Source organism: Agelaius phoeniceus, chromosome 1 (assembly GCF_051311805.1).
Source record: "Agelaius phoeniceus isolate bAgePho1 chromosome 1, bAgePho1.hap1, whole genome shotgun sequence".
NCBI classification, from domain to species: domain Eukaryota; kingdom Metazoa; phylum Chordata; class Aves; order Passeriformes; family Icteridae; genus Agelaius; species Agelaius phoeniceus.
The window spans coordinates 119876701-120098146 of NC_135265.1; the positions used below are offsets into that span (position 1 = coordinate 119876701).

At 37.4% G+C, this 221446-nt stretch overlaps 1 protein-coding gene and 1 long non-coding RNA gene across 4 annotated transcripts; one reads left to right on the forward strand and one right to left on the reverse strand.

The window, feature by feature from the left end:
* The first annotated feature begins 24905 nt into the window (after positions 1-24905).
* Positions 24906-197701, forward strand: PREX2 (phosphatidylinositol-3,4,5-trisphosphate dependent Rac exchange factor 2). 2 transcript variants are annotated; one of them, XM_077186296.1, is made up of 41 exons: positions 24906-25064; positions 25150-25353; positions 69435-69506; positions 69584-69706; positions 71468-71572; positions 74277-74378; positions 76064-76225; positions 83390-83523; positions 85550-85653; positions 93371-93520; positions 96130-96274; positions 97823-97923; positions 101663-101766; positions 103084-103133; positions 103680-103755; positions 104525-104597; positions 105740-105882; positions 106034-106126; positions 107409-107557; positions 112128-112213; positions 114421-114557; positions 117394-117511; positions 118346-118530; positions 119415-119576; positions 123350-123572; positions 123922-124129; positions 129023-129202; positions 131893-131987; positions 133714-133796; positions 134132-134222; positions 135447-135575; positions 140563-140604; positions 143197-143414; positions 146046-146148; positions 147684-147827; positions 151816-151930; positions 164914-164980; positions 166967-167157; positions 178910-179012; positions 189462-189529; positions 192362-197701. In XM_077186296.1, the coding sequence occupies exons 2-41, from the start codon at positions 25213-25215 to the stop codon at positions 192405-192407; spliced, it is 4821 nt and encodes a 1606-aa protein (XP_077042411.1). In that variant the 5' UTR covers positions 24906-25064; positions 25150-25212; the 3' UTR covers positions 192408-197701. The 2 variants fall into 2 exon arrangements, with proteins under 2 accessions (XP_077042411.1, XP_054500972.2); XM_054644997.2 differs by lacking the exon at positions 24906-25064 and having other exon boundaries at positions 25072-25353.
* On the reverse strand, positions 171049-175398 carry LOC143695260 (uncharacterized). Of its 2 annotated transcripts, none has more exons than XR_013184365.1 (2): positions 175182-175398; positions 171049-171742 (listed from the first exon to the last, which is right to left on the reverse strand). It is a non-coding gene; the product is annotated as an uncharacterized LOC143695260 (long non-coding RNA). The 2 variants fall into 2 exon arrangements; XR_013184364.1 differs by lacking the exon at positions 175182-175398 and adding an exon at positions 173541-175175.
* Positions 197702-221446: the final 23745 nt, after the last annotated feature.

Sequence of the window (221446 nt, forward strand, 5' to 3'; positions counted from 1 at the left end):
GAATTAGGTTTGGATAAATAACATGCAGCTTGGCTGGGCAAATCTGGGGATGAAGGCTGCTTCACAACTAAGCTGTAGCAGCAGGCAGGGAGGCATTGGGCTCTCTTGGGCCAAGAGACAATGGAGGTGTTGGCCTGGGACTGGGAGGCCTGGTTCCAGTTCTGGACTCCAAAGAAATAGAGAGAGACATGGATGTACTGGAGAGAGAACAGTGAAGGGCCCCAAAGAGGAGGAAGGGACTGCAGCATCTCTCCTGTGAGGATGGGCCAGTAGAGCTGGGACTGTTCAGCTTGGAGAAGAGAAGGCTCAGGGGAAAACTGTTCAAATATTAAAATACCTAAAGGGAAGGTGCAATGAGGACAGAACCCAGAAGTCAGCAGTGCCCAGTGCCACAGACAGAGGCAATGGGCACAAACAGAAACACAAGGAACACTTTCTGAACGCCAGGAAACAATTTTTCACTGTGATGGGGACCAAGGGCTGGCAAGGCTGCCCAGGGAGGTTGTGGGTCTTCATCCTTGGACATGTTCAAAAGCTTCCTGGACATGGTCCTGGGCACTATGTGATGCTGCTTGAGCAGGGAGGTTGGACATTATGCCCTCCAGGGGTCCTTCCAAACTCAACCATCCTGTGATTCTGTGAACCTGTCAGCAGATGACTTAGATGTTTACCTGGCTTTCAAAAGCCATCAGTATGATATAATAATTTAACAATTCTGCTAAATTACCCTCCAGTTAACATTGCAGAGCAAAAAACTGCCTATTACATGAAACAGGATCAGCAATGCAGAGAGCCTCAGTGAATCTGTTCATCTCATTTCTCTTTTACGTTTCGTTTTTCTTTTCACATTAAATAACTCAGTGACTGTGTTTTCCATATTTTGGTTGTCACTTTGCAAATTGCTTGGAGCTCTCATCTGTACAAAGCACTCAAGATTTTTGTCACAGCCTGCTTTTCCCAAAACTCCTGGGAACACGGCATGCTATTTGGATTAGCGTTCCAGCACTTTTGTGAAATATCCCCTTTGAATACCTTTCACTTCCCAGATTATCTTTTATAGGTACTGATTTATTGGCACTCATGAAGTTATTTTTGCCCTGCCATATTTTCACCTCGGTGGGACTTAGAGTTTCAAAAGGATGAAAAAGCCATATTATTGATACAGTGCTTGGTTGGCACTCCCCCCTTCCCATCCTTGGCTACCTGAAATTCAAGTCCCTACTTCAAAAACCAAATTGCTAGAATTTCAGCAAAGTAGGATTACATTTTTTTAATGTAGGCAAACAAAATTCAACCAATTCTGACTACACAGCTGAAGTATTTTTTTAAAATATGTTCCCTTCTTTCTCTTGTCTCTCATTTCCAGATCTCAAGCTGACATGATACTTAGCCTGGAAACAAAATCTAAGGGCAAAGTACTGGTACTTGGCAAAACTATAAATAATTAAACTCAACATTTTAGGTGAAAAGTGGTAAACTTGATAATAAGTACTGTTAGTGCCATCTACCATAGGAACAAAGCAATGCACCACTAAAGAAAATTTAATAAGGCCAATCTTGTTTTCTGCTACTGCCATGGAAATCACTGGAATCCACAAGTCTCTAAGGCTCTTTATGGATCCTTTCTTCTCCTGAATCCTGCTTTTGCTCTGATTTTACTACTGCAAGAGAGATCAAACAAAACCACCAGTATTCTTGAGCCTGGGTCCTCTTGTTTTAATAGAATAGTAGAGAACAGGCACAAACCAGAATATCACATCAATGCACGAATAAGAGTCTCAAAGGGAAAGAGAAGAACACTTGCCTTTCTAAAGCTGACCTACTCAATTTGATTGGTTGACCAGAGAAGGAAAACTTTCCTGTGCTCATTCAGTAGCATTCCCAGTTGGCTCTAAAAGGTGCCCAGATAAAAGAACTGAGCACTCAAAGAGACTTCTATTGAATTTAAAATTCCCTGAAGTGCATTCCTCTTCTATCCATTCTAATATCTATAGCTATTTACTTCTAGCTGCTTCAGAAAGTGAGCTACAGTGTCTGATGCTGATAAAAGGTATAAAAAAGTTCTTGTAAATTAGAAATATTAAAGTCTGGCAACTTGTTCCATAAGGATTTTCATTGCATAGACATGCAAAATTTGTCATCCTATCCATCTGTTTCCCAACATGTATTTAAAAATGGGTGATACCACAAAAGCTAAATCCTGAATGAAGCAAGGGGAAAGCACTGCATATTCTGGTTCCTGGGAGTCAGAAGAAATGAGCACAGGCTCAGCTGGGTAGCAGAAGGGCTGTGGTGGAGACTTTTCCATGCTGTTGGCATGGAGAAATCTCTATCCTTGATCTGCCCCTACACGCCAGCAATGAATTCAGATTGTGAACTGAATCTTCAGTTTCACTACAGGATTGAATTCAGAACTGTGTTTTTCCTCATTATGACTGGAGGTGGTCATGCATTGTAACAGCTCATCTCCAATACTTTTATTTCCTGTCAAAGTTATGGTCCAAGACACTTTGATTTGAGTGATAACAGAGTTGACAACATGGATTAAAATCCTAGATTATCAGGATTGGATTTTCCTGTAAAATGTCCATCTGCTTTTTGTGAAAGAATTCTGAAATGCACACTTTTTTGGATACAGAGGAAATAAAGTATAATTTACCCCATTGTGAAGTCTTAATTTAAAATAGGATGGAAACAACGGATGTATTATGTTCCTTGATCAGTGGCAGAGCTTGTTTCATCACGCTGTAGTAAACCATGCTAATTGAAGGCTTCTGATCTTTTTCCTCCCAAAATTAGTTGAAATCAATTAATTGGGGAAGGAGGTGGAAGGGAATGTGGGTTTTTGGACTGGGTTGAATGAGGTTATTGACACAGACTTTTAGCTATACACTGTAGAGACCAAAGCACCCTTCCTGTGGCTTGCCTTTGAATCAGTCCAGTTTTGCCATTAAAAAAATGCAGCAGACCATCCCACATTCAGAGATAAATTACATACCCAGCTTTGAAGACTAAAAAAATCCAGGAATTTGTGAATTTTGGGAGCAGACTAAGTTGCAGAGAAACTCATAATTTCACACAGAACAAACAACAGTGTTGATGCTCAAAGGATTTTTTGAGAATACTTGCAGATCCCTCTTGCTCAATGTGCCAGCTGTATTGAAGTGTCTCTCTTTTCTGCAGCTTGCATAAAATGTTCCTTCTGGTAGTCAAAATCTGGGTGTTTTACCAGTCTTGACCTGAAAATATGTGTATCATAAATTTGCATGAGTTCTAAACTATTTACATTACTTGTAAATGCCTATTAAAAGTGCTGTAGACTTTGGCTTCATTTAAAAACACTTGGCTTGATTCTAAAGCAGCTTAAGGCTTTCATTAATTAAAGTGTTTTTCAATTATATTTGATATAAAAAGAAAATTTTGTAGCTAAAACTATCAAATTCCAATCTATAAGTTATTTTCATATGAAAACCATAAATAGATTTTTTAAGACATGAGGAGCTGTAATTTGAACACAAAGTGTTGTTAATATATTTATTCCCTGCTTAGACATCAGTTCTGTAAATGCTTATGTATATTTCTGGGTGTGAATTCCTGTGGACCCACTTCTTTGACCAAAGTCAGGCATGTGCAGAGGCTTTTCAGGGTTTGGGAAACAATCTCCTGGGTGTCTGTATATTCTGATTCCTTTTTCTGGGTTTCTTCTCTGATGAATCCACGAGAGGGCAGTACACAGCAAGAGTAATGCAGATGCATTTTACTGCAGCTTTCTGTATAACAGCACCCAAATTGTCAGATTAACGAGGCTGGTCTCCAGCATCATTCACTTTTGGTATTTAAAAATATAATTTGTAATTAGTTCGGAAAAAAAATTATTGTATTTATTGTAATTTTAGGTGAAATTTGTGTTCTGATGTTGAAATCTGTTTTTATATTTGTTTCCTATTTTCACATCTACAAGTTCTCTATAATTATTGAAATTTGAAGCATACTGGATTTAGAAAGTAATCATGATACTAAAGGTCCTGTGGCCATAATGACATAAACCTCAAATAAATACAATGAATTAAAACCTGTGAAAAATAGTGAAAATAAATTATCAAAACAAACCTAACAGCTGCTTCAAGACTTAAGATAGAATCAGGCAACTACTGATAAATGCCTACAATACAAGCAGTTTTGTACTTGGGTAACAGCATTTTTGACATGGATTGTCTCATGCGATTAAAAAAAACACGAATACAAAGATCATTGCAGTAACTGGAACAACTGAACTATTTAAATCTGATGATAATTTCTCATTTAGTCCTAAAGGCTTGATGTGCTATATTTCTGATTGCAGCAGTTCATTAATTAGTGATTAAATTACCTGTGCTTGTGACAATAGTACACTGGCTGTGCAATGAGGTGGTGATGAAAAGGATGCACCTGATGTAGGATAAAAATTCAGCATATCTTTCTGATTGAATTATTTTAATTCTGTGCATTAATTGAAGTTTTTCTCTCCTAACAAAAGTTGATGTTCTGAATATTACTTAGCTAGTGAACTAATGAAACTAAGGATTTAAGCCAAAGTGGCAAGTGGTCTTTTAAGCATTTCACAGATGAGGTAGGTATTTTTGTGTGATCCTGTCACTTTTCTTTCCCATGGTAGAAGATGTCACACCTCATTTGTCACATGTTAGTCTTGAAGTCTACCTTCAGTTAGAACAAGCATGGAAGCATCTCTATAGATGCCTGCCAGAGGTTCCTAACCTTAGCCTTTGTAAGAGCACCAGTGTGTGCATGACCACGAGCTGCCCTGTGCAGTGGCCAGTTTAACCTGTGTGCTGGACTCCTGCCTGGGAGTGCCACAGCAGGCAGGACAGCTGCATGGCTTGACCCATGTAGAGCAAGCTGCAATGTGCCCCCATTGTTTATATGTGCTCTGCAGAGAGGTGAGCAGTGTTTATTTTCTATGTCTACTTCGGGTGCACCACAATTTGAACATTAGTACAAAAAGCAGAGACTTGTAGAGGCTGGATATCAAATTCACGCTCTCCAGGAATCAGGTACAGGGAGTTCTGAGTGCAGGGCTTTAGCCTTATTTTCAGAGTTTGATTATGCTGTTTGAAGGCATAATTGATCCTTGAATTTGAGCTCTGCTCAGTCCTGAGAGCAGCAGTAATAAAGATTCCACATGTCACTGCTTGCAGACAAATAACTCTGTTTCTTTCACTTCCTGCAGGGATGTGGGTTTGTGTCCCATTGAGCTTGCTTGCATCCTCTTCCACTCTAGAAATCAGCCAAGTGCATGTAAATAACTACCAAATAAATAAATAAATAACCACCAAATAAATAAACACCAAAGCACACAGACAGGTATAGACACACCTACTTGCACTCACTCATATTCCCTTGCTCTGCTTTGTTTTGCACACAGAAGGGAAGAAGGATGGGTGTTCAGACAGGGGGCTGTGAGCATGTGAAATGTGCTGCATGCAAGGCTCTGCTTCTTCGTGGCTGGGATGAACAGAGGTCAATGCAAGGAGAACTGGGTGGTAGAAATAAGGAGCATGTTCTCCTTGAGAAAGGAGTGAATGAAGAGATTAAAAATTTGCAAAAAGTCACAGGAACTGTAAGCATTTAGTGCAACTGAGCAAGTATGTTGGGGGGAAATTGGTTGTGTGCTAAATTCGATTAACTTAATGCTAATTTCTGCATGAGGTATTTAATGGCACACAGTTATGGGAAAGAAGGGATGGTGGCAGTAGAATTTTTGGTAGTTGTATGTGAGTTTCATAAGGAGACCTGTGCTCTCTCTGCAACAGGACAGCAGTTGTGAGAGGGGAAGCTTTCAGGATGGGTGTGTAAATCTTCTGGGGAGAAATGTAAACACCTTTGAGTGTCCCTCTGTGAAAAATACAGCATTAGCTCTAGGGGAAAGAGGCTGAAGGATGCGTGTGGTGATCCTGACCAGCAGACCATATAAAATCATTATATAACATTATGCTGATATATTATATATATATCATGATATCATGATATCATTATATCACAGAGGCCAGCCTGAGCTGGGCTGCACATGCAGCTTTGCCTTCTGGCTGGTGTTGTGCTGCCTGTGTCCCTTGGCTCCAGGACAGACACAGCCCACTCTCTGTGAAAAAAGAGTTTGCGGGCAACTCCCACCACGTAGCAGAGATTACACCACCTGTGTGGCCTTGCCTTTATCTAAAAGCACAGTGAGAAGTTCTCATGTGAACATCCTTTCTGTTTGAAATGATGAATGGAGTTGTTTTCTTGCAATAAAATCCTATAATAGCCCAAGTTACCAAAATTCTGTGGATGTTGTCTGCAGGATGCATTACATGTGCATCAGGGAATAATTCAATGCTGAACATTCAGAGTTGCCAGCAGCAAACAGGAAGTAAAATTGCCTTTATTTTTCTCTCATTATAGTGTTATCTCTAATAAATAGAATTTTAGATGATACTTTACAGAGTCCAAGTGCTTTCTTACTGGGATCATAACAGACCAGCAACTCTTTGCTCAAAACAAGGTGTGAGACTGATGGTACATTACCTGGGTTTCCTGAATTATATCCTTGACCTTCCCAAAATGAGTGCCAGAATTTATTGAGAAAGGCATGATTGGACTCTGACAACTCTTTGCAACTCTTATTACAGAATGATATTGCTTCACAATGCTAGGTTCATTTTTTCCCTTTTTTTTCCCCAAATAGGTGATAAATCTGAAGGCATTAATGTTCCAGCTTGTAGACATCATGAGCAGGGGAGGAAGTGTTTAGCTCCAGCTTGCCCTTTTAGTCGTGAGAGGACTGCATAGGGCTTGAGGTCACCATAAAACCATATAAATTCTGTGAACTACTCCTGTAATTTATCATTTGAAATGATCCCCTTTAGTAAGAACAAAAGTCTCTGAAATCTTTGACACAATTAATTGAAACTGTGAAAAAATAAATGACCATATTAAAAAAAAAAAGAAAAGAAGTTTTCCTTTGATTTTTGGACCAAAAAGATAACAGTAGTTTGTAGCTGAGAATTTGACTTCTATAACTTCTTTGAAGGTTTCTATATTGGTAATTCTTGGTAATTTAATATTTTCCTGATGTTCCAAGACTACACTTTTAATTCATTTTAATCTGTGTATGAATAATTGAGCAGTAGCTTTTATATAGTGTCAGTCCAGTAGAACTACTGAATGTTCCCAAGCCATTTACATGAAAGATGAACAGTTCTGCCAACAGAAGATGATTAATCAAAAGAAACTGTAAATTATGTATGACACTTACTTCTTTTCCTTTTTCCTCAATAACTGTTCAAGTGATATTAAGTAAGTGGAATTAAATAAGGATAAATAAGTTAATATAAGGAGTCCTAATGAAAATCAGATAAAAATAGAAGCCATAGGATATTGTATTGTTTGAGACATGCACTTTAATCTGCAGACTGTTGATAGAAATCGTTCTCCTAATCATTATTGGCAATATAAGTAGAATGGATGGACCACATTCCAAAAAAAACGAAAACTTTTCTAAGTAATTCCTATTTGAAGTGAGCAAAGAAATTGGTATCTGGGGGTGAATGTGTTGAGGTGACAGATTTATTTTTATCATGGTTTCTGTATGTGGAAGAGATATATTGAGCGAGAGAAAAGACCAGAAAAATAACCAGAAGAAGCCAGGACCAATCCTGTGTTTGTACAGTTGGGAGCAAGAACAGGAAAGGAGTAAGACCAAAGCCCCATAATGCCATACTCTTAATAACTGTTGACTACCAAGACTATAATGAAGCAATGATTGAAGAGAAAGATAATATATTTGATTAGACTCACTGAAATGACTGGAAAAAGTGAAAAATCTCTACAGCAGTTATGAGGGAAAGGATGGTTTTGCTTTCTGAGTAGAGCCTTTTCAACTATAGAGATACGTGTGAGTGCCTTTCTGGGCATCAGGATTTTTTCTGTTGCTGTATCTGAAAGTGAATAGTGTTTTAAAGCTGCATCACAAATCAATCTCTGCCTGTTCTATTGTGATTTGTGATGTAAATTTGAACTCCTTTCAGTTGAGCTAAGAGATGTTGTACCCAAAGTAGCACTGAAGCCATCCAGCTATGTAAGGAGCTCGTGTGACACAGTATTATATGCTTACAGGTGCATGTAATGGCTATAAAGTTGCTGAGTCTCACAGTGCTGCTAGGTGCCCAGTCTGGAGTTTTATGACATGGGGGACAAGGTCTAACTATTTTGTTGGTGTAATGGATAAATGATAGGTATGGGATGAATAAATCCTTGCCTCTTAATCTTTGAATCATAGAATGGCTTGTGGATGATCAAAGACCTTTGGGATTGTGTAGTTCCAACTCCCTATCCTTCCAATGCCACATCCAGCCTGTCCTCAACCCCTTCCAGGAATGGGCATCCATGGCTTCTCTGGACAACCTGTTCCTGTGCCTCACCACCCTCAGAGTGAACAATTTCTTTCTAATAAGTAATCTAAACCTGCCCTCTTTTAGCTTAAGACCATTCCCCCTTGCCACTACGTGCCCTTGTGAAAAGTTCCTCTTCAGATCTCTTGTAGGCTTCCTTTAGGTACAGATGTGAAGGTAAAAGAGTCCTTGATGTGGCTATCAAAGAACTTTTTATATACATTGTGTTCCCTGCATTCTCCTTTTACTGTTAATGGCTAGCAATCCAGCACATGGGAAAAAACACTACTTGGCCAGATTTAAATCTTCATTGTTTCTTAATTTTCCAGGGGATAATTTCAGAATACTGAGGAAATGGCTCAAAGGGGAAAAAAACCAACTTGGGATCCAACACCCAGTAGAATGCCAGCCTTTTCCAAGAAATGTTGATTTTTATTATTCTTGTAAACAATCTTAGGAGAGAGTAGATTAAATTAAAAGTGTACAACAATGAACTGCTCTTTGTGTTCTTTCTCTTTTCTTGATGCCTTTGAAATAGTTAAAGGTACATGTTTAAAAGGATGATTAAAACTTATTAAATATAGTGAGTACCTACAATTAAAACCTAGTTTTTTAATAGGTTATTTGGCTTTCTCTGTTTTTAGTGGTTGGTTTCCCTTGGAGTCTTCTCTTTCTTTTTCCTGATGTGTTACTCTACCAAAAGATTACTGTTAGAAATCATACATTTATAAGACTTATAATACTAGTTTTTCTTATTTAAAATTTTAATCAGGAAATCCTAAACCTGACTAATGAAATGCTTATAAGATGGGTAATCAAAAGTACTGGGGAATGATACAATTTTCTCCTTTATTAATGATGGAAAACTGAATACTTGCCAGCCCTCTACCCCCAATTTTTTTTAGACTTTTCACATGAGAAATATTATCTTGACTTTTTCCTAGGACTACCCTCCAGTTTTGTTGCTGAGCATGTCATTAGATGGCAAGGAATGTCCCTTTGCCCAGACTGTGTCCTCTCCCAGCATCTTGCCCACTCCCAGCCTGCTTGCTCGTGGTCAGAGAGAGGAACGGAGAAAGCCTTGACCCTGTGCAAGCACTGCTCAGCAATAGCTGAAATGTTGGTTTGTTAATTAGCTCCACTGCCAGCCTGATCCTGCACAGCCTGTAGAATCTGAAAGCAGCCACTGCAGCTCCCGTGCATTTTCACACTTAATAAGGGCTCTATGGCCTAGTTATTTTAAAAGAAAACAAATTAGAGGAAAGGATGTGAACTCGGATTTAATTTTGCATTTATATTGAAAACATGACTGCTATATGTAAGGAAGAGTGTGGACTTAAAAGCTTTAATTCAGTATCACAGATAAAAATCCATATTCTCTGGTGAATATGCAAATGACATTTGTGCAGTTTTAATTTCTTATCTGCATGTCTGTCCTTATTTGCTTTTCAACTCTTGCTGTTATTAATTTGCATCTGTACACAACTCAGAGTTTGCTTTTTTTGGTGAGGAAATAATTTTTAAAAAAGCTTATTGTTATTTAGTTATTTAAAATGTTTTAGTCATTATTTTGGAAATATAACCAAAACAAACACATTTTTAAAATAGATGGTTCATTTCCCAGACTAGACAGCACTGGAAGACCTATAAATACACTGCATGTGTCTGTTCCTCTACTGGGAAATCAAATGACATTAAAATACATTTTGAAGAGCTGTGATGATTGATATCTAAAATGTGGGTTAATTTCCTACACGTGTAAATGAGTCTGGAAGCTATGAAAAATGTGATCAAACACCATCTGATACATAACTAATGACCAGAGAGGGGCACCATCACCACTTCACTTGTTTTAATACTTTAGACGCTCTTAAATGTTATTCTGTCCTAATTACAGTTGCTACAACAATATTACAAGATTGGCAGTGGATTGACTACATTTAAGACATATTTTCCAGTGGCATATCAATGATCTCTTGTTCCTCCAGTTGTGTCCTACAAAATGACTCAATTTGTTCTGTGATTTACTCAAATGTTCCTCATGAACATTTTTGATAGTTCTCATGTATTTTTAGGTTTGTGAACCATGGTGGTGATCATTACAATTTCTGCTTCAAAGATACTTTTTTATCACTCTCTAGTACCATTAGAAGCACTTAGCTTCTGCCTTTTTTTCCATTTTTTTTTTTTTTTTGTATACAAGGGAGTCATATTCAAATCTTTCAATAAGCCTAAAAGTAATTGCAGTATCAGAAGTGCTGTTTGCTAGTTAGCTGACAGGGCAAACAAATGAAAGAAAAATATGTTTAGCACCAGAACTGTACCCAGTTAGAGAGATAATTCTTCTGCTACTCATCATTGCTACTCATCATACCCAGTTAGAGAGATAATTCTTCTGCTACTCATCATAGGAAAATCACTGTGAGAGTGACTGAACACTGGCACAGGTTGTGTTGTGGAATCACCATCTTTGGAGATATTCAAAAGCCATCTGGGTGTGGTCTTGGGCAACCAGCTTTAGGAGGCCCTGTGTGAGTGGGCATGTTGGATCAGATGACCTCCGGAGTTCTCTTCCCACCTCAGCTATTTTGTGGTTCAATGAAATACAATATATTTGCCTCCACACACTACCCAAATCCAAACCAAACAAAAAGCTCCATCAAATTTAAAATGAGCATATTCAGAATAACTCTGTGAAAATACAGACCACACTTTTATAATGCTACTGTATAGACCAATCTATTTAGTTTTAAATTACCCAATACAATTTAATGTTGGAGTTGAATTTAACTTCTCCCCTAGAAATATCCTCAGGATATGTAAATGTGAGCTACATAGGCAAATATCATGGCCAAATCTCTAGAAGCCTAAGATGTCTGCAAAAATTTATTTTACTAATGCCTAAAATCTCCCTAATTATTAGTTTTAATAAATAATTTTAAGTTATTCTCACTCAGGTTATATGTTTTGTCCCAAAGGCGATGACTGTAAACACTTAGATGAATGTTTAAATTTTAACTCTGGTGATGCTAATTATGCACTTGAGGATAAATTTAATACTTAATGTATTTAGGAAGTACTTACACATATGGTGATGGGTGGATGAATGACATGTGAAGGGTCAGGCATGGCTGGTCAGTGCCATGGCAATGGGACTGTGCAAAGGCCAGGCTGGGCCATCAATTCGTGGTTGGGCCTGGCTCTGAGGAGCCCATGGCCAGGCAGAGCAGGGCTGGGGGAAGCTGGAGACCTGTCCTCCTCTTGCACAACTGGAACAGGGTCAGGGGAGCCCCGGGGGATGACGTGGGGTCCTGGCCCTATGGGCAGCATGGAGTGAGCCCTGGGAGTCACAGCACGGCTGCTAAGGCTCGTAAGAGACCTGAGGACATATATGTCTCTGTACTCTTGACATGCCATGTCAACATGTTTTAGTACTCTTAACCAGAGGTTTCTGACTGTGAGTTTTTAAAGATTGAAATGGCAAAGTGGGTTTGGTCACCATTATGAGTTGGTGCAATGGCAATCCCATAGAATCACAGAACGGCTGAGGTGGGAAGGGACTTCTAGATGGCCTTGGGTCCAGAGTGTCCTCCTGGACAGGAAAACCTGGAGCCAGCTGTCCAGGACCCTGCCCAGGCATCTGATCTCTGGCAGAAGATTCTAGAAAGAAAATGGGATGGATTTTTGTCTAGCCTCACATATCCTGAGCTCACTGAAGGAACCAACTGGGGTGCTTTCATGCAGTTAGACAGCACTTTGTGTTTCAGACATTTCCTTGTTTCAGTCATTCCCATGTAGTCTGTGATTGATTTCTATCAGATTACTGATTCCCTGCTGTATACATAATGGATTTTTTTTTTTTTTGGCTGTGAAATAAGTTAGATCTTACATATATTTTTGTTCTTTAGAGCCTCAACACAGCTGTTCTTCTGCACATGCAATTCCAGGGGAAAACACCAGACACTGCACTTTATTCTGAAGGCTGATGATTTCTCTCATGGTAAAGTTGCTTCATAAAATTCTCTTTTTCTGGTTGCTTTAGATTGGGGAATTGTTCAGTTAGGTGACACAGCAGATGTCCTGTTTTTAGTTTTTCAGGGACTGTGCCAATACCTGAGCAGAACCTGTAGGTTTTGGCTTGCATAAGTGCAGCTGTTTTCATGGCTAAATTCTGGGTTAAAATCAGAGCAGGTATATTTAGCATTTGGTAGTTTGCAGATGTCTTATTGTTTCTGCTTTCTTTTGTGGGAGGTTGAGAAAATGGGGAGGATCACAACAGTGAAGGAGCTATAATCTGTAGGAATAGCCATGCCACTGCTCTATGGAGCTAAATCCAGGACAGGCCACACCAGCTAATAGTGCAGCACTGGGGTGAAACAAGACAGAGATAAGAAAGCTACCTTTACCCCCTTGAACAACAATCTGAGACTAAATTCCAGATGTAAGGATTCAACATGCAAACACTTCTGACTAGAGAGACTGGGATACTTGGGTAGTGTTTGATACTGGGGGCACTGCTGATAGATTCGTGGTGGATTAATCACTGTTGGGATGCTGGTGCAGTTTGGGTGCAGATGAAGGGAAGTTTTGAGGATCTGTAAGAAACAGTGTGGTGAGACTCCTATGTCTCTGGGGGCAGCTGCAGTGTGTATGCATGAGGGGAGAAATGTCAAGGGCAGGCTTGTGCAGTGGTAGGCTATGGCTGTGCAGAGTCAAAGGGCTATTATGAGCAGACTCCAGCGGGAGAATTAATTGCCATAAACGTTTAATTACTGATTTGGGTATTGAGAAAGAAGACAAGTATTGAAAGACTTGGGCAAAACACCTTTATTTCACTTTTCTGAGGCTTAAGCTCGCTGCAGATACTATTTCTTCCATCTCCCCAGTCTTCACTCCTGTCATTGTCACTGAGGATTACTCCCAGTCCCTTTTGTGAGGTGGTGGGTGGCAGAGGTAGTTTGGATCAGTGTGTAGCAGTTTCCTTCTGCTGCTTCTTCTTCTTTTGCTGCCTCTTACATTTTTCCATTGCTCTGTGCTGGTCTTATCCATGGGACTATGGCATATTGTTGGCTCATGTTAATGTTGTCCTTCAGAACCCCAGGTCCTTCTCTGCAAAACTGCTTTCTATCTTGTTGGCTGCCAGTGCTTGCTGATGCTTCCATGGTGCAGAACTTCACATTCTCTCTTGTGGGAACTTCATGTGTTCTTTTTTTGTTGAGCTGCCTCTGAATAGCAGCACAATGATCTTACATATCCACTACTCCTCCTGGTTTTATATCTTATGAAAATCTGCTGAGGATGCAGTCTATCCCATAGTCCAGATTATTAATGAAGTGGATGAACAGTATTAGATCCAGTACCAGCTCCCATATATATCCCTATAAACTCACCTCCATCCCAGACTGTGCCAGTGATCAGAACCCCGTGAGCCTGGCAGTCCGAAGAACCACAGAACAAGACAGATATGGGAAGGGACCTCTGGAGGTCATGTGTGCCACCCCCCCTTCCTCAAGGGGGCTCAAGTAGGGCCACCAAGAGCCAGCTGCCAGGACCACGTTCAGATGACTCTTGAGTATCTCTAAGGATGGATATCTCTCTAGGTGAGGTGTGCTGGTGCTAGGTCAAGCTCAAAGTGAAAAAGTGTTTCCTGATGTTCAGAAGCAGCCTCCTCTGTTTCAGTTCGTGCCCATTGCCTCTGGTCCTGGCACTGGGTGCCACTGAAAATAGCCAGTTCTCCCTGCTTTAGAATAGAATTGTCTAGGTTGAAAGAGATCTTTAAGGTCATGAAGTCCAACCATCAACCCAGCATTACCGCTGAAACCCCTGCACCACTAAACCATCACCCAGATTCAGACAGCTCTTGGACATTTCCAGAAATGGTGGATCCACCACATCCGTGGGCAACCTATTCCAATGCTTAACCACCTGAACAATGGAAAAAAAAAGTTCTTTTATCTCATCTGAATCTCTGCTGTCCCAGTTTAAGGCTGTTTCCTCTGGTCCTCTCACCGCAGGCACAGTAGAAGGGACCAGCCCCTATGTCACCAAAACCTCAGGGAGCTGTCAGGAGTGATGAACCTGAACCTCCTCTTCTCGAGACTGTACAAACCCAGCTGCCTCAGATGTTCCTCATAAGACACATTCTCTAGTCCTTTCACAAGCCCTGCTGCCCTTTGCTGGACATGCTGCAGCACCTTTACTGCCTCCCTTCTAGTGAATGTGTACATGGATGAGATCCAACCCTTTCCCTATCCAGAGCCTCCTCTTCCCCAGGCTACAGAGCCCCAGTCTAGGCTATGCTGACCCAGAAATATATAGTAATGATACCAGATCAAGTTCCTGTATTATGAAATGTGTCAAGTTTTATCAAAGAATGACACAACAAAAAGGATATTTTCTACCAAAAGGAATGCATGCCTTGGGATTTGGAGCTGTGCTTCGGAAGTGGCTCAATTTCTTCATTCTGGCAATATGATCACCCAAGGCTTAGTACTCTAAATCTTACTGCAATAATTCCTTTCATTTGCTTGATAAACCTCAGTTCACTAGTCCTTGCTGGAAGTCCAAATCCTGCATCTGGCATTATTTATGGATTTTATTCCATCAATTTCATTTATTTAACCAAGCTTTTATTTATGGAATGACGTACCAGGGCTGTAACATCACAGTCTCACAGGGAAGCCAAACTGCACTAGCAAGTGGTGTGCAAATCTATGATAACTCACTGGGACAGCAGGTCTTACAGCTGTGTTATGTATTACCTCCTTTGTAATGTAAAAATAAAATATTTTTTATTGCAGTAATTTGAAAAAATTGAAAAAATAATCACTGAGGCAACATGATTACTGTAACAGAATAAATTCTATTGTCTGGGAAGGGAAAGCCTATCAGAGATTAAAAATTACACAGATTAGCATAGGTGTTACTGTTTAGTCTCCTCTGGTGAAATTCCTGCCAGTGTAGGATTGCTGCCCTTTACTGATAATTCTGGTTTACAACAGCAGCAAATTTTGTCTCTTTACACAAGGAGGTACTTTGTGGAAACACTGCCAGGTATTTTTGACATTATGTGAGCAAGGAAGCGTGAGTTATGAAGGCCCATGAAAACATAAAAGCTGCCAGAAAAAAGAAAAAAAAAAAAAGAAAAAAAAGCCTCTATTGATTTAGGGGTTAGTGGTAGTCAAGCGTGTAAATGGAGCTAAGAAGTGGTAGGTACCAGAGGTGCATGTAATGAAATGGATTAATGGGGCTTGCACAACAAATTAGTGGCAAACTCCAGGTTCAGTTATTGGGTTACTGTTTTCTGGCCATGTGTCTTCATCATTTGTAGTGAAACATTTTTTAAATTGTGATTTCATATGGTTGACAGAACATGTTTGTGTGCTTTTTAGCTGCACAAACATTTCTGCAGTTCCTTTCAGTGGTCATGGAGCACCTGTGCAGGAAACTCTCTAGAGTCCAAACAATGTTATAGTAGCTAAATGGGAATTCTTACTGTGGAAAATAAAAATGCTGCTTCCACAGGAAATTCCTAATCACCTATTCCCATAGCTGCCATAATGCACTTATTGCTACATGGCCTTTATAGATGGCCATAAATGGTTGCTGATCCACACCTAACTTGTACTCAAATTACTGATTTTTCAGCACTCATAAATCAGTGTGCTGTCACTGGCAGACACATTTATATCCTGCATCTAGCAAGCTTTTGTCTCAGAGCAGCATTGTAGTGCTGATGAACATAAACTGTTCTATTAGGCATAGAGTGATGCTTAACTTAGGTAATAATGAAGAGGAGACTAATATTGAGACACTTCTTGGCTTCTTCTCAGGCTTCATTGCTTCTTGGCAGAACAAAATTGTTTGAAAATCAGCATAGTTGGCAAATTGTGCATTCCATTCATTAGGAGAATTTACTCAGTGATAGACACCATACCAGGCTGAGTCTAAGAACGACAATGCAGCAGGTTGAGGGAAGTAATTCTTCCCCTGTGTCCAGCACTTCAGAGACTGCTGCTGGAGCACAATACCCACTTTTGGGCTCCTAAGTACCAGACAGACATTGAAATATTGGAATGAGTCCAGCAGGGAGCCAGTAGGAAGCTTATACGGTATGAGAAGTGGCTGAGAGAATCAGATAGGTTTGTTCAACCTGTAGAAGAACAGGCAGAGGTGGTGCTGCTCTCTGTGACTCTAAATTATGGCAAGATTAAGCCAGAATCTTCTCAGAGTTATACAGTGGAAGGATGATGGGCAACAGACACATAAAAAGATGGAAAATGTTGATGGTACATAGTGAAAAAAACTCCATAGGAGTGGTAAAACACTAGAACAGGTTTCCCAGAGTAGTAGATACTATAAACTCAGCTGTGTAGCTTTCTCTCATTATACTTGCTTTGAGCAGGATGTTTAATCTAGGAGTGCTAGAGGTCCTTGTCATCTATATGATTGTTTTGATATGTGTTACTGTAATAATTCTTCACTTCCTTACAGACTCCACTATAGGAATCAGGAAAAATTATTTTATAACTACAGATAAACCCATGCCAATTGAACAAATCCTGTCTGATTGACTTGTCTGGATTCAGAATTATTATCTGGTCCCACAGTGCAGGGAAAGGAGACATAACCTCCAAATCTGCAATCTACCTAGGCAAAGTATTTTTGAAACACTTGCATCAGTAGCTGTATATGCAAAATAAAGGAACTTTCTCATAGTCTCAAAGGGCTGCAGTCAGCTTGCCCCAAAATTGGGGAATAATGTTGTCTTGAACAGTTTCTACCTGAAATGCAAGGATTGTTGCTTTGACTGTCTTTCTTCCATTATAAACAGCAATCAGCTAGTAACAAAAATACCAGAGTGTTATTTTTTAATTCCAACCTTAGCACTTAACATCAGAGGCCTTTTGCCTTATAGGAAAGGTAAGATACTAAACATGTACCAGATCCCAGTTGTGTTGCTTAATGCCTGAATGGTAGTCACTTGGATCATACCAGAAAGATGAGGCTACTTTTTAAATTGATATATCAAAGTGGTTGTGTTATGGAAACAAAATCCTGGAAGTTAGAGAAGCTGAATGAATAAGTTTGTTTTTTTAAAAAAACCCTTCCACATCCTTGTTCAATCAGTGTTGCCTGAAAGAAATTCGTACTGCTAGAGTTGACATTTCATAGTTCACTGGGGACAAACTATGTGAATATATTAATAAATGTTATCATGATAGGTAGAAGTGAAAGAGAAGGTTAACAAGAGACTCAGAGCAAATTATCATGGTTTATTAATATTATTCTACAAACACTTAGTATTAATGTGTAATTATTGACAAACTAAGTTTGTATTTATGAAGGAATCTGTGTGGTTTTGTTTAGTTCATAGATTTTTTTAGCAATGACTTTTAATTTTCTTTTTAATATTTTCTTTTTAATATTTTCTTTCATTTTTTTACTTTTCTAGGGAAGAAAAGTACATTAAAACATGCAGTGAAATGTCTTTTTCTCATACAGAGCTAAAATAGATGGGTGATAGTTCAAGTAGGGTTACGCTTTTAGTCCATATTTCATCTGAGTCTTTAATGGTCAGTGAGGCTAATGGAGTTATGGTGATTTATGTCAGCTGATGATCTAACCCTGAATCGTGTTGTTTTGTGGTTGAAGCACATGGCTTGGCCTGCAAAGCCTTGTCTTGTTCCTTGTTTGGACAAATGAACAAAGAACATGCAAACATACCTCATAGTTTGTCTGTGAACGATCTTACTATAAAATAATAAGTTGCCACTGTGATAAACCTACCATTCCGATTTTTTTTTGGTTACATTCTGCTTTTAAAAATAGAAGGTTTTGGTTTTTCATATAAAAACCTAGCAAATGAATACTGGAACACTCTGCTATATTTGGCCTTCTTCTCTGGGAATGTCCACTCTTACTCTGCTTTTCTGCTGATAAGCTCTAAATTTTTAAAGCCTTCATTTTGGCAGAGGCTTCATCTTGTGACAGCAGCAATCCTACCTAGGGAAGAAAAAACCAGATTTCTCTGTAGTAGTTATCATTCTTTCAGCTCTTTAATAATGAAAATGCATCAACCATAATAAAATCCAAATTAAGTTTTCAGCTTAAAGTTGTCTTTTCTTGATTAATAGGTTCTTGCTAGAGCCCTTACTTTGGAATAGTTTCAAAATATTTCTTCCTCTGGTCTTGTACTCTGAAGGGTTGGAGATGCGAAATATCTGCTTTGGGTATCATCAGCATTAAATCTCTGGAGTGTAATAGCAGTTTGTTCTGTACTTTCAACTTTAACCAATGAACTCTATCTCAGCTGTTTTTTATTATCTGTGGAAGTTGCTGCATGGCAAAAGGAACTTGGAGAAAAGAGGAGCTTAGCTGTCACGTACCCTATAGCACATCATAACTTGAACACTCTGTATTTACTCTTGGTTTGCCAGAGAGAGAGATGTGGTGCAAGGACTGGTTACTTAAAAGAAAATTGAAATCTTGAGGCCAATAAAATGCTTTTTGTTTTGTGCTGGTATCACCAGTGTGACTTGTTTTCTGCCTATGTGCATGTCTGGACATCTGCTTTATGTTACCTCCCCTTGCCTGCTCCCCACCCTCTCTCTCAAACACATATTTGGGAGCATAAAAATAATTTCTGACAACATATGAATTGAGGTGAGCTGGTTTTTTGGGCTTGAACCCTAAGTTTGATATTTGAGGATCCTGTATCACTTAATCCAGCAATTACAGCAAAATACAATTTTAAAACCAATTAGAAGCCTTGTTTAGTTTAAGATTAATGTAAGATTTTCAGCAAATACTGACAGTATCTTACACTGCACATGCAGTGACTAGAGAGATTACTGATCAATTTTACACTTCAAAAAAAGAAGAAAAAAACCCTACATCATTGTCCAAGAGTAAGAATATTAAAATACTAGAGAAAAAAACCCAAACAAACACCTTTTTGAAAATCAGAACAAAGATTTTTGTTAAATAAAATATTTAATGTATTAACCTCTGAATAACAATAGTAAGTCTTTTCACTCTGAGGAACAAAAGTTCCTTACTAAGATGTGATAAAAATACCTCCTGTATCAAAGGTATTTCAAGCTGAAAAGAGCCTTCAAGTGGGTCTGGACATAATGTACTTGCTAAAATATAATGGATGCCTGTGAAAGTGAGATACAGATCTGTCTTATAGCTTGTACCAGCTGATGAATCTAATGTTCTTTCCACATTCTAAGTCCTTCAAAATAGTTGCACACGTTTCTGTAACAGTTCAACAACGAGTGCTGGAATTTTATTGATGATTTACTGCCCTGTGATTAAATATAAGCAAACAAATGTGCTAAGCTCTTTAGAGAACTTTCTGTACATCATCTAACATTATTCCTGATAGCTAGTTTCTTCTTATTATAAGATTGTTTTTATTTTTAACCTAAAGTAAACCAAATGGAAATTCATTACACTTTTCTTTGTACCATACTTTGTTTATTTGTCTCTTAGCTGAAAGCCAAAGAAGTGTTACTGATTTATTTTTCTGTCATTGTTTCCACATAAATCCCTGTTGCTCAATCTCTTTGGTTGCTCTGCAGAGATCCCACATGCAGATCAAAAAAAGGTGTTTTAATTGATCAGCTGTGGCTTCTTTCCCATGTAGAATCCATAGTGATATAAAGATGGCTAGCAGCATAAAAGACCTTGTATTTCTTACCAAGATAGGTCTTTTGACATTATTTGTATAAACAATATTCTTCTTATTTCAGCTTGCATGTTTTATAATGAATTTTATTTCAACTTCCTGCCAGCTTTAAAAAGGTTGCTAAAAAGCTAATGTGAAGAAGCTGTAATCAGATGTCCTCAAATTGAGATGAAGTAATTGTGTGCAGCTGTTCTTTCTGTTCTTCTGCTTGGCCATTACACAAGGTGAGGTTTTAGTTTAAATAGCTTTCATCAGGGTACCTAAGTTTGAGCTTAATTTGAACCTTGTGGAGACTGTTTTTATTTAGTAATGGTGGCTTTAGGTAAGGGCAATTTCTTCCTGAACTAATTAGAGTTTCTTGAGGAAATCTTGCCATGCACTTGTACATAGTCTTTTAATACCAATTTAAAGTCAAAAGATATTTGAGCTGTTCTGTTCCTGTCTTGGGATTCTGTGTGCATGCTGGCTCATGCTAGATGACCTTCTGAAGAAAAGCCATCTGCAGTGATCACTTGTCATTCTAGGACTTGGGTGGCTTTTACTGCAGGATTTCTTAACCCCACAGGGAAAATCAAACATATTCAATTGAGGGATTAAGCAAAATCACCCTTAAGCAAATAACCCTTTTTAGTAAGAGCTATAATCTCTATATATAATTTTAGCTTTTTTTTTGATAAATCAGGTTTTGATCATGCAGCAGTTGTTTCCATGCTAAGTAAAGCTCAATGTTAAGATTTTGATTGCTATAGATGTTTGCTGTGTCCCTTGTGCTGGTGGGAATAAAATTATTAAAAGCCTTGTGGATAGGGACACACTATCATAAGAAGCTCCTGGAAAAGCTTTGTGGTGAAGTCCTGGGCAATCATACTTAGGAGAGCAATGTTGTAGCAGCTTGGGGTAAAAGAGTCTGGTTTTGGGAAGGAGAGCAGCTTGTATTCAGAATACTTGCAGAAAGCTTTTGATTATATGGGCTCACTTGTTATGTTGATGATTACTTTACAGTGAAGATTATAACTTACTATGCTTGGGACTATTTAAATGTGGTTAAAGTACCTCCATCTTTCTTCCAAAATGCCATAAAGGAAGATTATAGAACTGATTATTTTGGTTCATTCTGTACATATAATAACTTCTCTTTAAAACCTGTGGTTGACAAGTTGGTTTGGTCTAAATTCTGTGGTGAATGAACAGACAGTGATGTGTCAAAAGTGAACTTTGCAGTTTATTTACTCTCCAACACTTACTTCATAACAGCTAGTCCTGTACATATTAACCTTTTAATGGCACAGTATGGCACTGGACCCACCTGTAAAGAAACTGTTTTTATCCTGGTGAACTTTTTTAGTCTTTGTTATCACATTTTTTGTATGGGCCTCTTAGGAATTCTTAAGGAGTTTTTTGTTTGTCTCTTTTTTTTTTTTAATATAAAAATTTGTTTCAGCTCTCTCTGAAAAGAAGACAATTTTAAGTTCCCAGCTGGATTGAGGAATCCTTTACAGTGCTGTAATACAAGATAATGCATCCTGCAGAACACTTGACTTCATTCTTGTGTGATACTGGAGCTGTCTTGCATTGATATCCATCACTCAGTGGCAATGCAGAAACAAATCCATGGGGTTTTCCCATAGAGGCCATTAAGTGTCATGGCAGATCATTGGAGTTTGATTACTTCAATCTGTCATGCATAAGATATTTAATATAGAATCCTGATCCAGATCATCAGATAGGACCACAAAGATGACTAAGGAAATGGAGGATCTCACATACATGGAGAAGCTGAGAGAGATGGGACTATTCAGCTTGGAAGGGAGAAGGTTCAGGGGCAATCTTATCCTAGTTTCTAAATGCTTGATGGGAGGGAATAATGAAGAGGGACTCGGATTTTTCTCAGTAGTGTCAGCTGCTGAAAAGCAATGGGTACATGTTAAAAACCATGAAATTCTGATTGAACACAAGACTTTTTTTTTTTTTTTTTACTGTAGAATACTGGTGAAACACTAGCACATGTTTCCCATAGAGACTGTGGAGTTATTCAAAACCTGGCTGGACAACCTGTCCTGTTGCCCTGGGCACTCTGCTGCAGAGGAGGTCACATCCATCCTCAGCTATGTGTATGGCCATATGTGTTGCCATATTTTTTCAACAGAACTCCAAGTAGAAATCCAACTTGAGCCTCAAATACCCTTGGACTAAAATAGTTCTTCTTGCATTCCAGAGTTATAACATTCCATGGGAACAGTATGATTTTTTCAGTTTCTCCAAATCAGTATCTTTCCACACAGAGAGCAAGGATTGCTGTCTCCACATGCTAGCACAATCAAGAGCCTGTTTTACATAGCACCTGTCTAAAATACAGAAACAAGTTATCTACTAGTCAAGTTTCCTGGTACATCACAGTATAACATCAGCGGTTTAGTTGCTTAAAATGTCTTGTTCAGGCTAAATTTTTTAATCCTTTGTGTCTATATTCTACCTTTCTTCTGTTTTATCCTTTCTTTACTCAGTTTTGGTGTAGTGAAAACTACAATTGGAGCAATTTACCTTTTTCATGAAACTAGGGGAAAAGTGTAATTTACCCAGTGTTTTTATTACTTCAAGCAGGTTGTCAGGAAAATTGGCTGAGCCTGTAAGCACGTATGTTTTCCAGAGATTGTGTCTGGTACTTAGAGTGACTTTTCCTATCATTGTACATCTGCTGTGGGTTTTGCTGGGCTCAGTGGCTTTAGATGAGTCATAAAAGTTTCTTGTGTGTTGTCCCTAATGCTTTTGCTGGCCCAGATAGCTGGAGCTGCTTGCTTCAATGAAGGAGCATTGTGTGAGGGCAGCAGGAGTGTAAACTAGGACAAGAATCACTTTGGCTCCAAGGTCTCCTGGCAGTGAGATACAAACATGTAAAAGGAAAGGATTCTTTATTTTTACTTCTATAGATGATGGGAAAGGAAGACTAAGCTGCTGCTCCTGCCTCTTTTAGCTGCCACCTTGGTCTGTGCGTGTGCATGGGGATTGTGACAACCAATGGCACACGGCTGAAGCCAAGAGCACAGGCTCTGAAACCAAAAAATGTAGAAATGTCATCTCTGCTCTCCTAAAAAAAAAAAAGAGGGTGGTTTTTGATGGGAAATTTAGCAAGTTCGAGGTGTTAGGCTATGGCTGAGGGTAGGGTGCCCCTGAAGAAGGGCACCTACATGTATTTATGAGTGCAAAACAATAGCATGTTCTGCTCCAGTGGCTTTGGATCTTTTTTACTGGTTATCATTTGAGAAGTTCATCATGGGGTTCCATGGGTGATTAGAAGAAGCCTTCTTGATGCTAATGCAAGCAATTGTGAAACACCTAATCTCCTCCATAGGTTCAGGGCAGATGCCACAGAACCTCAGGACTTTGGGACAATGTCTCACTGATGAAGCCCAGCAAGAGGGTGAAAAAGTTTTGAGCTAATCATCAGACAGGCTGCCTATTTTAAACAGGTTTTCTAAAGAAAGAGGCTTCAGTAAGCTGTGTTTAGTTTTTCAACCCATCAGTCCATTTAAACCAAATTTAGCAGGGCCATGAGGTACTAAAAAACGTGAAGTTTTGATTTTCATGAAAAGCAGGATCTGTTTTTGAACCGGACTAGCCCCATATTGAGGAAGGAGCTATGTTGAGGTCAGCAGGCAAGTTCCAGGCTTATCTGAACAAGCATAAATGACTGAGCAGGATACATATGGAAGAATTTGCCTGAGCAACTGCTGCTCCTTGCCTTGGCTTTATGCACAGGAGCTGTTTGTGTTTGGGAAGGGGAGGATGCAAGGAAGTAGGTCACATTCAAAGAAATAGGCTTTTTTTTTTTGTTTTGTTTTGTTTTCCTCTGCTCTTTGGGAAATGTCTTGTGGGAAGTGTATCCTCTGTTTCACAAGAAATGTCTGAGGCAGACAGCCTGATGATGGCTAGTTATCAGAACACAAATGTCTTTGCTTATTCTCTCCTACTAAAGAACTCCTCTCACTGCAGCTGTAGAAGACTTTTACTCTCAGGTTTTCATTTTATTCTGTCCCTTTAGGATGTTGCAGGTTTAGAAAGATAGTTGATATGCAATATGTAAGTTTGAAGACCTGTATTTTCTTTCCAGTCACAAACTGACGAGCTAGCCAGAGAAAACGTCAGCTTTCATCAGTGGTCTTAAAATTCTCATGGTAGTGTCCTGACATACTTCAGTCTTCAAGAAATCAGTTCCCCTCGCCTAAGGTAGATGTATACTTTTTGCTGTTTGAAATACCTACTGACTTATTTTTTATCCTTTTAATGTATCATGCAAATCTGATAGATAGAAAAACTGTATAACCTGGAGAGTTTATAGCACTTTGTTTCAGTAAACAAACAAACCAGCCAACCTAAACCCCCTCACTATATTCAAAGAACTTCTCTGTACCTGCTCAGCACACGCTTAGCTCTGTAGGTTCGGGAGAATATCACAGCTCGTATTTATAATACACGCTGTAATATACATCTCGTGGGAAGGTGTGGAAGGGGAAGTTGAAATGGCTCTTTGCTGATGATAAAATCAAAACAAAAACAACTGCCGATTCCCTCGCCAGCCAGCTCGCTGGGACATTTTTATAATTCTTTTACTCTGCTGTTGGAGGACTCCAATTAGCCTCAAACTGGAGATCGCAGCTTGTGTGTGAAACAGGCAGCTGGCACGCAATCCTCCCTGAAGTTGTTTCCTTTCCTTTTTCCTGAGATTTAGCGAAGGGGGGGAAGGGGTTGGAGTCACATGGATACAAAGCTTTTGATTAATGTCCAAGTCTCTGCTGCTGCGGAGGCTTTCCAACCTCTCAGCTAGCAGGGCGAGCTGGGAACCAGTGACCGCTCGTTTCCTCCGGGCTGTGTCCCCTTCCTGACGGGAAAGGAGCGCGCTCGGGGGTGGCTCGTCGCCTGCGGACCTCGGGCGGCGGCGGAGCGGGGTGAGCGGGGGCTGCGCGGCTGGGGAGCGGCCGGAGCCGGCCCCGCGGTGTAACTTGGCGGGGTCTTTGTTGTCCTTGTCCGCAGCGCAGCGCCGGGGCGCTCGGGGGAAGGCGCCGGGCTGGGAGCACCGATCCTCCTCGCCGCACCATGACAGAAGAAAGCAAGGGGGAAGGCAAGGGGGAGAGCGGGAAGGACTTGGAGAAGCAGCTTCGCTTACGCGTGTGCGTCCTCAACGAGCTGCTGAAGACGGAGCGGGACTACGTGGGCACGCTGGAGTTCCTGGTGTCGGTGAGCGGCGGCGCCGGGGCCCGCGGGCGCTGCGCGGGGCAGGGGAGCGCCCCAGCCGGGACTGCCGGCCGGGAAAGGGCTGTACCCCAGCTTTTGCCTAAAGGGGACGGAGAGTAACAGGTTTTGAGATAGCCGAAGAGGGGTCGCGCGTTCCTCCCTCCTCGCCCCCCCGTCCCCCGGCCGCGCTTTGGCACTGATGCTCTCGCGTCTCCGCGAGTGGAAGCGGATGGGGGCGATGGGTTTGGGCTCCCCCAAACCTAACGGGCTTCTGGGGCTTGTGTTCATTTTAGGATGCCGTAGGGTATTCCACTACTTGCGACAGTCTTGGAAACCCAGCGGTGCAGGGGGGAGGGAGCAGGACAGAGGGGGTGCTGGTGTGCAGCAGCTGCTTGGCATTAAAGCCACATGTGGCATTCACTCCCGTCTTGTGATAGGGGGTCAGCTGGGAAGGTAGTGCGTTCTGCTGAGCTCTGTTGTGACAGTTTGAGCTTCCTTCTACATTTGATGGGATTGTTGGTGGCTGGTAATACCCTAGGCAGAAAGGCAGGAGTTCTCACTCAAAAAGCCAAAGGGACAAATTATTGCAGAACAGATGTGGCCAGTGTTTCATTCGTGCCTGATCTTGGTAGCATCACTTTAGGGCTCTGATGTGATAAATATGTTCAAATCAGCTGCTTCAGATTGCAAAAGTATTCACAGTAGCCCCATCATACATATCTCCTCCTGTCCCATTGAAGAGGGGAAATCCTTCCAACTGCAAACTTCCTGCCTTGCTGCCTTGAGAATTGTGGACTTTCTGCTTATTACCATGAAAGAGGAAATTCTTAAGTTGGCTGTGACAGGGAGAATAAAAGCACAGACATTGGAGTGAAATAAGATCTACAGAGTAGCTTATTTTCTCCATATGTTTATCCTCAGCAGCACCATGAAAAATGGTAAACGGTCCAATGTGTTGGGGTGGTTTGTTTTTTTTTTTAAGTTTAGGATGTATGTTTGAAAAAGAGCTTGTGCGATTATTTTACTTGCTTCCATTTAGTGGTCAGGTTTTACCTGCTTTAAAAAAAACTATTCTAGGGCAATGTTCTTCCATATTTTACCTTAACCCACAAATTTGGTGTATGCCATAGTCTTGAATTTCAGCAAATTTGAAGAGTTTGTAATATCTTTAATATTGAATTCTAAGGTTTTAGACATAAGATATTTTAGTTCAAGCAGTAAGTGCTCGAATTCTCCCAAGGATCAGAATCTGTGTTTCAAGTTCTATCCAGATACTGAATTCAGTAATTAGTCTTTTTGCAGTTTGGATCAAGATGATCTAAATAAATCATGTAGAGAAAGGGAGAAGGGTTGGTGTTAAATACTTGGTTCTACATCAGCTTTTCAGATTCATTAACAGTTGTGGACACGGTTCAAGTGACTGTTCAGAGATGTAAATCCTTCACAGAGAAATGTCACATGTTCTAATTGTACCACAGTTTTGTTTGAGGAAGCAACCTCTGAGCTTTTCTTTGGTCTACCTGCTAGGACTGCTGTTGAGATCCGCTGTGGTGGTGGAATTGTGAGGGCCACTGGACTAGGGCCAGTATGGAGACCATGACATTGATTTTATGTAAGCCATCAAAACCATCACTGAGTGAGTGGTTTATGTTCCAGCCAAAGTTAACAGTTGGACTTCCAGGTTATCTCAGTGTCGTCAGTGGAGCTCATTGAGGTGGAAACCACCTTTCCTTTATGACTGAGGTGCTAAAGCCAGTTATAGTTTCTCTGAGAGTTTGCTCTGAGTATCTGCAGTTTTCACTGTAGTTAATAGGAAATAGGGTATTCACTTAGATAAATGAAAAACACCCTGTGCATGGCTGGAGAATGAAGAGGTTATAAGGAGGAAGTGACTTGCTGGTCTGTGTCGACATGGGAAATGCTTTGCTGGTTTCCCTACGCTGGAAACATACCTACTATATGCTAGATTTATTTAGATTCTTTTGTTTATGTTGTAATGAAGGACTATTGCTCAGAACAGATTTCTGGTTGGTTATTTAAAGTCTTTTTTTCCCTCCTACTCGGTGATTGCTCATCCTCCGCTTATCAGTGTAGTGAGAAGTAGCTTGGCTTGTATGTTCTTTCAAAATTCTGTAACACTGTAAGGTGCAAAGCAGAAGATTTGATATACATGTAACTTTATTAGATAGAAGTAGCTGAGTAGTCATTCCCATGTGAATTCATTCACCTCTTCTTTTTTTGGCTTTATGCTGTGTAAATACATTATATTGTTTTACATCTGCACTCATCACAAAACAAATCTCACTGAAAAGGTCTGGTTGTATTAATATTATTCTTTTGTGTCTCCTGAATCTTCCAGTAATAAACTGTAGTAGTGTTGAGATTTCAGTGATACAGAGCAATAAGAATTTTGGGCCAATTGCAGTGGGATCTGTAAACATATGTGAGCTGGATAAACTTAAGTCACCCAGTAGTTGTAGCAATGTTGGAAGGAGGAGGCATGCACAGGAAATTATGAATAAATATACTTATGCTTATACTTTTCCTTCAGATGTTTCATTGTAACATTTAGAGTATCGTTGCAATATCAGAGTTTTTGTCCCTTCTAGCATTTCTTAAAAGTAACAAGTGATGGAAGAATTTACTTAAGACACTAAAAGACCTTTTAAAACTATATCTGTAGACAGAGGTTTTTATTTTTATTAAGCTACAATATTAAGTTTCTGTTATGAACAATTGATACTTTATTGGCTAAATTAGCAACTGGACTTTTTATGCTTCTGGATGTTCTTGCTGGTGATTATGCCACTTTCCTGTGGCAAAATCTTTGCTTTCCAATGAAAGAGAAGGTTTACTTGCAAGAATAGAGGAAAATCTTTCTTTCTTATCAAAATGCACTTTGTGGAAGGACAAAAAGTAACACTTGGTGGATATTTGCACTGTCTAAAATAATTACACGTCATCCAACTGTGTGACTGAATAATTAATAATTACCTTGAGTACTTATGGTAAAGATGCTTTAAAAAAAAGTTTTGACATTATCAATATGTACCTTATCTCCTTCATTTTTTATAGCAAATGTCTGTATTTACTGTGATCTGTGTAAACATAAGGAAAATTTCCTATGTTGTCCTTTAAGCACAATTAGTGTGGAGAAAAGGAGACTGAGGGAAAGCTTTATCACTCTTTACAAGTACCTGAAAGGAAGCTGTAGTGAGGTAAGAATCAGTCTTTTTTCCCCAGCTGACAAGTGCCAGGACAAGAGGAAATGGCCCCAGGCGATGCTAGGGGAGGTGTGGATTGGGTATTAGGAAAAACTGATTCACTGGATGGGTGTTCAGGCATTGGAATAGGCTGCCCAGGGAAGTGGTGGAATCGCCATCCCTGGAGATGCTCAAGAAACATTCAGATGTGGCACCTGGGGACATGGTTTAGTGGAGAACATGGCAGTGGCTGGGTTACTGGTTGAACCTGGTGATCTTGGAGTTCTTTACCAACATTAACGATTCTATTCTATGACTAGCTAACTGGGGCAAAACTGCATAAACTTTTCTGAGATTCCTTGGTCTGTGATTTTATGCTGGGGAACATATGATTTTTAATGAAAGTTTTAAAAAAATAGTTGGGTTTTTTTTGTCATTTGCAGAATGTTTTCATGAGGGGTTTCATTTACTGTGTAATCAGGGTACACACTTAAATCCTCAACAAAGCAGTAGTAAAGAGACCACTAAAACTGTGGGCAGAAGTTGATGAGACATTAAAAAATATTTAATAGTAAAGAGTTGCTAAAAAGTGGCTAGTTGAATTTGTCACCTTATTACCTGATATAAGGCTTAGTTTTTATGTTTGTGATTTACACTAATTGACTGGCCACTAAAGTAAACCAGGTTATACAGAATTTTAGGATGCATGTACATATATGCATATACACATTTAAAATGTACATGTGTATTTTTTGGAAAGAAACTTTATTTTGAAATAGAAATTGGAAATGTAATTGATCTGCTACACTTGGTACTTCAGGGGATATCCATGGAAGTAGAGTTTAATTTCCTATGGCAGCAATTGTTTCTCTGGCACAATTTTGTGTTCTGACAAATTTGACGTTGATGGGAATAGAAGCAGATGTTGGCACTCCTGAAAGCCTTCCCCACGGCCTCAGCTGGGGTGGCTAGTTAGGTCTTGAAGCAGCTGGGGCAAAAAAACAAAGCTAGTTTATTATGTGGAGTACAGTATGGTTTACAGAATCCCTCAGTGAATATATATGTTTCTGCCAGTTAACTCCCAAGTATCAGTTTGATTTTATTACAACCTACTGTACTATCTTCTGCTTGCACTAAAGTGAAAAAATGGTTAGTTTTCTTTAAATGTGCCCTGTTAAGGGAAGCTGAATCCTTGCTTTTCAATTGATATAAAGAGATATTGTTTATAAGGTTTGTTGTGCAGCCTTTTCAGTGTCTGTGTGACTCCTCGGCTTCTGTGTTCCCCTGCTGAACATTCCCTGTCTCTTGGCTCAATAAATATTTCTCTGACTTTTGAGCAGACTAATTATTTGGAGAAGTCATTACAGTAATTGAGACTTCAGGTAACCTTTATAGTTAAATTCAGTGTTACTAACCCTGGCTGGCAATAGAGGATTTATGTCCTGGATGAAAGATACTCAAATAGTTATGCTATATAATAAAGTTAGGTGTTGGGCTTTCCACAAAAAAGAACAACTTAGAAATGATATTTTATGGCTGTGGTTTGATACAAAAACAGTGTGTCTGTGTGTGTTGTTTTTGTGTGCATGTGTGTATATATCACAGAATACCTTAAATTGGAAGGGTCCCATAAGGATATTCTGGTCCCACTCACTGAATATGTTATATGTATATCTCAATTACAGTGATGATTAGTGGCTTCATAGTGCTTTTCATAATTGCATTTATATTTTATAAAAGGGATTTAAATGAATGGAAGGGAAGGGTTTTAGCTGGCTGCATTTTTTGATAAGGTTATGTGATTTCCTTTCTCTTCAGGAAAAGAAAAACAACATTCTATGGCTACTTCATCATAAAAAGTCAAAAGGAAGTGCAAACACAATTACCATAGAAAGTCAATATCTTTTCCATTCACTTCCAATTTCTGTTTTTAACTTGCTGAAGTGTTAACAAAAAATGTGAGTGTGGCATTCTATTTTTATTTGACTTTGCTTGTCTGTATCCATGGCACCACCTGTGGTCCCTATCAGAGTAAGGGTAACTGCTTAAAAGCTGTTTATTTCTTTGTAACACCTGCCCCAAGGTTGAACACTCTGCTGTATGGAGTGGATTAGCAAGAAAGATTTTTTTTTTTCATATAAGTGTCTTTACTAGGTGAGCGCAGAATTCATGCAATGTAGGACAATGGCAAAAAGCAGAGTTTTTTTCTGAAGAATTTTTGAGTATGTATCTTATCTTGTTTGGAATTGGAGGGATTTATGCTAGACAATGACAAATGTTTCATACTTTTCAATGTATTTCCTCTTGCTGCTCTCAGATGCACTTAGATTATATTGTGAAAAACTCTTCTTTGGGAAGAAAGGTGGTTTGTTGAGCTGTTCAGTGAAAAGTTTAGAATACTGAAAGGAGAAATCATTGTTCCATAGCATTTAAGAAACTTATCTGTTCTTAAGACTTATTGTAGATTAAGACTTAATCTTTTGAAGCCTATAATATGCTTAGAAATGTTGTACAACTTCATGATTTATCTGTATTTATAAATAATATTTGCAGTGTTCCAGTTATTTCTTTGCTCTGCCTTACAGCTCAGTCCTAACTCTCCTGGCACATGTATTTCACAAATTTGTAGTGTGAGTTGCTAATTTAGAAGAGGCTACTTGAGGGGGACCATCCATCAAAACATCCAGGTTTAAGTTCTTCCATGCAGTTGAATAGTATGCTGTTTGCAGTGATTTCTCGTAGGGGGATAGAATATAAGGAAATAAAGGTAGTATGGAAAGTAATCTTATCCCCTTAAGAGTTGCAGCTGGGTTAATTACTAAAGATTAGGAGCAGGCCTGATTTGCCACAGCTGTAGCCAATCAGGAGAGTGTTATAAAAGAGTGGATTGGGTGGTTGAGGGATCTGGAGTCAGTTGGCTGCTATGAGGCTGAGGAGGTGTCAGTGCCTAGAGGAGCTGCCTATGAGAAACATCAAGGAGGTAGGAAACTCTTGCACTAAGGAGATGACAATGTGAAACCTTTGCAATATAATGACAGCAATTTCAAATATTTATAGAGATATATTTTTAAACCCCCTTTTGTAGTAATTTCTGTCACCATTTTATGAACACCAAGCTTAAAAACCAGGCATCCCTAGGTTGGTTTGTATTTATTTGGTAAGATTAGCATGAGAGCAATTTTGTCAATTAGACAAAGTTAAAGTCATTGTAACTTTTCAATTTCTCACATGTATTACAACATGTGAGAAATTGAAAAGTTCTTTATGTGGGAAACTGAAAGGAGCTGTCCTTTGGCCAAAATAAATCCAAGCTGGCTGTAGTTGACCTCAGATACTGGTTGGAATGATTTGCTAATCTGCAGAAGGCTATAACTGTGTATCTCTAAGTAAAGTATATGTCCCTGTTTGGAAAGGAATTGGATTTCCCATGAATGAAATACAGGCTTGAGCAAGGTAGTGAATTTTATTTAAGACCTTACCTTTTTATACAAGTGTCTTGAAGAACTTCTTGTACTCACATACTCATGCATAATCTTTTTCAGAAATTTTATCTAACTGTTTTTACTTTAGGGCACAACTATGTGTATATTGATTCAGTTTTTTTGTTTGGGATTGAGCAGGGTTGTCTCTGTCTTTGGTGAATATGTGGGTTGGTGTGGGATTGGCTACTCAGGAGGAAGGAAAGAATGAAGATAGCAAAGTGGAGTCACCACTCCTGGAGGTGTTCAAGAGGTGTCTGAATCTGGTGCTGGGTGAGCACCAGATTTAGTGATAGTGTTTTAGTGGCAGAGTCCTGTTCCTGGGATGGAATGACCCTGTTCACCTGTACAGGCTGGGGGCTAGAAAGCAGCTTTACAGAGGTTACTCTGGGAGTACTTCTGAGCAAGAACTGGAATATGAATCAGCATTGTACCCTTTCAGGGCAGAAAAGAATCAGCATCCTGGGACTGTTCTAGCGAGGGTGTTGGTGAAGAGGTGACTCTTTACCCTCTGCTCTACATCTGTAAGGCTTCTGAGAGTGAAATTTTTGGCTCCCTAATTGAGGAAATAGTTTTACCTACTGACACAAGTCTGGTGCTGACCAGCAAGGTGATGAGGGGCCAGGACCATATTGCTGCAAAGAGCCTGAGGGAGCAAGGGGTCTTTGGCCTTGAGAAGGTTAGGTGGAATTTTTATTGTTGTCCACAACTCCCTGATGGGTAGATGTGGGCAAGATGCAGCCACATTCCTTTCAGAAATGCACACTGGAAGAAGGGGAGGCCATGGAAGATAGGAACTCCAACCTGGTGTGAAGGGAAAAAATATTGCTTACAATAAAACTGGTCAAAAAATGGTATAAGTTGCTCAGAGGCTTTTTTAAAGTTTTGCTTAAAGGTCATCTAGGCAAGATTGGACTACCTGTTCTAGTTGACACTGCTCTGTTCAAGCAATTGGGCTAGATGACCTCCTTTCCAACCTCCATGAGTCATCACTTTGCAATTTATTGCTATGACAGAAAAAAGGCTGACTGCCTTGAAGTTTCAGCCAGTTTCAGGAGAACAGAATTTTCAGGGTTGCATCTCTACTTTATTTCCTTTATACTCTGAAACTGCAGTGCAGATTGCCAGGCTGTACTGTTCAGCAAGCAATTATTCAAAATTTAAGAGAAAACTCAGGTACATAGTTTTGGGTTTCTAAAAATAATTTCAACTGTATAATTTTTGCTCAGGAAACAGATCTGGCACTTTTGTACTATTTTTCTATTCAGAGATGTCTTAGTGCATTGCTTTCATTAATAAATCAAACCTGTGTAGCTCTACAAATGGGAAACTTAGATCTTGATTTTTGGCTCCCTGTGGAAGTTTGTGCCAGAACCAGAAATGTAATCTGATGTCTTGATTCCCAGTTCACCACTCTGACAGCGAAGCAACTCTTTCCCTTCATATATAATTGATGCTAAAAGAATGGTTGTCTACTTAAAATGTCTGAGAAGCTGCAAGGACAACTGTTCAAAGCCAGCTCCATTTTGTGCAAGCTTGATTGCTCCTGGGATTGTCTCATAGGCTGCTCACAAATGAGTTTATCCCATTGTAGGGACAGAACTGAGAAATTAGGGGTTGGTTGACACTTATTTTAGACCCCATGAGACCTCCAGATTGTCCATTGTGCTTTTGGCAGTCTGGCTGCCGAGTCATCTGGCATGAGCTTTCAAGTTCAAAGCTGAAGAACATGAAGGGAATGTGTAGGAGAAACAGATAGAACTGAAGTGAGTACTGGAAAAAACAGTAATACATTGCAATAAGGTGACTTTCTTTATTTCAGTGTAATTTGTATGATGCAGGCCCCTTAACAAATTGATAATACCTTGATGAGTGAAGCAGAATAAATAATCTAATCCTTGACCTTCCTAGGGAAGTTTTATATGAATTCTCACTTCAAAATGACATTTCTCTGTGGCTGTTGATACTTGTGCCTGAGTTTTAAATATATTATATGTTTTTAAAATTTATTATATGGCATTTTACTTTCTATACATATTTTTGCCTATTATAATAACTAGAACAAGTGACCAGTATCAATTAATATGATGGTGAATTTACATTAAAACCGTATTTCATAATTTGATCTCTGAAGTAAATTTTTAATTTTCTAATGCTGTTTAAAAGGAGTCATTCCTAGAGTGAGGGATGAATGTGTTCCTACGTGTTGACTTAACAATCCCAGTCTCTTTATGTCTAAATCAAATATATTGTGACAGAGTGATTGATGTCTGGGATGCTATGAATTTGTGCAACAAGGCTGGAAAACCTCTTCATTTTATTTCTTAGTATGTGCTAAGTTACTCCATATCCTTATATTCTTTGGGTAAGGTATCTGTATTCCTAGAAGAAATAGCATACAATTGAATGCTTTGTGACCATATCCTCTGACTGTGTAGTGTGAGTGTGGTCTTTGCTCTAAGAGTCACAGAGGCATTTGAGACTTAAACAGATGTGGCAGCACCTGAAGCTCTGCAGGGTACAAGCACCACTTTCCTTAAAAAGATACCACAGCCTGACCGTGTAGAGGGGAAAAAAGTGGCACACACCTGTAGAGTTAGTGTTGTGTCACTTATAAAATGTTTGTGGCTGAATAGTTGGTATTTATCATTTTGTTGTCTGGGAGGGAGAGCTATTTTGCAGAAGCCATAGGAAGCAGGAAGGCAATAAATAAGTCCCGATTCAAAGAACGCCTTTGTAAAAATGGCCAGCCTACATTTATAATGAGAGCTGCTTCCTTCCTTCTAGTGTCTGTTGGTTTTTGTTCATAAAAGGTATGGTAAAATACTACTTAAAAATGAACTTGCAGAATATGATAATGACCTAAAATGAGATGGGCTGGAAGGAACCAGTGAATTGTTGTGACAGATTTAAGAAAAGGTCTAGCCCACTGCCCTGATTCTGGCCAGGACAGGGTTAATTTTTGCAGCAGACAGGAGGGGGCATGGCTAGGACATGGAGATTATTCTGTGCCATCTCAAATCATCAGTGAGAGAGGGGAAAAGGGAATCTCTTGGGGATCAAGGGGTCCATTCTGGTCAGGGTAGCCTGGTGGAGGTGATGGTCAGGTACTGCTGTTTCCGTCCGAATTGTTCACTTCTTTCTTGTGCCCTCTGCCAGTAGTGATGTTGCTGTTACTGTTAATTTTCTTATCTCGTTGCTGTTTCCAGTACATTGTTCTTATCTCAACCTGTGTTCTTTACCTTTTGTGCCTCAAATTTTCTTCTCCAGCCCCACCACAAGGGGAGGGGGGATCGGGGGCTGAGTGAATCAGTGATGTGTGGAGCACTAAACTGAGGAATACCATTACAAAACTACACCACACAGTAGGTTTTTTTGGTATTTTTTTGGTAATAGTAAGTAGTAGGATTACTTATGGAGTCTGTGCTTCATGACTGGGGGCTGTCCACTCTGAAGAGTGTAGATGTAGTACCTTGTTGCAAACTAAGTCATTTCTGAGTTTGATTACTTTATTTTTCTATTTGTGTATTTTTTTGGCATCTGTAACTTCCGAATGTGCATCCCATAAAAGAATTCCTTTTGTGCATTTTTAGTATCCTGTCTCAAAAATGTGCTAAGTACTTACATCACTATTTTTCTCATTGGAAATCTATTTATTCTTTTTATGAAACCCCTTTCATACTTTCCATCATCTTTCAAATTCCTTTGTGATGAATTCTCCTGGTGTCAGTATCCTTGATCTTCTGCCTAATTTCGTTCCAAGTGTTTGCAGTTTTCAGAGGGCAAAAACTAACATCCCCAAATGTGTGTGATAGATGTTTGAGGTACTGAATTATGACTTTTCTTGTCATAATTCAGTACCTCATACTTGTCATTATAACATCTTTCTTGACTGAAAGATGTTAGGATTCTGTTCATCCTTCTGCAATGTGTAGTTAGCACCTTACTTAGGCCCTTTTTTTACCTCTTTACTTACCATTAAATTTCAAAAGTGGTATTTTTAGAGATTGGGTAAGGTTCTTGACCTATGACTTGCAGCTGCCATTTGCTTTTTCTTACAATTCTGTTTTGCTGTGTGAATGGGAAAAGATCTAGAAAGAGGTCTCAGTGAAGGATTAAGTAGCGAACCAGGAATAAATAGGAACAGTAAGAGTTATGAGATTACATTACATTTCTGTGCTCTGGAAATTGGAAGGAGGAAATATAAAGGAAAAATACACTAGTAAGGTTGAGAAGGAAGAGAAAGGGTTACTGAAATTAGTTCTAAAAATGAAAACTTGCACAAAAATCCCCTTTGAAACATGGCAAGTTTGTGATGTGATTTCCTCATACTGTAGTATGTGTGTGAATAAGGCAGGCATCACTGGCTTTTGCAGTGTCAAATTAGATGCTACTCATGGTCCCAGAAGTTAACTATGTTATTGGATGTTTGCTGTGAGTCGGGAGCTGCACAAAGCATCTTCAAATACAGTCAGCTTGAGGTGTGAAAATACCATTATCTTTGAATTTGGTTATTGTGTGCTAATTTGCTTTTATGATAAAATATGAAATTTCAATAATTATCAAGAGATAATTGAAAGTTTTTTTATTGGCAAGAGCAGTATGTGAGCTGTCCTTAGTTAATCTCTTTTATCAGTAAAAGGGACCTCCAGGTTTTTGGAAGGGTGTGACTGATTGAACATTTCAAAAGTGCTAAGTTGTAGATTACTTCCATAATCTTGGAAATACTTTTGGCAGAGCTGAGATCTTTCTGTGGCTTAGAGTTACAGTGGAGACATATTAAGTAGAAGGATTGTATCTGTTGTTTTCTCTAAGTGGAAAGGTTCATTTTCTATTAAGATGTTGGTCCTGTAGTTCAGTTACGCAGAATAACGCATAAACACCATTAATAATAATACTGAAAATAATGAATAGAAATTACTAAATTAATTGGTTGTAGACCACATTTAAATATCTTGTAATATACCTGTAAGGATTCTTTATGTGGGCAGGGGCAGAAGAGTGAAGAGCTGATAGCAATAACTTTTCATTTACTTAAGGGTTCATTTATCTCTTTGACACTGCATGAGATCCTGTTTATTAAGAATAATGCCTGGAAGTTGGCAGTTATATTCTGTATGAGTGTGTTAATTTCTTCCCATATGCTACAAGGTTGTCCTCACAGGAAATAAAGGGACTTTTTCCCATGTTTAGTTGTACTGAACTGTTACAATCATCAGACTGGACAGAAACAATGGGAAGGAAAGTTTCCTGTTTTCTGCAGATATTCAAGTGGTCTTCGACCCTTACCAAGGAAGATCTTCATTCTCACTGGGGCTGCACAGAGAACTGATTGTCATTACTGTATGAAGATGCTGTCATCTCTCTTGAAACACAGTGCTTCCCTCTTAAATGTTTTAAGGCAATTTATGATCCGTTCTATCCATCTCAATTGCATCTCAGTATTTGCGCTTAGAAATAGCAAATTGACAGCAGGGGATGCTTCAAGTTGCCTCTTTATAAACACTCAGATATATTATGCTGTGTTTAGAATAGTTTTAGATAGGTGATGAAATAAAGCTTGGGACTGACTGATACCCTCAAAAGACAAGCAGAGCAGAATATAAATTTAACAGACTTGGAAGCTTTTCGCAATAGTAAGGATTTGAACTGCAAAAGGGAAACATGCTTTGTTTTTAGTCTGCTGTGCCAGGACAAAATTGGGGAAGGCTGGTAAATCAGCATCTTGGCAAATACACTGATGATATTTTCATGTCAAGGTAAATTATGCTGATACTGCTACAATATAAGCTGTGGTTTTACATAGGTAGGGAAAGACACAGACTCTGACTGGCCCTCCAAAAATACTGTGAAAATCTTTTTAGGCCTTTTCAGCCTTTAAGTTCCAAAGAGATTGCATGTCTTTAAATTTCACATATTTGTGTTATAGAACATTCCCACGAGTTGTGGGAGATGACCATCAGCTATGATTAAAGATTATTTTAAATGGAATACATGAAGATAAATTTGAAGAGGAGCTGTACTACTGGTAGAATTACTTCATAATTTCATTCAGAAGACCAACTTCTTTCAAGTTAAAAAAAAATTTTTTAGAAAGTAAAATTGGGCTTTATTGTTAGAGTAGTTTATCATCTGTTATACTATAAATTTTTAAGTAACTAAGTTGACTAGTTAAAACTCCATCTCATTAAGTTTGAATTTAGTAATGCACTTTTCAACACATACAATCCAGTAAAACATAGATTTTCCAAATTAATTTGCAGGGTACTTCTTCACTGAGAAATATTTTTGATTCCTTCACACACTTTGAGTCTGAGTCAAAATTTTCTGGTGAATTGGTTAACAAAGATTCTCTTGTTTCTCTGTCAAATTTATTTGGTGTACAAATGCCACTTTAAAATGGTTATCAATGCTGTATTGCATAAAATACTCAGTTGTCCTGATATTTAAACAGTTTTTATGTAGATTACTATATAGTATTTGTGAGCAAGTGATGCTGGAAGTTGCTGTATCATGAAGGATAAAAAAATGAAGGACCAACTGAAGTTTATTTGGGCATCCTCTGAGAAATGTGTACTGGAAATACACTGGATCAATGAGTTTTCATCGCTATTACAGCAGCATCCAGCACAGACAGTAACAATTTTTGCACTTGTAGATTTTGCTAATAAAAAAAATCTTGGCGTTTGGACCAAATGAGATATTCTTATTACAGTAAAAAAAAAAAAAAAAATTAAAATATGACCACCATGACAGCTATTATACATTTGCATATTGCATATCTTTGTAATGAAAAATTCCCCGTATTTACTTGCCAAGTGCAATTTGGCTTTTGACTGCAAGAACTGTTAGATGTAAAACAGGGCTTTGGCAAAATGTTATTTTGTGTCTAAAATGTTTGTTCTTTGTATGCTGTTGTCTTTCTTAATGTACCATGGCAGTAAAGGCTGTAATGGCTATTCCAGTCCTTTTCCTGTTGTTTCCCAGCCACCAAACAACTCGGGGATAATACAATGCTTTGACTTTCTTATTTTTGACTTTTTCTTATTTATTTCTAAAACTTTTCATTTCACTTCTAATTAAAAAATTGAAATTAAGAAAACCTTTTCATTAATTTTTAATAAGAGTAAATCTTTCTCATATTCTGACTAGTGGTAACAAATAAAGCATTTACTACAGTTATGCCACAGACTTTGAAAAGGAATTTACCAGTATATCAGAGCAATTCTTGTTGCTGACCCTTTACTCTTCCATTTCTGCAAATTTATTTACTTGGTTTTGTCTTGCAGGAGATGATGAATGGTTATTGGTAGATATTGGACTTGAGATAGGTGCAACATTCAATGTCAATAGGGCAGCTGTAGCCTTACTGTGCACTATAGATGGGAAACAAATATTAGCATATTAAATATCCTTATTGCAGTATCAAGTTTTGTACAGTGAAAGATTTGAGGTATTTTTTTTTTTTCTGGTTAATGAAAAATGTACATGAACTGCAGATTTTCCACATGCAACCATATTCCACTTCTCAGGTTTTAAGAGAAAAATGAAGCATTTTAAAATAATATATTTGGCCTTTTGAAAGCTTCTGCTGCTACAATAAACCCCAGTATTTTGAGGGACTACTGTTTTCACATATTTTAGGAAAAGTGGCTACATGAGGTGCTATCAAATACCGCCTTTCTATGTAAAGACTTGTCTCATCACTTTATAAATTAGTTTCTACTTCAGCAGATTGTAATATGCAGATATATCTAGCCCTGTGTTCCTAGTGTATGTTTAATTCTTATTTACATGCATGCACCAAATATTACATGGATTTAAAGCCATGATGAGTCATGAACAGACCTAAGATCTGAATACGGTTAACATAAGTTATGAGACTGTCTTAGCCTGGGCACAAAATCAGGCTAAGACCTGAGGAACCAGACTGCTGGTTACATTTCAGATTCTCCTCAGATCTCCAGTGCTTCTGGTGCAAAGTGAGAACTGTTCAGTAAAAACTGCCAGCACCCTGCTACCCTCCCATCCCCATTCACATGGGGCCAGGACTTAGGCAAGGCACTTTGTTGCTTGCACTTTGACTTCATACCTTTTTTACTGCTCTTTTATTAACTAGTACTCAGGACTTTGCCACCTGGCCTTGGGGAATTAGAAACTGCTGCTCCTGCCCAACAGAGGCTTTGATTTTTTTAATTAACAAGTCTTTGTCTGGCTTTTCCCTTAATGAGAGAGAATGTCTTCAGTGATAAGTACTTTGATAAATGAAGAATGAAAATACATTTAGATTGTTCCAAATTTTCTGAAAGCAAACTTTTACACAACAGACTTCTAAATTTGTATGCTCATACTTATGTATGTCCATTTAGATGGAAATTTTGGGGAAACAAACTTTCCTTAGATTATAGGGCAAGGAAGGGAATGGGCTGCTGATGATATTCTAATACCAATTTTCTTTTCAGGTTTGTTTTAGAGGCAAGTAAAGCTATGCTAAATGTGAATAAAAATACAATTATGGCTGTGCAATATATATGTATAAGAAAGTGGTTGGGGGAGTTGATCCTAACCTGAGGCATTTACTAGAGATGCCTCTGTCAGGAGTTATCTAGCTAGTAAATGGATGAAGGCAAACTTGGGCAGGAGGCTTTGTGTCTTTCCTTTTTTTGCTCAGTTACTGAATTAAGTAAAATATCCTTTCTAAAAACTGAATAATAGATTTGTCCCTTGTTTCTTTATTGGTGTTATCACAGAATGGTTAGGATTGGGAGGAATACTAAAAATCATTTATCTCCAATCCCTCTGCCATGGGCAAGGAGCCTTCCACTAAATGAGGTTGCTCAAAGCCTCATTTAGCCTGCCTTCAACAGGTGGAGTCCACAACCTCCCTGGGCAGCCTGTTCCTGTGTGAAGTTTGTTAGATCTTCTCAAACCCAGTCTCCTACAGTGAGTAGCGCTTCACTCTCCCAGTTCCTGCTTCCACCTTTTGCAGCTTGGGTGATGTGGCCGGGATAGTTGCTGGTGAAGACAGAGCTAATATGGCATTGGGTGCCTCAGCCTTGTCCATGTCCTGATAACCAGGTTACCAGTGGTGTCCTTCCTGAGAGGACCCCACATTTTCCCTAGTCTTCTGTTGCTGATGTACCTAAGGAAGCTTATTTTGTTACTCTTGATGTCCTTGGCCAGATTTACTTCTGCCACTACTTTAACTTTCCTAACCATCTCCCTGGCTGTTTGCAGAATTTCTCTGTATCCTTCTTGGGCTACCTTTCCCTGCTTCCACCCTTTTAAAGCTACCTGTTTGTGTTTAAATTTGTCCAAGGGCTACTTGTTCATCCATGCAGGCTGCCTGATTTCTGATTTCTTGTTACTTCAGAAGATTTCCATTGGATTTATCTATTAATTTTCTGCTTTAGATTTCCATTGAAAATGATTCCTTATGCTGTGAAGAATTCCTTTATTCATATAATTTTTTTTTACTTTCAGTCTTTTCTGCCTGCTTCTCTAGTATGAATAAAAGAAGAAAGCTTTTGTCACCTCTCTTTGGTAACCAAAAAATGAATTCATTAAGTGACCATGAATAAAATACTTGTTTCCAGAAGCGTACTTAATGTTTGTGTTTGTAAAGGCTTTTACTGGAGCTACTGTATATGCTCAAAAAAGCAAAAAGAAGTTAACATTATCCTGGAACTCTAGTGTCATAATGGAAGTGCTTTGCTTAGTTCAAATAAATATTTACTTTGAATGTCCAAATTTACATTAGCTAAGAAGACTCTTAATGTGTATTGTAGATTGTGTATCCTGATAATAGCTGGATAACACATAATGGATAAGCATTCTCAAAATGCCAGAGTTATTCTGAGATTTGCTTGTTGTTGATGGTGCATTCAGACTTCCATTGTTTGGAACAACTGGAACTCAATCCATACAGTTCTGTCAGAAGTGCCACTTGCTGTGAGGTGGGTGTTCTGACAACTGGCATCTGGAGTCATTGCTGAATCAAAGATGGGAGGGAGCAGAGACAGACACTGAGGAATGCTGCAAAAACTCCTAGCCCAGCCAATAAAAAAAACTGCAAAATAGGAGACTTGAGTGTCTAGAATTTTATTTTCTTGGCCTAAGCATTTAAAAAGTTCTGGGTAACAAAGTTTGAGTGTGTACTTACGAATGCTGGAGGCTTTCTATGGGTGTCCTGGATTTGGTTAGGGAAATAGCACATAGGGCTAAATTTAATTCTCTTAGTGACATGTCTGAACCTCTAGCTAGTTCTTTCTAACATAGATTGGCCTACCATAGTACAAGAACACATGATGTGAAAGGCTGCTGCACCATTCAGTTCAGCAGGATCAGTGGCATGAAAAAGTAGCCAGCAGCATTGGTGGGGGAAAGTGGAGCAGGCTTTGAGGGCCTAGAGGAGGTAACTGATTTTTGGAACAGGTGAAGGAGAGGTCTGGTTAATTTTAAGATATTGCACAATGTGATAGGAGAAAGCACAGTGCTTCAGGTGTTAACAATATTTAAAATATAAACTGATGCCTTTCAGAGAGATGTATGTGCTCTCTGTTACTGAGGGGTACCTAGATAATGCTTTATTGATTTAATTTATAAAATCCCACTCATTTGATCTCATGGTCTAGCATTTAAAGTTTTTAAGGCTGAAAGTGATTTTTAAAGTTCTGTATTTTAATAACGTCATAATATTGAGAAAACATGATAATGCTGATTTTGTGCAGCACACAGGGTGTTAACATCATTCTGCATGTATTTAAGCACTTAGCACAAATGAAATGCTTATCTTTACTATTTTGTGGCCAAGTCAGTAAAGCACAGTACATTTGCTTTTAACAAACAGACGTGGTGCAAGAACAGAGTTTTCTGTGTGTTTGGTCAGGAAACTGACCCCTTCATATTTCATAGAATTTCATTAAACGTGAGGGAGAGACAAAGTGGAGGATGCAGTGGGGTTGTTTTCCTAATGTCAGAGACCAGGCTTTTACTCTTGTGTGCAAATCCAGTCAGCTCAACCAAGTGAAAAGCTCGGCAGTGCTCAGTGGAGGCTAATTAGGAGCCTCCACCATCACTGCCCACAGAATCTGTTTGCACTCAGTATTCTTGGCACCCTGCACACCACTGCACTGATTTCACTCTTCATCTGCCACCTTGGTGCAGCCGCTGTGCCTGTTCCAGTCCAGAGCCACCGGCTTGAGCAGGATTTTCCAAGCAGTTGCATCTCTGATAGCCTGCACCCTTTCAGTACCAAACCTGAAAGTTGGATTGGGAAAGAATTTGACTCTTTTCCCACACGATGAGTATGTTCATAAATGCAGGATCAGGGGAAAAGGGTATAATAGCATAAATCAACAGAATTATGAGCTGGGAGTGGATGATAGCAGTGGAAATGGCGAGCAAGCCAAGAACAGGCAAAAAAAAAAAAGCCAATGAATTGTAAGCAGAAATCAACAGACAAAAACACTTGAGTCCACTCTGCATAAAAAGCTTGCACTGAAATTCTGGGTTTCTAGATCTTCTTGTTTGTTCCTGGTTATGTGGAAACAGTCATGAAATGCTAGGAAAGTGAAATTCCTTGCTCTGGTAAACTCCAAGGCTTACTTAATCTATTACTATTACCAGCTGGTCTGAAGCAGTAGAGACTTCTGCTTTGAATGTAAAGGCTAATGACTTATGCAGAGGTGAGTATCAATTTACATTTCAGAGTGTATGTTTTTCAGCTTAAACGCAATTACTGGAGTTGTACGTCACTGCTCATGCTAATGCAGGTCTGTTGGATGGATAAGAGCAGGGGAAGATTTGTCCTCACAGTGCCAGGGAGTGGTGTCTGTTGAATTTCTGCTAACTCTGTTGCTCCTCTGGGGTGGTTTCATTGTCATCATATGTACAGGGTTTTTTTCACTGTAGAGCATCTCCCAGTGTTGTAGATAAAGACATAATTTGTGCAACAGTGTTACGAGATCAGGGACAACGTGGCCAGTCCCTGTTCTTTCAGTTAACCAATATACTAATCCTCACTCTGCTTCCTTCCATGGCTGTCTGTGCTTGACCAACTCCTATTTTTTTGCAACAGCCAGGGAATATGATTTACTGATGTGATGTGGAATGGGAGTGATTGCACTAGAAGTCCATTGCTTTTCCAGTGTATTCTCTCTCTCAGCTTTTGGCAAAGCACTTCACACTTCATCTGTAGTTTTGCTGTCTAATGCATCTTTGACTATGGGACAAAGAGATGATGAGGGAAGCTGCTTCTGGAGTCCTACTGGTCTTCTGCTTGCGAAAGGTTCCTTGTATGAAGTAGACATCAGTAACCTTCCTCTTGCTCAAAGTCAGAATCTTCCTTTCCAGTTTGGGAGGGATCTGTTCAGGTCCTCATTTAGCTGTAGGTTACTTGAGATGCACTATAGTACGTTTTGTGTAATAAAATGGGATGATTTTAAAAGTAATTTAGCAAAGAGAAATGTGCATTAATGAAACATGTAAAAGCCCAGGGGTTTAATTATATTTACAGTCTGAATGGAAACACATCTGGATAAATTCTTTGGGTAGACATATACAAAGAGCAGTTCTGGAATGGGAAAACATAGATATTATATAGATAAGTTTCTGAAAACTGAAGTGATAAGCTTGAATTATGTGCTAGGCACCTTAGTATATTAATATTTTAAATGGAAGAAAACCATTAATGTAGTATTCCACAGAATAAGATGGCATTTTTCAGTTCTACTGTTTCAAATATATATTTAAAACTGTTTTGAGAGGTGCTTTATTGAAGTCAATCTAAGCACTATTTGAACATAGACTGTAGAAGAGAAGTAAACAAACACACATCTGAAACAGACATTGTGATTGTTCTTTGAAATTTTTAATAGCATGTATTCCAAGTCTGACTCAGCTCTGAAGTTAATTAAATGAATTACTTAATAGCAGTAATAGTTAATATGTAAAATTTAGTGTGTTATGAACTTTTTTTGTTAAGTAGGACATCTATTACTAATTTTGAAGAAAATGCGAAATTTTATTTACCTAATAGATTTTATATTGTTTTGTATGTCCTGAAAACTCACTGGATGTAGTGCTATAATCAAAAGCATATGGTAGTCCTTATGAGTGAATAGAAGAATAGGGATTTTGCTCCCAGAAGGCTAGAGTAATTGTATGGGATTTTGCTGTTAGAGTAATTGTATGGTAATAAAGTCATGGGTTTGTTTTTTCTTCTTGATCAGTATGTCCTGACACAAACCCAAAGTCAAACCTTTAAGGACAGTGGGCTGCAGAGCCTCTGGGGTCAGCAGTAACTTAGGAAAAGTATGCAGGGAGGTCAGAGATCAGTTTAGGGGCCCATTTATCAAGGGAATGAGCATGGGGGGCTCCCTTGCAATTGGTTCATGAGTTGATTTAGAAACCAGGAGTGAAAGCAGCAGGATGGAAAGCGCAGCTGAGATCTCTCAAGCAGTGCATTGATGGCACTGAATGCCTTTCTGGGTCATGGTCGTTTCACCAGTGAAGAGCTGGTTCCCCAGTCCCCCAGCACAGGGAAGGGCGAAGGCCCCAGCTGGGGGGGAGGAGGAGGAGCGGGGCATGTGGCTCACGCCGCTTCATTCACAAGCACAAGGATGGCAGAGGGCCCAGACTTTTCATAGAAGTCCTGCACAGCAGCTTTCAGTCTAAATTCATGCCACTGATTAGATGCAAAGTTTCTTTTCATTCATAGCGGCCAATTCGTTCCAGCGAGCAGAGAAACATAACATAAAGTATAGAAAACACAGCCAGCGGTTGCCAATTTCTAGGCAGACTAAAACCTTTTTGCTGTAGCTGAAGTATGCTTATCATGTAGATTTCCCTCATCACCACTTGTTTTCAAAGCTAAACACAATGGCAGAGTGGGCTCTAGTAAGCATTTGGTATGCTTTGAAACTTTGCAGCCTAGCTAATTAATGTGATTTCAGTTTGAAATATGGGCTGTGTGGCTGTTGTTTCTGTAAAAAAAAAACTATGCAAGGTTTAGAATAAAGCTTTAATGATCGGCATGACTGTAATCAGCTTTTTGTCAAGGTTTTTTTAATCTTGAAAACTCTCCATACCTGTTTTCACATGTAACATTTTTGTGTCCATCTCTAATTAGAACTGTGAAATTTTTAATTTGTGGGCTGGCTGTTTTCCCCCACTCCAAATTATGTCAATTACTGAAAACTTAATTGGAAGACAACTGTTTCCTGTAAGGAAAGAGTTTTGTGGGTAGTTGAAAATATTACAAAAGGCCTTCCCACTTACTAGCTATTAATGCTCTAAGGATGAAAGTAGTCTGTATGACTTAGAAAATGAACTTGCTTACTAGCTCTTTATGTATGTGAGCAAATAATCCTCACCTGTACTATCATTGTCTTGCTGGGATTGAATAGGTTTTGTAGAGGTAGGAAAGGGACCAGATTTTTTTCTCTACTTCACTTAGATGTGTAAGTAACAGTCTCTCTTGAAATGCTGCTTTTCTCTAGTATTGTGGCTTGTTTTGCATGATCACTGTGATGTATACAGTCAAATGCTGGGTTAATTTAGGTCTCAGTAATTTTGTAAAATGAAATAACCACCCCAAAAGATTCATTTTTGTCTTCTGAGCTTGACATCCCACTGGCTGATAGGTAGAGGGTCCCAAAACTTCTTCCAAACTGCAGTTGGAAACATTCAAGGGGTGACACAGTTATGGGTTCAGTGCATGAGAAAAAATTAAGTATTTCAAGGAATTAAATATGATGATGAATCAGAAGAAAAGATCTTAGTGATCTAAATTCATAGGATGAGCTAAGTACTGTCGTGCCCAATCGTTACTAGGTCTGACCAGAATAAAAGGGTGTTTGTTTATTATTGCTGTCTGAGGACATTCTTCTTCCCCTCTGTTGCACTAAGCTGTCTGCAGTTTCTTATGATGCTTAAAAATGGAAACAAGCCTTCATAATTAAAATATTTGTGTAGCTGTTTTGTTTAGTCCTTGAATATACTCAACTGTACTAAAGCACAATTGAGAGGTGGTATTTAAATTATTTGCAACCAATAGAAAAGATACTTAGGAAAAAGGACCCCAAAAAGTGTATGAAAACAAAGCAGTGCTTACGACAGTGCCCTGAGCAATGATGATTAGGGTATTATTTTTTGTGGTTTTTCAAGTGGTAAGAAGTGTTCTCATTGTTAGTGGAACCTAATTAAAAATAATTATGCTCTGGCATTTTCCTTTCTGATACAATTTGGGCTGTAGTGGTTCTCCATTCTCTCCATTAAAGTTTAGAAGGGTTTTCTTGGAGTTTAGGAGAGACTTGTTTTTAGGTTTGTTGTTTTGTTTTTTTTTTCCCCAGATGTGATGTATTAAAGTTGTCTCAAACATATTTGAAATGCAGTGTGTTGCACCTCGCATGCTATAAATTATGAATTGAACGTCAGAGATTTTTGGAACCATATACATTAATTTACAATAGTACACTATTATTTAGTAAAATAATGGTAAATGATAGTAAAATTACTTGGATTTTTTATTTTCACAAAATCCAATGGCTTTTACAGAATTTAACCTTTTTTTTGCATTTTCAAAAAATTAGGCTGTGTATATCCAGAATTGTTTGGGGATCTTTTTTCCATTGCTTCATGGTGCTTGAAAATGATTTATTTTCTTTGATTCATTGCTATATGATTTAATAATTATAAATGTAAAGTAAAAGACAAATTCTGTTGCAACATTTTTTTTTCCTCTTGATGCTTAAAAATGCTTTACTATAGCAACTTGCAGTACTACATGGATTACCTAGTTTTGTACCTATAGCTTTGGGAACAAAATTTTCTAGTCCCGTATTTTTGCAATTTTTCAACCTCTTAAACTCTTTTTCACTATACCACCCAAGAATTTGAGAGAAAGACTATATTGCTTATTCTTGATGATGACACAATTTCATTAAAGGAGTACTTTAATTCCCCAGACTTAGTTTCATTGCTTTTGAATGAAAAAGCAATGTTTTTTTTGGTTTTTTAAGATGGTCCAGAAATTCTGAGGACTATGTCTTTAAAATTCAATGTGATTTAGAGATAAGACCCATATGTGTCAGGCGTTGCCTACAGACAGACTTTGAGGTGTACGTGTCTTATCCAAAGAAAGCTGTTGTCAGATGTCTCCAGCATAGAATTCCTGTACTCTGCAGGTGATGAGCAATGCTGTCAGGTCCTGAGCATCATGGTCTTCACAAGCACCAAACCTTAGAGGGCTGGGATACAGTTCTTGCTACACTAAATGAAGGAGGTCCAAATTTAAACTTAATGTCTTTGAAATTTGGTCTACAGGCAGATGATTAGCATTTCTAAGTATGTATTTCCTCTCCTAATCTTTCTGAAATTTCTCTTAGTCTTTTTGACTAAAAGCACTCTTAAATATATTGCTCAGCGGGTAAATTATTCCACATAGTTCATTAAACGGAATGGTTTCCTTACTCATAGAACCTGTTTCTAAGAATGCAATACTATTCTACCTCTGAAATATCTGATTTGTATGTGCTTACTAATTAACAATGACCTGTAGGTATTGCAGATGATGGTGACCTTAGGATTTAAGGTATTTACATAATAGATATTGATAAAAATGCTCTTTGAACAAATCTGCTACAAATTCTCTTTGTTCTAAGGTGGTAATAATTTATAATGGTTTTTCTTCTTTAGCTTGCAAGGGAGCATAAAAATGATTTTTTTATAAGGAAAGTAATGGCAACTTACTGATATTATAAGCAAGGAACAGTATCTTCAACTTATGTATCTTATATATCTTCAACTCCTTCATTTGCTACACCAATCCCCCTTCAACAACAACAAAAAAATAAAATATATATATACACACACGCACATATATATATATATATATGTATGTATCTCTTGGCAGCACTATCTTCCTGTGTCAACCTGTTATTATCAGAAGGAAATAGGAACTATTAGTACTTGAGAATATGTTAATAAATGGTATATAAGGTCAAAGATAGGCACTGGCTGTGCTGGTCTTGAGAAAACAAACACACAGCTTCAGACTTGAGAGATCATCTGTAATAAGGGATCATCTGTTGAAGGGATTGGTGTATGCAGGTAAGAAGTCTTCTGTGGAACAGATTGAGAGAATTCTTAAATACTGCCCCTTAATAGGACAAATGAGGATTGTAGTCATCATTTGACATTGCTCTTAGAAATACGGCTCTGTACTGGTTAAGGTGGTCATCAAAAGTAAGAACTTGCTTTCCAAGAAATCTCATTTCATTCATACTGACATTTTAAAAGTGAGATAAAAAAGAAAATACAAGCAGTAATAATCCACTATAGACTTCCCCTGATTTTTATATAAATTGTGTGTCTGAACTGATGCCTGGCTCCTTGGATGTGATCATAGAGCTGCTGTGAATGGTGATCTCAAGCCTAAACTGAATTTTTTCTTATTCCTCTACTGTGTGGAGAAGGTAAATAGTGAATCTTTCTGTTGCAAAGGCAGCTCTTTCCTGTATGTTCTTACCTGGGGTGTTGTTTCTCAGATGAATAGATGTACTCTGTTGTGGGTTTTTAACTGTCTTGAAGAAAACCTTCATATCTCAATTTCATTTGCTTTTGCAATAGGTGATATTTCTCCTGGGGACTTTGAGTGAATTGTTCTTAGAAAGACAGTAAGATTTAGCAGTAGTCTCAAAATGGCTTCTCACAGTTATCATCCCCAAAAAGTTGTATTTCACAGCCTTATTGATCCTTAATTCTTGAGACTGGGAATGCATGGAGAAAAACTGAAGGACATTACATATCTTGTTAGATCATTATGCTTTTTCAGATAGAATTTCTTCACTAAAGGGGTAGCTAAGCATTGAAATGGGTTGCCCAGGTAAATGCTGGAGTCACTATTCCTGGAAGTGTTCAAGAGACAACTGGATGTGGCAGTTAGTGGTGTGGCTAATTGACATGGTGGTGTTTGGTCAAAGGTTGGACTCGATGACCTGGGAGTTCTTTCCCAAACTTTATAAGCCAATGTTGTAACTGGGAGAAAATTATTACCGTGGTTATATTTTTTTTTAGGTTTACAGAGCATCTCTTTCTGCTATATCATGTGCCAAATGTAACCCACTGTGATCTGGTGTCTACAGAAATGTGATCTGTAAATTTAGGAATGGCCTACCATTCTAGCCAGTGCTCCCACTGTTCTGTGGAAGCAGTTAATCAGTACTATAATATCAGTTCATGACTCTGACCTATTTTTTATTGTAAATACTTAGTTGTTACAAAGAAAGAAAGGAAACACTTGATATTTCCAAGTTAATGACATAAAAATTGCCATATCCCAAAACCTTGCTTAATGATATTTTAATTTCTAAAGTAAAAAACTTCATATAAAATTCACTTCAAAACCTTGCAGAAGAGTCTATGAGAAATGTGTGATACTTTACTTATTGTATATTTCATGCAGTTGAAAGGAAAAAAATTACAATTAGTAAGAAGTAGACTAGCAAGTTCTGCAGTTCAGACTTGCTGCAAGTTTTGTAAAAAAAAAATGCATACAACTAACTTAATCCTGATGCACGAATTAATTGATTTCCAAAATGGGTTTTTTCCTGCACAGAATGCAGGAACACTGAAACACACATGTAAAAAGATGGTTTCCAAGTTGCATGCTTCTGAAAAACTTGGACACTAATGGCAATTCAATTCTGCATGGGTTTTAAAACACTTTGCTAAAGTTTCTAGCCCCAGGTAAATTCTTGCATTATGGACATGATGATGATTTTCTTCCATTTACATAAGTGATAATGCTAACAGTTGTCATATGGTTTTTGCTTTTCCATCTTTCCTGCAGGAGGGGAAAACCATGTGTAGTTGATGTTTTTTTCAGGAAGGCTATGTTTTTGGGGTGTTTTTCCCCCTCTTTTTTGCTTGTTTATTTTGTTTTGTTGTTTTGTTTGAATACTCTTTTTGCTTTGTTTTTTTAAGGCTTGACAAAATGAAAGGATGGGTTCTGCACTTGAGGCAGAAGGTAGCCGAGACAGCAATGTGCCCTATTTCCTGCAGGAACATCAGGAAATCTTCTTGTACAACCACTGACTATGCACTAAATTTTTTTGTTTGTTATGTTCTGGCTTTTTTAAAAAAATATGAATTTATAAGATCATTACTTGCAGAGAGCTGTGTGGAGCCTAGGGAGCAGAAATGTCCCGTGTAGCTATTGTGCTGAAATTTAGCAATCTGTTCCAAGGCCCTGTCTGTGTGATTTTTGTGAACCTATACTGAAATTCTGCAGAGAAGATGAATGCATGTGATGCTTCCAGTTTATTTTGCTGCAGATCTGTGTTCTGTGCAATCTGGAATTATTAGGCACCAAGGACTACATACCAGTGTATATTTACATTTATGTGGGTCTGTTACAGGAATATGGGCCTTAATTAGTATTCCAGATGAACATAAGTCCACATAAGTGGATTTGATGATTTTGTGGCTTTAGTCCTCTCAGTTTTGGTTCTTCTTCATGGAAAATTGAGACTTTTAATTGCATCTTTGCAGAACTCACTTTTCTTTGCAAAGAAAGGCAGTTGATTTTAAAAATACAGCTGTGCCTTTTTCACAAATGTGTTGCAGCACCCCTTTTCACTTCTAGCTTCTACAGATACAATATGTAGAAAAAGTTACTGAATGTAGCAAATAAGTTGGAAGCTCATTGTGTTGTTACCATAGGTCTAGATAAGGGATATAATAATTGGTCTCCAGTTATTCCAAAGCTGATGGTTTTTCTACTTGTATTGCCAATAAACCTAAAAAAGCAAACCCCAAACCAAACAAAAACCACTGACCCCCCCTCCTTCTCCCAACAACCAGAAAAAAGGAGGGGCAAGCAGAAACCAGGAAAAGCAACATCTAAGGTTTATCCCTCTGGGGCTTTGCACATGCTTCTAAAAGCATGGCTCGGAAGCCTTAAATGGTTTAAGGATTGTTTTTTGGTTTGTGATTTTTTTTTTTTTCCCATTACTTGGTATTTTACTTTTAAGATGCAACCGGGATGATCTTTAAAGTTTAATCTGGAACTCTACATTGTTTTCAAACTGCAAACGTAATTTACTAATGCTTAAAAGGGGATAAAAATACTAATTCCCTGACACTGAATCACAACATTGGGTGTGCTCTAGTGTCCTTGACATTGTTTCAGCCAGGAGTATTAGCTACCAGCCTTCTGCTTTTGAGGTCTCTGACCTAAAACCTCTTTGAGAGGAGTGTTCTTGTTCTTCTGACATGGAAAAAAGGGGTTGAGTTCCTGCTTGCATCAGCACATCCTTATTGTTCTAGCTGCTTTCTCCAGGTCTTTCCTTTTTTTTAACCCTGTGAGTGAAATTGAGTGAAACATTTGTCAGGGTTTTGTTTTTATCAAGCGTAGAAGAAAGTGTTGGACCTTGAAAGCTTGTACAGTCCAATGTGTTTTGATGGGGGGAAAAGGTAAGACCACGCTAGTTAGATTAATATACTCTATGAGGGTTACTCTATTTCCAGAATACTACATTAAGTTATGTGGAAAAAGCAGTGCTTTGTGCATCCCAAATACCAGCAATTTTATGGGCTTTGGAGACTTGAATCTGCTATCTTTAGCATACAGTCCTATGTATAAGGAAAAAGAGTAGAATATTGATGCTGGATTTTGCCTTGTAGACTTGGCTGACAGTTCACATTTGAAGAATATATTTCAGTAAGAGATTCTGTCCTTTCTAGCAGTGAATGATCAGTATACCAAAATAGGAAAGCAGCTTGATCATGAAGTTCAAACCCAGTAAGAACCCAGTCAGGTCCTTGGAATCATGTAAAGAAACGTTAAAATATGTTCTAAAATTATCATAGCCATCTAAACCAAATTCCAAAAAAGCCTTACTGTTCAGTTTATTTGTGACAGAGCATCAATATTCTAAGAAAATCTAACACTTTACATTCTGTTTACTGTAGTCTGGTGTAGCATCATACAGATAACATACTTTAAATGGCTAACATGACATTTATTGAAAATATGTGGCTGAATTCAATTATTTTCACCTGAGGTTCATCTGATAGCATGAGATCTACAGGAGTAGGACTGAACCATGCAGATGGAATATGTAATTTGCTAGGAAGGCCAAACAAGGGCACAAACCTGTTATATACAATGGTGACAGTGCTAGAAAATCAAAAACCTTGAACAAAATACCCTCCTAATTATGCATCAATTAAATCATAGGCTGACTAATTTTCCCTATAGGGTCTCCTCATTTCAAACAGTGCATTTGTAATCTGTATAATCTGACAATCTAGCCTCCATGTAGGTTAGATTTACCCAGTGAGAAAATACTCCACTTGCATATTTTGGGTTTTGTAATAGAGGGTATTATATTAATGTCCCATCCATAGCCATTTTTTCTGCCTCCTTGTACCACTTACTTTTTTGGAAGGCTTATTCAAACTGATTGATGAAGAATTCTTTGTGTTATATAAGGGAATGTATAAATACATAAGGGAAAGAAAGTGCTTAATGATGATTATTTCTTAGACTTAAATATCTGACTAGGTAGGAAGTCTGCTCTGGGCTTCTGAAGTCTTTGTTGTTACCAAGGTCCTTGTCTTTCTTGGAAGTTCCAGTCACTTTTAAATTGCTAGAAGTTCTGTTGTTATTTTGTACTTAAAGAGTGTTGACTTTATTTAACGTGGTAGTGGATCTGATAACAGTCGATGTATTTGACTCTTTATCAGCTCCTGTGAGTGTGCAGACTGCTGACAGAGCCCTTTGCAGTGGTAATCCTCTATGCATACACACAGTGAAAAGTCAGCTTTAGCAACATCTGATTTGATTTATTCATAAAGTGGTCAATAAACAGAATTTGTTGCAGGATAAACATTGAAAAGACCGTTATCAGTTTGCAGAGTCAATTTTTTGCCAAAAATCAGTGACTAGGCATTAGCACACCAGCAGTTCCTTGCTGAGAGCAGGACTTGCTTCATGGAAGTAAGGCAAAAGCAGACATGTAGGTCCTCCTGCCCATCAGAGCAGGATTGTTGCAGCACTCGCTCCAAACAGACACAAACAGTGAAGCTGAGGATGTTTTCCTGTGGTCAGAAATTAATCCATTGGCGTTCATGGGGATTGAAAAGCACATACATAGTCTAAACATAGGAGCTGGAAGGATTTTGTCTACTTGGCTTGTCTCTAGTGCTCAGGAATCTCAAAAACTAGACACATCAGACCTTTGGGCAGATTTTACAGCACTGGAAATTTTGAGACTGAATAACCTGAAGGAACTGCTGATAAGTTTTCTTCTGGAGATTGCAGGACCTTTCACATGGGCATTGAACCCACTGGTTCAGTACTGCAGGTCAAGCTCATTCAGACTTCATTAATTTATCAGAATTACAAAATTCTACTGCCTAATCTAAAAAAAGTTTTAAATAGCCCATAGCTCTGCAAGCTCACAGACTATGAATTAGCATGATCAGCCTTATGTAATGATTTCCCACTGAATACAGAAGAGATTTTGGACCTTAGGAGGCCAAATCTGGCTGTCCTGTCCTATATTGTATCATCCCATGGAAATACGGAAGCCTGATTTTTTCCTAAAAAGGAGGCTGTGGGACACAAGATGTGAACTTTAAGAGTTAGATCTAAATCATGGAATTCTCACTCTTTCAGACATAAGAGCAAAACTTTGCCTAATTTCCTACATTAACAAGGAAATGAACAGAACAGGGCAAATGCAATAAGCAATCGGGTCTTTGATTTTTCTCCTTTGCTGTGAGGGGAAGGAAAGCACACATTTAGTTCCAATGAATGCCAAACACTTCAGGAAGAAGAAAGATTTGTTTTATTATTTGTTCTCATATAATTCCCTGATATGGTAGTCTGGGGTGACCATGTAAGAATCTGATTGTAAAGGAACAGGAGTCATGTCTATTGGCAACTTTGCTTGTTCCTTAGTTTGAAAAATTTCCAGATCTTTGCATGCTGCTTCAATGAAGAATGTCAAGTAGCTTTGGGATTGCTGCCAGACTGACAACACTGCATTGAGACTTGTGCAAGGTACATTCAGAAACCCTTCTGGTTTCACAGTATGCTGTAATCCAGAATTTTGCAGTGGGTATTTTTCATGTACAGAAGAAATTTGGTAAGAAGAGACACTGTGCAGTTATAATATACTTATCCATTTGCTGAAAGGGAGCATGTTATGAAATCTTTTAAAATTCATGTCTGACTTGGGAAGTGAAAATAAAAATACAGGGATTATTGCGGGGTATTTAGAGAATGACTTAGTCCTGCTGCCTTGAACATAGTTTGTTGCACAGGTAGGTATTTGTATAAAGCTATGCCATTCACTTTTACCCATCTACATACTAAGGCTATGTGACAGACAGGGTGTGTATTTCTAGCTGACTTCTCAGTCTGATCTTTCTGCTGATCCGATCCTTTTCATGCTTTAGCCTATGAAAAAGGCCCATGGCTTTTTCATTTTTGAAATTAAAAAGCCCCTTTCTGTTTGAAAGTACACCAAAACTTGATAATACAACATGACCAGGAAATGGCTTTGGCCATTAGATCCTCCAAATACTCCTTGCACTGGCCTCAAAAAGTGTGTTGATGTACTGAGCTCCTAAGGCATAGCTCAGCCAAGAGCAGCTCTGTTTTCACCTGGGATTTGGCTTCAGTTTGGCCCACCTTTTCTGCACATAGAGACTTTCAAAACAAACAAAAAAATTCTGTCAGGCTTATTTTATTTGAGCATGATCTGATTGCTCTAAATCTTGCCTACTTCTGTGCACTTACTTTTGTCTAGAAGGACACAGTAGTGTTGGGGCCTCCACCCACCTTTGTTCCTTAGGTGAACTCTGATTTTTAAAAATAGACAGGAAATTGTGCTCTTTTCCTTTGGTTTATTTCTTTGAATGACAGTGAAAAAGAAGTGTCCTTGCTGTCTGAAAGGATAGTTGAAAAACAATATCTGGATGTCAGCCATCCTTTTGGAAAATGAGACGAGCTTTGCAGTGCTTCCAGAAGGGATCCTGTGACCTGTGTTCCTCCTTGGAACTTTTTGCATCTGGAAGTTTCCACCCTCAGGTGGGACAGCTCTGTGCTCTAAGGCCTTGTCATAATGTTGTTAACACTGACTGAAGGCATCTCTAGAAGGCTTTTCTGTTGCAATGGTTGTTGTATTTCTGTTTTATATGGATATGTGTCCACTCAGGGATTGAAAGGGTTCTGTGCAATATTTGCATGTTATCAAACTTCTGTTCACTCTTATTAGACCTGGATGCTGAGTTTCATTACACAGAGAGTAAAATGTGATGTGTGCTTAGTGTGCTTTGTAGATAATGACAGAGACTGGAAAAGAGAAAAGGAAATGTTCCCTAATACCAAATTAGGTTTAATCTCATGCTAATATTTGAACTCATGTTGTTCAGCAGATTTGTCAAGTACAACAGGGAGAACAATTTTCTTTCATGACTATTGTGTTTCTAAAGTTGTTACTTTGAAGTGATCATCAAGAGAGGGCTTATAAAATCATGGGTAAGATTTAAGTTTTTCTGTTGTTTTGTGTGATAGATATAACCCCACTATTCCAGACTTAGAACAGATTTTTAAAAACAACACTTAAGTTAGAGGAAATTATCAATTATGTAGTGAGCAGTATCCCATGCTGGTCATCAATGAGTTATTCTTGTCACAGAAATGATAGTGACAATATTAGTGCTGACACTGTATTTTGGATTTGTGCTCTTCTACACATTTGCTGCTGGCAATTCTGGTGAAGTAGAGTATTAATGGAAAGGAAATTCCATAAAAATGATGGTAAAAATAGGATTAAAATATATCATAACATCCGACAAATGGTGGTCTTCTTGTAAACATCAAATCTTCTTGTTTGTTGGACCCACAGTGATTTTCTCTTTAAATGAAACTGTATCAAACTAACATCCTGTTACCTAAATGTTTGCACTGGCTTGGGTCAGTAAATGCCCAGTATGTTTAGGATACTTTTTTGACCTATGTTTTTGTTACCCCCCTCTAGTCAAATGAGCCACAATTTTGCTCTTTCCCTCAGATTTGAGGGAAAGTAGGGAGCTTTTTCTGCCCTATAACACAAAATATATGGGCTGGGTAAGTGTTTGGAGTATAGGCAGTGACATTTCAGTGCTTTTGCCTGATTTGGAGGACATGAGTGGAAGGAACAGGAACATGGTATCCAAACAAAACAAGCCAAATTATAGTCAGCAAACAGGATGATAAACTTCCTGGAAGCTTTTAGTTTATTGCTTAAGTTGATGTAATGATAAGTTCAGTTTGTGCATTTTTTCGAGCTCTTCTTTTTAACAAGAGCAACTAATTCAAGAGTACATATTTCTGCTTCACCATTTAGTTGCTGGAATTTATTTTCTGACAAACATAGCTGTTTGTTTTAGTTGTAGATTTTATTCTTTTAGTTAGTTGCAGTCTGTAGCAAACTTGAGAAGTCAAGATGACAACTTAGTTCCATAATTCAGTCAAAGATATTTTAAGGATGTGGGCTGCTGCTGCTATGTAATTGGCCATACTATTTTAGGACAGAGGGTTAAGGTCAAATCTCTTGTGAATGATGGTTTTGTTTATCTATAGAGATAGCATCCATTCTGTAAATTATTGCACTGCAATCTTCACAGTAGAAGAGGCTAGAAAAATATTTTGAAATGAAACTCTGTTTTTTTCTAAAAAAAAAAGCCTGTGGAAAGTTTCTAACTGTGGATTTGGCAACCTCCCTGTGTTCTTATCCCAGTTTCTTTCACATGCTGCTGGAAAAAATCAAAGTTTAGCAATTAGTAATTTTTAACAGGCAGTTTGGAGAAAATGAGATAAAGCCTGAAAGACCAAGCAAGCTCCTTTTCTTTCGTCTTCCTTCTGACAGAATTAGTTAATGTAGTGTCTGCTTCATTTATATGTGTGAAGTATTAGTTACTTGTCTGGGCTTGTGCTTCATAATTTCAAGTGAACCCATCTTCCTGCAATGTTTTCTTCCTTAATTTTTGATATAGTTGTGCAAACTGAACACCTGGAATAGTGTTAGTAGAGAGAGCACCTTGCCCTGACCTCACTGCTTGCTTGCCTCCCTCTCATTCCTATGTGTATGATCTAAGGGAAGAAGGAAGGTGAAGGTGTTTCTGTCAGGATGATGTAGACACTGAAGACTTTGAAACTTGATCTTGAGGTTGGGTCTCTTCTTAAAGCTACTCCATAGCTGTGGATCTGCTCCTGAAGCTATTTTACCTTCATTCCCAAGCTATCTCTACCAATACATTCAGGTGGTCCCATGGCTTGGATGTGTTGTGCCATCCACAACCTGTGCCACCCATAACCTGTTCCTTAAAAGGGATAAGTCAGGCTTCCTAGTGGAGAAGCAACACCTTGTAGTCCAGAAATGAGACTGTGGTCACAGTAGCTTTTATTATTGCCCAGCAGATGAACCTCTGCATGGCTCACTGTCTGCAAGTGCAATGCCTTTGGCTGGCCCCTGTATGGCAAATTATAGTAGTCTATTATGGAAACAAGGAAAACCTGCAGAGACATCATTTCCTCATCCAGAGGAAGCATGAACTGCAGTATCCAGAACTATTGAAGATGCTGGAAAACAATATTTGATATTTATTTATGGTTTCTTGATTTCCTGGTCCCACTAACACCATTGTTCCCTTGTGTTGTTCTTAGAAATCTGGTATCTGGTGCTTTGAATGGTTTAGACATTCTTTTTTTTTCTTTGGAGAATGGGAAGTGAAAGGATGTTGCTTACAACAACATGAAGCTGCTTACAAATTAATGCATGAAGTAAAAAATGTGAATTAAAAACTGTTCCATTTCCTTATGTAACCTTATGTAGAAAGACATAGTGAGACTTCAGTCTGTGGAATCAACGTGGGTGTTTTGGTAAGCAGCAGTGTGTCCTGGTATGAGTAGTATTCAGTGCTGTCAAACTCTGGTTGAGTATTTACAGATGGCATCTGCCACCACTGTGCTCTGTTTGTGCTTGTCTGCAGTTATGGTGCAAGTGGTCTGGTGAGGAGGGTGGTTTGCAGGATGCTGTGGCTGCTGAATATTCTCCTTTTAATTTAAATAGTGACCCTTCAGACTGTCCCCATGGACTGACTGGGTGTGACAGTCTCCTTGTAGTATTTTCACAGGTTTAATAGCTAAAAAAAAAAATCCCTATTTCTCTCTGCTTCAACCAGAGGATGGTTTAAAGTTTTTGATTACAGCCTAAAAGAATGATGCTCTTATTTCAGGAAAAGTTAATGATAAATTGTGTCATCTTAGGGTCTCAACATTGGAACAAAAAATTCATTAAGAAGGCAAAGCAAATGATATTGCAATCAGGTTTTGTCTTCTGTTTCCCTATAAAATTGAATGAAAAGGGCAGAACAGCCATGCAGTCTGTGTTCCTGAGGAACACATGCTTCACAAACAGGGCAGTGTGTTGTGCAATTATGCTGGGAGCTCATCAAAGCCAAAGACAGGCCATAAACCTACATAAGACAAAAAAAGATTCTGTGCTTGAATAACAAAAGGAGAAAAGAAAGGACCAGTGAGAGAAGTATAGCCTGTGAATGAGTGAGGGGTTATTTCTCCCTAGCATGCATGTAGAATCCTGGTCCATATTTCTTGAAATTAGGAATTTATTTGACAGTAAGACAATCCAGCTAATGTGGATAAATTCAGATGGTGTTCACCATATAGTCTTGATGTTAAGATGCTCCATTTAGTTTTCTAAAATCATGTCCTCAGTGGTCATTGTATCCTTCAAGATGTGGAACCTCTTTGATGGATGTAAATGGTGATTAGCATGTAAATATCCTGTGGTATAATTAATGTGCAGCAGATGTACAGATGTGTAGATATTTGCTTTGTGTATAGCATAAAGGAAAAAGAGAGCTATTTTTTCTTATCATCTACTCTTTTTAATAGTTATCAAACCAGTAAAGAAATAAAAGATGAACTATTCTTTGAATTTGCACAGTTGAAGTATCCCATGAACCAAATACAGTCTAAAAAATAATATTAATTATTGCTTTTTCATGGAAATTGGTTCAAAACCTTATGGGCAGTTGGAAATTCATGAGACCAGCTCAGGGTAGAGAATAGAGACATACAACAACCTTTTGTTTGTATGAAGCTGTATGTAAAATAATTTAAATTTTTATATTATTGTGTTCTTTTTGGAATAGAGTTAAGGCAACTAACACTGGCATCTAATTTTCAGAAACTAGTACTTTTCTCCTTTATTTTATCATTTGTATAATAAATGAAAATTCTGGTTCAAATTGAAAAACATTACATACTTAACATACTGCAGTGTTAATTAAATGATGGTTGCATGAACTGAGGCATCATTGCATATGAGTATGTAAAAATGGACCTGTTTAAATGGCAAGCAATAGGAATTATCCAAGACATATTTCCTAAAGAAGGGAAGCCTTCTGATTGTTACTGATTGGGAAAGAACTTAAATGGGATGTTTCAGCTTTTTTTCTGTGATCAGGAGCAAGCACTTTCTAGAAGTTCTATACTCACTACAGCTTCCCTGCAGGCTTTGTGAAGAACTGAAATTGGGGAAGAAAACTGCTGTTTCATATTCTTCCTTCCTTCGTGTTTTTCTTGGCACGCGTGTGCAAATGCAAATGGCAGCCAGAACTGGCAATGAACAGTGTTTGAGAGTACGTTTTATTTGTACAACTCTGAAAATAAAAATTTTAGCTCTCTCAAGCATTCTAACTCCTAATTAGCATCTAGCCATATTAACATTAAATAACTTCATAATTAAGGACTGTGCATTCCAATATTAGAAAAAAAGTGTTGTGTTGGAAATTAAGCATGTAAAAAGGGGTTGGTGGGCTTCCATTATGATTGCCTGTCAGTATTTTCAAGTTTCCTCAGTTTATATGTAAAAATGTTTTTGTTTTTTAATAAGCTGCATTAATCATAAAGGACCAAATAATTTGTTTTTATTGGTGCTGAGTCAACTTTCCTCCCTTATTCAGATACAACAGGAATCAATACTTAACATATTATATCTCCACTTTCAGAATTTAAATTTATTTCAGGTTTCCTCCTCATAATAAGTAATAAAGATCATGGCTTTCTTAATTCTGGTGGATATTTTTGAGTCAGAAAAGACTCACATTGGTCTTCAAACATGTTAATGGACTTTAGAAGGATATAGGAGATGTACAGAGGATGACTTTCTTGTAATATTTTTGAAATTTCAAACTATTATTTTTAAATTGAACTGGAATATCTAAATAATTCTTTTGGAGGGGTCATTTTTGACAAATGTGTTTCTCGTCTTGTCCTCTCATGTATTTATCACCTTTTACACTTCCTGGAATTACTGATTTGTTTAAAGAAATAAAATTTGTTATGTAGAATTAAGGAGTTGTTTCAAAAATATTCTAGGAATGTTGAGTTCTTCCTAATTGGTCTTCTCCTCTTAAAAAAAATAATTTAGGAATATCCTAATTTTGTGAGTAAAAATTGAATGAAAAAATCAGGATTTTTTTCCCCAAATTGAACAGAGAAAGATATTCTTGCATAAAAGAAGCAGAAACTGCAGTATGAAGTATAAAGGTTTCAAACATACGAATACTTTTCTAATTGTGATTGCAATATGATGGGAACATACTGTTACTTCCAGATGTACACTTGTTCTGAGGTTTCCTAGTTTCTTGTTTTGGTTTGCTAGTAGAGGACACAGCTGAATTCACTGGGATTTCCTAACAAGAACCTCGTGTTCTATAAATTCAGGAAACAGCTGACTTTTGTGAGAAGTAAGCTGTAATGGTAGACGTCATTTCTTTTCCATTTCAACTGGAGTGGTACAAGATCAGTTATGTGATTAGCAGTACATTATTCACTCCATGACATACACCAACAGGACCCATAGGATTATGGGAATTATGGAATTACAGGGAATTCCACATACATGTGAATGTTTTTTAATACAGAGTATCTTTTTCGTCAGAAAAATCTTCAAAATGTAATTAAGAGGAATCTTGGCATGCTGGAAGCGTTTTGTTTATTGATATGGATGCCTGTTGTTTCGTCAGTTTGCTGCAATCCCAACAGACTGTTCAGAAATTCAAAGTGGTCAGGCCAATCTCTTTTTTTGCCTTCCAGAACCTCTCTTGGTGATTGAAATGTAACTTGTTTGTATTTTTAATAGGATAAAGGCTTGGTTAGCAGCAATTCATGTGACATAAAATATTTGCTAAAAATATTAGACAAACTGCATTCTGCTTATTTTGCAGGTGGGGGTACATCACTTCTGCCAGTATATGGCCTTTTACTAAAGCTCTGGTTAAGCTGTATTTTAATTAAGCAAAAATGTAGGTGATCTTCTAGAAGTTTGCTCTATGTGGCATCAGATCACAGGAGCATGTGTGAGCCAGCCAGACCTCAGCCTCTGATTTGGTGAGATTTGGAATGATCACAACTGCAAGTGTGCGAGTGCCTCCATCGTTACTCATCAACCAAACTGCTGTTGACCAGCAAGGGCACAGCTGGTCCTCAGAAGAACAGGCTTCCAAAATGAGGATACTAGATATCCTTATTTTAGTGGCAGGATTCTTGACATCTGGGAAGAAAAGGAATAGATGTCTTCTAAACTGGGCCAGGAAAAGGTTGTACTAAATCTTTTTGAGAATGGCTTCAGTGCAAGGAAGAGGGTGGAGACATTGGATATCCTGCCTGGCTGTGTGGAACTGGACTGTAACTATAAATCTCTTACTTTCATCTGCAATGGAGCTGAAAGGAAGGAAGGGATCAAAAGTGAAAGCTCAGGTGATTTTTGAGGTGGGGAACATGAGTTTAGGGGGCGCTGACTTAAAAGTCTCAAAGTGCATGAAAGAAAGAACAATATGTCCAGTAAAAAGTTGAAAAATATTGTCAGTGACCACAAAATGCAGAAAAGGTGATTGAGGGTTGAAGAAGGATGAGGAAAGGTTTATTTTGCTCTACTCTTAGAAATTTTCTGATATGATAGAGGAAAAAAAAGATGCATGATGGAGAATGGGTTGATTATCCCAAAATGTGTCATCATATTAATAATGTATGAAAATATTATGAAGACACATATTTTTTCAAAGCATTCATTTCTTTATTTGTGTGTGTACTTATGAATTCATGTTTACTTTAAGTCAGGGATGCTATTTCAGACAGACTGCTTCCCCTTAGGATCAGATGAATGGAGAAGTGGATTGTTTGGTAGATTGGGAAAAGAAATTATCGCTAGAATAGAAAACATTGCAGATGTTGTTCATCTATTCCCTCTGTACTTAGAGGCACTGGAATATGATGCCAGCTTTGAAAGTAGCTCTAGGTACAGCAGGGAGAAAGAATGTATCTGACCTTGGCTGATGCTCTCGCTGCTGGTTGTGATTCATCCAGTCCTGCAGGCAAGATGGGAGAAACAGGTGGTGCCTCAGCTGGTGAATCACTGGAGAGAGAAGAAGAGTCTTTTGTTCAGTAGCAGAAGCCAGCCTGAGCAGCTACTGCCACTGCTGCTGGCACAGGTTAATGGGAAGAGGAGGGTAGGAACACAGTGTTTGCCACAGCTGCTACTGCTGCTGGAGTCTTCTCTATTGATTTTTGTGTTTTTCCTCCTTGTGGTGAAATCAAACAAAAGTGCTTCAACAAAACTGGCTTGGTGTTCTTCTGGGACTTGGACTCTGATGTGCATTAATTATAGTGTGCAAAACTGCTGTGCTAAATGCTACCTCGATGCCTGAGAACTGAATTAGCCACAACAGGCTAGTCAGCTATGACAGAAAGCTGTTTTCTTCCCAAGTATCGATCTTCATGTTCTCTCTAGGATCATTTGGAATATTGTGAAAAGACCAAAATATTTTCCACCATCCAGATGCCTACAGTTACTTTAAGAATGTAAAGAGAGACCATAGAAACTACAGGTATTTCATATTTGTATTTCTAAATTTGTGAAGATGAGGTTATTATCATAGGCACAGAAAGGTTTTCCTTATAGTGCGTCCCTTTACAGGATTTTGTCTTTGACACTGTGCAAAATAAAATTGTATTCAATTTTAATGTCCATAACAGCTTTATTCGGAACGCTTTATGATAAGTTGGGCACTTCACTTGAACTGGTTTTCCTAAAGTGAAAATGTGCAGAAAATTACCTTATTAAAAATTCATATGTTTTTTGCAGTTCACCTTGGTTTTGTTTGTGGCAGTGTAGAATTAAGGGTAGAAATGCTGTTAAAAGAATTCTGAGGGGGAAAAATTACTAACTATTTAATTTTTTTTTAGATAAAACCCAATATTTATTTATAGGCTTAATCCCAAGTAGGATTATTACTTTCAGAAAGATAGTTACATATCTTTTCTGATCCAGGAGCTCTGACATAATTTCTGGACTTTTTATCTGTAAAGAAGGCAAAAACTCTTTGTGCCTTGGGAGTCTTCTGCAGGCAGACTTCTTTGTTTTGCCTGATTTCATTCCAGATGTCAGAGAAGTCATTTGTGCTGTTGGCAGCTCCTTGTGCTATCTGTAGCAGTGGTAGGTTTTTGTTTTGTTTTTTTTTTGTTCCAACAAAACACAGAGCAACCATCAAGAAAAAAAACTTACCAAACAACAAACAATGCAACTCTTATTTTGATAAGACCAGAAGTCAGAATCCCCATAACAGGAACCCAGTGTGTGTTCTCTGTAAAAAAATGCTGCCTCACAAAATGGCAGCTGATCAGCAGACAGGCAAAACCATTAGTGTTTACTTTTAATCGTGAACAAATTCTTTTATAATTCTCTGAATTTGGATTTTCAGTGTTTTATGGTTTCATTTTCATGCCCGTTGCTTCCTGTATTGTGTTACTGCAATGCCAGGCAAAGGATAAAAGAATGAGATCAGGGAGTAGTACAGAAAGTATGTAACAGTTTGCAGGTAAGATGAACAATGTGTGTAATTAGCTTCATTGCTATTATTAGCATGGAATCATCTCCAAATTATTCTTTACTTCATTTCTCAAAGGTAGAGGGGAATTACTCTTCTCTACACCACCATGGTACAGAGACCCTGAGTCACAGCCAAAACTAGAGGCATTTTTATGTTCCCAATAGGACCTGAATGGAGTCAGGGAACTTTAGCACTAAACTATTATCTTAGATATTTCCTATGTAGCTGCTCCCCTATTCCAAAGGACTTAGTTGGACCCCCATGTTTTTGTCTGCAAGTTTCAGACTTGTAAAGATTATAAAAGTTCTTACCATTTGACTCTCCATATTTAGAATTTTATCAGTATTTTGGGGCATTTCTTCTCCAAAGCAGATGTGCACTGCTCATGCAGATGCCATTTTATGTTAATGAAGTTTCTGGGAGGATCCTTTAGAAAGTTTAGGCTTGTAATTTTAATGCCAAGCTTTGTGGGGGCAGGAGTCGTGGCACTCTGAGTGACTCAAGAATATTCCTAGAGTGACAGAGTTTTCCATAAACAGTTCTAAAGACTGGCAAACAAAACTGGGTGTTGTTTTCTTAATGTGGGTAACAAACATCCTCCTTTATATTTGCTTTTCATCTGGTCTTTGAAATTTAGACTGCTCTTTATGGTAGCCAGCCAAGCTGCTGCTCTGAAATGGTGCATGGAGATCTCTTAAAAGAGAAATCACCAATAGTCTGGCTGTCAGAGAGTGCCAGGAATTGTTGTTTGCTGTGCTGGAGGGTTGAATCCCTCTACTATAGCAAGGTGGATAGAATGCTGATGGCACAAGGTGGAAATCTAGAGAATTGCAATCTGTTTTATACCATATGTCTCTGCTGTTATTTTAGAAAATTAAGAACTGAAATGAACCTAAGAGAAACTCTGGAATCTGCTTGGAAAGCTTTGAGAAAGTTGAGGATCCCTGTCTATGTGACATTGCCCTGGGATCCTGGAGTGCACAGAGATATTTATTCTCTGTGTTTGTTATAGTGCTATGAAACTTCTACACTAATGTAGATGAATACTGCAGTAAACTCAGCAAGATGTAGTAAATGCAGATGAGTCATGATTTATTGACATGTATGATTGATGTAATTGTATTAGGGTTGAACTGATTTTTCACTTTGGTGATTTTTGTTGGTTTTTTGCTTTTTTGTGAGCATGGAAATCATGTATGACTATTGATTCCTACAGCTGTTTGGTCAGTCCTATTGTTTCCTTACAATTTTTAATTGCTTTGCTGCTTCATTCACCTTCATGTGGTGCTCAGTAATGAGTGTGGACTTGGAGTCTCATACTTGAAGTAATGGTGGAAGTTTTAGAAGGAACTCAGTGCTATTTCAGAGGAGTTCCTGACTTCTTGGCTTGGTTTTTTATTTTTTGGTTTTTTTATGTGTCCATTTCTTTAGTGAATTGTAAATTGGCTGAGATGTCCATTCTACTTTTATGTTTTTAGAGATGCGTTTTTTTCTATGATTAATTAGAGCTTATTGGTATGATTTCAAAAGCTTATATAATTATTTCTTTCCATTACCTGACAGCTCCTAAGTAGTTTCTGTCCATCCTTATATATTTTCTTTTTAAAGTCTGTAATTTCTGTGTCCTCCTTACAGTTGTGTCTGCAGATTACCTGTTTTTCCTCTGTCTACTGATTTTTGCAGAAATGATTATGGTTGTCCTTGGTTGATGCTTAAATAATTGTGGAGATTTTTTTGAGTAGTCAGCCCTCTCTGAGACCTGTGTGTTTATATGAGTTCAGAGACATTAGTCTTTTCATAGTTGCAGTGCTGGATTGAGGTTATTTTACACTGTAAAAAAAAACCCCAACCAATTATTTCTCCATCCTCTTGCCTGATTATGGCTGTCCATTCTCCCTGGGAAAGTACTAGTGCAGAGGTGTTATGTGTGTGGGGTCTGTGGTGTCTCTGTGCTCCAGGAAGGGAATAGATAAGGGGATTTATGTCCTGGAAACCTGGGTTTCATCAATGCTTTGCATTATTCACTCCACAACAGGTGAAGTCTGCCAGGGATCGGCCTTGGAGCTGGACACATCCATCCCTACCTGTGCTCCCCTGAATTCTCTTAACACTACTCTTCTAGGAAATGTGAAATTATTCAAATTATTTTACAATATGTGCAGTTTGTTGAACTTCATGTAAGTGCTTGAAAAATTCAAATTGTCACATGCATTGATTTTTTGAGACAGAGCATAATGATTTTTTTTCAGGAAGCAAATCTGCATTGATAGGGAGAACAATGGAGTACTGAGCAATCTGTTCTAGTGGAAGGTGTCCCTGCCCATGGCAGGGGAATTGGGACTAGATGGTTTTTAAGGTCCCTTCCAACCTACAGGCCATTCTATGGTTCCATGATACTGTGAATAGCTGGCAATCTTAGGGAAAAATCTGGCCTCACGCCAGACACACTACCCCTGCGGAATGAGTACAGCAAAATATTACAGGGGCTTCCAAGAAGTTACAGGAAGGGACTGAAATTGTCCCAGGCCTCCCTACCTTAATTAGTGATTTGTGTCTGGGCTCTGCAAAAGTTTGGATTTTCCTGGATTTATTTTCTGATAACCTCTGCAGATGTGATGTCTGGGACAGTGCTGCTTGGACAACTGTTTATTGCAGCTGATATATTCTCTTCTTGACCTCCTGACTCCCATCTAGTGTCTTGAATCACTTGGGAATAACTCATGCCTCAGCTCTCAGTTCCTTCTTAGTTTCATTATCAGCCAGCTCCATGCTCACCTTCCTTCAGAGTTACAGGAAATTAAGATCTTCTTAGATAACATAAGTGCAGATGAGCAGTATGTTTGGTCTATGGGGAAATAATGTGAACAGAGAGATATTACAGATAATAAAAATAGATGTGAGTTTCAGAGGTAGTTCTTATAATTATTTTTTCCTCTTTGATTCTAAAGCATATTTAATGGTGTTGCATGGTTTAGTGAAAACTTCCAAAATTTAACTAAGAGTCATGCAGGCTTTCGCTCTTAGTGGGATTGGTTGTACAGATAATATATGCAGCAAATTTGCCATAACCCCTGGGGATATTCTTAGCAAGGAATGATGTAAAAGCTGTCGTCCACCATCAGTTAACTGCTGCAAATGAGTTAATGGCATTTTTGTAGCACCAGTAAAACATTAAAAAGGAAGCACAAATAGTCAGGAAAAAGACGGGTTTAATGAACTAGAAAATCTACATCGTTGTAGAGAGTGATAGGAAACATACAGTGTGCTGGCAGTATTCCAAACTTAATTCAGTTTATGTCCTGGATAACTAGATTTGACTCTTCAGTAATAAAAATGTGTAATGCCAGTTACATAGTCTTCTTCAGTGGAGAAAGGATCATTGCTTGGGAATGAAAATGTTTAAGTCCCAGCAGAGGGCAAGAAGGGCTGCTGTGACTGCTATCTTTCCACACAGGGGTTATTTATTGCCTCTTTTATGGAATTTGCACCACGCCAGAATTTAGATGAGCTCATGTACAGTGTACAATGCACAGTGACTTGGAGCTAAATGGTTATGAAAGACATGACATTTGTGCACTCATGGTGCCAGGTTTTAATGACTGAAGAATATGCATGTCTGTGTGAAGAATTATCAATGTAAGATTTTAGTCTACAGTTTGTAGATACTTTTTAGGACATACCAATATCCTTTGCAATGAAATGAATTAATGAAAATTAATTCTGCTCTTTGTACTTGAGATATTTATTTCTTTAGGAATTGCTTACTGTACACATCTTTTTCTGTCCCGTTCTTGAACGTAAAATGAAAGAAAACTTAAAATTTTGGTATTTCATTGGTGGCAATACTAACTTCTGGTTTGATCACTGGGGATTAGGTTCTTGGGGAGGCAAGACAGAAGAGTTTTCATTATGCAAAACCAGGTGCAGCTGACTGTTGTTTAAGCCAATTTACTTTACAATAAGTTTCATTATTAATGTATCTGAAATCTGACTTTTGGTTGCTATGGTAAAAGTTACATGACATAATAGTGTCTCCTGATTAGTTTAATTTGGAAATTAGCATCTTCTTTTGGCTTGTCTTGTGCTCAATTTGTAAAGTAATAGAGTGAGATTTTGAAAAGTAGTATATTTTTCTCTTGCTTGATTGTAATATGAGTGCAGAATGGAAGTGGTACTTCAGAGAATGTTCAGTTTCTCAGCTTCATTAATATTTTACTCTTTTTAACACTGTGTAGATAGGTCTTCTATTACATTAGAATAACAGGACTACTAAATGATTTATAAATAAAGAGCTTACTTTAAATTCTGAATAATATTCTGATCTGGCTCTATATCCAGTTTGGGAAACAAATTAAAGCATAACATGCCAGAAGTTGTTCAAGTCTTCCTGAAATAACTTTTTCCTTATTTGTCTTGTTTTTTGCAGGCTTTTCTTCACCGAATGATCCAATGTGCTGCAGCCAAAGTGGATAAAAATGTTACAGAAGAAACAGTTAAGGTTAGTCTCCTAATTGCATTTTTTTTCTTCTGTTTTGTATCTGATGTTTCACTTATGTATGTTTTATTCTTTTGCAGATGTTGTTTTCAAATATTGAAGATATTCTTGCAGTTCACAAAAACTTCCTGTCCCTTGTGGAGGACTGTTTACAGCCAGAACCTAATGCACAGCATGAAATTGGAACCTGCTTTCTGAATTATGTATGCTATCTTTTATTTCAGCCTTTTTTTCACATCTTTTTTTTTTTTTTATTTTTTGCCTTTATTAATTACCATCAGGATAAGGGTACATAGTCATGAAGCCTAACTATGGCTTGATTGCATAATGAAGTTCATCTCTTGGTTACTGTCATGTCCAAGGAAAAAAAAAAGAGATGGGAGGCAGGGAAGAAAGAACATATTAAATGACACTTGTGGGGTTGCATCATTTTTATATTCACCAGATCAGCTCAGGCTGACAAACTGAGCCTTGCAACTTGGGCAAAGCTATTCCTGTGTGTTAGGTGGAGGTACAAGGTTGCATGCAGCAAGAGTAGTACTATCTTTTTATTCTCCCTTAGTGCTCTGCAAAAATGTGAATATTTAGTAAAGAATTGTATATACTGGATCAAATACCTCCATGGTTCTGGATTGTTATTTTATTTCCAGCAACTGCAGTACCTTTACAAACAAGTGTGTTTGTATGTCCTGTAGTAATTGGTTTCTAGGAGTATTATTTTTCCTGTTGGAGCAAAACAAGGATGTTACTCTTACAGAGCTTTGCAAAATGAAGACAAATTTGTTTGCTTTCAGTTGTAGACCTAACAAAAAGTCCAGGTTTCATTGTTATCTCTGGTTAGAGTCCCATTTGTTTAAGTCTTTAATTTTTCATTGTGGCAGGCGAAATCTATTCATGGTTAGTGGAAACAATTTGCAGAAGTTGAGTAACATCAGTTTTTAACTTTGCAGAAAAATTGATCATATTTGAAAACAAGTGTTAGCAGCAAATTGGGTAATAATGTCAACAAATTAGCCATCCATTTTGCGTTTTCTTCATGTATGTTTTTATCTTGTGTGTTTGTGGGAGTGCAGCACAGGCTGGAATCTATCCAGCTGAGGCTCAGCTCTATGGAAAGGGACATCAATGTCCTGGTGGACCACCATCTCAATATGATTGAAGGGTGTGCTGCTGTGACAAAAAAAAATAAAGTCAAGAGGATGCTGGGTTGCAACAGTAAGAGCATCACCAGCAGAGATAAAGAGATCATTATCACTGTCTGCTCAGTGCTTGTTAGACCACAGCTGGAGTTCTGTGTTCAGCTGGAATTCTGTGGTCCCTGCTGTACAAAAGAGATGTGGACAGTCTGGACAGGTTTAAGAGAAGAGCCACAAGGATGATCATGGGAAGTGTTCCATGTGGCTGCCTGCAGGAGCTGACTTGAGAAAAGGCTTAAGTGAGACTTTATCACTATGTTCCAGTATTTAAAAGGTGGCTACAAAGATGGAGACTCCCATTTTACAGAATCACATGGATAATAGGAGGGGTAATGGGTACCAGTTTCTTCTGGTGAAATTCCAATTATACACCAAAGAAAAATTTTTCACAGTGAGAACAATCAGCCATTGGAATAATCTCCCTAGGGAAGTGGTGGATTTGTCAACATTGGACACATTTAAGATTCCACTGGACAGGATTCTGGGCCATCTTGTCTAGACCACGCTCTTGCCAAGAAAGGTTGGACCAGATGATCCCCGAGGTCCCTTTCGACCTTGTTTTCTATGAATCTGTGTTTGAAATTCCCAAGTGGTACTTCCAGACTGTTCATAATTTGAGGCTAGACCTCAAATAATAAATGTATGAAGAAGAGCTGACTTGCTAGAATGAAGGCCATATTAGCTTTGCAGAGGGTTCACTCCATGTTTTATTAATTAAAAAAAGCCAAAATGACAAGTGAAAAACAATGTCTCTTTTTGTTTCTGCAGAAAGAGAAATTCCGTATCTATGATGAGTACTGTAGCAACCACGAGAAGGCACAGAAAGTTCTTCTTGACCTGAACAAAATAAGAACAGTGCGAACGTTTCTTTTGGTAAATAAACTTTGAGTTGGTGTTTCTAACTTTGTATTTTTTAGATTTTTTTTCCATGTCCACCATGTAACAAGTACAAGCACACCTGCAAGTGGTTAGCAGACAATTTTAGGTGGGGGTGGTGTTTCCAGAAGAAGAGGGTGGTTAAATCATATTTTCACTGCTGTGCTTGGATCTGTGGAAAATACAGAATTAGGCAGTGTACCTTGAACATACTGGCCAGGATACAAGGGTGTGACTCTCTAGAAAGGACAAAGAATAGGATAAAATAGATGAGGAGGGATAGGGAGAGGAATTGTAGAAAGGTCAGCAGAACTTCTGGAGAGGAGGTCCACATTTTGCTACTATAGCCAGTGCTGTTGCAGACAGAAAAAGCTTTTGTTATGGATCATAGAGTAGCCATTGTAATCTTAGATGCTGACTTAATCCAAGGTGAAGGAAACAGCTCCACAAGTAGTCTTTTGCTTTATAAGACAAGTAAGGAGGGGTTTGGAAATGTTAAGTCTGATATCCTCATGGTTTTTGAATAGCAAAACAAATTTTCATGTAAATACTGAGTTTGCTAATAGTTGACTTTAGTTGTTAAAAGCAGGAAACAGTGTGGAATGATTTTTGTGTTTCCTCCATAGTTTCCTGTGGTAAAAAATTCAGCTTTGAAATGAGTGGTCTACTATATTGGAACTTAAATACCTGAGCAAGTGTCCATGGATATGCTATCAAATTTTGGACTGATCAGATTTGATCATTGTGTTTTGGGACTGGAGAACAAATGACTCTTTCAGCAAAGCATCACAGATGTGTTTGAGAAAGGAAGATTCTGCCAACACTGACAGTATCACAAGTCTTCAGTTAATTTTATTAATTACTTCTAGCATGCAGTAGAGTTTCATTACTGCTGTTGACGGTGTTCTTGGTGAAGTCCTATTGCATCACACTGATGCTTTGAAAGATACCAGAGCTGACTCCCCAGCTGCACTTACTTTCAGCCAAATTAATGAGCAGTGTGGGAATTTCCTTATTGTGGGAGATACTGTGTGACATGAGGCACCAACTGCCTTTTTGCTAAGAATCTCTTACACAGAAATGGTGATTCACAGTTAAAAACTGCTTCAAAGTTGTCCTATGTTTCCTCAGTGGTTGACACAATATCTTTCACTTTGTCCCAAACTGGGGAGCTTCATATGTGTGATTCTTGTATTGGGAGCAGCATGGCCAGACTAAAGAAGAAAGGGTGAATGCTGACTAGAGAGGCAAAAAGCAAAATACTGGAGAAAGATTACAAAGAGCTTGTTTAGTGACAGAGGAAGCCAAGTGTGCCATTGTGGCAGTTCATGGTGTGTCAGTTTTAGGTGCCCTGGGGCACATGCAGAGGTCTTTCTCATCTGGTTTGGGTTCCTTGTAGATTTAGGGCATGACTTGAAAGCACAGCAAAACCTTCTGGGCACACCAAAGGGTTCAGGTCATTAGAGTTGTGGTTATCTATAAATTACTGGGAGCTGAAACCAGAACTTTTGAGGCTTTGAATATAGAGGCAGTTGTTATAACAACTATAGTCTGCATTGCCATTATCTTTATCAGTATTATCTTTATCTTTTATCAGTAAAGCTTTTGTGTTTGGAAGTGAAATCCTTTAGGCTAAAGCATCCTTTAGGATAAGCCAGAAGTGGTTAAGCATGAGTAGAAAGCAGAGACTTAAGAGTGGGTGTGGAGATTGCCTGGCAGCATTGGTTGTGGGAGAGGTGTGTTGGGTGGCCAGCCAGTTGTGCAGCCTCTGTTCCATCAACAATGTGTCTGCATCCAGATCTGTGGCCTGTGTCAACATCTCATCTGGCTGCCTTAAACTGCCTTTCTTTAGTGTCCTCAGTTTAGGCAACTTGTTCTTTGAAGCTGAGATTATCTCATGCATTGCATCACAATTCCTTCTGATCTCTCCATAAAATAATTTCATCATTACTTTAGGTCTTTATGTACTTAGACTTTAATTCCAGCAATTCCAAATATTTGCAGTGATGTGCTTTGTGTGTTTTCTTATTCCCAAAAGCCCTTATTCTTTTCTCTCTCAGCTACTTTTATTGGGTACTTCCACCCAATGTTTAATTTACTCTCTGCTTCCATAATCAAATGTCTCGTTGAAACTTTTTCATAACCTTTTGCCCATGACTTCAGGATATTTTATTCATTTCACATCAAATTTAAATATAGAAGCATGAAAATAGAACATGTTTTTTTTTGAGGTGTGTAACAAAAAATTAAATGTTAATAGGATGGCCATATTCAAACATTCAAACCGTCTTTGATACTACTTAATGCTGCAAACACTTTTTAGAAACAGCATGAGCTGTAGTGGTCAACCTGAAATATTTTTATTTTTGTTTGTTGAAGTCTGAAAGCATATTTTGAGCATTTTATTTACTGATTTTTCGTTTCAAACTGTAAGAAAAAGTCCTCTTCATCAGACTGGATGAAGAAGGTACTAATGTGAGAGGCCTGAATTCTGCCTTTTTGACTTCCTTGTCATGTGTGATAGCCTGTGCATATGTTCAAGCCTGTACTTTTGACAGTCTTGCAAACCTCCCTCCTTATATATATATTTACAGTTTGTGTATATTTTAGCCAAACATTGCTGTATACCTATGCTCTTGTCTTTATTTCTGATCATTTTCTTGGGATTTTTCAATAATTTGTGAACCTGTTCCCTCTCCAGAACTGCATGCTCCTTGGAGGACGCAAGAACACAGATGTACCCCTGGAGGGATATCTAGTGACACCAATACAGAGAATATGCAAGTATCCCCTTCTTTTGAAGGTACTCACAAGATTTTTATTGAGGACTTTATACTTCCTGTATAAAACTGGTTGCTAAGCATGTTTCTGAATCCCAGGAACAATCTTCCTAGGCAGTGAATTATCTCTTTATTAAGATATTGGACCCAGCCTTGCTCCCATTAAAGCTGGTGGCAAGTCTTCTGACATCAGTATTAAAAGAACTGAGGAGCTTGGCTGGATTGAGATGATTAGCTCTGTTCTGCTTGTAGTTGTAAGGTTGCCTCCCCATTGTTGGGCAGAAGTGAGCCATTTGGGAGAGTTTAATGAGACTAATTTCAGCTGGGTTCAATCATGCCCTTGCTTAAAATGCTTGGGATAGCAGAGTTTGCGGGTGGTCTACTTGGATGATGCTAATTTACCATCAGCAAACTGAAAATGAAAAAATATTAATGGATTTTTTCACAAGAAAAACTGTGGAGTAAGGTGCTGTAAATGGTTTTATGTACAATTATATGTTTATTGCTATCATATTGTGACAGCTTAAATAAATGAAAAATGATAATGTGGTGATAAACATTAGATATTCAAACATCTGGACTTGTAATTTACTCTCTTAGGAAATAAAATACAAGAAAGTAAGTAAGTATTTTAAGCAAGTCATTGCTTAACAAATTAAGATTTTGTATTGCTTATTGTTCCAAACTCTGAGAGGAAAACCAGAGCAAATTCTACTCTAAAAGCTACCTGAAAAATGACTGTTGGACAGTATTTTTCACAATGCATGTGTGAGTGTTGATCTGCAAAGTTGCCAGTTATGAGGCATGACATAAAAAAACCAAGTAAGAAACAGGCAAGAATAAAAAAGTTTTTTAAACAGATTAAAAATATAATCATTACAATGAGGTGTGAGTCATCTGAGATAGCTGTGGCTTTACAGTTCCCTTGGTCTATTCTGAAATTATTTTTCTATTCTGTTTTTGAAAGGCATACAGATAAAACAGGGAAAAATGACTAATGAATTACTCTAGAGCAATGAAATGAATATATTAAGAAAATTTAAATACAGGGTGTGGTGGCAGCAGGGTTAGGGCTTTGCTGAAGGCTGTTCTCAGTCAGCCCAGCTGTAAATGGGGAGTTGGTAGCTTGAGATGGGAAATCTCAAACAAATGCTGGTGGCTCCACTTTTGTTTGTCAGCATTGCTGCCAGTACATCTGAAATCAGTGAGTCACCTAAGCTATTGTTCACTGCTTTGCTGCATTGCATGAGGTTAAACAATAGTGTGCAGCTAAAGGAATGTGTTTTCAGCCCTGAGTTGCAGGAAAGGCCGGTGTTAATTTTGACATTAGAGGACTACTGGTTTTTTTAAGCAGAATTGTTATCCTTGCTCTTGAACAGTTGTATCCTGCAGAGTGTAAAAAACAAACAAACCCAAACCCCAAAGCTCAACATGAAGAAACATTGTTGGAGGAGAAAGTAGCTGAAATGAAATCTTCCTAAATGATGATGATTATTTATTGTTAATAATTAGTTACTCTTGAGTTTTAGTGTCTTACTAGGACCATTTTAGAAGGGTTACTGCTTTTCTGCTTAGTAAAAGAGAAGACTGGCTATTTTCTTTCTGAATGCTGGTTTGGTTTAAGTCTCCTGTAATGGACCTTTAGAGATCAAAGACTGGTTTCTTTTTTTTCCTTTTATTTTTTCCCCCTTTTTCTGTGTCTAAATAGGAATTACTGAAGCGAACTCCAAGGAAGCACAGTGACTATGCAGCCCTAATGGAAGCTCTCCAGGCCATGAAAGCTGTCTGTTCCAACATAAATGAGGCCAAGAGACAAATGGAAAAATTAGAATTTTTGGAAGAATGGCAGTCTCACGTTGAAGGATGGGAGGTACTGTCATTACTGTCATAAGATTTGTTGCTTTCTATGTTGAGGGGGGAGTGTCAGTTTCCCCCAATGATGTGTTGCACTGTTTTTGTGATCCTGAGGTTCTGTCAAGTCCCCAGTTCTGTGAAGTCACAGCTTTTGAGATCTACTCTGTAAATTAAGTTTTCCATTTCCATGACTAAGCAATGCTGTATGAAATAGTAGACTTCGAGGGAGGATAGTTATTTAGCATTTGTATTAACATATATCTGTGCACACAGACACATTTATAAATCCTAATTTAAATGCTGATTTTATTTTACTGCTGTCTGTGCTGGCCTAGCAGCACTTTGTCTGGTTGAAAAATATTGTTTATTATTGGTTAAGCATTGAGCCTGTAAGTTTTTGACAGCTTGTTGGTAGTCTCTTGATATTGGGTGAGCTAAACTAATTTAAACACATTCAATGGAATCTGTGTGAGATTTGTAGGGCTTTTTAATGATTTGCAAATGGAAGAACTTCAGTGCTCCAACCAAGTTTTGTGAAGTAACCATAGATCTGGCTCTGAGTTAGAATTTTAAGTAGTAACCAGAAGAGCCACGCTTTCCCCAAGAAAACAAAAATATTAAGTAGTTGTAGCACCAAAATCTTCCTTTTGAACGATTCTGAGCACTATAATTAGTTCATATGGAAAGGCAGGTAAGATAAGAGTGTATCTTTAAGTTCCCTTGGTTGTTTTGTATTGACGTGTCTGAGCTGATTGCACGGGGGTGGAAGGCAAACACAAATGAAGTTTCAATGAAAGAAATATAAAGCAAACAAATAAAGTGTAACCATATTCAAAACTGACTTAAAAAACCAAAAATACACAGGCTTTTTAAGAGGCGGATTTTAACATGGAAGCAATCCTTTGCTTTTTGAATACTTTGCTTAAATATGCTACTTCTCTTCCTGAGAAGGCTGCTTAAGAACTGGAGAAAGAGGTTTTATCCCTTTAAGCTTTGTGGAAGGCTTGCAGACTGGGAGATGTAGCAAGAAAAATGTGTTTGTTGCATGTTAGCCTGGTACTGAAAGACCTCAGTCTATATAGTGGGAAATTTCCTTTGTAGGGTGCTGAGGAAAGGAAGGGTTAGGGATGTGGATGGGACACAGATGTGACACTGAAGCAAAGAAAGCCTCAAGACAAAGCAGTCTGAATTTTTACTGAGAGAGTTCCCCACAAAGTCTGACAAATAACAATTAGAACATTGACTAGAATAGACAACTTTTAAGTAGATATTTGTAGTAGTAGGTAAAAAAGCAGAAATAAGAAATAGTTTGTGCATGGCTTTATTCCCTCCCTACACCTCCTGGTTTTACTGTACCTGCTGTTTCTTGAACTTTGGTGTGCCTAAGGATGTGCTCTGGTTCTGCAGTACTGGATTTAGCTTTTCCCTGTCATCCAGAAGGGCTCAGCAGAACAAGCCACCGTCTGAAAGGAGCATAGATCTGGACAAAGACCCCCCCCTAAATACTACCCATGACACCACATAATTATTTCCTGTATGCTCCATGTGAAATCTCCTGATCAGTGGACTTCTGCAAACCTTTGGTTTGTGGTTAATTGAGTAGTGTAGGAAGATTTGGTTCATTCTAAATGTGGATTAAGTGACTAATTTTACTTTAATAAAAATTCTTCATGTTTCTTTAGTGCGTTGTGTGATTTGAAATGTTTCACTTCAGATGCTTTTTTCCTTGTGTAGAGGCATTTTCAAGAACTGCTTTTCCATTTCTGGCAAATCATGCTGGAGCTCAGTGCACTGTAATGTTGTGGTACAGGATGGTCATTATGAAATACCACTAAAATTCACTGTGCATCATGAGAAGGAGTTTTAGCAAGTAGAAAAGTGATATAATTGCTGGTCCATATTCAGACATGACTTTCTGCACTTATTTGTAACCTTTTATCTGAAATAAAAGAAAATAATTCAAAGCAAATGCTATTGTATTGTTTGTAGGATTTTAAAAAAGAGGGGACTAATATAAAGTAAAATTCTAAATGTTCCAATAGAGATGAGGTCTAGTTAACATCACTTAACAGCTCCTCCTTTAGATTAGGTGAAAATGTGTTTATTTTTACAATTAGCTTGACAGTAACTTGTGAAGCAGTAAGTTGTGAAGGTTAGCGTATCTCAGCATTTAAATATTTATGTGATAACTTCTTTAGGTCATGATAGGAGCAATTGCAAGTTAAGTGCTCAATACTTTATGGCAAAGAAATTTGCTAAATAATCCTTATTGTCTATCACCACTTTATTCCTTCTATTATTTTTAACTTTTCAATTAAATTTTCTACTGCACTACTGTGATTAAAATTCTTCTACTTGCTTCCATTGTCTGAGTCATAGATATTTTTCAAATCCTTCTTAATCAACACACTCAAGTATAAAGTTACAGTATTATTAACTCAATGCATTATTAGTCATATAAGTTGGTTAAGAACTTACTGTTCTCAAACCTCTATCCCTGAACAGGGAATGCCCTTTCCTGCATTAAGTTTCTTCTGAATTCTAGGTAAAACATATGGTAGGAAATATGGTTCCTTCTGGAAATGTGTTAATGAGCAAAGGTAATGATAAAGGAGGAATGGTAGCAGTATGGACATAAGCATTTGAAACAGACTTATTCTCCCTTTGCTCAGAATGTAGTCTCTACTCTGTAACAAAGTAATTTCCTACCAGCCTTGGTGGGTTTTCTTGGTTTTTTGTTTTATTTTTTCCATCTCCACTCTTCCTAGATTTCATTTTAGGGTTTCATGTGTGCTTGAACTCTGAAAGAGTGCCAGTGTCCTAAAATAGGATGTTTGCAGTAGGGTTATGTGGTGTTTATTGTATTTTAGCTGATTGGGTTTGATATCATATGGCAACCACAGGATGCACAATCTGGCAAAATTGCCTTGATCTTAAGATGTGCATCTTCTTCAGACATAGTGTAAGGTTAGTCCTTGAAATGGTAAGAATTCCAGAACATGTATATGAGCTAACAGTATTTGAAAGATTCCCAACAACAACTACAAAAAAAAAAAAAAAAAAGTTCCTGAATGCAATGTTTGAGAGTGGATTTAATTAAATAAACATCTGGTTTTCTGCAATGCTGAAAATAAAGAGGCAAACTTGTTGGAGATTTCCTTCCAGAAGGAAATGCTTAGCACATTGCTTGGCCCCAACTAGAAGGAAAGGGAAAAAAATAAAGACTATTTTTAGAATCTGATCAAAGCATGACTTGAATTCCTATACTTAAGTGTCATAAAATGAAGCTTGTGTTTATTATGATAAAAATACGGATTCATGGAAAAAATGGAACATCTGTTTCAAGAAAGAGGATTTTGAATATAATGACTTTCTCACTTAATTTCCTAAGTGGTTTAATTTATTGGCCTGAATTCAGAACTTGTGTAGGTGGCTGTCTCAGTTGGAGAATGGCTCAGCAGCTCAAGGAGTCTGTCAGTAAAATTTGCGTGGATGTTTCAGTAAGAGAAGAAAAAATTGTTGCATTTGTTGTAAGCTGGAAGCTGAACAACCCAATATGAGTCATAGGCCACTTAGCGACAGTAGCATGGGGTATTCTGTTCCTTTCCATTCCAAATATTACTTGTTGATGTGATTCCATGTCATCAAGTAATATCTTACCTGAGATACAGTCTCTCTTCTTCCAGTGCTTTTATTTTTTGATATGGTCATGGTAGCCCACATTTCAGACCTCTCACCTGAGCTGTTTCCTTAGTTCAAATCATAGGTGTCTGACTGACAGCCAAAGGTTATCAGAAAGGTTATCAGAAGTCAGTTATACCTAAATAGCCAGCAGGCTCCAAGATTTGATGGGCTTTTAATTGCCATACCAGCTATTCTCAAAGGGCACAGAGTTTTTGGTTGGAGTGCTCCCCACAGAAGAGGGTTGCTGTACAGTCTTTAGTGACTCAATAGGACAGATTGAGGCAAAATTAGTCTAGATTCACAGTATAAGCCTGCTTTGCAGGTTGTTTTTTTCCCCCCCCCCGAATTGTTTATGTGATTTGTTGGAAGATGATTAAAATAGGTTTGTTTCTATAATACATGGCATTTTCAAATTGGCAGATTACAAAAACACTGGTTTCACTGAAAATAGCCCATGATTTCTAGTTGCAGGTACTTTAAATATACAGAAGCATGAATAGCATAGTAGTAGTGATTTTACATTTAGGCTGAGCAGCTCTGTCGTCTCCTCTTACAAGCACTGAGTTTAAATGTCCGTGAAAACTTTGAAATAGCAATTGCTTTCAAGTTCAAGTTGCTTATATTGGAAATTCCTATGGTAGTTTCAGTGTGAATGCTTAATGAAAACACATTTGTATCAGAAGGTTTTGTTGTTCCAGAATATTGTTGGTAGTGTAATTCAGTTTTAGCTGTGCAGCAGAAAGTCTCACCTGCTTCTGGGGTGAGGGTTGACCCCTCATTTGTTACTGCAGCCTTGAGAGGGACAGCTTGGAGCTGGATAAGTGAATTGTCCTACTGGGCTGGATATCAGCTGTAGCTTGGTGTTCCTGGTAGGGTTAGGGAGTAGCTCTGTCCTTCATGAAAGCTTGTTATGGTTGTCAGCCCTTTGAATTGCATGGTAGATATGGCAGTGCTTGTGTGTGCTCTCTGCTTCCTCCTTCCTCAGGCATGTTTTTTATCTTTAAGGGATGTGGTGGAGAGCCATGCTTACCCCAGATGTAGAAACAGCAGTGCTTCAGATAATATACCCTTTCATTTTTCTCCATTTCAGCTTCATGCCCACCTAAAGTCTGGAAACAGGCAAGTCCTAAGTATTACATAGGCAGGGAAGTGACAGGGAATTTTTCTGCACTTGCAGTGTTATGGAGGACAACAAGATGTGACTTCTGATCCTGTTTTCTTATTCCCTTGCACTTCAGCAAACAAAATAGCCCTAATAAAATTCATTGACCTGCGATCACACTAGCATAGGTTTTGATCTTGTCAGAAGGTATCTGAGAAGTGACATTGACACTGTTCGGTCTTTGGATGAAATGTCTCATAGGGAAAAAAGTATCTCTAGAACCTTGTTTTCCTCACCTAGCAGTATTTTCTCAAAGGGAACAAAATTAGGAGGATAATAAAGGGTAATAATGTGGGACAGATGACCCTCACTGCCATACTGTCATGTTAAACTTGAATAATGAATGAGGTGATTGTAAATAAGTCAGATAGCCTGAATTATATATACTTAAAATATGTATTAAATGTGTTATTTTATGAAAAGATGCTGGCACAGTAGCAGATCTTGTTAGGACTGTTGGGAAAAGGCTGTGTTTTTTCTATACCGAAAATGAAATTCTTCAATAAGAAAAGACAAAATTTTTTTATAAAATTCTTTCTATGAAAAGAATTCCATCCTTTTTTAGAAAGCTGAAACCTCTTGTACAATTCTGAAGCCTTAAGCTGATATTTTTTGGCTTCCTTACAAAAAACTACTATTTTTCTGCCCAGTTGAAGTTTTGTGTAAAAAACAAGCCGAGACCCTTTAGAAAGTATCCAACCTTTTAAAATGCAAATTGTTAGTAAGTACTATTCCAGCAAATTTGAAACACAGAATAAGATATTGTTTACTCTTTAATACACAAAAGCAATGAAATGGAATGGAAAAAAGTGACCTGTTTTTCTGTAATTATAGTCAACAAGCATTACACACAGCCCTAATTTATGCCTAATTTATATCACTGAGTGTGCTTTTAAAATGTTTCAGTGTTTGATTTTGAATAAAACGGTAAAATTAGCATGCTGTTACTGATGCTGTCTTAGGAAGGGAAATGTGCTGTAGTGGCTATAGGTGACATTCATCTTTGAGTGGCTTGTTTGATCACTTGTTCCTGGATGGAAGCAGTGGTGGTTAGTTAGTACAGACCCTGAAGTGGCTGTGCTTAGAGACCTGGATTGTGTTCCAGTGTGATGGTTGTGCAATCTCACTTATCTCTGTAAACAGACTGCATTCTCCTTAGGACAGACTGAGCTATTGCTCAATATTCACAGCTGTGACATACAAAGGATGGGCAGAAGGATGAAGAACTGTGAGAGCAGAATGTGTGTTTGCTTCTTGGCTCTTAATTGAATCCATTTTTCTTTGGACTACTGTGGTTAGATCAAGAAGAGGAACTAACTGCAGCTATCACATGCCTAAACCATTCAGAACATGTGTAGATGACAGGAGAGTCCTGGCTTTTTGCAGGTTTTCCAAGCTGGATTTGACTCCCTCCAAGTCAGGAAACTTCAAACCCTGGTTGCATGCTTGATGCAGCCAGCACAATAGACAATAAAATTAACAATAGGCTTGCATGTCTGGATGGACATGCACTTGGACAGCAGCTCTGCCCCACAGGAGCATGATTTTTTCAGGCTAGCAAAATGCACCTCAGAATTCAAGGTAGGCTTCCTTGAGAGGTAAATTTCTCTTTACAAGACATAGAAAGGCCATGAATTTTTCATATAATGTTTTTTTTTTGAAAATATTTTCCTTCATTAAAGTTCCTTCTCTTTTATTAAATTTTATGAAAATGCCTGACAGCCTTTTCACATGAATGATCTATCTTGAAGCAAAAATGAGACATGGGAAGTTTAATCCCAAACATCTAAACCTTACCAAAATTCTGATGTCTTTGGAGTAGGTTAGGAGGAAGTATACTAGACAGTCCTAGCTGCACATGCCACTCTTAGCTTTGCCCAAGTTTTTATATCTTGCTGTTTTTTAATTTTTGTTTCTGCGCTTAGCCTAATCTAGTGTAGAACTATCTACCCTTAGTGATGCTCAAGTCCCAGGTTGCTTCAGTTTCCAATTTCATCTTGGCATAGATTATTGTAAAGCTCCATTTTCAGACATTTCTGAATCAAGTTACTGAGGATAGGAGTTATTGGATAAAGTTGGCCTGATTTTCAGGAGAGGTCTTTGCACAAAAGTAGTATAATTTGGAAACTTTTTGTGATTAAACTGTGTCTATTCACAAAGCTAGTATTAAGCATCATTATAGATGATTGCATAATTACAATGCAATAAATTACCATGACTTGTTCTTTCCAGATAATTGTTATACTTGTGAGTTTGTATAAGAAACTTTTCCGTCGTTGATGCAAAGTACTTCAGTTGTTACTAAAAGAATCATCTCTTTCCACTCAATTTTAGGGGTCCAACATCACAGACACGTGTACAGAAATGCTGCGAAGTGGACTACTACTGAAAATTTCAGCAGGAAATATCCAAGAGAGGATATTCTTTCTTTTTGATAATCTTCTGGTCTACTGCAAAAAAAAGCACAGGTAAATGATTACTTTCAAAAGTAATGTGTTTTTCTCACAGTAGAGCTAATCATGAGTATGGTGTTCCATAAGAACCACAGCGTAAAAGTTAACATTTTTAGAAGAACTTATCAACCAAAGAGAACTATATAATTCAAGCAATTGGAAAAAAAAATTATATTGATGCAGGATCCTAGTGCTGAAGTGTGGGGAAAAAGAATCTGTTTTGTCAGCCTTCCACAGCAGGTTATATGTGATGGCCTCACTCTCTTCTAGGAAGTGTAAACAGTCTGAATTTTTAGTTCAAACAAATTAATATTGTAGCTTGTGCAATAAAATAAGTCTCTACATATTCAAGAGTTTCATGCCTTGTATTTGTAATCAGGGAAAACAACCAGAAAGCTGCTGCTTGCTGCATTCCAAAGAGCAATTCCTTAGTTCAGCAAACAAACTTCTGTAGATAATGTTGTGAGAAATAAGGGTTCTCCTGTGTACAAATATCCCTCTTGATGCTCAAATTTGTCTCTTTAATCCAGAAGTTGTTTTAGAGTAGCCACTAAATACATATCCCTGGGTAGACATTTGATAGATTCCTGGATACATGTTCTTTTAAAATTTTCTGATATTTGTTATTGTCCAGCAATTACAAATAAATTGCTGGTTACATAGTATCTTTTCAGTTGTCCTCCACTGAGTTGCATATTTTTGTAGCCATTTCTCACTAAAATGCAGTTTTGGATGAAAGTATCAAACTGTATGAAAGGTTGTCTGTTGTTTCTTTAGTTTTGAACAGTCATGTCCTTGGCTGGTACCATGATGGCATCTCTGCAGACATAGGAGTAACACAATTTAGGATATAATTTCAAAGTTTAAGATGGGAAATTAATGGATTATCTCCAGCAAGAGATTTTAAATACTGATTGGCAAGTATGTAAAGAGAGAAATTGTATTTTGGTAATTTTACAAAAATTGCCTTTCATTTATGGTTTGAGATATTTTATGTAATTTTTAACCATCCTTTTTTGGCAGAGTTGTTGGTGTAAACATGGAATACTCTATTTGAGTTTCTAGTTTTAAAACTCAGTAGAGCTATTGGATTTACTCACTTTGGAAAGAAAAACATGTAATACTGAAACATTATGCTTTATGCTGGTTTTGTATTTTTGCTTTCTTTGTATTTTTAATGTGTTACTCAATTTTTGAATAACAAATTTATGGTGTAGTAGAGTTACTGATAAAACAGTAATAAAGTAATGATTGAGAGGCAGGTTGTTTTCTGACAATTAGTACCTCTTTGGAGAGGATGAAGGTCAAAATTCAGGAGATCCTTAATTCTTAGAAACTGACCTTTGTTTGATATACAGTATTAATTATCATTGTAGGCAAAAATGGATAGATAATAATCCCTGGCTTATCTGAGGTGTGAAAAGCTGTCTAGAACTGGGGCTTTCCAAAGGCATTGGCTTCACTGGGAACAGTTGCAGCAATGCAAAGTGCTTTGGAACATATCGCAGTGAAACTGCCTCAAACTTCAGCACTCCTTAATTACAATTCTCTGTTAACCCTTACATTAGGAAGGAAAGATGTTGCCTTCTTTCTTCCCTACATAAATCCCACTTATGATGCTAACATACATAGGTCAATATTGCTACCCAAATATGTTCTCATTTAATTTTTTTCAGTCACATTACCCCCTTGCTGAATTTCTAGACTAACAGGGAGACCACATCAGCTTAGGAGGAAAGGCTCTCCTTTTTTTGTCTTGGATGGCAGACAACAGCATATAGGTACCAAAGTATTGGAGCAGAGACTTTCCCAATGAGCTCTCATTCAGGCAGGAATTTGCAGCCGACTCTTACCAGCTGTAGCATCTTTGCATTTCCATCAGCAGTGTCCCATTCAGCAGTGGATTCCACAGTCCAATTGCACAGATATTGAGGTGTTGTGATCCTTACAATGGTCTCCAAATGCTGCATGTACAGGTAGCAGTGTAGAAGCATGGAAGAAGGGAATGGATGATGTTCTCTTCTGCTCTCTCTTTTTTCAGGAGATTGAAGAACAGCAAAGCATCTACAGATGGCCACCGTTACCTTTTCCGGGGCAGAATAAACACGGAAGTGATGGAAGTGGAGAACGTAGATGATGGAACAGGTGAGTAAATTTGTGTGGCTCATTTCCAGAGCTGTCTTTTGAGGTGATGAAATCAAATGCAGCTCCATAATTTCTTTGAGAACGGAGGATGCTCTTTATGTTTAGAAGGAAAGAGGAAGATGCTGCTTTAAAAGCACTATTTATTAATATCAAAATTCTGCTTCTGTGACACATCATTGCTTTCATCCATTGTTAGCTGGGCAGCCATAGATGAGTATTTTATGCTTACATGAACAGAGTAATAAAATAAGGTGACATTTATTGCTCAACTGAAATTACATATTTAACCTCACTTTATAGCATTACAGCACTCTTAAAGAACTTATCTTAGGTACATGGTATGTATATAACAGCAAGTGGAAAACCTACCTCTACTGGGATGAAACACTATAAATGATTAAATTGTGACATAAGGAAGGTTTTTTAAAAATGTCTTTAGGGATATAAGCCATAAGATTACTTGAAATTTTCATGACATACATCAGTAGACTGAAAACCAAAAGTATTCTTAGACACATCAATTTTTGTTTTATAAACTTGAGTTTAACCTTTGAGCTTAACAATAATTACTTTTTTTTGCAATTAAAGTATTTTGGGCTTTTCTAATGTCGAGCTAAAAAAAAAACTGGTATGTGAAACTTGTAGTGGAATAGCAAATATGTAAGTCTGGAGGGAATTTCTGTGAGTTATATATTGCTTTTCCTGATATTTTAAAATAGTGTTAGGTTTGTCCTCTACTATGGATTCCAAGTATTTCTCAATGTAATTTTGTTCTAAAACTGAGCATTAATAACAATGAATTTACTTCTAAGTAAATTTAATAGGAATTGAATATTTCTTTAATTTTTTTTTTCTGTTTTGATTCCTTGTGTTCAAAATAGTTTGCTCACTTCTTGTTTTACAGAGTAGGCAGTAGAAGTGACTTGGAGAAAAAATGGACTATTGTTCTTATTGCAACAAAATAGTTTATTGGAAGACTGTTGTCTCTTTCCTCCATCTCGTATTTTAAATTCTTTCAACCTTTTCTCATGTGGTGTGTTTTTATTTTATTATTTCTTATTTTATAATTTTATTTTTGTCCTTTGGATTTAGTGTTTTGATCAGTTTGCTTCTGTCTTTTGTCATTCACATTAAATTTTATAAAGAAATTACATTAATAAATGCTTGGAATTTATGACTGCAGTGTCTAGAGCTGAAATTTTACCAGTGCTAGAATAATTACTGTAGTGCTGCAGCGTGGGATGTCTGCTACTAATCTCAGGATTGTTTGGCTTTTCTGAGAGCATTATTTTTCATTGTTCAAGAAGAGCAGAGCATTTTGTGCAGTATTGGTGCCTATCCCGTTATATTTTATAGCGTATTAATGTCTGAGAGTAGAACTGAAAACTTCAGTACAGAAAATAAAGCAATTATATCTTACCATTTGTACAATTTGTTAAGTATTCAGAATTCACATCTTGTTCCCCAAAGCTGTTGCAATGCTTTTTGACTTGGTTCCATGGACAATGTTACCACTGAACCATTTAAGCTATTCATGAAAATGGTGAAAAATGCTGAACATAAGGTAGAGCACTGTGGTGTCACACTTGATTCATTGTCTTTGCTTACCAGACATTTTTTGTAAGAACTACTTGACATCTGTTTTGGGTTATGTCCTTCACCAGGCACACTGATTTAGTTAGTGATTTCAAGCTATCTATAGGTACGCTGGAGTGAATTTCTTCATGCCTCTTTGAGCTGAATATATTTTATTCAATATTTTTTCCAGCCTGTATCACTGCGCAACGTTTAGCTTTATTTGTATAAAATCTCAGGTTTTGTTTATGCAAAAAAGAGAGTTGATTATTTCAGTCTTTCCTGTCATGTACTGTTTGACTTCCTTTCATTTATTTTCTTTCATCTTCCTAAATGTGCTTTAGAAATAAAAGGCAGTTTCCCTGTTTGCATAATGTCACTTTCTAAGACAGCATCTCTTTGCTTCTAAGTGTTAACATTACTGTGTCCAGAGGATTATGCCCACCATCTTCTTCCTGATGAATATTCCAAGAATTCTGTAACTATTCATCTTTAACTGACTCCTCCCCACATATTGTCATGCATTTTGTGTTGGCTTTAGGAAATGTTTCTTTGATCCTCCATCTGTCCTACCTTTCTTCATTTACTTGTTCCAGCCATTCAGTCCTTTGTCTTTTTTGCACTGTTCATTTTTCTTCCTGCCTGTTTGTTTTCTTCCTCAATGAATCTTCAATTATAATGAGGCTAAGCACAATTAGTCTTCCTCTATGCAGACACCAGTAATCTGATTTCCTTCAGCCCCAGGAAATTTGGCTACTGTCCCCATTTCCTATAACCTTGTACCCAGTCCTGGAGGGTTCATGCTTCCTTCCCCTTGCTCTCTTGAGCCATATCAGTTCTTTTCACTTTTATATACATATTATTTCCAGAATCCATACTTCTTTCCACACTTCTGTGACATCATTAATAGTTTGATTAGTCTGATTTCTAACTTAAAAGAGTTGGTGGATGCCCAGTCCCTGGAAACATTTGAAGTCAGGTTGAATGGAGCTCTGAGCAACCTGATCTAGCTGAAAGCGTCCCTGCTCAGTGCAGGTTATTTCCAAGGGCCTTTTCAGCCCAAACCATGCTATGATTCTTTTTACCTGCATTTTTTCCTTAGCACCACATTTTCTCTTTTTCCATTTCAGTTTATTCAATATCCTCAAGTTTATTATTCCTTTTAGTTTCTGCTATTTCATCCCTACTTTCTGTGGTTCTCTTTGAAATGTAGACATTTCTGTGTTAATTCCCTGGCCTGTGATATCTTTCTGCCTTTTCCTTGTCACCCTACTTTTTTTTTTTATTTAACTTGACCTCTTCTTTCCCTTCCTTTTGAGACTTCTGTGTTCCCTCTCCTCACACAGATATTTTTTCTTTCACTAAGATCATGATGTCCTTCTTTAACCTTTGTCTGTCCTGCTTTCTTTGCTGTTCTCATTTGTTCCACCCAGATGTCTTGTTTCTCATCCCTTGTAGTCATCCATGTTTGAGCTGTAGCCCAGTACTATTCTGCTGTTTTCTTTTTGTCTCATTGTCTTCCCAAGAGGAGTGATATGGTTGTCCTAGTGTCACTCACAATAGCTTTGCATAAGCTTTTTTGGTATTGTATTATTTTATTCTCTTTCATCATCTATTACCTATCAATTTCTGTAATTCCTGATTTAGAGTGGAAGCTCTGGATGCAGAGTGCTTATATTTTCATATCTGTGCAGGACTCTTTGTCATGCACTCCAGATGAATCTCTTTAAAGACATCAAAGACTATTGAGTCTGGATGATACTTCCACAGTTCCTTACTGCAGATTTTGGGATCCCCTGCTCACTTTATATAAGCTCCCATGGAGCTCCAGGGAATAGGGCAACTGAGAGTGTTTGCTTCCAGCATTGATAGATGTAGGAATGTAATCTTCGTTGTTTGTGAGTAGAAGCATAGAAATAGCAAAACAGATTCCCAGTGTGGTTTATTATTATGCTAATGACGTGCCTACAGAAATTAACAAAGCTTTTTCTGAAAAGCAATTTTTCTTTGATGAAATTAGGCCTTGGCTGAGCAGTACAGTTGGTGTCAGCTTTCTTTTTTTGTTTCGGCACCATGGAGCACTCTGTTTTTTCTTGATTGCACTGATTAAAGTGGAATGCATATTACTTATCAGGGCCAACTATTTATGATCTTAAAATAATGTGTCTACACAATCACTTGCAAGTATTAGAAAGGTGGTTTTATAGTAATCATATTCTTTTTTCTGTATCAGTTTCTAAAATTCACTTTTGAGAGAAAAATACATTTCTAAAGTATTCATCAGCCATTAAATGAATGGTACTTAGTTTATGAAGAAAAGCGCTTGAAACTTAGGAAGTAGCAGATTTGTGTTTGCTTCTAGTATAGCAGTTCTGTCCTCTCTAGTTTTGAGCTGAGGCATGATATAGAAAAAAGGTGACATGATAAAAGTAGTTAGAAACTGCATCAAAAAGTACACATGGAGGGTGTCAGTTGATATTCTGCAGAAATTATTTCCTTGGTATTTCTGAGCATTGATGCTCCTAAGAACCTCTAAGAAATGTAAAAGTACTTCAGTACAGAGACTTTGGTTTCTTTTTTTTAAGGGAAGAGGAAAATCCTTTTGTATATGGCTGCAACAAATTGCTTCTTATTCATCACTCAAAGATATGAGTCTTGAATTTTGAACAATATATTGCAGTTCAAATTACAAGCTGTAATGTATTACCAAGTCACATTAAAAGATGATGTCATCTTTCATCACTTTTCCTCGGGAAGTTGTAGGTTTAATGATTTGTTGATCCTGCTCATTCAGACTTTGCATGGTGCAAACAGCAGTCTCGTGCTCTTCTTCCTTCTGTAACCATTATGTCAGGTTTTGAAATTCTTTGTTTAGCCTGGCTGCCAGCTGTGATTGCATTGATGTGAAGAGTGTGCAGATGTGCAGAGCAGCTGGGCAGGCAGGACATGCAGACCTCCTGGCTGGCCAGCTGCTCTTGACCAGATTTTGCCCAATAGCCAGGTCAAAGAAGGTAGGAGTTTGTATGGGATGACAGTGTAATGCTGAACTGCTCTTGACTAGGGACATGGGTGTATTGGGGAGAACAAATTGCTCATGGGAGCCTTGGAGGATTGCTTGCTGTCATAGGGAGTGTGAAGAGCAAGGGGGAAAGCAGACGTGTTGCAGTTGGAGACAGAGGCTGAAGTCCAAGTGGGCATCACTGCAGTGTGTTGCTATAGCAAAGCTGGACAACAGCTACATGTTTTTGTCTACCTGAGCTCAGTGCCCTTTGTATACATTAGGCAGCTTGTTAGCTTGGTGATTGGGCCTTTCCCAGAATTCTGTGAGTTTCTGGTGGAATGAGGTGAGTGTGGTCAAACAGCTGGGGTGCTCCTTGCCCTGCAGTTACAAATCCTCAGAGGCCAAGGAAGCTGCATATTTAAAAAGTAATTTCTACATTGAGAGATTCAAGTGTCTGGACAAACCATTTTCTTTTCTGAATTAAGCTACTAATTGATGCCAAATTTTAGTCCAATGTGGGGCAATCTGAATCCATTTGTAAGTCTGAGCCCTTGTTTTTGATTTTTTTTTGGCCACAATTTTAACTGCTATGGTTCAGTGAACCAGTAATCATTTCCCTACACATGTCTTGTGCTGATAACGTACAGTAACAAAAACCACAGGGAAATTATGACCCTGTATTTTTATATGTATTCACCTCTAACTTAATAAATAAACAAAGGAACCTTAACTTCCTCCAGTAGTGCTTCTGCCTCTGATCCCCAAAGGTCTGCAGTCTGTCAGTTGAGAGTTTCTGTCTGAAACTTATTTCTTGTCCTTGACTTTTGGGTCTGATTTTCTAAGACCGCATAAACAGTATGATAGGTAATTTTCAAGAAACAATGTTTTTAAAGGAACAAAGGATACTATGCGTAGGCTATGCAAATAAAAATATGATAAATAACTGAGTGGCATAAACATGATGTTGGAAAAATAACTTCATTTCTTCCCCTGTCATAGACTTTCTTGCACTTTTTTACGTGCTTTGAGTACCAGAAAGTTTTGTTGGTTTAGAAATTAGCCATCAGTCTCATGATTTTCTAGTAGTTCCTGACATTTCCCAGCCCAGTACACAAAGCTTGGCTGCTTTCCATCTAATTAAAATGCAAAGTTATTGAAAGGATACTAGCATGTCTGCTAAGATTTATGATAAATCTTAGCAAGCATTTCAGCAGGGTTTCAGTTTCAGAAAATCTCATCTCATCATAAAAAATAGGGCTGAAAAAGTATTTACTAAATGTTGTATTGTGTCTGTGTAAGTTGGACTGTTCTGTTCCCCTTTATCATGTGGCGGTTCTGCCCTGGTTCTCCCCTCCCTCCTTTGTGCTGCCAGTTTTATCCCAACTCCTCCCCAGTTGCCTTGGAGATCAATGTACCCTTTCTCAAATCCCTCCCCAGTGCCCTGTCCGTCACTCGGTGCTCCCAGCCTTCTCTCTAGAACTCTCTAGAAACTTCCAGCTAGAGCGTCGAGTGATTGGCTCAGGGGCCAGGGCCCCACCCTCAAGTTATCCCCATTGGGGTTTTCCCTAAGTCAATCTTTTGTATCCCACTCCCCTCTGAAACCCTATTCGTCCAAGGACTGACTCCTCCCCTGTGTCCCTCCCTCCTTATAAGCTGTTGCAATCCCTCCCTTGTTCTCTTTGGTTGTTGGTTTCCCCTGGGTCCCACTAAACCTGGGTTCACCGCAGCTGGAGAGCGCTCTCTTATTTCTGCTGACTCCATAAGCCAAGCCACGTTGTACCACAAGGTAGCACTGCTGTCATAGCACAGAGCGTTTGCCTCAGGTGCTGTCCTGAACCACGGAAATCGGGATAGTGCCCCCGTACTGCTAGCGGTGCTGGATAGCTAGCTGGGACATCCGAGAAGGACAATAGATCCTTCTCCAGCTGGACCGCTTCAGTTCCTAGTGCCTGGGGAGGAGTTGGGATAACTGGCAGCACAAAGGAGGGAGCGGAGAACCAGGGCAGAACCATTGCATGATAGTGGGAACAGAACAGTCCAACTTATACAGACACAACACAACAACTAAATGAAAAGCTGTGTAGTTATTGCACTAGTTCAGGGTTGGCCTTAGGACTTTTTTGCCACTTAATGAAGGTTTTTGGTGAGAAAATATTGACCTTTGATTTTTCTTAGTGTTTTGTATTGTAGTTGCTAGCTCTAGTTTTTTAGTCTGTGTTTTATGAAAAAAAGATTATTTCTTATCATAAGGCATTTATCCCTGACAATTTTTTCCCCAGGAAATTCATGTAATCCTAGTGAAGGATAGTTAGGGGATTAGTTTTGGAATTTCTGAATGAGATTTATGGACTAGCATGGTAAAATAAATTGCTATAGAGGTAAATATAGAGTAATAAATAGTAAATAATTTGATTTCTATAGCATAGACATTTTTACATATTACATGTCAGGAGTTCTAGTTATCTAAGATCATCAGCGACCCTTACCTTTGTAATTGCCCATCAAACATGAGGCTGTTAGAAACATACTTCAGGAATTATGCATTTTGTTTTTAGATCGGAGCATCTTTATTATATTTCAGTTTGTTTAAACTAGTAAGGGTAGATACTTGCTTATTCAGGTAACCAGTAAAGGTACTCCAAATGTCTGTGCTTTGATTACTTGTGAAATTGAAATTGTATCCCCCCCCCCTTCCTCCCCCCACCCCGTATATTAGTCCTTTTTTACGCTTAATAGTAAATCAAGTCAGTAATCATAGCAACTCAGTAATTTAAGGGGGAAAAGAACAAAGCTGCTTGTTTAAGGAATTATTTATTTCAGTTAACACAAAAGTACTCCAAAGTACTGCTATCTTTTCTTTTAATAGGACTCTGCCTATTTTAGTGTTGACTTAATACCTTTTTCCATATGCTAGGCAAATCTCTGTTACACTTTACAAAGGACACTATTTACAAAAATTAAAACTACAGATTATTAAGTTATAACATAGTTCACAGTAGCACAGATGATGTTAGATTAATTTTTATTCTTCTGTATTTTCTGGGCCTTTATGTGTGCTGATAAGTTTTTAGTAATTGTGGCAACTATTGCTATTGCTTTTTTATGAGTTGATGCTCTTTAAACAATTTTATCTATTCCCAGCTGACTACCACAGCAGTGGCCACACTGTTATTAATGGCTGGAAGATCCACAACACTGCAAAGAATAAATGGTTTGTATGCATGGCAAAAACCCCTGAAGAGAAGCAAGAATGGCTGGAAGCTATTTTGAAAGAGCGAGAGAGAAGAAAAGGTAGGTCAATAAACTTCCTTGTGTTGCTCTGCCAGAAAGCCATACTGTATTTTTATGTTGAGGTATAAAGCAAAACCAGCTGGTAGGCAAACTTGCCCTGTCAGGTTCAGCTGAAGATTTATGAATACCAGTCTGGGAAAAATGAATCAAAGTTGTAGTGGGAAGGGCATAATGTCTTGAATCATATATGCTGGTAGTAAATGCTGTTGGAGAAATGGGGAGATGATTTAATCTGTGATTTTACAGTTTATCCTCAACCAGTATAAATTGTCATAAATTCATTGAGACCAGTGTATTATCATGATTTGTGGTATCTGAGGGTCTATCCTAAATGCCTCATAGGATTTGTATGCACTGATTTCCTTTGTGACTGGCCATTGGAATCACTGAAATGAGCAGGCTTTTCGCGGTGGATCTTAATGTAGATGATCCAAACTGAAATTGTACACAACACATTCACAGCTCCATCTTGGATGTATTGCCTCCTACCTGAGAAAGTAATCACCATTTCCAATCACCTTTGGAAAACTACTATCTTTCTGAGTAACTGAATTAAGGCAGAAGAATACTTAGATGAAATATAATCCTGATCTCAAGTAACTTCACATGTTTAAGATGAACCCAGCACCGAGTAGAAGCAGGGAAAGATGATGCATAGTAATTTTCTGGAGCTAATTTCATTTGAAAGCCCAAATATCCTAATTAGTAATGCTATTTGGAGCCTTGATGTTGAAAGAAAATATGACCTTGAATTTAGATCTGTGATTCTTCTCCTGATTTTTGTAGATTTTCCATCGCCTGTTGCAGTAACTGTTGGTTTGTGCCTCTGTTGTAGATGGACACTAACAATATTTTCTTTGATCTTTTAATATTGAATACTGGATGTTCTAGAATCTGTTGTAGGATCGGAGTTTCAAGTAGGGTGTCTCAGCACTGGCTAATCAGTAGTATCAGCAGGAATTTGTAGCAGAAAAGCTAAAAAGATGCTTTAGATGTCTAAACTGTCAACACTTTTATAATATGAAAAATGTTTAAAAAATGAAAAAGCAGTGTGGTAGACATAGTTCCAAATGTGAAAACCCCAGGTTTGTCTGCTTCTGTGTAGGACCTTGTATGGAACTGACTAAAACATTTTCAGTAAATCTTACTTCTCTGTTAAGTTTCATGTCTCCCTTAGGCTCATGATGCTTTAGGCAAGAAATACAAAGAGTAAGTAGTAGTATTTTATGTTGATGAATTCTTACTTTTTCACACTAATCAACTGAGCAGCTGGTAATAGAAATGAGTTGGAGCTAAACTTTGGCAAGCTGGAGGTTTGAGGCAGCCATCCCAAAGCCAATTACATGTCTCAGGGTTTTGGCATTCTATGATTTGTGGAAGCTTTCAGGTCCTGATGCTCTCAGTGGGTTTGCCACCAAGGAGAAAACCATGAAACCAGGAAGAGATGAGGCTCACATAGATTCAGACAGCAGCACAGAATTGTTAAAAACCAAATGAGTTGGAAGACTCAGAGATTCAATGGACTGAGAGAAACAAAATCTCTACTTTTACTTGGAATCCATGTAGCAGAAGCTGAACAAAAAGGAGCTGAAAGTATGCTTTGAATTAAGTGATTTAGCAGAGTTTTCATCTTCTGTAATAAAATTATAAACTAAGACCACTTTGTAGACTGTATTTGCTTGCTAGAGGAAATCACAATGTATTGGAAACTTCTTGCAGAAATTTTCTGTCAATATGATGGCTTTCCTGTAAACCCCTGAGGCATTCAGCAAGTTAGAAATTTATTTCAAAGGTGGTCATCTTTAAGATTGATGATGCTGTGATGACCTTACTTGAAACATCAATACAAATAACAGCATCAACATCCTATAAGCTCCAGAAGTAGTATATTAGTTAAGTTTTCTTTTCCCTGGGGTACTCCAAGTTTTATTTGTTTGTGTGACATCACTGCTATCTGGCTCATGGATGATGAGAGACAATCCTTATTCTGTTCCCAGTACCACGGTTAGCTTCTCATGACAGACACATTTCTTCAGGCTGTATTTTCAGAACTTAAGAAGTACCAGACCCTTACTCAGATGGAATATCATAGGATGACTTGGGTTGAAGAGGGCCATAAAGATCTAGTTCCAACTCCCCTGCCAAGCCTGAAAGCTTTTGTGGAAAAGGGGTGAATTATCTATGTGAAACTAGCATATGCATACCTGATAACTTGTTACTACTATTAACTGGAAATTTGAAAAATAATCCTTTCAGTGAAGTTCTTTTTATTATCACGTGGTAAGTGCAAAACCAAGGCTCCTTATTTTACACTTGTGAAGACATGACTACTCCCTTGCAAATGTTCATATACTGGTGTCTGTTACTACTACAAAATAAATGGTGATGTAGATAGACTAACAAATTAACTTCTCTGTGAGAAAAATATATTTTGGTTAGGCTTTATGAAGATCAGATGTTCATGGTTTAACTTAATCATGAGAAAATAATGAAAACCAGCTCTTCAATTTTTTTCGATGTAAAGTATCAGTATTGCTTTTCCATTTCAGGGAATATACTGAGATACGATGGCAATATGGCTTCATAATATGTTAATGCATTTTTGGCAGGTTTAAAATTGGGCATGGAACAGGACACTTGGGTGATGATCTCTGAGCAAGGAGAAAGATTGTACAAAATGATGTGCAAACAAGGGAATCTCATCAAAGACAGGAAGAGGAAATTAACCACTTTCCCCAAATGCTTTCTTGGAAGGTAGTATATGCATTTGTTAGCATGAATTTTTGCTGTCTGAACCCACATTTTAAAACTTCTTTGGGATTCTGTAGCAACTGCACTTCATTTGTAATGTCTGTTTGGCCTATTTGCCTCACAGAATTTAGCCAAAATGTAAAATGGTCTGCCTGAAATTTATGAATGTGTTCTCATTTTGCAAAGTAGTTCTGTTAAAGAGACAGGGCTCCAGAGGGCATAATGAAAATATGGAAATGCATCAAGTGAATTAGTTTCTCTCAAAAAATAATTCCCAACTTTTAAAATTCATTTTCTCTGGAATTACTAGTTCGGAGTTTAAAATTTTATTCATTCCACCTAAGTAATCTTTGTCTCAAAACAGCTTCTGTCCTCTTGCTTGAAGGTCAGGAACAGAGTTAGCAAATAAGGTTTACATGTTTAAATTATCAGGAGGATGTTTCTAATGCCTTATTATGCCTATGGCTTGAGAAGACTGAAAAATAAATAGATGGCCTTAAAATGTGTCTATGAAAAAAAAATCATTTGGGAGACAGAAGAGTTATCACTTATTTTATTTGGCTATAAGATAAGTACTTACAACCATAAGTTAAGTGTGAAAAGCATTTTTATAAAATAGCGTGTTTTGCACAAAAAAGTTGTTGAGAAGATACCACTAGGTTCAAAATGGGTAATAAAACTTGGGAGATTCTTACGTGCTGTCAGAAGTGACACAGTTGAAGAGGAATTAAATCAAGATTAAGATTCATGATTCTACCAAACTTCTACTATAAATTATGGTAGTATCATGTTTCCTCAGTGAAGTTGTTGGATGCAGGTGAAGAACACACTCATGCTGAGTAGCCACTTAAATCCACCATCAAATGGCTTCTTTTCAGTGCTGTCTTTGGAGTGAACTGTTCTGAAGAATGCTTCTGCTGGTCCCAGGGTCACCAGTTAAAACCCATGAATGTGAAGGTTGCACTACCTCATTGCACTTTTCTTTTGATTTGTAACATGCCCATCTTATGTGCTGTAGATCCAACGTTTCTGAACTGCATCAGCTTTGCTTTGGTAGAAGCCAGGCATTTTCTGCACATAAATACATGCTTGGTATATATGCTCTGGATGTCAAGATGTTTGAGACACCTTGGAAGTAACAAGCCTACTGTTCTGTCATCCTGTGGTTTTGTTCTGCCACCATGGCATGCCTGCCCTGGACAGGTGCAGTAGGAATGCCTGGGATTGCCCTATATTGGTCTGTCTTAACCAACGCAGCTATGCCAGTTGAGGATATCCCAGAAAACATGAAAAATCTTTACTATGTGCCAGGTTAACTTCATGCATGGAAAACATCAGAGCAGAAAAGACATCTCATGGGAAACTGTTTGTGGTTATGTCAAAATGAAAGCTGTAAAGAGCGAGTTTTTTTAAAGGTGGTACGACGTTTTGAGGATCATTGGGCTAAAGAATCATTTACAAGAATAGTAAGAAACACTAGTAATGGGAGGAACACGCAGAAGATCTGGTGGAATGAGATGTAAAGTTTGTTTTCTTTATCTGTTTTTTCAGTGAATTTGTGTCCTGGCTGTTGGAAATTGGAGAGATAGACAAGTCTGAAGAAGGTGTTCATCTTGGCCAAGCTTTACTAGAGAACGGCATTATTCACCACGGTAAATGGAGTTAGTTTTAACTTACTTGTTTTCAAGATAATTGTTGTAACTAGAATGGACTTAATGTTTGTTTGACTAAAAGATGGTCTTGTTAACACAAGACAGCTTGTGGAATCTGCATTATATCCTTCCAGGGGCCTCATGGGGCCATTGTCCATGTCCATAGCAGATTTACTGGGAAAGGCTCCACTGATTTAATCAGATTTTCTCTCTGCTGTTGGGATCATAGCATCAGGGAAAAAGGACCTAGAGAAACATTGCTGTTCTTTTGTAAGCAAAAAGAAATTCTGGGGAAACACAGAATAGTACACTACTTGTAAGGATTCTAACCTTTATTAAGGCCAGGCATTTTAGGGAAGGTGTTCAACTAAGAACTTTACATGACAGTGAGTCACAGCTGGCTGTTTTGATAAGTGTGCCTACTCATCTGTTAGATGTTACAAGTGGAGCTGATGAATATGTAACCCAACAGTTTAATCTTTTGCATTTTAAGGCCTTCTCTTCACTACATTGTATAGTTACTAAAATTGATATTTTGATGCTGAAATCTGCAGTCAACTCTCTGAATTTAGTTTATTGTGGAGAAAAGTATCACTCAGAGGGTTCATTTTTTTTTAGCAAGTAAGAAGGTTTGATTTCTGCAAGTAGTTTGCATTGGCAACATTTTTCTCCTACTAGAACGTGTCCTTATCTCTGTTGTTATTACAAGGTAGAGTTTAACAGGACCATGAAGCCATGTTTTACAGAATCTGATATCATAGGTACGATCACTCAAAACAAAGCTGTCAAGTTAGTTACCATGCCATCATAGATCCAGGGTGTAAATTTAGATGGAATCTTTGATAATAAACATTTTAATACTTCTGTACTCCAGCCAGCAACTAATTTAATACTTAATTTAAGTTCTTTGCCATGATTTTAGTGTCCTTGACTGGAAAGAAACTGGGAGAAACATAGTGCCACTGAGTTGTGTGTGTTTTAAACATATGCAAAGTAGGAGGAAAAATATTGAGGTTATTAATCAGTAGTCACGTAGTCGTCATTTCTTTAATGTCAGTCTACATTATTTTCTTCCACAATCATTCAAATGTCAGATGCTATTATGTTTACTACACACACTGAACTGTTTTCAATGGAATGATTCTGTTGCCAGAGATTCTTCTCCTGATCTTGTAATTTATATCCTAAATACACCCATAGATTTTCTCAATGCAAAGTTAAATGAATATTGTGTAACTTCAGAGATAAAAGGGTAATTATATTAGAGCATAGAAATGTGAGCCAGACATGCTACTTTGAATAGTGAATCCAGCTGTAGTTCACTGAAAATAGCATTCCTAAAATAAAGTTGAATGAACCATCTGTTTTCGCAGAGGGAGCAAGGGAGGAAGAACGTTTGGCTGTTATTTACATTGCAAATATTGTAGAGGCCTTTGTTGAGAACTTGCATATTCAGTAGGCTGGCCATTATTGTCACTGTGCTGGAGTTCATTCTAGCAGTGACAGACTCATGTTGTGATGGACATTATTGTACTTCCTGATGCGTGAACTCTAGCAAGCAGAAAAGTTACAGTTTTTCCTTTTTTTCCCCCCTCCACTTTTATATAAGGGGAAAAATCTGTTTGTATGCTGCTATTTTAAATCTACCTTGTGGAATTCTCTGATATCTGAAATGACTGATACCATTCAATGGAGTGAGGTACTTTGTCCTCTTGCTGCAGCTGATTAGAGATGGAAACCTTGTCTCAATGGATTAAGGAGCTTTGTAGTTAAAAAATAAACTGAATATCAGATAGTTTTAAAATGAATAGGTATTTACGTGGCTGTGCAGTTCCTTGGACTGATGTAATGATCTGATTTTAAATTACCTTGGCAAAAAAATCAAAAGACCAGTTTAAATCTTGGTCAGTTCCCTTTTCGTAGCGTATGCCATGTAAATACCTATCCCAGCATAAATGTGGGTACAGTGTTGGAAAAGACACACAAAGCAACTTGGCCTTCCTTATTTTAGTGGTAATTAAGCATTTTGTGAGCTTAAGTTTTTGAAACCCAGCAAGTCCCAGCTCTGTGGAGCTTCTCCCTTAGTTTCTGGCACGCTGGGGTAAGTTGGGACTGCAGAGACAAAGTGGTACATGTGTTCCTCAGAGGGCATAGCCTCCTCTGTCTGTCATGGACATGCAAGAAAGGAAAGGTGCTTTGTCATCCTGGTTTCCTCCCAGCACATCCCTGTAAGACTGAGGAATAATTTGGCTTTAGGCAAAACTGGTGTTTTTTTATTTTCAGAACTTGCTGATTAGAAAACACTCGTTTTATTTGTTAATCTATTGGAATGCATTATTTTTCTTCAACAGTAGGAATATTTTTCAATTATAGAGCTAGAAGACTTTTTTTTTTTTAGTTAAATGGTCACAATCCATTAAAATTCACATAGATACTTGCATTAGGTGTTACATGTGAAAATTTTGTAGTCTGTATCTCATGTATTTAGAGGCAATGATATGTGAAAGAGCTTAGGAATTATTTTGAATAACCATCAGTTCAAGGCAATTGGAATAGTGTCCTGGGCTTTACTATTAGTTGATATATCAAATGCAGGTAGAGATGTTATTTTGCTCTTGCACATGACACTTAATATATGAAGTTCAGTTTTTATGTCTGTGTATCAGATGATGTGTGGAAATACTGAGCTTGAAGGGGCATGAAAAATGACACAGACGAAAGGCACCTCACTATACAAACTTTATGATGCCTAACTAAATTTTTGGAAAAGGATTATGTATGATGGCTTAGTCACTTGTTATAGGAAGGCATGCACAGAATTACCTAACTCTCTCAGGTGTATTACTCTGATAAATGAAGACATTACAGCACCCTCCTTTATCAGTTAATCACATGTAAATTGACTTTCAAAATTTAAGCTTACAACTGCAAGTGAAGCTGTAATTAATAAAGCAGTTATCTTAGGATGGTGCTAATGCCTAAGCCTGTCCTCAACCATCAAATGGATCAGCTGTTTTTCAGAAAGGTTTGCAGCTGTTCAGTTTCCAGGAGAACTTTGTATCCTATGATATGACTTGCTTTCACAAAACACTTTAAGTTGTGAGGTTTGTTGCCAGAATCTTGTGAAACTCTGGAATTCCACCTGTTAACATCCTTTTTCCCAGGTCGATGGGGAAATAGATTATCAGCATCTTCATAATAATTGCCAGTCTCTTGCACTTACAACGTTTAGGTGGCTGTATGTAGGAGATGTTCCTCTCTCCTGTGTTCCCACTGCATGACTGGTCAAATGTGTTGTTTGTATATTTACTGAATCATCTGAGATTGGCCTCATCAAAAATGAGGACAGAAAATAATGTGGAAGAATAATATGAATAGTTGCAAAATAAGTCTTATTTGGCTATTTGCTAGATAAGCTCTGCAAAAGCACTGAAGACTAAAAGGATTTGAGGGCCTCATTTTTCATGCTGTCCCCTGACTGTCCTCCTTATTCTTTGCCCTGTGACTTGAAACTGTTTGTTTTCTTCTGTACTACTTAAATGTTGTAAGAAATATTGTCACCAGTGGCTTAAAGGAGCTTAGGGCAGATGATCTAACCGGGCTTCCTGGCCTCCCTGTTTGAAATGTACCTATTGATGTGTTTAGGGCTCCTATTGGAAGAAATGATACTGAGCTTCTTCTCTCTCCTTGGTTTCTTCAGAAAGTCATCTAACAATGCCTTTTTTTCCTTTTAATTTAGTTACAGATAAGCACCAATTCAAACCTGAACACATGCTGTACAGATTCCGATATGATGATGGAACATACTATCCCAGAAATGAGATGCAGGATGTCATCTCCAAGGTACAGAATAAAAGTTGCTATTATTAGAAAGAACACATCAGAAACTGAGATTCTGCTTGAAAAGTAATGTAAGATTTGCTGGGATAAACAACATCCCCTCACAGTTACCACTCTATATTTATGTGAATCAAATTCAGTTTTCTATTTGTAAGCTTTTGGTTAATTTTTGCACATTTTAAATACAAAATTACAGTTTACTATTGTGTAGTTATAGTTGCTATTCAGTGGTTTCATATGCAGGATGCATTGCTTGTGTTTTTGGGTAATCCTGAGGCTGAGGTTCAGTCTACTGTATTTTTCAGTCCCTTCTCATAGATATGAAGATATATGTAGGAAACTGCTTGCAGATTTCTCTAAAATCTGAGTGTCCTTTGTTAGCATCCTTAACTAGGCAGTAAATCCATAGTCGCATAGCTATTTATACATAATATGTTATTGATAACAATGAAAAGATTGATCAAAGTTTCCTTTAAACTCATTAATATTCAAATTTGTCATGATTTGGAGTCCGTAGAAAATGTCTGCATTTGGGTATTACACTGCAGTGTAATTTAATTTTTGCTGCAGTATAATTTAATTTTTGCTCCACTTGTTAATACAAAGTGCATCTAGAGGAATCTACAATACTGAACTCCCAGGCAGAGCAAAGTAGGGTGGAATCTAATTTGACACAACTCTTAGTCATTATACTTGCATATTGTAAACATAATTGCTTTTTGATAGTTTCCGAAGTAATACTAATGTGGATTAGTATTAAAAAAAAATTATTTTTTCTGATGGTAGTTTCTTAAACTAATACAGATGTATAATTTATTTGCTTTTAATAGAAAACATTTCTAATTTTTAAATATTTTTGCATTTTTAAAATTGATTAGCTATAATTCTAATTTGTAAGCAAAGTATTGATGCATATAATGAAATGCAGTGGTTTTTACTTTAATTACACAGTTGTGTGTAGAATAGCAACCACTGTTTGGGACAACCTTAATGCATGGATGTGTTGATTTATTTTTTTGTGTGCTTTTCTTTCTTTCAAACCTTCAAAATTTTTTAATCCTACCTTAAAGCTAATCTGTTTTGCACGTGTCTCAGTAAGCTTAGGTTAGATAGGAAATGTTTTCATTCTCATAACTTATTCATCAATATTGTTATCGGCGAAACATTGTTTTGGCAGATGAAAATACATAGAAATTTGAACAAATCTTTTTACTATGTAAATGAAATCCACTGACAGCATTCAGGCTTCCTTACTATGTCCCTGCCTCTTGTCTGTGGTGTGAGTGTATGGTTGACTCACCACCTCTTTCTCTTTAACAGGGTGTACGACTGTACTGTCGCCTTCACAGTCTCTTTACCCCAGTAATTAGGTGAGTCCAGTTGGGAAATCCTGAGGGAGTCATTTGGAAGAAGTACATCATCTGAAGATACTGTGTTTGAATGTAACCCATCCTCTCAAGATTGGTCTTTTGAGAGTAATCAGATAAGATTGAAATGCTGTCAAGACAAAAAGCATAACTGAACCACTAAATGGCTGCCAAATCTGCTCAATATAACTTTTTTAATGGACTTCTAGAGCCTCCTAGGTCCTGATGGATATGCTTATATGCTTACTGTATACATTAGTGCACTCTGTTACTAATACACCATTACCTCATTAGAATAGTCCCAGAACAACTCACCTGCCTTCATACTCCAGTGACAATATCACCCAAATAATTTGTGATCAGCCTCCTTCTTTTTGTCTACAAGGAAGGCTTCATTTGCTAGTTTTTTTCCTCCAGAGAAAACTTCTCAACCATCATGAAGTGCTCAGTTCATGCTTTCACTAACTTGCTTATAAATGACAAGTATTTTTCTCTTTCTTCTGAGCTTTTGTTTGATTTTGAAAAATTGTTTTGTGTTATTTTGAACAGGGATAAAGACTATCACTTGAGAACCTACAAATCTGTGGTTATGGCTAACAAATTCATAGATTGGTTGATTGCCCAGGCAAGTAGACACCTTTGGATTTATTTATGTCTTCGTTTAAATTCTGACTTGAAAACTAGTGATATATCAAGAACAGCATAGAAACACTTTATGTAGCGTAATCCTCTTAAACCAGTAAAGTAACAGAAATCATCTGTCATCAGCTATGCTTTTCATCCCTCTTGTACTTATCTTCCTGATCTGAAATTGAATTGAAATGTTTTGATGACACTTAGCTTTGTGATTCAGCATGGAACACTGACCATGGCTTGAAATGAAATGAAATGAAATGAGAAACTCTAAATTACTAACTAGATGAGCAAAAGTCAGTATCAATTTGTTGCCTCAATTCTTTTTCATTTTAAATGAATGAGAGAAAAACAATATGATATCCTGTTCACTCTGCCAACATAGTTCCATAAAATAAAAGTTTAAAACTTTGATGCTTATAGGTTCTATTAAGTTCAATTTTTATGGAAAATGCAGCCTTACTGAAGTCTTTTCCTACTCATTTGTAATTATAGAGTGTTATAGCATATAAAGGTCCCTTCCAACCCAAACTGCTCTCTGATTCTATGATAAACATGTTTATCATAGAATCAGATTCTATGATAAAACACTGGTTTTTATATGTGTGTGTGTGTATATATATATTCTAGAAATGTATACATAAAGGTGGTGGTGGCAAATCTTATATACAGTAATTGCCATCCCTATGGGATGATGCCATTGTGCACAGTTTCCATTTTGCTAATATTTTAAAATACATTTTAAACATGTGTTTTGACAGGGGGATTGCCGGACCCGGGAGGAAGCTATGATATTTGGTGTAGCTCTTTGTGATAATGGGTTTATGCACCATGGTAAGTAAATACATTCTGTACCAGTTATGCTTACTTTCTGTTTAATGTTATCTGCACAGTTGGAAGGAAATGCAGGGGCTGATAAAGATATTATAGAACAGATGGAAAGTTCTTCTATTGTATCACTAAAGAGGTTGATGCTACAGTCTTCAAGGAAAAAAAAAGCTATTGTATACTCTGAAAATTATATCCAATTTTATAGCATGTGCTGGGGAATTAATCCGCTAAAGGATTTAGTGGGGGCAGTTTTATTAGTCACTTTGCAAGAGATGTCTTAAGAAAGTAATGTGTTTTGGCACTGATGAAACAATAAAAAAATCATGTAGGAAAGAAATGTGAGATCTTGGGGGGAATTAATAAGGTATGAAGGAGCATGACTTCAAAAAAGTGGGAGAAAGCAGATTGGAGAAAAATGAGAAAATCATGAGGATAGTAAAGAACAAAGAAGGGAGAGGAGACCAGAGATATGTGCAGCACCAAAATTAAGGTGAACAAAGACCCATTTAATACCATCAGAGGGAAGATTTCAGGGGAAGGATTGAAGTAGTAGGTCATTTACTGAAATGAAAAGAGGAAGAAATACTTTTTATCAGTTTTGTTAGACAAGGGGTTGAGAACATACTCTCCTGTATTGCTCATTCTTTTTCCTTTGACTTTTGAACACACAAATTGCATCCACTGGCTGTTCTGCTTGCTTCCACATCTTCAGCAAACCTATTTCTAATTCTAAACCCAGCATGCTTCACTGTCTGGAGAATGCCAGAACTTGGTGGTGAGCATCTTCAGCAGCTGTCCAGCAGAACTTTTCAAAATTATGTTTTAAAATCCCTTTTAGGAAGAAACCTTGTGCTTAGTATTTTTACTAAAACTATTTCAGGCTAATACATCTTCCTCAGATTGGTGGAATCCAGATGTTGTTGTAAAAAAAAATTAGCTTAGTGATTCCTATCTCTGTGTAATGAATCCAAGTAACAATTGTTGTCTATGTTAAAAAAATGTCCCTGGATTCACACACACAAACAATAGTTTGCTAGCATTCAGTATGTGTATGCATGTTGAGTATTTAATGGTTCATGAAAGGCCTGATATTCAAAAGTTGAAAAGAAAATAAAGATTAATATGTCTGGGTTTCTGTCACACAGTGTTAGAGAAAAGTGAATTTAAAGATGAACCATTGCTGTTCCGTTTTTATGCGGATGAAGAAATGGAAGGATCAAATATGAAGCACAGACTCATGAAACATGATCTGAAAGTAGTGGAAAATGTCATAGCCAAGTCATTACTGGTGAGTGAAACACCATCCCTCTGTGCTTTGATGAATAAAAAAATTGGTTATAATGACAATATATTAGGACAGTTTATTGTTATTTAATGAAGACATACTTCAGTTTTTATTAATGCCCTTCTGAACAATATTTAAAAAAATTGTTTTACAGATTAAATCTAATGAAGGAACCTATGGTTTTGGTTTAGAAGATAAAAATAAGGTGCCAATTATTAAAGTGGTGGAGAAAGGATCAAATGCTGAGGTATGGAATATTATAAATTATCTTCCCTGTTTTATTTACTTGATCACAGATGTATGTTTTGTACATCATGTGTGAAAGGGTATAGTGGTAGAAGGTGACAGTGAACACATACCAAGAAAGCTGTGCCTGTGAGTTTTTTCCCTTTTTCCTTTTTTTTCTTTTGTTTTCATTTACTTGTTTTTGTTTGTTTTCTTTTTAGCTTTTTATTTTTATTTAAAATATTGTTTTGACCATATTTTGACACTTATTTTCTGCTCAGCTAAATTGTCATATTGATTGATGTTTTAAAAGTTGTAATTTTATATTTATGCATTTTATAATATTTCAGTGATGACATTAATCATAATTGAAATCAACATTTTTGGTAGAATATGAAATGGGTATAGAGCTAGTCTGTGAATTGCAGTTGACATATTTCATAGTAAAGGATGTATCAAGCTTTAGATAAAATCTGGGATTTGAGACCTTGAATGAATAAATTACAGCCTTCCTGTTTGGTAGCATTGCTTTAGATCTCTTTGGGTTAATTAAGATTCTGCTCAGCAGCATGAGAGTCTCTGTATATGTAAAGATAAAGTATGATGCTCTTTCATAAGAGAAAAACTTGGACTTAGATTTCAAGGCCTTCTAAATCTCGTGGTGGAGTATAAATTTAAATTATAAATAGACACAGCAAATGAATAATATAATTCAGCCACAGAGCTAAATGATCTGATTTCTATCAGTCAGGTTCTGCCATATTCTCAGATGGCACTTGGGCTTTGCCCATACCCTGAGCCATTTTTTGTACTCCTGTAGTTGTACTGTAATGGTGCTTTTCTTGTTGGACCAAAGTTTAAAAACTCTTTGTTTTGGAACTTAGCAAATGTTCACTTACTTAAATATTAATTGGGTCTTTCTTTATGAAAAGAAGCTTTAGTTCCTTTGGAAAATGGTGGATGAAAAATTAAGTACTGTCATAAAATAAATGGTGCAATCAAAGGTGTTGTGTTAATTACCAAAAAAATTAACTGATATTGTAATACTGTCACAAAATCTTGATTAATACTAGGTCTTGTATTTAGCTCTCTTCAGAATGAGTGCTTACCCTTCACATGAATTTAACCAGTTTTAGAAACATTTTGTGGTGTAAGTCCCTTGTGCATGGTATGTGAAGGAGTCATAAAGAATGTAAAGAAAATGTGAATTCCATTTTTTCTATTGGAGTTGCATGCCAGCAAAAGAAAACCTCGCGTTAGTGGTTATAAGAGCAAACACGTACACAGCTGTTGTTATTTTCTAGATGGCAGGCTTGGAAGTTGGGAAGAAAATCTTTGCTATTAACGGTGACCTGATTTTCCTGCGACCCTTCAGTGAAGTGGATTGCTTCCTGAAAGCCTGTTTAAACAGCAGAAAGCCCCTGAGGGTTCTTGTGAGCACCAAACCTCGAGAGTAAGTTATCATTCCTTTGGGAAATTTTACAAACAACAATTGAAGGGAATTTTCAGACCAGTGGAACTTCAGTGAGCACTACTGTAAGGGGTTTTTAGATGCTGTATCTGATCTGACTTTGCAAAGTCAAGCAATTTGATTTGCCTTGAGTTTGTTTTATCCTATTTGTGAGTCAGCAAAAGAATCACGTGAGTACTTTAGATCTTCAGCTCTGCCACTTTAAGTACATGCAGGTACTGCAAGTTTAAATGAAATTTCATTGACTGTATTGTCAGTTTTGATCACTTATCTCTGGCTGTGTGTATTAAACAAATTTCTGTGTCTGGGGATTAGTTGCTGGTTTGTCATTGTCAGACTCTGTGGTCCCATGGGCCCCTTCAGCTGGTGTGTTGGTTGTGTAAACAGCAGGAGGAAATAAACAGCTCCTCATCTTTATCAAACACATACATTTCTGTACAGTCTTGCCCATTCCTACCTAAACACAAGTTTTGTTATGTAAAAGAAATACAAAGTGAGTCCTAATAGGTAGGTTCAGTAAATATGTAAATGAGCATAAGTCTATTCATAAAGTTAATGCAGTTTTTGCTAGGTTATACATAACAAAGAAGAAGAAGACTAAGAAAAACTTGTCAGAAGTAATTTTTTATTCAAAATCCACAGAATAAAGAGGTGCCATTCTCTGTTACCATACAGCATACAGAGTGTCTTGCTCAGGAATGGGCTCTGATTGAGTGGCAGAAGATCTATTTCTCCTCTTGATAAGCAAAGGTGTCTTGAGAAGTAAAATGGCACCCAGAACAGGAAAAACAGCTAAGAAAAATAAATAAGGTATAAAGATGCTTATCTGGACTGATACTACAACACCTGTTCCCACCCCCAAACAAACAAAAATAACAATTAAAAAATGCCCAGACCACAGGACTGTAGAAAACATAAAAGCATCTTGGCCTTTCTTTAATGCAAATCTTGGTTTAATTCCCCCCTCAACTTGTGGGTGAATTTCAAGGTTGAGAGAGATGGTCTAGTGAATTTAGAGTTCACAGAAGTCAAATTTGTTTCTCATGTTCCCTGCTTTTTGTCAGCAGCTGCTGCTAGCACAAGTGAGTTCACAGAAGACAATTCTCTCCTGAATTCTTAGCCTAAACTGCCAGTGATGTTCTTTCATAGTTATTTGCATGTTCTCAAAGCAGTTTCAGAATGCAATCAAATAGATGGTATCAATAGGGAATATATGAGTACATTAAACGATACTTACAAAATATTTCAAGCGAAAAATTATTAATCTCTATATATTATATTTAAAAAAAATATAGACTTCAATTTAAGTTTGGATCCCACCTCTGATGATAATCATCTCCAAATGCCTAATACTATGTATACTAGGGGAAAAAAAAGTGCAAGAAATAATGCAATTCTCTTATTCAAAACTGCCTGTAAATCAAGTTTGCTGCAGTCCAAATGTATTTTAAAATCACTTTTCAGCATCAATTTGAATTTGTTTGCTTTTGCAATGGGAAATGGAGCTTGGGGCAAAGATCCCTGCAATAATAACAGAGCTGGCTCAAGATGGAAAGGCTGCAAAGTTAAATCAGTGCACTGTTATGCATGACCTAACTAGGTCTGATAAGCGCTAATGCAGCTGTGTTGCTTTTTGTAGACCCTGAGCTGAAATCACGAGGCTATGCTATCTTACTTTGGGTGAGCTCAGGGCTCAATTTGAAGGAGTAGATGTGAATTTTGATTATCAGAATCATGTTTTTGTTGTTTAGTTTGTTGGTAAGTTTATTACTGTTGTTCTTAGACCAAGCAGGAGCGCAGCACAATGTGCTTACAAGTCATACAAACAGCAGTGGATGATTCTTACTTTACAAATCTCAAGTAGCTACTTTCTGTATCTGCTCAGAAAAACTGCAATGAAACATTATTTCAAGAAAACTCAGCAAGGAGAGGCACAGTCTGCTGGGAGTGCCTGATGCTTCTTTGTGAGCCTGGGGACTACAAAGAGTTATTTTGCAGAAAGTGTGCTGTGTTTGAGGAGCTGTGTTGCAGGTGGAGCTACAGGAAGAAGTGAACAAGCTATGCGGTGTTTGAGTGAACGAGCAAGAGATAGGCTGGTTATTTTCAGCAATGCTACAGTCTCAGATTCCCAGGAGTCTTGAACCTCCATTGTGGTGAAGAAGCAGATGGGCTCAGAGCCCTGCAGGGTAATTAGCCAAAGGACTGTTAGCTGAGGCCTGATAAAGATGGAGGCTGGAGGCACATCACAGCATGTACCACAAGAAGGTTCCTTTTTCTCTGAATTTGGCAAGTAGGACTGGTACCTCTTACAACAGGTATGGGGCTCTGGACCTAGAAGGCCAAACAACTGATGAGGTATGCATAGATCCTTCTGGGATGGTGAGGCCTCCTGAAACAGCACCACCTGCAGCCTGCATCAAGACCTCTTCTGTTAAGAGGAAAAGAAGGATAGTTGTCATAGGAGACTCCCTTCCAAGGCGAGTGGAGGTTCTGATGTGCAGACCTGACCCAACTCACAGGGAAGTCTGGTGTCTCCCAGGGCGTAGGATAAAGGATATTAGTGGAAAATTCTCCAGTCTGCTAAGGCCATCTGATTACTCTTTGCTAATGATTGTTCAAACTGGCAGCAATGAAATAAAACAGGGAAGTCTGAAGGCAATCAAAAAAGACTGCAGTGCCCTGGGATGATTGGTAGAGGGATCAGGAGCATGGTAGTTGATTTTGTTGATTCTTCCAGTAACCAGGAATAATATCATAAGATTAGGCAGATCCATTAGGTCAATACATGCCTCCTAAGCTGGTGTCAGCAGAAAAATTTTGAGTTTGTTGACCACAGGATGATCTGCTCAACACCTTGTCTACTAATACCTGATGGGATTCATTATTTCAGAGTGAAAATGTCTTTGCAGTTGTTGGGGTCCAGTGCTGGTCACTTTTTAAACATCACCTCCTAAGGGCACAGGAGCAGGCAACTCCCAAACTGAGAAGTCAAGCAGGTGAGGTAGAAGGCCAGCTTGGTTGAACAGGAATATTCTGTGGAAATAAAGATAAAAAGGAAAGTTTATGCCCAGTGGAAGCAAGGCGAAGTGATATGGAAAGAATGCAGAGATGCTGCTCACTGCTGCTGGGAGAAAATTCATGTGGCCAAAGGTCAACTGGAGTTGAAGCTGGCCAGAAATATGGGGGACGATAAGGAGTTTTTCAAGTAAATCAATGGCAATAGGTAATGTAAAAATAACATTGACCTGTTACAGGATGGTCACCTCACAGATGGGGACAGGGACAGCACAGAGGTGTTTAATTTATTCTTCATCTCCATCTTTGACATGGGTAGTGGTCCTAAGGGGATCTCAGTGCCCTGAGCTGGAGGTCCATGACTGTGAGAATGATCAGCTCTCAGCCAACCCTGAAATAGTGTGAGATCTGATGCTTCAGTTGGAACTGTACAAATCTATAGGGCCTGATGAGGTTTATCCAAGAATCCTCCAAGGGCTAGCTGATGTTATTGTAAAGCCTCTCTTGATAATTTTTGAGCTGTCTTGGGAATCTGAAGAGATGCCAGCTGACTGGAAGCTGGCAAACATCCCAATTTTCAAGAAGGGCAAGAAAGAGGACCTGAGAAACTACAGGCCTGTCAGTCTCACTTCTGTGCCTGGCAAAGTTATGGAGAAGATTATTCTGGGAGGTATTGGAAAACAGCTGAGAGACAACACAGGCATTGGTCACAGCCAGCATGGCTTCATGAGAGGAAAGCCCTGCTTATCAATCAAAATTTCCTTTTATGACAGGATACCTCACTGCAGTCTGCAACTTCAGAAAAGGAGGGGTGGACACTGATCTTTTCTCTCTGGGGACCAGGGACAGGGCCCGAGGGAAAGGCCTGTAATTCTGTCATGGGAGTTTAGGTTGGATATTACAAAAATGTTCTTCACCCAGAGGGTGGTTGGGCACTGGAAGAGACTCCCCAGAGAAGTGGTCACAGCATCAGGCTGACAGAGTTGAAGAAGAGCTTGAACAGTGCTCTTGGGCACATGACGTGACTCTTGGGGTGTCTGTGCAAGGCCAGGAGCTGGACTTCAATGATCCTTGTGGGTCCCTTCCAACTCAGCACAGTCTGTGATTCTGTTAAAATGTAATATGGATTTGAGTTCTGCCATCTTCTGCAGCTTCTCTGATCAGACCTGCTGTGATCTCTGGTCCCCAGGCTCTTTCCTCTTGGCTGGGAGAGACTGCCTGCCTTCCCAGGGCTTTCAATGTTGCTGTGCTATGGCAAGTTACCTGAAGATCAGTCTGTTTGGGAGGAATTTTAAAGCTATGGTGATGTTTTGATTATAATCAGCATATTCAATTTCCCTGAGAAATAGATTGTGCTGTCTCAGCTTGCTCTTATTTCTGATGTTGGTGGTGCACGGTATTTGGAATATGAATGTTGCAAAATCTAAAAACTGATCTGAATAAAAGTGTGGAATTTTACACCCTTGTAACCTACATGCTGCTGAATAACAAAATGCTACCTTTTGCTACATCCACATTAAATCTTTGTTTGTATCAGGACAGTGAAGATTCCTGACTCTGCAGATGGACTTGGATTCCAAATCCGGGGTTTTGGCCCTTCTGTTGTCCATGCTGTTGGGAGAGGTAAGCCATAAGAGCTGTCAATGGTACTGCTCAACATATGTTTCATATCTAAATGACTTGGTTGAGATGAGTCAAAATTAGGTCCAGTAATCCATCTTAGATTTTTTTTTTCCCCAAAGTAACAAACAATATTAAATAAACTCAAATGTAATTATTCTGTGTACTTATACTCTGTAAGCTTGGATACATCTCCCAACTCTTTTTTAAAAATGTAGTTACACCAGTGTAGGAAAGTTAAGTTAAAGCTGTGCATTCTTTGCAGATTAAGGAGTAGCTGAAGGATGCAATACAACTGCATGTTGGGAACATGTGTGTTAATTTGTTAGGTGGCTGTGTGGTTCTGCAATGTTCTGAAAACATTTTACTAAGAAACGTGCTTTTTACAAATCTTTTCAAGAGTGTTAGTGGCTTTGTCTTGGTAATTGCAGATGGTTCACATAAATACTATTTTGGGATGTGATTTTCAGACACTTGCTATCCTAACTCAATGTTTTTGAGTAGTGCATTTGTGCTAAAAGAAGTTGAGGCATTATTTCTTGCTGTCTCATGTTACTTATGATAGAGCAAACTGTGTTTTCGGTTATTTCAGTTGCGTCTCCTTCCCCTCCTGCTTTTGTAACTGAGGTATGAAAAGTGAACTGATCTGCAAAACAGTGAGATTTGAACAGTTTGATGACATTTTTTCCTAGGTTGCTGTGCCAGAAATTAGGTTTTCAAAAGAAAGACTAATAAACTACAGACTTAGTAGCTGATGTGTTAATTATTTCTGCACCTGGATCTCAGTTCAACTGCCTATCATTATTCATTAGGCACATACTTTATTTTGATTAGCCCCAACAATATGCAAGTGCTTGTTTGTGTGATTTGCTAAACCTGGAAGATTTTAGGCATGTGTTTAAATAGTTTGCTGAATTGGGACCTTGGTGTTTTCTGAAGAGAGTTGTTTTTTTGGTGTTTTTTTTTTTTTTGAGAGAGATATTAAATAAGATCTATTTATATGTTTATTTTTATGTCTTTTTGGAGGGGAGAGATTGCAATAGATGGTAATAGTGTAATTTCCAATGACATTCTTTTATATTAGATTTTAAACACAGCTTTAATCTAATAGTGATAATTCTGAAAATGAGGGAAGCTCATGTATATTCTGCAAGTTATTTCCTTGTCAGATATGCTCAACTGGCAAGTCATGAAGTCATGACAAGCTTTCTATTTGTCAGCCCTGCAGATTCAGTCTAGCCTTTTCTTTCACAGCCCCTAGCTTCTGCAACCCAGTCTGGCAGTCTCTAGGCAGTCGATTTTTACTTCCTTGGCACCTCTGTGGCAGTATCAAGAGACATTTGGAGGCAAATGTTCAGGTAGCTGGAACTAAGGTCATACTCCAGCAGGCTGTCTTTCAGGAGTGAGTTTGAATTGCACTGAAAAGACCTGGAGACAGCTGCTCTTTTTGTAGTGCCTATTCAATCACTAGAGTTTCCCAATGTGGTTATTCAATTGTGAAAATAAGTTACTGAACCAAATATTTTATGTAGCTTAGAGAGAATGTTTTGTTTTGGTGTCATGTTGTGTGTGTCCCCCTGTCCCACTCTCTTGATAATTTAATTTGAGATATTCTACTTAATTGTCTTTGAGATTTTTTTCTAAAGCTCGAAGGCCCCCTGCTATAATTGTGTTGGTAGGGAAGATGGAAAAAGAACAATATATTTGGAAATGTCTTTGGAATTTAGATATTTCACTTAATGATTAACATGATACTCTAGCATGCTCTTATGCTTTATGTATTGCCAGAAAACTTCTGTTTTGTATGTAAAATTGAAAGACCTGAATTAAACAAGAAGCTCGTAAGCTTGGGTCATATAAAAGTAGGCTAAGTTTTAATTAGTGACTTTCAAGCTAGAGCCATTTTATCCTTTTAAAGTCCTTTTTTTTGAGGTGAATTTTCCACATTTTCATATTGCTAGTCAATGTTTGTTGTTTTATGAAGCAGCCTTTTGGTAATTGTCTGGTCTCTTTTATGGAAACATCTGCTGGCAAACTCCATTTTCTTGGCATCCAGCTGGTCTACACAAGTACTCTGTGGTCAAGGGAAGTATGTAAGGATCAGTCAGACCAGGTTCTGATTTTTAAAAAAAGAGGTTTTTTGGACTGTAAGCTTGAAAGGAGATGTTTAGAAAAATAAGTTTGCTAACTATGTGGGTTTTTATTAATAGGAACAGTGGCAGCTGCAGCAGGTCTCCACCCTGGCCAGTGCATAATCAAAGTGAATGGAATTAATGTCAGCAAAGAGACTCATGCAAGTGTTATTGCTCATGTCACAGCCTGCAGGAAGTACAGGCGGCCAATGCAGGTATGTCTCATTTGGTGCCCTTGCACTTTTTCTTCTAGATTTCTATTTTTGGTCAAAGTAAACAGTGTGGTGTTAATCTCTATGCACATATCTGCTGTGCTTGAGTGGGGTGAGAGGAAGGAAGGGGTGAATAAAACTGAAGGAAAGCCAATTGAATATAAAAGCTGAAGATTGCTCAATGGTGATGTTCAAAATCTGCTTAGTTTCTGCACTGAAATAAATATCATAGATAATTTTTATATGGTGTTTTTAAAGGGCTGTTTCAAGCATTTCTGCAGTCCTATGCAGGAAGAATTTTGAGGTATATTCTCATCTTGATGGAGAAGGAATCACAGAGCTTTCTGCCTGCTCAGCAGCAGGAGAATGAAATACAAAAAATGGATCATTTTCCAGAATTTTGTTACACTTCAGTACACCGAGAGCAGAGTGCATATATTCCATCCATAAAAGAATTCCCATTGCATTCCAGTCTTGAATATAAGTATATATTCAAGGACTCAAAATTTCCTTTTTTTAAATGCATGCAAATTTTGTTATCTTTGTCATGTTAGTTAAGGAGAAAATCTCAGGCTTCCAAGACACAAATTTACGAAGAAAACCAAACCAAGCTGGATTCTATTATGTAGTTTTCCAATTCTCTGCAAGTTTTTCATAAACTGTGAACCAACATTATTAATTGTTTTCACAAACTCTTCAAGTACGTGTTTACTGAGGAGAAAAATCCAATTAAAATTAAGAGTTGAATCCTTCTCCCACACCTACTGCAGAGTTATAAGAATTATATAGTTAGAACTGGGTCATATAAATACAGTGTTTATGAAAATATTCTTGGGATGTTTGTGTTTAAATGATAATACAGAATTGAAATTGTTACATGGCATATAGAGATCAAGCTCACCTATTCTTTAAAGGAAGATGCACTCTACTAAAGAAAAATGTCCTGTTCACTAGTAGCAAAACTGGCTAGAAGAAAAGATAAATTAAATTCATTATAGCAGTTTTGTTCTCTCTGTGTATAACTGTAGACTTCCTATGGATATTAGTGACATCCAAAGATAGTTGATTGATGTTGGCTGGTGTGAATGCCTGGATGTTAAAAAATTACTTTGGGTTTTTTAATCGACTTGTATAATAACTTGAATTTTTTTTCCTATACATAGGGGTTTTTTAGTTTTAAAAAGTAGCTGATCATAATTCAGCAAATTACAGATAACTGAAGTTCCTTAGACAGGCAAGAAGAACTTCATTTAGGATGCAGTATTACCAAAAAACTATGGGAGAATTGTCTAGACTGAAGTAAATGGTAGGATTCCCAGTGGTGAAAAGACAGCTAAAATTTAATTTCCTATTCAGAAATTTGGTGGGGTGTTTTTATTATTTTTGGAAAATGACTATGGATTTTTCCTATTTTTTAAGTACAGTGCACACAGCCTATCATTTAATTACTCAGAATATTGCAGTCCTCTCCTGTGGTTCCCAATTGCATAATTGAAAGGGAATATTTTTCTGGTTCTCACATCTTTTACTTCTCAGGGTAAAACGTCTTCCTAATTGCCTGGAGCATGAAGCTTCATTACAGATTCCTTCAGTCAATAGCTGCATAATTTCTGTTGGACAGTGTTTATCTTCTGTCTTGTCTGAATAAAGAAAATTGAGACCAGATTTTACTTCTTGCAATTTCTTTGCCATGATGTGGCAGATTTATGCTTAGTTTGTTCTCCTGTAATGATTTTGAAGAACATTGCTCCAAATCATATTGCATTAGATTGGTTGTTACCTTTTGGAATAGGGACTTCCAGGTTGAGTAGTGAGTATTTCCTTTTAGAGATTGGCACAGCAGTCTCAGTGCTACCAAGCACTGAGTAAGAATCCATAACTAAGCACCAAGCTTTGAGGTGAACCTGAGAAATGTGGATTTCATAAGCATTCCTGCTGATCAGCTTCTGCACAGGTGTCTTCCAACAATCAACACAGAGCTCTGAAAGTTAAGCTTTCTTATTCAAATATTTCATGCCGTTGAGTGGAAAGCAAGGCATAGATGAATCTAGGAAATCTAGACACCATACCAGTAGAGTAAAGATAGAAGCTGGTTGTTAGATTTTAGCAAAGGATAGCTGGATGTATTTGGCACTTTGCATGAACATTTTAACATTCAGCCTAAATGTTTGCTGTCCTTGCTTAATTTCGAATTCTTCCATGAACTTCTTTTTGAATTCAGATTTGTCACAATCATGGCATTTATTCTGCTGTAGCTGTTGCAGAAGGAGTGATTAACTTAACTGTTAAGCTTGTTTTGAAGTATAAAGGACAAAGAGTAATCTGGGGATGCTATGCTTGATAGGATCTTTCACAAGGGTATGGTGGATATGTGGCTGAGTTACAGACTGGGTAGAAGATGTAAGATATACACGTGACTTCTTCAAGGGTGCTATGACACATACAAGCCACCAATGCTGTGCTCATATGTCACTAAGCCACAGAAGATGGTGGACTTTTGGAGCCTGTGGTTCTTTTCTTTTGCAGGGCTGCAGGGGGTGCTAATCTGTGGGAAAAATAAAAAACATTTATTACTACACTAGTAAAATATTCTTAGTCAAGGCAAATCTGCAATTTGATTTGAAATATGTTAAATTATTTTTGGTGGAGACATAAAAATTGTGGATGTCATGCTGTCACACACTTCATACTGTCTCATGACAATATATGCCGTAGTAAAAAATAACTTGCCAAAATTCTCTGGATTTTTTTTAACTTATGCCTTAAAAATAGTGAAATAATTGCTATCAGTTGCACTTGCAAAGCTTTTTCTACCTGTCTATTTTTTGTTGTTTTCTAGCAAGATTCTATACAGTGGGTTTACAACAGCATTGAAAGTGCACAGGAAGATCTTCAGAAAGCAAACACCAAACCCTCTGGAGATGATGGAGGCGATGCCTTTGACTGTAAAGTGGAAGGTATGTGATGCTTGTTTGATCTTGTTGCTGCAGAGAATGATGTTATAATACAAGGAAAATGTAGGCAGTGGGTTTGTTTGCAGAGAGGAAATTTTGAGCAGATCATAAGATGTGATTTACATAAGAATTTGTTTTCTTATATATTCTAAGCATATAAATTTTACGTGCTATTCTTTGAAAACCAGCATCTTTCCCATTTAGAGAAAATACTTCCATGAATACTTTGCGGAAAATCTGTTTAATTTCATTTGTAAGAAACATAAACCTAGGCATTACCTGATTTATTTTCACCTCCAGTAATCATTTATGGCAAACTAGATACAGTAGTCATTACTGCATGGGAAATAAAAACAGAACTATCCTTCAAATTATTTTCAGGCAATTAATGTTTAGATGAAACTGCATTCATCTGCAACTTGTAATTAAAGAGACAGTTAATACTTGAACTGTGCATTCATAAATGCAGTTATTGTGGTTTCATTTCTGAATGTTGACAGTTTTCATAGTGATTTTCTTCTACTTTATTTAGAAATACTCAGTTTTCCCTTTTTTTGGGTCTTAATGTGTCTGGATTATAAATGAAATGGAATTAACCATCTTAAATAACTGTTTGTAAAGAAAGAGTACTGCCTGTTTTGCAATCCAGTATTTTAACATCTACAAATCTACTGGTGTTCTGATTTTCAACCTGATTTTTCGACCAGGTTCTTTAATGAATGTGTTTAAAAAGAATGATCAGAACATACCTCTTACTAGAATGTTTGCCTGTGTCCTTTATAGTTCATTCAATGGCCAGGACTTGTCAACTGATTTGTGTTACTTTATTTATTCTAGAGGTAATTGACAAATTTAACACTATGGCAATAATTGATGGGAAGAAAGATCATGTGAGTCTGACTGTTGACAATGTTCATCTGGAGTATGGAGTGGTTTATGAGTATGACAGCACAGCTGGAATAAAGTGCCATGTCTTGGAAAAAATGATTGAACCAAAGGGATTTTTCAGTTTGACTGCAAAGGTATGAAGCATTTTTTGTACGTTAATGTTTATTGTCTTTAATACCAGTGGAGAAACTTGTGGATTTTTTTTTACTCTTATGGTTATATGTCTTTCATTTGATACCTTATGATTGGTCACCCTTGTCTCTCTGATGTTTTGGAGGACGATTGTGTGCTCAGGAGGCAAAAAGAGTTATGTTGTCATTATAAATTGAGCCTTTAAATAAAAAAAAAGTTAAAAGATCTTCAAAGTCTTCCATTTCTCCTGCCCCTCTCCCTTATTTCTTATTTATCAAATAAAAGCTGAAAGAAAGTCCAAGATCTACTGAAATATCTATAAAGGCTATATACTACCCTCATCTCTTAACATGCCTTTTAATTAGTTTTCTCTCACCCTTATAGCAAGGCTTCATTCTTTGCTGGCAGTACAGCTTATCCTGTACCTTATTTCCTAGCCTTTTCATGCAGAATATACAAGAGGATAGCACTCAGTTTTCTTTTATGCTTTTTCAATGTGTTAGTGTTCTGCCAAATTGAAGGTTTTCTAGAAGTAATGAATGAATTAATTCAGCAGCTCTGCGTAATGTGTGCTGATCAAGTAAATGCAGCAGATAATGTATTTCAGAGGAGCCATAGTGGTTACATTAGTAGGAAATTAGTAGTAAATCCATTATCAGACAATGTCATGAGAAGCCAAGCAAAAATACTTATGGGTATAACTTCGCAGGGAATAGATTTAAGAAAACCTCTTTGCATCCCATCCCAAGCTTTGTTTATTGTTGTTGTGCACCATTTTCTGTAATGTTATCAGGCTTTTCAGCTTTAGTTAAAAGGAATGATTAGTAAGGGGAAATTTTAGTCAACTTAATTTCATAACATACTTTTCTTGTTTTTATTATCTTAGATTCTTGAAGCACTGGCAAAAAGTGATGAACATTTTGTGCAGAATTGCAACAGCCTCAATTCCTTAAATGACGTTATCCCCACGGAACTTCAAAGTAAATTCAGTGTCATTTGCAGTGAGAAAATTGAGCATATCTACAGAAGAATCTCTAGCTATAAAAAGGTATGCCCTGCATGTCCTAAGCTTGATTATATTTGTCTTTTAAGGAAGAAACAGGGGAATGTGGTACAGTTTGAATAACTCTTCAGAGTGTCAATGGCAGTGACAAAAATGTGGCTGGAAGTTTGCTATTTTGAAGCACGAATGCCTTAATTGAGTAATTGTATCAATTGTTTTCAAGCCATTCTCTTTCTTATCCCTTTTTTAGACTTTGTGTAGTTTGTATTCTTTCTTATTTGCTGTGTTCAGTTGCAGAGACAATCAACTGCATATTTCCGTAAAAGGGCCGTCATTCTTGTAAATGCCTTAAACCAATACTCTAGTGAATTTGCAGATGTTAACCAAAAATGTAGCAATAACAAGAGATTTTTTTTTCTTTCTAGTGCAACTCAAATACCAGATTTTAACCCATTTATTCAACTTTTAGACCCTAGCATATCTGTTAAAAGTAGCATCTCTGTAATTTATTAGCTTCACTTGGTTTAATAAAACATAATAGCATGGAAAAATGGAGAAGGTGCTGAGTTTTATATGCTTGAGATCTTAATTAATGATATGTAAATAAATAAATAGCCCAGACTATGACCTCTCGTTGCTGTCTGTGCATTTCTCTATAGTTGTTTAACCAAGCAGGGCGTAAATGAATCAACCATTTAACATTTTGTTAATGCAACTCATTTTCTCATCCAGACCCCTAGTTCCTCTCTCATGGAACCTAATTGTTGGGAGGTGAATTACTTTGTAGTAGGCTCAAAATGGCTGCAATAAAGTGGGTCTGCCCTGTCTTACCTCATTTGGGGATCTGAGTTGTGACGTTTAGAAACTGGTCTGTTCTGAGAGTTTATACATAAAAATTTGAAAAGAGGGGAAAAAAAGCAAAGGAAAGTGAATACAGGAGCTTCACACATTTGCAGAAGCTGCATTTAAAAGACTAGATAATGATTTTTCCATTTTCAAAGGAAAGTAGGGAAAACTGTTAGGAATACCTGTAGCTCAGTAGTCAGTAAGACGAAAGCCAAAAAGCAGCTTGTCAGGCTTCTCAAGGTGCTCTCTAAAAAGAAATGGAATAAACTGAGTTGTGTCAATGGAAACATCGCAAGAATCCTGATACTGTTAGCAAAAATCTGACTTCTCCATTGTTTGCCTGAATTACAAACCTCCATGTTTCCAATTTGGTTAAAATCCAAATTACCATTAAAAAAAAAATTGTTTTCATATTAACAGTTACAGTTCAGGTAACATGCAGGTGATTTATATGTTTTCTGTAGCTGAAAAATTTGACTGTGATATATAGCCTCTACAGAGGAGGCCAAGACAGTAAATCAAATTTTGTTGTGCTTCCTGGATGTGAAACAAACAGCCTCAGGGAAGTTTTCATAGTTCTTACACTGTCTGGAAACAGGTATTCCTGATACAGACTGCGCTTTAGATCTCATCTGCTCAAAAATCAGAAGTTTCACAATTATAGCTTTTATTAACAATTAGTAATGCAGTGGATTTCAGGAATAGATGTGTCATTTTCTTGGCAAGGTAAAGGTAACCATAGTTACAGGAGACTTTCGGAGTGCCTGAGCCCAGCTTGGCTCCTGGTTTTACTGTGAAAGTTCGAATTCTATAAATAAAAATCTTGTGGATTTCTGCAGTTCCTACTATTATTATCAGAACATTTTGCTCCTAATAGACCTCGATTCCAGTGCCATGAGTCCCAGATGTTTCTCAACACATATATGAGAAGAATCTTGGTCCTGACTTATGACCTGATTAAATCATAGCCAGTATTTGGTCTCTCTGGAGCAGGATGTGTGGGAGATTGAGATGTGAAATATGTACTGCTTGCAGAAATATTTTCATCATTGAATGTCCTTAGTAGCCTTCTTAACAACTTGTGCATTCTTCAGCCTTTGAACAACTCCATAATTGGATTTCTTGTAACCCTCCAGATCTTGTTGTGATCTAAAGATTTAAATGTAATTATCCCAACAAGTGTTCATCAGACTGAAGTAATATGACACCAAAATAAACAGAAATTTAAGTCCCAGTACAGAAGCATCTTACTTTGCAGAAGGAATATGTCTTAATTCAACTGAAGCGTTAGTGAAAAGTTGACTGATTTGAATTTTTAATGACATTCATCAGTGAAAAACTTTGCAAGTTAACTTTGAAAATGTTCTTATGCATGAGCTGTGGTTCATAGCTAAAGTAGGTCTGTGTAATATTTTGACTGGAGAGATACTGTGATTAAAACACTGATTACATCTTTCCAGAAAAAAAATCTTCCCTGACAACAAACTGCACTGAAAATGACACATATTGACAGAAATCCTACTTGTGACTGACAAATAAATCTCTTTTCCAATTGAAGAGCTTGATCAGATTACTTGATTCTGATGTAGATGTAGTTGCTGAGTGTCCAGTTCTGTCCTCACTATTTTGGGTTGACATCTTCTCATCTTAAAAACCAAATAACTCTAAGCCTATTCAAGACATTGCACAAAATTTAAGATGTTAGAGTCAAGGAGAGGAGGCTAAGCACTGTATTAGAATTAGACCAAAAACTAGACAAAAATTAGACCAGAATTAGACAAAAAAAACATTCCTCGTTGCTGAGCTGATATATAGGAGGGAGAAGAGGTGTTGGGCTAGGAAAGTCTGCAAAATGTGGTTTTTACAGTTTTTATGTACTAGTGTTTGTCAGCTTCCTAATGTCATTCAGAATAGAAGAATGGTTGAGGTTGGAAGGTACCTCTGCAGGTCTTGTCCAGCCAACCCTGCTTAAGCAGGGCCACCTAGAGATGATTGCCCAGGACCATCTTTGAGGACAGAGATCTGACCTCTCTTTCCTGAACCTCTCTGAGGAACTGTGCCGGTGCTCAATCACCCTCACAGTGCAAAAGTGTTTCCTGACAGTCAGAGGAAACTCCTGTGTTTAAGTTTGGGCCCATTGCCTCTAGTCCTGGCACTGGGCACCACTGGAAAGAGCCTGGCTTTGTCCCCTTTGCCCCATTCCTTCAGGTATTCATAGACATTGATGTGTTTCTCCCTGAGCTTTCTCTTCTCCAGCCTGGAGGGTCCCAGCTCTCTCAGCCTTTCCTCACAGGAGATGCTCCAGTCCCTGAATCAGCTCAAAGGGCTCAGCTCCACTGGGCTCTCTCCAGTGTGCCCATGTCTATTTCTGTGAAGCCCAGGCTTGGACCCAGGACTCGAGGGGAGGCCTCACTGGTGCTGAGGAGAAGAACAGGGTCAGCTCCCTCCAACCCCTGGCAATGCTTCTCCTAATGCAGGAGGATAAGATATATCTTATTAAAGAGGACTTCCTCCTTCCCAAATAGGAATTCCAGAATTCATACTTTCGGATTTTGTCCTTATTATAGCTTCAGACAAATATTTCATGGATTTTTGGGAAATAATGGCTTGAAAATGTTGGCAGGTGTTTATAAATGTCATGAGCAGTACAGCAGTTTCAGACTTGCTCCCCAGAAATTAATTTTTTATTATTTTCCATGGGCAATAAATTCTATCTCTCTGTTACAGAGGTATTTATACATCTTAAAACATAATTTGCTTCAAAAAAACAACCCCTTAAAAATGTAAAATAAAAAATATTTTTCTTTCCCTTTTACAGAAAGGTGGAAATTACAGAGTCAAGACACCTTAAGTCAAGGATGGCTGAAATATTTTAAGCTTTTATTTTCTAGTGAGGTACACAAGAATTGTTAGCTAAGTGCGGACACAAGAAGAGCTGATAACCAAAATTTGGTTTTCTTTCTTACTTCTAGTTTTCAAGAGTATTAAAAAACAGAGCTTGGCCTACCTTCAAACAAGCTAAGTCAAAGATTTCACCACTTCACAGCAGTGATTTCTGTCCAACCAATTGCCATATCAATGTGATGGAAGTGTCTTACCCTAAGACCTCAACTTCCCTTGGTAGTGCCTTTGGTGTACAGCTGGACAGCAGAAAACATTCTTCCCATGAAAAGGAAAATAAAAACACCGATCAAGGTAAGTTAATTGAGCTTGAAAGAGCTACTTCCAGTGCTTCTGATATAGAGTCTTAAAAGGTAATCAGTTCAAGTTTATAGCCCAAATATTAAAATTGAGGACAAGTCTTTCTGAAATCACCCTTCTTTTGATTTTTAGTTTTATTTTACAGCATAATAACGGGTAGTCATAATTTCACAATAATTTTTTTCCTAAATAGCTTGACTTTGAAATGCAAAAAAAATGCAAAATTAAATAAGTACATGAATTTTAAACAGAAAAATATTTCAGTGTCTGTTAGGTATTTTACTAACTTCAAAATGTACGTTGAAGAAAAGATAGTGATGAAATCCCTTTGAATTATTCCCAGGTAAACTGAATCCCATGATTTATGTCCAACATACCATTACCACTATGGCTGCCCCTTCAGGACAGTCTCTTGGCCAGCAAGAGGGCCATGGTCTGAGGTACCTCTTAAAAGAAGAAGACTTAGAAACCCAAGATGTCTATCAAAAATTGCTGTTCAAATTACAAGCTGCACTGAAAGAGGTGGAAACATGTGTCTGCCAAATAGATGAGTAAGTAAATGTTACCATCTGGACTTGTCTTTAACTTTTCCATGGAAGATAATGATAAATCTGGGCAATGCTTTTGTGTAGCATAGGAGTCAATGCTGACTTCAGAGAGATTCGAAGTAAAGTAAAAAATTTAAATGCAGGTAATGTTGTATTTTGATCTTTTTCGCAGCATGCCTTTTTTCCCCACAGTTTGTAGGTTTTTTCCAGTTGGTAGATTTTCTTTAGAATGTGGCAAAGTTAATTAATTTGAATTAGGTGAGGAAAATATGAGGCACACAATGTCACCTACAATTTCACTAAGAATGGAAACAAAGGGCAGAGGTATAAAAATGGCCTTTATTGAACTCTTCAGGTATTGCTGAATAGTCCCACAGATGAATTTTTGGGTGAGACGTTACTCACCTGCAGGGAGAGCATTAATTTGTTAGAAATTTTTCAAAACCAAATTGACATTAAGGAAGAGCTATGGATTTAGGGAGAACCACCCTGGAGTGATTAGGACATTTGGCTTGAATGTGGAAGACTCAAAGTCTCATCACAGTTAGTCCTAATTCAGGACAAGGATTTATAACTTGCTTTTTCTTTAGTAAAGTGAGTGAGTTCACTTCTGGGCTATTTTCTTGGGATAAGAATGAAGAAGGATAAGAATTATTTAAGTTTTGATAGCATACATCCATACATTGATGCATACATCCATATGTAATGCAAATGTCAGAAATTAATTTTGAAAACAAAAATGGCAAAATTTTTTGAGTTTAAAAGACAATCTGTCAGGATCTCCAGTTTAGATAAGTGGTGTGTCATTGTTTCTCATGTTATCTTGAAGACTGTTGTGTGATTTGTCCTTTCATGTGTACTTAGGTAGGATTTCTTTTTTTTTTTCCTGTTCTCATAGTAGTTGTAATAGTTATGTAAGTAATTGTAATTATTATGAGTCATTGTAATGTATCACATACTGCAGTGGAAATGAAAGCAAGACTTGACTCAGTATTTTTAAGAAAATGTTGTTTCCTGTGCCTTTACATAGTTCTGCTACTTATCACGCTGAAGATGAAGTAAATTAATTAAATTAATGATAATTTCAGTGCTTGGGTGCACTTAGAAATGACTATTGTAAAGCCTGTGTTGTCTCTCTTCCTCATGGAAGTCAGAATATTATATATGGAATTTTAGTCAATACTTCCAGAAGTTCAGTTGCCAGTATGCCACACCTTTCCTTTCTACTCCCTTGAGCTTGTGATGCAAAAGTACAGGAAATTCTGAGCCTTTCTTTTGTATAAATGTATATATAAATACACAAACTCACAGAAAAATTGTGCACAAACACAAGGGTTCACTTTTTTCATTCCTAAATTTTCTGTACACTGACCTTGTAGCTGATCTTGTATAAGCTACACAGATGTATTTAGCAAATTTTACCTTTGGCTGATTGGAAGACTGAGACTTTGACTTTTCATACTTTATTCCTCATGGACATTGAGTGGACTGCCAGTGAGTAATTACTGTAGAGGAAAGCAGTTCTAAAGAGGAAACAGGATAGCCAAGAGACCTACTTAAAAGTGCTGAACAGGGAAGAGTGAGCACTTCAGAGGTACAAGGTATATTAGAACATAGTTACAGATGCTAATTAACTCTTGAGATTTAGGACTTTTAGAAACAAAAGATAGAGTGAGACAAAAGATAATCCAACAGGCATCTTTAATTAGAAATTTTCATACTTAAACAGCTGGGAGGAAATGCTTGGTTTTGTGCTTTTTATAAAGAGAGTAGGATTTATTTTTTCTGTTGTGGGATAGTAACAATAAAATTGATGCCTTTTTTATTGAATTGATTATTATCCTAAACAACCCTCATTATTTTAATATTCTCGGAGTGGATAATATGAACATGGTATCTATCACAATTTTTAATTTATGTTGATACTGTGTGACTGAAAAATTGGACTACTGAATGACTGTTTGGTACCCTTTATACTGAGCGTTGGAAAACTTGCTCATGCTTGTTACTAGAGGTCTCTGCTCTGTGTTGAGGTCAGTACTGGTCTGTGTTTCAGCTCACAAAATCTTGAAGCAGTGTTATCTGCTCAACCTCTGCTGTCTGCTAGCGAACTGAAAAATGAGTGTTTCATCTGAAGAGCAGGTCTGTGAGAGCCTATGGATTATGGCAAGGGAGCATTTAAGAGAAGATTTTGTACTCCTAATATTGTCTGCATAGGAGTTTATAAGATGGTTTGCTGACGAGTTTCGGTTGGATAAGTGATGTAGTAATGACACAGAGAGAGAAATACACACGGAAAATGTATTGCCTTTCCACAGCCTCTCCAGGCTCCACTGTGCTCACATTCAAATAGTTTAATGGAATCCCAATAGTTCTTTAGTGATGCTGCAGATACCCCACATTGCTGCTAGGTGTTACACAGAAATAAGTCCTTTTTCAAATTGTTTTCTATATGGTGACTCTGCTGGGTTCTTGGTTCTTATGCACTCGGTGCTCTCCCACCATCCCAGCTCTTTTTTGGAAAGATGTCTTTCGGGATCATACAACATTTTTCAAGCCTCTGTGGAGTGAGGGAAAGGCAGAGAAGGCTTTTTGTTGCTGCCTTTTTTAATTCTTTATTCTTTGACTAACCATAGCAAGTTTTGTTTGTCAGGGTTGTGTTGACTTGAGTTGCACATAGGAGTAATTCCCTGGTAAGGATTTTTTTTTAAGGTTTAAATTTCTCTGTTCCATTGAAATATTCTTCATAGAGACTCTCTAGCTGTTAGTTACTATTCCCTCATGTGTTCTTTGAGAGCTAGATATTTAAGGTAATTTTGTTTCGGGTAGGCCCATCTCTGGAGTAAATGTATTGTGCATGTGTCATGTTTAAGAAGAAAAACAAAAGTATAATTTAAGCAAGATTATTGGGGAAGGTATGTATCCAGGTTTTTATTTTAAACTCCCTGGAGTGAGTTTTTTAGAGCACATCAGTGACTTCAGTAACTACTTTCTCCAGAACCTGGTAATCCAAAGTTCCATCTTTCGTTTGTGGTAGTTCAGCAAAAAAAATTTCCTTTAGAAAAACAGCTTGCCTGTTGAGAGAAATGGAAAAGCCCCTTTAGGACAAGATCCAGCTACCTTAATCAGTCTTTTACTGAGCTCTTGGCAGCAGTGACTAAACAGGTCACATAAAAGAAGGGGATATAATAGTCTGTCTGTGTCTTGACAAATAATTACTCAGGGGAAGATATTTTCAGGAGCTGAAATTGCAGTTCATTATAATTGTTTCTTAATCTTGATTATTTTCTTCCAACAACAAAATCCCCGAGAAGTTACTAGAATTAACTTTTATTTTTACATGGATGAGAGTGGGAACACAAGAAGAAGCAAAAGTATAGATTTATCTTTGTCCTTATCTCATGTTTCAGCAGGCAGAACTAGATGGTCTTTTTGGAATGAACCTTTTGATTTAAGAGCAGTGTTAGAATGTTCTGCCACAAATTTTTCTAATCTGTTTTTGAGCTCCATAGATATTTCTTACTAAGAAAATAAGTTTTACAGGTATGAAGAACTGATTTCCTAGGGTTTCTGCTTCCTTAACACATTTATTTTAGGACAAGTTCAAAAACACATATGCTCTAGCATGAGATCGACACTGAACACTGATGTAAAATATGGGTCCCATCTCTCTTCCTGTACTCGTGGAATTACGCTTGTCAGTGACTGGAAAGAACTGAGTTGTGATTTCCTATTGCTATGAAGTGTTAAGGCATAATGTAGCCCAAAAGATATCAGTCTATTGGAGGGGTGAGTTTAAATTCTGGTGAAATTACATGTTAGGTATCATTTTTCTGTATTCTAGTTGCAGTTCAGATCAGTATCTGTAACTAAATGTGGGATAAAATCTTGTCTGTTCCCATCAGTGGGGAGAATTTAATGTAAGAAGATCTAAGCTATTTTTGAATCCTACCATGTAGTTGGTAAGAAAGTTTGCCAGTTGACCATTCTGACAGCTCCTTCAATAAAACCCTGCTACTATTTCAAAGTAATTCAAGGGAGGAAAAAAAGTTTAGTTCAGTGTCCTCTGATTTCAGGTAGTTAGCAAGTAGTTTTTGCAAGAAAAATGCTGCTTTTGAAATCCAAATAGTAATTTGAAAATGTGATTTTAATGGAGTGTTTGAGCAATAGGAATTAAAGGACAATTGCCCATTATTGCTGTTCTGATCTTGAAAGTAAATTAGAGCATCTCAGTATGAATTAATCATCCAAGAATATGAATTTTTCACTGCCAGTATTTCTGCATGTTCTAAAAGTAGCAATCTGCACTGTTCTCTCTTCTTGGCTGGATGTCACTTTTGTGCTCGTCACAGACGCCTGTATATTAATCATCAGTTTTACTAGGGATAATGGCTCAGACACTTTGAATGTCACGAAATACACAGAGATGTTAATAAAGACAATTAAAATGCCCTAGTAGAATAGTTTGTGGTGCACACTGGCATATCTTGTACAGTATTAACTGGGAAAATACATGCTATTCACAGACATGCAGTTACATCCATTTGTTTTCTTGATTTGTGCTAAGAAGCGCAGGATTCATATTTAAAAATAGTTATGTTAATATGCAGTTTGACCCCAAGTGTCCAAGAATGTGCTGTATTTCTTCTCCAGCTGGAATCATTGCTTTCATACATGATGAAGTATTTGGTAAGGTTAGTGGGTTTCACTGGTAGACTTTCTGACAACAGAATGTGTCACTTCCTTCCCTTGTTTCAAATAGATATTGACTGAATTAAGATATTCCCTTCACATATTATAGAATAATAATTGGAGGATGCTGATGAGAAATGTTATCCTGTTGCTAGCTCACTTTTGAAAAACATGAATTTGCCTTTATTTTTGTGTGTTTCACAGCCTTCTTTCTTCAATAACGTATTCTCCCAAATCTGAACGTAAAACACCTGAGCCTGTAATACCAGCCGACAGTGATAATGAAAAGGGGGAAAGGAATGGGAAGAAAGTCTGTTTCAGTGTAACAGGTGATGAACAAGAAGATTCTGGTCATGATACCATCAGTAACAGGGATTCTTACAGGTAACTTTAGTAATAATATTTTTATTTTTCAACTGAATCAAATATGGAAGCTTGTAAAGTATCAAGTGGTTATAAAGATGACTAGAATATGATTCTGACATTACTAATGGAGGAGTAACTAGCCACAGGATGTGTGAAGTAAAGTCTTATGAATACAGATTAGTTATTATATCTTAGTTGCCCAAATCTGGATAGGCTATCACAACCAGAGATGTAAAACCTTACTTTAGATTACCTGTCTTACAAAAACTAGCAATGACTGGTTATTATGTCTCCAACAACAAACCAAATATCTACCATGGAAAGCAAGGTGATAGACCCACTGTTCTTTCTGATCTAAAGAAAAATATAATACTTATCAACATATATTTCTCACCTTCTTTCACTCTAAATACTGAAGCATCACCTCACCTCTGGAATTTGAAATGCGTACTGTGAATGTGAAGATTAATAATTTTGGAAAGGAAGGAGTAATTATAGCAAGTATAGTTCTTATATAGATGATACGCTCTTGCTTAGAGAAAATTGGCTAATGATATAAAAATGAAATTCAAATTTTAGCTGCAAGTAAAATGAGAGTTCATTATTTGTTCAGTATCATTATCATGCTCAGAAATTAGAATCTCAGTAGGTTTATCATTCTTCTACAGAACTCTCTGTTGCTGAGATCTCTTCCCTATGCTGTATTTGATTGCTGCAGCCTAGTAGATATGAACTCCTCATCAGAGTAGAAAGAGAACTACACAGATGTAAACACAGAGATAGTTTGCATAGATTAAGTTCATTTTGTTCTTACCATGGTGAACACACAAGCAAAGTTCTTGGTCCAGCAGAAGCACATTTAGAGTTTGCTGGTGTTCATAAGCTGCTCCAGTGGTGTGTGCTTGCTCCTGTTGAGAGGTTTCCCAGCTGGCACAGGATTTGTATGTGGAGAAAGAAGGTGTGACCCAGGACATGAGTGTCACTTTGTTCAAAACATTTTCTTTATTCTGATTCCTCTCCTTTATAGTCCATTCTGGCTGTGTAGGAATAATAGAACCTAGGATTCCATATACAGAATAATCATAAAATTTGTGCATTAAGGACAAGTGTTGGAGTGAGATTAGAATGCCTTTTTTCTTTGCTTAAATAATTGTATTAGTCAATACTTAAAAATCTCTAGCTATCGTAAGGCCGCAGTGGTTATTATTGGAACTGTTTGGCTAATTTCAGCCATTATAATGCTCTCGTTTTGTGTAGAGTCTCCTGCTAAACCTTATAATACAACACAAAAATCATGCAGAATGATACAGCAAATGCATCTAATCTGTTTCTCATTTTCCTGAGTTTTATTTTCTCATGCTTTGCACAACCCAGTTTTAATTAACCTTCATCTCCCCTTTGGAGACTTTAATAAGTGAATAGAGTTAGTTAGAAAACATTTCTTAATATTCAGCCAGAAATTTTTAATACTCCTTGGGACTGTTCACCCGCTATTAGGAACATGTTGTTACTGATGTCTTTTCATCTACTTAATGGTTATGATTGTAATTACATCATATTGGCTTCATTTAAAAGTTTAACTCCTTCACTTACCTCGTTGACTACAGGTCCAAAACATTTACATTAGCCAGGAAATGTAAGCCACTCTCCCTAAATTAGTGAAAAGTTACTTCTGTAGCTACACAAATAAAGAAAACAAAGAGGGAGCACATGTATAACTGCAGTGTTATTTTAAGAATGGATATTGGTGAGTGGGTACACCCAAACCATAAAACAAGACCCATATCAGTATGTATAAACCTCCCTTAGGTACACTTTTACATTATCTTACATTCACTTGGGTTTTTAAGACTCCCTCTGCTGGATAATTACTTAAGCATCTCCTGCATTGAAACAAAATGATTTTCATGACTAAACAACTCTGAAGACTTTGAATTCAAATATATCTTCATAGGTTTTTTAGTACAAAAGTCTGTATTTCACTCTGGTTTTGCTGCAGGAGTAGGTATCTCTCCATGTATTTTCTGTACAGAACAAATTGTTTTTGAGAGAAAAGAGCAGAAAAAAATTACAAATTTAGATCCCAAAATCTCCCTATTAGACCAATGTGGGTGAGATTTCATATGCATAGAAGCTTTGACTGAAGCCACAGATGTAAATGTCTATACATCTCTAAAAAAAGAACGGCTGGAAGAGATGGGATCATGAACTGTTTTGGCTGACAAGGAAAATAGTTTGTAATTTCAGTTTTGGTGCTACTCAAATGGATCAAATATCTTGTAAACCCACTCTGTTATGCAAGTTGTAAAGACTCAATGTTTGTATTAGCTGTGCACCAGGAGAAAATGTGAAGTAACTAAAACATTTGAGGCCACAGATTCAAAAACTACCACTCATGCAAGAAAAGTTGGTTGTTTTGCATTCAAAGTCTGTACTACTATTCTGCAAGTACTTGTTCACAGGTAAGGGGAAGGGAGATAATTGAAGCATCTATTTTGGGAATCCGGTCTCCTGAGCCTTACCAGGACTGCAGATTAAATTAAAGTCTAAGCACAGGGACCTTCATTGTGTATAAAGAATTACAGAGACTGTCTCATCATTACATTTAGGATGGGAAAGGGAAAGAATTTCCATAACTTTTTTTGCAGAGCCTGTGTTAAAGGACATAGCTTTATTTATTTTTTTTTGTTTTGTGTTTTATTTTCAAGTGACTGCAACAGCAATAGGAACTCCATTGCCTCTTTCACCAGCATTTGCAGCAGTCAGTGCAGTTCTTATTTTCACAGTGATGAAATGGATTCAGGTATGTTTAGAAAAGTCATCTATTAATCGGTCTTCTTTTCCTTTTATTAAATTTTATTATTTTCATTTGCCTGGCAGTTTTATTGTTTTCATTTTAAAAATTGCATCCTCCTTAGTAATAGAAGTTCATAATTTTGCTTCTGCCTAGCTAGTGCTGCACTTAGGAATCCTTCTGTAAAAGAGAGCCAAAATTCCATTATGTCTGTGAATAGACTGTATTAGAGCTCCTGGAGTCAGTGCTTTTCATGTCTTGACAGTGCACTGTGTTGCACAGAGTGAGGAGCATTTTAGGTGAGTGTGGAACACTCTCCTAGCCAGTGTCAGCACCTAGACAGCAGGATATGGCTCTGTGTGTTTATAGGAAGGAATGTGAGACCACATAGGAGCACATTCTTGTTTATGCCTCGACAAATTAGATTTAAGTAATTGCAGCTGCTAATAGGAATGGGATGGAATTTAACTGCATGGAGAAGGAGGTCATATACTCAAGGACTAATAATAAAAAAATATTTGCTCTAAGCTGGGAGTTTATCATTTGGGAATGATGTAGGAAAAGAAAAAACTGAGCATATTATGAATATGACCCACCAGTGAGGTCTGGCCATAACTTTTATTGCTCATTGTTCCAGGAGAGATATTTTCACTTGGAACAGGAAAGTATTAAGACATTATGCAAGGCATCTGAGATACCTTGTGAATTATGCAGAGTAATGTGAATAAGACAGAATTTCATTTCCAGAAATGATACATACTTACACAGCAAAGCTAATACAGAGTAAAGGATGAAGGATATAATGAATTGTTAATAAAAGAGGAGACCCAGGGTCCCTATCTTCAGCTTAAGATGAGAATGAGCTGATATACTTTTGTGCAGCCTCAAGCTGATGCCTAAAAGAAGATGTCTTTGCTAGCCAAGCACAGATGCAGTGCTTTAGATGACAAATACTGCTGCTCAGGGAAACTCACACTCTCTGCTGGCTTAATTTTTAGCTGGTTCCAAAGCTAACCTGGTCAACTCCAGGCCAGGGGTTTTGGGCACTGTGCTCTCTTGAAATTAAAATCCTGTAAAGGAGTATAATGGTTGTAAGGAACTAAAGGAGCTAAAAAAAATCAAGGACAGAAAAGTGGCGTTCAAGTGTTTCACTGACATAAGAAAAATGAGTGTAGATTAACCTTGAATAAATTTGAATTATAAATTATTAACTTCTTGTCTGTAACCAATATCAAGGAAAAAAAAGCAGTTTTAAGCTCAATTTTTCAACCTTTTTTGAAAGAGTTCAAGGTATGTTGCCTGTTGTCTGAAAGAGCAAGTGACAGGGCAGTGACCTAAAAGAGTCCATCTCCTTTGCACTTTCTTAAGAAATGATGTGCTTTGTGCTGCTAAAAGCTTCATGTCAAATAATTTGGGTGCTGTATTTTTGCTGAATTACTAAAATCTCAGAACCATTCAGTTAGTAAGAACATTAGGACCGTGAATTATCTGCAGGCTCATCTAGAGCAGGTCTTCCAGAACATGACCAGTTGGCTTTTGAATATGGTCCTTTCTTTAAGGGCTATTTCTGTATTATTGGGTAACTAATAAATGCAAAATATGTGGGGAGAACAGCTACTATAGTCCTGACAGTGTTAGCATCAGTCTGTGTGCAAAGCAGATTATCTAAGCTGCAAAGGTTTTGGAAAACATGCTGAAGCTTCTAAACAGTTTCTCATTTTAAAATATTTTTCAGGGGATGAGCTTCCCATAAGTGTTCGAATCTCCCATGATAAACAGGACAAGCTCCATAGCTGCTTGGAGCATCTCTTTGGTCAAGTATGAGATTATTTTTCTTGCCTTTAATATTGATGTCCGCGCTTGAGTTTAAAATGTCTTTAGAAAATGCTTCTTCTTTTTGATTTTCCTTCCCACTGTTTACTGAGATGGTATGTATTTACTCATTTTCCCTCAGTTTTCTGTAAATAGTCCAAAACTGCAAATTAAACAGGCCCTTAAATTTAGTCTAGCATTCTCTAGTTTGTTACTTTAACTAGAGCCATTAGGTAAGAAAGAATCCAAAGTTGCTCGCCAGGAGTCCACATTTCTTACAGGAAGGATTTCTAATTGTTGCTGTAAAAAGCATCTTTCTCACAGAACCTTGGTCCCAACAGGTCGATTCAATTGTCAATCTTTTGAAAGGACCAGCTGTGATGAGGGCCTTTGAGCAGACAAAGTACTTCACACCAGGTCGAGGCCTCCAAGGTAACATTTAATTCTAGCTATGAGAATGAAAAGGCAGCTTGAAGGGTCCATGGCAATGGCTGTCTGCTCCTGGAGCTGGTGTTAAAGGACTGATTTTGCTTAATCTGGGTATATTGTGCAGTAACTGATTGTTGAAGTTCATTTTAAATAGATATTAATTCTTGGTTGAAAACTGACTGCTTATATTTTATTGCATAATGTAGGAAAAAATTTCAAGTTCAACTGAATTTTAGACTCTGAGCTGTTGTATTGCTGAGGATTTTGAAGCAAGAAGCAGTGTTGTTATATTGCAGGTGTTTTTAATACATTTTTGTTACAACTACTGAAGCCATTCCTGATCTATTTTATTACTAATGCCATATTTTTATTATTTTTGTAGTTATGTTATGTTTGAAGTTGATTTATAAATAGTTTGTGATTTATAGTCACAGCAATGTTTATGCCAAATATATACTTATATAAATATTACTGATTGCTTAAAAAGAAATATCCTGTATGTAAATTCAGGCACTCTACTACCACTTGTATGGTTGCTTAAGTCTAGAGGTATGAATAAGCATCTGGTGGTGGTCATAAGTGATGAAAAATAGAAAGGACTTCTTTCAGTAGACTGAGTTAAAAAAAAAACAAACCAGCAAGTTCAATGGGAACCTGAATGTTTTATTAATGTCAGTAGTAAAGTGTATTGATCCCACACATATCTTTTAGCAAAGAATACTGGTTTTAGGTGGCCAGAGGGTGTTTTTACCCCAGTTGTGAGGTTTTACAAGGCCTGAATTGCTACCTGCTAAATGAATTTGCATGAAAGAGCATATAACTTTCTTTTTTTTTTTTTCTTTCTTTTTTAGGGTGGGTTTTTTGTTGGTTTGTTTAGGTTTTGGGGTGTTTTTTTGGTGGTTTTTTTTTTTAGTAAGTAATTTTGGTTTCAATTTAATTTTCTGATTGAAACAATTTTGCCTTTGAAAGTTCCAGGGTCCCACTTACCATGCACCTTTTGTGTGATGTACCTGCTTCAGAAAGAATCATGTCTGAGGATGCTGCTCACTCTCCTTAGACTTGAGCAGGGAGCTCAGATGACTGTTAAATCTGTCACCATAGCTTTAGCTAGAGTTAAATAAGTTGCCAACTCCTTGAGCAGTGAAAACATTTAGAAAAACAAAAATGTCTTACTGTGACTTTCTCAGGAGGCTTAAGCAGAAAAATACTATTTTTGTCCTTGCTTAGAGTTTCAGCAAGAAATGGAACCAAAGCTCAGCTGTCCGAAGAGGCTGCGACTCCACATCAAGCAAGACCCTTGGAACCTCCCCAGCAGTGTCCGGGGCCTGGCCCAGAATATCAGAAAATTTGTTGAAGGTTAGTAAGAACAACCTGATCCTAAATGATCACTTCATTTATGATACAGAGGGGAAGGGAAGGGGAGAGGAGAGGTACAACTGCTTCCTGCTGCTTCTAGGCAAGACTTGTGGAACACAGTGTAAGTCTATAGACAGGTTATACTCTCAATAACAAGGTTAGTGGAGTTTATCTCAGCTGTCTTGTACTTACCCTGTTGGCTTTAGATACTGAAGAGAAAACAGTCTTCTGAAGAGAAAATACTCTTCTGACAAATGAAAACAGAGGAACCATATGTTGGATGTGGTAGGTTTTTCAGTTGCTAGGTTTTCCAGTGTGCTAGGTTTTTCAGTCCAGTGGGCTTGCCTGATTTGTCACAGAACTTCATGGGACTGATACACCAAAATGAGACTTTTGTTGAAATTAAACTATTTTTTTCCCCACTGTCTTAACTGGAGAGATAAAATCTCTGCAGCTTTTGTCCTGTACCTTGGTGTTCTCTGTGCTTTTCTGGAGTCATTATCTCTCCTTCTGCTATAAAGCCATGGTTTTCATTCAATCCATCCCAACTGATGGATGGAGTCCTCCTCTGCCTCCCTTCCACCACTGTATAGAAGTTACCAAGTACTCTGCTTCTCTTCATCACCAAGTAACAGTGTGAGCTGAGGTTTAGGTTTTCTCTCCTGTCTTCATAAGAAAGTAACTGGCCTTTTCCCTCCAGAATCTCTTGCCTTTAATTCCTGCTTTATTTCCTGTGCTGCTTGATAAAGAAACAGAAATAAAGGGTTAAAATTATTTTTTATAAAAATGCCTATGCTAGGATTCTGTGTGGGAACAAAAACTTAGGACTAGCTTTAAATAATTTTTATGTGTGTGTTTAGCTTCTTCTGTTTGTGTGCTAGTTGCTACAGTGTCCCTTAAAGAAACTGTTAAATATCAGACCAATGGGATAGAACTTTGTGATAACTCTTATTATTATAAACTTTCAAAAACCAACCAGCCAAACAAAACAAACTCTTCCCTCTCTGACTTGCCATTTCTGATTTGAGATACATCATATTTTCAGACCCTGGGTTAGAAAATTACAACCACATAAATGTCTCCTTTTTGAAGTCAATCACAGTGGGTTGACTCTCCAATACCAGGAATACTCCTTTTAGTTTAATGGTGGCTGTCACTGAGTGAAAAATCAATAAATAGTTTTGAATCCCTTTTTTTTTTCTCTACAGGTCCTTCTTCAGCTTAAACCAAAGTATTTTCAAGTATTAATCAGGGTTTCTTTCAAAGTTGAGGAGGAATGGAAATGTGTTGTGAACAATCCTTCCTTGGCCCCTTTCAGAAGCTAAGCTTACCAGATCATCTTCACAGAACTTGTTTGCCCATGAATAGAATTAGTAGACCTAACCCATTTGAGCAGTGGTCATACACCCTCAATATTGAGCTGAGATTATTCAAAATCTTGTGGGAGAGTTCATCAAATCCAAATGATTTACTGCCCCTTTCTACTATAAAAATTATTTTTACTGTACTCAGGTCAGTACTGAGAAACAACCAGCAGCTGGATTTAACTGAAATCAGGTGAACAAGAAGCAGGGTTAACAATGTTTTTAACAGCTCCATTTTCCCTTTGTATCTTCATTTCTTGATTTCTTCCTTCCTGTCTTGCCATCATACACTGTGTTCACAGCTGGTCTGGATTCCTAGGAGAGCCACCAGTACTGCCCTGAGCTATTTATGGCTGGAAACCTAAGACATGGCACAGAGTCATCTCCCCATTTCCTTTCTTATTCACTTGATTTAGAAAAAACTCCAAAGGTGCTACCTGATATGATTGTTTAGCTGGTCTTATGAGAACAAGTTGAACAATGTCTTGGGATTTTAGAAGAATCTTCCTGTTTGTTTTTGAGTAAAAGACAATATTTCAGTAATTGAGGAAAACAGATACATTTTTCTCTTCTAAGAGGAAGTAGTCAAAGGAGACCACAAATACAACTTCACTCACTGTGGACAAAGAAATGTACTTAAAACTTCCAGTTGTTATAAACATACTTAACCATTACTGCTCAATGCTAAAGTAAGGATGAATACAATAAATTCATCTTCTTATTGAAAACTGACTAATTTTTCTTTTTATAAAAGTATCACAGGATATTTTAGTTTTTTTATTCATTGTTCTGTTGCATTGCAGAACCTATTAGATTAGATTGATTATTGCATTAAAGCAGGAGACATGGGAGCCTCACAAAGATGAAATGTTTTAAGTCCTAGATACTAACTTCCTTTTATTTACTTTGTTTAATAAATATGATGAAATGGGAAAACTCAGAATGCCTTGAGGATGATTGCTCTGGTCTGTCAGTTTTCTGTTTATTAGTGTTCGAATTCAGAGAACTACTAAAAAAATTCAAGAAGGTTTGCCCAGATTGAAAAAAAAATAAAGAAAACAAAACAGAAAAAAACAACCAAGCCTTCCTTTACAGTAAAATTAAAATATAGCTGGACCTTGCTTTGTCTCATTTAATTTGCCTTATCATATCATTACAGAGAGAAAAAACTTCAGTGGTTACAGTAAAAGTCCAGCCTAGAAAGCTAATCTAGTTGCTAGCATGGAAGAGTCTCTGAAGTAATATGCAGCTTCTAGGAGGATTTATCTGGAGCTAAGTAACTAAAGAAAATAATTAAGTTATTTCTTGGATTGACTGGGCCTAATAAATTGTTAAAACAATCAAGCTAAAGATAAGTTGTTGGCACAGGCAGATCTTTGAAGGTGAAGTACTTGATTTTGGTGGGGAGGGCAGTAGTCAGGGCAGGGATTGGACAGCCACCAAACAGAGGAAGAATAATGTAAGTACTTGATTGTGGATCTGTGTGAGAGGTGTAACACAAGAATCAGAAAGCATAGGAGGAAAAGACTGGAGTAGGAATGAGGAAAATGAACAAGATGGATTGAAAGAAAGGGACTCAACAACAGAAAGGTATAAGCAAAATAAAGAGAAGGAAACATTTCTGTAGTTGCTTTTTCCTGCAGAAAAAATCGGAAAGATTTTTGATCAAAGGAAGAGATGTTCTGGAGCAAGTCAGATTTCTAGCCAGCTAGTCATGTAACTACATGAGGAAGTGCAGTTGTTTTTCTAGCACTGTAATTTTAAGTTTAAACAGGAAATATGATGCAATTGAGAAAGTTCTCATCTATTTTAAGTCAGGAGTGAGGTATGATGGAGCCTTTCAGTTATTGAAGGTATAAAAAAATGTATTTCAATTTAAATAATAAACCATGCAGTGCAATATCTGTCTTTTTAAAATATTTTCAGGTGTGAAAAATAAAATAAAACTAAAATCTAGCCTTTCCTGGCAAAGATCAGAATAGCAGAATAATGGGGATTTTTTAAAATAAAGTACAAAAGAATATTTAAAAATAAAAGAAACTGAAGGCGTCTTGCATTACAAATCAGAATCTAAGAGAAACTGCTAGGGAGTTATTTCTTTCCATACACCGTGTAGCAAGAAGGAGTGAGAGCTTTCATAGCATTTGCTATTTGTTGAAAAGCAAATGATTGTCATCCAAGGTTCACTTTTAACCCCAGGTAAGTAGACAAATCATCTAAAAATACTCTTTTGCCTGTGGGAATATTTTGAAGCACAGAAGACTTATAGCAGTGATAAAAGAGAGTTGCAGCGTCCTGTGATTTCCCCATAAGCAGGAAATCATTACTTATAGATACCTCAAATTCTTCTGAATTCAGAGATCCAACAAATCTTGTGTAAAACAAGCTCCAAGTAAAAGCCTGGATGTATCTAAGTTACTCAGATAAAAGCTGTATTTCCCTACACTCTTTGCAGTTACTAAGTTATGGTCGGACTCCAAGACGCCAGGTTATAAATCTCTGTAAGGGGTTGTGTTTTCTTTTTCAAAAGACAGAAGGCTAAGACAATGACCCAGAACCAGGAATTTTCAGGAATAACTAGTAATTTTTAATGTTTGGGTGTTGGTATTTGAGATACTCTGGCAGTAACAGGGTAGGGGGAAATAGATTACCAAATTATATTATTGTTCATATAGCCAATTTCAGCCCTGATTGTGCACTGAGCAGGGCTTTGAATAGGACTGCAGAGAAACTTGGGTGTGGGAAAGAAGGTTTGGAAAGATGTGAAAGCATGTGAAGTAGTGTTGTGTTCCTCCAAGTAGTACCTGTAGGACAACTGATGTGCTGCAAGTTTGGTCTCTAAGGTTATGGCACATTTTAACCTTCCTGTATCTTGCAGTACTGGTTAACATATTTAAATTTGTGTTCTGGTACATAAACTGCACTTCCTTCAGCCTGCCTGCAGCCTTTGAAAAGCAGCCCCCTTCAAGGAAAACAAAAAAGGTGGGGAGGAAGTGTAAGGAGAGATAAACCCACATTTTTGCCTGTGTATATGAATGGTTTTTTTAATTTGTACTTTTTTACTTCCTAGATTGTTAGTGAAAGAGTTAGTGTTACTTCATAGATTGTAGTGAAAAGACATTTTTGAAGCAAAATAAAGTCCTGAAGGCTGGAAGCAAAGTGGAAATGCTCTTGTATTTTTCCTAAAGGCTTTGGTATACATTAAAATAGGGATAATTTGAGATTTTTGGGTATGAACAAAAGAGTGCAAGAGAAGGAGAAGAAAGAATTAGGATAATGTGAGAATCAGTGAAAACTAGTCTTGTTTTTTAGAGTTTTGGGGCTGGAATTCTTCATGTATGGATTTGGTCTGACCAGCTGCTACACGTGTGCTGTGAGATAGCAGCTGCCTTTTTGTGCATCTTTCTCAGTGATGGTGCTTTTGATTGCTATCAGTTTTTATCAAGTCATATGTACAATTAAGTGAAGTTGAGACTCATTACTGTTTTGTAGGTATGAATCAGCATTGCCTAGAAAGAAGCTGGAGTTTAGCTGGTATGAAATGAGAAACTGTAAATGCAATATTATGTTGATGAAAACCCTTTTAACCATTACCTCAAAGTATTTTCTTCTTTTTCTTTAAGAGGTGAAGGCACGAATACTCTTGGCACTTCTAGAATATACAGGTAATTTTGCTTGTTTTGGGAGGGAGGGAAGTGAATGTGGATGGTTTGAGATATTTCTTGCTTTTGAACAGAAATACTGTGTTTACATTAAGAGGGAAAATCTCAGATATGATAAAACCTGATAATCAGCAACTTCATCCCTCTGTTTAGAGTAAGGATTCCTGAAGAATGCAGTTTCAGATATTTTTAACAAGCACTGCACTTTGCTTTTTTTCAATGCAAAATACCTTATCTGGTCATTTACTCTAGATCTTGGCAGATAAAGTAAGTACTAAACACTCAGCTTTAGCACAGTGTCTCAGCTGTCTTTCTTCTTTGGGCGTTTCCTTATTTGCTGTTTTTCTTTTCATTCCCATCTGTTTCCAGATTTATATTGCTATTTTAACCCGTGCCTTTCCTTTTATCTATTTTTAGAGAATATTCAAGTTCCTTCTTTCTGGAAGGACTCTGATTATTCTCTATATTAATTCTACTATCATACCATATAGCATACAGCTTAAAATACACAAAATAGGGATGTGTGTCTGCAAAATTTATGTCACTGAATTGGTATTTAAAAAAATATCTATGGCACAAGTTTCCCTGTAGTTTGTAGGTGCCTAAATGTTCAAGTAGGCAGTCCAATTTAACTGTAAAAGCTCATTATTTTGACCATCTTACAGCACTACATGAATGTGTGATTTAATTATTTTTTGTTATGACATGCAAAAACTATTTTATGAAGGGGATTATAATCTTTCTTTGTTGTCAGACTTCTTCAAAATATTAGAAAAGTTTTTAGTAATTCCTCCTTTATCCTAAAATAGGAAGTGAGTTGAGAAAATGTCCTAGACTTGATTTTTTAAAAGTAGTTTTCCCTATTTATGTTGTTTTATAACTTGGTAAACTCTCTGGTTTATTTTGTATAAAAATATTTTTGTAAAAGGACCCCAAAGTGCTCTTGTATTCATTATCTGATGTTCAAGTAGTATTAAATGAGATTCAGATATGTGTTTGAGACACAGGAGGGCTGCTTCAGAAGCAGGAAATAGAGAGGAAGCCAGCTGCTGTTAGAAAGAGAGAGATAAAATTCAGCAAAGTGAGGAAACAATGTGTGTTAGGCTCAAATCCTGAGCACTGTTGGAATATTGGGAAGGTTTTTGACCATGGAGAAGCCAGTGGGATTTTTGAAGCTGGAGATGTGTGTAGTTTTTAAAGATGAAAATCTCTGTTCTGGATTTGCACAACTTGAGGGAGACAGAGGTTGATTTGAACAAAACCAAAAAACCCAACAACAACAAAAACCATTGAGTCGTAGTGCATAAACAGTAGTGATTTGGCCATTTTTGGAAAATATTCCCAAGGTTCTGAGAAACTGTCAAATAGAATAGAAATGATAGCAAAAGAGTGTTCACTACTATCAATAGCTGAGGAAAAGACTGAAGAAGATCTCAGAGGAAAATAGGCAGAACAAGGTTACTTTGAGAAATATTTGAAGTCCAAAAAGCATATTTTAAAATTTGGTAGTAACTTTGTGACTACCGAATAATTTCTGCTGACTTATCCAGTCATCAGAATTCTTGTCAGCTCCATAGAAAAGTTGGAAAAGGACCTAAGCCTCTTAGAGGCAGAGCAATCTAGTAGCAAAGACAAATATTTTAGGCTTCAGAAAAGACCCTCTGTATCATCTGATCTGCTTCTCTTGCTCTGAGAAAGATTAAGTCTACCTGTACCATTGTGATTGATGTTTGCCTAACAGCTTATAATGATAATATTACTTGAAGACCTTCAGAAAAGAGGACGAGAAAGAAGTGCTGAATATTTATCATCACAGTTTTGTTCTTTATTGGGAATATGTTTCCCTTTCTAATTCTTTTGACCTTTAGCTAATCTAATACCTATGCCCTTCAGAATAAATTGGTGGGTTAGCTATTCCCTAATTTAAATCACCTGCTAATGTTCCATAGCTATCTACCTACAGACCTTTTCTGGACTTTCTTGGCACCATGAATCTCTGCTGTTTCCTGGATATGTGATGCTGCTCTGTACTTATTTTATAGATTCACATTCATAGAAATTTTATTTGGATAGATTGTGTTCTGGTAACAATGCTGTGCTTTCCAGCAGACAGCCTTCATCTGCCCTCCCCAGCTGGTAGCTGTGGAATAGGCCAGATGATGCAGTCATGTTAAGAGCTTCTGAATGTCGTTGCTTTCTGGTGGAAAGTAAATGTTTGTGGGCCCAGCTTGCTCTCACATTGCAGCAAAGAGATCTGACTTGCCTCCATTGACCTGTGGCATTAATAGTACATAGACTTTATGGCATGTACATTAAAATCTGGGAGAGAAATGTACATAGTTGATAAAGAAATACTTGAAATTCCAGATTTTAAATACACTCATATACAATTTTAGAATTAGGACATAATGTTTTAATGAGGAAAATGGCAAATTGGGTCATGGAGTACTATTAACTAGAGATAACATTAGGCTGTAAACTTGTAAATTGCTTGATATAAAAATGATGTGGTTATAGAGAAGGAATTCCAGTCTAGTTTCTATGCTGTTAACTAATCTCTTGTTTAATTTTGCTTTTGGCTTTTGCACCTTGCAGATAGCGAGATACAGCTGAGGCGGGACATGGTCTTCTGTCAGAGCCTGGTGGCCACAGTCTGTGCCTTTTCAGAGCAGCTGATGGTGGCCTTAAATCAGATGTTTGACAACAACAAAGAGTATGAAATGGAGACCCTGGAGGCCAGCAGAAGGTGGTTGGAACAGATTGCCAGTGCAGGTCTTCTCCTTCATTTCCAGTCCCTGCTCTCTCCAAACCTGGTAAGACTCCTCATGTCTCATGCTTGGTCAGAGCCTCTTTTCGTTCCCTGAACCAGGGACATGGTTAAATAGTCTCAGATGTAAATCTGATTTTCTGTGTCCTTTTTGCTAATCTTGGTACTTAGCTGCTATTTGGAAAAGTTACAATTCCAATACTTACAGATTTGGGATCTGATACAGATAGTTACAGCTCGGCTATGATATGGGAAATAAGTTTTCCACAAAGACAGTGTTCTGTTTGCTTTGAGTTAGCAGATAGTGAGTTTACCCTTGACTCTCCACTGCTGTTGTAGCTGTTCCCTAGGATTGAATGTAGTATTAGGTGATTAGCAGAACTTCATTTTGCAACTAGCAACAATACAAGATAAATAAAATACCTGGTTTATGTAATTTTATCACCCTTTTCCCTAAAAAAACTATAGGTGTATGGTAGTTGAAGGAGTCAACGTGCTGGTCTGTTTTGCTCCTGTCATATGGAAAATCCTTGTAGCCTGTCAGAGTAATTGGAAATCGACTGTTTCTTCACAAGGCTTGGCAAAGAGCCATGGCTTAAGAAACAATTAAAAATGGGACATGGCTTTGTAGTCCCTTAATCCTCACTTATCCAAAGTGTTTCTTTAGCTATTTAAGATGCTTCTCACTCTAGACTGGTTCCTGCTAACCAGAGGAACTGTGAAACAGTCTGCATAGCCTTTTCCATGACAGTCTTGTCTACCTCTGGAGTTGCTCCTTAAAAATAAAACTCTGTGTAAATAACAGATGATGTTCTTAGTATCAAACATGTTCTTTCCTCTCCTTGTCTGTCTTGGCACCAAATTGCTGACAAATTGACATAAGAAACCTTAGAAGCAGAAAAAACCAATACAGATAAAGGTATTTCTAAATCACAGTCATAAAGTCTCAGTCTATGCTATTGTTGGAGAGCCAGTGTGATCAACTACCTCACAGGCCAGCTGTGGTACGTGGTTTGCATGGGTGTGTGCAGATACAATCAGGGCCTCAGAGAAACAGGGGAACTTTTTATCCACATGAGGAGCATGTGAAGAAGGCACGTTCTGGGAAGCTTGGAGTCATGTCTTGAGTCCTGGATGCTTTTTGACAACGTGTAGTAGCAACAGGTGGTACAATACTTAGAGCTCAAGACTAAATTCCATTGGTGTCTGTCTAATGTTTTCCTTGTGCTTTGTTATGTTACCACAAAGAAATTGTTGTCTTTACAGCTCTGAATAATGATTTTTTTTTTTTCACTGCAGATTGCAGTGATTTCCTTTGTAGTGAAAATGTGTGCTACTCAACTGTTTTCACATAACCAGATACCTGCAATATGCATTGTCCAATTGAAAATTAAGTTCAGTCTTTTCTGCCTAACAGTTCTTAACCAAGGGAACTGTATTTAAAGGCAGTTTTTTACATACCTTCTCAGCACTGTTTGGCTTACAAATGATCTGTGTTATTTTAAACAAGGGTATTTGAAGGAAATTACACTCATTATGGCCAGAGCTCAGCAAAGAATGAGCAGTTGTGCAAGAGTTTCCCACGCTGCTCTATGGTATTCAGACTATTCTGCTGACGAAATCACTCTGTCCATAGACTTCATAAATTGAACCAGAAGACAGATATTTCTAGCAGATTTGCTTTTTCATAAGTACAAGGGGGAATGCTATTTCACTATATAGATCGGGGAAAATAATGGGTTTTTTTTCTTCTGTTCTATCATTCTGTAAACTATAATTTATTGTCAATTTATGGATAGCTATTATTCATGCCATCCTACTGTTTCTGTTTTTAGAGGGGGAAAAACACATGATTCTGATTTTCTTTTGGCTCTTGCTAATCTAAAGAGCCAGGGGAGGGCTGTGTAAGGAATAGAATTGCTTTAAGTGATTATTGATTTAAGCTATAATTGGTCTGCATAGTTAACTCAAGATAAACATAATTGTAGATTACTATTTTCCTTTTTAAAGGTTCAGTTAAATGTCTTGAGAAATCCTGGATCTCTTTAACTATCTCTTTAGCTCAGGGGTGCACAGAGTGAACTATAGGTGCAAATCAGAATATTGGCACATCTATGTACTTGATTTGTGCCTAGAGTTTTGCAGGTGAAGAGCAAGTCATCCTGAGCTGTAAATTCTCTCAGCTTCTGGTTCAATTATTGGTGCTTAGAGTGGACACAATAAACTCTTATATGTTGTTCAGGAGTGAAATCCTAAAACTATGGAAATTTTAGAAGAAAATTGCTAAAAACATTACAGTTTTCACATTTCCCTTCTATTGCTTTACAAGATAGATGTGGTGGCAAGACAAGGTGCTAAACTCTGGTGTCTTACAGAATAATGACAGAATGACTTGATTAAAAAAACATGAGAAATAATGGTAGCTATAAATTACCTATTAATTTACTGTATGGTGTGATAAAATTAATTTTAATAATCCTGAACTACTAATAAAAGGGAAAATGTGAATAGAAATGAAGAGATTTACCTCATCTAGGAGTTAAATAGGTTATATGCTGCAGCAGTGAATGTTATGCAACACTCTAGTTAATTTTATGTTCTGCTCTCTTATATTATTTCTGGTAGGGAAAACATCTGGCTGAGATGACCTTTCCAATTTTTATTTTGCCTTTTTTAGGCTGATGAACAGGCTATGCTAGAAGATACATTGGTTGCATTGTTTGACTTGGAAAAAGTTACGTTTTACTTCAGACAATCAGAGCCAGAACCACTAGTTGCAAGTGAGTAATTAATATCTGGGTTTTACTGGTTTTGTAACATTTTTTGTTCCTAGAACATCACCTCCCACGGGGAATCTTATACAACTTGGAATTATGGAGAATAAGTATATGTATAGCTCTCCTGATACTCCTAAATGTGCTGAAATACTGCTATCATGGGTGACACTGCAGAATCATTATCTGGCAATGTCAGTAACCCTGGGGGCAAAATTGTTTGCTTAGCTGAATTTTGGGAGTATGAACATTGGGAGTGTGTGACTGCATCAGGAAAGTCCCTGGAAGACCCAGCTGTTGTTGAAGAAGCGTGTAAAAATAGCTTGAAGGTCTTGGTAGGGAAACACAGCTGATATGAGATGAAGGAGTATAAACCACGTTTCATTTTGTTGTGTGAAAAATAAATTACTCTTTGAAGAGTTCCTTGAGAGGACAGGACAGGCACAATTAGGATCACTTTAAATTGGGCAAGAAGCTTTCTCTGAGACTGCTGCTGCAGATGATCAGGGTCCTGAACCCTGCCTAACTCAGCAGGAAAGGACTGTCTTTGCAGTCTGCTGTTCATACACTTTGCTCATTTTCAGCCATTCCTTTATTAATATATGTTCAGCCAGTAGATATTGTCCTGCAGTGAACTTTGTTTAGTGAGCAAAAAGGCCTCATTTTTTCCCTGTCTCATAAGTCCCCTGGGAAGGGAGTAAAGCATGTCTGCTTCACATCAAGCCCTTCTGAAACAATTCCTTTGCTGGATTAAGACCACACTGGAGAGAACTTCTGCAATAACCAAAACCAGAGGACACAAAGCTGCTCCACAAAGCTGCCTCTGCTTGGGAGATTTCAGTAGCTCAGGGCTGATAGTCAGGTAGGATTTAGCCTGTGTAAGGCCATAGTTATTTTGGTTTGATTCAAGTATGGCCCCTGCTCAGAGAGTTTTCAAAAGAAGCCCTGCTAAATCCAGTAACAACATGGAAATGCAGTTCCAGGAGGGCCTCCTAATGTGGAGTTAATGCTGTACCTATGTCATGAACTGTTCATATTGCAGGGTCTTTTAACTGAGGTGTCTGTGCTAATAAACAGGAACACCATGTGTTCAAGGATTGTAATGAGTTCTGTATTTTCTTTTGGTTTAAATGCTGCCACCACAGTCACTCTGACGATGTTTACACTAGTCGAGAACTGGCAAATTTTTTTTCAGTCATGATTCTGCATAATCTACAAGAGAAAAGAAGTATTTTCTTATTATCATAAATAGTGAAAATGTTCTTTTGTAATCCTTGAAATCTTTACCATTTAGGTGCAATGTGATTTATGCTCACAGTAAAAAAATCTATGTAATAATAATATTAATACAAGTCACTATGTTTGTTGTTACCATTTTCAACTTGGAGACTCATCTGTGGAAACAATGTATAATGAAAAATACTGAATGTTGTGTCTGCTGTGATTTTTTTATCTAACTGTGTGAGTTTTGTATGCAGCAGTTTCTGGAAAAGAATGTGTCATTGCTTACAATCGAATTGTAACACTGGCTGTATTTTTAGATGTACCAATCACATACCAAGCAGAAGGAAGCCGGCAAACACTGAAGGTTTACTTCTACCTTGATGGTTACCACTTTGAGCAGCTTCCACAAAGGCTGAAGAATGGAGGAGGATTTAAAATCCACCCAGTGCTTTTTTCACAAGGTAACTTGAGGTTAAATTCACCCTGCCCTGCTTTTTTCACATAATATCTACCTCTGTTTAAACTTCCACTTATTTACTCTGATTTGAATCCTCTGTAGACATAAGGGTACAATGCTTATATTTAGATGTTGTTTAATGTGGGCATTTTTTGAGGACTTTGAATTAAAATGTAAATTGAAGAAATTCGGATGTCTGTAATAGAAATTTATAACTATGCCTCTATTTTTGAGTTTATGCCAGTGACATGATTTCAACCACAAAGAGTGAATCTTCATTTATCAATATTGTTTTGTTCTTTTTAGCCATTAATGGACAATAGTCAGACCATGAAACTTGCCCTTAAAAGTGTTTTGCTTTCAAATGCTATCGTAATTTTTTCCCATTACTTCATATTTGAGGACTAAATTGTTATCCCCCTGAGAATTCTGTCTCCTGAAAATGTTGTGAAGAGTTAAATAGCATTTTCAGGCTTGTGTAGTTATTGCTCTGCAAACATTACAAAGTGAGGAATGGTGGTGCTGATGCTCAGGCTGTTCATAAATTGCAGGCAGCCTGCATTAGCTGCAGTGTCATTACAGTCATCAGGAGTGTGAAGTTTGCTCCACTGAAATGGTGAATGTGAGCTGCTGATTGCCCTGAGCCACCTTTGATTTCACAGGGAGCTGAAAATACTCCACACCTTGTGAAAGGCTTCCAGGGTCTCTGTGGAATAGGCAGAAGTCAGGCATACAAATGAAGTTTTAGAGGGAAGCTTGGTCTCTGATAGACAAGGAGGATGTAAAAGAAAATAGTGCACCGAAACACAAATAAATAGATGAACTTGTAATAAAGTTAGAACACACAATTTTTAAAAAAATAAGATCTCTGGAGTTAGATTTTTAAACAAACTAATGAAGACTTCAGTGGTTTTCTTTTGAATAGATTGATTTCAGTCATAGGGAGAAACGAGTACACTGAGCAGGAGGCAAGTTTCAGAAGAGCAGACAAAAAAGCACTTGAGAGAGAACAGAAAATACCTTGGTTCAGCTGAATTCCTGGAAATGCTGGGTTTTTTTAGATTGGGGAGGGGATTTGGTGTGCTATGGGATTTATTAAGCAAAATTTTTTCCACTTCTGTTTCCAATAGCCAAAAAAAATTTGATTCTTAGGATAAGCATATCTGTAGTCAGATAAAGGATAAGGATCCATTCAAGTGTTTACAACTGCTTAATATTTTTCAGTAGAATGGAAAGTTTCTTCTTTCTTTATCATATCAAATGTCTTTAATTTTCAATGTGCATCCTCTAAAATAGTCCAACAGACTCCAAGAATAAGAAGTCCTGGATAAGTCTTTAAATCCTAGTGTAAAAATCATTGTTTTGCAGGTTTTTTAACCTCATTAATGAGCAGATTGGGATTCTACTTTTCACTTTTTTCCTATGAGGTTTGGCTGACCTGCCATCAAACTAACTCAGTAGATTCCCATCTGTAACTGAAATTTATTAGCTACTAATGTAGAAATCTTATTTAAGTTTCTTTGTAAAGTGAATTTTTGCTCCTCCAAGCTAAACATAGGTAAGTTATTTCCTACCTAAAATACAATGGCCGATGTTATTTTCAAATGGAGCATTTAGAAAATCATGATTTTGGGATACTTTGGCAAAGGCACAGGTCAGTGCACATCAGACTGTTTATCTCTGTGTTTCTCTATTCGGAGTGCCGTAACTCCATGCCTAAAACATTTAACATGATTTGCAGTATACTATTTTTGTTGTTTACCCAGGCTGTATTATCTATCTCTCCATTTGTAAAAAACAGTTTTGTTCAACCGTATACCCAAATGTGTACACATTCAAAAGGATCCTGGCTTGCAGAACTGGGGCTGTTGAGATACTGCTATTGGCATTTAGATTTCTCTATTTCCTTCATTAGACTTAAGATCCTGACAACAAATCTAAAGACACTATTTAAAATGAAACTTCTGTTCATTTAAAATTGTTACATAGTGTCTTAATTATATATAGCTTTAATGTTTTTTTAGTTCTTCATAGAGTGTTAGAATAATTCAGATGAGGAGGGACCTCAGGAGACCTCTGTTCCAACCTCCCACTCGTAAGAGCAACAGCTGCAGCATGAAACCAGGTGGCTTGGGTGTCTAACAAGTAGGATCTTGCAAGCACTCAGGAACAGAAACTGTAAAACTTCTTGGACAGCCTGTTACTCTACTTGACTGCCCTAGTGGTGAAAAAGTTTTTTCTTTCTATTGAGTTGAAATGTCTCTTGTTTCAATTTGTGTGGATTGTTGGCTTGTACCATTGTGAAGAGCCTGGCTCTTTGTGTGGCCCTGCACTTGGTGCAATCCACTGCTTGTCCAAGTTTGGCATCAGCTGCAAACTTGTCTTACCTCTTCCATGTCAGTGATAAAGACACTGAACAGCAGAGATACCTGTGATGCCCTGCTCAGGCTGCACAGTAGTGGGCCCCTGGGCAGACCAGGTCCCATTAACCACTGATTCCACCTGTTCTTCCTGGTTGCTTTCCCAATTCTGTGCCTTCACACCATAATATCCTATCCTGGATTGAAGACTGCCATAGAAAACGTTTCTGTAAGGAAAGCATCCTTACAAAAGAACTTTCTAATGTACTGGGTAAAAAAACTGTTGAATCCTCCAGAGAGGGCAGGGACAAAGCAGACAGCATGGGAGTCCCTGCTGCACCTGTGAGCGTGGCCCCACAGAGGCAGAACTCTGAGAGCTCTGTGCTCCTGCCAGTCCTCACAGATGACTGAGTTTCCCGGTTGGATAATCTAATTGAATAAAACCAACTTCATGCCAGTAAAATAAGCAGTAGGGATTATCAATTCTGTTTGTGTTAACATGCTGTTATAAATTGAGTTCAGTGGATATTTTTGTTTGAGCTTTCTGGTGTGACTTAGAACCAAAGAAGATTCAAGTCTGACTGTTGAAACTTAATATTTTTTGCACAGAAGGAGAATTACAAACTGTGAAAGCACAGAAGGGGAGTGCAATTTGCATGTTCTTTCACAATGAATGAATTATTTATTAACTGGTCATATTAAGCAATACAAGCAGAATTAATATTCTGTGTGCGGCTGAAGCTGTAAGGCAGCAGCATGTTTCCATGAAAACTCTGCTTATGGCTTGCATTTTCTGATGGGGTGATGAGTTCTTAGAATGTGTTTGGATTTCTAAAGTGGCAGTGTTCCTAATTGTGAAGCCTTTAACGCTTCTCCACAAAAAAGTCATATTTCACCAAGATTTGAGGTCTATGTTTTAATGTGGTTGACCTCTTAATATGAAGATCTTAATATTTTCAGTCCTATTTTTCATGAGAATCCTCTCATTGAAGTTTCTGTTTAGTTCCTGAGTTCTTGTAGCAGTATTCATCCTTGGTTTGGTGGACACAGACAAGTATTTGACTTCACCTACCTTGAAAAGGAACTTCTAGGTAATTTTCAGAGATCCAGCAAAATTTGCTTTACTTGATCTGGAAGAAATTTTTCACATTATCAGTGACTATAACTGGAGGAACCTCTAGGTAATGAGTCCCACATCTCTGAGGTGCTCCACATCTCCCAAAATCAGGCTTCATGAGAAGTTATTAGGTCTCTCTGTGAAAGTTACATTGATCCTTCATTTCCATTACCCCAGCTCATTCTACTGTTTTCTTCCAGGATGTATCAGAATTAAACCTCACATTTGCATTCAAAAGGCAGGAGTACTTTAATTAGAGCAAAGGAACTCAAATTAGTGCTCTCTCTCCTATTTTCCACAGGGCAAGAAATATAATTTTTCTTGTAAATGAAATTTTTAAGAGAGATCTCTATGAATTTGATGACATATGGAAACAGCTCAGTGATTCACAGTAGGGTCACAGCCTCAGGGTTAAAAAGTAATTCACTTGTGTGTGAACAAGACTACAAAGAAGGCAATTATTAAATATTTAATACTGATCTCTCTCTTTTCCACTCTCCTTTCTCTTTTCACAGCATTGGAGAGCATGGAAGGATACTATTACAGGGACAGTGTCTCAGTGGAAGAATTTCAAGCTCAGATTAATGCTGCCTCACTGGAAAAAGTCAAGCAGTATAACCAGAAGCTACGGTGGGTAATAAACCAGCATTCCTGCAATTAGCTTACAGAGTTCTGTTTTTCAACTCAGTTTCTGTGACACAGCTTTAAACTGAAATCTGTTGTATGGTGATTGGCTTTAGGTTCATGATTGAGTAAGATCCAAGATTCATGATTCTGACTTTTTTGATTTCTGCACTGTTCAGTTACTTTTACAACAATTTTTTTTATCCTGAAAGTTTTAGCTGTAATTGCCTCCAGGTTGTTGCAATAATGCATATAGAAAAGGAAAGGTCTACTTGATCACAAGTGGAGTATCAGAATTGCTATACATTATGATCTGATTTTATGGACTGTATTTACCTAATTTCTACAGAATAGGACTTGAAAAATAATGTTCTTTTCCTGCTCTTTCTCCCCCCACCCCAACATAGTAATGGGAATACAGACCTATCTGGATGCCTGCATCAGCAATGGCTATGGATTACAGAGTGCATACTTGCCAGTGTTTGTAGAAATTATGCAGCTTTTGTATTTTGGTACATATTTCATTAAGGAGTTTCATTAAGACAGAATTTCTATTACACAAAATAATCTGTTACTTATGAAGTAAAGTAAGGAAAATGGCTATATAGATGACTCTTGTGTCTCCCTGTGTCTGTGCAAAACACCTGTTTGAGTATTCTTACTTGCCACATGAGTTGAAGAGTGCCAAGGACTGTGGTAAAACCATATCTATTCACTTCTAAAATTCTTGAATTGGATGGAAATGTCATTTCACCAGGACGATTAGGCAGTTTATAAAGGCAGCAGAGAACAGGAGTTAAAAAAAGCTCAAGGACAATGGAGAAGGGTGAAGAAGATAAATGAGGATCTCTTTGCAATTCCTTTACCTGTTGGTTCTCTCTGGAAGGTTTTCTTCATGGATCTTGCTAAATCATTTATCTTATTTGTTATTAAAGCAGTGGGATTTCTAGATTCTGTTTTAAACTAAGTACTGCTATAGCAAAAGTGATTTTAAAGCCAATTACATTCAGTAAGTATGGGATATTTCATTTTTCTGTGTGACATCTCTGTCTGCATTTGTACGTCAATGATAAATGTATTCCTTTAGTCTGTTTTCCATCTTCTTGTATTCACACTTCCTATTTGGGAAAAAAGTGCCTCCTGAATGTTTATGTGACAAGGTTTATGTTATAAATCAGTTTTCAGAGAACTTTGGTCATGCCAGTATTTGGCCTAGATGAAATCAGCTAGTTTTGGAAAGAGAGTCTATCAGTTAGACAAGACAAGACGTTTTGTGTTGGTTTTTTTTTCTATGAATAGGACCAATTTAACCTCCCATGAAAATCCTTAAAATAAATTCTTCCTGACTCTATGCCCTAATGTTCCTTGACCTTGCTTACCTCATGAGTTAGGTCCTCCATTCATGCTGTGGCTATAATGAGGTACATTCCTCTTTACAGTGCTGTGATTCACAGCTCTGATGAGTTGCTAAGCTTCAAGACCTAGTTTTATAAGAAGTTACTATGAAAAACTTATCATTAACAAAAATTACCATGGGTATCTCTGCCCAGGCAGAAGAACAGGAAAATAATTTTTGTTTTTTTCAGTTCTCTAATGTCTGACTAGAACATTCAGTAATTGATTTGTTTGCTTTCTGGTGAACTCTGCCCATTTCTTAAGTGCAGCACAAACAGCTTCAGGAAATAACTGACAAAATGTGAAGAGGAAAAACAGAAAAGCAGATGCTTCATTCTTGTTCTGCTATTTGCTAGCCTGTGTAGGTGTTTGGCCAGGAGAATCTAATGAAGTAACTACAGCGGCAAAAGATATTAACATTTGGGTAATTGCTCTAAAGAAAAAATAAAAAAAGGAAATTAAATATTCCCTGGAAACATACTCAAGTGCAATAATACTTCATGTGGAAGAAATCCTCCATGCAGCACCTCTTAATCAATAGTAAAATAAGGCATCTAAGATAGAACCCATAAGCTGTTCTTTCTCCATAGAAAAGGAATGTGCTGCTTGCTTGTTTGATGACCAGCTGATGACCATTTTATAATCTCTCCATCACTACAGCAGCCAAAAACAAGTGGGAGCAATGGCAATGGAAAAAGTGTGGGAGAAGAAAAAGTGTGGGACTAGTGGGAAAGAAAGCAATGTTTGGCAGTGACACTGCAGCCCAGGCATCCATTGATGAGAACTCAGGAAACAATTTCAATTTCTCTTATTCCCGAGTTAATAATGCTCCAATAATATTGTGAAATAAGAGACCCCTTGGTTGTGTGTGGTCCCAGCTGCAAACAGAGATGGTGGCCTAGCTTGGTACCCAAGCAGGAGAGTAAATTAAAAAATGAGTAGTGTCTTTGCTCAGCTACCTCTTAATTTCTTGCAGTAAAGTCTTGTTAAAGTTTCAGTTCGTAAAATATTTTTGGGTGATGGATCTCATACAGATATGTGCTTCAAAAGGATTAAAATACAGATTATTTATTTGAATGAATGAAAAAATGTATTAGGGAATTTTTAGTGGATTTTGGGAAGGATAGCCATTAAGTCAAAAAGCTGAACCTTTGCTTTTATTGCAGAGGTCATTCATAACTCTGGAACTCTGACCAGCTTTTCTACAATATCAGAACTGATGCAATAAATCCAGGTGCAAACTTGTCCTCCTTGACACTGATTTGAGCATCATTGAAAAAGCTTCTGTCTTTCATGGTTCTTGCTTTGGGGCTTTTTCAAATACTACCTCAGCTATGAAATAGTCATTGATAAGATCATCATTTTTATGAGAATGCATGAAAGACAGTTGAAAATTGGTTATAGAATTTCATGCCTATGTGGAATGGAGGAAATGTTTCTCCATCTTCTGGAATGGAATTAACCCTAGCTATTTGAATCTTATTAGTAAAATAAGGGAACTTTTGTTCTAAGACAAGCTCAAATTGAGCTCTCCTGCAATTCCTAAGGCAACATCCTCTATGCCAGCAGTATGTGGGAAGTGCTTTATTGAAATAAAAATGTTATTTAAAGAAAATCAACAAAACAACCAATACCTAGTTTATGAGATTTCAATCTGCTGAGAAATTTTCAGCATCTAACCCACAATTATTCTTAATCATGCTGGATTTTTTTTCAAATTGCACTTATATTTATACTTCACCAATTCTGTTTCTGTGACACTGGTAAGGAAAATAAAGTTATGTTCAAATTCTGTTTGAGAACTGAGCTGGTGCTAGTAGTTGCCAGCAATGTAACTTGAACCTGATCAAATTGTTTGCTAATCAGGAACATTCAGTACATCCAAGTGCAAGTAATTAGGTCAGCAGAGATCTTTCAAGATCTTTATTACTATATGTTTGATAGCTCAGCAGTTGTCTTCTAATTTAGCAGCAGACTGAAAAGAACCTGTGTGTCTGACCACTATGGAGGTCAGTGTTAAGTGAGACCTTTCTGTATTCTCCTTCCTCCTTCCACTTGTCCCCATCTTCCTCCTTTGGGACTGCTTGACTTTCAAACAGGCTTTTTTCATCCTGAATCAATCCTTTTGCTGGTACAGATACCAGACATTATTTTGCTTCAACAGTGCAGGACACAATGGTGTTCAAATCCATAACTACTACAAATGCTGGTAGGATTAACAAAATCTCACAAATGCAGTATATTTACTCAGACTGCTTAGTTGATTTAAATATTGTCTTGAAAGTCTTGAGCCATGTAATTGTAAAAGCATGAGGGTAAACTTAAAGCAGTAATGCTTCAAAATTACAATTTAAGCATTATTTGTTTAAAATACATTCTGTCCTTTGAATATGGTCTTCATAACTGATAGAGATCTGTTTCCTGCAGCAGGGTTCAGTATGCTAGCTCTTACTGCATTGAATAGAAATAAATCTTATGGTCTGTGCTGTGATGGTCAGATTGGTTGTGATGCAAGCCTGTTGGAAGCTGGAGCAGACCATGACAGGTTAGCTGCATGGCCATAGCTCAGACAGTCTTTGGACTGAACAGTGACCTCCAAGTAAAACATTTAGTTGGATATGAGAACAGTTTTTATCCTTAGAGAAATAGGGTTTGGGATTAGCTTCCTGCAAAAAGTAAGCCATTTTTGAAAATGGACTTTGTGTCAGAATGAAAACTTCTGTAATGTTTGTCCAAGTTATCATAGGTTTGGACTTGCTGGCCCAGGATGAGAATTTGAGTGTGCAGTAGGAAAAAAAAAATCTTGCTTTTTCAGTCTTCCTATCTCTGTATTTGACATTTTATCAGATTAATCTTTTTTTTTTTTCCTTGCTGCTGGTGATGGTTTTTTTTAGGTTTTTTGTAGTGTGACTTCTCATTCTGGGTAAAAGGTGTCCCTCCTATGACATTCTATTAAAATGCAGTTTTCTACAGGTGCTTCTGGTTAGCTGCTTAATCAGAAAAGTCCAAGCACATCTATGCCATAGGAGGCTTTTTCCTGGATACGTCTGTGCACGTAGGGGGTGCATCACAAAGGCAGAGAGGATGTTCAGGGCACAGGGCATTCAGCAGGGTGCAGGGCTGTGGCTGTACCAAGCCTACTTCCAGCTTCTGTGTCTCTGCAGTGTGCTTTGCTTTCATTGCTGACTGCAAGGGCAAACTGTGGTGGTCTATAGGTGCTGAAAACTGCACATCCATAGACGTGCTTGGATTCCAAAACTGTTTATGCGTATCGTCTTTAGCTAATAAGAAATTAGAGAAATTAATGGTTTTTAGATAGATGAACAATTTTAATGCTTCTTCAGAAATGTATGCTCACATTTAGATATCTAAACCCCTTCAAAATTTGTTTTCTCATGTTATGGTGCAAGACTGGGAATGTACAGAGGAAATGAGAAAAATAATAGATGAAGGTGAGGTCAGGAGAGTTCTGCTTTTCCATTAATTTTCTCTTATCCTCAGCATGGCACTTTCTTGTGACACCCCTGATTATATGATGACCCAGTTCTTTACTCCAAAGATAGGATCATGCTGTGGGAAAGACAGCTGAGGGCTGCTGCACATCCCCACGACTGGTGTGGGTGTTAATTACCACTGGATAGTAATTAACTCGCCTGTGCATCAATAGAGAAAGAAAGTCTGGAAAAAATGTTCCTTCCTTCCTGCCTACCATTCTGTGTGATTTGGAACTATTCTTTGAAGTCAGCTGTGTCCAAGCTTATTGGCAGCTACTTCTGTACTCTGTTGTACAGCCATAATAGAAGAAAAATTAAAGCAAGTAGTAAAGGGGGGGAAAAAAAGTGGATTTTGTTTGAGTTTTCTTGGGTTTTTGTTAGGTTTTTCTCCCTATGTTGCTGCTTTCTTGGATATCATTTTGGGAGGTAAATGCAAGTCTGTTATGCTAAGGAAGCAATTATAATCAGTGAATCTAACGACAAATGATTTAGCTAACTACCCTCATTACATTGAACATCTGATTACACTGAATGTAATATTTGTCATTTTAAAGAGTTTCGTTTACAATGTAACTTCAAACAATTTTTCTGTCTGAAGCCTCCTGTATTTATGTCATAAGTAATCCTCCACAGAGCAGTGGCAAATTTAATTGAATTCTTTATTCAGGATTGTTACAATTCAGGAGGTTTTCGTGTTGTTGAGGTTTCTTGTTTATTTTGATTTTCAGAAAGATAAGAAAAGGAAACCATTTCTGCCTCTAGAATATCTGCAAACATGGAACAAAATCTCAGGAATGTAACATCTTTTTTATTTATACATGCATGTATAAATGCACAACAGCCTCTCAAGCTGCAGGCTTCTTGGCAGGATGATGCTTTCTGTATCCTGTATAATTTAGTCAAGGCAGAAAATAGATGTGATGGCACTCATGGCTTCAGGCTGAACTAAAATTCTCTAATAGTTGCTTTGCTGTAAATGAGTTACAATGACATAAAGGATGAATCCACTTAAAGGTAGTTAATTACTGGGAAAGAAAGAACTTGTTTGTCTCTGAAACAAAATGATGAGGCCTCTAGGCAATACCTGCATTATCAAAAAGGCTAGATCATGTATCAATTCCTGTAGTAAATACATTGAAATCCACCTTAAGGCTGACAGACTCCTTGCCCTACTGTTTCCAGTGCAAAGCTTTTCCAAAGCAAATGCTCAAGTGGTCAAGAAGCTTATTTTGCTTGTCCTTGTGCTACTCTTGTCCTGTGGTGGGTCCTTCCTTCATGTCTGTTCAGCTCAGTGAGTGACATGTTAATGAGCAACTAACAGTTTCTGTCATTGCCATCAAGTTCAGAAGAGTGATGTGAGGAGACTTATGGGTGTCAGAGAGTGATTCTGTGATAATATTTTCTTTTTGTTACAGTGAGATATTTCTAAATGACATTGAAAAACTGCTTCCTGGTATTCAATACTACCTGTTTGATACACAGCTTTGTGCTCAAAACAGCAGCAGTAAAGCAGAACTGCAATACTACAAAGTTATCAAGTATTTCCTATGACTATAAATATTGGAAATCTAATGGCTCTTAGATTTTTAAGATGTGATTCCAAATGTCTAGAAATTTGTGACATAACTCCCTCTAAATGCAGAGTCTTTAATTGAAAATTAAGTATTCACTCTGAAGGATATAACAAAGAAATAATAGCTAAGTTTGTCTCCTGATGAACTTAGTAAGAAGTACTTTAGATAGAACAGAAATTAAGATTCATTGCATATAAGTGAAGCAAGACCAGAGAGAATAGAGAAATCCTGGGAAAAGTAAATGAAATTTGTCTAGCTGATCTAAAAGATATTGCCAGATGGCTTGAATTTAGCTTTGGGATTTTTTTTTTTCCTTTTTCCATGCTGTGCTCATTCTGTGAATGTAAATTAATTCTTTCTTTAGACTTTGGACAGAATAGGATCAGTATTTATTATGAATAGTGTTCTGTAATTGAAAGTGATGAGTCTTGGTAGATTCTATGTACTGACTCTTTACTCACTGAGGTGGACATCAGGTTCATCCTGATTTCCTTAATTGCTGCAAGCCCAGAGAATGTGGATCTGCAGTGATCAGGAGCCTTTTCTTTCACTCCTGGTCACTGATAGGAATCCAAGCCTGCAGTAGTCAAAACCCCTGCCACATGATGAATATTTGGCATGTCATCTCTTTAAACAGTTTATTCCATGTCTAGAATATCCAGAGCTAAAAAGGAGACATCCATTGTCTGAAAGAGAAATGTGGAAGCTCTTAGCATTATTTGGTTCAGTGTGGATTTGGCTGTTTTGACAGTGATGGGAGAAGCAGGAGGGCATCTGTTAGAGGTCTGTGGTAAAAGAACTTCCCTTTCACATCACAAATAAGATGGTTTCAAGTGCCCTTGGATGTAGGTAGAGATGCTGGAGACTAAATTCTGGAAAACAGGTGAAAAGTAGGCAGTATTACATTGAGCAAACTGGAGCTTTTTCCCCATTTTTTGGTCATCCATGATTTTCTGTCTTGACATTTCTATGCTTACATTTATGTAATGCCCTGCTCTTGTGTTTACAAAGGTTTAAGAGTAGGGCTGTGAAAGGCCTGCTTGGATAGCAGGACTGTTGCTTTGCAAGCATCCTCCTCTGTTTCTACTTCAGATACTTGTGCTCATTCTAGTGCCAGTTGCTCATCATACCTTACTCATAGGCTGAAGATAGTTTAAATTGCTGGGAGACCAGTAGTTTAGCCAGATGCTGCAGTCTTGCAAGAAAATGAGGAGCATTATAAAGATTCCTCCCCTTAGTTTAAGAGCCTAGTTTCTTAGGAATTTGGTTTTCAAGAGCTGAGTTTGTGTCCCTGCTGTACTCCCAGTCTAGTCCACTAAAACAGATGTTTGCCAAGGAAGTCCTTAAGTGTCATTTCTTGAAATTTTCTTAATATCCTCCCCACTTGTAAGTATTTAAATGCATTATTAAACCTGATTAATTTTTCTCTTCTCTATGTATTTTTCTTGCCTCACCATACAGTAGCATCCCCTTCACCAAAGCCTGCACTATTTCCCACAGTAGAGGGAAAAAAAAAATAATAATTGTCCTGTTCCCAGCCAGGACAGGGTTAATTTCTGCAGCAGCCAGGAGGGACATGGCTAGGACCTGGAGATTGTTCTAGACCACCTTCCATCATTGCCAGGGGCAGGGGAAGGGAGTCTCTTCCAAGGAGAAGAGGTTCCTGCTCATGGAGTAAATGTGGTGATGGTCCTGACCAGAGGGAGCATGGGGGGGCATGGCTGTGGTTGGATTGTGGGCTCCACAGAGACCATTTTTGTGTGGGAATCACTGTTTTGAACACTTTTGTCATTAATATTGTTGCTCTTACTGTTTGTTTTCTTGCCCCACTGCTGTTTCTAGGAAATTGTTCTTATCTTGACCTGTGATCTTTACCTTTTGTGACTCCAATTCTCCTCTCCAGCCCAATGCAGGGGAAGGGGGAGCGGATGATGGTGCATGGCTTGGAGTGGTTTCAGGGGAAAGACTAAATTAGAGAATACAATTCCTAAACCATGCCATCAGGAGGGACTGACAAAAGCTGGTTTGCCACTTTGTGATGGGGTTGTGCCAGGAATCATAGAATTATTTAGGTTTGGAAAAGACCTTTAAGATTGAGTCCAACTGTTAACCCAGCACTGCCAAGTCCACCACTAAACCATGTCCATGAGTGCCATATCTACACATCTTTTGAATACCTCCAGGGAGAGTGACTCAACCATGTCCGTTGCAATCTGTCCTGGCTTTTCCTAATAACCAATCTAATCCTCCCCTAGCACAGACTGAGGCCATTTCCTCTTGTTCTGCCACTTACTTTGTGGGAGAAGAGGCCAACCCCCACCTCATTACAAGAACAATAAGGTCTCCCCTGGGCCTCCTTTTCTTCAGGCTAAACAACCCCAGCTCCCTCAGTTGCTCCTTGTAAGACTTGTGCTCCAGGCTTTTCTCCATCTTCATTGCCCTCCTCTGGACACAGTCCAGCCTCTTGGGGTCTTCCTTGTAGTGAGGGCCCCAAAATTGAGCACAGGATTGGAGGTGTGGCCTCACCAGTGATGAGTACAAGAGTGCTAGGACCTTACTAAGGGGTAGGGCATACTGAGTTGCTTAATCATGAAACACAAGTTACAATGTGATTAGAGCCACGTGGTACTAAAGTTTTCCTTCAGTACTGCACTTCAAAAAACTGCACTTCAGTTTTCACAATAGTTGTGAGAGGTCAAAATATTACTTTATATGCTCTTTGACAATTTAAAGTCATGGTACTGTCACAAAGCTTTTCAGTTGTTAAAATTAAAACTCTCTGTAACTACTAAGGATGCTGGTGATGCTGTACATAGGATTGTATTGCTGACAGATGCTAGGAGACATGATTTAAAATTGCTAAGTCTTAGCATGGGTTGAGAAGGTAATTCTACTTGGTAATCTATCATTTATTGAGATTTGCCATTTAGTGGCAAGAATACATGAAATAATTTGCTATAACAGAAAATGGACACATTTACTACAGAAAAGGAATTTTTACATATATATTAGATGTATATAAATGTATTTACAAACGTATATGTATTAATTTATATACACACACATATATACATAAGCATGTTACACACTCTCTCACCTGTGTAGTTAAAAGCTAGATGGCAGAACATTGTTATTAAAGAAACACTTCTGTATTTCTTTAATAACAATTCTGTATGTGCACATAGATGCAGAAATACAGAGATACTGTTTATCTGTGTCATAAATATGTGCTTTTTAATTCGAGCTGAAGAAAATAATTAAGGATTCCCACACTTCCCTACTCCACACCTCTGTTCTAATGAGTCCTTTCTCAGATTGCTGACTGTGCTTTTTTAGATGGTCTTTAATATCTTGTGACTGAGGGATAAAAAATCTAGTAGAATTGAGATCCATTTCCATGCTTCTGTTGAGGACAGTAGGAACTAATTTATATGTTTGCCACACAGGTTGTGGAAATAAAATGCTAAATTCTTCTGTGCTGTAACATGAAAGCAAAATCTTTCTAGAGCAGAACCAAAAACTTGGTGGTATTTAATGCCATAACCTCCCCCTCTTCAATTATTTTTTTACTATCCTTTTTCAAAAAAAAGATTAGCAATACCTAGGATAACCCTGTGGGCTTACTGGCACAAGAAATTGAGAATAAGACTAAACACTTGGATTTGCTTGAATTATCTTTCTGTTCCAAGTTACTCAGGAATGCGTGTCTCTGCAGGTCTGAAACCTTCTTAGGCTTCTATTTGCAAAATTTCAATTTTCAGGACTTTATACATGTCTGTGTCAGCTTTGGAGGGTACCCTGTAAAATGTGTTCACTAAGAAAACATCAGTACTTCTGCATTTCCTTTGTACTCAGGTTGTGGGAAGACATCTTGGGAAAGCCTTTATCTTGTGAGAGATTTTACTTTTTGAACCCTAAGATGTTTGTTACCTTACCCTGATGTTAGTTTCTCTGAGATACTTGTCCCTCTTATTTGACATTGCTGTGTAGGGGATATCTTACAAAAGTCGAACACAGCAATAATCCTCAGTAGATTTATTGTGTATTGGATTATCTACCTTTTTTTTAAAGGAAGGCTTTTCTGCTGGATCTTAGAGAAATTGCAAGGCTTTAAAAGCTAAACGAACATCACATTTGGAGACAAAGAACTATGATTTCATTCTGGTTCATTTCAAATGGATTAGAAAATATTGTCCAAATTGGGCACCATGCCAAGATTGCCATTAACTTTTCCCATAAAATATGATTAAGGACCTTAACAAGCATTTAGTAATTAAGTGAAGTGCTTTGGAAATTTATATGCTGTCCACAGGTTGTCATGTTCTGTAAAATACTGAAGACAGTTCTTATGAAAAGCAATAAAAATAAAGCACTTGAGAAACATCTGGGAGTGTTATCTGATGGGGAAGGAATAGTTTCACTTGTAACAGGATATTTTTATATTTTAAATGAATGTTGTGTAAAGTTGATTTTTTGTTTGGGTTTTTTTAGGTTAGTGAATAATTGCCTGAATTAATGGAGTAATTCCTATAACCACATATTCCATTCCAGTGTCTGTGTTGCTTCATTTTATACTCTTGAGTTAATTATATTCCATGTACCCCATTAATTAGTGTACTGTTCCATATTTGGTTTCTGGTTTTATTTAATGCAGATGAATTTGCTGGAATAACAGTCCAAAGAGATGGGATTGCTGAACAGTCTCTGAATGAAGCAGATTTTTCTATTGTATGGCAGGAAAAAGCAGTATAGCCTTTCAGTCTGATAACGTTCAGGGGAGAGCAGCATGAGGCTTTGTTTTGTAGCTTTGCTAACAAAGAGAAAAGGTTGGTCTGCTGCTGCTGAGGTAGCTTTTATGTGCTGTGGCCACTCAAAGTGATTTATGAGTAATTTTCTCTACAAACCTCTTTTCCTTTCAATAGTGTCCAGCTTCCTTTGACACAGAGTGCATTGTGGATCATGCAACAGGCTTAGTGGAATAACAGAACTAGATTATCTTTGCTGTGCTTTCTGAGGGAATGAATTCAAACCTTAAATTTGGGACAATTTGTTTTTCAAAACTAAAAACAACAAACAAATAATGGATGGATTGGATGGATTTTTTAAATCAACTAAATTATTGCAGATTATTGAAGAGTAACAGGTATTCAGATCTGCAGTCTGCACTCCTGCCCAGCAAGTGTGCAACAATGTAACTTCTCTCCCAGATGAAATAATAAAATAAGAGGGGGGGGAGCAATTTTAGCCTTATGTACTACATGAACCAGTGCTTTAACGACTGGGGTATCCAGCTGATCCTCTTGTTTGAGAGCTAGGATGCAAGAAAACATTTTTTTTTTTCTCCATACTGTAGATCAACTGAAATTTGGCAGCCAAACTCCTTAGTTCCAGCCTGGGCTGGGGCTCACTTGTGGCCTTTAGTCAGGTCTGTGTCTTGAGCACACACAGTGGAGATAGATCACAGTGATACCTTGAGGTTGTCACTGGAGAATCTCTCTTTTTTTTCCCCTATGTGTTCCACAGTTCAGTTGGGTTTCTCTGCTTCTGTTTCATTTAAATGCTGCCCAGAGTTTCTGCATTAGTAGCTGCTGCCTGGTTCTCACTGGTAGGTAGGGAGGCCTACCGAATATTTCTGTTTTCAGCTGCCACAGGAGATTTTAGGACCTTTACTACCAGCAGAATGAGTTTTGTGATCAGAGAAACATGGAATGGTTTGGGTTAGACAACCTTTAAAGATCATCTGGTTGGTCCAGCTTCACTGCTGTGGCAGTGACAGACTTATTTCAGTGTTGCTGCAGAGGCACTAAAACCTGTGATCTTATCACAAAGATATGTGTGATATTTACCTCTGAGATGCTTAATGATCGCTCCTCTGTGGTGAGCAATTAATGTGCTTATAAGTTGGAAAGCTAAAACAAATTTCCTCTGGGGTTCCTGAATTGAAGAAGACATGTATAATGCATATTTGTCCCCTGTAGGGTTTCTGCTTTTTTGTTTCTTTTTATATTATGAACATGTATATGTTTCCTCTGTCAGTACTGTGTTTCATGTTGGGGATTCTGCTTTTATGTTACTGCACTTATATACAGCAGATATAAAAAAAGCTTGTAGAATGTGAGGCTCAGGCACTGTTTCTATGCCAGTTTTCCCAAAGTCACTCTTAAAATCTATACAGATGCCACAGACTTTTTTTTCCATGGGTAACTTTGTTGGAAATCACTTTCAGATCCCCTTTTTTCTTTTTTCTTATAACTAGATGTTAAAATTTTGCACGGTACTGCCAAAGGGCAGAGGGACAGTTTTTTGTCTCCAGAATAAAAAAGGTCTTTATTTTATTGCTGTTTATTTAATTACTTTAAAAGAAGGCGTGATAGTGCCTGTATTGTATTACTCCTTGACCCTCTCTTTCCATAAGGTAAAACACCCTCCAACCTTAGGATGTTGTTTAAGAATAGTCCCTTGAAGAAATTTGTTCAGGACTTGAAACAATTAGTTTTTGCCTTACTCTATTTGTTTGTTCTTTCAGGGCATTCTACCTGGACAAGTCAAACTTGCCTCCAAATTCAACATCTAAAGCAGCTTATATAGATAAGGTAAATAAAAATGTTAAGTGCCTAATTAAACTCTGCATGTTATACACTGTGTTACTGAGACTTACTCCATCAAAAATTGAATTGTTTAAAGCTGGGGGGAGAGGGGCAGGGAAAGGAGGAGCTCTCTTGCAGCTTTTTGTCCCACCTGTGTTTTTTGGGGTTGGTGGTACCATGTGGTTCTGATTAAAAGGTGTGGCAGGAGGGTATCTGGGTATCTGTATTTGAGAAGAGGAATCATTACCTTCCTTTTTTACTGTACTTTCAGAGCAATGCTGCTGCCCTGGGAGCATGTAAGGTGCAGGCAGAAATTCTTTGTTCTGAAAGCTGGAAGTGCTTTTCCAAATTAAATACTCCTTCAGCATCCCGCTCAGAAGACTTTCTTCTGAATCTTCTTATTTAGGCTTTCTTCAAATGCTTTCATCTCTCTTTAAACCTCTGTGGCTGAGAGATCCCAGGGGCTATAAAAATTCATTTAATGCTCTATTCCCTCGTTGAAGAGTTAATTCCTGCATTGCACCCCAGTAGGGGGAATAAAGAAATTCCTGGGGTCTTGCCTGTGAAAGTGATCGAGCTACTATGGCTTGAGAAATAACTGCTCATCAGCTGAGCTCCATGTCAGACTAAAATTTTATGTCAGTATCAGCCCTGGTTTTAACAGACTGGTGGTTCCTATTTCTTGGATCCATGCAGGACTGCACACAGGGGAAGAAGGACATTTGCCACTCCTTCCCTGGGGAGTCAGCAGCTTGCCTGGCAGTCACAGGTGCAGCAGGGGATGTTTAGCTGTGAGGGAAGTGCTTGTTGCCCCTAAACCTGTTCCCTATCCATTTCAGCAAAAAGTTCAAGGGCAAGAGAAAAGCATCTCATAATCCACATCTGACCAAGGGATGCTAGGTTAAGTTAAGGCATTTATTTTGCAGCTGGAGCAAGCAAAGAGTGAGTGCATGATCCACTTTTGGCTGTGCCTTGCACTTCATTGTCCATAGCTTTGCATTAGTAGATGACACCAGCTAAAATCAATTTAGACAGATGCAAGTTAATCCAGTAGGACCTAAACCAAGTTAAATCTGTTTGAACCCAGGTTAAAATATTTTTTTATAGCTGATTTTCTTGACATCTATGCTTTTCAATGAAGTAACTAGGACCAAGTGAGGCTGGTGTTTCTATAACTAATTAAAACTGTCTTTAGGGAATTAATCTATCTTTCAATAGATTAATTCTTTGAGTAGCATGGGAATTTGTTGCGATCTTTATGTGTTTCTGGAATAAAGAGAAGTGGGAATTTGGAATTAGGTGGTCTGAAAATTTGTATTTGAACATCTCATTTACACAAAGCACCATGAGATACTGGTTTTCATTGCTAGACCACTTTTGAAGACTCTCTTCTGACACAAGCTTTGCACTTGAAAGCTGCCTTCTTTACTTCATTCATTCTTAGTACAGTAATGCTGGGATTATTTTAAGTCTTACTACAAAGTTAACTGGTTTTGCTTTGTAGTATGTTTTTGTCACATCTGTTAATTTTTATTTTTTGATGTTAGTCAGGATTAGGAACTAGGCATTTGACAAATAAAGGACAGTGTTGTCATAAATGTAAGATGATTTTCTCAGCGAGTCAATTAACAAGTCTTGGTATCTTCCTGTATATGTGTGCAGTTGTAGGTTGCTTCTTTATGTCTTCCCTTCTTTCCCAGCCCATTAATGGATACAGCACTCATGGGTAAATTGAGTCTGTTGATGTGAAGAACACTTCCATAGGCAGGAACTGGGAAGGAAACAGTCAGTGATGGGAAGAAGTGAAAAGCTTTAGGAAGTTGTCATGTGTCATGTATCAGAAGACTCTGTGTTTGGTATTTATGTTATGGAATTCGGCTTTCTCAGCCAGACCTGGTGTTCTACCTGCATCTCTGATGGTCTGCTCCGAGAGAGTATTTCATGTGCTCTCAGGGGCAAATATTCAGGTACCTCTCTGTTCCTCCCTTGCAGCTGATGAGGCCTCTCAACTGCCTGGATGAGCTGTACCGGCTCGTGGGCTCCTTCATCCGCTCCAAGCGCACGGCCGCCTGCGCCTACACCGCCTGCAGCGCCTCCGGCGTTGGGCTGCTCTCGGTGTCCTCCGAGCTCTGCAGCCGGCTGGGAGCCTGCCACATCATCATGTGCAACAGCGGGGTTCACCGGTAGGAAAACTGCTGTTTCCCTCCTTTTTTGGCAGTCTGTCACTCTGTCACTGCAGGTTGGAGACTGCTCTCTTTTCAAAGATGGATCTTACACTAAATATCGAATATTTTACATGGAACAGCGAGTGCACTTGAAAGATTTGTGGGAATTCTAGAACTGTGTTTGCAGTGATTGATGGAAGTAGACAGTACAATTTTTTTGGGTTGTGCAGTTGTAATGAGATTGTTCCCCATTCAATTCAGTAAAAGGCAGAAAACTTAATTGCTAAAGTAGAAAGAGAAATGTTACCTAGATGAATAGTAAGTATGATATTGAACTCTTAACGAGGCATGAAATGCTGAAATTTTTATTTACTTTGTATGGTACGGGGAATAATAGTAGAGCTTGACTCAAGGAAACCAGATGATTGATTCAAGGAAATAAGACACATCGATTTCTGCAGGTACACCTTATGGTAACAAGAGGTTCAGCCTGAAGGATGGTTGATGTCCTTAATATAATACCAAAAAATAGACTGACCAATAGTAAATTGAACTTTGTCATCAACCCTAAGAGATTTTAATAGACAAATATATATATAACAGTAGTAACACCACAGAACTCTCTAAAACTTAATCTTACTTGTCACAGGTAACAATATATTTATGTTCCAGCTGGGGAGATTACAATTTTTTGGGACAGTGTACCAAAAAAGCAAAGACTAAAATTTCAGAGAGGGAAAAACCCCAACAAATGAAAGAATTAACATAACAAATAATCTGATACTAAAAATATGCTCTTCTCATGAGAATTCCAAACTGCAGATCAGGGGTAGCAGTATGTTAAAAATGCTGCTTAGTTTCTGATCTATGCAAGTCCTTATTTTAGCAGCCTTGGTTACCAATACCTTGTGATAGAATGAGCAATACTTTCTCCTGATTTAAAGTAAAATCCTTTCTTCCAAAGAGTTTTGAGGAGGGAAGAAGAAAAGAGGCAATTGCAACATAAGCAATGCAGATTATCAGGCATGAAAAAAAGGAAAAGCTTCATATACAGCCAAAAAAATTAAGTTGTATGAAACAGTGTTTGCCACTTGAGAGTTGGCAACAGACCACTTGTATTACTCTCTGTCAATGATACAAATGTACATAACATACTGTATACTGTATTTAATTTTCGGGAATAGCAGGAGAAAGCTTTGCTATGTAACATTAGTCACGATATCAGAGGAAGATGCAAATGCTGTGGAGCATGGGCTGTCATGACACTGTTGTTTCAGAAGACCATGAGGCTGTACAGCTTTTATCTTTGTCTTGCTTTGAGTTTCATGTCTTACGTGATCAGAAAAGGAGTCAGGCATAATTCTGCGGGTTTTTTTTAAGCTGAAAAAAGACTGCCTCTGGGTTTGACCCGCATTTCATGAATTTGTCAATACATTTGTGCCAAAAATTCTGATAGTTTAAGACTGTAGTCAGAACTACCCAAATAAACTATTACCCTGTAGTGCGTGGGCCATAAATTATTCAGAATGATTTGGTGACTGAAAAAGATCCGGTTTGCTTAAATCTGAACATGAGCTATTCTAAGATGAAAATTAATTCATCATTAAATTTCTGCTGAAAACGAGGGCTAATTCAAAGATAAAAACTTCTAAAATATCTATAGAAGTTTATTTGAAAACCACAAAAAATTAGAAAACCAAGCATAAAACCATATTGATTTTAAAGACTGTATTATGAGCATGGGAATGGGATTTAAAGTGTTATGTGTGGGTTTCTGTCTAGATGTTAAAGTATTCATCATCATCTATTTACATAAAGTAAAGATGCAAGATGCTTTTCTCTAAAGCATGACTAGTTCTACTTTACAGTGAGTCCATTTGAGTTTTGGTACAAGATACTGCTACTTCATTTGTGCATTAATACTGCCTTTGTGGCTACCATCTGTTCAGAGAAAGAAACACCAACTCTTGGCATTATCAGAGATATCTCAAGATGGGCCCTCCAGGAAAAATGAATGAGCTACTTGAGAAATTGTATAGGTACTCAGGGGTTTGTACTTGGAAGTTCAGAAGAAAACTCATGTATTTAGAGACAAGAAGGGATTATTTCACTCTTCTAAGGGAAATAAATCCCTTTGAGTTGTTAAAGCTAAGAAAGTTTTTTAATAACAATTTCCTGAAACTACTGTTGAAGATGCAAACTGGATGGATGAAGAAGTTTTTCCTTAGCATTTGGAGTCATATAAAGTCACTTCATGTGCTGTTTTCTCTTTCTGGTCTCCCTAGGACACATCTCTGCAGTCCAGTACTAAGTGGGCTTTGGTTTTTTGACATTCTGAAATTGCCTTTGCCCAGATAGAAAGCTTGCTTTATTTCCAGCTGGTAGGTTTGCTCAGTGAATTTTGTGCCCAGCATTTCTAGTGCTGAATTCTGCAGTGTTTTTGTGGACCTACTCTCCTTGCTGCTCTCAGAGAAACAGTCTTGCAGCAACACAAAGTCCTGTGGGGAGGACACAAGAGGAAAGAGTAAGATGCTGCATGTCATCAAGTCCCATAGACAGAGGATTTTGCTTTATGCCTGCCATCTTGAAGGCTAAATTCTTCTGTTTGTTGGAGTAGTATTTAACCAGGGCAGATAATGTTGCAAAATAGTGCTCCTTAGCTTGTTAGCTAGTTCCTTAGAGTTCCAGCTACTGATTTTGAGTTAGAGGGGATATTTGTCTCTGGTTGTACTCAGCAGTGTATCTGGCTTTCTGTGCTCTTAGAAACGAAATACTGTGAAGTCCATGACTGTGATCAGTTGCAGAACTTCACGTTTTGTAGGTCCAGATCAATGGCTCATGACTGTTTTTTAACAATAGGCCACGGATACTAAATGAGTTAAAACTGGTATTATCTACAGATGCTACTGGATGAACAGATGGGGGGAATTATGTGAATTTTTCTTGCAGAAGAATTAAAAAAATTAACATCTTTAAATTTTTAGAATCTATTCATTTGTCAGTCTTGCCAGCTTAAAAATGAAGCTCAACTTGTAGCAAGGCTCCCCCATACTTTCTTTTTAAAAGCCCTCATTTTAACTCAGTTTCTATGATTGGTCTTCAAGGGAGTGAATGTCTGAGAGTCTCTGGAAGAGTACAGGGTGCTCCACTCATCAACATCTTTCTTTTGTTCATGGGGTGTGGGAGATGAGCAAGACATTCATCTGTCAAAGTTTAAATACATTTAATAGAATGTAAAATAGAATTATATATATATATATATATATATACACACACACCTTCCCTCACTCAATTTATTCATCCCCTACTGAACTGATTTGAGGGCCCTTTCTGTGTTCTCTGAATTTAGGTGTCATGGATTGACAAGGGGGCAGGGGGAGGTTCTGCCACTGCTCCTTCTAACCAGAAGCAAGTCCCAGATAGCTTGTGAGGGAGGCACTGGGTGACAGTCCAATGCAGAAGAGGCAAAGAACTATGAAACAGCAGCTTTGTCTGCTTTGACAGTGATTGCTGATCTCTGGATCAGCAGTGTCTTGGTTTCTGACTTCTCTGTGATCCATATTAAATTGCTTTTTACGCTGCACTAGGCTAAAACAGCTTGACAGAGTTCATACTTTCATCCTTATATCCAAGATAATGCTGGGGATTTTGGATTGCTGGTGATTGCTTTTCTTTGATTTTTATTACGACAATATGTTTACCAATTTACATTAAAGCCTGCAATCCTATATCTATTTCAGACAGCAGTTCTTTCCAAATACATTTTGAGTACCAGAAAACCAAGGATGGGGGAAAATAAGTCCCTTTAACCTTCACTGTCCTAAGTGATGTGTGAGTGCTACAAACCTCCCCTTGGATTATCATAAGTGAACATGCCTTGTTGATCAACAAGAGGAACAGAGCTCTGAATTAGTTTGAGAAATCAATAGTTTGCATTTTTATTTTACCTTTTTTATCTTTCATAATTATATTTCTGCCTGCCAGGCAGCTGTCACCCTGTAAACAATGTTCTGCTTTCTTTGCTTGTGTTCATTCTGTTTGAAGTTGCTATCAGTCTGTACAAATGCAGGTGATGAAAGGCACTTTTAAATTTTATTGAATCATGATTCTAGCTCCTGCTTGAGGGAGAAGAGCAAGACTGCACTGCACAGACATGTCCTAGGCTCTTTCTGTGCCAAAATGAAATTAGGTGCAGCAGCTGCAGAAGTCTGTTCAGGGACCATAGGCCTTACAGGCTCAAAGGAATAATTTAAAGCATCCAAATGAAACAAATCCCAAGTTTATTTAAATTTTTGCATTTCCTGGAGGATCAAGGGGAAAATCTTCTATAATCTTGATGAAACCTAGAAAAATCAGAGTCTTATTTTCTTTTCTGAATTTTAATTTCCCCTGCAGAAATTCTCTCCTTAGTGTTACCATCCTTCAAGCAGTGGGGTTCTGGCTGGCAGACACTTGGCTGAAGAATGAGGCAGGTTTTGCCAAGTGTTGATTATGCTGTCTCCTGTAGCTGGCAGTGGTCCTGCAATCCAGCCAAACCTGCTTCATCTTCCACATTGCAAAGCAGAGTAGCACCATAAGCTGTCCATCATGGCCAGCTGCCTTTCTGTGAATCAAATGAAACAAGGTGAAAAATAGGTTCCCTGAATTTGTATTTTTGACATTCTAGCGTAAGAATTCTTCCTTTTAGATTCAGAAATTTTCCTCTAAGAATTTAGTTCTGAGCTCAATGAGTGCATGCTACAAAGAAAACCCTTGGAGTGAGTTTTGCAGCTGTATTTAGGCTATAAACTCCCAGTAAGAAAGCTTTCAGGGGTCAATGGGACTGCTTTCAGGAGACAGGTTAGCACAGCCTCAAAAACTAATCCATACCCTTCTCCAGCCATCTGGTCTCAACTGGGCTTTTAGTCCTGCTACCTTCCCATTTAGTCAAGATTCTCTTTTATTTTTTAAATGGTAGTTATGTTATGTCTGTCTACAATTATTACATTTTTATGATACCATACCCACTGAGGCATAAATAAACTTCTCTTTGTGTAAAATAATTATTTGGGATAAGACAGTATTATTTGCGATAGAGCAGGATAATTTAGGGTTTAGGATAATAGGGTATTACATTCTGTGCTGGTTACTACCTAAAACCAACAAAATAATTTTGAAATATGTGAGAATTTGTCTTAAAATAGAATAGGCAAGACATTTAGCAAAAATAGTGCTATGCTGTTCCTACAGCAGTAATTGTTTTATTTTGCTCTATATTTGTCTTTCATAGGCAATCTGGTACATTTTTGCTTTGTCAACTCTAGTGTATCTAAAGCATACACAGGATGGATGATAGTCTTACTGTTCTGTATGTTTTAAATTCTGAGACACCTATTTTGTTTAAAATGCAGTCTGAAATGCAGAGAAATGCATTAAATGCAGTGAGACAGAAAAGATGGATCTAAGTCACTACTAGTATGGATTTCAAGGTGTGCTTTTTTTCTATTTGGTCTTCTTTTAACATTATGGATGTTTAGTAGCAGGGTTGACACAATGCTATCACTGTGCTCTCTAGAATCATCCTTTCGTGCTTCAGTTCCTGCACAATTGTCTTATCTGCAGTCCAGATCTTTGAAACTGGTGTTTTTCATGCAAAATCTTCTACTGTACAATCAAAATAAAATAGGACCTCTCAAACAATCTGAAATTAAAAACGTAACCAGATCTGCTTTAATTTTTGGCATAAAGAGAGTTAAGTGAATAGCTTGAATAATTACAAGACAAGAAGTAAATTGCAATTTTTTACCAGATTTACTTGCCTCCTTACAGAGGAACAAGCCTTTAATGGAAAGATCTTCTACACAGAATGAGAGATAATGGCCAAAGCTGGGGTTTCAGATGCCTTTAGATTCTGTTTGTTTATTTTTGCAAGTATGATGGAAAATGAGAAAATAAAAGGCATGGAATAGCTTAAAACTTTGGAAATGCTGTTCTCTCATCAAGCAAAGAATATTTAATAGTGAAATTGCTTCCTTGCAACATTTCCAGCTGACTAGAGGTGCTAAGATCTTACAGGAAAAATGATTGTGAAAAGATGCTCCCTGCAGTTTTTTAACACTGACAGATGAGGTGCAGTGAAAAGAAGTGCCTTTTTTTTTTCTTCCTAATTTTTCTTTGAAAATCTCTTTGTCTTAAAGAGGTAGAATACTTACATTTTTTTATGAAATAGACTGGATGACAATAATCTTTAAATCTACAGAAAAAATACTAACTTTACTTCCTTTGTACTTCCTTCCTTTCCTTTACTTCATTATTACAAATTACTAATATTGAACCAAATAACCTTGATAAAAATATGTTTGTAAACTACAAAAAGTTCATTAACCAATGATAGATTTGATATATGACTAATAGATACTTACCTCCCAAGAATGATTCTCTGGCTTGATAAGTTCATGCCATCCACTTCAGTAAGTCAGAAATCTATTGGTAGTTTGTGTCTGAAAATATCTGGTAGAGCTGGGTTTGATTGTCCTGTTGTAGGATGGTGGAGGTATGCCTGATAAGGGAGTTGGGGTATCTTTATTCTGAGGTTTGCATAACTGTGTAACCACAGTGATGCCTTTTGTGAATGAAACCCCTGCATGCTGATGCTTAATGGACAAAAGGCAGAAAATCCCTTTAACACAGGCTGCACATGGCCATTCTGTGTGGTGATGGTGTGTTCCACAGACAGTTACTTTTTGAAGTGTTGGTTTTGATTCAGCATGGAATTAATACACTTGATGTGCATAATAATGGCTTTCGATATGTTAGACAGGCCTTCAGTGGACAGGTTCCATCCAACACTGATTTTACAGTGGCCTTTCCACACTGGCAACATTTCAGCTTCACAAAGATTCATACAGGGACTAAAACTAAGTCCTGAACTCCAGCAGAGTTTACTGTAATTATGAAATACAGTACTGTAGTTTAGTGTATGATTTTCGTGCTCATTTTCTCTCTAATACTTAATGGCTGGCCAAATTTACCTCTGTTGAAAAGCAAGGCTGTTCAGCAAAGTTTCAGTTATGGGCACAGAGAATGCAAGCTTCAGTTTTATTTGCATGGAGACACATTTCCACAGTGAGAACATCTTAAAGCTTGTGGAACAATCTTGAATTAGGCCTGCCTATACTTTGTCCACCCATTTTTTATAGTCCTGAACAACATTCGTCTTCCTTTTTAGTTTTGTTGTGTCTATATTCTTCTTCAGATTGTTCATCAGAATCAATGCGTATTACCCAGCTATCACTATTAATTATAGACAAATGCCCCATAAAATGTTTACCCCAAATTGATTTACTTTAACACTAAGTTTTTTATTACTTTATGCACTGATTTAAATAATATTCCTTCTATACATATTAATTTAAATGACAGCAGAAAAAAAAAAGATTACTTGTAGTTTAGTTGATATAAAAAGTGGTCAAATGTAGGAATGATTAGCTTATGATGCATGGGAAGAAAAGTAATTAAAATAACAATAATGACATTAAATTATATGTTGAGAGAAGCTTTAGTTTTTAATTAGACGAAGCATACATGCATCCTTTTAATATTTTTTTCCTATTCACATAGAACATAATTCATTTTGACATCTCTGACTGTGGTAACTACTAAACCAATTTGTTTCACCTCATCTTTTCTACTCAGGGCATTTTTCTAAGGGATGTTTTGGTATGTTTTTGGATGTAGAATGGCTGAAAGCCTAATTGAAACCTGAGAATGAATTGGATGATTTAGATAGCTTTTGCTCTGGTAACCTAAATATGCACTTTGCTGCACGGCACCTCTGTAGGTAGTGAACACAAACTCAAAATTATTTTTCCTTTCCAATGACATTAGGCAAGCTGTTGTGAAATAATCAATTTCTCAGAAAATATCAGTCTGTATTTGTATTTTACAACTCCATTTTTCAGGATTGATGTGCATCTGTCCAGCTGATTTGCAGCCCTTTAGTGAAAATCACATCTAGTCAGAAAAAAAAGGACTATTGGTGATAGAAAATCATTTAGTCTTACATTTTTAGCCAAGTTCAGAATGGTTTGATCCAGAAGTTGTTTTAAAGTTTGTGTTTAATCTTCACATCAATACTGTCATGACTGATGGGAGACTGGGGATAGCAGGCAGGAGCTGGGAGCAGCTGCAGCCCCTTCTGTTTCTTGGAAACCAAATGGATGAAATGAGGAATTCTCAGCCCTGTTGTCCTGGGAAATCCAAATGTCTCTGCCTTGCTGTTGTAATCTGTCAAGACAGGGAATTTGTCATTCTAACTGACATAAATTCTGAAATGATGAATTTGGGTCTTTTGTTTTTCTCACATTAAAAAAAAGGGGTGAGAGGAAAAGAGAGGGAGTCAGAACAGATTTTGATCTGTTTACGCTGTTAAATCTATGGATTTGGGCTTTATGCTTCCCATAACAGAATGTTATGAAGGTTTTTCCCCAAATATTTTCCTTGTTTGGCTTGTCTGGGCTGATTGCATCCAAATGACCAGATACTTTCAGAGGTCAGAACTGCTTCCAGATTGCTTTGTAAACTTCAATACCATCTGTTTATCAGCTCTCAAAATGCAGGAGAAAAGTGGATTATTGCTTACTGCACATATTTACTGACAACCCTTGATACTGAACTTTGCTCAGGCCATCAGAATAACTTTACAAGATGGAGAATAACCAGATTTCATATTGTTTAATAAAATCTTAGAAGTTACATTGGTTTAAATTTGCATTTGCTTTATCTCTCCATGCTTGGCAGCCCTATTGCTGAGGTACTTCCAGTTATGACTTTTCCATGTTACCATCTGATGTTTTGTGTGTGCATTTTTTCTTTCACAGCAGGTGTCTAGGGGAGTTTGATTTGTGAAAAGGGATATGTACTAATTAAAAAAACTATTTGAAGAGCTGGGAGGAAGCACCAGTATATAGATAAATGAGTCCCTTCAGCATAATCTCATGGAAGATTAATATGATCAGTTTTGTTAGAAGATGCCATCTCACTGATCTGGTGTTCGACTAAAATGACACTATTTGAGTGTTACTGTTTTTTTTTTATTTAGAAAGTAGTCACCTTATTTCTTAATCACAGGACAAAAGCCATAATCTATAGTTTATATTTAACTCTGCCATTCATCAGACCTTTTATGTGCCAGAGGAGAAACACAAAATCTGGTGATATTAAATTCCATCTCTAGTGAAACAGTATATTCAAATGCAATCAAGTCTCTGATGCAATTTTAACAATTTTTAACATCTGTTAATGAATAAGAAGGTTTTTAAAAAGAGAAAATAGATGTATCAAGCCAGCATTACTCTAGGATTTCACCTCAAACATAAAATGTTCTATTGAAGAGGTGTGATAATTATTAACATCATCACTGCTGTCATTTTGAGTGTCTTTGCTACTAATTTCATAGGACATGTTAAAAATACTATCCTTAGAATTGCTATTCTTACTTGCTGTGGAGAGAGATCTTCAATTTTAGCATATGTGTTTCAGAACTTCAGAAATTAGCTTAAGCAGTTTTTAAAATATGTGTTTCAGAACTGTACTGTAGTTGTTGCCTACCTCCATAACAGCCTCTAAAAGAAATTCTTTATTATGCTGTTTTGCTCTGTCTATGCTTTTCTCACTCTGGTTATGTCTCTGTCTACACACTTGGCAGCCTTATTTCTGAATCATGGTTGGAATTGCCCAAATGTAGAGGCCTCATAATGTCCATGATCATCAGCCATTTCATCAGGTTTGGATAGGGAGCAGTTTGGCAGCCTTCTTTCAATCACAAAATTGCACTTAATTCTTCAATATGACCTTCATTTAGAAGGTTCTTTTGTTAGTTTTGATTGATGCATGCGGAATATAATTTTTTTATACTTTCATTCTTAAGGGTTCCAGGAAGATGGGATTTTTGGGAAACTTGGCTCGGGAACTACTTGCTTGAGAGCTGTACTTTGAGCCCATTAATACATATTATACCTACTGAGAAAATTTTTGCCCTTTTTGTTTGGCTTAGATTATATCTGTCAAATTACATTTCAGATACTTTTGCTTTTTTCCACTGTCAGTAGAACAAAGCCTCCTTTGCAATCTGGTCTTGAAGGTTGGATGTTTAAATTTTGGTGCTGGCAAATATTATGAACATGTATTTTGTGCAATATTTCACTTTTCAAAGACAAGATGAAAACAGTGTTTAGAATTTCTAATCTAACATTTAGCTATCTTGCACCTTAATCAAACACATAGCAGGAAAGATCAATACACTCTTGCCTCAAGTTAACTGAGGCCAGTGTATACAAGAAACTGGGAAATGAAAATTATCTAATTGCTAAGGAAAATCACTTAGCTTATAAATTTTTTATGAAAGACCATTAATAAAGCTACAGATCAAATTTAGTACCCTCCATGCTCACTTCAGTGAAACTTCTTGCAGTCCAGAAATTAGCTTAAGCAGTTTTTAAAATGTGTCATTTTGGGTTTGGGTTTTTTTCAGTAAGAAAATAAGTACAGACACATTTTTTTCCTCCTACAGATCTTCTGCTCAGCAAGATATGTGTTTGATTGAAACATATTGTCTGTTCTGTGTGCATATTATAAACTATGCAGAACGCTTTGGTCAGGATTTTGCCAAAGGGTGCTCAAAACTATAGATTAATAATGTGTCTGAGTTTTATTATTTGAACTTGAAAATTACAGCTTTTGTCAGGTTCTGCTGAGGTAGAATAATGTTGTGTACAACCCATCTTTCTGGTTCAAGAGATTTGATTATTGAAGCACTTTGGTTGTGAAGAGAAAAATCAAGCGATTTACTGGTGCAGAGTAGAGCCACTCTCACCTCCTGGGTTTATAGCAGCCCTCAAACATGTTCTTTCTAAAAGCACCTGTTTCTATTCAGGTGTTTTGTCTCTATCCATGAGTTTTCTACAGCTGTGGTCTTGGTTGCATGAGAAACCAGCCATTCTTTCTTGTCCTCATAACAATGAAAATCAGATGGCATGTTCCAAACGACTTTCCCTGCTACTTCCCGGTGTGCTGGAAGGTTGTCTGTCCTACTGCTCTGAAACTTTTCTGGTTGCTGTGATACAACAGTGACATCCTTTCTGTTAGATGAGGAACCACAATCAGTTTTTGTCCCTCAGGCGTTTTTTTGAAAAAGATTAGCAAATGGCACAGGACAGTTCATTTGAAGGAATGCAGTTTTCATCTATTTTCTTTTATGAAAGTGGTAAATGTCTCTTGATTTTGCACTGCACTGATGTGCCAAAACAATAATCAAGCTAAATTAATTGTAAGAGATTGGGATTCTGGTACAAAGCTTTGGTCTGCTTTTAAGAGTGGAGGGGAGGTAGAACATGCAGAAACCACCTGAAAAGGGATTTATACAATTGCAAAAAATCTTTTTCTTGGGTTGTTACTCCCCAAGTTGTGCACTTGCCAAGCCATAGTTTTTCGTGTGGGTTTTTGTGTGTTTTTTTGTGGTTTTTGGGGAGTTGGGTTTAGTTTCTTTGGGTTTTTTTCCTTAAGAACAAAACAAAACAAATGCATTTGTTTGTATGTCGGCAAGAACACTTGTTACACTCAAAATCTTAGAAACGTTATACTGTTCAGGCTAATGCCTGCATGGGTGAGGGAGGTATAGGAGGCACATTTACCATGTAATCTTTTAATATATAATTTTTTTAAAAAGAGGGTTGATTTAAAAGCAGTTATTTTGAGGAGATATCAGACAGCTGACCTCTTTCCCCCATTGCAGCTGCACCCTGAGCGTCACCCTGGAGCAGGCGATCACGCTGGCCCGGAGCCATGGGCTGCCCCCTCGCTACATCATGCAGGCGACCGACGTCATGCGCAAACAGGTGAGGGGCTGGCTGTGCCAGAGTGCAGGCACATATAGTAGAGGAAATGTATTGTACTTGAATATCTGTACTTGAATATCTGTATAGAGGCTCTGCCCCAAGAGGTCTCGGTTGTCCTTGATGGGCTGCAGCTGCCATGTCCTTAATTGGGCTGCAGCTGTGACCAGTGAAGATAACTGAGATAAAAGGGGGCAGGTTAGCCAGTCAGGGAGAGCCTTGAAAGAACCCTGAACTGAGAGAGAACATGCAGAAGAAGGAGTCTGTGCTGTGAAGATCTGCAGCCATAAGAATACACCGAGGAGGTATAGACTTTAGAAATCTGATAGAACAACAGTACGAGACTCTAGAAATAGAGCAACAACAGGCACACAGCTTTGGTAACTGGGAGTAGGGAGTGGGTGTCCTGGTTTAGGGCACATTTAGGAGAAAACCTCTAAAAGGGGGCCCCTCCAGAAAGCAAACCCACATGGTCTCTCCCCCAACTGGTTCAGGAAGGATTCCTTGGAGAGAAGTGGAAAGAACCTGTTTATTTAACAGGCAAAACACCCCCAGCACACAAAATGAACAATACAACATGACAAGACTCTTTCACCGCTCCGAAAAAGATGACAAATTCAGAAAGTCTCTCTTGGGAGTGGTCGCTCTGTTATCAGTCCCTCTAGCACTGGGGTAGCTACTGCAGGCCACAGGGTGCAAACTCTTGCTGTTTCCCAGGTCCCAGTCTGGAGCAGATTCGAGTAGTTCCAAAAAAAGGAAAGGAAAAACAGTCCAGGGGAAAAATCAGACTGCTTAACTAAACTGATGAGCAGAAGTAAAAAGCAAGAGCAAAGCAGAAGCGAAAAGCCAAGCAAAAAGCAAAGGCCACACTATGTACTGCCCTGTCTGTGTGTCCTGCCAGCCATGGGGGAGCAGTTGATAAGAAACCAAAACAAAACTTTCACTCTTCAGAGCCAGTCTTGAAGGCACAGAACATAATATCCAGCATAAACAGAACACACCAATGGGGATACAAGTGTCACAATGTCACCCTAGGACAGTGGGCTACAGCTGTGGAAAGCAGGTGAGCAGTATCGAAAGCAGTGAGCCATGGAGTACCCAGGTGCACTGACCAATCACCAGAGGGAACAGAGGACACCCAGGTGCAGTGCATGAACAATCAGGGGTATAAAAGGTTGGGCTAAAGAAAAAGAAGGTCAGATGCTTGCAGCCTTCTGGGGTGATGTAATGTTATTCTGTATGGGCAGACACCTGACTCTGTATGGATTGAAGCTTTCTGACATTGTATGATGATACTCTGTGTATTGTGGATATCTCAACTGCAATATATGCTGTGACAGGGGAGACCTGCATGCTTCCAAACAACACATGTAGTTATCAAACAGGAATGATTCGACCAAACATTTTTTAGCCTCCATCCTAATGTTGTGCAGTGTCTATTTGAGTCATCTTAGTTTGGGTGCTTTGTTGTTTGTGTTTTGGTCTTTTGTTTTGGCTTTTTATTTTTTAAATTTTTTCCCTTTTTGTTGAAGGTGTTTTTTTGGTTTTTTTTAATACAGAAACAGGCTATCTTTAACCAGTTGTTTGCTTTCTCTTATGATTTTAAGTGATTTTTGTATAGTAACTGCCTTAGTGTCACCTTACATCAGAATAGTCTGTTGAGTAAGACAATTTTTATCTTAATATATATGATTGATAAAAACAACTTAAGATTATTAGATATTGCCAGTAAAAAGTGACTCATGCACTGAATTAAGGGGAAGTGTGGAAGGGAAGGAGAGAAAGAAATACCATTGTTTTTAATTTCCAGGCAAGATTCCTGAGGACAATGTCCTTATTGCAAAACAGTGTTTTTCACTCTTTGGCAATCATAGTATTTAGGGGCTGTTGTGGATAGATAACCACCTCATCATGAACTCTTGGTGTGAAGGTATGCCAAAAGTACTGGATTAAAAAGTAATATCAACTGAAAATGGGGGTTACGCTCTACTGTATTAACACAACATTTTCTAGACTATCTTGTTATCAGGAAATATTTTCACAAGGATGTATCTTGGAAGGAATTCAAGGGAGGAACGTGAATGGTCCAGAGGTTGTTAGACAAAACTTATAAACTGAAGATTAAAGAGCTCAACCTGTTCAGTTGATGAAAGAGAGGTTGAAGGGGGACTTAATCACTCTGCATGCATATGGAACATATATCCCAGCCTGTGGTAGCTTTCAACCTTACAACAAAATCATAAGCAAAATATACAGGATGCACTAAATCTTGGAGTGAAAAAACCCATGATTAAATATTGTAACGACTAATCACAGATAAGACAAGGTTCATAATTTCTGGGTCCTAGATGGCACCTAATTTATGTTCATTAACTTTACTACATATTTTGTGCAGCAATCACAGTTATGAAGATGATTAAAAAGCTGTACTTTGCTTCTAACTTGCTATAGAGAAAAATATGCATATGCTAGATGTGACCTTTGGTCTGTTAAAACAATTTTGTGGATAGTTTCAAACCATAGATTTGCATCAGTTGTATTTAAGTGTTGCTGCTGAGCATTGGTACATCAGAGTATTTAGTTTCATTCCTTTTTGTATTGAACTTTCACTTATTTTGATGCATAAATTAGGTTTCTGTGGTGAATAATCGTCCTTGAGGTTCTTGAATGTACATCTGCTCAGGAATTACAGCTTTCACTTGACTTGAAAAGAAGGCTACTGCTTTACATGCAGTATATATGCTTTATATGCAACCTATACATGCAAGTTATATGGATGAACTTGCATGTATAGGTTGATATGTCTGCTCCTGAAGATTTAGACAAAAGGCAGATCTGCGTATTTTGCAATCCAAAAAGATGGTTGTAGGGGTTTGCATAAATCTACTTGTAGGATGTATTCTGTCAAATTGTACATTTTCAAAATACAGATCTAGGCCATTTTTAAAAATGCTGATTCATTTTTGTATCTTCTGCATTTATGTAATGAAAATGACAGACAAAATGAGAGAAACTGACATGGTTTTGAGCAGCTGTAGCTGTACTTGCTCAAATACAGATGTGAAAAAAGGCCTTTTGATGAGGCTGCATTCTTTGAAGTAAAACAGCAGGTGATCAATAGCTGTTAAAGATACCAATATCTCAATACCACACACAGATACTGCAAAAATGTGTGGTAGTATATCTGGACTTTTTTCACACATCCTTTCTCTTGCAGGAAACCACTATGGCATTTAATAGAGTAATAATCTTTTGTCGTAACTTTCAATCAGTCTTGGAGTTCTGTAGTAGAAATATAACCCTCCATTAAATTCTAAATGTTTTGGAGTAATTTCAACAACACACTATGGTATTTTCTAGAAACCTGTTTGGATTTAATGTTTAAATTATCTGTAGGATTTAATTGTCGGGATCATAATGCAGGCAATAAAACCTGGAAGAAAAAGAAATAAAAAGGCTTCTTGGGGCTTAATGCAGAACATTTAGTTAAGAGCAATACATGTGCCTTTTCCACATAAAACAAACAAAAAAATTTGTTATCCCATTTACACACTAAACCTTTTGTGGAATAAAGATATTAGCCACAGGGAGGTGCAAGTCAAAGGACATCTATTCCATCTGTTACTCAGCAGCACTAACTCCTGTCAGTATCAGTTTTCCACTAGAGGAAATTATCTCTACTTGAAGCTGATGTGTTATCCAGCTTGGTGCACCAGAGACACCTGATTGAATGGATAACCTCAGGAATGATTTTATTTTTAATTGAATGAGGCCAAGATCATGTTGAACAAGACTAATAATAGCTCCAACTGTACTGTTGGAACAATGATCAAAGTAATTGTCTTGTCAGTTATTATAAGATAGCAAGCACCTGGTCTGTGAGAACTAAAGGACAGAGACAAACTTGTGAGACTGGGTATGAACTTGGGTCTGTGGAATAGCTTTACTTAAGCAGTTTTGATTTATTTATAAAATAGAGAAAAAATTGTCAAAACACCCCAACTATCTTTTGGTATATTTTTAAACTTACGTATATACTCATGTAAACAACTGCATACACAAAACACTATGTAAAGCATCCTGACAGCAGTGTGACTTCAGGATGCAGCAGAGTGAAGAGGACAGAAGCCTAGGAAAGGAGCTGCAGGAGGGCAGAGAGCTCTGAGGAAAAAAAGTAACTAAAAGGCTGATGAACAGAAAAGGCCAGAAGATAATTTATATTGTCTTTTAAGTGACTAATCATATTTTCATGCCTTTTTTTGAAGTTTAATAACAACACTATATTTTTGAGCCCACCAGGGGAAGGACTATGTTAGACCTGTTGTTTGCAAATAGAGATGGGCTGCTGGGAGATGTGGTGGTTGGAGGCTGCTTGGGGCATAGTGATCATGAAATTCTAGAGTTCTCAATATTTGGTGAAATCAGGAGGAGCATCAATGAGACTTTTACACTGGACTTCTGGAGGGCAGACTTTGGCCTATTTAGGAGACTTATTTAGAGAGTTCCTTGTGGAAGCAGCCCTTAAAAACAAAGAGTCTAGGAATGGTGGGCATGCTTCAAAACAGAGATCTTGAGGGCACAGGAACACACTGTCCCTGTGTGCTGAAAGATAAGTCGATGAGGCAAATGTCCAGCATGAATGGGCAATGAGGTTTTGAAGGAACTCGGGGATAAAAAGAGGAAGTGTCATCTTTGGAAGGAGGGTCAGGTCTCTCAGGAAGTATTTAAGGGGGTTGCTAGGGCATGTAGAAAAAAAAATTAGGCCAAAGCTCAGTTCAAACTTAACTTGGTAACTTTAGTAAAGCATAATAAAAAAATACCTTTGCAAATATATTAATGGCAAAAGGAAGGGCAAGACAAACCCTTGTTCTCTACTAGATGTGGGAGGGAACTCGGTAACTGCAGATGAGAAAGTAAAAGTGCTTAATGCCTTCTTTGCTTCAGTCTTTAGTGGGAAGATGGCTTGTCCTCCTTTACAACTGTCCTCCTGGGCTGGTAGATGGTGTCAGAGAGCAGAATGGTTCCTCTGTTATCCAGGAGGAGGCAGTCAGAGAACTGCTGAGCCACTAAGATGCTCACAAATCTATGGGACCATTTGGGATCCATCACAGGGTGATGAGGAGCTGTCAGATGAGCTTGCAAAGCCACTCTCCATCATTTACCAACAGTCCTGGTTCACTGGTGAGGTTCCAGATGACTGGAAGGTGGCCAGTGTGATGCCAATTCACAACAAGGGTGCGAAGGAGGATCCTGGTAATTATAGACTAGTCAGCCTGACCTCAGTACCCAGGTGATGGAACAGTTTATACTGAGTGTCATCACACAGAATTTACAGGATGGCCAGGGTATCAGACCCAGCCAGCAGGGGTTTAGGAGGGGTAGGTCGTGTTTGACCAATGTGGTCTCCTTTTATGGCCAGCTGACGTGCCTGGCAGATGCAGAAAAGGCTGTGGATATTTTCTGTTTGGACCTCAGAAAGGCCTTTGCCCCTGTCTCCCACAACATACTCCTGGAAAAGCTGGCAGCCCGTGGCTTGGACGGGAGCACTCTTTGCTGGGTTAGGAACTGACTGGATGGCCGGGCCCAGAGAGTGCTGGTGAATGGTGCTGCATCCAGCTGGTGGCCTATCACCACTGGTGTCCCTCAGGGGTCTGTGCTGGGGCCAGTTCTGTGCAATATTTTTATTGATGGCATTGATGAGGGCATTGAGTCTTTCATTGGTAAATTTGCAGACGGCACTAAGCTGGGAGCGTGTGTCGATCTGTTGGAAGGTAGGAGGGATCAACAGTGAGACTTGGAGTGGTTGGATGGATGGGCAGAGTTCAATAAGATGATGTTTAATAAGTCCAACTTCTGAGTCCTACACTTTGGCCACAGTAACCCCCTGCAGCACTATGGGCTGGGGACGGTGTGACTGGACAGTGCCCATGTTGAAAAGGACCTAGGGATCGACAGCTGAACATGAGCCAGCAGTGTGCCCAGGTGGCCAAGAAGGCCAAGGGCATCCTGGCCTGCCTCAGGAACAGTGTGGCCAGCAGGAGCAGGGAGATCATTCTCCCCCTGTACACAGCACTGGTGAGGCCCCACCTTGAGTGCTGTGTCCAGTTCTGGGTCCCTCAGTTTGGGAAGGACATTGAGAGGCTTGAGCGCATCCAGAGGAGGCAACGAGGCTGGTGAGGGGCTTGGGACACAAGCCTTGTGAGGAACGACTGAGGGAGCTGGGGGTGTTTAGCCTGGAGAAAAGGAGACTCAGAGGTGACCTTGTCACTCTCTACAACTCCTGAAAGGTGGCTGTAGCCAGGTGGGGGTTGGTCTCTTTCTCCAGGCGGCAACTGACAGAATGAGAGGACACAGCCTTAAGCTGGGCCAAGGGAAATACAGGCTGGAGATAAGGCAAAAGTTTTCTATAGAAGGAGTGATAAAGTACTGGAATGGTCTGCCTGGTGAGGTGGAGGAGTCACCATCTCTGGATGTGTTTAAAAAAAAGATTGGATGTGGCAGTCAGTGCCATGGTTTAGTTGAGGTGTTGGGGCAGCGGTTGGACTCAATGATCTTAAAGGTCTCTTCCAACCCTGTGATTCTGTGAATAATTATCATAAGTATTGTACTGATTTAGAGCTTTTTGAATGTTTTCTCTATGTGACTGGTTTTTGCTACCCTTAAATTAGTGTGTCACTTGAAAATAAACTTACAATTTTTAAACATGGCAATGAGATAGTAGTTCATACAGAAGAGTCCAGATTGATGTCTCAGAACTGCCATCATCTTTCACCAGTGCTCTGGCAGTACTGGTATGCAGAGGGTAGCAGTCTAGAGTCATGTAACACAGCTCTCCCTTATGCCCATGTGAGACAGTGTCAATTAGGAATAGAATTGGAGAAGTATAAATTAGCAGTATATTGAAATAGAAATAGTATAATGATGCTCAGTGGTTACAAAAAGATATCAGGTAGCAAGTTGCTAGTAATTCTTGGGGGCTTTTCCTCAAAAGAAGTAAGAATTTGGTGGGTTTAAGTAAGGTCTAATTTGTCTCCCAACTAAATAATAAATTACATGATTATATAAAGCTAGACTCCTTTTTAAATCAATGCATTTGATTTATTATGTGAGCAAGATACTAAAATTAGATTGTCTAGTGAGTGATGAAAGTAAAAATAGGCTGGTTTTGTTCTCAGAGGTAGTCACAGCACTGACGTCCAGGATCAGCATGTGATTAATTTAGATAGTTTTTGCAAATATATGTATATTCTGGCTCTCAGTGCTGTTAATTACGTGCCAGTCTCAGCATGGTGAGGTTTCTTTATTATGATAAAATTTTAGAAAATGGCACTGAGAAAAGGCTACTGGAGGTGCAGAAGGTCTGGAGTCAACATGTCTAACTGTAACCAACATTTATCTCTATGTCATTCCTGACAGATGTTTGTTGTCTTTGTTCTTAAGCCTCCGGTAGTGGGGACTCCTGCACACTGCTTCTCATGTGGTCTGTTCTGGAGTTTTCTTAACCTTTTCAATACAATGCTTTACTTCGTGCCTCATTTAAGTGACTTTTTTCTTCTATTTTTCCCCCTTCAATTCCCATTTTCTGTCCAGTATACCATAAACTTAGCAACCAGATTTTCTTCCCTATTGAGCAGTAGACTTTTAGCATTTTGATTGTTTCCAGAAATGGGGCATCTAGCATACTCTGACCAACCTGTTACTGTGTTACCACCCTCATCATAAAATATTTCTTCCTTATATCTATTCTGACCTTTGTTTAGTTTAAAACCATTACCTGTTTTCCTATTGCTATAGCTCCTGCTAAAAAAGTCTGTCCCAAATTTGATTATCATGTCCCTGGTAAGCCATGACTTGTATAGATAGAAGAAATCAATTCATCTGATCTGTTGTTTTTCAGTTGAATTTTCTTACTGAACTCTTTTCAATTCTTTAATAAAAGATGAGCTGTACCTCTCAAGAATTAGAGTTATTATAATAATCTTGCAGGACTTTGTGATTGAGCAATAAAATAGTAGATGAAAATCAGCATAGATTACTCTTAAGCGAAGGGCACTAGGGAAAAAACAAACCCTAAGTTTACATTCAAAATAATTGACTGTGAGCTTGCCATTCCATTTCATGTTGAAGACCTGAGGATATGAGGAGAAAACATCAGCTCAATTTGCAGCAGTTATCAGTAAAGCAGAAGCTATAATGGTTTAGGAAGGATAGAGGACAAAGTAGAATCATGCTGTCATGACCCTGCATTTGGAACGATCCGATTTTCTTAACCTTGCCATAAGGATATAGCATAATGGAAAAGATTCAGAGAAAGTCAGGAAAATACTGGCCAATAGTTGGGAAAGGTTTACAGACAGAACAGACAGAAAGACAAAATAATGTAAAACTGTACAGCTTCATGAAGGGGGATAACAGTCTTGTAAAGAACATGCGTCACATGTAGGGACTGAGGATTGTCCTCACCAGTGCAGAACTAAACACATCAAATGAAACTGTCAGATTTAAACCAAATTAAAAGAATGGAAAGCTGGAGAGGGACTTTTTACAAGGGCATGTAGTGAAAGAGAAGGGGTAATAGCTTCAAAGTGACAGTGGGCTTAGATTGAGTCTATTTTAGAATAAATTTTAGACATTAGGTTTATAAAAGTCTTTACTGTGAGGGTGGTGAGGTACTGGAACATGCTACCCAGAGAAGCCATAGATGACTCATCCCTGGAAATATCTGGGGACCTTGCCCATGGTGGGAAGTTGAGATTAGATGACTTAAAATTTTAGCAACCCAACCATTCTCTCATTCTTGATACAGCAAATTAAGACTGTACCAAAGATGTGGATCTTTCACAAGGCTAGTGATGTGTATTTATTACTGAGTACAAGATGAGATGGGAAAGAAGAGAAGAGAATCACTAAAGTTAATTAAACACATACTTGTTGATGAAGAGAGGAAGTATTGAATGACTAATGACTGAATTCTGGAGGAGTTTCTGGGGAAAGGCATGTTTGTCACAGTCTGTAGTTATGAGCCTTTGCAATGTTGGAGACAATCTTACTGAGATGAATGCATCTATAGTAAAATAATTTTATATTGTGCCTTAATTTTTATATGTATTCTAGTTATTTTTTCTATCTTTATCACTCTTTCTTTGCCTTAAAGAAATGTAAGGACACAGTATGCTTTTGTGGCACATGTTGATTTACATACAATCTGAGAGCCTATCTCTTTGTAAGCAGCTAGCATTTTTCATATACAGTTTCACCCATGACAGTAAATCAATACCATATCAATTACCTATGTACCTGATTTCAGTCAAATGAAAGGTCTAGTCTTACTCTATGACTGGAATCAAGTATTATACCTATTTTACATCACGTGCACCTGTCACTGCAGCTCTGTTAGAAATATAAATTATCTTTGATACTTCACATCAATTAAAGATTACCCAGTAAGAATTCTGAGGTTATAAATTTTTATTCTCTATTATTTTGTCCTGAATTTACATAATACAGGAGAAATAAATGGAGAGTCAGTATATTTATTATTGATAGAACAGGTAGTTTCCATCTCCTTTAAAATTATAGAAAACATTGTAAGCCTAGCAGATTTTTCTTTATTGTGACTACTTTACATCAATAAAACTGCAATTTAAGAGCTAGACCTCATCATTCAAAAAGAAATTTTACTAAGTTCTTTGATATATGTAAGCTGGTATGTTTGCAGAAGAGGGTGTTTTTCACACAATGGTTCATGGTATATAAATATTGTGCATGTTTTATCCATTTCCTCTTTACTAGATGAGTCAGTGAGGCAAAAGTACTTTCATTATTGTTTTTGAAAGGATCAATTGAGATAGAGAGAGACCAACTTTTCTTTTGTCCCTGCTTTAAGTGGGGATTTTAGACAAATCAATCTCAGGAGGTTCCTGCCTATTTCTTTGGGGTTTGTTTTTGAGATTCTCTGATTATAAAGGAAGATCAGGACCTGCATTTTTCTAATCCTTATTTAGTGCCTGAGTTGACGCCATTCTTTGTTAGTTTCGTTTAGTATTTTCATAGAAAATAATCTGTAGCATTTGTTTGTTCAGAAGTTTATAGGAAATAAGTGACATGTCAGAAAACAACTTTATCTATGACTTGTATACAGAATAGTGACAAAAATCAAACAAATTGAAACAAGGTGTGTTTGGATTGTTTTAAACCTTAAATATTTTTTTAATGATTCTCTTTTAAATTAGTAAGATCTATATGTGTGCATTTATTTGGTGACAAGTGGCAAGATTTTTGTTTCTTTATTGCTTTAACTATTCCTCACCTTAGAAGATACTAGTTCTTTTGGGAGATGAAACATATATGTTAATTAATTATAATCAATAGTTATGTTCATCTACAAAGCTCAGAAAATTTCCTCATTTATTGTGGGATAAATGAAGTAAAATTGTTGTTCTTCTTCCACAGGGTGCAAGAGTACAAAACACAGCCAAGAATTTAGGAGTGAGGGATCGAACACCACAGTCTGTGCCAAGGTAACCTATTCTTTGTGTCCTCGACCATGGTTTTGTCTACTTTGTGCCAATTTTGGTCCTAGCTGCTCAAAAGCTAACAGTAAACATTGACTATATTTTGCTCTACATGGTAAGATTTGGCTCTTAATGTACATAAAATCAGTTGCACTATTAGCCATACAGTTTTACTTCAAGTGATTAGTTACAGAATACAGGCTATGTAGCACTTCAAAACATACCCATTTTTGAAAAATTAATCTTAGTTCTTATTAATTATGAAAACACTGGAGTAAGTCCTTCATCACTTGCAATATTTAGTGGGTTTGGGTAAATACTCTTAACTAGATCCATAACCCCATTTTAATGAAATACTGTACTGCAGTATCTCAGCAAAATCATGTTCTAGTTGCCTTTGGGGATGATGTAGTCTTTGTCTCTTTCTGTAACATGCATCACAGTGAAAAATGGGTTATTCTATATTTATCCATCTTTTTAATGTTGTGATGGATTGCAGGTGCTGGAAATGTTTCTTTAAAAGCACAATATTTGTAAATAAAAATAACCAAACAATACTTAATTTGATCTTAAAATGGTTCAAGTAATCCAGAACTAATTTAAACTGGGTTTTACTGATTTAAACATAATGTTTTTGAGAACACATTGAATGAGCTAAACATGTATGTAAAAAATCTGTTATGTAACAGATCCACTGTGGTGTTTAAATTTCAGTAAGGAAACAGGGAACTAGCAAAACCTGGTAGAGATGACTGTGTGAATTTGATTAGCTTAGAGGCAGTGCAGGACTAAAGATCCCCAATCAGCTGTCTTGCCTCCATGGCAATAAAGTAGCATTTTGTTACATTAAAAGCAATTAAAGCATTAGTGGGTGAAGACTTTTCATATTTTGAACAGTATGATTTGGGACTTAAATGAACTCCTTAATGACATAATTATGGAGAAAGCCAAAGAATTCTTGCAACCCAAACTTTTCCCATCCCAACATGACAGAATGTTCATCTAGATTCAGAGTTTTTGTGATAAAGGAAAAATCTAAGTTCTCAAAAATGGAAGCTTAGCAATAAGATTTTTTAGTATTGCATCTATGGAAAAAAGACTGCCTCTTTCCAGCTGAAACTCCCACAATGTAGCACTGAAATGCTGAAGAAGAATGATGAGAGCGTAGGCACACGTACCTGGCACGCCTGCCAGTGAGCAGCAACAGCAATGTCACAGGAATATCCTAGACCTCTGTGGTCAGGGCATTAGATGCACAAGTCAGAATTGGCACCAGCAGTATGCTTTTGATGTATAGCTAAACAATATTATGGCTTCTTAGTTCTCTGCTTTGAAAACAATTTTATATTTGGTTTCAATTAACATCACTTGACAGGGTTCTCTTGTTGTCTGCAACTGCCATTGTTTCTGTTTTCTCAGCTGATGTTTGTACTATCTCAAATAGTTGTTCCATATATATTGACCCAGAACAGGCTATTTCTGCTCTATAGCATCTTCAGCAACTTCAGATCCTGAGAGATTTATGCAGCCTTATCATTAGTTTGCTTCACAGTTCCTTTATATCACATGCTCTGAAGAGAATCTTAGTGATTACTGCTATAACCTGAAGAATACACAGACCTTAGTACTTGGGGCTGAAGTTTTCTGCGCTTTGCTCCATAGAAATTAAATATTGCTAAAACATCATCAAGTATTAATCCCACTGCAATTACTCTAGATGAGATTCTGACTGTAATTTTATCTGTCTTCTGCCAGCTTTGAATATTACTGCTTTATTTTGCCAGCAGAATCAAATAATTCAATCCCTGTTTATTCTTCTCTGCATCCTTGTCTGTATAAAGATCAGACCTTATCCTCTCATCAGTATAAAAATATTAGATATATGTATATTGCCTTATATATAGCTCCCAACAGATGTTTTGGTGTCTGCACAATGTGACCTTAAATGATTGTGCTTCTGAATCTGCCATGTGACTATGTGGAAGAGCCCAATGATCTTCAGAACACATTATGGTGGAGATTTCTCTTTGTTATTCCTCCAATGATACATTTTCCCAGAGGAATATGTGTAATCTCCAAATGAGATCATGTCTACAGCTGGTTCTAATTGCTGTGGTTTCAGAGGAGATACTGTGTGCTGGACAGGAGTACAGAGCAAGGGCTGTGAAGTCAGAATGATTGCCTTTTATTATCAGTATTTCTGTTGTTAGGGTAAAGTTTCAAACACCTGTTAATAACCAAGTCTTTTCAAAAGGGGTTAATAGAAGTCAAAAACCTTTATAAAAGCAGTGGCTATTTCAATCTGTACTGGGGTAATATTTTGAACCAAATCTTACTGCTGTTAAGTTCATCCATGAAGAACCAGAGGGAGAGAGAACTTAAAATCTGCGTGCTAGTGTCACATGTCTGACACCTGTCTCAGGTGCTTCAAACAGCACCAGTTCTTCAGGGAAATATTTTTAGAGAGCTTTGACTGGGCCAAGGCAAAACAGAATTGGAGGCAATTACAATTCACCAAGCAGCTTTTTCAATTGGGAAATCCAGGGCAACACCTGCTAATAGGATTAATGAAGGCATCTTCAGTGCAGAAATATGAAAATTTTCTGCATTGACATGTGTTTATAAGACTGCTAATATATATGTGTTTTAATAATTCCACTTTGAATATGAACAAAGAAGATTTTATTAGTTTTACCTTGATGGTATTAAACTGAATTCATACCTCTTGTTTTGCAGTGCAGAAAGATGTAGCTTTACTTTGTGTTCCTTAAATCTGCTCATTTTAATAATGACAAAGTTCTCAGAATAATTATTGCTTTGTTTGTTTGTCATTGTCAGATTATACAAGCTGTGTCAGCCACCACCACCTGTTGGAGAAGAATGAGATCTGCTCCAGAAAACAATCCAGTAATGGACTTTAGGATACTGGGATTATATGACAAAATCCAACTGCACTATGGCATTATATCCCTGCAGCTTTGATAAATAAGAAAAAAAAATCTTTTACTCAGGACAAAGGAAGAAATACCCTAAATGTTACCTACTGGCATTGAAAGATGTCTTCCCAAAAGCATTTCCGAAATCTGTGCACTCCAGCCTTACACTCATAGGACAGTACTCTTCCTTGGGAATTTAACACTGGAATCAGATTAATTTGATGTGTCTTGTTCAGCCACATGATAGGTATAGCAGCTTGAAAAAAAAGTCTTGATCAGAGGGAATGTCTTCACTTGTCCCCTATGCACAATGTGATCTTGTGGAAGCCTAGATAAACTAGGCTTGATAATGAGCATGCACTTCATATGGGGCCCTTTGCACTTGAGAAAGCTTTTTTCCTGTCACCATCATAATTTCTTGGAATGTTAACTTTACTGTTTCAAGAGTGTAATGTGAGGTTTCAAGCTGGAACACTATTTCAGAAGTGTGTTTAATGGCTGCAGGCAGCTGCTATGGGTGTGTGCTTGTACTCAGTAAACTCAGCCATGTCTGAAGCAGTGCTTGTCACACTGCTTGGAAGGAGGACCTACATGGCATTAGGAGTGCCTGATGGTGTGGCATATCAGCTAAAGTTCTTCCCTTTTGCAGCTGCCATTATAATGAAGGAGAAGGATGAGGCTGATCTTCATCCATTGTTAGGCTGAGTTTCAGACTCTAATAGATGTTTTACATTATTATATCTCTGCACTTCAGAGTTTTCTAGAGTTGTGTATTTTCTTCTAGAGTACTACACTAACAAATCTACATAAGGCAGAGATGAGTCAGTGTTGTTAAACTGGAAATGACTGGTTCAAGTTCAAGCATAGTTTGGGGTTTTGATGTTTTATGCTACCATTTTCCACATTTTGTCAGAATTGTTTTGTATAGCATCTCACTTCTTGGAGTGGTAATTGTTATAGATTTATTTTGAATTTTACTAACTATTTAGAGAGCCCAGGGAGAATTTATCTGCATTTGGCTGTTCTTTTGGCCAAAGAATTTTCATTTTCAAATGCCCCCAAATGAGGTTTTATATATGAGCACATTAAAACAAAAACTGTATTCTGAAATAGTTCTACTTGTAGCAGTAGCTATGTAATCCATTAGAGCAAGACACATACTGTCTGAATAAATTTTATTTTTTGTACAACAGCGGCCTGTAGCAATCAAACCTCACAACATAATTTTTGCATATGATCTAAATATTTATGAACCTATCAATCTACAATTGAATAAGTGAGAATTCAAAAGGAATTGTAGTCTTGAAGAGAGTGGGTTTTTTTAGAGGATATTTAGGGAACTTGTTACTTTTCTCCAAAGGAGGAATTGGAGGTCCAATCTTTTTCAGTATTCTAAATGTTTTTACACAGACCTTAACTTTGCTAAGAAAATAAATATTTTTATATATCCACAGATATATATGTCTGTGAATATATATACATTTTAACATGTATATATTTATGTGGTAATATCAATAAAAAGAGAATGTTTGCCTTAAAATATGACAAAGGCATGCAGTAATGAGCACTCCAGTAACAACTTCACCTTTGTGCTTTAAGGTTTACTCTCTTTCATAGTTGCTGGAAGCTATTGAACCATGATCTTTTTGATTAAAATACTTAATACACAAAAGCAAAATAAAAAAAAAAAAAACCAGCAAAAAATTACTTTTAAAGGCTTTTGTCTAGCATGACCTAATGCTTACATATAAAAAAGAGTTATGTTTTCTATAATTGCTGTTCTAGTCAGGATCTCATACTTTCAGATGTGTTTCATTCAGAGCAGCAGTATTGGCTGTGGTAATTCCTGCTCCAGGAAAAAGCACCAGTAACTTCAGTTTCTGCTGTTTCAGACATCACAAGTCCAGAGAAGCCATAAGCACCAAGGGCGTGCTGCTGTCAGCCCAGCTCTGAGCTCACATCTTCCTGTGAGGTTTCCCCACAGGAGGTTTGATTTACTATGAGGGAAGTCAGCTGTTGGCTGCATGGAGCTGCTGAGCCTGTATAGAATAAAATAACCTAGAGGAAAAAATCTGTTGCATGTACATGCATTATTGTAAGTAGCAATTGCTTTTTTTACATAGCATTGAAAGTGGTAGGAGTGTAAATGCTCCAAAATAGTCTCCCTGTATAATATGATAATTCCCTGTTTCATTTTGTTGTTGAAATTGTGGGATAATAGACATTTGTAAGGGACAAATAATTGTAAGCCAGTCACTGGACAAAATTTTTTTAGCTGTTGTTTCATGAGTGTGCATCAGAAATCTTGACCTCTTATTTTGGTCATTTTATATATAGCTTTTGGTCCTTCATTCTTTTTTTCCCCCTCTAGAGACAGTTTTCAAAAACCTATTAAGCATTATGAGCTTTATTGGTGACCCATACTGCAAAGTAAAGTGTCTATTTAGCCTGTTATCAAAGAAGCTGAGAAACTTAAGCCCTGGTTTTCTGGGATTACAGATAACACATAAAAATATGATTCCACAGTAACACGCAGAATCATTTTGGTTGGAAAATATCTCTGGGATCCTTGACTCTAACTTATAGATTGAGTCCAACCTGTTTTCAGAGGAGATGGGGCATAAATTCCCCCCTTACTGTCTATTAGAAAGTAGGGACCCAATTTTTCAAAATGTTCTTCAATGGCCTGTATGAAACATTGTGTAGTATTCAGATTGATTTTTTTGCCCCTCTGATTTCAGAGCACGCTGCACACTCTAATACTATTCTACTGACTTCTAATAACATTAAATAGACTACATTGTCCATTCTTAAAATAGAAATTTACATGTGTTCATTGTTAAAGTTGTTTATCTTGTTTGGTATATGTATAGGATGTATTTATTCCTTATACAAGATGCATTTGCAGAGTAAAAAAAATATCCATTTTCATCACAATATGTTTATCCTCTTATAAATCTTTAAACTCACAGGTGACAAGAAGAGATGACCAAGAGTGATGATTTACAAGAATTGTATCACCTATAGCTTTGTAAATCTTTGTTTTGACAGAAACGGGTTATGTAGCCTTTTTTTACAACAATGTGTTGTACTGGTTTAGGGAAAACATTCTGTATGTAATTTTTTTTCCCCCAAGGAAAGTGTAATTCTTCTGGGAATAAATTCAGTGATCTAGAGTCATACATTACCAAATACTACCATGATTCAATGCTAGCCTGGGAAGGGAAGGTTACAGGCCCAGGAACAGCTGAGTTGCCATAGCATTCATGCTTGGAGAAAACAGATTTTAAGTAGAGCTGAGGATGTTTGGCCTATCTTTGTAACCATCATCTATGAATAATAGGATGTTAAACAGTCTTTAGTCTATGAAATGACCATTGATCCACTCTAGTTTCCCAAATTAGTTATTTTTAATAGCTATTTTCCTTGTAGATTGTAAATGTAAATAAATATAAAAATGTATATAGTCCAGGTTTTCAATGTCAAACTTTGTGTTTAGAGATCCATTTAAAAGTAAATATTCCTGCTGTCAGCTGAAGTAACCAACCAATTTTATGTCTACTGAGACAGTTGGAATCCTAGTGGCTTTTTGGGTAGATTTCACTGGGTTTTTGCAAATGCATCAGGTTTTTGGACTGGTTTGTATTTGTTTATTTTAATGCAGTCAGTAGTGGTCAGAACTCCTCTTCTACTGGTTTAGAGCCAAGACAATTAAACTTCAGTCAACAAGGATTTACAGTAGTCATACTAATTTCATTTGTTAGACTCCTTTAATGGAAAAAAATTAACCACTTGTATTGATCTGTTTTTAGCCAGAGGAATTCACAAGCAAACATGTTTTATTAATTGATTGTCAGATGTAGTGTATGTGTGTATATTTATATATGTATATGTATTTAAGACAATTGCCTGAATGTGAGTATACACATCATGGTTAAGCATGATGCACAGAAAAGGAAAGTGTCTTTCATTTCATTTCATTTAAATGAGAAAATCAGTAACTGTAGTATATATCTATATATTGTTCCATACTCTTTACAGCTCCTTCATGGATTTGTCTTCCAGCATTTTCCGCATATTTTGTGCCATTTGTGTTTAACAGTATGAAAAGATAATGCATTGCCTTATGTATTTTATCTCTGTACTTGAGAAATGCAGGTAGTGCTTTTCTAATTGTGCTCCAACAGTACTCTGGCATTGGTAAATTAGGTGTGCAGTACATACCTGACTCAGGATACCTGGATTTTTCATCATTAGGTTTTGAATTATAAAAAGATATTGAACTCATATTTTTGTATGCTGACAATTGTGTAGGGTTTTTTATATACTGTATATATCAACCAAGTTTTCCTGAAGAAATTTTATTATTATGAATGTTTCCCTTTTCCTGCTAGATGTGGGTATATGTTTTCTTGCTATGTATGTATAAATGAATATACAGCACGCACAGTCATGCAGATGTTAACACCAGTGAGAAATTTCAGATTGTCCAGATTGTTTTGTTTTTTTTTTATTCTTCTCTAAAAATATAGATCTCCGTACTAGAAATCTACCTTAGAAATAACTTCTACTTCGGTTTGCAAGTCCAATAGAGTGCTCAAAGTAGTTGGGACATTTTTACAAGTATTTAGATTTGGACTTCCATGGGAATACCCACAACATCTTCTGTGTGCGTATGTGTGTCCTATCTGCAGTACCATATGCCAGATTTAAAAATCTAAGCAGCCTTATTAACTTCTTTACGCCCTGTATATAGTGTATGTATTTGGTTATACTTGTGTTACACTTTTAAAATGAACCTAATTTCTGCATATTGCACACACATTTTTCAAATTATGAATATATTTTGTAACATCTCATTAAGCACAAGAGACCATTTGAAATATTATGAGAAAGAGACTGCTTTGAAATATTATGTGTAAGTACAGCCATACACAGAATGTTTCAGTCAGCTTTTGTTTGAAAACAATCAAACTGGCAGTTCTGTGGGTAGTTGAGTTTGTTGGACGTAACTTTTGGAATTAAAATCCTTGGAACATGGATTTAAATTACTTTTTCCTTTATTTTGTAAAGTGCCTCTGTAGCATACTTTGAATCAGTTACTATTATGGATTATGGATAAAACTAACACTGTGTACTTTTAGATCTATGGTTTATTTTTTTAGTTACATAGTAAAGACTGGAATGGTAACAATGTAATACAAAATGTCAGAGAGCAATAAAACCATTCATAATATGGCCACTGCAAACCTCTTTATTTGTAAGCAAGAAGTAAGTTGGGAGGGAGGGGGCTGAGAGCCTTTAGCCCTTTCTGTGCTCCTGCCTAGGAATTCTGCTGCAGGAGAACAGAAATTAAATTTCTAGAAATAAACGTTTATAATATGAATCTCTTCTGCAAACCCAGGTCCAATCTAGGCTCATTGCTGGTAATTGAAATATATCTTTATAACCATTGGAAAACTGAATCCTTCATAAGCAGTAGCCCATGGCTTTGGGCAGCTGTATTTTGTGAAGGCTGGAAGAGACACAGGCCTGGAAATTGCTTTTTGGCCCTGTGGTACCATCACTGTTCTATGAAGCTCTAGAATATTTGCCACTTCTGCACTTTGTCTGAGGACTTTCTGCTTACTGCTGTGCACAAGGGTAATCTGACAAACATAGTGTGGAGTGTTGTACTCCTTGTACTAAAAAACAAATGACTGATCCTTTAGAGGGATCTTTTGGGATGCCAGGGGGTTGAGGAGTTGCACTTGCACTGTTTCTTTTCTAGGACTGAAAGCTGATGAACTATTAGACCTTGCAGAGCAGTTGTCTCCATATTTAGTGAGTTCTGATTTCTACATGGTTGTGATCAATGGATGTTCAGGACTGACTGGAACAGTGGAGACAGGACGAAAAGCAACTACAATTACTTTGTAAAATCCTTTTTGTTTTCCACCTTATGAAAGCAAGGAGGAGGAGGTAAGTATTTCAGGATAACTAGATTTGAAAGATTTTTTTTCTTCTGTCTTGCATTCATCTCTCTAATTTTGTGAAGGAAGGCAGCATGGCATATTAAAATATTGAATAGCAGAAGTGATCACAGGATTTCAAATACAGTCTGCTTTTCTACCATTACAAGTGAAGTTTCTTTTTTCAGTGCTCCTCATTTCTGTGGTGTTGCTGCCATGCATACCTCAGAAATAAAGTCCAAAGAATTCTTTTCTTGACCAGTGTACACAATGGGAATAAATAGTGCTTTGAAACATCTGCTGAGAAAGGTAATCAGTTAAGCTATGGTAGCACTTGGGTGTCCAGTAATTTTGCATCTTTCATGAGAAAGTGTTGCTATTATCATGATTTGAAAGTCAAAAAGTCTGCAAAGGCACTTGATACACTTACATGTCAAATGAGCACGGTGTGAGTTCATGATTCAAAAAAGATAAATTATCTTTGCCTCCCATCAAAATACGTGTCTGCTAAGCTTTGACAGTAAAGACTTTTCTTTTGAATGTTACTCATGAACTTACTTTTAGTATGCATTTGATTGCTTTGGAGGCTTTTTTAATAGCTCATTATGTCATGCATAAAGAGGATAGATGAAGCTCATACTTGGTTTATACTAATGAAGTGGAATTGCTAACAGTTACTTCATTCTTGCTTGTAGAATCTTAATTGTCAAACTACTTTCCCAGACAGTACTTGATTCCCTGCCCCCCCCCCCTTTCTTATTTCCATATTCATTTTGCTCTGTGGAGCTGCCAGGGTTCCAAGGACACTAAAATGCCCTAACTGCCCAAAACAGCCTCATCCCTGCACTCACTGGCCACGGATTCTGGGCAGCTCCTGTCAGCAGCCTCATATTCTGAGTGAACCTTGAAACCTGGGCTATGGGTAGCTTTGCCCATGGTCCCACCTTCTGCTGTTTGTGATAGGACTTTCTGGATGGACCCTGAACCTGCTTCAATATTTTGCCCTGTCTGATCATCCCTGGACTGTCAAGCAGAACCTTTTGTTTTCCTGGTCCTTTCAGGGGGAGGCCACTGCACTGTGTTCACCCACAAGTCCCAGCTTGTCCTCCTTCAGGGAGTGGACCAGCTCTTACTGCTTCCCAGGAGGACCATCCAGTGCTGATACAGGTTTGTCCATGTGTAACATACTCCTGGCTTGTGTTGAAGCAGACCCATGAATTAGATTAATAGGGAGGTGGTGGGAAGGAGGGGAAATGCCAATTTCCAGTCACAAGGTAGATGGTAGGCTTCTTCCATTGATTTTAATCTTGGGACTAAGGGTAGCTTCCAAAAATGTGTACATCCCTAATTTGGCAAAAAGATGTTAAAATGGATCTCCAGAATGTAATCAGGATTGGAGAGGGGGAAAAAGACACTGGATACTTAGGTGGAGTGTAAGATAAGGCAAATGCTGAGCAGTGTAAACACAGCAGTGGAATGTCCTGAAGATCTGGCTTTAGTTTTTCTAAGTATTTAACACAGTTGATGTTTTATAAACAACTGCATGCTTTATAGAAGACTCAATATAAATTGTTAGAATTTAACTTATATCTAGATTTTTTTAAGCTCTAGGTTTTAGCTAGTCATTAATTATTTAGAGGTCTTTAACAGGGCAGGAGGGATTTTAGCATCTGGAATAAATAATCAGTATCTATTCCTGTGAAGTATAACAGCCTCTAAAAGTAGGAGGAAATTGTACTGGATATATGCTGGGAGCATAATCAAATGAAAGGAACACCAATAGGTTTTGATTCTGCTTTCATTTAAATGAATAACCAAATTTTCATTGACTGCAGAGAATGAATCCATAATACCAGCACTATTATGCCAGACCCAGACTAGCTTGAATGGCTGTCAACGTGTTTAGTTCCCCTAATTAATGAAACTATTCATGTCTCAAGACAGAAAGCTTGACTGGAAATGAGAAGCAGACCACATGTAATCAATGAGGTTTTGTCATCAACCAGCCATAGAGTAGGTCTAATCAAACCAATACAGGACATGACTGCAAGCAAATGAACATCAGCACTGTATTATCTACAGCCAGTGCATCATCACAAAACTTAATGACAAAGTATCACCCAGATTAAGACGGAAATAATGTCTGATGCTAATCAGCGCTACTTGCTCATATTGTAATACATTTCAAAATATGTTGAGTGGCAGCTGAATTCAAAGTCAAGACAAAGTGAAGCTTGATTGAATGCTTAGCAATATATTAGATGCTGTTCCAAAACAGGAAAATACATAAAGCTTTTATACATTAAGAAGTTGAGTAGGTGTTTGGAATTTTGACAGCACACCCTGGAAAATTAGTAGCTTGGGAAACAGGGAAATAATTACAATCATGTGCCAATTTTAAAGGACATTTGTGGGCCTGATACAGACAGAACAGACAGGAGGCTTTCATTTCTGGACTACTTCCCACAACTTTGACAGAAGGCATTAACATTTGAAACTGTAGCATAGGACAAAATTACATTATCTGGGTATTCACCACACAGCAGTCATGAGAAAGAGAATTTCATTTAGTCTTAGGCCTTATATTTAAATAAACACAAATCCCCTACCTAATCCTAACTCCTGTTTTTATATCTAATGTGAGAAATAATAAATGTCTCTCTATTTTCTTCAGTAACAAAACAAGATATTAAATGAGATTTTAAGAAATTTTGCTCCTCCTTTTTCATTTAATAAACTCATTTATTCAGCCAGGTGAGATGCCTTCCAGAGGAACAGTAGAAGCTAATATTCCAGTTGCACTGATCATATGGGCTTATTGTGCCTTCAACACCTCTCTTGATGGCCAAAGTATGTTTGGAGCTCCATGCATGAGCACTTTTCTAAGTGGTGAGCAGTCAGGCAAAGAGAGGACTCTGAAGATGGAGGTGTGACTGAAATGCTTTCTGCTGAGATCGTGGTAAAAATGCATCCCACGCACATGAATGTTCTAAATTCTATGATCTAAATGACCTAGTAACAAAAAAACTCAGTTCAGTGTCATGAAAGTAGAATATGAGCCTTCCTGATGGTCTTTGATATATATCTGACTGCCAGAAGAACAGGACAGATAATTCTGTACCAGCTAGAATACAAGCAGGACAACTGTCTGAATTGTGTTTTAGAATGAGAAGGGCAGAAAACCAGTGGAAATTCCTACATTCTCTCTAGATATTCTCAACAATTATATTTGCCTTAGGCCATATTAGATCAAAAGAACTGGGGACATATCCCTCATGATAGTCAGGATTTCAGTAAATTTCAAAGCAGTTCAAAATTTTCTCCAAAGTAGAAAATTTGATATAAAGTGAGGAAGTCCTTCTACTGTTCTTCTACTGAGTTCTATTTCCATGTTTCAAAACGCTAATAATCCCTGTGAACCTTCCTTAAAACAGACTCAGCAGGGAGGACAAAGAATGAGCCAGCATGGAAAATGGACTCTGCTCATGTTCAAAGGAAACAAAATCACAGGTTCTGAGGGAATTTCAAATGTGCTGAACCACAACCATTTTCTGTTTCATTCAGAATTGGTTTGAAGTGTGTCGTGGAGCAGGGCTGTCAGTACAGGGTAGAAATACAAAGCTCTGACAGGTTTTTTTTAAAGTTGTGATACATGAAAGCAGGTCTGCTTTGAATGCAATGGGGTGAAATGGAAGAAATCTGCTTCTCTTTTGCCCCTCCTGCAAAATCTGCTGTTTGCCTCCCATGCAGGACTGTTTATGCTTCTATGGGAAACGAGACTTTTTGTCAACCTAGATTTTAACAGTCTATCTACTGACAAATAATTTGCTTCCTGCATCCTGCAGTGACAGCTGTGTAGTGTTTCAGCTACTGCAGAATAGTATGCAGGTGTGGTAGGACAGACCAGAAGAGCTGTTGAAGTGGTTCTGTCTTGAGCTCTTGTTAGTCCAGTGCTGTATATCTGTATATATCCTGTACAGCTACAGCAGGAGAGATAAAAAATTGTTACTTTTCCAGAGCACAGCCAGGCCACTGGGGTGCAGTCTTGGGATAAACACATTCACAGGAGTGTATGTTGTTTAGTCTGGACTATAAACTTCCAGTTGCCAGGCCAAAAACTCTTAAGATTTTTATATCCTCATTTGTATTAGATGTTATAAATGTATGTACTTGGGATCAGGCCTTCTTTGTTTCAGATTCCAGAAGCACTTAGATGAGAGTTAGATTGCAACCTATTTGCCTGCCAGCCCACTAGGTGTACCTGGAGCAGAGCTATACACACTCAGGAATTTTTTTTTTCAGTCAGAAGAGAGGCATCTGGAGATTTTAGGGAGATTCACAAGCCATTTTGAGCAACATTGAAATTATGGTATAGGTACTGAAATTGTAGTTATCTAAAAGTAAAATCAGAAATTGTGTCATGTTTTTCAGAGGTGGCTTGGGGCTGGGTTATCTGAGTATATACGTATATATCCATCTGCTGTTAATATATGGATCAAAACTTTGAACTTGGATTCTGATGTGCATCCTGTCTTTTCCTCATTTAGGTACTGGTGTCAACAAATGCTAAGTGTCCAGATATATCTGTCACTCTGAGAACAAAACGAATTCTCCTGTCCATTAGCAAACTCCAATCATTTTACAGTGAGCACCTAAGTTCTTCTGGTTTATTGCAAGAAAAGTCTTAAATCCTTTTTTGAGGCATTTGTATTTGGTTACCCAATCATAAATACAAACACTTGTTAAAATTTCTGAAGCCTAATCCAAAATATTTCCATGATAATTAGGCATCAGAATGCCTTTTAAAATCCCACCAGGCTATCTGCACTGTTTATAAAGGAGTAGCTTTAAGAATCTCATCTAGACGACTTAAAGATGTAAGATGAATGAGGTAATATGAATGGTGTCATTAACTACCTTCAGAGCAGAAGTGAAATACCAGCTCTTCTAAACAAGCTTGATCTTTCACTTATTGATCTTTCACATACATTTATTACGTATGCACATTTTTCATACTCACATGAAATTCCAGTATTTAACTCCATTCACTATGTGTTTGTCTAATTTGGCTTGACTCATTGCTGAGAGACCTTTCCCCCTTAGCTGCCAATCCCAGTGTAAGGCAAGTTATATTTAAATGCTTACTGGCAAAATTGTCTGTTATTCAAAGATTCTGGTTTATATTCATAACTTCCTCTTCTGTTTCTTTTAAAAATGTCCTTGAATATCTGAATGTCTCAGCTAAACACCTAATGACAGGCTCTCTGACCAGCTCCCACTCATTGTGAACCTTATTATTCATGCTGCATATGCACTACCAGACACATCAACTATCCAAAGACTTTTAAAAATTGTGCATAATCTGGAAGATCAGAACTCAAATAGGTCAGTTGTTTGTTGAAACATTAGAGATAGAACAAATCCCCAACTAGTTTTCCTTGAGGATAATGAAATGTACCATAATAATCCGAAAGTATTTCTAGACAGTTGTCATATTTATGTTGTTCCTTTGGGTACCTTTGGGTACTACATCATTCTTAGATCCACCTGGAAATATCACATATATTTTCCTTATCCCATATCAGGGTTTTAACTAACTTAGGAAAGGAGTATAGTTCATTACTTTAAATGAATTAGGAAGCCTTTTCAGACCTAACATGTACTTATGTATTTACTTAGAGTAAATCCCTAATTCATGGAATATTCTGTTCTGCATCAACATCTGTAAAACATAAATAATACTTTTCCTTTGACCTTTAAGGTTTTCTCTTTCCTCTACATAAAAGCGTTCAAATGCAGTTTCCAAGCATCTCTATCCAAGTTTTTGATGCTCTTCATGCCAACCCACATCTGAATTCCTGCTATTTGCACCAGTAAACTTCTGTAGCCAACTGCCTGCCTGCTTGCTGGCGTTGAGGCATGCCCAAAACTGTGCAAGTCTTAACCGCAATCTAGTAATCTATTTAACTTCTTTGAAAGCACAAAGTAGACATTCTCCTGCATATTTCATTAGCAGGAGCTTTGTCAGAATACAAATGTCAGATCAGAGCTCACACACAATTTTGAGGTTGAGGTAGTATAACCAGGTCATCCTCTGGGGAATCCAGCCCACATGTGTGTATTGATTTTACTATGAGAAAAGCACTATATACACTTCCATGAGCATGGAAGAGGCAGATCTGTGTCCTCTGGATTTCTAGAGAATCAATAACTTTTCAGAAGCATCTACTGAGAGAGGACTGCAGTAATGAATCACTCAGGGTTTTTTTGGCAGAGGCTTCTAGGAACAGCTGAGTCCCAATTATTTCAGCACATAACTATAGATTATTCCTCTAATAAGGGTTTTCATGGACCAGACCTGCCAAGTCCGGCACTTGTCAATATTCTTCAGTCTACTAGGTTAGTATTTATTCTGAAGGTATCAAAGGAGAAGCTATGCATTTTGATGAGTCTATAATTCTGCTGGTGATAATTATCTCTGCTTTGCCCTAAATGTTCTAACAAATGGGTGAAGTGCAAAAAAAAAGAAAAAAATGTTCAGCAATACTTCTGTATTCTGTCTACATGGTAAGTAAGAGAAGTAAAGTTTTACATCAGTGTACCAATTATTTAGCATGGTCTCATTCTCTAAGCATACAAAATCTTATTTTTTCCTCAAGTACCTCGAAATTAAATTACTTAGGACTTGGCAAGGAAAAAGAGAGCAGCTGAGGAAGAGGGGGAGGGACAGAGGGACAGGTAAGTAAGGTAAGATGAGTAAGGTCTTTAGACAGAGGCCATGCTCAAATCTCAGATCCAGTGGCAAAACCTCTTTTGGCTTCAGGTGCTTCTAAATGAGCCTTCATTTGAATGAGAAGATGAGAGAAAGCTCTCAATCTGACAAATGAAACTACAAGAATTATCAGAATGGCAGTATAAAATATTTCCAATTTCAGTTCTTGCATTTCATGGGGATTGGAACCTAAGCAAGTACACAGAGAATTGTATATTCAGGAAAAATTTGATTTGAATAGGGTTTGGATTGAATTCAGGGTGACTTTTTTCTCAACAAATTTGCTCAGATAATAGCTTTGTAGTCTTACTATGATTTGAGCTGAGAAAATTTTATGAACCGTAATTTTGTAATTCTGCAAACCCAGCCAAAACTTAGATAGAAATTTCAGTATGGTTGGATTACAAATGTAAAAGCAAGAGATGGAACAAAGAAATGGGAAGAACAGGAAGTTTTGTGTACTAAATAAAACTTTAGTTCCAGTTATGTTTCCTTTCTGTTTTTTCCCCAGTAGAATTTGTGTAACATCAAGTAACTTTTTCTGCTGGAAACAAAATCCAAGAACTTTTTTGTTTTCTATAATAAACAAGATATTGAGAATCTCCTTTGAGACAAGGACTATTAACTACTGAAAAACTTGAATTACTAAGTATCTGGGATTGAAATTATGAAGACTGTACATAGGACTGGCATTGTTCATTTGAAGTGCATACCTATATTTTTAGTGAAGCATTTAAAATATCAAGGGTCATCCCTTCTAGAAAAAACCATAAAAATACCTATTCATTGTTGCACAGTATTTTCAAAATTCTCAGACATGTCTGCTCCTACAGATTCTACTCCCTGCATGAAGTTTCCTGGCTCAAACCTCATGATTAAATTAAACACACTAATAGAAATCGTCTTCTTACAGTTTTTTTAAAAATTTCAATGGTTGCAAAAGGAACCAATATGAATGGAAGCAGTTGAGCTGTCACATCTTGTTATCCCTAGAAGAATTTGCAGGGATCTATATTCAAGTAAGTTGTATTAGTTAAAGTTTCTTTCTACCTATCTCAGAAAAAAACTCAGGGCTGGCATCTTAGAAGCTGTGAACAGGTTGAAAAATCCTTGTAACATGTCATTTGAGCAGACTTGCTAAGCATTTATATAAAGCTGCAAGATGGAAACTGCATCAATCGTTTCAGTTTTTCAGACTCTATTGGGGAGTGTCTCCTAGAGCTGAACATTGGCTAATGAATACCAGAGCTTTGCTCTTTAGAAACAGCTACACGCATCTGAATTAGATTGCTGTAATTGCCTCTGGAAAGGAAAGAGCCTCAATAGATTAGGGAGTTTGCTATTCCAGTGGTTCCAGAGGCAAACACACCATCCTTCTATGGATTTGTGCAGTAGAAGTGTTAGCAAAGCTATTTCTGCTTGGCTCTACTGAAGCAGCAGAGGGGTAGTTAGCTTAAAAAGTAGGTGTGCTTGGCTCTGACTCATTAATGTCTCAAGTAACTCCAGTTTTATTACACCTTGCTGAAATTCTAGTCATGACACTTATCCAGAATGTCAAGATGCTTGTTTCGGATGGAATTTATAATGCAGAACTGAATCTGGATGTCAGCATGGTCCATGGCCTCTTACTGGATGCAGGGGTACTTTGGATGGCTTTGCATCTCTAAATGGTGAGCTCAAGCCTTGAGTGAAAAGGAGTAAGATTTACACCCCTGAATGCTTTTATTTCTGAAAACAGACCATATCAGCTGAGTTTTTGAGTCTGTGCAGGGCTGTGTTTTAAAAACTCCAGAGTATTTTACCATAAGCTTTCATATTTAGGCCTGTAGCAAAAAAAGCTTCTTGAGGTAAGGCTTTTTTTGCAGCATGGTGGCTATAAAACCTAACTACAACTATGTCTGCCAGGTTTTTCTGGTAAAATGAGTCACTGTCAATATCACATCTTGCATCTGTGTTCTGCTATGTATTAAGTAACAACACTTTGAATGCTCTCGCTGTAAAGGCTTTTTTGCCAGACAGAAGGTAGGATTTTCTTTGATACTCTAGTACTTTGTTAGCTTTGTCACACTGAGAAGGTGGTTTATATTTTGTATTTTAAAAATCTTCTTCATTTTCTAGAAAATATACATAGTAAAAGGAAAAAAAACAATGCTTATGCAGGTTTTTTATGGGTGATACTCTTCTATGGAACAGCTCCATATACTCTAGAGATCTTACCAGACAGCACCATATGCTCATTACGATCAAATTTTGAGGAGTACTGATAAAGAGAATTTCCATTGGTGTCATCAATATTCCTATAGCAGACAGCTCCATCTTGGTGAAAAACTGAATATGAAGGTATAAGGCATATATATATATATATATATATAAAAATATATATAGAGTCTTACTGAGAGACCTCCAAATTCAATACAAGAAATAATGCAATTAAACAGTTGAAAATACAAAGAAGTGTAAGCGAAGAATGAACTCAAATAATAAAGTTTTCTGTCAAGCAATCACAGAAATGCATCCTCTCCTCCAAAATAAGCTTTTTCTAGACCAAGCCTCATTAGGTTGTTATTGTATTGATTTCTTCAAAGGACAGTTCTATAAAGAACAGCTCATTGTGCAAAATATTAGCCCTAATATTGCCAAACTGAGTCTAAAGCTTTTCATGTAGAAAGCTGCAACCAAATGTTGACATTTGAGGTCAACAACAGGAGAGAATCAAAATAGGATGAAAGTTGCTTCTGCCAAACTTTAAAACAATTAAAGTACTTTTGTAATGTATTTTGCTTTACTTGGGATTTTGTTTTAAAATATTTTAGCATTTTTAAACTTTGCCTGACTTCATATCATGGTTAAGTGATGGGAGTCAAGACATGTCTACAAACTGTAGAGAGTACAGCAGAGGGAGACAGGGCTGGAGCACATGGCAGACAAGGTGAGGTTGAAGGATTGCCACTTACTCAGCCGTGTGAGAAGGGGGTAGCAGAAGAAAAGCCAGATTCTTCAGATAAGTTGAGAGTTGAAGCACAAGATGTGATGGGCATAAGATAAAATATGAGAAATGCAGTGTGATTAGTGTTATGGGAACATGCATCACCTTAACCCCTGGCACATTCTACCTCAAACAGGCTCTAAAATCCTTGAGATTTTCAACACTCAGCTGGAAAACCACAAGCAATTTGATCTAACTTTGAAGGCAGCATGGCTTTGGTGCCCCCTCTGACCTGTATTACTCTAGCAACTGAATCAATTGCCACTAGATGAAGTCCTCAGCCACCCACATGTTCCTTCCAGTTATGCTGACCCCACACTGGTGGCCAGTTGATCAGTAGGTTCCACAGGCCTCCTGCAGGTGCTGGATGTTGTGAGCCACAGTGTCAAATATGTCTGCCTCTGAAAACTCTTGCTAGGAGAGTTGCATCAGGAGTATTCAACAAGTGGCCCTGCTCCTCTGGATTCAAACTTTGTGATGGGAAGCCTGGCTAGAATGCTGTCAAACTGCTCAGTGGTTGGATACCTGGGTTGAAAGCCCAGCTGTTGCAGAAAGTTTCCTGTCTACATAGCAATGGCTCATCCTCTGCAATGGTGGAGATTCAGAAAGACAGAATTCAAATGGCATGGACACCTGAGCAGGAGGAGGAAGAGGGGCAGGAGCAGGCAGCAGTCAGTTCTGCACTTCAGCTGGCAGCTGTGGATACCTCTGGCTGTGCTGCTTCCCTGGTGCTTTAAGGGTGCCACTTGAGCAGCCTGTGTGCAGGTGTTGAGATGCAAGGTAAGAGGTGTGCCAGCTGCACTGCAGCTGCTTGGCAGAGTGGGTGAAGCCAGGCTGCTCAGCAAAGATCTAGTCTTTAACTTGACCTTCCCATAAGTAGTTGGGCTCTTTGCCCTTTTGTGGATCTCAGAGATATTGGAGAAACATATTTATGGTTCTTTCCATGCCAAGAATGTGACTACATGCCACTTATCCAATTATTACTATTGACTTCAAATGTGTGGTGAATGTGTCAGCAATTTCATTTAACAGTCAGATGAAAGGCAAAAAAAAAAAAAAAAGATTGAATATAATAATTTCTGGATAAAACTATTAGATGACAAAGTAGAAAGGTGAATGCCATTTTGAAACCAATACCACATTTTCAGGCCTTCTCAAATATTCCCGACATCTACAGGGGAGCTGAGAGATTTCATTTTCTGTAGTAAATAACTTAGAAAAAGCATAACAAAGAGTAAAAGTAGGACGAACAGGGCATTTCAGACTATTAACTATAGTCAACAACCATCAAATAGTTCCCTACAGTAGTTACTTGAACAATGAATATGGCATGACTTTTTGACTAAGAAGTCAGAATATCATTACTATAATAAAAATTTTCAATCCAAGAGCATACAAGAAAAAAAGAACTGTAACAAATCTTCTAAGCTTTAGGCCTGGATGAGAGATGGAGAACAGAATCCCAAACCAGAGCTTTAAAAGAAGATAAGGTATGCCTATAAATATAAAAAGTATTTGAGAACTTAGTTTTCTTTGCTGCCAATAAAAATAATTAACAGGATTCCTCAAGGGAATCCAGAGATGGAATCTGGCTAATATATGGCCTCCTGGTGAGGACTGGAAGACACTGCTTCCTCCCTTTTTGGAAGGGTCTTTGTATTCCATTATTAATTTTTCAATAGGTGACTGAGATAGTGATGATAAAGTATACATGTTTTCATCCAAACAGTGTAGCAACCAGTGACAGCACAATGATTCAATGAAACTTAGAGAGCCAAGAATAAGCATTGTTTTCTTAACTTAAAGAAAAATGTACTTTTTAAAAGAAAAGTTGGTTTACTCTAAGTACACTTTTCTGTTAAATTCTTTTTCAACCAGAAGCCAACGATTTCTTTTTTGTTTGCTTGTTTGTTTGGACTTTTTTTTTGTGCAGTCTTTCACACTGCAAATCATAAGGAGTATATTTCATATGTTACAGATATGACTTAGTTTGCCTTTGGACAACAGAATGGCTTAAAGGATGTCTCAAAACCCTTTTTAGTGCTAATTTTCAAGGTTGTTACAACATTCTTTCATGAACCTGAGCTTGCCCTGACCCACAGCCTGATAAGGAAATACAGTCAATGTTAATGTTGTATCATTTGGGGGTTCACACATCTGCTGGCATCAATAGAAAAGAAAAGCCCATTCTTTACTTTGAATCTTCAAAGTTCTATCTTGAAACTAACAGTATCTGGTTATTTAGAAAAAACATAAAGTTACTACCAAAGCAACCAGTACCACAAAAGTGTTTTTTAAGACTTGAGTGTAGTTATTTTGCTTTGTTTTAGTTTGTGTTAAAGTTATGCAAAATAGAAGTGTGAAGATACACAATTTTGCCTGCCATATGTAAGAGCGGCATTATTGAAATCAATGAAACCATTTCTGTCTGCTCCAAAATGTTATTTCATCTTAAGCACTGTGTAACACAACTGTGTGTGCATTGCAGGAATAAAAATTATTGTCTGCCATGGCTTTTGGGAAGATTCTTGTTGTCTTACCTAACAGGATTTTGCATAAATTGTGTAGTATATAAGATCTAAATACAGCCAAATGTAGATGAGGGGGGAAAAAAGTATGGAAGGTTTACCTTGTATGAAGATTGTAATTGAAAACAAAAGGAACTGGAAAGTTCCTACTCACATTCTGTTGTAAATATTTATAATAGTTGGTCTAGCCAGTGAAATATGGAGACCCTTCAAATTAACTGTGTTTGGTGTTATTTTTTTCAAGGAACTTATAATCAGACATGGAATCTTGTACTTTTTTATCTCTTCTTTTTTATTCATCAGGCATCATAAATACAGCCATATATATAGACACATATGTACACATGTACATAAATGGTTGTGTGTATGCACATATTTAAATATTATCTTCTCTTTTGCATGTGCCTTGGCTTTTTTTCTTTTCCATTTGTGCTGTTCATCTCTGTGGCCTGGTCTCACATTTCCCAAGATGCAGATCACTCAGCTCCTGACCACTCTGTCCTCATGAAGCTACAAGTTCTGTAAAGTTAAGCACACATACAAATACTTCCAAGGAACAAGGACTTGGCTGTCTCTAGGCACCTAAATGTAAACATCTGGATATTATTTACTTCTATTTAATTTTGCAGTTTCTATGACTTCTATTACAACAAGGCTAGCCTAATTGCCTATGTGATCCTACTGGCCTTGATTCCCCTATTAGATACTGGAACTACTATGCATTACATGTAATGTGGATTGCCATCGAATTGTGGTAGGCAATGTCTGTCTCTATGCCTTTGTATTTTGCCTTGTATCTAGGAGTTTCTAACCATTCTGAATTATGCAGTGAATCTTTTACTGACCAAAAGGTTTGTTCAATTTGTCATCACTTTTTAATTACTGAGTCCTCCTTCTCATTTGTGATCTAAACTAAAAAGTGTTTAGGATGTTTTATATATTATATGATGTCAGATTTTTTTTTTCAAAGTATCACTTGTTCTCCAGATGCAAAACTTGTTTGGCTTTGCTATTTAACACCCCCAACCAAAGCAAAATCTAACTGCTACTAAAAGCATTAGCTCTGATGAAACACCATATATGTACATCTATATGTCTTTTAATAATATGTTTTCCTTGCATAGAGAACATTTGCCTTAAAAGATTTTAAAGATTTTAAAATTAATATATATGCACATTAGAGGAAATGCATACATGACCATGAAGTTGAAGGTAATAAGTAGTTACAAATTTTGTCTGTTGACAAATGTTATCTGTTGAAATAACTACCCAAAGGAGACACTGAAACTATTGTGCTAGAATTTTTAATCCCACTTGAAAGAAAAATCTTTTTTTTAAATTTGTCTCATGATTCACCTTTCCAGTTCTGATATTTATCAGTAATCTACCAAATTCCATAAGCTATTATGGAATAGCTGTTTTGCTATTAGATTTATTCTGTATTCTCTGTCATATTCCTCAAATTCCTACCTTGATTCACCTAAGATAGCATCTTTGTCCACAGGAATTCTTGATATATGTGTGAGTGTAAATTTTTATTATAGGTGTGGGTGGTAATAATATTACTTAGATAAAAAAATTGAATTTGGTCTGGAGCTGGAATCCACTCTTCACCCCACAAAGACTTTGTGCAGCAATCTAGTACCTTCTAGGTCATTTGGCATTAAATCATGTCAGATTAATTCTCAAGCTGCAAATCACTAGTTCAATCTTCTGAAGCTCCTTTAAGGATTTTGGATGAGCATCCAAACCTGGTGCAGCCTGATCCAACTTAGTTTGTATGAGCTGATGAGATCACAAAACAACAAATATTGTTCATTTCTGCCATCACGTAAAAACTACAATGACCATAACCAGGAAAGCCATAAGGACTTGCTAATTACACTAAATAATTAAATATGAACGTATGCATAATAGTTAAAGTTGCAAAATAATCATTTGTAGTAGAAAATATGACAATAGCTGTTCACTGTGAATCTGAAAGTTCATGCTGACTGCCAGATAGAGGAAAGAAAAAAGGGAGACATAGGGCAGAGAAAGTTTTTTGGTTTTTTTTGTTCCTGTGGCAGTTACACCTCTGAAAGCCAAACCCTTTCCTACCTCCTGGCTAGCTTCTGCCACACTCTGTGGAATGAACATATAAATGCCCTCATGCATAGACAAGAAGAGTAATTGTTTAAGGTGCTGACTGAAAACTCTTAGGTTTTAGATTTTTAATTGAAACTTTAAAGGATTTTGCATATTTCTATTGCAGATATAAATGTGTGCTCCATTGCAGAACTTGGCAAGACAAGGCCAATCCAAGCAATCTATATATTTTCCAAGTCTACATAGTTGTAGTTTTAGTAGTGGTTTACTCTATATTAACTTATAAAAAGAGACAAAACAGTAGGGTGAGTGGAAAGTTCACAACACTCTTTGTAATGCATTAAGCTGTACATTTTTGTTTTATAAGGAGAAACATGTATACCAAAGACCTTTACTACCCTCAACACATTATAACCTACTGGAAGATTTCTACTTTGCACACATGTTAGAAATTCCTAACTGGAAAAGGTAATGCCTTTTTCAAATGCTGGTAGAAAGCAACATTTTTATACAGAAAAGTCAGCCCTGGCAGACTCATGGCCTAGTCTAACACAGAACAGGAAAACTGTTCTTTCTAGAATCCTGACCCAAGAAATTTGAAATTTCTGAAAAACTGAAAAGCTCTCCTGCATTATCTAGAAGTGAAGTTCAGGTGAGCATATACAAAGTGCTGATAAAAAATACAGCACCACAGAAATGTCTTTGTAACGAGTAGCAAATTTTTTTCAGCTGGATTGCACCTTTGAAAGGTTTCACGCATGTTTTAAATGTGATTATGCTGTGGCTGTCACTTTGCCAAAGCCTTGGGTAGCATTTTAAAAATCTTTTGGGAGGCATATCAATATCAGACTGCAAATTTTAATCACAGTTCATTGTACAGAATATATATGAAACCTATTTGATTCGTAGTCTGCCACTGGAGAATTTTTTATCTATATGTCCCAATTTCTCATTTTTATTTTGTCCAAATTGACATTACTTTTGTCATTAGGATAGATCAACCACTGAAATTTATATCTTCCCAAACCTCAGTTCCACTCCACTTATTAAAAGCATACTAGGTCTTCTTGCAGCATCCATTTTGCACATATTTTATATCTGATTTTATTGTAATCACTCACTTCTTAATGTTCCTTTGGCTTGTAATCTTTTTGCTCTGCTTGGCATGCACCTTGGACTATATCCAAAATAGTCTCTGATCTTATTTTCCAGTAGCTCATATGAGCAAATGCAACTGATCTTATCCCTCAGCTCATTGCCGCTGTCGTCTTCCACATAAATTTCTTTAGTCATCCTATAATTTTTATTTCACTTGATCTACACATTTAATGGAAGCTCTGTAGGACTTATGAACTAATCCCTTTACAGGTCACTTTTATGTCCAAGCAATCTAAAAGCATTGCTTCTCCTGCCCTCAGTGATCAGTGCTAGTGGCAAATCTTATTCTCTGTAATTGTTGAGCTCTAAGAAAACAATGTTATTTTTTCATCTCTGAATCAGTTGGGAGACCTTTTTGTCCATTGGGAATTTTATACTCCAGTCCAGGCTGGACACTGAAGGCTACATGTGTCCTCATACTCTTGACTTTCTGTGTGGGCATAGAGCAAGGCTCATTCACAGCCTATAAAAAGAAAGGTTGTGTTTTAGGGCTCAAGCAGTTTCTTCACTCCATGTTCTTTTGTCAATTCGTTTTGAATCTATACTCTGATTCCTTCCTCACACGCCTGCTGAGCACTGCTGGCAGTATGGCTTTCTTTAATCCTCTGTGGGGCTCTTAACTCCATTACTACACTCTGCCACTTCATCCTGTGCCTCAGAGTCTGAGGGCAGAATTTCATATAAGAACATTATGTCTTAATCCACTGATTTTGATGTATATAAGCTTCTCTTTCAACAGTCTTGTAATTATATTATGTTCTCATAAAATAAACTACAATTACAGTCAATTTCCTGATTTAGCTACTACACAGACCAATTGCATTATATTTGTCTTTAAACATATTGTATACATTTGCATTTTTGATATGTTGTTTTCCAAGCTTCTCAAATGTGAACTGAAATGAAATTACACTCTGTTTTGTACTTGTAAAGGAAAATGTCTTCTTTCCATTTCCTTCCTCTTCAATGCACTGCTTTCTGTGAACATTTAAAATTACTTTATAAATACTTTAGGATATATTCAAAATGTTTTTAAAATAATTCCTAGTTGGCAGTTTCTCTCCTGTTCTCTTTAGGTATTATTCTCACAGGAGGTAGAAGTAATTTCAATATCTTTCAGAAATTTGAACCAGATAATTTTGAAACCTAATATTATGGTTTTTTGTTTGTCTAATTGTTTTTTATATATTGAAAGAAAATCTGTAAAAGATGTCCATATGCTATCCAGTTTTTGACTGGAACGTAATTATATAAAATGGGGGTTATAATGGAAAGGGGATTCATATTTGAAACAGCAGTTTATTCAGATGGCAAGAAACATTAACTACAAAGATAATACTTACTGTTTATTTACTTTTAAACTAAGAAGAAAATTTTGTTTAACATTTGGTTTTGTCATTAAACAGATTGTAACTTGTTAACTTGTGCTGGTGTATATAATATTGGAATCCCTGTTAAAATGCACTGCAGTAGAAAAAAACTCATCAATTTGGACCAGTCAATCATGACTCTATGAAGAAAATATATTTCTGCATAATGTCATCATGATCATGCATAATGAAACAACTGGACATGAATTTTTAAGCTAAAAATATGTAAACATTTTCTTGGGATGATAGGAAAGAAATTATTTGGAGAAATATCCCAAATATTAATATTCCAATAAATGAGGCAGAATATAAACTTTTCATTGTCGCAGATTATGGAACAGGTAAATGAGGATGCAAAGAGGGAATAAGTGCAGTAACAGAGATTGAAACATTGTAGTAAAGAATGGTGAAGGAAAGGATGATTGAAGGATTTCAACCTCAGTGCAACTTCAATACTAGTGCAGAAGTGAATGGAGCTTCATGACAGAGTAGGACACTTGCAATGCATTAATTCTTTCTACAGAGCTGCTATGGGATAATTAAGTCTTTTTCTGACTTAAAGACCTTGAGTAAATAGGTAGAAATTATGATTCCCTGAAACCAAACATTACCAGTGGTAGAGACATAAGACTAAATAAATAATTTCCTGAGGAAATATCTCCTAATGTCATTGGAACAAAGTTGTACTGAAGCTCATTAAATTCTTTATAATTGAACTGAAACATCACATCTGCAGAAAGTGCCAAACAGAACAGAAGTATCTTTAAAGAGACTTCTTTAAAGATAAACAGAAGTATCTTTACTACAAATGTTTCAGCATGAGCAGATGAGAAGGACATAACAAAGCCTAAAGTAACTAAAACTGAGATTCCTATCCTTGGAACTCATGTTAGTGTCTGAATTGAGAATATTTAGGATAGATCCTGGGATACAGATTTTTTTCAGTGGGAGGGATGTTTCATATACGCCAAAGAAAGAGGTAGAGGAGATAGTGGGCTATGTAAGTAGCCTTTACTCTGACTAGACAGAAAACTCAGTGGAAAGTAGGAAAAGAGAGAGAGATGCTGATTTTACTGTAGGAAAAAACATTATCAGTGAACATCTGGATTATTTTGTGTGATGTGCTTAGGTTCCAAAAATTAATAATCTTTATTTCTTTTCTACCCCCACTTTCTTAGAGAATTCGAAGAACATCCTTACTAATAAACAATAAAGTAGATAATGCACTTTTCTACTCTGATAGAAAATATACTTATCTATTCTGAATAACTCTTCATAAATTCTAAATAGGAAGTGAACAGGAGGAAAAGAAATAGGAAAAACATGAGTAAAACAGGTACTGCATTCTGAACAGCCTTGTGGATGAAGTGTTTTGCAGAATGCTTACCATCACGTCCATCTCTGTGTCAGTCCAGATAACTATCTGAATTGATTCTCCAAACCTTTTGAAGTGCTCCAAATACCACTTTCCTAAAGCTCAGTAATAGCTTTACCTCATGTACATAGCTGTACCTTGTGTACATGCTCACAATATTGATGATACTGACCATAGTGTTATCTTTCTTACATTTTCTCTAGTTTGAACAGACTGCTCATTCATGCTTTTTTTCCCCTCCCTCAAGTGCAGCATATTGCTACTTTAAAAAAGGGCTGCACCAACAAATCTGGCAGAAACATATATTTATAAATTCTGTTCAAAGCTTCAGGTTTTCTGTTATTTTTACTGGTTATCTTTACTGTGGACCTGATACTGATCCATAGTCTCTGTCTTGCAGGTGTGATTCCAAATCTCTTGGAATATTTTCCTCCCATTTGTCATTTTGGCTAAACTGTCTTCATAGCATAGTATAGCAAGCTTGGCAGATATCTTTTAAAATTAACCATGAAACGGGTCTACAAGCCTTTCCACATTCTCCAGTGAATTAATGTGGTACAATGCATGATTCTAGTACTTTTCTCATTCACTCTGTTTATGGTAGTTATGTACTCACACAGTTACCTCCCTTAGTGGTTTCCCTATCAGTTAGTCTTTATGCTTCTCTCCATGTTATTTTAGCTTCTGTGCCATCATTTAGATATCATCAAAAAGTCATTATGTAAATTCACAATTGTGAGTATCCATTTCTTTTTAAAAAATCTCTCCTCTACAGAATTTGCTGAAAGGCCTTGAAAGCCAGAAAAATTGTGACAAATTTTTTATGCTTATCTTTGATAGTGTATAGAAGTCCCTAAATTACAGTTTTGTAAATCATGAACAAATGCTTACCTAATAATTAGAAAATAGTTCTTGCTGTAAAGACAGCCACTATGCTAAATTTCTGTAGCACATTATGGAAAGCCCACAATAATTCTACATGGGTCAATTAGCATAAATATTTCAAACAAAACATTCAAGACTGACTTCACAAATCCAACCAGAATACAACTCTGTAAACATTCATAAACAATTTATGTAAATACTCTAGTAAGAAGATTTAAAGCAGATCTGCCAGTGATTACCAAAAAATTAAATCTTGACTCACTCTTATAAAATAAAATAATAGTTAATTGCAGTATTGTTTATTATAAGCATTGAATTAGTATCTCTATGTGCGGTCAATATTTCCATGCTTTATTCTTTTGAGGGAAAGTTGGTACCGACCCGCTTATTACTTTTCATATACAGTCTGGAATTTAAGTTTCCTGATAAGAAAATGATTCAAGCTAAAATATTCCTGTGAAATAGACAATACATCCCTCTATTTACATGAAAAAAGTTTCCAGCAAAATAACTATCTACATATTTTCATAGAAAAGCTTAGGCACACAGGTAGTCTCCAAATGAGCCTTTCAATTTTGCTGCAGATAATCCTTTATTTCCAAATTGTTTAGGACAATGAAGCTTATGAAATTTAAATTGCTTTATCAAGTGCTGGAAAATTAATCCTAGATTAAAAATACATTTTAAAATGTTATTAGGATTATTATGCTACTAATAACAAGCCAACCTTTTCCCTCTATTTTCAGACAGGAGACAAATTCAATTACATTTTTGCTAATTGTCTGATGTATGTTCTTATTGTAATGCATATTATTTAAAATGTTTCAAGTTCATACTTGCTAGTGGGAGACAGCTGTATGGCTAAGATTTGGTGTATCAGGTGAAAAATACAACTCATTATCAAGGCATCAGCCTATGAAGACCTGCTTAAGAAAAATCAGTTGAAACTTTCTGAAAGAAGTTAGATGCAAAAATGTTAAACACCAATTACTTTCACAGCAGAAATATCATTCTTTCTTTCCAATTAAGCAAATCAGTCATGATGAAGTAACCCTGTGTCCAGTATTTTCCATGAGAAACAACCCAAGGGGATGTGTCCCAAGCCAAGAATTTTTTCCACTTTAGAGAGAATCAGATGTGTGTGATGGTTGAAACACTGCCAAGGGCAAGCATTCAATGGCACATTCAGTCCAATGTCCTTGTCTTCCTCTTCAAGGACTGTAATGGGCAATGGCATTAATATTTCAAGGACTTCCTCTAATTTCACATCCCTCCAAGTATAAGCAGCAATCACCTAAGGAGATATTATTACTGAATAGTTGCTAAGCTTCCTACTACAGGAAATTAAATGGGATCATTGCTGGCCTCCCTCTTACTAAAAAGCAATACATACATACCTCCTGCCTGGATTTCTGTGTGAAGATAAGAATCTTTAGGTTAGTAAATTTTCCATTTTTAAGCTCTTGTCCCTGGATATTGTCTTCAAATCCAGCTCTGTTAAGCCTGGAAAATAATATACAGTGGCATTGCCAACTCATATATTTTTTACCACTACTCCTTTTGTGTTGTTTTTTTTTTTTCTCTCCGATTCTACTTCCTGCAATCAAATGGCTATAGCAGAATCTTTGCCTTCATTATTAAAAGAAAGAGTTACTAGAGATCACAGCTCTGTGTCAGGAGAGCAGCCAGGAGAAAAGGAGAGTTCAGAGGTCTTGAAATGGTGAAATTTAAAGGTTTAAAATTTATTTCAAGGTATCTCTTCCTGATTTTGGATTAGAACTGCTTCTTTTGTTTTGTTTTGAAGTGTTGGAAGGTGACATTACTGGTATGCTCATTTAACATAATTCTGTTCATTCTTAGGTCCATTCTGATAATAAAAACCAGCCTCCTGAATGTTTTAGGGACTCCTGATGGGTAATAATAATTCTTTACTGGCCTTAACTTGCATTGTTAAGAGCAGAGAAGTCAAAGTTGTATAGGCAAAACTAACTCAACCACCTGAAAATCAGTTGTCCTAAAGTTCCACTATCTAGATTGGTGTCTACACCATTCACTCACTAATCAGCAGCTTCAGTACCATTACCTGCTTTCAGTAGCTTCCCAAATGAGGGTCTTACAGGCACCTAAGGCTTGATAGTCCTCCTAGGCTAGTTAGCTGTGACTGATCTCCCCTGATGGCCATACCTCCCTGACCTTGAAAACACCATAATCTATGTTTACCTCTAGCACCTGAAAAACCTAATTTGGATCTATCTTTTTAGTTAATAAAACATGCTGAAATGCTTGGTGGTTCAGAGCCTACAAAACTTTACCACTGCAAATAATTAGGATACAGTTAGCAGTACAAACATTTATAATAATTATGCAGTGAGTGTACAAACATATTATAGGTTTAAAGACCCTTAAGTAAACTTGCTGTCTGAATGCAAATGTAATGGCTGCAGCATGAAGCAGCATTGCCAGCTGAGTCAGATACAGCACTTGTTCATGGCCATGGCTGAGATGTCCCTGCAAAGCAGTTTGTGATGCAGTAACCTATGTTAGAACAGTATGATTCTTTATTCCCCTCTAGTGGCTAGTCTGCATAGTATTAGTTACTAGTTGAGGGCTAGAAGGACTAGACCAGACTCTTGGGACAGCAGGACATGCCAAAAGGTTTTGGTTCAGTCCCTGCTGCCATCCACACTACCCGAATGCCAATGGTGCACGGAGAAATGGTCTGTGCTCTGGCAGTGATACAGAAGGAGGGGAAAGGAACAGTTTCTGAAGGTTTGAAATTTTGTGTTCTTAGTCTCTACCAAGGAATTAAATTATTAGTTTTATCCCTCAGAAAGGACGAAGAATGTAACTGTCAGTTTGTGTTGCAAGTCTTTTATTTAATTACTTCAGTCCCTGGGTGTCAGTGAAGCTGAATATGAACCTGGCCAATCCATCTCCAGGAGGGTACTAAGAGTTCTGCTTTGCAGCTGAACTGCAAAGCAGAACTCTGAATAAAGCCTGTCTGCAGTCTTCCATACTGCAAATAAAAGTAAATTCTCAGAGCATATTTGTCATTGAAATGTATTTAATATATACAGCCAACTCTATTACCAATATTCTCATAAGTACTGCTACTTCTACTTATGTTAATGTGTAGCCAAACAGAAAGAAAACAACTATAAAGGTGCTAAAAATGGATATAAGCTGCACTAAAGTCTTGAAAGAGTAGCGGTTTCTATTATTGGTTGCATTTTTAATATGATATGAGCTAGATTCTTCAAGTTGAGATGGAATTTTTTTTCTGAATAGGATGAGAGCATTGCTGAACAAATCATTGGAAGCAGGAAAGTGAACATGATAAATGAAAGCAAGGTACAGAATACATCTGAAAATAAGAGGAGTCAGAGAGGTAGACACTCATCCTCCTTAAGCACAGTGGGGGTTTATGAATCTTGGATTTTCCAGTGATTTGTTCTTGTCCTTATTGAGAGCCTGAGGATAATGCAAACTTTCAAGTTTCCAAGAGATCCTGCCCTGTAGAGAATAGGAAATCTTTTACAAAGGACAAAATATCCAAAACACAGGTTGAATTCTCTATGAGAATGAAGATGCAAAGAAATTCTTGCTCTTTACAACAAGTTCGGGTCAAGTCCAAATTTTGAAGTTGCATGGCTCCTATCTTGGTGTGAATAGAAAACCATACAAAGGATATTTGAGGTTGCTTCAACTCAAGCTTGTGGTTATATTATTGTTTACTGAGTACATTTAAAAAAACCTCACCAGATAAAATTAAGTGTACAAAATCAGCCCTCCAGTGATGTTATTCCCAATTCTGTCAGATAACTTGATATGGGATAAAAGGTAAATTGGATATTTCAGCATAATACAGTAAGAT

What these genes read in the sequence shown, in the direction of transcription:
- PREX2 (XM_077186296.1), top strand. Translation starts at nt 25,213, where the DNA reads ATGACAGAAGAAAGCAAGGGGGAAGGCAAGGGGGAGAGCGGGAAGGAC. An exon ending in AGAAAGGATCAAATGCTGAG is followed by an intron (nt 106,127 to 107,408) that starts GTATGGAATATT and finishes GTTATTTTCTAG; the next exon opens with ATGGCAGGCTTGGAAGTTGG. An exon ending in AAGCAGCTTATATAGATAAG is followed by an intron (nt 164,981 to 166,966) that starts GTAAATAAAAAT and finishes CCTCCCTTGCAG; the next exon opens with CTGATGAGGCCTCTCAACTG.